The sequence below is a fragment of the Ixodes scapularis genome, unplaced genomic scaffold, assembly GCF_016920785.2.
Source record: "Ixodes scapularis isolate PalLabHiFi unplaced genomic scaffold, ASM1692078v2 PGA_scaffold3__209_contigs__length_174095766, whole genome shotgun sequence".
Classification (NCBI taxonomy): domain Eukaryota; kingdom Metazoa; phylum Arthropoda; class Arachnida; order Ixodida; family Ixodidae; genus Ixodes; species Ixodes scapularis.
Window position 1 is genome coordinate 158,174,652 of NW_024609868.1, and position 288,358 is coordinate 158,463,009.

General features: G+C 44.2%; 2 protein-coding genes and 2 pseudogenes across 2 annotated transcripts; 2 read left to right on the plus strand and 2 right to left on the minus strand.

The window, feature by feature from the left end:
• LOC8035503 overlaps positions 1-6,750 on the minus strand; it is a 10,085-nt pseudogene extending 3,335 nt beyond the window's left edge.
• A 24,114-nt stretch (positions 6,751-30,864) lies between these two features.
• LOC8028829 (nose resistant to fluoxetine protein 6) lies at positions 30,865-169,389 on the plus strand. Its single transcript, XM_040211128.3, has 15 exons — positions 30,865-31,390; positions 58,990-59,201; positions 74,576-74,687; positions 80,465-80,549; positions 130,988-131,079; positions 134,428-134,610; positions 136,488-136,581; positions 139,229-139,315; positions 146,295-146,460; positions 147,402-147,484; positions 150,948-151,070; positions 160,299-160,419; positions 165,233-165,419; positions 166,100-166,242; positions 169,120-169,389. Exons 1-15 carry the CDS (start codon positions 30,865-30,867, stop codon positions 169,387-169,389), a joined length of 2,484 nt encoding a protein of 827 aa, XP_040067062.2.
• A 2,955-nt stretch (positions 169,390-172,344) lies between these two features.
• LOC115324000 lies at positions 172,345-179,306 on the plus strand (annotated as a pseudogene).
• A 13,079-nt stretch (positions 179,307-192,385) lies between these two features.
• On the minus strand, positions 192,386-197,931 carry LOC120840269 (evasin P1074-like). The gene is made up of 3 exons (XM_040210691.2): positions 197,867-197,931; positions 194,194-194,281; positions 192,386-192,520 (listed from the first exon to the last, which is right to left on the minus strand). Exons 1-3 carry the CDS (start codon positions 197,929-197,931, stop codon positions 192,386-192,388), a joined length of 288 nt encoding a protein of 95 aa, XP_040066625.2.
• Positions 197,932-288,358: the final 90,427 nt, after the last annotated feature.

Sequence of the window (288,358 nt, forward strand, 5' to 3'; positions counted from 1 at the left end):
GATATTCAATCTGTTAACAGCCTCGCTTCATGGTGTGCGTGTTGATAAACGTCCTCTAACCCCCGCCCTGCCCTGCGTGTCCCGCATTTCGCTAGCAGGAAGGTGGTCACCCTAATTATACCACATACTTCCTTTTTTTTTCATTTACTATGCAAGACAAATATCATATGGGGATCAAATGCTACTAATAAGTGCATGCTTGCCCTATGTGGCCCTCATACTGTTTTGTTTTGTCTACACAATGCTTGAGAGTAAAACACCAACCATTGCACACGATCCAACGTACTAACTTATTATTGAATCGTGTATTGCCTATTTAATGGTCTTGCCAAGTTCCAATTACGCCTTGGGGCCATATAAGCATGTCCCTGGCTCACCTGCATGACTGTTCAACCCGCCGCCGCCTCCTAAAAAAAAAAGTAAAAATCCATAAACAAAAATTAACCTATGTCTTTGTACAGATGATACTTTGAAGCCATTCGAGTAGAATTCTCATAAGCAAAGTTGAATTACATTTCTCCAACAAAATGCTCCCATGTCTCGAGAAAGAATTTAATGAGCCGAGAGATCTCTGGGCTGGTTGTGTGTCAAAGGCTTTTTGAAAGGATAGGCGGCCAACATACAGCCAAAGCAGACAGCTGTGCACCGACTAATAAAATAAACATTCGATGTGGCTGCAGTCACTAGTTATAATTCCAATCATTGTTGTCCCATTATCCTAATCTTTATTGGTGGCATAGTGCCACAAATAAAGATTAGGACTAATGGGACGACACCACGGCGATGAAAAACTGATTGTGCGGTGCCACTGACACCGCACAATCAGTGTTGCCCCATTTCTTTTGATTAAATTGCTTATTAGGCTTTTGTTATGTCGGAACAGCCATAGTTGGCTTACTGATGTTTAATATATACAAGAAAAAGGAGCAAGACCGGCCCTATGGCCGTTACAGTTGGGAGCCAGGGATCGAATGCCTCAGTCCGGGGGGCCACACTCGGAAAGCGCGCGCCCTTCTTCGTCCTGCTGCTGATGATAGCTGTTTGCAGAAGAACTGCGAACATATTAATTCTTCCCCCCTACGTTGAAGTCCTTAAAACGGTCTGGAAGACGTCTGGCCTGTGGAGACCGCAGTTGACTTCCGGACACTTGGGATGTTTTGGTTGCTGGCAGTTGTTGGGGAGCATTTGGCTCACCCAGGTCATCTGTCACACTCCACTCTGCCGGTTGCGTCGAGGTCTCTTCTGCTTGTGTCGTTTTCCGAATATGGTCCAAGTGGCGACGTACCTTGCCACCGGCGCATTCAATGAGCCAAGAACGTGGACCTGCCCATCGCAAGATCTTGCCTCGAACCCAGTCTGGCTTAGTTGGGAACCGGCGAACCAGTACTCTCTCCCCTCTGGCGAAGCGGCGAGCTGGACCCAGTGGATCTTGACTTTCCTTGGCCTCCGCTGCTGTCTTCGGCTGAAGTAGGTCAAGGGGGCAGGGTGCTCTCTGCCAAACATCACTTTCGCCGGTGTCACTCCTGAAGCACTGTAGGCCGTGGAGTGCTGTCGAAAGAGGACGCGAGCAAGTATGCTTCCGCTTGTATCTTTTAGAAGTGCCCTCTTGAGTTCAGCGACATATCGTTCTGCCTGTCCATTAGTTGCAGGGTGATATGCTGCAGCAGTTACGGCTTGCACACCATTTGAAGCGTAGAACTTCTTAATCTTGTTGGAGACGAATGCGCTTCCATTGTCGGAGACAACTTTCCGCGGAATACCAAACCTACCAAAAAGGTTCCGTAGCGCATTAATAACAGCAACCGATGTTGCTCGAGACATGTGACGTACCTCCACTCACTTTGTGCTCGCGTCAACTACAACAAGGTAGGACTGTCCGTGCACTGGCCCTGCGAAATCTAGATGAAGCGTGTGCTAGGGTGTCTCTGAACGTTCATAGACAGGCATCGGAGCCTTTGGTGGGTTCTTCTGTGTCGTTTGGCATACACGGCAGTTCTGTACCGTCCCCTCAATCTCGCTGTCAAGCCCCGGCCACCAGACGTAGCTCCGTGCACACTTCTTCATTGCCACCATGCCCCTGTGGCCTGCGTGCTTAAGCGCTAGGACATGAGGACGTGCTGTCGTGGGGATGATGATCCGAGAGCCCCAGGTAAGGCACTCTTGGAGAAGTGCCAGTGCTGCAGCTCTCTGCTTGTATGGCGTGAACCTGTCACCTTTGAGTTTGTCCACTGTGCCGTTCTGTATGGCAGTGTACAGTTCACACAAAGTGCTGTCGTGCTGCATCAGACAAGCTATCTCCGTGGCTGTGAATGGTGGTGTTTATAAGGCTTCAAACATTAGTATGTCACCAGGTGGCTATGGCTCATCCTCACCGTCTGGTAGTGGCAGACGGCTCAATGCATCAGTGTTTTGGTGGTTCTTGCCCTGCCGGTAGACAATGTCATAGTCATATGAAGACAGTTTCATGCACCATCTGGCCATCCGTGGAGACAGGACTTGAGCCGTCGGTTTCTTTGGGCCAAGAATGCCCAGCAAAGGTTGATGGTCAGTGATGAATGTCACTTTCCTTCCCACAATATACTTGTGGAATTTGTGGGCTCCAAACACCACTGTGAGGCCCTCTCTGTCCAGTTGGGCGTAGTTCCGTTCTGCTGGTCCAAGGGTACGTGGAGCGAAAGCGATCAATGCCTCTTGCCCCTGGTCGTCACGTTGAGAAAGGATTGCTCCGACGCCGTAAGGCGAAGCGTCGCAGGACACAAAAAGTTCTTTCCTTTCGTCGTAGTGCGCCAGTACTGTCTGCTTGATGAGCAAGCTCTTCAGTTGTTCAAATGCTTCCTGGTGCCTGTCTTCCCATCTCCACACAGTGTTCTTCTGAAGGAGTTCATAAAGACAGCTGGCGATAGCTGCCCTGTCTTTCAGGAATCTGTCGTAGAATGCAAGCATTTTGAGAAATGTCTGTAAGGCCTGTTTACAAGTCGGCGCTGGAGCATCCACAATGGCTCGAACCTTCTCCTCTGTAGTGTGGACGCCCGATTCGTCAATTCGGTGTCCCAGAAAGAAGACCTCCCGAACCTTGAAGCAGCATTTGTCTTTTGCAAGGCGTAGATTGAACTTCTCCAGTTGTTTCAGAACAGCTTCCAGTCCCGTGGAATCCTATGTGGCATCCCTTCCACCGACGATCACATCATCCAGGTATGTGCATACACTTGGGAGACCAGTCAACATCGACTCCATGAAGCGCTGGGATATGGCTGGCGCCGCCGAAATCCCAAATGGAAGCCGTTTGACCTTGTAAAGTCCTTTCAGCGTGTTGAGGTTCAGGACCTCTGCTGTCTCAGGAGTTATGCAGAGCTGTTGATAAGCCTGGGTCAGATCGAGGGTGCTAAATACCTTGCTTCCTGTCAAGTTGCTGATGGCTTTGTTTGATGTCGGCAGTGGGTAAGCTGCCCTTTTAGCTGCTAAGTTCACTGTGCAGCTGTAATCGCCACAGATGCGTAGCGTGCGGTTCTTCTTACATACCAATACCAGGGGCGTTGCCCAGTTTGAGTGCAGAGTTGGCTCTATTATGCCCTGGTCTTGCAGTCGATCCAGTTCAGCTTCTACAGCTGATCGCAAAGCAAAGGGGACCGACCATGCTTTCAAGAACTTCGGTGCTGTGCCCTCGAGCTGATCAAGTTGTACTGCAGGACCGACATGTGCTGTGATGTCTTCGCCGAACACAGACTGGTACTTGTCTCGCAGCTTGGAGACAAACTTGCCGTCCGACACATCATTGATTCCAGCGATGTCTATCCCGAGGTGTGAAAACCAGTTCCACCCTAGAAGGTTACTCTCGGCTCCTCTGACAACCAAGAGCGGCAATTTGCAGGTCTTGCTTTTGCGTGTTACCTGCACGTCTGTGGTACCCAATTCTCGAAGCGACTGGCCGGACCACGTGCGCAGGAAGACTTTGCTGGTTTCCAGCCGTGGCGGGTCGTTAGTCCATGTGGAGCCGAATGTTGCTTCACTGACTTCGACTTCGAAGGTGAGGCGCTTGTTGTCAACCGACACTTTCAGTGTGAACTTCGGCGCGCTGTAGCAGTTGTCACCGAGTTGAGCTCGTACAGTGTCGACGTGTCCACTGAGCGTTGGTGACTGACGTCTGGTGCAGTTGTCTGCAGCAAGGTGTGTGATTGCTCTATGCTGTGGTTCTTGTGCGAGCTGTCTGTGTCTTTTCGTTTTTTGATGCACGCTTTTTCAATGTGCCCAATTTTCTTGCAGTAGTTGTAAATCTACAAGTGTCCGGGCTGTGCTGTGCGTCGCACCGCCAGCAGCGTTGAGCGTTCCGAGCTTTTAGACGGTTTCTGGGCCGATCTTCGTTCCGTGTCTGGCAGCTAGTTGCACTTGCCTTGTGCACGTCTTTGAATTCCGACTTCACCTTTTTCAGGGGCGAAGCTCCTTAGGGGCTAGCCATGTCCGTACGTCCGTCCGCTGTCTGGTGCACGTGCTCCTGCTGGTGAGCTCACGTGCTCACGAGCACGTGCTTGTGTAGGGAAAAAAAAGCCGCATCTCCACGTGGTGAATGATGTTGATTGGGGCGAAGCTCTGGTGGTCCTTGTCTGCGTAGACTGTGAGCCGCAGCATGCTGAGCCTTTCGTTCGTTTTCATCCATGTCAGAAAGAGAATGTGTGGTATGGAACGTGGTTACATACGCATTTGAGCATTTGACCGCAGCGTGACATGGATGAAAACGAACGAAAAGCTCGACATGCTGTGGCTCAGCGTCTACCCAGACAAGCACCAGCAGAGCTTTGCGCCAATCAACAGCAGTCGCCACGTGGAGGTGCGGTTTTTTTTATCCTCTACGGCATTCTCTGCTCTCAGGGCGAAGTCGAAGGCCTTCTGAAAGGGCAAGTCTTTTTCAGCAAAGAGGTGCTGCTGCACTTGCTCGCTCCGCAGGCCACACACGAAGCGATCCCGCAGCATCACTTCCAGGAGAAGGACAGTCGGGTTTGTCGCTTGATCTGCGCTGGTACCGAAGTTACAGTCCGCAGCGAGCTTCTTCAGGGCTGTCTTGTAAGCACTGACCGTCTCGCCGACCTCCTGGTCGCGACGTTATAAGCGTGCTCTGCTGAAGACTTCGGAAGGGGTCGGGTCAAAGTGAGCCCTCAGAAATTGGACGATCTCGTCGAAGGTCACCTGGCTTGGCTGCTTGGGTTGTACGAGCACGCAGACCACATCGTAGGTCTCCACCCCGCACAGTGTCAGCAGGTGTGCACATTTCTTCAAGCGTCCTTTACATCGTTAGCCTCGAGAAAAAAAACTGGAGCCGCCTGTACCAGGATTTCCATGAGCTGGAGCTGCCGTCGAACTCTGGAATGCGACCAAACTCAGGCATGTCCATGGCGTTGCGCTGGTGGGCATTCGTTGTCGAGGCAGGGTGTCTGGTGGGTCGTGAGTTTCCCTTGTCGGCAATTGTTATGTCGGAACAGCCATAGTTAATGGCTGTTCCGACACTGAGGAACAAGAATGACCCTATGGCCGTTACAGTCGGGAGCCAGTGGTCGAATGCCTCAGCCCGGGGGGCCACACTCAAAAAGCGCGCGCCCTCCTTCGTCCTGCTGCTGATGGTAGCTGTTCGCAGAACTGCAAACACATAAGTTTTTATACTGTGCCAGCCCTTTATTTCATGGAGTGATTGCATAAAAAAATTAAACTTTAAGTCTGCGAGAAGACAAAATTTATTATGAAAGCTGAACCAAAGACACTTCAGAAGAGCAGTTCGTAAATACCTGTGCTTGGAAAGTGCAGAATTGAAGCAAGCCCCCATCAGCTGCTTCAGGGTGTCTGCCTCCTCTTCAGGTGCAAGTTCCAGGGGAGCTGGCAGAGTCTTAACGTGGCAGAAGGCCTTCAGCTGTAAAGGCTCTCCATAAAGAGCTTGCCCAGGAGTTTTCTTCCACGTACACTCCTTATCTGTGGAGCTCAGCTCTTCCAGCCGGTGAATTCCCGTTCTGCAAGATGAAACCGAAACCAAAAGTTGTTACAGATGAAGCAACCTGCCTGTTCTCAATTTTGATGTATGTACTGTTGCGTATGTTGACTCTTAGTTCCATCGTGCCACAATTAAGTCTGCGGTTGATGAAACGGCGAAACCCGACCACGTTAACGCACGGTGCGGTTGACCACAGCAGAGAAACGTTCAGGGTACCGCCCATTTCCCGAAATCGCGGTAGTCCTGATCGCGCGCGCTTAAAGCCGAATCGACTACCGTGCTTTAATGAGAGACGTCAGCGTGCGAAAACACCTGTGCCCGCGAGCACGCCCGCGCCCATAAAAGTATCGGCGAGCAACGATCAGGGATGCCGTAAGGCCATCTCGTACTCGCGCCGCACAACGAGGCCCGTTTGTGGGTACATACCTGTTGCAATGTAGAAGAGCGGCCACTGTGTGCTTGCAGCATTCCGACGGGCCTGCCACGCACGAGCAGATTGCCCTCTCGACTCTGAACTTGCAGCTGTCACCTCCCGCAACAAGCTCCACGTTGATTTCATGGGGGTCTCCCCTCACGCTGCTCGTCGCGAGGCACAAGGCAAAAATACTTACCTTGTCCTCGGACGATGTCGTTTTTCCGCAGAGGAAAAGGTGACCTGCCTGAAGTAGACGGTCTGCCTCCTCATAGCAACGCGAATATTTCGTCGCATTCGCAAAATCCAGAATGCTAGTCAGCAGCAAGGCTCTGCCCGCATTTTCGACCCTCAATACTTCCGCCATTTTGAAACTGCAGCAGTGCCCCCTATAGTTAGTTGGAGTCGCGAATAGCCTACTGATACATACATCTGCCGATATTTATAAAATGCTCGTTCATTTGGTTTACCATTTCAACGCCCGTCACCTCATTCCCCTTGATTAGGACTTCTTTCACTGCGCTTTTCTGTTCTTTTAGGTTTGCTACAGTATTAAAAGCTTCCCATACTTTCCTTTGGTCATTGTGAACAGATATAAATTTATTGTGGTAATACTGGCGTTTAGCCGCCTTCAAATCCGAGTTTACTTTATTCCTCATTATTTTTTTATAGTCTCTTAGCACGTTCAGATCAGTCCCGGGCTTCCGCCAATGTAGAAGCCCAAGCAGGCTTGTCGACCTTGCGACTGTCACCCGTGTAAAAGCTTGACCACACTAGCGGGAACGGTGCCGCCGGTCGGCACCGCCGTCCGGAGTCCCAACGCGAGGAGGCCACATTGGCCTCCGTTTTGCGGGCGTCACTTGACGGCACTGGCTGTCGCGATCGCGCCTCCCGTCGAATTTCCTGCTATTTCGTCGTCTGCCCTTCGTTAGGTTCTTCGGTTTCAGCTCTCATCTTTCGCATATATCAGCATCGATGCCGCACTCGCTGCCTACTGATAGGTAGCGATGACGACCTGGAGATCATCGTGAATGTGAGTATCCTAGCCTGCTCGTTGATCTTGCGACGTCGCCGCGAAGAAGGCACAGGTTTTGGATCCGACCGATTTGGGTCGGCCAAAACACCGGAGGATAGGTCAGTTCTTTGCTGCCCTGCGCAGCTGTAGTGCTCGGAGCTCTCAATGTCGTTCGTGCTTGCGCCGAAGCCTTTGGGACCCCTTCGGACGCGCAAGTCGTACTTCGCAAGGCTTGGACGGGGGCTGCCCTCACCGAGCAGTTCCGCCCCAAGCAGCACATAAACGTGAAGAAAACGCCGAAAGAACGTCGAAGACGTCTCTAACGTGACGTCGTACAACGTCGAAGGTCTGGACGTTACTTTCCTTCGACGTCGATGAAATCTTTAAATCTCCGCGAGAAAAAGTGCACAGAAGGTTTAGAAAACGTTCCCAATGACGTTTGCCACACGTCACATGCACGTCTCGGTGGGCCGTTGCGTCCTCCCTCGACGTTTATGATACGTGTGTTTGCGACATCCGGACTACCAACGACGTTTATAGAACGTCGAGAAAGCAGTCCAAATTACGTTCCCCAGGCGTCGTGGGGAAGACGTTGTGTCCAGCCCCCCCCCCCCCCCACACACACACACACACTAAAAAAAAAGTACTTCTTGAGTATTCTTGCGAAGGCAAGTTGCTCTCATACAAGTACGAAGGAAGTAATTAAAACACAGGTTTAGTACGAACTGTTTATTTTAGCATTTTCAGACACGAGATGCACTATGGAGCGCCGCCAAAAGACGTCCCTGGATGTGGCAGCCAGAAGTATATAAAAATAACAAATGCAAATAAAGAAATGAACAAGGGACGGTGTCACGCTCCGAGGAATGTTGCACCGCTTACCTTGTTCTGCTTCTGATTAATCCGCTGACGCGCATGCTTTACCCACCCTATCGCACATAGCTGGTACTCTCGCTGCGTGCACGGGAATGGTTTCTGAAGTGGGATCCCGTCCGCTGGGCGTTCTTGACTGGGATCGTCGGAGGCGTCTGACGGGCCTTGATCGGAGACTGGATTTGGCGCGCCATTATCCGCACTGCCCCTTCTTTTTTGGGGGGCGTCATTCATATCCTCAGAGGCACCTTGATCCGAGCAGCAATCCCAGGTAGCACACTTGCTTGGTTTAGCTGGGGCCAGCATTGGCCCTTAATTGTGATAACTTGGCCACGACTGCCCAGCCATTTACGTGTGTATGCCAGCCTGGCGTTTCACAGTCTTTGCTTGCTCCAGAAAGCCACAGAACTGCCAGGGAACGTCTTCCCTGGTTGACCAATCAATTTCCTTGGTCATTGATGGCCAGTGTAAACAGGCCGCTGCCAGTATTTGATGTACCCTGGCTGTCTATTGAATTTCCTCGGTCAGAGATGGCCAGGGTAGCAATAACTCTGCCAAGCTTTGAGGTTCCATGGTGGTTCTCAGGAATTCCCTGGCCCGCTCAACACAAGCAGCAGCCAATATTGGGGCATGTTGCCAGATCGAAGATAGGGTGAGCCATGGAATGTCAGGGAATTGCCGCTATGCAATGCTCCGTGGCTCAAGCTCATATTTTATCAGACCCAGAATGCCCGCTGAGAGCCACTGTTACTCTATAGTTCGTTTAACTTTTTCATTTTTTTTTAAATTCGTATGAGCGTTTTCTTAACATAGTTAAGGTGCATTGTGACACGAGTCCTCGCACTAGAAAGCGACATTTGAGTGCAAGAAGTCTCTTTTAGCTAGAGATATAAAAAATAACACGTTTTCCCCATTGAAAAAGAAAAAAAAAACTACTTGAAAACAGTTTGGATATGATTAGGCCAAACCCGAAATGAACTGGTTGTAGTGGAATGGTACCGGACAAATTGGACATCAAACTGTCGAAATTGGTCGAACTCGAGCTTTATAACTATCCCGCTTTTTACCGCGGCCTTTATCTACCCTGGCTTCCACGAAGAAGCCGCTTCCAGCGCAAGTGTCCGAGGCGGGGAGCCTCCCATGTGATGTTGGAAAAGCGCGGGAAATATTCTGCACCTGGAATGCGCCTGGAATGTGCCAGTGCGCCGCGCCCCGAGATGATGCAGTGTCCCTGCGCGCAGCGCGGATGCCTTGAAAGAGGAGAGCTGCTCACGTGCAAGGACAGGGAGCGCGCGGGCCAATCAGCGCGGCCCTCGCGTCCGCTCGAAGCGCCTGTTTTGAGACGGCGGCGGCGCAGTTCCAAAAACCAAAAAAAAAACAACAAAAAAACAAAAAAACGAAAAACCGGATCTGGCGTTAGTGGCGCGAACTTGGGTCTTCGTCCACGCTGCCGCCTGCTTGGAGAGGTTACAAGTTGCTGTGTTTGAATAAGATAGTTTGCCGTTGCCTTGAGTGCTGCCTCTGCCGATGGTTCCTGTGGGTGATGACGTCCTCCGCCTGAGTTCCACTCGCTCGCGGGCGAAATGGCTGCATTCCAGAATAGCGTGTTCGGAATTCGCTCCGTTGTCATTGCAGCGGGGGCAATGGCTGTCTCTGTCTCGGCGCCAGCGAGCCAGGTAAGCAGGCTCGACCATTTGGATTCATTTTCATAATCAGGATCATGTGAAACTGAACCTTTTTGCAACCCAATTTGGAACAGCTATGCTAGTAATACAACCGCCAGTGTATACATTGAGCTTCAGAGATCCTCTACCGCAGCGGTTAACCACTGTGGTAGAGGATCCTGCTGTTGTTGCCCCTTTCCTGCCTTCCCAGTCTGTCGTCCGCTATGCAACGTAAAGGCTGAACCGCATGTAAGCGATTAAGCGAGCGAGGAGAGCCAGCGACGAGCGCCGGAGATTTCCCACGGGAAATCGTCGCTCATCGCCTTGGTTGCTTGCTCCCTGTCGGTTTCATCCGGTTTGCCGCGTCACGCTAGTGACCGAACGACAGTGAAGCGGATCGTCGTCGCTTGTCTCATGGCTCGTCAAATCGCTTACATCTGGTTTAAACTTAATTGTCGCGAGACTGGCACCACATGTACGATTGCCACAAGCTTCCATATTCCCTCTCATACTGTTTATGATAGAGCATATTTTTTATTCGTGGCATTAGTTACATACCGTTTTAGAACAGACGGGTGCACATAAATCTGCATGGCTCTAATTACTGATATTTATTCTTATTTCAGATGCCTTGGGGTGCTATGTTAACCACCACCGGAACCCCGACACTCCAGAAGATGTGGAGAATCTCGCCAACCGCCTGGGACACTTGAATAATATCATGCCAATTTTTTTGCATTGTACATGTGTTTTTATGCTTGTTTTTGCGGCCTGCAGTATGTATTTTTTGGGGGAAATAAATTGAATTTTATTAATTTACTATGACCAGTTTAACTGGTCAATATGACCAGTTAAACTAGTTTAACTGCATGGTGAATGTCTATTGTCTAGCCAAGCTTGGCTGACCACCCGGCCACTAACCTGGCCCATGCTGTATATGCAATAAAGAGCCAAGCTTGCGGTACCACTGAGCTTCCCGTCTGGCCCAGGCCATAATTCCAGCGGCGAGCCAGTCCATGGCTACACAGGGAGCTGCCGGTGGTCGCCAGACTGGCATACCAGGATGGGGCTGCCTAGCGCCATGGTGCAAAGCAATCTAGGCCCAGTGAAGCTACCCCGGCTACCCAGTCTGGCTCAAGCTTGAGCCGCTCGTAATGTGCTGCTTAGGATACAATTCAACGTGTGAAGCGTCATGGCCTTGAAAAAGGTCCGCGAGCCGTGACTGAACAAGACGGCGTTTTTGGCGATCACCGACTTCTTCATAGGGGCAACTTGAGTGACTCAGTCTCGACAGCATTATAGAGATATCGAATCGCAGCACTTCCACTGTATGCAGACTCCAAAAAAATCACGGCGACATAGCAGCCTGCCTAATAGACCCCATAGACGTGGCGGCCGGTGCTAGTGACTGACTTTAGGAAAAAGCTGCACCAACGTAGAATTCAGTGAAATATTTTGGGAACGACTGAGAAAATACGTGCACCCGGAACTAACGCTTGACGATTGTTCGTCGCCACTATCTTCCCCCACTTTCCTCTCTCGCCCTCTTCTTGCCGATTTTCCCGACGCATGGCATGGGGCTCTATGAAGATGCCACTGGCATGTTCTCTGCCTGCCTTTCCAACTCTCTCTCGCGCCGCGTTAACGCCGGCTCTGTTTTTTTTTTTTTACTGACACGTAGGTGCGGGCTAGACTTGAACACTTTTTGGACTGTCATCTGGGCCATTCAACGGTTGGCATCATAAGTGAAAATCTACACAAACTGTTGACAGTATCTTCCGGATTTCGTCATTGCCGGGCATTTTATTTTTTGGAGTAGTGTTCAAAAATGCGCGAGTGTGCAGTGAAATTTTGCTCTAACATAGTGTGTGCCGGCGTGCGATTTCTGTTGGGGTACGTTATCAGTGCCAAAGAAAGCAAGATCTGCTTTGACAGTCACGTAACAAGACTGCGCGCCGGTCTACCGAAAGCGCTTATGTGCTGATGTGCTGGAAGTTGGTGTTGGGGATGAACTGCGATGTTGATGCGAATTTAGTAATTGAGCGCAAGTGAGCATGGGTAACAAAACACGAAGAGAAATTGGCGAACCTTAAAACAAAGCCAGGTGGTCGCGGAGCAGCATGGATGCTCGTAGGAAATGATGCATGCCTGAAATCACCTCGAGAGGGGATAGTGTGGCGACGCGACTGTGGCGCGTCCCAGGACCCAAGCAAGACGACAACGCGAGTGCAAAAACCAAGAATGGCATAATAGACAGATCTGACTAAGCGTTCAGCGCATGCGTGACGCGGCCATAACTTTAGTTCACAGGAGGCAAACGGCAGTGCACGACAGGGATCGTGCTCTGCACGCGCAGAGCTCCAGCGGGGTTGTCACACGTGCAGAAAGACTAAAGTTCCCTCGATGCATTGCGGCAGCGGTGGCGGAGTGAAACTGGTTGGTGAGATTGGTCTATTCGATCCGTTCTAGACGCCATGGGCTTCACTTCTATGGGCTTAACTTCGGAAATCAAAACAGTAACAGTATTTTAAACAAACCAATAGTATAACAAGCACATGTAAAAGGAATGATAATCCCAACACGTCTTCATGTTATTTTTTTCCTTCAGTGCACGTTGAGTTTTGTATATGCCCTCGCTAGCGTAATCCCATGTGAAATTAACAGTATCTTGAAATAAATAAATTAATGTATAAATAAATAAATTCCTCAAGCTCTCAAAAATTAAGTTTTGCTTGCGGCTCTTGAGCAGTGTCACCTTGACCACAGCTGTAATTAAGCTGTCAACAGTCAACACGTATTATACGTGATTCTGCGGCTGGAGATGGAGCTGGAAAATCTAAGACGCAAAGCAAAGATTGTGGTATGACATCGCCAATGCGTCAATGACAGGACAAAAATGGAACGTAATTTAAATATGTCGTCAACGTTTCACAAAACATGAGTGGTCGACGTTGCCAGTACGTCCTGTATGACGTTTACGACAGTTAAATGTGAACGCGACGTCGCTGAAACGTCACTGACGGGACAATAATGTAACGTCACTATTTGGACTTAATTTTAACGTCTAAGAAACGTGAGTGTTCGACGTTGCTAAAACGTCTTGTATTGACGTCGTGGCGATGACGACGACGTAGAAGTTGAAACATGACGTCCCCAGCACGTCACGGACAGGACGATAATGGAACGTCATTTATGAACTTCACTTCAACGTCGAAGGAACGTGAGCCTTGGACGTTGCCTGAACGTCGTGCATCGACGTCGTGGGAACGCTGACGACGTTTGAGTTGAAATACAACGTCGTCACAACGTCATTGATTGGACTCTAATGGAACGTTATATAAGGACGTCACCTCAACATCGAAAAAAACGTGATCAAAGTCACGCGGGACGCCACGGGCGTCAGGGACGTTTTCTCGACGTTTCCACGACGTTTTGTGCTGCCTGTGGCTATATTCCGCTTACTTATGATCGCAATAAAAGCTCGCGTTTGTTCTCGGGAAAACAATTGCGGGACCGCTCTCCCCGCCGCCGACGAGGTTGGCCGCCGCCATGGTCTCAGCTGTTCACTCGCTCCCGCAGCGAGCGCGTTCCCATAATCCTCCCCGTTCCAAAATGCGATGCGACCTCCGTTTACATGGGATGAATGAATGCGCACTCGCCATCTCGATCCACCTCGGTCTAGCGACTTGAATGCGACGCGCTTTCTTTGCGCATTATGCCGTTTACATGACCGCATTGAATGCGACAACTAAATTCGATGCAACTTAGTCGCATTCATCTAAACGCGACCGTTTTGACATGTATGGTATGTGTAACGATACCGGTGGTAAACGATGGACGTTTAGTTGGAAGATGTCGGTCGTATTTCTGCATGTATGATTTAGTTATACGGTGGTCCTGTGGTATAAACGTTTTTGGTGGAAAGATGGCGGTCCCCTACGTCATCGGACGCAAAATCATACCAGCCACACCGAATCATATCGGCAAGCAAACTGGCTGCCGGAATAGACAGACGCGGAGCCATAGCGGTGCCGGTATCTCCAGTTATGCAGAACGCCAAACCAAGCTAGCTGCATCCATAATAACAAGAAATTCAGTTGGTGCATACCAGAACTGTACAAGCAGCAGGTATGTCTCTTGTACCTTTTTACAATACGGTCTAACCTGTATTAGATCAATTTTAGAGTACGCCTGTGTCTCCTGGAACCTCCACCAGGCCTACCTTCAACCAGCTAGAGGCAGTTCAAAATAGAGCAGCTCGTTTTATATCGGGTAATTATAACTTTGGATCAAGTGTGACTCAACTAAATATAGAACTTGATTTAATTCCATTATTCCAGAGAAGGCGGTCTATGCGGCTAAACTTTTACTATAACATTTTTCATAGTTATCTCGGCATTGACAAATCTAAATACATGCTGCCTGCCCATTACTCGTCAGGAAGGCGTGATCACTCCAAAAAAGTTCGACAATATAAATGTAGAACGGATGTGTTTAAATACTCCTTCTTTCCATGCACAACGAGCACCTGGAATTCGCACCCAGAGGAAATAATTTCTACAACTTCTGCCACTTCTTTCTTCAACCATATGTTAAGTGATGCTTCATAAACCTAAAAAGAATTGATATTATTATCTCATGTTCGGCCTCGCGCTTTTTGTAATTTTTTGTACTTTTGTACTTTTTCTCAAATGTATCTGAACCCCTCCCTCGCAATAATGCCTTTGTAAGGCGATGCGAGGTATTCTGTATAAATAAATAAACTGCATGGCACAGTGGTCGGAGACAGAATTAGTACATAAAGAGCTCAATGATGTCAAAACAATTGTAAGAAAAAAATATAATTAGGTCAGCAGGCAACTGTACGAACCAGTCATTCCTGAACCTTTCTGACCGTACAAAGGCGTTCCTAGGTTTATTATTTTTGGGGTTCTTGCCTTGTGTCTGTGTGTGTGCGTGTTTTTTGAATGTAGCAGTACAGGTATTTTGTAGAAAGTTAGGCTTCAGTGTGAGCGTGTCAAATAGCATGGAGCGTACGGTGTATTTTGTTCTCTTTGAGGTTTACTTATCAGTTCGGAGGGCTTGACCAGGCAAGGCCTTCCAGGCTTGTTGGAGGTTCCCAGAAGTCAGAGCGACCGCGCAAGATAACGGCGTTGTCATAAGTGTGTACTATGTGGCTGCAAAAATTGTAAACAAAAATTAAGTTTTTTTTTTTTGTTTGTGTGTGCTGGTTGCTGAGGAAGTTAGTTTAAATGTGTATTTAAGCGTGTTACTGAATAAACATATTAGCTCAGTTTGAGACGTCGTCTAACTGCAATTTTCTCTGTCTATTCCACTTTTGGTTGTTTTAAGTTTTTCCACACCCAGTCTCAGGTTTTTCAACAAAATGGTAAACTCGCCCTTTCTTTTTAGCATTTTCATATAGTATGGGTAAAGTGGTTTTAAGAAAATCTTTATTCACGCGTTCACTCAGGCTTTTGAACTAGGCTTAGGTTTGCATTGTCCTGTATTTTTGGTTCCGTGTAATTCCAGTGTGTCCGCATTGCAGCCCGCTCACGGGAAGGGTTAAGTACATGAATCAAAAGGCTGGTTTCTAAAAGATTTCCGAGCTGATGAGTTGCTTGCATTTGGTTTTGATCGCATTACTATATTATTTTAATTAAAATTTCGTTTGTGTTGACCAACCTGTGTTGAATCCCCATGAAGGGCAAGACATCACCAGGGCGTGGATCGATTGCCCAGTCAGCAGTCTATCTGTTTAACAACAAAAAAAAAATACGAGTCCCAAATCTGTGACACTAGTTTATTACGCGCATTAGAATAGTTGGCTAGAGGGCGCCCTCGCGGAAAATCCATGTTTCCAGAAACTAATAGAAGGAAAAAAAAGAATCTTACTAGTCTGCAGAATCTCGCGCCTAAAACGCCAAATTCGAGCAGATCTTCTGCATGTGAATATGAACGAGGGGGTGCCGGAGTGCATTCGTTAAAGTATTGATACATGACGCGCATATAAAAGCAAGGTCGGAGCTTTTTTTGGCGAAATGCTTGCTTTACAGCATAGACAAATAGGATTGTACTGCGAGCTAAGCTTTTTTCCCGTTCATTGAATATCTATATTACTAATTGAAGCTCGCCGGGCTTTTTTTTTCCTTTTGAAGATACAATAGCTCACTCTACGCTTTCCTGAATTCTCATGCAAGAAGTCAAAAGCGGAAACCACACACTAAATATGGTGTAGCCCTTACGCCCCTTGTCGCATGTGCGACACGCTTGAACTTCAGTGAGACGTACAACGCGCTGACGTGCAACCGACGTTAGGAACTTTCTTTAGCGGCATCATATACGAGTTGTACAACCAAACAAAAAAGCTTAAGTAAGTGTAACTGACTGTCGAAAAAGTAATAGGGGTTTTCTTGGCCCTACTGCTAAACCTTAGTGTGTGTTTTTTCTGCGCTCCTTGATGCGTACGTTAGCTATTTATTATATTCTATCGCACCGTCACCAAGCGTCTCGTAAAAGTTAGGGCCGTCAGTTTGACGTCAGAGGGCTGTACGACGACCTGAAGTTTTGGGGTGTTGTATATATGACAAGGCGTGTAAGAGCTACACCCCTATCCTTCAGAGCGCATGTAGCAGCATACACGACGAATCTTTCAACTAATGTCACGTAAAATAAACTTAGCCGATATCACACCTTTCCCAATGTTTCTTTTGCAAGGAAAGGATTTGCATAATTACATTTATTTGAATCGAGCAAACTGTTTCATTGGCTACTTCATAGTCTATAAAACACGACCTGACAAGAGCAGCGGTAAAACGAATTTTCTCCCAAAGAACAGAGCACGCTCGAAGGAAGAGGATAGAACGCACAATAGAAAGAACCATGCCCTTACAAAAGCCATGCCCTTGAGAGAGAAAGGTGCGCATATCTCGCTCTTTGTACACTCTTTTTGTTGCGCGTGCATACTGCGTCCGTTTATTTTTTATAAGAAAGAGTGCCTCCCTTCGCAGTCATATCAGAATGTGGATGATGCGCTTCCTCTTATTCTGTGCTGCCACCTTCCCCCAGAAGAACAAAAGAGAATACAGGGGAATGCCTCGCTGACAGCGCGCAAAACAAGCGGGCGATTAAGGGAGCGAGCCGAAGCGCGACGCCGTGCGCCTCATACCCCGCCCAATGAATAATGGAGCGACAGTCGTTGAGGTGCCACACAAAACGGAGAAAAAAAAAATAGCTGCCAGAACGTGCGCTACTTGAAGAAATGAAAGCGCGGTCAAGATTGTTCGACCAAGACGTGCGCTCGGTCCCGATACTGACCAAGCGCTGACCTCCCGAAGGCTCTTGTGCAACGGCGTAACCTCGTAATAAATTCCGGCCGAGGCTGAGCTGGATCAGACACTTGCATTTGAGACGGACCCTCTTGCCCAAAGAAATATTTGAGTACAATTAGCAAGGTAACACCCCTGCTAGGGTTTCGGCTCTTTTATGACTAATCGAAATGATTCCAAATATATTGTTGTTGTTTTACTTACTATTGAAATCCGCGCGAAATGTGATGCATGTGAAGAAAAGATTTGTTTGTTATGCACACCTCTCTGGAACATTCCGTGCAATAAAACGTTTTCTAGGAAATATCAATAATCTACTATATTTGCGTTGTTTAATTCCCAGGCGATTACAGATCTGAGGAACGTTACGATCTTTCCCCAAGAAAAGCAGAGCTTGATAGATTTTGTGAATGTGGAACATAGAAATTCATGAAAAAAAAGATATAGGGCCATAAATAAAAACAATGCGCGTCCATACGTTTAATTACTGCTTATTAGTATTCTATGAGTTGCCTATGAAATATTCCGGTGGAACATTGCCATGCTCATTGTTGTACAGTTCAAATTATCATTCCAGGCATGCTCCGAGTAGTTGAAGTCGAAGGAAGTAGGGGATGGTAAGAGTCTTTAGCAAGAGTATGAGTCCAGCTTCTATCTCCGCTCAATATAGATGTAGGTAAGAGAAAACCGCGGAGGTAGCAGTATTTGGTAGGACAAAGTCCAACTGCAGCCTTGAATATGTAGGGATGCTTTGCTGAGATAGTCAGCAATGTGAGAGCCATGAAGAAGTATCTTTCAGACGAATCTTGAAAGTTATTTCGGAGTGTCCCGGGAAGGTTTTTATAATTTTCTCAAGAATAACGTGGCGACGGCTAAATGCATCTTCAAATAACAGTATATATATATATATATATATATATATATATATATATATATATATATTATTTAAGACCTGAGGACATAAAGACCGCTCTAATTTCCTTGCCCCATTAATGTCGTTTTTAACAGTAACTATATGATAAATATGGGGTTTTACATGTTCCATCGCAGATTCTTTGAATATAGACATATTTGTATATGGGATCTTCAAAAAAGCGAACTAGAAATTGGTTTAGTTCCCATTCCCCAGCTCTGGTGATAGCTTCGTGAATCCTGCTTTTGGAGTTGCCCATACAAAGGTCATGAAGTGTGCATAAGCATGCAGGAGTGCACGCTGGCGTTGGCGCATAAGCAACTGGAAAAGACAGAAGCGCGTAATGTTGCGAAATATTCAGACCGAAAAAAACATTCAGTCATGACAGTGGAAACATGAACTATCGGAGGTGAGCAAGCGAAGCCTGTCACGTTCAGGTACACGTCACGGCAAGTGCGCGGCGAAGGCTGCAAACGAGAGTCAAAAAGCGTTTGTACGGCCCGAGCGCTGTTACGACTGAGGGCCCTTAAATCAGCTGCACACTTAACATTTTACACCCTTTAAGGGTGCTACAGCACCCTTTAGGGGTGCTGCAGGGGGTTAGCACCCTTCACTTAGCCGTCCAGCACCCTTTTTTTTGCAGGGTTAGCACCCCTCACGACGAGCGCGAGGGTGCATGGGCGCGAGCACCCTTCCGATTCGTTGTGAAGGGTGCTGAGTGCTGGAAGGGTGCTGGAAGGGCGCTCAGTTGTTCGGACAAGGGTGTTCTTTATTTTTAACAGCATAATTTAGAAAAAAAAGAAAGCAATAGATATATGTATGTCGTCTTCAGTGTATATTTGTGGGCACAGCGTACATTAGATGAATTGATAAACGCCACAGTATATTTTTATTTACTTTATTTTTGTTCTTATTTTTATTTGTGACTAATTAACCAAAACCTGTTTTTTTATTAGTTTATTGGCCGATATTGCAATTGCGGCTTCAAATGGCGCTATTTTAAAGTCTAACTCATTTGAAACAATGCGTGAAAATGCAACAAGTTTTGAGATAGCCATCGGCCTTTCCATCACAATTCAAAAACTGGAGCGTCTGATGTTGTGCTGATATCTGCGACGTAGTCGTTTCCGTCTCACCGTCATTCCCTTAGTGAAAAAGAACGGAATAAAAGTATACTCGACATGCATGTAGTGTACTGTATGGCAGGGAGTGTAATAGAATATTACAAAAAGTAGAGTAGTAGTAAATGGCATGCGGGAGCCGTTCTATGATCCAAGTATACTTGCCAAGTATGTTTAGATCATATAACTACTAGCCTACTCCAAGTATACTCTAAGCAACCGTAGACACTTCAAGTATAATTTAGGCGGGGCGTTAGTACTGTTTAGGATTATAGAAGTGGCGCACTTCCGGTAAACACGGAAGCGTCTTCAACACACCTTCAAAGCATGAGGCATCAATACATTTTTACTCTTGCTCCACTTAGGTTCTAGTTAAATTTTGCATAAGGCTGGCGTTGCACTAATTTTGACTAAGTCCTGGCAAATCTGCAGCGGATCAAACTGTTTTCAGTGGAACGCTTGTTTTTTTTTTTCTTTTTATAATTTTTTTACATGGAACACGTGCATTTGGAGCAGGCTGATCACCTGTTCCGCCTAAATTTGTTCCAGTTAGTAAAAGCTTGTTCCAATTAAACTTTTCGCAGTCTTTTTTTTTTAACTGATATGCGACTTTGTTTTACCTATGTGCTGAGTTGCGGAGGAACACGCCAGAAAAGAAGGAAGCGTTCGTCTTTCAAAATTTATCCCTTTGATAAAGACTTGGACTCATGTACGAGTCCTTCCTATGTCTAAAACAGTACTTCAACTTTCCACTGTAAGTGCAACATATTTTATTGAAAATCGCATAAGTTGTATGTCGCCTGCTACACGGGCGCAAATCGTCGTCATACCATATTTAAAAAAAAAAAATTCTGGTTGTAGCACAATTTGAACAGTAGAAACTGTAAGTGAACTGATCATATTGGTAATCACACTGCTGAAATGGCGACAATCAAGGCGTCGGACGTTTTGAGGTACGTTTGAAGCGCGATATTCAGAAGGGCCACGGATGTTCGCCCTATTCGCGGAAGTGCCGATTGACATCTGTTTCAAATTACGACCAGCAAAAACAAAGCTCAATCAATCAATCAATCAATCAACTAGTATTTACTGCAGAGTTGATGGAAACGACTGGACTTAGCGCTCGCATATCTCAATAATAACAATAATAATAAAATCATTTAGTGTTTTTTGCAGTGTCCAGGGACTTCCAATTGGTCTTATTGCTGCCGTCGTTCAATAGAACGCATAAACAGATATGCTTGCGCGCGCGCAGACACACGCATACACGCGCGCACGCGCGTGCGCAAGCGTGCACACGCGCAAACTCAGCCAGACGCAGACAGACGCACAAACAAGTACGCGGACGTATCCACACGCGCACACGAACACGGGCGCATGCACGCACACAGGCACGGAAACGAATACGATGAACGAAACGTGCTTGAGCTATAGTTTCGGTTTTGTATTGAAAAAGAAAACCTACATTTTAGATAAAACATAACATAGACTAAATATTTGTTAACTTTCGACTACATTATAGTGACACTATTAGTAGTAATATAATGCTTATTTACTTAGTTTCGTTTTCAAAAACAAAAAGAAGAGCCTTCTGAAGACTGCGCAAGGACCATCGCTGTTGCAATCAGCTGCCGTTGGCACCGACCGTTGGGGTTGCGCAGGCTTCGAGAATCGCTTCCTTCGTTCAGATATTTTAGATATCTTCCTTACAAATATCGTGTTCAAGAATAGCAAGCGATGACTGAGGGCTGGGAGACGCTGCGTCTTACCAACGCAAGTTGCGGACAGTCGACCAACACTGATGCAAGCGCCGGTGAGCTATAAGCCTCGCAAGTGGGCTCATTTTCGTCTTCTGCGCATGAGAAAGGAAGTAGCGGTGACGTCAAAACGCCGAGCCCTGATTGGCTGATCGCGACCCCCTATCTCAGCGTCGTCTGCTCCTTTGCAACGTCGTCTGCTCGCAACGTCGTCTGCGTCTGTCTTACCTTTCCTGCAACTTTCGAAACTGCAGGTCTTTACGAGCGAGCTCGACTTCGCCTTTCAGAGAGGGCAGACGAAATAACTCGAGCGGCACGTTGTTTTTGCCTAACAACTAGCAGACGCGCATCAAGGAGGGAAATCAAAGGACTCACTGGCGAGGTGTCCCGAGGCACCGAGAGTGAGCGTGTTACAGCCGTGTTGTGTCCGCAAGTTTCCTTCCAAATACTTTTTCCCTCCTTTCGTGAGCGGCGAGACCCCTCATTCTTTAGCGGCGCCGGCGGGTCGGCTGCTTTACGTCTGTTAGTCAAAGCGATGGCTGCTTTACCTTTCCTGCGTCTGTCGGAGATTCACCGCTTTTTCACCGGCGAGAGTCACCGTTGCCTCGGGAAACAAGGAGATAACAAGCAGAAGAAATTGGCCTCTTAATCTAAAACTGAGGTCAGCGATCAAAGTATAACACGGGAAGGGTTCACAAGGGTCGCGCGGGCATATTCCATTCAGCACGCCAGCCGGTCGTAGGCAGACGGCCGCCGAGTCTCGGAGTGCCTGCTAGGCCTAACTGCAGTGCTCGCTTGGTCGCTTTCGGAGGAATCATGGACGTTGGAGCTTTTCCCGGGTGTTTGTGGATCCAGCGTTCTTGTTCGTCGTAGTCTGTTTCAAGTACTTTTTACTTTTTTTCTTGCTCCTTGAAGTCGGGACGCGTGAGAAGCGCACGTAGAAAAATAAACTTTCGTGGGTCGTCGCGACCGCGACGCTGTCGGCCATGCTGATTTGATCGTAAGAAGTGCGTCAGACAGCTTCTGCGCTGTCGTAGGATTTCGTCGTAACCTGCGCAAAACTTACAAAAATTTAGTTTCGTGAATACGAATTTGTTCTCACGTTTTGTCTTACGCACATTTTGGGCGTAAGGTCGTTTCGTGAATCTGGCCTCTGCACTTTCGAAAGTCGCAGGAAAGGTAAGACAGACGCAGGCGACGTTGCGAGCAGACGACGTTGCAAAGGAGCAGACGACGCTCAGATAGGGGGGTCGCGATCAGCCAATCAGGGCTCGGCGTTTTGACGTCACCGCTACCCCCTGCGCAAGAAGCAGACGAACTTGCCCTCCGCATTTGTTTCTGCGAAGTGCGTCGCTGTTCCGAAATTTGTCGTGTACCATGTGCTCGCTAAGCTATGCTTGATTCTAACAATTTTCTGGCCGGTGTTATTTCGTTATTTGAAAAGAGCGTACGTTCTTCAAAACCTATGGCTCGCTTCGCAGAGTGAGAAAGGTTCGTGTGCGGCGAAGCCGAGAGACTGTTCTGGGCGCCGTTCTACGACGTTCGTCCGACGATGCTTTTGCGGAGCGTTCAAGTGCAGTCTGACGGTAGTTCAAGCAATCAGAGATCATGCTAGTTCTGCCGTGTGGTCTCAACAGCCGCTCACCACCGATTCGTTTCGTAAAGCGGGAGCAAGAAAAAAACGTTACAAGAGCGAGCAGCATGATTTCTTGCCTAAGTTTAGGCCTGTGCCGCAGAGACGCGCGGTTTCTTCGCGCATGCCGAAGCGGCACGCTTTCGAAGTTAACGATTGTGTGATGTAAATAAAGTGAGTTTGGATGTCGCGTTTTTAAGGGGCAGCGGAAGCCGCTACAAAAAGCAGAGCAGCTAGAAAAAGCTAAAGTATGAAAAAAAATGCGAAAAAGACCCTGAATATTCGATGGTGTTGAAAGACTACCAACGTACCGACTCGCCCAGTTATTCTCTCTGTCAAAAAATACTAGCCAATAGTAATAAATGAAATAAATGCCACCTTTTAATTGATTACAAATTTGTAATTCATGCAGTACAGCCTTCCCTGCTCTGTTGCTTTCATGATATCGGTAATGTGTAAATGTATAGGATAGTTCACAGGAACAATTTGTTTGACCCATTACATTGTATGTTTTCTCTAAATTCTCAAAGTTGTATAAAAAATGCTCAATATAAATTAAGCCGCAGCACTGAATGTACAATAGCTTGTGACTTTTATGTATGTTCCCAGAAAAAGAAAAAGATGCATTAGAAAAGGGCCGATTATTGCGTTTCCTTTCTGATACAGCTTTTTTTTCAGGTACACGCAAAACGTGGGTGTCTACGACAAAAAGAGTGGAATTTACATTTCCCGCAGGGCTGGCAGGCCTGACTCAGTTCGGCTGGCAGCTTGCAACCTATGGGAACCTGGAGAACTGCACCACAAGAGTGAGAGTGACGCCCACCCTGCACTTCCTCAACGATGGCTCCATAAGGAAGGGGGAGCTGCCTCCCAAAGTGAATGCAATGGCAGGTGGGTCGTTACAGTGAAACCCCATACAGATGATACCAAACAAAAATCATTAAAAATGAATTATTATTAGAAACAAAAAAAGGGGAGTCGCACGGACAAGGAGGAGAAGATGAACACAGTGCTGTGTTGTGTCGTATGCTCTCTTCCCAAATTCTTCACAGTTTCTTTTTGATAAATGTTTACCAACTGGTCCAATCATCAGAACTAGTTAACAAGAGCATGCTGCTCTTTTTTTTTTACTCTGTATTAACACTGTGCTTACAGTTGAATCCTACAGTAATGAACAAACAAAAAATGGGTGCAAGCGAGGCACGTCGCGAAAAGTTTGATTGGGCGGCGCCCATGACAAAATGCTGTATGAGGGGGATGGGGGAGAGGAGGCCCCAGCAAAATGGAAGACTTTGGGGGGGCGGGGGGGGGGGGGGCGTAGAGGGGGATGGGCTTTCGTTATTTTTTTAGTAGGACAGGCTATGGCAATGCCTCTGTGCCACTGGGAAGGATGAGGTTCATATCCTTCAAATTAATTGGATCCAAAAAAAGCTATAATATGCATAAGTGGCCGAGAAACTGCCCTGGAGGAATGCAGGCGCTCTGGAGGAATGCAGGCAGAGGATAACAAAATTGAATGCACACACGACTGAACAATAATACAGAAAAACAAGACAGAAAGAATAATCCACTACCCATGTAGTTGCCACGCAGTTGCCTTCATTTTGTGCATTGTGACGTCGTTGAGCTCCCTGAAGCAATTAGCCATGTCAGTTTGTACTGGGCAAAAGACGATGAAGGAGCATTTTTTTTGTTGCATTTTATAACCTTCTACTTCAGCTTCTTCACATAAAAGAAATCCTTAGAATCCTTGTATCGGTGGTTTGGGCAACCTAGGCAATAAGGAGAGAATTATGTTACTAGTGCATTATGTTTTAATTGAACAAGGCAGAAATAGCTTGCGCTGCAGTGGCGCCACATGATGCCGAATGCACGTGACTTGCGCTGCATCGGCGATGCCTCATGAAGCAACTACGATGGGTCAGACCTGCGAAGTCGTTTTTAAAGCAAAATGAATATTATAATCGGGGAGCTGTACCAGTTATTTAATAAGGTAGTTTTTATTTAATATCGCAGATGAACAAGGAACACCTAAAGTTATAATTATAAAGTATGGAATCATTAAGCAACGAAAACATCACATCATCAACACAACCGCCATGAAGCGGTGGAACAGGGGGCGCACCAGTGCACGGGTGGTGGCAGTAGCTCTCAGCAGTAAGAGCACTCCTGAGCAGTTGTCACAGCTGTGCGGTGGCTGCAATTACACTTGTGTGATTGCAGGAAACATTGCTTAGAACCAAGCTCCTTAATTTTGTGCAACAGGTGGTTATGGGACTAACTGCAACAAATGCTCCCCAATCTGTGCCTTCGACTCGCCGGGCGCTGTAAGTAGGCGTGCTTGGAACATTAGCGTGGTCTTGGTCGTCTTCTGCTGCCCCTGACACCGGCTGAAGCCAAGAGTCTTCACCAGTGTGCTTTAGACGCTTACAAGAAGTATGCTTGTACAGCACTACATCCAGCTCCACACTCCTTTTAGTACCCGAAGCTCCAACTTCGATGGACCTTGCAAAATCATGTGGGCAAGTGCCGTGGAGGGCGAGCCCTCCACGGCGCAAAGGGCAGGAAAAGTGCAGAGAATTTCTACTTACCTTATACTGGAATGGTGCTACTATTTTTCAGACATCTTGGCAGTAGCGGCATCAATGATCGTGATTTACAATGTCAAGGAAACCATGGCACTGTCACATATGTTTGTTTGAGAGGAGGTAAGCACTCAACTATCTTTCCTAGCATAGGTTGCAAAATGTAACCTAGCACGTTTATGAATTCCCTTGCGCACAATCTTTCTAAGCAGATGTTTAGGCAACACTGGTGCACATTTGGAATTGTGAATGTATCCATCTTATTAAAGGTTTTCATTTTTTTTAATGGCAGCCAAGCATGCGGTACATTACAAACTAGCACCTTTCTTGCACAGGAGATAGAGCCATGTTTCATGCTTGTACCTAGTTTAGCCTTCATCTAGATCAGAGTTTAGCAAAATCATGCAGGTGGAGGTGATGTTTACGAGTCGCATGGTCTCAGGGGAGCCAGGGAGCCAATACGAAGCCGATGGCGCTGCTTCACATGTTTGACTACAACTTCAACAAGCAAGCTTTCTATTCACTGCACGGCACACTTTTCTAGAAAGGTACAAAAGATCCAGTGGCTGTCTTTCCTGACACACTGATGGTTGGGAATATCATGGCCAAAAGTAGTTTCCACAAGATTTCTACCCATCTAAAGCAAAATATTTTGGCCCAGATGTACATGGGAGGTGAAGTAATTCCAGATCAGATCACACAAGGAGAATGTGGGCTCCTGTTGACTGATTCTGGTTTTTTGCGATGAGCAAACCAAAGCAACGTTTATGTCTCTATGTGGAACCAGACTTCTGGCTAGCATTGACTAAATTTTACTAAGGGCAGAGATAATGCAGGTGTCCCTGTTGCACTGATGATCTTGCATATTTTTCAGTGCTGGGAAAGCATGCTTTACTGCCACTTGTCTATGTTGCATTCTGTACAAGTGTAACAGGCCTGCAGGGGGTGGGGGTATTACATATGTAACGTAGATCAAGTAAATATAGCAAATAACACTGGACCAGCTCGCTGGTAGATAGTGATATGTTAACTGATGATTTAGAGAAGACTATCACACATGGTTCCTGCATTACATTGCATTGCTTTTTGTTTGCTAACACAGGATCAAGACATCCAGGCGATGCCGTGCGTCGTGTACTCTGGTAATAACGCCGAGGGGGCTGACTTTTTGCCCTCGCTGTCAATACGCAGCGGTCTTTGTCCGTAAAAAATGCAGAGGACGGCATTGCTGCCATCATGGTGGCTTACTGGCTTTTTAATATAAAGTACTCGAAAAAGGCAGCAAACAGAGTTGCTGTACTAGAATGGTTGTTTGTCGGCCTCAGCGGCACTACTCCGAGGCCAGTTGTGACGAAATTCCTGAACAAGGTCGCAAGAGAGTAAAATCAATGAGGCTGACAAACAACCGTTCTATAGTCGGTTACAAGTCGAGAAGGTAGGAGAAGCTCCTCCCACAAGTGTGGTGCGCCCGTTTCAAATCTCTCCGCAGTCGAAAGAAGAGTTCACTGGAAACGCTCCTTGTTCCGCTTCAATGGATTCCCACTTGTCTCCGATCCCACTTTTTAAGAAAGCGACCTTTGTATTCATCGGAGAGGGAACCGAGCCCCTGAAAGCAGCCTTTGTATCCATCGGGGGGGAAGCTAATCCCCGAAAGTTGTATTTGTTTCCGTCGGTGGGGGAGAACTCTAATCTCCCTCTCGTGGCTTCCACAATGCTAAGTCAAAGTCGAACAATAAAGCAAATATGTACAGAAAGGCAAGACCCTCCTCGCGCGTTGGCCGCGACGTCAAGGAAACGGTGGGACGCTATTGGATGCGGAGGTGGCGGAGGGATATCTGATTCCCTTTGAGGGGCATTTGCCGCTACCTTCTTTACCTGTAACTGACTATAGTACCAAAGGGATGCTGAACCGAGATTTGGATGGCACGAAACCAGGCAGGAGCACTAGGTAGGATATTGCCTTAGAACAAACCTTAGAACCTAACTCATATGACGGTCTCTTGTACCGATGGCAGTACTTTTTCGAAAATATAAGCATGATTGAACAAAGCCTGCGAGATCTGTACTCTCCTCTTCCGTTCCTTTTTGAAAATGTGGCCATCCAGTTGAGACACTGCTGCATGAGTGATGTTTTGGGGTCTGTAGCATCCCATTGTGTGCTTCTGGTGCCTTGTTTTGTGAAGTCAAATTTCAGTACAGCACCCATTTAACTTTTAACTTTCTAACTCTGAACTAAAATAAATGTACCATACTTTTTAGACTATAGTGCACAAACTATACATGTCTAAAAGTTGATATTTTACACTCTACGGTCTATCTACAGGTGTGGACTCTACAATTTTTGTTTCAAGATTGTTCATTATTAAAAAAATGGTTAGGCCAGATTGCCGTGTTTTGGATATTTTACGCTGGGATAAAGTAATCAAGACAACCTCTTACCATCAGTCTGTTCCCCAGGCTTTCGATATTTCGCATCTGACATGTTGTTTGCTTGGGATCCAGCAAGCAACCAACTTGGGTCAAGCTTAATCTTGAGGAGCTCTGCGATTGGCTGACGAGCGGATCACAGAAAGCCCCCTGACATTCATCCGCAGATATCCCTTTTGTGGAGTTCTCTAGCCTGAAGTTTTCCCTGAGGACTATACACCGAGTGCGGATTATCTAAGAAAATACTTTTTCTTTTTATCCGAAATTTACCCTTGCGCATTATACACCGGACTGTAGACTATAGTCTGGAAAATATGGTAGCTTGTTTTAATGTTTTAAGTCCTAAACTAAAAAAAGTGTAGCTTGATTTTTATGCAACTTTAGGGTCCTAAATGAAAGTCGCATGTTCAATGGAACAAAAAGAATACACTCAAAAGGGAAGGCATCTAAATTGTTCTTTTGTTCTAGTCATTTTATCAAAAAACATTGTGATTTACTGAGGTATACATATATAATCTGTATTGATTTTGTTTTGTTTATTTTTTTCTAATTTTTGCTAGCATCTTAAGCGTATGCTGTGATATTTAATGAAAATATATTTGGTTATTTGTATCGAGGACATAGCTGGTTATTTTGTTGTGCTCACTTAATAGTTCAATAAATGATTATTCATTTAGTTTGGCTCTTATTTACTCAAACCCCCCAATTTTTTCTCGATTTTTACTAGCACCTAGGCCTATATATGCTGTGATGTTTGATAGAATGCCTCAAGTATTGTATTTTGATATGTGAGTGGAGGACATACCTCATTATTTTTTGTGGTCACATAATACCTCAATAAATAGTTATTAATTTAGTTTTCCTTCCAGTTTTTTTTCATTTTATAACAACTTTTGTTTACTTGCAGCTTAATCACATGCTGGTTGTATGCAGCTGGTGCCACTCGCCATGCCTTGCGCGAAAGTGTAAACGTACTACGGCATACCAAGTATGACAACTCGTAACCACCTCACACGCAAGGCGAATGACCGACGAGCCAGAGCAGGATGCAAGGACCAAGTATCGGGATTGAACAAGCTAAGCTCCTTGTTGTTTATGTTTGTACCATACACTTTCCCACATTGCATAGTTTGCATGGGCAAGTGCTGATTAGGCATGTGATGCATATCACACTTCAGTGTTGGCAGTTTGACAATTCGACACTTTTAAGGACATATTGAGATTGGTGGCAGACTCCTTTTTTAAAATGATGTTTGAGAATGTCTCCCACTGATCTATTCTAGTGTACGAGTATTAAGACCATCGAGCAATTATTCAATTCAGAAGCTTTAGGCATGGAACAAATTCTGTGATCTTTTTCGTTTATTTTCCTTTTGAATTTTGTGGGAAGTAAAACTTAAATCACGCAAGATTTTTCTGTAACTTCCGTTTGCACATAAGTTAAGCTTCACAGTAAAATAATACCTTTTCTGCCTTGCACATCTTACCTTCATTTTCGAACAGTGCATCTATGCACAGCTGCTTCAAGTAGCATGTGTGCCGATGCATTGCACACATATCAAATAATAAATCGAGTTTCTGTAACAAGGTCCTATGCTGGCATTGTACTTTTGCATCTCCTTATTTCATCACTTACCTGGTCTGCATACTTCGTGGTTTTCTGGTTGCCAGACCTGGCATAATGAACCCAGTTTGACAGGTGCTGAGATACAGGGTGATTCATTCTCATCGGAACAGATTCTTGTAAGATAAAACTTCTGTTTCATGCAAATTATCTCTTTTCCGTTGAGTTATAGTTGTCCTGGCAGACACTTTATACAGGCAAGATGACAGCTAAAAGTGGACTTATTGCATAAAATCCATGAATTAGCTTTTTAGTTACTGGTTTGATGGCACAAGCACATAATGTGAAGATGGAGGCAGTCACCTTCTTAGACCAGCTTATTTTTTGTGAAATGAGCACTAACCTAAGAAAAAACGATTGAGAAAGATTCTTGCACAAAAAACGGGTTGTGGGACACAATACCGCTGCCTTTTGTGAAATGAGATTTTCTCTTTTTCTTTTTTTTGGTCTGTGTGCTCATTACAGGATTTATACAAAATTGACTGGTTTAAGGAGGTGATTGTCTTCAATTTCACAACAGCTTTCGAACCAGTAATTGAAAAAGTTAATCAACTAATTTTAAATAATAGTCCACTTTTAGTGCCAGCCTGCCTGTGAAAAGTGTCGGCCATGCTAAGTGCTCATCTGTAACGAGACCCTGTGTGTAAATAAAATAAGTTTTGTTTTACAAAAGTTTATTTCGATTAGAATGAATCATCCTCGAGCACCTATTAAAATCAGCATCAGCACCCATGGATTGGGGTTCATTGCTCCGTGCACCCTACACTACTTCAAACCCCTATAGGGTGCTTTGGCACAGGGGTGCTCGTTTGCACCCTCAAAGGGTGCTCGTCCTTGGACAAGTGCTTTGCACTCTTAAGGAGTGTAAAAAAGTTTAGTGTGTGACCCACGTTTGTGGCATTGACCGAGTACTCACATTAAGGCAAAGCGGGCTTCTGACGAGCCAGCGACAATACACAAATTGACACATCCCGGGAACCAGCAGCGACGGCGGCAGGACCCCCGCAGCAGTGGCAACTTTCTCTTTACTTGCCACGGACATACTCAGTGAGAGGCGAACAAGAACGGAGGCAGCGGAGCTTGCGACGGCGTTTCCGCAACCCGTTTGTCTACCGCTCCGGTCGCCGGATGGGGCGGCCGCCAGAAGAAGCTCCTCCGCAGCAAACGGTGCCCGGACACGTGGATTCTGCTATCGAGACCTGGCTGCTCAAGATCGCTGTCGCTCAATGCCCTTCGTAGACCGCTACGATACCGGGAACTCTACGCTCAAGGCCATCGTCTCGGAGGCGCATTAGCGGCTTCTTCGTTGCGGAGGGCATAGCGGAAGGGGGAAACGCGGTCTACAAAAACTCCCTAATTACCAGCTCGCTCCAGGGAGAGGAGGTTTCTGGATCTCCCTCGGGCTGAACATTATTAGCTGGTCGCCGCAGTTCCCCTCGCGGAGCAAATGCCAAAGCACGAGAAAGCGCTCACAGGACAGCTGCCGGGCGTTGACGTAAAGCAACCTAGCTGCCCCCTTTCCCTTCTACACAGGGGTGAGGATGTTGGCGGCCACAAAGGGCCTCGCGATCAAGGTTGATTTCCGTATTCCGACCGGAGCTAAAGAGTTTGCCGGGAGCACTCTCTCGACGTGCACTGGGCAAAAGGGCTCGTCGGAATTTGCAGTTTTCTTCCTCCACGCTACTCGACAAAGGGACCGCGGCTCGTCGAGTCACTGCCTGGTGTCTCCGCGCTACGGCCGACAATTCACTATGAAATCGAACTGCGGGAGTTCTTTTTGGATACGGGGCATCGTTCTCTCCTTCATCCTGTGGTCCGGAGCAGTGGGCGATGGGACGGCCGCCGACGTGCCGGCGGGGGATGTGGGCTTCAACGAGACTTGGGCGACGGAGGTCCCCGAGCCAAACGCCCTGGCCATATTGCGGGAGATGCTCCAGACCCTGATTGATCAGGCCTACGATTCGTCAGCCGAGAGGTTCCTCGGTGCCAAGTTGTCGCCGCAGTGCAGTCTCAAGCTGCTCAAGTTTGTGCACGCGCTGCGGAACTTCGAGCCTTGGACAATAAGACGTGAGTTCACACCACACGCCCTGCCGCAGACACTTATGTGGCAAAAAATATAGGAAGTGAAAAAAAAAAAATCGATGCTCCTTTTTCGTTTAATTTTAATTTTCAGCGTAGAGAACGCAGAAGTTACTTTGAGGGCTTAATATGTAAACGTTTTTTGCCACAACCTTTCTGAACCGCACTTATTTCAACGAAACGACACATTTTTCTCAAGAAATATCTAATGTTGCAAGGGTTAGTCCTGGGTTCGGTCACGATGACTGAATGATAACATTTAAAATAAAGAGCGTTTTACACTTGATTAAACATATGTTTTTAAAGCAGCAGGTAATAAAGCCCTGTGTTTACTCACGAAGATTCAAGGTGCATTAACGTCTGCATGGAATTTGGCAACTATTACGTCAGAGGTGTAAAACGCATCCACCGCACTATAATTTTATATGACAGCATATTCTTGTTGGGTTTTAGAATTCCGAAAGTGTTAATGACAGGGAACTCCTGGATTCCGTCGCGCATACCTTTACGAAAATAAGATTTATTGTGCTGGACCCACTGGGCACGAGGTTGTGCACATAAGATGCTATCGCACCACACTAGCAACTCTATAAATGACTGTACAGATAATACATAGGAAGAGTGCATGCAGTAGATGAGCAACTGTTTATTATTATGGACGATAGTGAAAAATAGTTTGCTTTAGTTCCTGAAATTTCTTTGCGATTGCTTAATTAAGAATAATTATAATTGTATGCTCATTAAAATAAACACATTGGCCTCTGTCATTTAGGTATCGTTAATATTACAATGGTTGGTTCTATGGACGTCTTCTGGTAGTAATGAATAAAACAATGCTGAACCAAAATAGTTCGCTAAATCTTTTTTTTTTCAGAAATTTGGGTGTATGCAGAGCAGTGACACTTGTTTGAATATTCATACACAAAAATAAAAAAAGAAACATAACTCAGGAACAATGATAGTATGCGACTCACACGGGTAGTTTGCGCAGCTTATTAAATAGTCGATATTTTATGAGCATGGAGGAAGGTAAATATAAGTTTTAAGATGAAATGAACCGTATTATTCGAGAAATCCTCATATAGTTGAGAGTAGACGAGAATAAGCACTGAATATTTATTATGAATAAACATGATAAAACTACGTATGCTGATAACATCTGCTCATATACACTATAAATAAAACTGTTGACATGGTGAAGTAACTCAATGCGCACGTTTACCCCACATGACACTATGACTCCATGATTTTCCACATTTAAGGATCGAACTTCTGTGAAACTTATATTTACGGGTGCTTTTTTTAGGTGACTGAAAATGTGCCCTGACGAAGGTAATTGGTTCACCAGTAACATGAACTCAAACGCCCGCACACCTACTTATACGAATTTTGCCCTTCAACGGTGATGCCGGCATGCCTATAAAAAAACTGCCCTCAGTATTAAAACACTTCCACGAACATGAGCTTCATTGTGGATGACTCTGCTGAGTGGTATAAATGATTTTTATGCATTCTTGTTTGTTTTTCAATTGATGCGGATTGGCGCCACAAAGGTATGATTGCCTTAATAGGTTACTAGGGCGATACTTCTTTTACAAAATGCAAAATATTCTGCGTACACAACACAAACTATAAAGTTAATTTGCCTAAAGTGGTTTACCCAGAGTGAATGCTAAAGCAAAATGGTGAATTCACCCAAGAATAAATGTTGCTGCTCTATCCGAGTACGGATACAGGCTGATTTTTGTCATAAATGTCTAGCTACCCCACGCGCCGATTTCGGTCCCTCATCTTTAGGGCGGCAAAGTACTCGTCACGTTCGTCTTTTACAAAGTGACCGGTGATTGTGACCGTAATCCTGCTTAGTAGGAAACCATGGGCATCTGCGTTACCTGCACTTGCTCTTTCGACGGCCGACATAGTCATGACTGCGCCATTGTAAAGTGCAGTTCGAAATTGCCAAACGAAAAGTGTCGGAGTTTCCAACAGCAATCTCGGAAGACTATCGCAGCGGAAAAAAATGTGACTTCTTTGTTACAAAAATGGAATACGCATGTGGTATTCTTAAAGCCAAAACAGTGCCAATAGTTTAACGAAACGTAACGCAACATCCTATCTACAACTTGCCGTGTTTTATTTGTGTTGGATGAACTGACTCATGAATAATTGTGTCCTCAGTGCGACTTGGCTGGAAGATATGTAATAAGAATGCTTCAGTTTGTCGGAGTTTTCCAACTGCCAATAAGAAATAATTGACAATGGAAACTTATTGCGTGTGGCGAACACCCGGGAATACCCAATTGATCAAATCAAGTTTTACCCACGGTTTCATGCAGTGGCGGACTTAAGGAGCGGAGGGGGGGGGAGGGGGCGATCGCTTCCCGACTTTTAGGTGTCAAGGTCAAAGTTTTTGTTCTTTGATAAAACGGCATATACTAGTGCTTTTTTAGTAAAATATGCCTCGTTGTTAGTGAAATGGCAATGACCTCTGCCATTGATATCCCATTCCCCAGTGACTATAAATTTACTTTGTGGTGTAACACGCCGTTGCGAATTCCCCCCCCCCCCCCCCCCGCAAAGCCTCACCCTAAATCCGCCTATGGCTTGAGGCGACAGAAACACTGAAGGAAGAAAATAGCTACTGACACAATAAAATTTTTAGTATAGAAAAGGGATGAAAACGCGACGAAATAAGCTCGCCTGAAACATTGAGAGAAAAAGTGTTTAGCGCGGTCGTATATCTTCTTGCGTTAATTGGCATTGTTTCCGCGTGGTACGACGAAGACCTACAGTTTATTTTTTTCTTCCCTCTTTGCACAATGCGCAGATGTATTATCTGTTTACGTTGCGCAAAAATATGTCGCGGTAATAACAAAAAAGTAAAGAATTTTTTTTTTGCCTCAGAAAAAAACGTTCACGGATCACAGGGATCGTCTTTCTCCAAAGTTATCTGCAAGAAAAAAAAAAGTTGTAACAGGCGTTACTTATGCCATTATGTCACTTCAATAAATGATGTCACTATACCTACAAGTATACGCGTTCGATTTGTTTGCTTCTATCTATATTACGCGGATGCTACTTTTAGTTTTCCCATGGATCATTTGTAGCTCGATTGGAAGTCGTAAAGAAATAGGCATCCCATGATTCTATGATTTATATTTATAAGGGCTTTTCGGTAGAGAACGAATGCACCTGCAGAGCCATATATTCTCTCAGTGACCGTTACAAAAATAATTTTTATTAAAATCGAAATATTTATGCATAGCGATTGACACTGAAACTTCGACGTCTAGAGTTTTTGTTTTCTTTTAAGAAAATTTGAACTAATTACGCGCCCATAAGCATCCCACATGACTGGCTAATATCTCGGTACTTGCAGATACTTAACTATTTGGTTCCATTTTTCTGCAATTCTTTAATACTAAACATTCGTGGAAATATTCAAATTTATTCAATTTCAGTTATGAAGAGCAGCAACAGTAGAGCCTGCGGTGATTATGTCAACAATAATTCCCTTTGTTTCTAATAATTTTGTAACACTTAGATTCAGATATGATGATCGTCACATTTCTATGTTGTACATATGCTAATCATCATTATTTTAAAGTGATATATTGTTCTCGTGTTTCGCCTTCTTCCAAAGCACACGAAGCAAAGAAGAAATGGTAAATATATGAAACACAAAGAGGAAATAAGACAAAACAGCTTGATGTTACTGAATGTGTGCTTCTGCGACACGTATAACTCTGCATTTAGCACATCTATAAGCACATTCATTAAAAAAAAGATAGCTTGGAATATAGTATTGATGCACATATTTTGTTTCCTCTGAAGGAGTAGAATATCTAACCAGGGTGCATGAAAGCTTATAATGTAGTTAAACTACATCAAACAGGATAAAGGTGACAATAAATTAATAAAAAAAAACTTTTAGGGTATATGTTTGTTTCACTATACTACAGTTTCCGACTGGGCTTCACATTCCACCTGCATTGTCTCTGTTTTGTGTCTGTTCTCGATACTTTTGTTTTTTTAAACGTCGAGCTACACGGACGCCTTGCATTCATGTAGCCGCATCAGTCTTGCGCGTAACAAATACGGGTTTTACGCGAGCTACTCGTGTATGTTCGGATCTGCAGCCTGACCGATCTAGGAGCGAAAGTGTTGCAACCTATGTCGTAACGAATCAACAGCACTATTTATGGGGCCCGATTTACATAGACGCCGCGTCATTCTCAGGACGACAGCGCATGCGTGCGCGATGGAGCCCGTCGATCAAGTCGCCTTCGGCGTGCCTTTGTTGACGCCAGGCCCGCGCCTCCATTGCCGGCGGTGGCCATGACCGAACGCAGAAGACGCAGAAATCCCTCGTAGTGAGGCGGGAAGAAGCGCTGCTGCCATCTGAAAACAATGCGGAGACAAAGACGAGGCAAGGAACGTTCTCACGTGACGTGTCGGACAATGAGCACGCGTACGTTTTAAAAAGGCGCTACTTCCGCGTTGTAGGGGTGGGCTACGCGGAGAAGGACATCTTGATTCGGTACCTCAAAACCTGCCGTTCTCCTTTGTTTACTCTTCTATTCGTCGATCAAAACTCTCCAGCGTCGCTATGCATTATCGCGTAGGACAAAAATATTTTTCCGGATTTGCGGCGCCGTAGGTTTCAGCTGTAATATTTTCCTACCATTTACTATTTTTTGAGTTATTTCTAGCACCATTATGCATAGTTACAAGATATATACATTTCTGGTACCCGTAATAATTTAAAAGCGCATATTTAAAACTAAAATATCTGCCTATTCACTATAAGCTTCTTGCACCTAACGTCAATTTCGGTTAGCCTTGAAATCGAAATCACCATTGTCGTCCGCATTCATTGCCTTGGCGACATATTGCAGGCATTGACGGTGATAGTACTATCGACGGGGAGAAGTAGAGCTAGTTGGTGATTCATAATTTGGGTGATACCAGCTGAACATACAATTGCAACCATTCATACAGATGATAATAAAAACAATGCTTATTCAACCGCTGGACTACCAACTGTTCATTGAGTCTTCTTCCTCCTCGACAAGTTTGGTTTGTTATATTATTCTTCATCATTTATTTCAGCGTTGTGCATTCAATGAGTTTTCTCCATCGAATAGCTTATTTCTTCTCCTCGATTTTCTACTCGTTAGAAGAGTCGTTGATTCGCAGGAACCTTTCCTTTTTATTTTTGGACAGGGAGGCTGATGCTGAACTAACGCACTCATCTCCTTTCGCTTCTATGGCCAAAGCCTCCAGCACCTGGGGGGCAAACTGGTTTCTGTGACACCGTAAGATGGTGGCATGATCATTACCATCCTGAGGAGTTTCCAACGATGTTGCATGGGGTTCAACTTCAGGCATGAGCTTCCCATCAGGAGAACAATTTAATATTTTGATTTGGCATTTGAATTCAAAGAAAGATGTGTATGCTGGAGCTACCAAGCCCGATAGGGTAAAGGGTTCCCCCCCGTTAAACTCAAAGCATTTCAAAAAGGTTAAGCAGACAGCGCACCACTAAAGCCTTGTCTTCGAGCCTAAAAAAATGTCATGTGACCATCAAATCAAACGAAGCTTCGATAAACAAATATCTAGACTTGAGGATGCTGGCTACCCCGAACAAATATTGGCCTTCTTATGCGAAAGAATATGCCAAAACATCAAGGAGACTAACGACAATATTGACTCAACAACACAACAAAAAAACACGTAAACCTTTTGCTGTGGTCCCGTATTTCCATAGGATTATACATAGATTAGAAAATATTGAAGCCGACAAGAAGTACCAGTGGTGTGCTCGGCGCCGAATAAAGCCTATTCGATGGGCCGGAAAGTGAACCTGGCACAAGTCAACAGAACAACTGTATGCGCCACCAATCACAAGACTAACTACACCCCGGGTGAAAAGGAAGTCGTTTAAAACATTCCCTTGTCATGCGGGTGCTGCTACATCGGACAAACGGGGCGCTGCATTAACGACATAACACGGAAACATGCGAATAATCTAAAAAAAAACTTGATGACAGCAGGAAACCTTGCCGCACATTCTCGTGCATGCTCGTGAAGGGCCAACCTCTAGAATGTCACGATCTTGGGGCGCCACAAAAACCAGTTTGCCCGCGAGGCGCTGGAGGCTTTGGGCATAGAAGCGAAAGAAGATGAGTGCGTTAGTTCACCATCAGTCTCCTTATTCAAAAAAAGAGAAATTGTTCCTGCGAGGCCACAGCACTTTTAACCAGTAGAAAATCGAGGAGAAGAAATAAGATAGTCGATGAAGAAGACTCTCATAAAATGCAGAACGCAGAAATAAATGAAACAGAAAAATAGAACAGACCAAGCTTGTCGAAGAGGAAGAAAACTCAATGAACAGTTGGTAGTTCAGCGGTTGAATGCACATTGATTTCTCTTATCATATGCATGAATGGTTCTAATAGTATGTTCAGCTGATATCGTCCAAATTGCGGTAGTACTATCTGTAGCTACGTGAAAACTAAGTAAAAAAAACATCGCTCCCCTCCCGTTCGCCTCGCTCGCGTTTGATGGTAAAACAAATTGGTGGCGAGCAGCCGACGGAACACCGGTCAGAATAAGCTTGCCTTGTGTTCAATATCCTCGGACGTCAATGAACGCCTAGCAAGGCTACCGTCGGACGGCAAAAATAGCTTTGCCTGCTCATCATTTGCGGTGACTGACCAGAAAATCACCGCATCTACCTGTACATCAAATCATTGACTGAATAGACAGGTGAAGAGGAACTGCCGCACAAGTAATTTCTTATGTTTTACTTGCCTCAGTCAACCGCAAAGAGGCTCATAACCTGACGCGATGGTTAGTTCATATATCCTTAGTGGGTACGAAGTCATTAACGATGTCGACAAATCGATTGCTCGAGCATCAGAATGTCGTGGTTCCGAAAAAATGAGTGGGCTCTAATAAAAGAGAAAAAAATACTGCTGGCCGTATATTCATTTTAGTGCAACGTCTACTTCTGGAAGAATTCATTACGGCGCCACTAACCATTTTAAACCTCGTGTAAATGGAGAAAATATAAGGCGAACATGGCCTCAAAACGCGCAAAACATAGCATAACAGAGAAGAATGCCTCCAACATGGATTCCGCCAGACTCTGCCAAAATTTCCGAACCAGAAGTATCGCTGAATCATGGTCTCGTGCAAGTACCCTATACCGTAGTACTCATAATGCGCAAACGCTAATAAACCCTTCACGCATTGCCTGATTGTTCAGGCAATAGATGGATGATAAATAACGCCGCACCAACCTGGAGGCAGCGGTTTGACTGGATATAAAAAAAAAAAATTACGAATTTTTAAAACATTTTGAGTGTAAGTATCCAATATAGGGCAGCACGTCGATTAAACGTTAAGTCCGATTGATCTCCACCATTTAATCGATTAATTAGGCGATTAATCGGTCCGTTTACTTCTATGCATTATGTAACATAAGTAAAAATATAATTTTTTTTCTTTGCCTTTGCTGAATACGTGAAAATGGTACAACATAAATTATGGATTATGAATCAATTTCTATGTGTAGTTAAGAATAGTTCAATGAAGCTCACAGCCAGAAATTTTTACTTCAGCTGTATGACTGATAGAGGTTCGTTGATATTGTCCGACAAGACCGACCTCCTTTGATTGTTCCCAATAGCCTCTGCTGCACTGAACGGACACTCGAACGGCCTTGAAGTGGCCGAGACACGTGTAGCCTTTTGCACTTGCCTAAAGTTGTTACAAATCTCGCCCCTACAGTTCACTTTAGTCTAAAATTTGACCTAAAATTTGCCCTTCATACTCTTGTACTCGTCAATGGTCTGAGTGATAAAAGCGTTCAATCTTTACTTTCTTTTGGTCCGTCAAAATGTTACCGATTAACCGATTATGACATTTTATTCGCGTTCACAACATTAATCGATTCATCGGTAGGTTAATCGATCAATTGCCCAGCCCTAATACAATATCGGCGACACATGTTGAGAATCGCGATTGCGAAAGTAAAATCGATTTCACTCTGCGTACCAAACAATTCCCCTTCAATACCCTAACACGTCAGCCTCTTCCCTGTTCAACTCAGCAATCGCGTTCGCTATTCGGTGGATTATTGGAGTTACGCATCACTTCTGTGGAAATGTGTGTATGGTATAACGTTACGTTTGGGTATACGCTACACTCACCACAAATAACATTTTTGTTATACAACTTGATGGGAACCACTGTCCTGTCTTTCCTTTTCTCTGATTTGTCGCCGAGAAGAGGAAGAAATAATCAAACGCCACCGAGCTACATTGCACAGGTACCGTAACTAAATGAGCTAATTAAAAAGACACGCATTTTTTTTTCTCATTAGATTCTCAAATGAAAGATGACGCGTAATGATTGTTTTACGCAAAAAGTTTCTTCCTTTTTTTTTAAAAATAGACGCTCGTCTGTTCAGAAAACTGTCAAGACCGTACCGACCACAGGCAGTTTATTTTTTCACTTTAGTTAACTGGACATTGCTTTAGAATTAAAAGATATACTTAACTAAATAAAAAGTAATTTGAAATCTTTTTTTCTGCGCCTTACTAGCTTTATTTAATTACCCGGTACATATTCTATACTCATTGGCCGTATTCCTCGCCAGCATACTTAAGCTAACGTAATTGTGAAACCGGACCTGCTGTCTATAAATAAAGTGATAACCGCGTTTACAACGAGAAAACAATCTTTTTGTGTAACTGCATATTATTCTACGTAATCCTAGGCTACTCTTTAGCAACCCGGATTACTCTTCGGAGCGATCTTGATATCTGATCCGGCGACAGCATTTTTGTTCTGATCCGGCGACAGCATTTTTGTGCTGCATCCCTGCGAGAAATAATGATAATGTCCTAGAGACTCGATATTTCATCGAGCGTTGTCATCATGTACGACCTGCCGCGAAAACAAAAACCACTATACGTATTCTGCCGCTCGAAGGACTGTACACATATGGCATATATAAGGCTTACGCATACCCGCCTATCTCGCTGTACTAAACTCTCAAGGCCATCATCGGAAATCACGCATGAGGGACTCTAGCGTCCGTAGAGAGCAAAATTGACGGGAGGCTGCCAAACTACATGCCGTAAAAGCGACTGCCCTAAGTCAATCTTGTTTTTGGACTTGTCCCAGGAAAAACGCAATTAAAGCTACCGTTGCTGTGCGTCTTCGCTAAATAAGGCTTAGTTGATCACTTGGCAATGAGCCGTTGAATCTTGATCGTAGTGTCTGACGCTTGAAGGAGTTCACGAGAACGATTCGATATCGACAAAGGGTCGTTTACTTTTGACGTTTGCTAAACTACGCACACGTTGAATCGCATATCACTCGAAATGTTCCCCAGCTCGCCTTTTACGTCAATGCCACTTCCTCAGCACTGAGAACCGAATTCAAACTGTATTTGTCTATGCACCATTTTTTTTCTACTTTTCGAAGCACGTTTTACGAAGCTTTAACGGAAATGAATACAGATACCTGGTTTCCCAAATAGGGGCCAGGATTTAAATCGACCGCACAATTCGGTTCCTTAACCAATCGCGCTACGATTTAGTGGAGCCTTATTGTTTGAAGACCGGTGGCTTCGCGGCATTTTCATAGGAGTTAAGCCTTTTTTTTTCCTACTTTTTTCTTAGGTTAATTTGCACTTTGAAAATTTTACAAAAGACAGCTGCACCATCTGTGGGCAACGCTGCACCAAATCGTAGCGCGATAGTTTAAGAAATCGATTTTTGCGGTAGATTTGAAAAGCCTGGACGTCATTTTGGACACCCGGTATATCAAACCAGGTTGGCACACAGATGACTAGACACATCTAGTTGGCTTTCAATGTACGCGTTTGTTCCGTTCTACCAGACTCTAGTTTTTTTCTTTTTTTCTAAACTGGAGTTGCGACTGCAATGTGTATAGTTCCCCCTTGCTTCGACGTTAATCGGGATGGCGGGTGCTCTGCATCGATCATCCCGTTTATTAACTGATTCATATTTTAAACGCCGAAGACATTCCCGCGCGCCGACCTTTTATTCTGTCGCATGGCGTTTTGCTAGTGTTTGTTACAGAGCAGATATCTGCATTGGAGCAGTCGATGCAGCTCTTGCTTGCCAGTTCTGCGTCGTGTGTCGGCCTTGCCCTGTTATTTGTTTCTGGGTCTCACAGTATGCAACTCGTCCATAAACTAGATTAATGCGAAGCCTCGCTTATATCGATTCCGCCCTCAGTATTTTGTCCATCTGGATCTCACTAGTTCGCTGGAGACAAATCTTGATTAACGAACTGCTGCGAAGTGACCGCCATTTGTGTTATACGTTGGTGCGTGGCAGGCTTTAGTATTTGCGGACGGTACGTTTCAGGTTTTTAATGAATACTAATAACTTTTCTGACAAAAAATTAGATGAGTACTCTTGACTTGGCGGGCCAATTATCGTAACCCATTATCACATCAGTTCATTGCGTCAGATCGTACGTATGACATTTTAATAAATATCGATGGTTCATCTTGTGGTGCAAAGGAAAGTACCGTTGACAAAACACAGCACATTTTCGCTTATTAAATTTAAACCTAATATTTTATGGAATAAATTGTCACTTCGTGAAATCTGTGCCCCCTTCGTAACCTTGTACTCAGCGCATACACGGGGTGTTTCATTGCCATGCACCACGCTTTAAGAGGAATAGGAAGTGTCCTACGCTGTATTTTAAAAGCAAATTAGCTACATATATTCAAATAGGTCTCAAAAAGTCCAAGTGTTTTTGTTTTATGAAGTTTAATTGATTTTTTATAATATTTACTTGACGTTCTAAATATTGATTTTAAGAGCGAGATATCAATTGAAATTCCGGAGAACATCTCAAAAAAAGCCGGATTGAGTTTTTTGCTGCACAGTAAATTCTGAATACATACCCCAAGTAGAACTCTGAAGGATTAAACCGATTGATTGTTTACCTTTACCCTAATATTTCTTGTAAAGGGGGAGCAAGGTTTAAACTAGTTTCTAATTTATGTACTGTAGTTCAATTACTCCCAGCCAAGCTGCTTCTTTATAGAAGATAAGTCGGAAGAATATGTGCGGTATGCATTTCAAATTCAGAGGAAAAAAAAAAGGACAAGGAAGTTTCGTGTGGGACGTGCTCATAAAATGTGCGAGCATAGTTAATCACCAGCTTTACTTCCTTCTGTTGGCACAGATGGACTTACAGTCATCATTATTTTTCTTTTACAAACAAGGTAAAAGATCGCCTTTTGATCACTTGTTCTAAACGATATATGAATGAAAGGAAATGCCTTCTAAAGGCATTACTACAATAATGACGCAAGCGTCGCTTATATTAAGACATTGTGAGAACGCGGAAAAACATATAGTTGTTGACTGGCGGAAACTTTGTCTTAAATTATGTAAAGACAGTAATAAAAAAATTTGGTATACAAGAGCCGTCAATGCTTTTGTTGCTGAGCATGGTGCTTTCTTGCCCCGTTTTATTTTTATTCCTGTAACTGCTCGACAAAAAGCGGACAACAGAATGGAAATGTGTGTTGCGTAATATCAAACGTGTCCTTATAAAAATCAGTCAACGCCTGTCTCTTAGACGCGCTATTTATTTATCAGTGGGCGTTTTTCGTGCTTATTATATACAGCACCGACAAAGAGCAACTGAGGTCCTTAAACAATAAGCGTTTGTACAACCCACTCACGCATCCGGCTTAACACAAGAGTTATATACACACACTGCCATAATAACGAGCAGTGCTTTTCAAATGGGAGTCCGCGAAAGCAATCTGGGTGTTCCCGAAGCCCTGTCTCATCAGTAAAGCCCGGAAATAAAAGTTGTATTCTTTCAGATTGAGAAGAAATGTTTTAAATTTCGGACGAGTTTTCTCGTACAAAATCTGAAATAAGAGAAGCCTACTTCACAATAGCCATTAGTGATATCCATTTATTAAATCATTATCATAATTAACCTTTTCTTGTTCCCTCCCTTCACGACGAACATGGTCCCCCATCGTCTCCGAGAATACACAAGGGGCCCGCGAAACATCGATGGTTGAGAACCACTGATATAGAGAATAGTTTTATTTTATTTCTATTTCATACAATAAAAAATGTTGGTTTAGATGGTTAGAAAATAAAAAAAAATCACCAATGGCATTTATCTTGCAATTCCCAAAATGCTCGGTAAATAGTACTCAAGGAGGGATCGGTTAAATTTACGTTCATTCGAAGGTCGTTTTCTGGAGTGAAGAAAAACATCTTCATGTCATGTGACATACCTTGATGTCACCTGACATCTTGACGCCTTGATGTCACGTGATATCAACGTGCCACGTCGTACCAGAACTTTACACCTTGACGTCAAGGTGTCGCGTGACCTTACGTCACATGACCTCATTGTATCACGTGCCCGTATTTATTCAAATTATTTTTACACTCTAAGGTCATGGCGTTAGCATTATGATGAAGGTTGGGTGGCGTTGGGCTGGGTTGGGTTCAGTGAAACACTACTAAAGGAAAAACAACGGAAAATCGACGTATCATTTATGCGCCATTTTGTGCGTTTCCGCGTTTATTCTTTCACACAAGGGGAATCTACATCATTCGCTAAGAATCATGTAAGAAAACTCGCAAGATACTAATTTACTCAAAGCTTATTGGTACTGATATTCTCCATACGTTTTTACACTACACCATCATATATAATAAATTGTTACGTTTCAACGGAAAACTACGCCCTTGGACAGGTAACAAAGATTTCACCCGGACGTCCTGCAGAATCATCCTGCCTTACGTTATAGAGCATACAACTGAGTCCCGGCACTCAACTTAATCTACTCAAGTACGAGTTGTTCAAGGTTGGAATGAAATCAAGAAGAAAAAAAAGCAACGCTTGGAAGAGAGATTAACGTGAAAGTGGATATCAACAAACTACTGCCACCCAGGGTGCCGTGGGTACCCATACTTTGTCATAATCGATGTTGCGCAACGTCCAGTTATTGGGACGAGGTTCTGTCCAGCGTCGCTGTGTGGAGTACGCAGCTTGTAGTATATACAACTTTGCGCTTCTCAGAATGAACAAAAAGCCTCCAGGCGTGTCTCTAGAAGTAAATGACTGAGTCCATGATTACTATGTCCTGATTTCAACCCATCAAAGGGGATTGAAAAGACGTACATTCAGGAACCCTTGTTTCAAGTGAAGCAGCTTCAACGTAACACTTCAAAAATGCGTCTGCTTTCGGAGAATGCACTTGAAGGGCCAATAAACGGTCATTTCTTTACAAATGTAAACAAATGACTGTTACTGCCCATTCAAGCAAGTAATCAAGCCAATAGGGTGATTTCAGATAAGATCGACCAAAGGGTGGCTGGTCGACATTTTTAAATCAACTGATGTTTTTATATGACATTGTCTAGTGTCTGGTATAAACGAATCCACACTTAGTTTTGACCAGAAAAAAAAAATTAGAGACAAGAAAAATCGTAAGGCAGGGAGAGGTGGACAGTTGCAATAACGCGCACTGATGGAGGGGGCAAGTTTGAAAGTGAATAATTAAAACAATAAAATTAGGAGAATTTTAAAATTTTTTTACAAACAAACTATGGGTACAACTTGCTTGAAATATAAAGTAATAATATTTATTAAAAATGTATTTAGTTTTCTAAAAATTGCCAAACATGCCTGCTCGAACGACAAATGGCAAACTTTGGAAATCTGTATCTCATGGAATAATTTAATCATTATTACATAACTTGCAGACATTATTTTACTAATATATGGCAATTATTGAAAAAATAAATAAGGTATCTGAGTGACACAATAGTTACAATATATTTAGGCAAACATGGGGAAAAAATCAAACGAAGAAAAATTCCAATGCGAATAAAAAAAAAACACCACCCTCGATTTTCTTTAAATTTAGGTAACCTGTTATACTCTATTTCGGCATTCATTTCCATTAAAAACATGTTGCATCATTTTATTGAGAAAGAAGATACAACACCCCAAAGTGGGGTCCTTTTTCAAAGCCTACACTTAGCAGTGTCCTATACAAGAAGTGACTCTGAGTTCCAGTTTCATGAAACTTGCACAAATCTTTTATATACATTTATTCAGATGAGGTCATTGATAAAAAGAGCGATCGGTCACACAGTAAAAGGGAGGAGAAACTATATACAGCATTTTACATAAGCGTACAAAGTGGTATCATATTAGAGACTAATGATTTGAGAAAAGATGATGCAGTGTGAAGTTGTACCTTCCGGTATATTTTACATCTAGAGTAAAATAAATAACTTTACTTCCACACACAAAAACAAAGATATAATAGTAAGATATTAAGGTTGGATGTATATTTACGATTACAAACAATTTCAGGTGACGGATGCCATAGTGCCTAACTGGAGCAGCTTCGATGCTCTCGGTGTATGAATGAATCGTGGCAAGCCGATATATTTTATCCTGCTCGAGGACAACATTTTGGGATTTTTTTTATAGTGATCAGATAAAAATTATTAGTAACCACCAACAAAAACAGTACGTTAAATACCCCGTGAAGAAAAATGTGATAAATAAGATGTCCCTGCATTCAAAATGAGCAGTCCTTGGGAAATCAAATTCGGCACTTTACGCTAAGGTTTTCCTCGCTGTACCCATTTAATAAAGTTGCTTCCAAGCAGATCTGACTGTCCGTGCTACATATACGTCACAGGTCCCTTCTGTTGATGACTTGCTGAGCCGCCACGCGTGCCAAGACTGAATGCCAGGGAAGGCGCGCACCGTCAGCCACTCTTCTTTTTTTTGTTCACGATACCGAACAACCTCATTTTCGTCCAGATATACAAGATGCACGCCTTTCCGTTTCTTTGATAGAACGCTCACCATTGTCCTGGCCGTCTGAATTGCGCTTACTGAACGTTCTCTCAGGTTGTTCAGGGTGGCCTGGTGCTTCACGAGTCCGCCAACTCCGTCACATGCATTTTTCCCATGTCCAGATGCAGAAAATAACCACTGGGCTTGTGGGCAATCGTCCTTTGCAAATTGGTGAAGCTGGTAGCGATTCTTGAAATGACTGGCGGCGCCGTCACTTACGTACGTCACGTACGAGTATACCGCAACGTTGTCTTCAACCCACTCCTTCACTTTTTCTAGAGCCAAGCAAGCGGGAGCGGCGTCGTGACACAGGTCCTCACTGATGATGGCAAAGCTGTTTGTAGATTTTCTTGTCGTCACTACACATGTAAATATCGAAACTTGTTTTTTTTCCAGTGATATGCTTGCACTTCGTCAGGAAGCACGATGGTCCAGTTTTCAGCAAAGTCAAAATGAAAGACAATGCTCCCGCGTTGCATGCACTGTTTTTCATCGTAGATCGCTTTACCTTGCGTTTGCCGGATATGGTTGTGAAGTACCCAACTTCCAACCGTCACTTGGATGACTTTTAGGAAAGTCTCAGGTTCCAAAGTTTTTTTCACAAGGTCGCCGGACTCCCATGTTGCAAGCACAATCTCTTCATCCTCCGGGATATCAAGTCCCTGGAGTGTAAGAAACTGGCCTTTTGGGCAGTGATCACAGTCTCCTTGAAGGCACAGTTCTGTTGCTGGGTCGCACAGAAATGCCGAGTTCATTTCACCAGTGTTGAATGTTGAGCCTGTAACGTTCTCTAGAGCGGAAATACAAAGATAATAATTGGCGCAGCGCACACAAACGCACACTTCCTGGTGTGGAATACATTGGGCCCATCTAGGGCGCAACGAATAAAATTTCGTTAGCCCAACGCCGGAATCGGGATGCTTGTCTTTGTATATACGGAAGGCCTCTCGTATTGAGCGTGTCATGAAGCGCTTTGGCACGAACGTTTTCTCTCCGTTGAGCATGACAGAGATGACGTCCTTCTGGTTGGGACTTTGGCGCGAACATTGTAGCTCGTCTTTCGTGAAGTACTCTAGGGCAGCAGACAGGTTCTCAGGGCTCACCTTGCACCTCGTGTAAGGATCCGGCTCATACCACACGCCATGCTTTTCCTTGAGTTTTCGGGATTTACTGATGATGTACATTGAGGCCTGTGGAATCATCTTTTGAACCTCATTCTTCGTCAGTGTTGACGGCAGGAGTGTAAGCAGTTGACAACGTTCCCGGAGAGAGGTGGCGGTTTCAAAGGCCTGCCGAAAGTTGTCCACCCACTCAGTGCATGTGGAGCATGTTGGTTCGGACGACCCCGATGGTGCGTCCCTGTCGTACGCAACACGTAGCCTTGAGCGTATATTCTTGACAGCAACCTGCTCCAGTTCTGTCTGCTTTCTCTTGACATAGGCAGGCCTGTCCCGACTTCTTACGACGCTTGGTTGTCTCAGCGGCGACACATCTGTAGGTAGTATGCTGCGATTTAGATCTTCAATTGCTTCTTCAGCTGGCACAAATATGTCAGGGCACTGCTCTGAGCTTCGCATCGAGATCTCCTTAGTGATGTGCATGAAGCAATGGTAGCACAGGTAGTCCGTCGCACTCACTTTGGTGGAACAGTCAGGCGGAAGAATTTGCTTCAACGAGTTTAGGTCCAACTCACCAACACTTCGAAAATTCCGCTGCTTTGGTATAGTCTTTGTGTTTGCAAAAGTAATCTGCACAAAACACTCGTTCGGAGCTCCAGGACGTCTTCATAATGTATACATAAATAATAGAAATTAAACCCCAACTGATGGCGTATAATTGCCAAGTGAAAGAACTACTCGGTGCACAAGTGACAAGTCCGAGGCTGAGGAGCTCACTCACTGCAAACGTACATTTGAAAAGAGAGGTCACAACTGAGGCTGTCGGCAAAGCTTGATCCACGTCAAAGGAAGAAAGAGGGAAAGTCTCCAGACAAAAAATTGTGGTCAGCGGCCTTCGAAAAAGACTTTCCGGAATCGCACTGTCGTCCCTCCACGCGCTGATATGAAAGCACCCGAGCTTCTACCACGTGGTTCATGACACAGCCTGAGCCATGTCGGCGACCGGTTCGCGAGGGGTTGGCGGTGGGGTTACGTTGATGGTCACTCGGATTAGCCCTTGCTGTACTGAGCTACCGCCTGCAGTGCCTTATCGCCGGCTGGTGTCAACAACGAGAACACACACACCCTGTCTACACCAAAACTACAAGCGTTCACCGCACACGCGTCGCCGCCGCTTTTAAACTTTTGTGAAATTGCTTTCTTTTGCCGCGGAGAACCGCCTTATCTTAACCTCGCGCCTGAAATCCTTCCAGGCGGGCGTACACAATATCAAGCGTTTCGAGAAATTCCCGTGGAGTAGAACTATGGGAAAATTCGGAGCCCGCGATGTCGATATCGTCGCCGTTGTGTTAGTACGCCGTCGCGTACTGCAGTCCCCCGTTGGGGGAAGGGGGGGCGGTCTTACTACGATAACATGGCGACAGCGTTTACACTCTATGTATTTACGCGAGGCTCGAGTATTTGGGGATAATGCTGCCGGTTGGTGTGCCCCTTTGTGCCTGATATTATCGCCCGTGACGCCAGCGAGTGAGATGGCGACAGGCATGACTGCTCAGTAAACAGGCGTCGGCGGCCATGTTTTGCTGGTTGAAGCGATCCCCCTTGTCCTTGACAGCGAGCGGGGAAATGCGAAAAGAAGATTGTATCGGCCGTTTTGCCAGAACTAGCGACGAGTGTCGTCTGCGGTTTCCGGCAACTATTTTGCCATAATCGTGAGCTTAGCGAGGAAATGATTTTTGCTAGCCACAGAACACTACCACGCAGAAAGGGAATGCTTGAACATGTTTTTGTTCTGGATATATATCAGCGATATATATGAGAGAGAGAGAGAGATGAAGGTAGAGCGGAAGTGGGAATAGCATATAGTGTCGCAGGAGAATAAAGCAAACAAAGTTCCTAGTGGCCGATGGCTGCATGATCTTTTCTCGGATCACTAGTCCGTAATATGATACCTCTTTGTACACAGTAGTTTCTCCTTAATTTAAGTGTGTGAACGATTTTTTTAGTTATCATTGGCCTCATCTGAATAAAAATATATAAAAGATGTGTGTTGGTTTCATGAAACTGGAACTCAGAGTCAGTTCTTGTATAAAACACTGCTAAGTGTAGGCTTTGAAAAAGGACCCTACTTTGGGGAGTTGTATCTTCTTTCTCAATAAAATGATGCAACATGTTTTTAATGGAAATGAATGCCGAAATAGAGTATAACAGGTTACCTAAATTTTAAAAAAATCGAGGGTGGTGTTATTTTTTATTCGCATCGGAATTTTTCTTTGTTTGATTTTTTTTCCATGTTTGACTAAATATATCCTAACTATTGTATCACACAGATACCTTAGTTATTTTTTAAATATTAGCTATATATTAGTAGAATAATATCTGCAAATTATATCATAATGATTAAATTGTTTCATGAGATACAGACCTCCAAAGTTTGCCATTTGTCGTTCGAGCAGGCATGTTTGTCAATTTTTAGAAAAATAAATAACTTTTAAATAAATATGATTACTTTATATTACAAGCAAGCTATACCCATAGTTTGCGCCTAAAACGTATAAGAGTTCTCCTAATGTTATCGCTTTAGTTATTCACTCTCAAACGGGCCCCCTCCATCAGTGCGCGTTAATGCAACTGTCCACCACCTCATGCCTTACGATTTTTCCTGTCCCCAAGTATTTTTTCTAGTCAAAACTAAGTTTGGATTCGTTCATACCAGACACTAGACAATAACATATAAAAACATCAGTTGATCTGAAAATGTCGACTAGCCATCCTTTGGTCGATCTTATCTGAAATCACCCAATATACATACCTATGCAGCAACTTGAATGTGTTTCACTATACAAAAACTTAGGAGGAAACATCTATGAAACTTTCTCATGAAACAACATATCGACAGCTTAGTCACCAACTCATTTAAATCTCTGGGTCTCTAGAGACTACAAAAAAACTGCTAGCATATAAAACAATTATTCTTCCAAAACTAGAATATGCACGTATTATATGGCATCCAAATCAAAATGATCTTAACTCTGAATTAGAATCTGTCCAGAATAAAGCGGCCGGGTTAATATAAAATGACTTTTCACTTTAAACTAGTGTCTCTGCTTGAAAGACAAATTTGGGTCTCACTTCCTTGTCGACCCGGAGCAAAATTAACCACATATGTTTCTTTCATGACTTTTACTACAGTAACTCGTGCTTTAAAAACACCTATTGTCATTCCGCACGTTATATTTCTCCTCAAACCAATAATTCCTGTAAGATATAGCAATACCAGTCGCACACTAATTCCATTCTGCTTTCACCCTTAATAATATCGATTACAGAATGGAATAACTTGCCAGACTACACAGATGGTTAGTAACACAAATCCAGTTCAATTTCAAGCAATGTGCGCGCGCCTATCGTATGAATATTACATGTACTTGCTATTTGTTATTTTCTTTGTTGCTTTCTATTTCCTCATATTGAAAAAAATGTTTTATACATAATTACGTCCAGTTAAAAAATGCATTTATGTACGTACGATGTCAGTCCATTTTTGTAAACAGTGTTGGGCTGATAGCGAATATTTTGTTATATCATTGGCTGTGTTTGGAAAATTGTGTTATTATGTTGTTACAAATGCAAGCAGCGCCAACCCCCTCATGTAATGCGTCCTCAAAGACGCCCTTAAGGTAAATAAATGAAATGAAATGAAAAATGTTCGCGCGTAGCTTGTAAAATTCTGAAAACGGAAACAGTTTCTCATCATATATTCATGCCCGCTACGCAAGCCATGCGGGGTATGGCGAGAGCTTTTTCTGAAAATAACAGTGATTTTGCTTTCGAGATGATTCGTATGAAAGACATCACACGGTTATTTTTCCACGCGTAGAGAAAAAAGTACCCGGTGATTTACGACGCTACGGTGTGGACCATTGCAACAGCGTTCATCGTTCGGTCAGTTCCTTCCTCGTCGTGCTGTTTTGATTGTTGCAGCTTCAGCTACCATTATCAGATAGGCTCTCTTGTGATGGTAGCAAAAGAAATAGCTAGAGTATTTCAGAATTTAGCTGTTCGTGAAGATGTTTTCTTACTGACTCACAGCAACATTTGATATCACAAACCCGTGGAAAATTGTTTAACTATTTTTTTTTTATTTCGCGAAAGACTCTGGAGGTTTTGTCATATTTAATGCGAGTCTGAACCGTGAGTGTCTGTGAGGTTACTCTCCAAGCGGAAGTTAAAAAATGGCTACGACGAGATAAAATAAAGACATTCAGAATTACTATCATTCGAACTGCTACTTTTGCACGTGCCGTTTGTAAGAAATTGCGAGTCAATATAAAAAGCTGACAATCTATGTCTGTGCATGTCCGTCTTGTAGCTTTGCATCTACAAGGCGGAAGGTCTGACACGTTGATGTAATTTTTTGGCGTTTCATTCTTTTGAAGTTTTACGTGGCTCGGTTGTGAGTTGGTGTGTTTTTCATGACTATTGATGCAGGACATGATAATTCCGGGTAAAGTAAAGGTGCCTTCATGTCGCGTTTGTAAAAGCTAAGAACCCTCACATAAAAACGACGTAACTTATTCAAAAATTTTATTTCATATATCTTCAATTTTTTTAAACGTTTCGCCACCACAATTATTGCGATTATCAAAGTTATCAAAAGGATAAAAATAACAGAAGGTTGTAATGAAACATTCCAGAAAACTTATTTGGTTCACATATGAGTTGCGCACCTGTCCACTTCTAGGTGTGGTATTAAAACTAAAAAAAACGCGTAGTAACATTGAAGTAAATAGTCAAAATGACGGAATTGCGTGCACTCATATTTGTTTCTATTTGAAATGGGGTAAAAGGGGCTGTATGCCAATTCTTAGTAGGATAAACATGATACTCCTAAAAAAAAAAAAAGCACCTGAAGCGCTCTCAGAATTTCCATAACTGTAATTTAGATGAAGTTGAAAGTATTACAATATGCGCGTCGAAACTAGCTGCAACGAATGGCGTGATAATTTTGTTACAGAAATTGAGGAATACGGAGGGCTTCCTAAAGACTTGTACGGTTTCAGTCTAGATAAAGTTTGCTCTTCTTTTGTCGTGCTTACTAACACTTAACACACCACTACACTTCAGATTTACCAGAATGGGCCCTGGTACTTTTGGAAGCGCATTTTTCGCAGGTACCTTACACTGACATAAGAAAAAGAACGCGACAGCATTCAATTTGTGAACGGAAACCAATGTTTTCTATTACATATTCTGGAGTTTGTATACTATGACACGTGCAATGAGTTCTATAGGTGCATACGCAATATGCCAGTTTCACTACAATAACTTTCTCACCGCACATATTTGTTTGAAAAAAATACCAAATTGTATCATTCACGTTGTGATTTGTTTGGTGAAATTATCGCAGCATCCTATATACCTTTCTTAAAACACAGTCAATGAAAATACTGAAACGAAAATTACGAAATTTATTTATCGTGTCTTCCATGAAAGGCCCAATACACATAAACCTAGTTTTGTTCTGCATGAAAGTAAACATAATGTACTTTTTTGGCGAAACAACCGCCATTATTGCCTATAATTACCTATAGATAGGCAATACCTTACCTAATTTATACCTGATACCTTTATACATGTATATTATGTTGTTATCTATAGCAAATAGCAATCCAGTTGTAGGCGGTGCAAAAGGCAGTAATCTAGTAACCTAGCCTACAAAACACTTTTTTTTTGTTTATGGTGCGTTGGCATTATATATATATATTTTTTTTAAAAGTCCGTGCCTACGCCAGTCCGCCATTGCTTTAGCCCCGAGAGCGAACACAAGCGTCGCTGCGGTCGCCGCGCCCTGATAGAGTGAGGTGTACCGTGACGTCAGGGGGAGGACTCCGCTCCGCGATCTCGCATCGGCTCGCTTCCCAGCACCGTTTTTTTTTGGATTGGTGTTGTGTGCCGCAATATCTTCAAGGAGCTGGACTTCGTTTACCCGGTGCACAAGACGTTGAGTTAGGCCGATATTGACGTGCTTCCGTACATTTCATAAGCCTGCTTGTCCCTTTTACCTTTAAAATTGGGTTACAAATCCCGAAAGCTATCAGCGGAGGCAATTCCACCGATGAACCTCCCCGTCCGTCCACACGACACAAGGCAATTTTGCGAGGGATCGGTGAAGCGGTGGCGCAAGTGTTTCAGACGCTGAAATTCTGTTCCTTGCATGTTCATGATTTAGGACGATATTACATCCCGCTTTCAAGGCATTGGAAGTGGCATTTATATCATGGGCCTTTGGGTGGTAGGCAAATTTTCTCGCGACCCCGACTTTGCGCTGCCACTCTGCATGCGCTGGTTCGCATATGTTTTAAAGGCCCCTTGTCTGATTAACTTTGAAGTGTTCGTAGAACAGGTTCGTTTTGCATAAATGTAGATTCTTCGTGAATTAATTATATAGTTTATACACGTATGCAGGCATATTTCTTAGAAGATGCACAGTTACTGGAAATTAGTTTGTATGGTGGCAGCAAAAATGGTTGAATTGTCCCCAGTTGCCTTAATGATAAGTATTGAACTGCCAAAAATAGGCACAGCAATAGTGCCGTAATTTGGAATGTTTATACTTTTTGCTGACATTTTTATTCCAGGCTTGGGTATTCGGAAAATACACCGGTTAGTCTGTATTGTCATTTCCAATTAAAAGAGTCACTGCTGCAGGTCTCGAAAAGCTTCCTTAGCCTCCAAACTCCCTACAGCTGGACTCCCTGACAACGGAGGAAAACAGGAGTAAAAGCAAGCATTCGAACGTCTGTCCAGTGGTAGCTGCAGCACTAGTAGCGAAAAATGTGGAACCTGTGAAGGGCGACAGTCGGCGTGAGAAAAGCTTCTGGTATTTTAGCTTCAGGACAATTCGATTAAAGTAAAATCTCAATTTTCGGACTTAAGGGACTAACAACGAGCTAGACACCTTCGTTTACGCTTGTTATGCATTACTCGAGGGTTGATATAAGCAGGTGCACAGATACCACCCGTGTAGTCCATTGAAATACTATCCGAATCCAGCAAAGGTCAAATGCGATCAGTATATGTAATAAATGTTCCTTGTTTTTTTACTTTGCCCCTGCACTTGGGCTGTCTTACTTGTGAATTTCTCCCCATAGCCCAGACTATATTTACCATGTTGCTCGAGCAGCATGCACCTTTTCTCCTGCAGGGTCTTGTTTAAAAAGAGATACAAAAAAAAATTGCATGCATAACCTGCCAATTCATTCAGACCATCAGCAGTATTTATTGTGCGAGATGTACATCTATAGGGATGCTCCTGCAATTGTGGCCATATTTCTTTATTTTCATATACCAGCTGCGATTCATGCGTTGCCTGCCCTGTCGACCATGCTTAAGATGTTGGTTGAAGTTTCGCGTATAGCTACAGGCCATACCTCAATAAAGGCACACATAAAAATTTACACTTCCCACAAAAAGACGCAAAAAAAAATTAAATAGAAACGAGCGCGCCGACAGCTAGCGTCGTCACACCCTCCATAGGGCGAGCGGGGCGAGACGGGGAAAAATTCTCTCCTCGCCGTGACGTCACCCCGTTTCGCCGGAAGGGGGCGCCTCGCGAACTTTTCGGGGCTAATTGTTTGCTCACATTCCCTGAGGATATATTGAAAACTTCGATTGGATACGAGTCTTCGACGAACGATGACGCAGCGCTCGTCGCAGACTCGTATCCAATCACACGCTTCAAGAGAAAGAAATGGAGACCCCCAATGTTGCTTGATGGACTTTTGAAAAGACAATATGCGCTTCTCGACGCAGCCCTCCAATACATCGATTGTTTAATTTTTGTTTATAACGCACGTGGTCATTTTTATTATGAAATTCACTAATCAATATCAATATTTTGCAATTACTGACGTTCCCACCTTCCGAAATAGTTATCACCACTAAGAGTATTGTAGACATCTTTATTCCGAGATAAATTAGGTAGTGAAACGATCATTTTTGATTTGTTTCTGAGCCACGGAGTTTTGCGAGATGCTTCTAGCATTTATTCGAAGCTATCGCTGGCGTAATAAAACAGAGTGTGGAGGCCAATGAGGAATCCATTCTAAACAGGGGAAATAAAAATGAGCCCTGGTGACGACTGTAAAATACCGCACGTGTAAAAATCTGCACTATTCAAAGACGACTAGAAAAATTAAACGCGAGGATTGAGCTGAAAACCTCTTCACCCGGGTCGGTTGTCGCGGTAGCGATGGTCGAACAACCAAGATTTTAGTTTGAATGCAGTCCAACACTCGACAGTACTTAAGCTGCACCCAAAATATGTTGTCTTTAGTATACGTGGTTTCTTTTGAAACGAAAAGAAACAAGACATGTCGGAGTGGCCACTTCATCAAAAGTAATTTTCGCACCTGTCACGAGGCTCACGCTAGAAGTGAACGAGTCGACTATGTTGACGTCGGGATAAAAAAACAAACAAAAAAAACTTCAATTGTCAGCACTGTGCGATGGAATGACTTACCCTGAACTTAGAAAATATGGTACTCTAAACACGCAAGTTCGCGTACAGAGTTCAGCGAATCATTGACTCATTTTGATAGTACGTGTAATTGCGTCCAAAAAAGGAAACACGAGGAAATAACCCAAATCAGAGATGGTAATTTGTTTTCTCTTTGTAAAGTGAAAAACACTGAATGTGACAGTATATGTGCAAAAAATAAGTGAAATATAAACATATATAAACATGTGTTCCTGAGAAAAGAGCACTTAATTATGAGGAAATATACTTTAAAAGAGATTTTTCACGAATGAGGCTCAAGTGTGAACGAAAGCGTTGCATTAGGAACAACTCAAATGCTATGGAAACAAAATAAACATATAATAGACTTAACTGGAGAGGGCGATTCCATGCCTAGGGTTGTCAAGAACCCCGGATGTTGTGCGTGAGGTCCTTCAAACATTTGTTAAAAAAAGTCTGAAAAGGCGGTGTTTGGTTAAAAGGAACGACTGGAAGAAGAATATTGCCAAGTTTAGGTAAATTCACTCAGAAAAGACGGAAATAGTTTATTATAGGTGGGGCGAGGCCACATTCTTTTAAAACAGTATGATTGAGAAGAGTTGGAATCAAAACTCCAGCATTCATACCAGTCAAAATTGAAGAGAATATCAGCCTCTCTTGAGTTATATTAAGATAAACAAAATATTGAAACTGTGCCTCTCATATTACATCCGCCTAACAGCAATTCAGATGCCTATGACAAGTTTCTCTGCAATATCTCTCGGCTATCACATCTGCTGTAAAACGCATTCACATTTCAAATAAAGTTTAAGCTGAGCTTCGTTCTTTAAACAGGACTTCCATTTGAGGTGCGTATATTAAAGCGAACATTCAATTATGTTTTTTAAGTTTTTCATTTTTTAAAGCATTTATACATTTTTAAAAAAGACATCATCATAGTACTGGGTCAAGTTTGGAAAACGTTTGCCTAATAAAGCTGATTCACCTATAATGTAGAGGCACAAAAACGATGCAGTAACATAGCGGTTTTTTGTCATCAACTTTTGTATCTTCATCCCGATCATTATAGAAACCTCTTTTTTCAAACGGCCATTTTTGGTTTACAGGTTACCGAAGACAATGAAAAAATCATGACAAAAATATATTTAAAAAAGTCTATACAGAAGCTATGCTAAAATTAGTATACAACATTTCGTTTTCGAAAAATAAATAAACTAGTATATCTATTTGTGGCTTTCTGTTCTGTTTGCACAAGCTATGATAAAACTTACTTTCGATATCCACCCATATATTGCTCGGGAAAAAAATAGCCCCTAAAACATTTCGTTCTAATCAAACACTTCGTTTTGCGGGAGACTCAGTCAGGTAAAAAATGGCAGAATATACTTCTTAGATGACTTCTTTTCACTTCAGAAGCTGCATATAAATCCTCCAAATTCGCGGTATCTTAGTAAGTTTATTTTTGTGGTAGATGATAGTGAAAGAAAGCAGTAAACGTGCCTATTGTCTGAATGGCTGTTGAGAGACCTACCAGACAAATGTAGAGGGACATACATAAGAATTATGCAGTTACGTCCAGCCACGAGTGCTCAAACATTTGAAGGGTGATACAAAAGTGTCACGTAAGTTTCACATCGTCAGAAACTGTAAAAATATTTTCTAAATATTAAATATTTAATAAAGTCCGGTCACTGGCCAAGTAACAAATATCACATGACTTGCTCAACTAGCCTGAATTGTAACTGTGAACTGTGAACAGTAAAATTCCCCATACTTTTGTGCAAAATTACCCAATAACTGCACGGAACTTATTCTCATCATTGGCAATTATTTGAAAGCAAAGCATAGAGTTGTGAGTTATATGACAATGCCCCAAAGAGGACGTGGTTTCGATGTCACGTGCTCTTTAGGCTTGCGACTCGCTATAAATTTCCGAGTTCTCTAGACAGCGCGAAAACAAGATATTTCTGTTCGTTTTTGAGTTTTTTACAGCTGCTGGTTCTTTTTTATTATCTGTCCAGGAACAAGTTACAGCTTTCCCGTCAAACTCATCCGGCCATACCCTCTTTTTCTTGTTACTCCTAAAACAATGACACTACAACCACGCCTACCTCTTTGTAGACAATCTTTTGCGCACTAACGACTGACTTGGGCGCAGCTTTTCCGTGGATTCATTTCAGAACTCGGGGGTAAAACCGGTAGTAGAGGCATATTGTATACGATGTATTTACCATGGAGCGGAAGGTATGGTGTATGAATGTTTGTATCGTCGATACGCTCAATGTACAAGATGTCCTCCAAAAAAGGTTTAGAAGGTTTTTTCAACTCAAAAATAAACCATGCATTGCCGAACGCTCGTTCTCTACCAAAGCGTACTGCAAGAGATGCGAACCAGACGCCAGTTTTAGCAGTAACTGTTATCTTATTCAACAGTTACGTGATTTTCTGACGCTTTCATTGGAAAAAGTAGGCACATTTTCGTCCGTTTTTGGTAACTGGGGCCATGGAGCTCCGTGTATTCGAGAACACGTCGGCCGCCATTTTACCACTGAACACTTGAGAACTTCAATCATACTTTGGAGGAGCTAACGGTTAGTGCTGAGACTTTGGGATCTAGTTCGAACCTCCAGCGCTGCATTTATGTGGAGAATTATCATTTGGCGATGCATAGTGTATTGTTCCGATAAAAAAAAAACACCTCGTAATTTTTTTTCGGCGGACACCCTGTATCTACTAAATTATGAAGTTGGAATGTCATAAGATGTATTTGATGGTATTTAAACGAGGATAAAATGTGTTCCAACTTCCACCACTCCGTGAAAGAGAGTCAACTGAGCAAACACTCAACTTGTACGAAGGCGAATCAAAATATTTTTGTAGCTTAAGAAAATTGGTTGACATTAATGAGGTTCTGGTTTGTTGACGTATTAAGTTGAGTTTTGATAGTGAAATCACTCTGGGCTTCTAGCAAACCAAACTATAATTAATTTCTGCATGCCTGACCACGTAACCCCTTTCTCATCCAGTGATCGACGCAACGGGCAAGTACCCCACGGGGCTGTTCCAAGGAACGCTGTCGGACATCGGGGCCTTCGATCAGTGCATCGAGACCGTGATATACGACGACTATGGCAACGAGAAAGTCAGGGCGCAGTACTGCACTCTGTACATAAAGTTCGGCAAAGATCTCTCCATCTTAGAACATGTGGACGACATGCTTCGCTTGTCTCACAGAAGGGTGAGTTCACCTTCGGTTGTTTCGCTAGAAAGACAGTCAGGTAATAGTCTTCAAATCTCTCAGCATTCGGGACATGACATTGGACGGAAACTAGGCGCTTTCGTTTTTCCGATTCTGTTAAATAGTATGAAATATTATGTGTAGAATAAATATACTAACTGTGCGGTTTTTCTGTTCGCTCACCTATTACTTGACTTACTTGTTTTATAATAATAATAGTGTTTATTTCCACCATATGATGGGAGCGATCAGGAAACAAAAGCTGTGAGGTACAGCTTGACGGGTTCCTGACCGCCTACAGCAGCAGCGACAGAGTGGGGAAATAATACAGCAATCAAAAGAGAAACACAAATGTACAGAAAATGATCGCCATCACAACATGTTAAGCACAATACCTTAGATTATCACAATGTTGACATAGAGGGCATGACGGGCAAACAAAAACAAAAACAAGCTCATAGTATTAAGAACAAAACACGGAGTAAAGAGAGCAACTACATCAGTGAAAAAAGGGTGACCTCACTTCACTCAACGATAATTTGTCCGAATCAATACCTTTAGCTAAAAACAGATTAAATAATTTGGGAACAGCATATTTTAGCGTTTGCGTGCCATAGTTTGTTCTCAGTGTGACCACCCCCCAACATTCAGCTCCGCAGGTAGAGTAACTATGAATGGTGTTTCGAGATTTGTGCAAGATTTATAAAAAAATTCGTATTTCTAATTTGCTCCACTTTTAGGCTAGTGGCAAGCCTGTAATCATATAATATGTGAACATTTATGACTTGAAATTTTTTGAATAAGCTAGCTGTATGAAAATCAAACGGGACATCTCCTATAGCTCTCAGTGCTACTTTTGCAACACATGCAGCTTTTCTAGATTAGTAGAAGTCGTTGTACCCAAAACTAAATGGCAGTAATTTAAGTGGGAGTGGAATAGAGAATTATACAATAATAATTTTACTTTTTTTGGCAAAATATAACGATGACCATTTAACATGCCCACAGCCCGGGATAGCTTTGAAATAAGGTTGTTTATATGATTTTCCCACGACATATTCTCAGAGAAAGTAACACCTAAGAGCTTAAAGGAGTTTACCATTTCAATGTTGCTAGATTTTAAATTTAGGTCTTTTGTAATGTTTACAAGTTTATTTTTCAGGCGAAAAAGCACGGCTTTTGTTTTCTTCACATTTATTTGCAACGCGTTGTTCTCACTCCATATTTCTAACCTAGACAGAGTCAGGTCTGCCGTATCAATTAAGGTATCAGCATTTTTTGAATTAAAAAGTATACTTGTGTCGTCAGCGTAGTTGACAAATTTTGCATTTGTTCTAAAATTGGTAATATCATTAACATATATATTAAAAAGGAAAGGACCCAAAATACTGCCCTGTGGTACGCCAGAAAGAATAGGTTTTATCGTAGAGGCGTTTTCATTAATACTAACATATTGCATCCGATGCCCCAGATACGACCGTATTAACTCTAAAGCGTGCCCTCGAATTCCATAATTACCTAATTTAGAAAGTAGAATTTGATGATTGAGACAGTCGAAAGCTTTAGTAAAATCTATGAATATTCCAAGGGCCATTATTTTGTTTTCAAAGCTTTGCAAAATGAATTCTTTTTGAACAAGTAGAGCGGATTCCGTAGATTTGTGCTTTCTAAAACCGTACTGCGACGCTATTATCAAGTCGTACTTATTAGAAAAGTTAGTTAATCGGGTATAAATGACTTTTTCGAGTGCCTTGGAAAACACTGGCAATATTGAGATGGGTCTGTAATTGCCCAGTTCATTTACGCTTCCTTTTTTATGCAATACTGAAACCTTAGCAATCTGCTTTCGCTTGGGAAATACTCCTGTGGCTAAAGAAATATTAAATATGCGAGTTATTACAGGTGCTAGCAAATGAATCACGTGCTTTACAGGCCTTATTTGAATACCATCTACATCACAGCTTCCACTGTTTTTAAGCTGCAAAAATACACTCAACACTTCGGGTTCTACCACAGGGTCTAAAAATATCGTGTCACTGTTTCTTTTATCGCTAAACATAGCAGCATTATTTATTGCAGACGTACTCGCAACATTTACATAATGTTCGTTGAAAGCACTTGCCAATGAGCAACCAGTAAGTTCAGTGCCGTTATGCATACTTGTTTTCAATAGAACTGGATGGGTGATCACGATGACGTCTGCACGACCCTGTGCGGCCATAAACATGTTGAAATGATAACACTCTCTCGCACGCCGTAGTTCTTTCGTTAAGTTGTTGCGATAGTTTTTGAATATTGATAGATCATTCTTGTCTCTTGATTTTGCGAATTTGCCATACAAGACGTTTTTTGTGTTATTTTTACAAAATAACTCTGGAGTTATCCAACGTGTTCTTATGCGTTTATTTGTTTTTATAGGTGTGAAGGGAAAGTATGTCTCATACAAACTTAGAAATAATTCAATAAAAGTGTTGTAAGCACCATTGGCACTAATTTTGCAAAGTAAACTATTCCAATTTGCCTTCGAGACAGCGATTTCGAAGGCGTCTAGTCGATCTAAAGTTATTTTTTGAATCAGTGTCCGCTTCATTTTGCAGACCTTTTTCGGTACGTTTTTAAAAGAAATGAACATAGGTGGTCACTCAGATCACAACCAATGACACCGGCCTTTAGATATCCAACAGGGCTATTAGAAATGAACAAATCTATTAGCGTTTCAGATAAAAGAGTAACACGTGTAGGTCTATTGATAAGATTTGCACAGCCATTTGCATTGATTAGCGATTCTAAAGTCCTTTTAACAGCGGTATCAGCACACATATCAATGTTTAAATCCCCACCACATATTACAATGCACTTTTCTTTGGTAACAAAAACCAAGAAAGATTCAAAAAATTCAAAAAAATGACTCAACATTACCGTTTGGTGGTCTGTAAACCGCTGCAAACATATGCTTATTAACGCTAATTTTGTTAGATTTATTTGTTTCGAAATTATTAACACCGTGACTTTATTTGTGTCTCTATCGCAAGTTTCTTCCAAATTACACACTCAGTAATTACATGACCATATTATTTAAAAATAAATCTAAACAGTGTTGATATTGACAAACTAATTGTTTTTTTTATATCCGTGGCTAACGAATCTTGCATAACGCGAATAACAGGCCTGAACTCATTAGCTTGGCCCGGTGGAAATGGTTTGCAAGGTTTGCTTATACCTAACGTCCTTTTAGGCCTCGTGCTAGATTTAATGCCCTAAGAAGTCCATAAACTCCCTCCCTTTAAATCACGACATACCAGCATATTATGCTCCTCATTGTATCTAGGCTTTTCCGCAAAATGTTCGGATTGTTTCGTTCGGGCACTCCTAAATCTCATTCCATGAGCTGAACATTCCGGAATAATATTATGCAATACGTCTTGAACGCACGTGATGCCCTCTGCGTGGTGATGATCTACATTGGTAAAGCGTCCTTGTCTTCAATACTAAGCGCGCAAATTGCATCAAAGCATGTTCGATGTTTTTTTTTTTTGTTCTTTTTTTTGTTTGAATTTCGATAGCGATAAAACATCACCGTATCCGATCATCAAGAAAATATGTCTCGAGGTGCATAAAAAATATCATATCACGGAATTTTGTTTGCGGGGATTAGTTATCTCCGATTAAGTCTCCATGGAGCCAACCTTGATCCATTGAGTACCAACGATCACTGCTCTAATCCTGACATACAAAACGCAGGTCGCCAATGTTGGGCGTCGGAAATAGCTTGTCGATCAGACTGGATGTTAGAATTTAGGTTTTCAATTAATTCATCTATATTAAATTTTCGCCTCGGGGTTCGTTGATGTTTGTTTGTTGCGAGCTCTGGTGTGTGTTACATAGTTTGGCTTTCTAAACTAAGTATGCACACATGCCGTTTTTTAATGTTAGAAATGAGGAGTATAGAAATCAAATTAATTGCGCCAATTTTCTAGCCATCTCTACAAAATGGCTCAAATTGATATGTAGTATAAAACTGTTATGGAGCAGTAAAATTGCACTTCACTTTAAAAATAAAATGGCACGCAACGTTTTGATATAGAGCATAAACGTCAGGAGTGTTCCAAAAATATTCACATCCAATAGGGCGGTGTCATCCTTAGATTGGCTACTGCATAGGCAGCAGGTGAGACGCAGCACTAACTTACACTTCAACCACTATGAATGATATTTCAACTAATTCAAACTTTCCACTGTTCAGACAAAGTTAATGAGCATATTTCAACGTATTATTACACAGATTCAATATATACCATCAGCAGAAGTAGAAGAGTTCATATGATCAGCCCAGTTCGACGTACTAAGACCTTTTCTGCAGAATAAACAACCCTAACAAAAACATTGCGTCTATATTCGCACAGACCACTTCAAAAGCCATTCTCTGCTATCGAGCGACATAAATGGCTGAATGATTAGGTCAAACTTATGTCTGGACATAAGAGCGAAGTTTGTAAAGTGATAGCCTCACTAACGTTAGCATGTCAGGCGTGATGTTGAGAGTCGCTTCGCAGATGTCATATCAAGGCCGAATCGAAACTGCGCGGCGTTATCCTGAGCTTCTATAATGAAAAACAATATCCGCATTTCGCCGGTTTTTCTAGCACACGTATTTCTAGTGGTTATGACACGGCGCTATATGATTCTAACTACTATTGGTACACAACTAGTGCAAACATATTTCATAATGCGTCATTCGCCGAGGTTCATTAGATCCCAGTTATTTCGTCTCTAACTACTTCGAAAACAAGAAAAAATTATTACAAGAAATTTTAGTTATCGATGAGTAATTATAAATACTATTCCTAAATTTAGGCAGATGCGTTTAAGGCTAGAATTGCCGCGCCATAGAAAACTTCCCACAGCCCCCTTCGAGGAACTAGAATCAATACACTCTGCACCACACATCTAACGACAGCAAAATAGCCGCTCAACTGTACTAGAAAAACGATTTTCGTAAAATCGGGACAAAATCACGTGGTGTACGTAAGCCTCGACAGATTTCAATTTTATTCGCTCATTCTTTTGTTTTGTTTAGTTTTATATCTAATTTATATATGTCATAACCTTTTTGGCTTCGCCGCAGATTGGGACCTACACTGCCCCCAAGGTTGTTATTTTTTTTCTTAAAAGTCATAGTTGGAATTTTAAAAAAAAGCCTGCCACGTCACACGCAAAAAGAACAACAAAACTGTGTTACATATTGTGCAAGAGATAAAGCTATTGAATGGACGATGCTAAGAGGAATGACGTCAATTTATTGATTTAGATATATGCATTTGATAACACTCGGTCGGTTTTGTTGAAGAGCTGTTTAGGATAATGCGTACGCTCGACCACTCTTACCAGAAAAATCACCGGTTTGCTATGATGTAAGCCTTTTGGTTTAATAGGGGTTTGAACGAATCTTAATAGGGGTTTGACCGAATCTGAAAGCTGTAAATGACGCACAGCTGTTCAATTTAATCCCAATTCGCAAACATCTAAGAGTGAATTTACCGAAAAATGATTTGCGTCCTACCATTAAGGCCTGCGATCTGAAACGGCGCATGGCATGAGCAACCTAAACACCATGTTTGGTCACGTTCTTTATACTTAAGTGAAAGCTTTTACCAGCCTTTTTATAACCTAGCTCCCTAAAAATGTCTCACTGATATTGTATTTTGGAGTTATCAGTATAAAACATAGCGCACGGACGTTTTTGGGGTGGATGTTTTCGATACTATTAGAACTAAGGACAGAATCTCTGGATGGTTAGATATCGTTCTTCTGTTTCCCGGTGGCGGTTTATTTGACACATTCTCCAAAACAAAACGTATGGGTTGAATCAGGCTCCTACTTATTCCGCTATACCCCAAAGAATTGATTTTAATAATTACGAAATACATATGATATAACAGACGCTGCACTGTTGTAGACGATATGTATCCAGCGAGTTTCTTAATGTATTGCGTTATTTCAGCATAATGCCTGCGTCAAGCCTAATCTCTTCTCAATCATGCCTTGCAACTTTATCATGCACAAGTATTTTTTAGTTCAACAAAACCTAGAATAGAGATAATAAAAGTGGACGGTATAATGACGTTACACGTAAGATCAGCATTTACTCAAACATTCAAATCTAAGTATTTTCGCGGCATTATAATTTAGGTCATCAAATTTTACTTCAATAGGAACCTCATATTAGGAATGTGTAATAAAATACAGAAATTTGCGGAACATGAAATGATCGAACATTTAAGACATAGCCTGAAACTTTCATTAAGAAGAAAAAACAAAAAAACACAAAAAAACATAACCTCACACGAGACTTAACGCGTTGGTTTCAAGCTGTATAAATATTCACATTTTAGATGCACAAATTAACCGCAACCATAATTTGTTTTGTAGTGCCTAGTGAATTCTAGTGATGCGCTTTTTTGCTCCCAGTTTTTCACTAGCTTTAGCTTAAACATATAGTGTTTCCTGACAATAGCATTACTATTGAAGGGTTCGAGGAGGGAAAAAGTGAGAAAGAAATAGCGATGGGAGTCGCCTTCCTTGTCTGTTGCGAGTAACGGCGAGCTTGCGGCAATTGGAACCCTTGGCTGTAGCTCTTAGGCGGTGTTTTTCCCAGTTGCGAGCTCTTTTAAAACAGGATAGGTGGTCGAATACGAGCCGTCAAGTAAAAATATGTTCGCGGCGCATCCCAGGTGAGACGTATTGTGCTACTGCCACACATAGACGCGTTTGTGCAAAGATTGTCGATGTTAACAAGGTCATTTATGGCCTCTCAATAATACTTCAGGTCGCCAGATGACTCGCGTATCAAGTATAATACAAGGACTTTGTTTTTCCTTCATCCTTTCTTTATCGCAAACGGTGGGTTTGGGTCTTGATAAGAGCTAAATCCGGTGAGAAAAAAAAAAAAAACACAAAAAACAAAAAAACAAGATGTTAGAGACTAAACCGTATTTTTTGCACAGTATATGCTCGCTTAATGGGCTACTCTTCGTGAGTGTTATATTTCTCTTAGAATCAAAATATTACAACTTGAAAAATTTATTTTCGGTAAAAGAAGGAGCAGAAATTCAAAATGCATTACTTTAGCGAACATCAGTTTAGAGGGGTACTATTCTACTAAACAGATGGTGGACCTAAGGTAAAACTTCGCTTTACCTTAGGTCCAGGCACAGCCAACGCGACAAGATGATGGGACCAATCAGGAACCGTCAGAAGCGCACCATCATGTTGTTTGTCATATTTCTCTGCGAGTTCCATCATGGCTGAATCAATCATAAACAAAAAAGGCTTAGTGACTTACCCCTTTGATGATGCTTGATTAGCCCGTTACATGGTAAGGTCGGCCGCGTCTGGATATTACCTGAAACCTAGTTTCACACTGCTTAGGAATGAGGGCCAATAATTTTTTTCAAGACCCCAATCAATCCTTAACTGTAGCGCGTTGTTGACAAACCTGTTACTTTGGGATCGGTAACGCTCATTTTTGTGAATATTGACTGAGATTCTATATTAGCAGCTGAAACTTAGTTGTTAGACATCTGTTGAGACAAGTTAATGGAGTCCTTAACTAAAATACACAGTTATGCAATAGGCCAGAACAGCTTCCCCTTGAAACATCACAAATGACAGCCTCACTCAACTGCTCTCATTTAGTACATCAGTTGAGATTTGCTCTCTTGCTTTCACGAAAACATATGGACGACGGGCTTGGTTCTGAGGAGGGCAACCACCAGCTGCCAATTTTTCCGTGCAAGTCGAAATGACGTCAATAGCGCTTTTAACTTCCGCGAAATTTGAAAAGAAAGGAGAAATAGAAACACGCCCCCCCCCCCCCCAGCCCTTTCCCCGGTATATGCGCTCCACTTTAGAAATGCCGAGTACCTTTCAAGGAGACCCGGGTTCCAAAGAGTGGCTTCGCATAAATTATCTTTACGGGAGAGGTTGTTAAACCAAAGTAGTTACGTTACCTATTACCTTTTGACAGCAAGTACAACTGAGCGATGTACTTATAGGTACTAATTTATAATAATTTCAGAATTGATCGGTGAGAAACCTGGCACTCAGATGGCGGAAAAGGAATATGTGTATTTTAGGGCAAAATCTGTTAACGGTGACAAAACCTTTGACAATTGGCAAAAAAACCACGACTCTGGTTGAACGCAAGTACGACATTACATAGTTACGAACTAAATTAGACAAATTTACGCTTCTAAAATGGTCATAGTTACTTAGGTTCGATTGCTCGTGAGCAGAGAACGCAACTTCAGCGACATTATTGACAACTGATTTCTGGGGAGTATAGTTATTACATACCTGAATAATAGTGTTTTTTTATATTACTGGGCTCAAATTAAAGTTAATTAAAAGCCACTGTTTTTTTTTCATTGAAATCACTTCCGACCAAACGTTCAGTAAAATAGAAACTTCGCCTGGGACTAGTCAATATGATTTTTAAAAGCTTCTTTTATCATTGTCTAGACTAGCAATGTGGGAAAATAAATTATATCGTTCTCATCTTTATGAAGGCTAATATAATTGCTGTGTGTCTAAGCAAGCAAGCGTGTAGGCGTTACAGATTGTATTAAAGCAAGAGTTACAATAATTAATTAAATAACACTATAAGTAACATAAATTAATCGTTTCGTATATTCCTATCGATGGCGTGGGCATCAGGACATGAGTGGGAAATGATAATTGTCGAAATACAGTTATTGAACTTTTAAAATTTGATGTTGTAATATTTATTATATGTCAAATGTAATATTTATTGTGCAGTGATTAGCATCACTTCCCAATACCGCTGTGATGTCCATTGCCTTATCTTTGAATTCTGAGATCTAATCTGCCTCTACAAGTTGAATATGTGAGAAGCAAAATTTTCAGTGAAAACAACAAAGTGCAATATTTACGTGGTGATAGTTTTGTAAAGTTAAACAAATTCTAAAACACAATTTAATTTGTAGGTCGAAGGGATACTGAAGCGAACTTTCGAGCTAATAAAACAAGGCAGGTATCCCAGTTCATCTGGGATCCGAAACAGGGAGTCATCACCACGAACAAACGTCTTAACCGTCTGATCCCACATCTTCAACTGTATGTAGTTGACGAATATCTGTTTGATGATGGAGTGAATGAGTTTGGTGAAGTAGCTGCCGGAAGGCACACCCAATCTCTTAAGTCACATCCGGCCATCGGGCATGACGACTGGTGTGTTGATGAAGAACTTGTCGAGTACTACATAGCGCTCCCTTCCTAGGCAGTAACCTGACTTCCAGACAAAGGTAGAAGAAGAGGAAGATCGCTTAAAGAAGACAAAAGAGAAATAATGAGAATATTCCGACAGCAGGAAGGTCAATGCGTTGAAAGGAAGAAAATCCCGAATTAAGTGTAAAAAAAAACGAAAACCTAAATAAAGTGTAAAGATGTTAAAAATATCATTTAATGTAAAAAAAAGAGTAAACCGGAATCAAGAATTAGCAGGAAAGGAAAAGAAAAGGGGCATTATTAAACGTTGCTAGTCCAGCGGACCCATTCACAAGCTGATGGGCTGGACGGTAAAAAACCCATAAATATCACTCATACAGCGATATCTCTAACGGATCGCCGCATTTTTGGACTAGAAGTGCACTATTGAACACGGCCGACGAGGCCGACGAGACAATCCACGACACCATTCTCATTCCCTCTGCGCCTCGCTACCGCCCTTCGAGCTTGTGAACTGAAGCGAGGAAGAGAAAAGCGAGGACTGCTCCGTATTTTCAAACTTTCCAGGGTGACAATGACGCCATAGTCCTCATTTGAACGCGCCCTTCTTCTCCAAAAGTACGGCCATCCGTTTAAGATATCGATGTATGAGGGAGGTTTTGGAGTTCGTAGGGTCCCGTTCAATGCGCTTGCAGCCTTAGTTGCAGAAATCCAAATTTCGCTTCTGTATTCCTTTAACGTCTCCCAATAGAAGCAAGTCTTAGACTACGACAATAAATTGAAATAAAGAAAGAAATGAAGGCGACGGAGAATACAGTACACTGAGATCTGCTTGGAATGATCAGTGGATACTCAGTGTCTCTACTCACTCTTCGAGGGCGTTCGGACGCGAACACCGAACATCACACGTCGGCATTCGGTGTTCGATCCGGTTCAAGAAGTGAAAGAGACAAAGGCAGTTACCATTTGCGTCTATGCACTAATTAGTGTAACAATATCTCGGTCTTCCGACGTATCCGCGCGTTTTCGTCATGTCCTCTCCCTCCATTTCTCGCCGTATGTCTACAGAATAACAACAGAAGTACCTTGCGACGCAAAACCTACTCTAAAATAAAAATATGGCTTAAAGAAAATTATATACGTGTGGTACGAAAGAAAAGCTGAAGCGGTTTTGTATTTGAGGAAACATCCTTAAATTTCCTGCATTCGACCTCCAAAATATCAAATATCGAGTTTTTTAGTTTTTTTTTTCTTTTTTTAGTGTAGTGCATGGAGGTACAGAAAATTATTTTCAAAGTAGCGCTCAAGACCCTCCTTTCCGGAGCGTGACTTCACAAAAAGAGTTTTCGGATTTCGCAATCTCGCGCATCTTCAGCGCCTATTCAAGCTATTCACAAGCACTCTTGCTATTTTTAAAAATGGCAGAAAAGAGCGTCACGACTCGTTCCGGAGCGGGGGAATACACCTGGCAAGCTTGCGATTGCTCGAGCGGCCCTCGAGCGACACTCGCTTGGCGGCCGGAAGGTCCTCTTAATACGTAATGACTGGTCGGAGGGTTTTCGTGTTATCATGCGTTTATTAAGATCCTCGGGGAAAGCGAACATGATATCCAGATTCACGGGCTAAAACTACGCTAGAAGCAACCTCTATCTTACTTTCTTTTTTTAAATACGTCGGTCAGCTTCACTTTAAGGAGCATAAAATACTTATTCAAAAGTTCAGTGTTCATGAAAACGCGATTACAGTTCCCTGTTATTGTAAGGAGCACATCTTGTGTAGATAAAACGTTGCCGTAGAATTCAGGATTTTTTTCCCTTAAAGTTATTATCACATCAAGTAACTCAGTAGTAAATCATCATTTTTAGTAATATATATCTCAAAAGGAAAAAGGTATTGAAAATATATCAATGCAGGTTCCTCTCTAAGGTGTTATTCTGCATGCACGCCGAACCTTCAACATGTTGTTGCCTGTCCTTGTATATTTTAGGATCTGCTCAGGCAGGTTGTGTAAACCTCCGGATTTCGATATGCATTAGATACCCCCCTTTGGAATCAAATACATGTTGCTGCCCTACTGTAAAACAATATACTAATCGCCAATTGCTGTTTCCGCCAAAATTTGGCACGAACGGTCCAAATTTAGATAGCAACATTTACGAACTTGTGATTCGATTGACACTTTGAATATGGCTTATTTTCAACACGAGCGATGCGGGGCACGCAAAGAGAATGCTGATTTTATGCAGCTGCAGCAGATCTCGGTAGCCCTAATTTCAATCAAGACAAGGCAATATAAAACGAAAATCGATAGTAAAAGCAAATCAATTATAGAGCTCATGTACGCTCTTTCTTTATGATCAGTATACCACTTTTATTTATGGACGAGACACCAATATGTAGGGATGCGGTATGATCCAGTAGTTCAGGACGTGTATATTTAGCCATGAATAATAATGTCATACGCGAGTTTTTAATGTAAAATGGTGGCTGACAAAACAAACGAATACACAGAGATTAATTGCGTCCTCTACTGGGAATGGGTTTGATTTAACCATAAAAATGTTCTAAAGTCACAGTGTATTTCAGATCAGATAACGATAAGGATTGCAACATTGGCAGCTGGCCTAGATAACCAGGGCTAATTTTGGGTAGAGACTAAGTGTTCGGTCATGTATGCTTTAGTTTTGGTGATGCAAATAACTTTGCAAACATTCCATGCGGGCGCGCTGTTCGACTTTCCTGTGCATTCATTGAACTTTCATAATACAAAACATTCATGGAAGGCTTTTTGTTTGTTACGGCTTTAGCTGTCATGCAATGCAGTGAATACTTTGAAACCGTGCGAGTCTTCCTGTTGTCGTTCAGCTCTATGGGTGCTCTAAAGTGTTCAAAGTTAACCAGGTTTGAAGGTAAACATGTTCGGCAGATATCTGCCTGGTTGGGTGAATTTAAATGTAAAGAATAAAGAAATACGCCAACCAAAAAGTCGAAAAATTGTCCCAACGTTTCGAAACAGTTCGTTTCTTCATCAGGGGCGACTAAACGGGATAATAGCTTCTTTGTCTTTCTTTGAACTGGCTATCTCTTCTTCTTCATTGTCGATTGCTGGTTGTCTTCGTTTCGCCTGCGCCGTCTTGATTGTATCTCGTAACCCATGAACATATAAACTGGGTAAGGTGCCTAGAGACCTATTGATGTTATTTGCGGTGTTTTGAATATGCCAGGATTCTATCAGCTGTCTTCTGCGTAGGTTCGTCTCAGTACCCAGAATGCTTGCATCTTCAAATCCGATACGGTGGTCATTAACTTCACAGTGCTCCGCCAGAGCACTGCGTTCGCGGTCGAAGTTGCGTACGTCATTTTTGTGTTGACGGAGCCGTTCTTGGAAGTTTTTAGTTTCTCCAATGTAGGAGGCGGGGCACTGGGTGCAGGGTATTTGGTAAATTACACCCTGGGCCCTTTCCTTGGGTGGACGACTTTTTGGCCGAGGTAGAAAACGCCCGAGTGTGGTCACAGGTTTATGGGCCACGGTGACGTGTTCTTTTGCAAAAATCCTGGCTAGTGTTTCACTTATCCCTTTTGTGTAGGGTATGCTGATGCGTGCAATCGGTTTAGGACGTGCAGTCCCAGTAGGTTGCCCGTCTCGGCGACTGCGGTTTAGACGGTGAGTGATCTGGCGAATGAAGTTACCTGTGTATCCATTATTTTTTAGATCACGGGTGATCGCTTGCTCCTCTTTCCTTTTGTCTGTTGCAGGTGAACATATATTCTTTGCCCTCATCAGAAGTGTCGAAACTACTGACGCTTTGTGACTTAGCGGGTGGTTTGAATCAAATTGGAGGTATCGTCCCGTGTGCGTAGGCTTCCTATACACTGTAAAATTCAGTGCCTCACCCTGTCTTTTGATTAGCACGTCAAGGAAAGGTAAACAGCCGTGCATTTCGTGCTCCACCGTGAATTGGATGGCTGGTTCAATGGAGTTCAAGTGAGCCAGGAAGTTGTCCACTTCTGGCGCTTGCATGATACAGAAGCAGTCGTCGACGTACCGCAGGAATATTTGGGGCTTGGGGTTGAATGATTGTAGCGCCTTGTGCTCAATCGCTTCCATTGCCAGGTTGGCCATTGTGACTGAGATGGAAGCGCCTTCCAAGAACGGCTCCGTCAACACAAAAATGACGTACGCAACTTCGACCGCGAACGCAGTGCTCTGGCGGAGCACTGTGAAGTTAATGACCACCGTATCGGATTTCAAGATGCAAGCATTCTGGGTACTGAGACGAACCTACGCAGAAGACAGCTGATAGAATCCTGGCATATTCAAAACACCGCAAATAACATCAATAGGTCTCTAGGCACCTTACCCAGTTTATATGTTCATGGGTTACGAGATACAATCAAGACGGCGCAGGCGAAGCGAAGACAACCAGCAATCGACAATGAAGAAGAAGAGATAGCCAGTTCAAAGAAAGACAAAGAAGCTATTATCCCGTTTAGTCGCCCCTGAGGAAGAAACGAACTGTTTCGAAACGTTGGGACAATTTTTCGACTTTTTGGTTGGCGTATTTCTTTATTCTTTACATTTAAAGTTAACCAGGTGTGTTGAAAGGCAAAGCAAGGCGCGTATCAAGAATCAAAGTCATAAGTTAAGAATTTACTCTTGCGTAAATATACTCCACATCAAGACTCCCGTTAAACTGTCAACACATGACCATTGAAAGTCATAACCACCCTTGTGGTGTGTACGATCAAGACTAATGGTAACTGCTAGCATCCTTTTGCTTAACTGGTGGCTAGTTCCCAGTTATCTCAGTCTATAGAGCGCACTGCTATTCGTGCAGAGGTCATGGGGTCAAGGGTGGGAAAAGGCGGATCTTTCCAGCGACACGCCGTTCATCTAGTGAGCGTTTGGTGGCGCTGCATCTCTGGTGGAAGTTGTATTCTTCCAAAATTCAGCGTCACATTCAGCCGTGGTCAAAATAAATGCTAACAGAGCGACGACCGAGCGATGCGTAGGATGCCTCACAGCGGCAGATCGGGAGTGTTTCAACCACGGGTCCGAATTTTTTGTATTATTTATCGCGACACTTCTCATTTTTGTTATTCACCGGCAACGGCACTGCCTCTGCGCTGCGCACTTGAGTGGCAGGGTACGAGGGATGCTTGTCTTTCATAGTAGCGGCTGGCTTTCCGGTGACTGATCGTGCACCCTCACGACCTGAGTATTTTGCTCACGAATTCTTCTTAGTCATTTCATTGAATCCATTTTAATTTAGTTTGGAAGGGGCGTGGATTTTGTACTATCAACGCTGTCATTGGGTTGCAATAAAAGTCAGCCTTCGTTGATTGAAACCCTAATTCAGGCTGTGAAATCACTCTGCACTGGAGATGATAACGTTCAATTTTGCGTGCTTTTGTTTCCGGGCGTAGTTGACAACCTTTAAATAATAAAGCGCTACAACAGCAAAAGTGCGCCTACAGATAAACCGGAAAGTGTCGCGTTGCAAGTAGTGAATGAAGAGTGAACGTAATTTCATGGCGAAAAACCGGAGATGTAAATCAAGTTCTACTGAACTGCTCCGCAGGCTCGAAATGGCGCAGGCACCGGTGTTTTTATTGCTTTTTACCATGATTGAGCGTGAAAAAGTTGTAGAGATCTATATACTTTAAAATAATGGCAGATCTTAAAATAAGACAGTTAGCATTGTTATCTGATGATGTTGAACAAGCCATCTATATCAATGATGGTCTAGAAATAGATATAAATGCGAATCATAACAACCTCTTACCTAATAAACTTTATTACATTATCAGGACACCGCGAAGCAAAAAACAAAAACCAAATAGATACACCAAAATTCAATGGCAAGAGTTAATAAACTTAATTTGAGAAGCTTGAACAAAATAAAACAAAAACAGATACCTGTGCGCAGAAATGTACGACCTACCACAAAGTATATTTTTTCTTGTAAATCTTAAAAAAAAGTAGAGCTAAGATGCTAGCCAAAGTGGTGATCGTTTTTTCAGTGTAAGTCCTTTCTCTTAAAATATTATTGTTTCACTGCCCAAAGCGTCGGGTCTGTGTTGGAAGGAACATTTACACTTTGCGGTTTTATTATATCTTTTTTCAGACACCGGTTTTTGCAAGGTATCAACAAGACAAGAGAGTCCACGGTGTCAGAATTGGTCTCTGCGTTGAGCACGAGTGTAACGAGCAGGACCTGGAAAACCTTTTCAAACTCAGTAAGTCCTCCCGCTTTCTTTCCCTTCCTTGCGCGAAGAATCCCAACTAAATACAGCTGCGAGAGATTACAGCAACACGTTGACGGGAGAGGTTAAAAAAAAACATAAAAGAGATGGATGCTGGTAGTGCGGAATTAAAAGATGCTGGTCTTCTTGTGTTCTTTTGTTATGCGTATAATGTTATAGGTAAGGCACCGAATACCTGTTTTGGGTTTACAAAAACAAATAATTGTTGATTATGACGCTTTTCTTGTAACCGGCACAGTCAAATAGTAAATACTCGCTGGGTTTTTTCTTGCAATTTTACGTGATTTTTTTAGGTTAATGACCTGCTTTCATGACAGATTCTCGGCAGTGCAGAGAGCCCAGCACGTCTTAGGTCTGCAAGAAGGAAATGCCTCGAGAAGAAGGAGGCTGTTCAAAAATCTGACCGTACCTTGACACTACTAACTAGGCTGTGGTCGGGTCGGCGAAATTCTTACTTCCGGAAAGCGTCCAACAGAAAAAGAAGACGAAAATAAGAGGCGCTTTGAAGCCTAAGGAAGTTCACTGCTAACTTTTCTCGAACGCAGGGGGTTCAGTCGCCTCGAGTGTAGGGCACATATTTTGTGATCTCTCTCCTCGTCCCCCGTTGCTTCCCGCAGTCCGAGGGGTTCTGCTTACAATGTCTAAGTGCAAACAAAGGGAAATCCTTTCTAGAGAGTGTGGTAAGGTAATATTAAAACTATTTTTTTCTAAATTTATGTTATCTCTTTCGCCATTACCATAAGTGTTGTAATTCAATAGCATTCCTAAACCTTTTCTTGCTGAGTTATTTATTATTTTTATCAAGAACATCTGCTGAGGCTCCACCCTCGCGACATGGTGTGAGACAAGACATGATACGAATTGCGACAATTATGCACCGATTCTAGTACTCTCAATAAATTTGGCGGAGAGACGTTTTCCACCAAATTTAGTGGGAACCGTTTTCCACTGTATTCTGGGTTTTCCCGAAAGCGTCTTTGTGACACCCGAAGGGTGAAGTCTCGGTATTGATTCAATAGTGTCTGAACACTGAATTAAATTACTGTGAGTGAACGATGCTATTGAGGTCAAGACCAAGCCACTCTGCATGGTTGGAAAATATTATGGCTCTAATTCACCGACAAAGTATAACATTCAACCGTTACCTTTTTTTGCAAGCTTATTTTAACAGCATTGGTCGTCAATGTTAAAATTGCATAATAATATTACACTGATATCAACATACCAATAAAACTCAGAAATTGGAAACTTTTGTTTACGTATACCTGACGATTAACCGCAGTTTTTTGCGCTAATAATATTCTAGGAACAACTTAGTAAACCAAGTGGGAGTTTTTTTTTTCTTTAGAAGTACAATTTGTTTTTTAGTCGCCACGTGTAAGTTACTGTTTCAATCCTGCTTTTGAAGAACATTTTATCTTATGGCTCCATCTGTGTCCAATTTTTGGCTCAAACGTTAAATATATTTTCATACACGTAATACACAAAAAAAAACAGCCATGCAAATTTGCGAAAAAAGAGTTTGCAAATATTCGATTCCCGTCACTGCAAAACCGGTACCAAGAAGTTAATATTGGTTACTTATTCAAAAGGTTACGCCTTGTTATCTTATCAAGATTCATCTCAGTAAAACATTGCAGCGTCAAAATAAAGTCATATGTTGGAAATCTAGCATTGGAAACTTTTGCGAAGTGCGCTTCAGGTCTAAAGTTTACGTTTGAGCAACCCAAGGACGGGAACCTGCATTTTTAAGATTTATCGTTGTCGGCACAAGTCAATCGCCTATGCTGGTATTTTCTCCTCTGTAAAAGAAAGACATTTCACCTTACACTTTCTCTCATTCTAAGATTGTAAAGCGGCATAGCCATCTACATTCTAGGCTCGACCCAGGCAAAGTCACGTATCCACGCCGTTGAGGACAGTTGTAGATCTCAGCTTGAACGCCTTAAGGAATTTGGTTTTCCTCTGGCAGTCCTAACAGAGGTAATGGAACCCTTGTTGAAGGATGTTAAAGAGATTAGCAGCAGCAGGAAAAATATTTTAAGAAAGCGCCCAGTAGTAGGCTCGTGCCTGCACACAGTGTCCCGCAATTGTAAACGAATAGCCAACAGGTAAGATGACCCAGTGGTGTTTTCTACACCCCAAACTTTATTTAAGACCTGCGCAAAGATGAGCTTTGTCATGTGAAATCGTTTACAAACCGCTTGCCACTAAGAATGCAATAGCAAGTTTGTTTCCTGCACGCAAGCTGCAGTTTACAAGATTCCCCTTAGGTGTAGTGGTTGCTCCATTGTACAGACTGAAAGATACCTCAAAGAACGGCTTTGAGATAATTTTTATTCCCTTCACGCCTGCCTAAACCCTGCCTAAACAATCTCTCACCTTCCAGTGCACACCGACCTTCACTGACACAACTACACTCAGGGAATTTGAAGATCGGACTACCCGAGAGGTATTTGAGGCGTATAAAATTCGAAAAATAGGACAGCAATGCGTTAGCCATCCTTTTCTTTTGTTACGTGCAAAGGAGGTGACATTCTTAGCCAACGCCTAAGGCAAGTTAATTTTGCCAGCCTGGACTAAAAAAGTGCCGTATTTTATCTTTCCTGTTCTTGAAATTTGATATTTATTTTATTTTCTCTATTTTGTTTCATGGCGTGCTTAGCGATTTCCTCTTCCTTATTCTTTTCCCGCTGAAATCAACCATGTTTGCCGATATATTGTCTTGTTTTTTTTATTTGTGCTCTCCTTATTAACTATCATGTGGGGTTCATTTCTGTGGCTTCTTTTTCTCCTCTTTCAAAAGAAATTAGTTGGGGGTCAGCTTTCTTTTGTTCTGCCTGTCCTTTTCTCTTCCTCCGTGTTCTTTGCGCTGTTTTAGCATGTGGAATGGATATGGCCAACAACCGCGATTCTCCCTAAAGCACACGTGACATAAAGTGCCCCCCTATATTGTTAGCGCGGAAGGAAAACTTAGTTTTACGACTTCTTTCCATTGACAACGGGAAGCAAACCTCACATTGGAAAGTTTCCTATGAGAAAAATATTTAAAAAAAAGTATTAGTACAGTTTAGGTAAATAGTTTCTACATACTGCTCATCAGTCATACCTTGACGTGTGCCGAGTTTAAAAACTTCATTTCGAGTTAATCGTTTATTTTTTTTTAATTCTCGTTTTTAACAAATATTAATAACATTCACAAAGGCTGGTGAAACACCATTGTTATAAAATGTGACTTTTATTCTCTAAAACTTTATTATTTTGGAACGAGCTGATTCGAAAACAGAATTTTAAACTCGAAGGAGGATATAAAAAAGTTTTTTTGGGTGACTCTGAGAAATTTAAATGTTGGAATTTGTTAAATTTGTGATGCAACACGAAAGTTCTGAAACGCAATCCAGTATGCAATGAAACTGCGAATGAGTAGTGCGACTACTTAGTGTCATTCGAAAGCGTGGTGAATCCAATATGAGCGCACTCTTAAGAAGTTCATATTCCGGTATGTTGCAACCTCAATGATTCGAGATTAACGTAGCGCTTCGAAGAGGGTCGAACAGCCTCCATGATATCCCTGTAGTGAATAACAAGTAAAACAGAAACCATATTTTTTTTAACGTCTTGCAATTTCTTTTATGTTCTTATGCCATCGCTAGAGCGCGTGGTAGGCACACGACTGAGAAAGGAAAATACGATAAAATAACTTTGAATACTGAAGTGTAGAGTCCCGCTTTAAATGTAGTCTCTCATTGGCTTTGATTATACGGTTCTTAATGGTTTGAGATTCAGGAAGGCGTACACTTATCCGACAGCGTTAATAATTACTACAAAAAAGACGGCATGAATAGCATTTATACTTAGATAGGTTCTCTCCATCTCAGATACATTTCACCTGAAAAATCGAACACCTTTAGGCACCCAAAAAAAATTGATTGGAAATTTAATTAGTAAGGCCAAAGATAACTAAACATTTTTTTTTTGAATCCAGGAATATTTTACTGTTTTGTTTTGATGCCCACCGTAATGGCGTTGATTACGATTTTCGGCTTTTTGTTTGTTCTAAAAATACAAACTAAAATAGTTTATTTTGGGCGACTTCACTTTTGGTATGAAATGAATTACGCCAATTCTACGTTTTGTAAATGTAACTAAAGAGAAAAAAAATGTCTATATCTTGATTAAAATCGTGTCCTACGTTGTTCTAAAAGACCGTTAGGAGGTTTGTTAACATCAACGAGATTGCGCTCTATGCCCGCTACTTGAAGAGGAGTGATGGTGGCACATGTTTTTCCCTTCTGAAGTTTGCGTTGGCGTTGTGATATATTTTCTCCAGTAAGCCAGCTAGTCTCGTATTTCTGTGTTTGCGTGCATATTGACAAAACGTCATTATACGTTAAACCGCTCGTCCAGGCAAATCAATTTGCTCAGGTTTTTTAGAACAAAATATATTTACAGCGGGCGCCACCTCTTCTATAAGGGTAAATTATTTCGCATAAATATTTGTTCGCTTTGTGGTTGCCACAATTTAAACCTCGAGTAAAGTGCGTTCACTTAGGACATTTGTGTATAGTGCTGAATTTTTTTTTAACCTTGTTGTCGAGTTCTCCCCACTCAATGCATCGAGTGCTTTAAATATTGCGGTACTATATCTACATCAACTCGGGTTACGTCGGGTGTGCCACAAGAGGGCGTCTTAGGGCCTTTACTTTTTTTCAAAACATAAATGACATCACCGAAAATATGAAGCCTCATATTAAAATGTTCGCCGATTACTGCGTATTATACAGGGAAATAAAGAATTCAGTCGACCCTGTCATCTTACAAGCCGACATAAACATTTTATCTTCTTGGTGCAAGCAATAGTAAATGAGCCTAAATTTAAGTAAGTGCAAACATATTCCTTTCATAAGAAGTAAGTTGCGCGATTCTCAAAGCTTCCTAATTGATGGGACCATTTTATGTACTCTTCTCGAGTATGTTTACCTTGGAGTGCTATTTGCGGATTCCCTATAAAGAGAACAGCCATATAGAACGTACAATCAGAAAGGCTAGTAAAATTGTTTATTTTATCCGCCGAAATTTTAGATCCGCGTCACGAAACGTTAAAGAAACACTTTATGTTACTTTGATACGAACGATCCTTGATTACGAGTGCGTTGTGTAGGACTCTGATTCCGACTTCCTTATCAATAAACTAGAAAAAAATCTAAATCAAGCCGTGCGTTTTGTACTGAACAATAATGACCCTTTTGCTAGTGTTACAGATATGAAAGCTAGGCTGGGATGGGAAACACTTGAATCTGGAAGTAAAATACTAAGACTAAAATTCTTCAACCCTGTCTTTCACAACAAAGCAGGAGTGAATAAAGCCACCTATCTTATGGAGCCATCCTAGGTCTCTTTGCGTTGTGATCATTCTAGAAAGGTTCCTGTTTCTACACAACTCGCATACTTGCGAGTCCTGTAGAAACAGGAACCGCTCATACTTGGACATTTGCCTGCGACCCAGCAGGGTTTACTTATGGCTTGCATTACACAGGTCGTGGCCTCTCTAGGTTCGTCTGTGACTCTCTGTTTTACCTGCTCGTAATCCTCCTATATTCTTCATTTCAAGTGCCCCTAGCGTATATAATAATCTTTAAGAATGGTCAGAAGTAAAAAGAAACATACTGAGATTGTAAAACACGAAAGCAAAAAAACTTCGATCTTGTAATTTTTGTCTTCTAACCTTATGCTTCGCACTTGTCTTCCAGTCCTGATCAGTGACATGGAGGTAAAGGTACAAGACTGCGTGACAAACCAGGTTCCGCCTATTGACGACACGCAAGCCGGAATTATGTAAGTACTATGTGTTTACACCCGCCCCAGTTTGATGTTGTTTCGGTAGAACAGAAAACATAGAACATAGCTTTCTTTTCATGAGTAACGATGCCCAAAATTCAACTAGCGAGCCGGCATAAACCTCAGGGGCATATGTACCTAGCTCGGCAGGTGCAGAAGTAATGGTATAATTGGAAGGTGAGTATATCTATTTAGCCTCGAAAACATGCTTCAAACTAAACTGTTTTGACAAGAGCAAAATACAACAACAACAACATTGCATTATATACATCTTACCACGATGTAACAGAAAATGCCATCTCACCGTTCTAAGTTTCGCAGTCCTTTTTGTGAGTTTCTATTCATATGTTTAGAGAGCAATAACACTGGTAGGTGGTTGAAAACACGTTGTACATAATACATTCGCGTACTCTCAGCATACCTTCTTCTGATGCGCAGTATATCGAAACAAAGTGATGGTCTCAATGGTCGCTGTTGTAGATATGGCGTTTAAAACACAGAATACCAGAAGTGCTGTGGGACGACTGCTTTTTTCTAAGCGTCCCTCGAAAGGCTCCCTATTGAAAAAGGCCAATATGAACTCGGCTTATTGGAAATATTGTATTCCAATGAAGATGATGGAAACCAATAAAAACTTATTGTTATCCGATTAACCCAATACGCAGGATGGGAATTCATATCGGAGCACAATATCCCGATATAGTATGCGGTTATTGGTATACAACAGGATATTGGAGCACAATATCCCGATATAACTTGCGGTTATTGGTATACAACACGATATCGGAGCACAATACCCCTATATACTACACGGTTATTGGAATAGAATACGACATCGCGTGCATATTGGTGACCGACATGGACATACTGTACGGCCACACGATATACAAATATTGGTCGTCGATCATGGGACCAAAGGAGAATACAATATGATATCGCGTGCATATATCTCAGAACGCGGGTACCAAGTTACCAACATGCATTATATTGGCATATCCACACGGCAATACGCGAAAAATATATTGGGTGTGGATACACACATAACATAAACGTTCTGCGTTGCGAACACATTAACATTGATCGACAGTGCAAGTATGTACAGTACGGCACACAGTACACACAGCCTCGCGCGCTTGAAACTAGACAACCACCAAACCATTCAGAATAACTAGCCGGAACACCCGCCGCGACCTACCTTTTAATGAGAAAACCCAATAACGACGTGCTCATTGGAGTGATCGTTTTCCAACAAATGTTTATTGCAGTTGTAATGCAACAAAAGTTGATCGCCAAACGATAAACCCAACGTACCGGGATACAATTCGATGTTGCAACACACCATCGCAATACAACAAGAAACTATCGGTGTTGGGACACGACCACCACATCGAATACGATATCAATACGAAGTTACCGACGGTGAGAAATACATCATGACACGATATACTAGTTACCAGTGTTGGGACCGAAATCGAACGCGATACGTGACAATGTCGGTTCGCACGATAAAATAATGAGGGTGAATAGATTTGACAGGTCACGTGCATGTAGTTGCTTCTTACGCGCACATTTATCGATATTGACCCACCTTTCTGGGTAATCCTACGTGGTACACAAAATCCACGACGACATGCGAGCACATTTCACCCACCACTTTTCGTCGCCTGTTTCGCGAGATTCACACACTGTCCAAAAAACGACGTGAAAAATACGTGCACTTGCGCCATCAAACGATACGTTACAGCCTCGTTTCTCGAGAAGACAATTTCCATCGCCAACACGTGCGCGCGCGCGCGCGCAAGCAATTTGGACCACAGTTTGGACTTCGAACTGTCCGAACTTCGAAGGGAGCGAGCCCGGCTGGCCCGGCGCGATGCCGGCGTCGCCGGCGTGCTGGCGAGCCGCCAAGACGAGCATGCGCAGTGCGCAGCGCGCAGCGGGCGGGCGTCGGTTGCGCCGCTGTCACCACTGTGTCTGTGTCAACGACTGTGTGTTGCGCGACCCGGCCAGCTTGGCCAGCCGGCGTGATTGGCGTTCGTCGCACTCTGTACTCGTGGGCATCGAGCGAAACCTACACACTTTCAATTGCTTCGAAAGGTACGTATACACGACTCTATTACTTGCAGCATTGAGTGCTTTGGCGTACGCGGATCAAAGTAAACACCGAAGGACAGAAAGGAGACGTGAAGTTTTTAAATCGAGGCCTTTTTGAACGCCTGTGTCCCCTGTTGAAAGCACCCAGCTGTGCTCTGTTGCAGGCGTCATTTCGACTGCGTGTGCTCCAATGTAACGTCAGTCACTGTTCACACTCGGCTAGCTTTGACAGTTTGTTATCTCATGTGCGAAATAGACATAGAAACCAGCGCCGCGTCTCTTTCGGATGCTCAGCCTCCAGCCCCCTTCCTTCCGGCGTGCTTTCTGCCGCGCCCGTTCGGCGCATTGGATTCGCGGGCGCGTCAGGCTCGTTCGAAGAGGCGTCTGAAGCTGACGAGTCGCCGAAGTGTACCGGAGCTTCTCTTTAGGAAAGTCGCAATCGACGCTCGGCGGCTCGGCTCTGAGCTCGTACTTTTCTCCTCCCGGGTAGACCATGAGTGCCGATGAACGAATTTGAAAAAGCGCTAGTGAGTGACTTTGTGACGCCGCCCAACTGTCCTTCTATCAACGGCGCAGAGCAAATGATGTACAGAAAAAAAAAAACGCGTTTTTTATATTTTGTTGGCCATCTTTCACCTCAACACAAAGTGAATCGCGGCTGTACGTCGGTTGACTCATTATTGTGCCTAGATTGTAACGGAACCTTTTTGGTGTGATCTTATTCTGATATCGTTATATCTCGCCTTTTCATCTTGGCTGCACACCTCTAGACGACATTCTACACATTGCACTCCTTGTCGACATGTCGCTGGTGCTTGAGACTAATTGGAAGTCACTGTTTGCTCACTCCTTGGTGCACACATTTTATATTCAACATCAGTTATCTGAAGGAGGCTCCATGAAACCCTGGAATTTGTTTAGAGGTACCTCTACATACTGTGTTAGAGTGCTGTTTTGTGCGTTGTAGGTTCGCACAAAACCAAATTGCACCTTGTAATATACCCTTTGACTGTTTACTACAATTAAAGTTGCAATGAAACATTGGCCACGAGAGGTGACTCGGCCAAAGTGGCCAACAAATTCCTCACATAGTTTTCTCCATGGGTCATTTTGGATGTTGACAAATTTTCTTGTGAATAATGAGTGTTATGCACATATGTTTCTTCTACTTTTCAGACAGGTACTTCAGTTAGATAAACCCCAGCAAAAGCAGCAAGAGAGTCTCGTAGGGTCACACCAAGGATAATGGCATTCCTGCTCGAGTCCCGGGTCTTCTCACCGAACTTCACTGAGCATAATGGTACATTCCCTTTCCTTAACTTTGTGGGAGCCGAGATTGAAGGACGAGGCAGAGGTCACGTGACAGGCGGTCGGCGGAGAAAGAAGTCACGAGCTGGCGCGAGACAGTGCGTGCTGAGCGAGGCTGGAGCTGGGCAGGAACATCGGAGCCGGGCTGCCTGGCCACTCCCTGGGTGACGGGCGGAGCGCATACCGATTGGGCGGTGATTATTAGTAGCTAAGCGAACTCGATAAAGAAACCAGTATTAAAATGGCACATCCAACGTGAGGCTCATTCGGTATGCCTCTGCTTCTAGTTTTCCCCAGGGAGTCATACGGATTCGTTGAGCGGGTTGTTCACTAACGCTAACAATGCCCGTTGAGACAAATATGTTGGAATTTTGGCGACTTGTCTCACGGCAGACCTCAGCAGGTGTCTCCTCGAATCAAGTACCTAAAGGGCTCGAAGAACGAGGTTGAATACACGCTTTCTCGGGTACCCTAGAATAGTGGTTGGCAGGAGACGGGGAGCGCGGTTAAGATGTAAGAAAGTCGTCTCGAGAGGCAGAGGAGAGTCACGGCATGTTCGCTGGAAGGCAGGATAACGGGTGGTAGGAGGGGAAACAGCCAGGACTCATTGCAGATTTAGGATTTAGGCTTGGGGTGATGCGGTAGGCAAGTAAGCGCTTGTCGAGGCCTGGAGTGCAGATGGGTCTTTGACAGTGGGTGTTGGAAAGATTGCGCAAATGGCAGTTGACACCGGGAACACTGGCAGACGAGATTGTCAGCGGGTGTCGGGTAAACTGGGGGAAATTGCGGTTGGCACCTGGAACGCTGGCAGGCGAGTTAATGAGCACTATGATTTGTAACTGCTGGGCCAAGACGGCTAGTTTCTTCGCGTCAGTCCAACAGTCGACAAAAGGCGGAGGGACGACTCTCCCTTGAGGGGGGTCGTTCCAAGAAAGCTATGAATTGATTTAGATGATTCTTTCTCGACTTCACTCTGGCCGGTCGTGGCACTGACAGCAAGACTTTTAATAAGTTTTGTCGCATCACGGCCTGGCCGGGGATACGGCGGTAGACCTTTAGGTGGCTTGTAGCTGTCCAGCTTGCCTTGAGGTGTGAACAGTTGAAGCGGGCTTGCTCGCTGAGCGTGAACGGTGGAAGCAAGCCTAAGGCCCACTTCAGACGGGGCAATTTCCCCCAGCAACTTAACGTCGCAACACCAGCAACACAGGCCGCCTGCGTTCAGACGCTGCAACCATATTGCTACGACTTGCCATCATCATCATGAAATTCGATTTTTCTTGCACTATATAGACGCACAACTACGTGCTAAAAACATGTTTTTATATCTTTGACTGGCATTAATACTCACTCATGTTTCTGAAAAAGTTTATTTCCAAAAACGATCCATTTGAAACCAGGACCAAGTCTTCAGCTGTCATCCTCACCACCACAGGGGTGTCACGTGAAAATATTGCGTCCCTGATTGGCTGCTGCCGCTTCAAACTTTTCCAGTTTGTTCGAGTTGCGTGTCTGTTTTAAGCCGAACCTGATCTCAGAAATTCGTGCTGATCTGGGAAAACCTAGGGAATTACCCGCCAGCAACCTCAAAATTGCTAGAAAAGTTGCCCCATCTGAAGCGGGTTTTAGGGAACTGAAATCAAGGGCAGTGGAGCTCTGGGTTCAAACCCACCTGGAGACGTTTCTTTTCTTTTTGCCTTTTTTTTAGTATACAGTATATATATATTTATATTTATAAATAATACTTTTTTTTAAGTTTTAACGTATAGACGCATAATTTACACACTAATTCACATTCAGAAGTGCTTTTCTTCACACACTGTGGCTCCCTAGTGCTTGCAATAGCTTCTTGCTAAGCTATTGCAAGCTCTGCAAAGGGAGGGGCATCTTCCCACCCTTTGCAGGCTGTAAAGCTGTGGCTTGCACAGCTCTAGCAGGTCGCACCTCGCACACTGGCTCCATCATCAAGCATAGGGGCTGCATGAGTCGCGCCACACCGTAAGGCTATATATGGTCGGGTCACAGCATCTGGGACCATTCGTCGCTGCATTCAGCTGTGGTATGGTGGCATGGCCAGGCCATGAAGTAGGGGTACAACTTGGAAATGCTCATCTTCATCACATTTGAAGCACATTTTTTTATTACTTTTGTGTCGAGTTGTCAGCATTTTAAGGGTGAGGAAGCAAGCAGCAGCGAGAGCAAGAAAAAAAAAAATTGAAAGCCGCTCTTATTGAGAATCTATTACAAGCACTAGGAAGCCGTGGAGTATTCTTAAAACGCTTCTAAAGCTGAATTAGCGTATAAATTATGTGCGAGTGCCTCAAAAATAAAAAAACAAACAATTTAAGTATAATTAATATGGATAAACATATACACCAGGAGGACTTCAACAAGAACAACACAGTCTGTAAATTTGAAATTTAACACCATAAACCGCTTGGCCACCACCCAATGTTATTTTTAGGTCGTTTATCGAGGTATATGAATTTCGTTTGCAGCTGTGGGCTGCAAGAGAGATAGCCTTATTTTCATTTACTTTACTATTCCCACCAAATATGGCAAGTGACCAAGAATAGAACGTCATTTGTCGGCAGAGGCACTGTGCTTGCATCAAGGCAAACTAGCCTGGCTTGGTAGGCTTATATTTTGTTTCATCACCCGTTTAGGATTCTGTTGTCGCTCATCAAAAGAAAAAAAAAACTAAGTCTGACTTATTCTGGTGTGCAGGTACCCTTGGCAGTAAACTCTGCTAAATGGGGCAAAATATATATTATACATTTTTTAGCAAAATGAGCTACACTATTTGACTAAGGTGAAACAGAACGAGCCTTTCCACCTGGGTCTGTTTCCATCTTTCGCAGACACTATTTCCTGTTTTTTGTGGTTTGTATCAGACTTTTGTGTTTCTGACCGGCCAAAGCATCTGTGTTAGACTCAGACTGGTTTCTTTAGGATATGTGCAGGTATTCTTCGCAGCAAATGGCTGCCAATCATGAACACGAGTTTGTTCTCGGCCACCAAGAGCAAGTATTTTCAAGGTGAGCTATTGGCTACCTATATTTTATTTATTTATTTATTTGGTGATACTGCCAGCATTCTGTGGAACGCCCAGGCAGGAGGTGTACAAAAACAATATTCAAAGACAAGCGGAAGTAGTACAAACAAGCAGACAGCGCCACTACTCAACAAAGTGCGAGAGTAGTGCTTCAATAAAAGCATCTAATGATCTCAAATCAAAACACTTTCAAGAAGCTTATTCCACTCACACGTGGTTCTAGGAAAAAAGGATGCTTTGAACAAAGTGGTTACAAACAATGGTTCGACAAGTGTTAATTGGTGTTTGCCTCTCATGGGCCTTGGTTCGTTAAATGAAGTGTAATCACAGAGACGCAGTCGCAAATTACCCTGTATCATATTATAAAGAAACTTCAGCCGTCCTGTTTTTCTCTGGGTTGCCAAATCACTCAATCCCGATCTTGGGTACAAATCTGAAACTGATGACATAAAACCATAATGGTTGTACACAAACTGCAATGTTTTTTTTTTTGCACAGTCTGTAACATATCGATTGACAGCTTTGTATGAGGGTCCCATACAATACATGCATATTCTACCATTGGTCTTATTATGGTTTTATAAGCAGTCAGTTTAGTTTCAGGTGAACACAGGTTAATATTTCGTCTTAAAAACCAGAGCTTCCGCATTGCTTTACGAGCTATAAACTCAATGTGTGCACTCCATGACAAATCAGAGGTAATTAAAGCTCCGAGGTATTGATATTGGTTAACAGTATCGAGTGGTACTCATTTGATAGAATATGTAAAAAAACAAAGGGTTGTTGTTCCGCGTCAAGGCCATTTGAACACACTTTTTACAGTTTAGAACCATATTCCATTTTATGCACAACGCATGAACCAAAGATAGACATTAATTTAATTCTTCTTGATCAGACGGGTTGTTTACCTTAGCAAATAAAACACAATCGTCAGCAAAAAATCGGCTTTGTACATTGGGGTGGTGTATCTTTAAATCGTTAATAAAAATTAAAAACAAAAGTGGCCCAAGGACCGAGCCCAGGGGCTCGCCCGAGAAAACGGGTGACTCGGGGGGGAAAAAACAGTCAACACTAACACACTGCGTTTAGTGTTTCATTCCCCTTGGATGCCATTTCCTATGTGTAGTGGTCTTGCATTAGTATTTTTGTCTCCCTTCTGCAAAAACACCCAAGTTTAATTAAGACCGGGTTCTTTCTTATACATGCAGGTCTTGGTGGCAAGCACCAGCCAATCAAGGCCAGAAGTTTGCTCTTTGCCGCTCATCGCAAGTGTTTTCAAGGTGAGTGATTGATGCCTATCTGAGTTGTGTGTTTTATTCCTCACAGACACTCTATTTCCGGTCTTTATAGTGGTCTTGTGTCAGGCTTTTGTGTCTCTGTCTGGCCAAAGCATCTGTATTAGACTAAGACTGGGTTCTTTAGGATATGTGCAGGTATCCTTCGCAGCAAATGGCTGCCAATCAGAAACACGAGTTTGTTCTCGGCCACCAAGAGCAAGTATTTTAAAGGCGAGCTATTGCCCGCCTATATCAGTGATGTGATGGCTGCGCCAATTGCGCCAAACTGCACCAAGGGGCTAACCCTGCTACATTTTGTCAAAATATGGGTAATCTGCGCCAAGCCTGCGCCAAAGGGCCAATTTTGGTCGCCTTTCAAAACCGAAACTAAACTAAGTACCGTAACTGAGCATGCATGAGCTAGGCGGCACAAACGGCCGCCCGACACAAAATATCCTGCATCAATCGTCCATGGTTTTTTTTAATGGTCTTTTCCCGCCATGCCGTCTCTTTCACGCTCTCGTCGTCTCGTAAGCAATAATCTCGTCTCGCGATTTTTTTTTTAAACGATAGATGTTGGCGTGTGTGTGTGCTGCAACGCTAGTGTGCTGGGTACCAGCCATGACGTGGCGCTGTGAAACGAAACTATGTTTTGGCGCGGCGGGAGTTGCTTCTTGAGCTGAAGCTCTCGCTCCTGAAATCAACGGCCACATGACATTGCAGATATGAAGCTGCCTAAACTGAAACATAAGGACCGCCGCATGTTCATCAACATTCATGTTCTTGTTTAAAACATACGCTGCTACAAAAATCCCTCTCTAACTCAAAGACTGCTGTGTCGAAGTATTGATTACCTCGGTTTCTCTTGGTGGGCTTTCTTTCGAGAGGGACCCCGGTACGTGCAAAATGTGTTCTGAAGAAAAGTTGAAGTGAGCTAAAGCAAAGAAGGGAATGTCCGCACGCTGAACCCGCAGAGAACGCTTGTTTGTCTCGAGTTCAGTCGTTGCACAAAGCGACCCTGGCTCGCGATGTCTTGCATCAATGCGCTCAGGTTCTTTTTTTCTGTGTTTAGCTCGTACCTCGCCTGCCGGCCTTGCAAGCACGCGGCGCTGGACTCTTTTTTGTCGCATGCTGGGCAGTTACATTTCGCATAGATTTTTGGCAACCAGTTGGGACGGAGCGGAGAGGCATGCTTTCGGTTTCGATTAAACAGCCGTTTCGCTAGCGCGACAAAGCACATGCACCTGCAAGCCTGCCGGAGCTGCCCTCACGTGCATGCGAACCAACGATGCGAACATAATTGCACGACAGAGGCACCAGTCGGGACGCTTGCAATTTAGTGTTTTACATTTAATTACTTTTGACGAAAATCTGGCACGTCGGCAATCAGTAAAACGGTGGCAAGCGGTTTTTCGGAATTGCTTGGCAATGCCTACAGCACTGTACACTTGTGGGATGTCGCAATGTCTCTTTGGAGACATTAAAATTGGACAATCAATACTACCCTAAGCTAAAGCAAAGCTTGCTTCAGCTTTGCAGAATGTTTCGAAAACCAAAAAGAAATGTGTCATGTCATTGGCATTTCAGTTACATCTTGAAAGACTCCCAGGTGGCCAAACTTGACCATAATTGGTTTATTTCGGCGAGCATGATTCCCTTCGCGTGTCCAGCATTTAAAACAAATATTTTTATTTTTATTAGAATATCTGCTTTAAAAGCTACTTTTGCTGCTCCAAAACACTGTTTTGGCTGCTCCGAAAGGTGCTCCAAAACGGCTTAGGCCAATCACAGCACTGCTATATGAGTTTCAGCATTTGTCAAGGAGCGCAAAAATCAAAGCCCGGGGGTTGGCCATTGCAAAAATGTTGACTCGGAAGCGCATAGGGAGGAAGCTTTACAAAAGTATCCACCTGCCTCTACAAGTGAAACCGAAACTAAGAATGTGGGTTCCATTTGAAAAAAAAATTGTCAGCCCGAATTAACTCAAGGCGGCACGGAGCAAACAAGCCACGGTACGAGTAGGCTTGGTTCAGGCTTTTGTAGGGGTGGTCGATGACTCGGTGTTTTCTAAAAAGTTATCTTTTTCTAAAAGTGTGGTGGTCAAATATTCGGGGATGGGCATTGAGTCAGGATCTTCAGGTAAAAATTTCATCCACATGCCGGGATTCATGTGCCTTGTCCCCCTAGCGAGGGGGACAAGGCCTTCAAAATTTTAGGTTCGCAAAATTGGTGCGTCAGTATTGACGTCTCATTTTACATCAGGCCTCTCATTTTAAAACTCACTATAAATGACATGTCTAAAATTCGTTTGGGTGTACTTCCTTCCAGCAAGTATATGGTTCTGTCTCAAAAGGTCTAATCTGATGTTGACTGCACCTCAGGTCTCCACCGACAATTCATCAGGACGAGACCCAACCGGGACATTAGGGATGAGTGGCTTAAGCAAGGAAGGCTACATATACGACAGCTTCTTGCGGACAAGAACCGAAAATAGATAGACGGTGGATGTTTCATTTGCTATGCCTTTTGGCATGCACATTCTGTTTGTTATGATTGAAAATTCCTGCAGAGTTCAATTTCAACTATTGTAAAAAACCGAGCATGCGCTCAGATCGCAGAAGCGCCTACCCTCTGATTCGAAACGATCCGCAAATAAGCAAAGGGCATACCAGACACCCATACACCTGTTTTGAGCCATGCTCAAAATATTAAAAGAGCACATAAGCGTCAGGTGCTTTGGCGTCTTTGCCACAATGGCGCCGGTTGCAGAGCTGACAGACCTGTGACTGGCACAAGCCATGTCATGGCCTTTGGGAACCAGGGAATCGAGATTTAAAAAGTAGCACAGAAATTGGAGGCGGGTGGTGAAGGTGGGCAGAGTTAACAGAAAACAAGGATGAAGGAAGTTCGTCGCATGAGGCATCTATGTCCCGTGCATATAATTTTGAGTGTGCTGTAGTTGGCTACTCAAAAAAATTGTTACTTAAACGTAACTAATCGCAAATCTCTTGCAGTTTCCACGGCCCACAAGCCAGCAGGCGCCAGTTCATTCTTGTTCAAAGGTGAGGATTCTAGATTTTCTAGATTGCTCTGAAGCAGCAATACTGAAGCCAGACAAGCGGTACGGCATATTTAATTGACGGAGCCCAGAACGACTGGGGACGCTTTCACTGAAGCTTGTTTTGCTGCAATACACGCTTGTATTGCAGCAAAACAAGCTTCAGTGAAAGCGTCCCCAGTCGTTCTGAGCTCCGTCAATTAAATATGCCGTATCGCTTGTCTGTCTGGCTTCAGTGTTGCTGTAGGCGACAAAACATGTGCCAAGTTTTGTCACAAGAGGCATATTATGTCACGCACATGTAATTTTGATTTTATCCGGCTTAGTGTGCTGTAGGTGGCTGGTCAAAGAAATTGGTACTTGGACGCAACTAATCGCGAATCTTTCTGGCAGTTTCCAAGGCCTAAGAGCCAGCAGTTCCCAGTTTGCTTTTCCTCAGAGGTGAGAATCCCAGATTCCCGAAGCAGGAATACTGAAGCCAGACGACCGGTACAGCATTTTTAATTGACGAAGCAAAGAACGACTGGGGGCTCCTTCATTGAAGCTTATTTTTCTGTAATACACGCGAGCGCAATTGACGTATGCCTAGTTACGTCGCAAGAGGTTATCTATGTCCCGCGCATGTAATTTTTTTAATCTTTCCGACTTAGTGTACTTGAAGGTGACAGCGCAGGAAAAATCGAACTCACACCAGACACTCAGGAAGACAAGCACACGCGCTGAACTTACAACTCTTGTGTATTCGACTGCTTCATTTTTCTCTTCAGCGTCTGGGTTGACTTTTCAGAACGTGATAAGTAGAAGAAGTAGCACGAAATACAAAGGAAAATTCTAAAGAGAAGGCAAAAGAACAGTAAAAGAGAAGACAAATAAAGAAACGGAAAAAATATCTATACGAAACACACTTACAAATTGTCCCTCTCCCTCATCGCTATCATTTAGATAGAAATTGCAGCTCTTTGGTCGACAGCGCTATAGAAGGACTACTTACACACTTGTCCTTCAGCTGTGCTATCCTTTCCGCTTCCATTATTTCTCTAGTCAATGCGTCTCTACTCCTACCTATTACAGAACAATTTTCAAAATGTGCTATACAGCCACAATCGCGACAATGGATTCCCAAGTGTCCAGCTACGACTCGGTGGGTGTTATAAAAATGCTCTCTTAAACGATCAGTCAAACACGTTCCAGTCTGGCCTACATACTCTCTAACACATGAGAGTGGGACAAAATATACAACTCCTTCAGTACAATTTACAAAGCTCTTTTGGTGCTTTTTCGAACTACCAACTTCCCGGTGTGCCGATCCGTTTACCTTCCGGCACAGGCTTAGAAGCTTATTTGGTGCTGAAAAAGCAACATTAATGTTAATGCAGTTACCTATCTTTTTGGACCGTGCGAAACTTTATGTATATATAGAACAACGGCCGTCCTTTTCTTTTCTGTATTGCGTTTAGGTCGTTCACCCCATCTTATTCTCTTTAATAAATCCTCTGCCACGGCTGTAAGTAATGCACTAGGATATCCTGTTGACTTTAACCTGGCGATTTGAGCATCAAAGCTAACCTTAATTGAATGAATACATGACTTATTGCTTTTCAGACCGCGTCAGGATTTTTGCAAGGTGGTTTCCTTGAACTGCTCACCGTATATTTTAAATCTATGTTTGCATGTTGGGAGGGTAACACCTTTCTCCATAAAGCAGGGGTATGCATTGGTTCATGCATAGTACCAGTTTTGAGTAACCTTTACCTCGCGCATCGGGGCCGGATCCTTTCACGTAGCTTAGATGCTTCTTCTGTTGTGAAGGTGTTTCGCTTTGTAGATGATTTTTTGATTGTGCTAGATTGTGCAGCTAAGGACTTTCAAATATTAGTCTCTAATGTTCTTTCCTGTTGTAAATCCTGTATAGATCCATCATAAATCACTCATGAGCTCTCCACAGAAGGTTCCTTATGGTTCTTGGACCTCAGATTAATTTTTTCGGAGCATCATGTATGTTGGTCATACAAACCGAGAGGGAAGAAACCTCTTAATTTTCAGTCAGCACACTCCAAGCTTGTTAAGCGAGGCATTGTTAAATTATGTCTCACCAGTGTGCTTAATAAGTCTTGTATTCATTCACTTAAGGTTAGCTTTGATGCTCAAATCGCCAGGTTAAAGTCAACAGGATATCCTAGTGCATTACTTACAGCCGTTGCAGAGGATTTATTAAAGAGAATAAGATGGGGTGAACGACCTAAGCGCAATACAGAAAAGAAAAGGATGGCCATTGTTCCATATATACATAAAGTTTCGCACGGTCTAAAAAAGATAGGTAACTGCATTAACATTAATGTTGCTTTTTCAGCACCAAATAAGCTTCTAAGCCTGTGCAGGAAGGTAAATGACGGCACACCGGGAAGTTGGTTGTTTGAAAAAGCACCAAAAGAGCTTTGTAAATTGTACTGAAGGAGTCGTATATTCTGTCCCACTCTCATGTGGTAGAGAGTATGTACGCTAGACTGGAAGGTGTTTGAATGATCGTTTAAGAGAGCATTTTTATAACACCCACCGAGTCGTAGCTGGACACTTGGGAATCCATTGTCGCGATTGTGGCTGTATAGCACATTTTGAAAATTGTTCTGTAATAGGTAGGAGTAGAGACGCATTGGCTAGAGAAATAATGGAAGCGGAAAGGATAGCACAGCTGAAGGACAAGTCTGTAAGTAGTCCTTCTATAGCGCTGTCGACCAAAGAGCTCCAATTTCTATCTAAATGATAGCGATGAGGGAGAGGGACAATTTGGAAAAGTGTTTCGTTTAGATATTTTTTCAGTTTCTTCATTTGTCTTCTCTTTTACTGTTCTTTTGCCTTCTCTTTAGAATTTTCCTTTGTATTTCGTGCTACTTCTTCTACTTATCACGTTCTGAAAAGTCAACCCAGACGTTGAAGAGAAAAATGAAGCAGTCGAATACACAAGAGTTGTAAGTTCAGCGCGTGTGCTTGTCTTCCTGAGTGTCTGGTGTGAGATTAATTTTGCTGCGCTGTCACCGCCAAGTATGGTTCACCAACTCGCCCAAGCTTCCATCCTATCGACTTAGTGTACTTTACGGGGCCACTCAATGTAATTGCTACTTGAACGCAACTAATCGCAAATCTCTCTCCCAGTTTGTCCCAGTTTCCACGGCCTACAAGCAAGCAAGCACCAGTTCGTTTTTCCTCAAAGGTGAGCATTCCAGATACTTTAATTAGGTGCACGGTGTAAGATAATACTCTTTAGGTGAGGACAGCGCGCTCTTGGCCACAACCCGATGAAGTTCGCTCTTCACACTCTCTCACTTTGGTTTCAAGCAACGCCAGCAGGTGACTCGTCGACCCGTGGGCACGTTCAAGACGGCTTGTGCCGCCTAATGTACCACACGCGCAGAGCTCCAGCGGGGTTCTCACACAAGCAGAAAGACCATGGTGTACCCGGGTGTCATGACAACGAGATAATGTTTTTTTGCTGTCACAGTTCCGCCGTTTGGCCGCCGGTGACACTGTCAGTCGCGGGCACGGTGGCAGCCGAATGATGCAGTCTTTCGGATGCCCGTCGAACGAACACTATTTGATTCCTCGCGCCGCGCGTTCAGCCCCGGCGTGTCCTCACCTAAAGAGTGTATCTTTCACCGTGGTTAGGTGCAAAGCAGGAACTGTAAAGCCAGACGAGCCGATAGGTTTATTTAATTGACGGAGCTCAGAATGATCCGTGGCAGTGGAATGGAAGCTTATTTTTCCACAATCAAACGCAGACATAATTTTGAATCTATCCGGCTTAGTGAAGGATTGCTACTTGTTGCGAACTAATCACAAATTTTTATTTTGCAGTTTCTACATGGCTACAGCTAGCAGGTGCTGCTTTCATTAAAAGGTGAGGATTTCACATTCTGTTTCCAAACAGCAAGTTTTTGAATGAGGGTCCTAAACAATTAACTTTCTTTTGCAGTAAATGCCAGATCCTCCAGTTCAGGAATATGTTAAATATATTTGGTATGGATAAGCCCAGTGTTTTGCTTCTTTATTCATAATTTGACAACAACAACACTTTTTATTTTATCACTCAGAAATACACACAAGAAGAGACTGCGTTGCAAAGAAATGTCGTGCTGAACGTGATATTCCAACTCGCATATAGTTTTATCGGTAGCCGATATAATATATTGGATTCCAATATCCATAATACGCTGAGTATATTGGAATCGTAAACCCTTATTGGATCCCCATACGACACATGGGGATCCAATAAGGGTTTACAGTGTAATCCACTTATAACGATACCAGATATAACGATATATCGCTTATAGCGATCAAATTTTTTAGATTTGATCGCTATTTTTTTAGATTTGATTTCATCCAGATATAACGATAATCGGCTATAACGATTGGATTTTGCGGTTTTCTCAATATCGTTATAAGTGGACTGCACTGTATACGGTATTGAATTCCAATATTTTCAGCGTATTATGGATATTGGAATCCCATAACAAATCCTTATTGTAATACAATACAATAAATGTAATGTTTTCCAATACACTGTCTATATTGTATTGCAATACAATAAGAAGATATTGTTTACCAATATCCATAATACGCTGTTTATATTGGGGTTTTCCAATAGGGCTTCCCTACTGAAAAAAAAAACATTTGAAATTGAAACGGCTGGCAAACTGGTAAATCAAACGGGTGCAAACTTGTCGACCCGTTTGGATCAAACGTGATTATGGGATACGGGTAGCCGTTTGAAACGGTACCCGCTCGAAACGGTACCCATTTGATACAGGTGCCCGTTTGATACAGGTGCCCGTTCGACCTTGCACGTGACCACACGTTTGAACGTGCCATTCGAATCGGGAAATTATGCGCTAGCCCTAAACGGGGATCGTCTGGTAGGTTGGTTATCTTAAACTTGTTTAAGACGTTCCGAAACTCATGAAACTATTTATAACATAGAGGAAACACGTAGAACAAATGTACTCACGTAGGTGCTTGCAAATGGACAGGAAAACAGACACAAAATATTGTTTTCAATTTTCCTCAAAGTTTATTACGTCTCCTGTAGAAAAGTACAAACGTGCAAGCGATCTGTGAAATGTGAGAGGCACTCTAAGCTTTTATACAACTGAGAAGATAGCAAACCAAACAAGAACCGACGTAATTCTAGACTATGAAGGTAGACTTTCGGGAAATTATTCGCCCGGCTGCCGCGAGAATAGTGGCTGCATAATTATATAGATAATCTGGAAGAGTACAAGTAGAAGAACGGTCAATCGTTGCCAAGAAGTAGGTTGCAGTGCACTTACCATAAAAATAGCGGACTTGAAAGATGTAATCCGTGATATTTGTGGACACGGTCAAAGCAGGATAACCACACAAACACAAATGAGAGGGAACGGCTTCTTGGAAGTTTCAACACGATGTAGCGCACAAGCTGTCAGTTGCCGAACCCAACCAAACCGCAAGAATTCCTGACTTCTTTGAAGAATCGCTTGTTGCCGATATAGACGTAGGACTTTCGAACACTGATAGGTTTGGTGCACATCCAATACGTTGTCGAGAGACATCCTTATAAGACCGCACGGTTAGGCGACAGATCGAAGCAGGTGGACGCGCAAAGTTCGAGCTGGAACTGACAACAAGCAGACAAAGAAAAAAGCGGCTGCTAGGAGCACCCTTCCGGATCTCGATGCTTATCAGCGTGTAGCTTGCGCGTGGCTGCGAGTCACGTGATGGGTGACCAGAGAGGAGGGAGGGGGCGAGGACCACAGGGACAGTCGCTCTCCCTCTCCCCCGGCATTCTAGTGAGATGTGTTTTTGTAACCTCGAAAAAAAAAAAAAACACGCGCGCGCGCATTTTAGCACGCTCGAACCTTGGAAATGGCGGCGGGGCGGCCAGAAGCTCGGCTTGCGCCCGAGCGAAAAAAGTACTCAGCGCGAGGTCGTAGTTTGACTGCTGCAACGGCGGGCGTGCTCTCGCAATGCTCGATGTTCTTGCAGCTGCGTGTACGCGTGCTACCTTCGCGGCGTCTTGAATTAAAGTGAAAAGGAGTCTAGACGTACATTCTTTCACCCGGTCGCGTCTTCTGCGAGAGAGATTCGAGCTGAATAAGTAAATTGAGGCAACAAAGGTGAACAAAGTTTTAAAGTTCTGTCAAAAATATCGGCTCGCCAACGTCGCGCGTTTACGTAAAACAACAACAACAACAAAAAAGGTGTTAGTTTTAGTTGCAGTATAAGCGAATATCAGCGCAATTGAAATATAAATATAATTACTTGCATTACGCGGACGATCTGAAATCGATGAACCGGCGCTCCCAGCCTTCCGGAAACATTGGCTGCCACGGCTGAAACGCTAGGTGTGCCCACGCCGCCGATCTGTACGTTCAGTATCAAACGGGCTCCGGAGAGCCGTTTGATTAAACCGGTACAGTTTGCAACATGGTCACCGGTTTGAGCAAACGTGCGACAACTTTGCCCAAACGAGTCGCCCATTTGCCAAGACGAGGGACCCATTTGCCCAGACGAGCGACCCGTTTGACAAAGGAGTGACCTGTTTGTCCAAATAGGTGACCGTTATGGCTCAAACGGGGGACCCCTTTGAGCCATACGGGCGACCCCTTTGACAAACTGGTGATCGGTATGGTTAAACTGTTACCGGTATGGACCCGTTTATTTTCATATAGGCGCCAAATGGTTTTTTTCAGTAGGGTTGAGTTGAGGTTTGCGAAATATACATAAATATTCTTTTCAAAATACATTTCAATAAAAAATTTGGTCTGTCACGCTAAAGAACGGAACAGGCTGAAAAAATGGTTATACCGTACCATAGGTAGCTATATGCCAAGGCTTCTGTTATCGCTTTTCTCAGAGAAGGGCAGGGGTAGTTTGACATTGTAATGACGACACGCTACGCTTCTTAAAGGGGCACTGACACATCAAAATCATATTTTTTTTTATTATCCGAAACGATTGAAAACGATGCCGGGACATTACCCTCAAAATTTGAGATTTGGGAATTCAGTATTCGTGAAGTAAAAAAACAATTTCCAAATGCCGAATTCGAAGTTCCCGCGCGATCGGCGCCGGTGCCTTGACGTCAAAAATTGAGGAGACCTGAAAGTCCACTTTCCAGTCACCACTCCCTGCTGTTGCCATGGCGACCCAAAGCGAGGAGGATAGGAGCGAGCGCCGGCTAGCGCCGGCGTTGCGGCGGACCGGTTTTGAGCGGTGTCGCCTGTTTTCCGTTGGAGGATACAAATCCAGGAGACGGCACCACAACGAACTCCCGATTTTTGGTATTTCAAAAAGAAGGGCCGTAGTGCGTTCGCAATTGCGTTAAAAAACATGTTTTAAGATTGCCGTAATTAAATGTTATAGAGATGTCGCCGACAAAGCTTCTAAATTTCCTGATTTTTGACATCACCGATCAAAAGAAGCGAGGAGGCGAGAGGCGGGAAAATCAAACGCCAAAAATAAAAAGGCGCGCGCGCGCGCGGGAAAATTTTTTTTCGCGATGCGGTTTTTTTTGCGTGTCTATGACTACAACTTGCATCGTTTTAGACAATAAAAATAAATACGACCTTTGGGGTGTCAGTGCCCCTTTAATTGTTTACATAAATACGTCATATGAGTGCACCATGACAAGTCACTGTCGAAGTAAATACCCAGGTATTTTATTGATTTCACATACTGAAGAGGTTCACAACCACAAGAACTACAGATGGAAGTAGACAGCGCTACAATACTTATAGATCCACCTGCTTCAGCGGGTGCCCAAAGAAAACAAGTTTCGTCGTTGAAGGATTAACTTAAATTAAGTTAGCATAGAACCAGTCCATTGTGTAAATAACGATATTTTTGAAGTTATTGAACGCGGGCCATGACATCAAAACCGTGTTTTCTGCGTATTGTTATATTTTATATTCTGAGATAGAATTAGGAAGATCATTTAAAAAAGGCTAAACAGCAAGGGAGACAGAACTGACCCTTGCGGCACCCCTGCAGCCAGAGAAGATCTAAGGCTTTTCCTATTTTAAAAGACACGGCTTGGGATAGTCCTGAGAGGTGCCGTTTTAAAAGCAAAAAGGATGGACCCCTAAAGTGAAGTTTGTTTATTTTGAACACAGTATTTCGTGATTTATGCTATTGAAAGCTTCTGACGCATCCAGGAACACTGCACAGGCGTAGAAAAATATTATCAAAAGTGGCGCCGGCAAACTTTTCTAATAAAGCTTGAGGATAAGTCGAACCGAAACAGTACTGGTGATCGGATAATAGGTCAAAGCGATCTGAAAACTGCTCATTAACTTTAACAAGTGTTTTTTCTAGTAAGTTTGCAGTGCACGACCGTATAAATATTAGGCGATAATTTTTTTTCATAATCTCTCGGTGAACCTCCTTTATACAGCGGTTGTGAAACCGCTGTATAAAGACAGTTTCCCGTCTCAATGACATTATTCAGCACGTCTAGAAGTACGTTTCTATAATAGTTTCTTCGCATCTTACGTAGGCGTATTTTCTCGAGGCCCAGTGATTTTCTTTCTTTTAATGAACATAGATAAACACGTACTTACCTTCAGATATCAAGGGAATAACTAAATGCTGAAGCCTCATTAAGCCCACTCAGTGTAACATTAGTTCCGTCGTGACTATTCTGGTTTGTCCCGGAGATACGAGCAAAAAAGTGTTGAAGTCATGAATATTTTTTTTTGCGAAAAAGGGGGAAATGACATATATATCATGTCATTAGTCGAAGGACGTTTCGTGCCCGCTCGAACCCGATTGGCTAACTTCCAAGTTTCCGCGTTATCAAACCAATTGTTTTCAAATTAATTTTTTGAAATATCTACACTTAGAAAAACGTATTTAGGAACGTGATTGCTTTCTTGCTATTTTGAACTCGCTTTTCGGTGATACCCTATTGGAAAACCCCAATATGAACAGCGTATTATGGATATTGGTAAACAATATCTTTTTATTGTATTACAATACAATATAGGCAGTGTATTGGCAAACATTACATTTATTGTATTGTATTACAATACGGGTTTGTTATGGGATTCCAATATCCATAATACCCTGAAAATATTGGAATCCAATACCGTATAAACCCTTATTGGATCCCCCTGTGTCGTATGGGGATCCAATAAGGGTTTACGATTCCAATATACTCAGCGTATTATGGATATTGGAATCCAATATATTATATCGGCTACCAATAAAACTATATACGAGTTGGAGTATCACGTTCAGTGCAACATTTCTCTGCAACGCTGTCTCTTCTTGTGTGTATTTTTGAGTGATAAAATAAAAAAAAATGTTGCTGTTGTCAAATTGTGAATAAAGAAGCAAAACACTCGACTTATCCATACCAAACATATTCCTGAACTGGAGGATCTGGCATTTACTGCAAAAGAAAGTTAATTGTTTAGGACTCTTCATTCAAAAACTTGATGCTTGAAAACAGAATGTGAAATCCTCACCTTAATGAAAACAGCACCTGGTAGCTGTAGCCATATTGAAGCTGCAAAATAAAAATTTGTGATTAGTCTGCGACAAGTAGCAATCCTTCACCAAGCCGGATAGATTCAAAATTATGTCTGCGTTTGATTGTGGAAAAATAAGCATCAATGCCACTGCCACAGGTCATTCTGAGCTCGGTCAATTAAATATATGTACCCGCTCGTCTGGCTTCACTATTCCTGCTTCGCACCAAACTAGAGTATCTGGAATGCTCACCTTTGAGGAAAAACGAACTGGTGCTTGCTTGCTTGTAGGCCGTGGAAACTGGAAGAGAGATTTGCGTTTAGTTGCGTCCAAATAGCAGTTACTTTGAGTAGCCACGTAAAGTACACCAAGTCTGAAAGATTCAAAATTACATGCGCGGGACATGGATATCCTCTTGCGACGTAACTGGGCACGTGTCAATGTCGCCCGCTTGTATTACAGAAAAATAAGCTTCAATGCAGGAGCTCCCAATCGTTCTGAGCTCCGTCAATTAAAATGCTGTACCAGTTGTATGGCTTCAGTATTCCTGCTTCGGGAATCTGGAATTCTCACCTTTGAAGAAAAGCAAACTGGAACTTGCTGGCTCTTAGGCCGTCGAAACTGCCAGAAAGATTTGCGATTAGCTGCGTCCAATTATCGATTTCTTTGACCAGCCACCTACAGCACACTAAGCCGGATAAATTCAAAATTACATGTGCGTGACATAATATGCCTCTTGTGACAAAACTGCCCTAGTGAAAAATACACCAGCTCGAGGGCTGGTGTTACTTGATGTTACACCAGACTTTTTCACAGATGTGATTTGGGACGTTTTTTGGTGTGACACCAGAAACCTGGTGTTCTGTTGTGACACCAGAAATCTGATGTGTGGATATGACACCAGATATCTGATGTTCTGATGTTACACCAGAAATCTGGTGTTCTGGCGGGACATCTGGTTTTGTTGTAATATGATACCAGACAACCTGTTGACTGGGTGTTGCTTTACTCACAAAAAAGCGCACAATGATAAGTTTGACAACAACGCTGCTGCCATAATTACTTTATTCAAAAAAGCAAAAAAGCACTACAGAAAAGCTTCTGAAGTTTTACTGTTGTAGGGAGTTGGCCGTGATCGACTGGAGTTTGTCCGGAGCCACTGCCCTGCGTCAAAGAACCGGACGCCTTGTCGTTCCGAAATTCTTGGCCTTTCAGCTTGCGGTTGACTCGTGTCTTAGTTACGCTGATCCGTTCCGCGTACCCCTCCGCACCAGAAATTTCCTCTTCTAAGGCATCATATTCGACAGATAGCTCGATTTCCTTGTCCAGCTCTTTCAGGGAAGCCTCCTTAAGTAGAAGAATAACAAATGTTTCTTCGAGCTCACCGATGTCGGTTGGATCCGTGGCCAGTCTCGTTGATGATCTTTGTTGTGGCGGCTCGCAGGGTAATCCTCTTTCGCTTCAGGCGGTCGACGCCCTCCTTGCTCGTAGTAGGCATTTCGTCCCCAAAAACTGCAATAATTACTAGCTTCCTTTGTTGCTTTGCTACAAAACCAAGCTCGTCGGAAGTAAGGAAAGCGCACCAACATATCTTTTCGGCTTCGACTCACAAAGAAGACTTCTTTACTTTCTCAAACTTAAACAAGAATACCGGCGGAAAGGGAAAGAGAAACCCTCGAAGAGGCGAGCCGGCGAGCGCCCCGAGCTGCTCAAGGCCGCCCGGGAAAGTGCTCGGGACGAGGGGGACACTTCTTGGGCACAAAGGAGCCCGCCGCGGGGTCTCCGGCGACCACCAAGACGGGAGGAAACAAGGCGCCCCGTCGGGGGACGGAGCGGCACACAAACTAATAGAAAACACGCGCGCGGACCGGGGGGAGAAGTCAACAAAAACACAACTCTGGTGTCACATCAAACTGCGTGGTGTGCACACCAGGCTGCCTGGTCGGCGCATGAGTCCTTGTGGTGTGACACCAGACTCCCTTGGTGTACCCATCAGGCTGACGTGCGGGTACACCAGCATTTCTGGTGGGCACGCCAGGCTGGTGTGCTCGATACATCAGCATCGCTGGTGGGCACACCAGATATTCTGTTGTCACATCAGCATTCTTTGATGTCACACCAGGATTGCCTGGTATATTTTTCATTAGGGCATGGGCACACGTTTTGTCGCCTACAGCAACACTGAAGCCAGACAGACAAGCGGTACGGCACATTTAATTGACAGAGCTCAGAACGAGTAGGGACGCTTTCACTGAAGCTTGTTTTGCTGCAATACACACGTGTATTGCAGCAAAACAAGCTTCAATGAAAGCGTCCCCAGTCGTTCTGTCAATTAAATATGCCGTACCGCTTGTCTGGCTTCAGTATTGCTGCGTCAGAGCAATCTAGAAAATCTAGAATCCTCACCTTTGAACGAGAACGAACTGGCGCCGGCTGGCTTGTGGACCGTGGAAACTGCAAGAGAGATTTGCGATTAGTTACGTCCAAGTAACAATTGTTTTGGGTAGCCACCTACAGCACACTCAAAATTACATGCACGGGACACAGATGCCTCATGCGACGGAACCCCCTTCGTCCTTGTTTTCTGTTAACTCTGCTCACCTTCACCACTCGCCTCCAATTTCTGCGCTACTTCTTTAATCTCGATTCCCTGGTTCCCAAAGGCCAAGCCATGGCTTGCGCCAGTCACGGATCTCTCAGCACTGCGACTGGCGTTATTGTGGCAAAGACGCCACAGCACCTGGCGCTTGATGTGCTCTTTCAATATTTTGAGCATGGCTCAAAACAGGTGGATGGGTGTCTGGTATGCCCTTTGCTTACTTGCGGATCGTTCCGAATCAGAGGGTAGGCGCGCTTCTGCGACCTGGGCGCATGCTCGGTATTTTACAATAGTTGAAACCGAACTCTGCAGGAATCTTGAAACATAACAAACATAATGTGCACGCCAAAAGGCATAGCAAATGAAACACCCACCATCTATCTATTTTCGTTTCTTGTCCGCAAGAAGCTGTCGTATATGTAGCCTCCCTTGCTTAAGCCGTTCCTCCCTAGTGTCCCGGTTGGGTCTCGTCCTGATGAATGGTCGGTGGAGACCTGAGGAGTGGTCAACATCAGATTAGACTTTTTTGAGGCAGAACCATATACTTGCTGAGAGGAAGTAGACCCAAACGAATCTCAGGCATGTCATTTATAGTGCGTTTTAAATTGAGACGCATGATGTAAAATGAAACGTCGATACTGACGCACCCCTTTTGCGAACCCAAATTTTGAAGGCCTTGTCCCCCTCGCTAGGGGGACAAGGCACATGAATCCCGGCATGTGGATGAAATTTTTACCTTAACATCCCGACTCAATGCCCATCCCTGAATATTCGACCACCACACTTTTAGAAAAAAAAACATTTTTTTAGAAAACACCGAATCATCTACCACCCCTACAAACGCCTGAACCAAGCATACTCGTACCGTGGCTTATTTGCTTCGTGCCGCCCCTGAGTTAATTCGGGCCGACAATGTTTTTTTTTTTTTTCTTATGGAACCCACATTCTTAGTTTTGGTTTGACTTGTAGAAGTAGGTGGATACTTTTATAAAGCTTCCTCCCTATCCGCTTCCGAGTCAACATTTTTGGAATGGCCGACCCCCGGGCTTTGATTTTGCGCTCCTTGATGAATGCTGAAACTCATATAGGCGGGCAACAGCTCGCTTTGAAAATACTTGCTTTTGGTGGCCGAGAACAAACTCGTGTTCCTGATTGGCAGCCACTTGCTGCCAAGAATTGCTGCACATATCCTAAAGATTAGTCTAACACAGATGCTTTGGCCGGACAGAGACACAAAAGCCAGAAACAAGACCACTATAAAGACAGGACATAGAGTGTCTGTGAGGAATGAAACGCACAACTCAGATAGGCGTCAATCACTCACCTTGAAAACACTTGCCGTGCGCGGCAAAGAGCAAACTTGTGGCCTTGATTGGCTGGCGCTTGCCACCAAGACCTGCATATATAAGAAAGAACCCGGTCTTAGTCAAACGGGTGTTTTTGCAGAAGAGAGACAACAAAGTACAAATGCAAGACCACTACACATAGGTTATGGCATTCAAGAGGAATGAAACACAAAACTCATATAGGCGGGCAATAGCTCACCTTGAAAATAATTGCTCTCGGTGGCCGAGAACAAACACGGGTTCCTGATTGGCAGCCATTTGCTGCAAAGAATACCTGCAGATATCGTAAAGAACCGAGTCTTAGTCTAACACAGATGCTTTGACCGGACAGAGACACAAACGCCTGACACAAGACCACTATAAGGACAGGACATAGAGTGTCTGTGAGGAATGAAGCACACAACTCAGATAGGCGTCAATCACTCACCTTGAAAACACTTGCCATGCGCGGCAAAAGAGCAAACTTCTGGCCTTGATTGGCTGGCGCTTGCCACCAAGACCTGCATGTATAAGAAAGAACCCGGTCTTAGTCAAACTTGGGTGTTTTTGCAGAAGAGAGACAACAAAGTTCTAATGCAAGAAAACTACACATAGGTTATGGCATTTAAGAGGAATGAAACACAAAACTCATATAGGCGGGCAATAGCTCACCTTGAAAACGCTTGCTCTCGGTGGCCGAGAACAAACTCGTGTTCCTGATTGGAAGCCATTTGCTGCGAAGAATACCTGTAGATATCCTAAAGAACCCAGTCTTAGTGTAACACAGATGCTTTGGCCAGACAGAATACAAAAGTCTGATACAAACCACAAAAAGCAGGAAATAGTGTCTGCGAGAGATGAAAAAAGACCCAAGTGGAGAGGCTCGTTCTGTTTCACGTTAGTCAAATAGTGTAGCTCAATTTGCTAAAACGATGCATATTTGCTCAAAAAAGTATCTATATTTTGCCCCATTTAGCAGAGTTTACTGCCAAGGGTACCTGCACACCAGAATAAGTCAGAATTAGTCAGTTTTTTTTCTTCTTCTTCTGATGAGCGACAACAGAATCCTAAACAGGTGATGAAACAAAATATGAACCCAGCAAGACAGGCTAGTTTGCCTTGATGCAAGCACAGTGCCTCGGCCAACCAAATGAGGTTCTATTCATTTATCACTTGTCATATTTGGTGGGAATAGTAAAGTAAATGAAAATAAGGCAATCTCCCTTGCAGCCGACAGCTGCAAACAAAATTCATATACCTCGATGAACGACCTGGAAATAAAATTGGGTGGTGGCCAAGTGGTTTAAGGTGTCGAATTTCAAACTTACAGACTGTAGTTTTGGTTTAAGTCCTCCTGGTGTATATTTTTATCCTTATAACTTTATTTACATTGTTTTTTTGTATTTTTGAGGCACAAGTACTTAATTCATACGCTAATTCACCTTTAGAAGCGTTTTAATTACACTCCATGCCTTTCTAGTGCTCGTAATTGATTCTTGGTGAAGGCGGTCTTAAATTTCTCTTTTCTTGCTGTCGATGCTGCTTGCTTTCTCACCTTTAGAATGCTGACAACTCGACACAAAAGTAATGAAAAATGTGTTTAAAATGTCATGAAGATCAGCATTTCCAAGCTGTACCCCAGCTTCATTCCCCGATCATGCCACCATACCATAGCTGAGTGCAGTGACATATGGTCCCAGGTTTGTCACCCGACCGTATATGGACTTACAATGTGGCGCGACTCATGCAGCACCTATGCTTCGCGATGGAGCCAGTGAGCGAGGTTTGACACACTAGAGCTGTGCAAGCCACAGCTTTACAGCCTGCAAAGCGTGGGAAGATCCCTCTCCCTTTGCAGAGCTGGCATTAGCTCATTGAGAAGCTATTGCAAGCACTAGAAAGCCACAGAGTGTGAATAAAAGCGCTTCTGAAAATGAATTGGTGTGTAAATTATGCATCTATATGTTAAAACTTAAAAGAAGTATATATGTATATATATAAATATATTTATTTAAATACTGGGGGAGGAAGTGGCCGACTGGGCTAACGCTTCTCAGCTCGGAGCGTGGAGCGAAAGCTTGTGCTGGGAACCTCCTGGGTTCGATCCCCGCCGCCCCCGCCCATTTCGATCTGGATGAGTTTTGTACCGGCACGCGTTCGTGTGATCACTACTGCGTGATGCACGTTAAAAATCCCAGGTTAGCGGTTGTACCGCACTGGCTAAATTTCACATCTACAGCTAAGAGACCGATTACCCGTTGAGACGCATCTCCATCATGGCTGTATAAACATAAAGAGCAAACCAATTTTTTTATTTAAATACTAAAAAAGGCAAAAAAGAAAAAAAAAATTTCCAGGTGGGCTTGCACCCAGAGCTCCACGACCCTTGAATTCAGTTCCCTAAAGCCCGCTTCAGACGGAACAATTTCGCCCAGCAACTTCATGTCGCAACACCAGCAACACGGGCCGCCCGCGTTCACATGCAGCAACCGAATTGCTACGACTGGCCATCATCATCATGAAATTTTATTTTTCTTACAGTATTTAGACGCACAGTCATATCCTAAAAACATGTTTTTATATCTTTAAATTGCGCTGAGAATACTAACTCATCTTTTTGAAACCGTTTATTTTCAAAAATGATTCATTTCAATCCAGAACTAAGTCCTCAGTTCTCATCATCACGACCACAGGGGTGTCACGTGAAAATATTGCATTCCTGATTGGCTGCTGCCGCTTCAAACATCTCCGAGTAGTCAGAGTTTCTCGTCCGCTTCGAGCCGGACCCGATCTCAGCAATTCGGGTCGACCCTATTGAAAATTCTCATTTGTATGAGAAATTTCTGTGTCCAATAAACACATATGAATCATACAAGATATATAAGAACCGTATAAGAACCATATAAGAACTATATAAGAACTATACAAGATATATGAGAACATACAAGCACCATATAAGAAACTAGGGGGAAGTTTCTTATAAGTTTCTTATGGGTTTCTTATATATCATATAATTCTTACATAGTGCTCAAATAATTCTTATACGGTTCTTGTATGTTTTTATATGTTCTTATATATCTTGTATGATTCATATGTGTTTATTGGACACAAGAAATTTCTCATACAAATGATTTTTTTTACTAGGGGATTTAGGGAAAGCTAGGGAACAACCCGCCAGCAGCCCCAAAATTGCTAGAAAGGTTGCCCCGTCTGAAGCGATCCTATACTCTGTTTCATACATAGAGTGCAACGCAGTCAAAGCTGGCGCACCGGTTTGCATTGCTGACCGTGCCTACGTTCGCCCCATAAGATAGTGCATCCCCTGCAAAAAAATTTTAAAAAGTCGGAAAATGTGCTTTCTCGGGGCTAGTAACTGATAGTGGCGTTATGATTTCGACGGAGCACAAATGTTTTTCAAGAAAAAGGAAAAGATAATGTAAACCACCTTAAATTGTTTTCGTGTTCGTTCGTGTGGCAGCCGCTGTGGGTTTTCGGGTTGTGTGGCACTGGCTGGTTTTGAGAAGATGGCGTCTTACGCAGCAAGCTCAAGTACCTCTCCTGCTCGGATGTTTTCGAAGATTCGTTGTGCGAAAATCGTGAAAGAGTGCAAGCAGATGATCGCCAATGTGTACGGGAGTATAAGAACACATTCCCCGTAGAATTCGGTCGTGAAGTCCTGGAGACGGCCAGTAACGACACTGGAGTGTGCCCTATACTGTCGCGAAGTTGAAGGCGCAGTGCCTATCTGGCAAGGTGGCGTCCCCGAAGCAAAGACCTCGCAACGTGAAAGTTTCGAGCACGGGGACCGTCAAGCATGACGAGTTCACACAGAACGCCATTCGCCTGAAGGTGCATCGCAAGTGCTCCAAGAGGGAGATTCCTACCCTTGACAACTATTTCAAAATAAACTGTACAGGCCACAACTATTGTCGATTAACGTCTCATTATAAATTTTGGGACAAGGCCGCTATCAGGGCGATTCCTCATTCCACGCTGCACGAAAGAAAAATATAACTCGGTACTGGAGGCAAATAACACTTGCAAAGCGGCAGACCAGATGGTAGAAATCTGGCCTCTCGACGACTTATAAATAAAAATCAAGAAGGAGGAACTGAAATATGCACTTCGTCAATGCGAACAATCTTGCATGAAAAGTATGTCTAAAAAACAAAAAAAAAAAACCCAAAAAACCTTGCGCGTCAAATGGGTTCGAACCACGGCCACCGAGATGTCAGTATCGCCAGAGCAGCGCCTCCTACCACTCGTCCACGAAACGCGCGAAGTAACACTTTTTCTATTTTTTCATGCGCACCACTTTAGTACCTTTGACAGCGTTGCACGCTAAGTATGAAACAGAGTATAAGACACCCTATTGTCTGGTACAGAGAACATTTATGAACACTTGGGTGTTTAAACGATGTACTACACATTTTACAAAAAGAAAAAAAAAAGACATTGGGTGTTTGAACGTTGTACTACCCTTTTTTCAAAAAAAAACAACAACAACAACAACAATAAAAAAACACATTTCAGAAGAAAAAGGTAAGGAAACGGAATGTACCATTATGTTCACTGAAGTTTGGTGACAAGACCCGGGACTCGAGCAGGAATGCAGTTATCTTTGGTGTGACCCCATGAGACTGTCTTGCTGCCTTTGCTGGGGTTTATCTAACTGAAGTACCTGTATGAAAAGTAGAACATATGTGCATAACACTCATTATTCGCGAGAAAATTTGTCAATGTCCAAAATGACCCATGAAGAAAACTATGCGAGGAATTTTCAGGCTGCGTTGGCCGAGTCACCTCTCGTGGCCAATGTTTCATAGCAACTTTAATTGTAGTGAACAGTTATAAGCTATATTACGAACAAAGTGCAATTTCGTGTTGTAGGAAACTGTACCACACAAAACGACACTTGAATACAGTATGTTGAGGTACCTCTAAACAAACTCCAGGGTTTCATGGCGCCTCCTTCAGATACCTGATGTTGAACATGAAATATGTGCACCAAGGAGTGAGCAAACAGCGACTTCAGATTTGTCTCTAACACCAGCGACATGTCGACAAGGAGTGCAACGTGTAGAAGGTCGTCTAGAAGTGTACCAAGATGAAAAAGCAAGATGTGACGATATGAGAATAAGATCACACCAAAGAGGCACCACTGTGGTGAGACAATCTACGATGTAGAGACAGTAATCGGGAGTCAACCGACGTACGGCCGCGATTTACTTTGCGTAGACTAAAATGAAACATGGCAAAAAAAAATTTAAAAATTAGAAAACGCTTTTTTTTTCTTACATTATTCGTTGAGCGCAGCCGGTAGCAGAGCAGTTGGGCGGCGTCACAAAAATCTGACGGACTCGCTAGCTTTTCTCAACTTCGTACGGCGCCAGTCGGCGCTACAGATGAATGGTCGGCACTCTTAGTCTACCAGGGAAGAAAAAAGTACGAGCTCAGAGCCCAGCGTCGATCGCGACTTTCGTAAAGAGAAGCTCCGGTAACACTTCGGCGACTCGTTTGCGTTAAACAACGCCTCTCGAACGAGCCCGCAAATCCAACACGTCGAACGGTTTGCGCGGGTAAGCATTCTGGGAGCCCGGGGGCTGGAGGTTGAATATCCCAAAGAGACGAGGCGCTGGTTTCTACGTCTATTTCGCACATGAGATAACAAGATAGCGAAGCTAGCCGAGTGTAAACACTGACTGACGTTACATCAGAGTACGCGCAGTCGAAATGACGTCTGCAACAGAGCACAGTTAGACGCTTTCAGCAGGGGACGCATGCGTTCAAATAAGCTGCGATTTCCAAACATCTGTCTCCCTTCTGTCCTTCAGTGTTCACTTTGATCTGTGTATACCAAAGCACTCAATGCTGCAAGTAATAAAGTCGTCTATACCTACCTTTCGAAGCGATTGAAAGTGCGTTGGTTTCACTTGGAGCCCACAAGCAAAGTGCGCGACGAACTTGACGAGCTGTCATCCGTTGGTCTCGCCGTCGCCGCCGTCTCGCCGGGTTGGCGCGGTCGCGGTCGCTGCGCAATGGCGCAATCGCGCAATCTCGGCGGCTCGGCTAGGCTTGGCTGGGCCGGCGGGCTCGGCCACTCGGCGGCTCGCTCAGCCGCTCGTCTGGCTCGATGGGCTACCTGCAGGCAGCGCATGCGCGCAGGCGCGCCGGGCTCGCGGCTCGCTCGGCTCGCCTCCCTTCGGAGCTCGAACTGCCTCCGGAGCTCGAGCGCTCGAGCTTTCGCGCGCGAGGGTTGACGATGGAAACTTTTCTCATAAAACGAGTCTGTAACGTATCGTTTGATGGCGTAAATGCACGCATTTTTCCCGTCGTTTTTTACAGTGTGTGAATCTTGCGAAACAGGCGACGAAGAGGGGTGGGTGAAATGTGCTCGTGTGTGGTTGTGGATTTTGTGTACGACGTAGGATTACCCGGAAAGGTGGGTCAATATCGATAAATGTGCAAATAAGAAGCACGTGACCTGTCAAGCACATTAACCCTCATGATTTTATCGTGCGAACTGACATTGTCACGTATCGCGTTCGATTTGGGTTCCAACATCGGTCACCTAACTTTTGATTCATTAAAACTGCAATAAACATCTGTTTGAAAACGATCACTCCAATGAGCACGTCGTTATTGGGCTTTCTCATTGAAAGGTAGGTCTCGGGTGTCCCAGCTAGTTATTCTGAATGGTTTGGTGGTTGTCTAGCATTTCAAGCGCTCGAGGCTGTGTGTACTGTGTGTCGTACGTACACTTGCGCTTTTGATCAATGTGAATGTGTTTGCAACGCGGAACGTTTGTGTTCTGTGTGTATCCACCTCCAATATCGTTCTCTCTCGTATTGCCGTATGCTGTTCTACAATATCATTCACGCGATGTCGTATATGGGGGCGTACCGATATCCACATGTTGCTTCACGGGCGATCAATATTGTGTTACGTATCCTCTTAGTCCGCGGTATATGCCGACGTAATTCATGTTGGTAACTTGGAATTCGTTCTGAGATTTATCCACGCGATATTGTATTCTCCTTTGGGCCCGTGATCGACAACCGATATTTATATATCGTGTGGCCGTACAGTATGTCCATGTCGGTCACCAATATGCACGCGGTGTAGTATTCTATTCCAATAACCGTGTATTATATCGGGGTATTGTGCTCCGATATCGTGTTGTATACCAATAACCGCAAGTTATATCGGGATATTGTGCTCCAATATCCTGTTGTATACCAATAACCGCATACTATATCGGGATATTGTGCTCCGATTTGAATTCCCATCGTGCGTATGGGGTTAATCGAATAACAATAAGTTTTTATTGGTTTCCATCAACTTCATTGGAATACAATATTTCCAATAAGCCGAGTTCATATTGGCCTTTTTCAATAGGGTATATTGGCGAATGTTTGCAACGTTTCCAAAGAAAGTTGCTATAATTTATTGTAGATAAAACTTCTGGCGTCAGCCATTGTTGGTCAGGTTGATGATATTTTTGTTTTCACCTTTTTTACACAGGGATCAAAATTGAGATGTTTGGTCAACTAACGTATCCTACAAATTTAATGCTGCTACCCAATTTAAACAAAAAAAAAAAAACTTTCCAGTTGTGGCTATCTAATATTTTTTTTTAACTGCACTTGAACAGTTTTTATGTTTTCATCGATTTATTTGAATAGTTCATTTTTTTCAGCTCATCTGGAAAGCAAGAATGTGATAAAAACGCTATTTATTTTATTCTCATTGCGGCTTTCGTGGTTTTGTTAAATATACTAATATAAATAAGACCGATACATGACGAAACTAATTTGTCCCCCAAAAATTCTTTCTGTGTGGGTGCATGTTTTGCATATTTCATACCGTAGGTTGAATTAAATTAAAATAGTCGTATACAATATGGCGTAAGGAATTCATGTTACTTTTATTAAAGTCCTCTGCCAAACATAACTGACTTATCGCGCTAAGCTCGGATAGCGCTTTATCAACTTCTTCAATAAATAAATTCGCGTTTCTTGACCCCGAACGATACACTGAAATGAGGAAGACAAAAAACCCTTGGAAGCTATCTGGCGATCTATGCACTCAGCATGTGTCATTGTTATGGCAATCTGAGCTGCGTACCAAATGTTTACATAAACGGATATACCTCCCACGTTCGACCAGACGGTCTTGTAAATGCAAAACCAGCATAACCAGGAATAGAAAAAAGATTTGTGATTTCCTCATTATTATTAATCTCAGTTAGAAGAAAAACATCCATGATTGTACCTAAGTCGCGAACTACTGCCCTAAACTGATTCCAACATATTATAATACTTCGTTAATTGACATGGAACATACTAAACGAGACAATCGAAGGTCGTTCGAACTATTTTAAAGTAAAGAACAGTTTAAGAACTGAAAACTTTCCATAGAAACACCACGATTGTGTCCAAATCTACAACTTAGTTAATCCGCCACAGCGATGATCCCATGCTTTGCCTAGCGAAGGTCTTTCCGTTCTTCATCGAGGTGAATTTGCATTGTGTTTCCTTTGCCCTGTCCGTCACCAACCAGAACAATCGACGGTTTTGCCTTGTAATGTTGTGGATAAAAACCAAACAAAAAAGCGTTTTGGGAGAGTAGCAGCCTGAGAAACCGCATGCAGGTTCCACGCGCTTCTAACCAGCAACCGGTATGTGAACATGCAAAGCGTTTTTACTATACCGCGTGATCACTTTCTTGTTCGGGCAGTTCGGGCAGGATAACCTTATCTACCGCGGCTGACTTCAAAAAGAAAGTGTTCGTGTGATAAGCGGGGAAAGCAGTGCATGAAATACGCCACTTGACATTAGAAATATTAACTTGAATGATGAATTCTCAATGAGAGATGCGTTACCCGGCGTCAGAATATGCCAGAGCTGTTGCCGAAATTCAGAAAACAAAAAGTGTGCTCTGCGCTATTCTTTCGGGCATTTAAAGGGACACTGACAGGGTATTTATTGCTCGCCAAGCTTTTTAGTTGTTCATGACATATGAGAGCCCAACTACCCATAACACAATTAACGACTCGAAATTCGATTTCTTTCCGCCCGAACACCGCCGATCAAGAACTGGCTGTTTCGAGTCTCGCTCACTCTCTTTTCCGTGGTCACGGGCGGTTTTCTAAGGTTACGACGCGACCACCAAATTTAATCGAAGTCGTTGGTCACTGAAGGCACACACTCACTATTTAAAATATAAAAAAAAGAAACCCATTTTTTTCGTGGCTTTTAAAAAGCTGCAAATACGTTGATTGAAAAGAAAAGTTTCACAGAGAACCGGAAGCTGGCAGCTAGCGGACGACGGGCGTGGGACCTCTACTGCAGAACTGTCGCTCGCGGTACCGGCGAATACTGCCTGCCTTTAAAAGAAGAATTGGGGACTGATCAAAATAATTGGTATTCATTCCGTACGACACGCCCGACCACCAAGCCGATTTGCACGAAGACGTCGGCGAGCCGTCGCTCCTTTCTCGTGGCTGAAGACATCGCTCGCGCAAGCGTCAAGCACAACGTGTCTACTTCGAGTTGAATATGCACGCCTGTGATCTCTTTATTAGGTGCGAATGTCGGCCATTCGTGGTGCTTCTCGACTTCGGCCCGGGAGTGCTTTTGCTGGAGGAAAATCGGCAGCAAACTTTCAAACTAAGAGTTTACCGGCTGCATTATTACTGAAGAAAGAGTTGCCAGTAGATCAGTGGAAAGACGTCCGCTTCACACGCGGCAGGACCGGGTTCGATCCCCAATGATGGCATACCTTTTTATTTATTTTTCCAAACATTTTGCGTTGTTTACTTTTTTATTTTTTCACATTTATCACTAAAGCAACAAACAAAAAATAGCAAACAAATGTTGTGGACGAAACGTCGCTGAACTAAATGGTATGGGATTTCCTTTTTGACCCCTGCGAACTCAATGTAATCACTTTCCACAAAATACAAGGAGCATATAAATCAGGTAGCGTCCACTTTCCGAGGTGTTACCCTAAATGTTCCACAGGAATTGCAGCCAGCCATTGGTGCCGACCCCGTTGATCTTTCGGAAAATCTGTCGTACAATGCCAATTTTTTTCGGACGCAATGTATGTGAGCCAGCTCTTAACGCAACATCTTCACCCAACGCAAAAAATCGCGTGGCAAACAGTTCCCGCTACGCCGCCACGCATGTCGTCTGCTAAGCAGAGGGAAAAAAAAAGAAGAGCACGGTACGAGTGTAGCCACGCGACTTCCGCCACTCGCTCTCCCCTCTCCACTTCTCCGCCCTCCGAGGGCGGGTTTCGATTTCGGTTTCGAGCAGTCGCGTCTTTTGGCTTTATTAAAAATATACGCTACTCTGTTGCAAAATAATAATTGGGTAGTCCTCCGACACCATAATAAAGCGCCTGGCAAAAATGAAAAAAAAAAAACATTTTGAGGGGTGTCTGTGTCCCTTTAAATTGTAGGAAGACGTGGTACCGAAGCACAAAGCAGAAATTACGTGAAGATGCATTGGTGGATTCTTAGGGAACACGATACATCCTCCTCCCACTAGAGCGACGAACACGACTTTTTGCCCGGCGGCACCACACAAAGTTTTCTGTCTCTGATGCTGCCTACTGTAATGACCAACACCCGAAACAAACGCTGACAAGCGCCGAAAAACGATCGACGACGGACAAGGTCTTGTTTTTCATTGGATTTGAAGGGCTGAGAGCAGTCCCACCAAGGAACATCGCTCGGAGACGAACTTATCGTCCTCGCCCGCTCGCGCCCTCTGTTGCGTCTCTTCCCTCCCTTCTACCCTTCCTCCCGTTCCTCCTGTGGCCCGCTTGGCTCGCCCAGCCGCTCGACCTTTAGAGAAGGCCTTGGCGGCCACTGATCGTTCTCGCACTTCCCGCCCCTCGATGGCCCGTTAGCACTCGTGGCTTGCTCTCTGGCGGTCGTGTTGCGTAAGGAAATTTGCTGTGGCTAGTTTTTCTCACGAAAGCCTAGTGCACGAGGTGGTGCTTCAAGACGCCGAGGTCTACGCCCCAACGTCTAGACGTATACGCCGGCGTTCGAGGACTGACCAAAGTAAGACCGCTCATCACAAGTAGGCACGACGTTCCGGTAAGGCGCCCCGGCGCGGCAAGAGACTTCTCATTACGTTTTGTGATAGTTTGGATGCCGTATGTCCCCCGGAAAACCCCTGCTCTCGATGACTTGAATATAATTATACTCGAAGTGGGCGTGAAATTCCGTGGCGCTCACTTCTAATGCCTCGAACAACTCAAACAAACAACAATCGAAAAATTTATATCGGAAAAAGTTTAATATCGACTGTCACGACGGTTTGCGAAAAAGCTATAGTATAGTTGTAAACAGTTTAAATGAATTACAAAGGGATAGCCCCTTCAATCGGTGACCCGGACGTGATCGAATCTTGAGAGTTGTGACGTGATGTTCTTGCGGAACGAAGTGTCTATCGTAAATCACCATATTTCCGCGTCCGATGCCCAGGACTCTGGTAGCTTGAACGTCAAAGATAGAGCAACGTATGCAAATTGGGGGGAAGCGCCGATGGAGGCCCGAACATTATTGATGGAATGTTTCATGCTCTGAATGGTTGGTCAAAGTTAAAGTCGAGGGATGGCAAAACGTCCATTGCGGAATGTCCGGCAGAATGCCCCTTCACACTCTTTGAGTACGACCGAGTTGTTCTTCTCTTACATTTTGAGAGGTTTTCGGATGCAGACGGTAACGTCAAAAAGTAATTGTGCTGAAGCTTTCTTTTTTTAGATAAACTTTTATCTGTATCCAAATACACGTAACAATTGAATTGAACGAACTTGCATGTTTTTCGCTATCGAGTTCATGGCGTCCGTCGAGTCGAAATGTACAATTTTAGATATTCTTTTCAAGTTGTACATTTTGTTTTGTTTGACACTTTGACCCAAAGTTTAAGAGAGTGACGTACTTGTTTCGGAGTGGTCCGTCATTATCTGGGCAGCGCGACGTCGGCACATCCACCAAGGACTCGTGGCCGAAATAATGGCGAGCCGCGCAGGTGGACTACGGCTTAGCTCTCATCTTTACTCCGGGCGTATGTTTCGACGCTCTTTGTTTGTTTGACCAAGTTTTCAAGCGCCGAGAACGCAAAAACAGATCAATGAATATCTGCAAACGTGTTGGAATTACACATTGTTGTATCAGTTTACCTTCATATAATGACTCTCTTGAAAATTAAAGTGATCAAGAAAAACAATATTAAAAAGGTTATTAGTTTAGTGTGCTAGCCAAATAACTGTGGTGATTGTTTCCTCAACTAATGTATTGCGAACCTCAAAATTGTACGTTGCTGACCTCGTAATCCTATTCTTTTGTTTAAACATCACTTCCTCAGTGACAACCCGTGTTCAGAAAATAGAAATACATTTTATGTTACTATATTTCGTTGCTATCTTTTTTTCAAATATTTTTTTTAATTATTGTCGTGTTTTCCAAATTATATACATTTGAAATACTTGACTAGTAGTCGCAGCTGAGAGTTTTACATTAGTAAACATGTTTAGATATTTTCTCCCCTCCTTCACTGCTGATGCCCTAAGACCTTTAATATTGATTGTCATACAAACGCTCTTATTAATAAAACGAAAAGGCTTCATTAAAAAATAATCGTCCTGCATCGCTATGGTACACCAATTCCAGTATTTCAGTTCTCACAATATGCAGCGATATATCCTTGATTTCGCTTTCTTTTAGCCTTATAGTAAGTATTCAATGCTAAGTCGCCATTTGTGCAGGGTAAGAATTACAGCCCTATTTGCCACAGATTGTGATCAGCGTAATTCTTCGTAAGAAGAACAACACCAAACAAGTATATTTCTTGCACAGATTGTATACCCTATTGAAAATTCCATCAAGGTACGTAATTTGGGACACTGACAGCCAGTCAGGAGCCTTGGTGGAACGTGATAGACCATCAGATCAGATGACGTCGAACTGTCAATTCCAAGGGAATTTCATCAACAAGGGCAGCATTTATATAAGAGTAAAGCTATACGCACTCATAAACATCGCCAAATGCCTCAATAAAACAAAATGTTCGAGAAAAAAAAAAGCAGGACCACCGCGGATCGAACCCGCGACCACTTGCGCACAAATCGGCCACCGTAACCGCTATGCTACGCCGTTTTTTTTTTTTTTTTTTTTTTTTTTTGATTGCGCACAAGTCGCACATCACACATTAAAAACCCATGTACTCCGACTTGGAGCCGTCCGTAGGATTAAAATTCCTTCATTCCTGTTAGTTCTTCTAACAGGTTGAACCACTCTGGCGGGGTTTCAAAACGTTCAACAACGCTCTTCACTTGGACAACAAGTTCGACAAAAAACAGGCGGGCCGACTTAGGGTGCTGCTCTGCGTGGCGCACCGCCATGCGAGACTTCCAAAGGCTATGCAATCCTAATACCATAAACATATCATAGGGTACGCTTTGATGCTTTTCCACCGGGAGGAAGCGAATTGAAAAAGGATTGACCTGCAAATCCTTTTTCAAAGTCCGCTGCAAAACGTCCCAGAAGAACACTGCATCCCAGCAGTACAAGAATGCATGTTCAATCGTCTCCGGTTGTTTGCAAAGTAGACAATTTACACTCCATGGGACGTAAATGCCTCGTCTATCGAGCCATACCTTCACTGGCAACGTTTCACTATGGAGGCGGAAGAAAAAGGTTTTGACACTAGGCGGGACGCACATTTTCTTTACCCGGGCAAGAACATCTTGTCCCGGACACGAAACATAAGGAAGTCTATACAACGGAGCAGGGAATAACAACTCGAGGAGGTCGCGCGTCAACTTTTTGCGCGATACTGTTGATAAATATTCCCGTGAAAATCTTACGTCCAAAAAATGAAAGGCTTCTATAACTTCCTTTATAAACCCAACTGGTTTGGCTGGGGGCCCCGAGTCTGACGCGACAAAAAAGGACGGTAGGGCGTCCCTGAGCCTTGTCTGAAACATCGTTCGTAAAAGGGGGTGTCGCTGATCACGCAGAAAAAGAAACCGCGACACAGTTTGACGAATAAAAAGATGCGACAGTCCAACCCCTCCCTTGGACACACGACGAAACAGATTGTCCCGACACATCGGCTCGCTTGATGACAACCAGATAAATAGTGCGAACACGCGGTGCATCTTCTGGATATAGATTCTGGGGCAGCATAGCACCTGTAGGACATACCAAATCTTCGCGGTCAGGAAGATGTTGCACACGGTTGCTCGCGTAAAAATAGACAGGTCACGATTACGCCATGAGGCGGTGCGTTTCTTTATGTCCTCAACGGCATTTTCCCAGTAAGGCTTTGTTTTCCTCAGGTGCTGTAGTGGGACTCCCAGATACTTGCACGGGGTGCACTGCCATCGAATACCTTCGTACAAAGCTGGTGTTGTAGCCCAAGTACCGTGCCAAACGCCGGAGCACTTATCGAGGTTCACTACGGCACCCGTGGAGGCGCAAAATGACTGTGTGAGTTTTAAAACTTCCTCTACACTTCTTTTGTCACTACAAAATACAGCAATATCATCTGCGTAAGACAACACTTTTGTCTCAACTGAGTCCATTCTAAAACCATGCACTTTTTCACTTTGAATAACACTCAGACAAAAGGGCTCCAAGTACAACGCAAACAACAACGGTGACATGGGACACCCCTGTCTCACGGAGGAAGATACAGGTATTTTAGGGGTCAGAGAATTATTGATAACTAATTGTGTAACACACCCAGCGTACGACATGCGTGCTCCCTCCAAAAGAACTGCCCCTACATTACCGCGTTCTAGCACTTTCCAGAGCACCTCGTGTCGGACACGATCAAAGGCCTTCTGTAAGTCTATCTGCAGCATCGCCACTTGGCCTCCTTCGTTGCTAACAGTGTCTAAAATTGTTCGCGCGACATGTACGTTTGTTTGGATACACCTTCCCCGTATGCCACATGTTTGGTGTTCACCTACTAAATTACATATGACTTGCTGGAGTCTCTTAGTTAAAACCCGTGCAAAAATTTTATAATCGACGTTGCATAAAGTGATCGGTCGGTACTCACTTACGCGCCTTGCCGCATTCGCATCAGTGCCTTTCGGTATAAGCACAGTATACGTTTTCAGAAAGGAAGGTGGTAATGCTTTGAATTCATATGCCTCGCGAAAGACTTCCAGAAAAAAAGGGGCTACTAAATCTTTGAACTTTTGATAAAATTCGGCACTTATGCCGTCAGGTCCGGGCGTTTTATGCGCCGGCAAACCATCTATTGCGCGTTCTATTTCTCCGAGCGTGATTGGTTCCTCCAACCACTCTTTTTCATCATCTGTAAGCTGTGGTGTTCCTTGGAGTAAGCTGTCAATCTCATCCGTGTTAATCTGCTGCTGGCAGCCTCCAAATAGCTGTTTATAATATTCAAGAAAGGCATTCTCTATAAACGTTTTGTCACCACTTATAGTACCATTGTGACTAATCATCGTGATTTCCTTATCTTGCGCGTACTTTCTTTCTTCGGCCAGGGCACGTCGAGTGGGCTGCTCGCCCAACAAAAACTTATCTGCTCTAGCTCGCACGATCGCACCGCGATAACGCTCTTGGTGTAAGTTATCTAACTGGCTTCTCACTTTTTTTATTTCTGCCACGTTCGTGCACGGGTTTTTGTCTTCTTTTTCAAAAAGTTCATGCCAATACTTCTGCAATTCTTTCTCCTTCTTTTTTGACACGTACTTTAAGTAGGAAGACCTTTCAATTGCCGTTTGTTTGACCTCTTCTTTAAAATATTCCCATTTTTCAAGGAAGGATGTTTCTTTTCCGGAGGCAATTTTCTTTAGCGTCTCTATTGCGCTCTCAACAAAAACAGCGTCGTCTAGCAACCGGTTGTTCATTTTCCACAAGTCCCAACTAAATTTGTTCTTAGGCTGCTTGTTGTTTCCCAGAGTCACAGTGACTAAGCAATGATCTGTGAAAAAAAGGGGCTTCACGACGTAGCCTGATACATTGGTGATTACTTCGGCCGACATGTAGATTCGATCTAGACGCGCGTTAGATGACCTTTGAAAATGAGTAAAACGGAGAGTGTCGCGATTGGCCCTCGAGCGCGCTACGTCTTCCAGATCGTGCTCTTGCAACATTTCGGTTAGTAATTCTACGCTGCTATCTCGGTACGACACGCCTGAACTTCGATCAGCCTGGCTGCATACGCAATTGAAGTCTCCCAAAAGAACCACTATTCTGTCGCACTGCATGTACGAGCTTAGAAACTGAAAGAACAATACTCTCTCGTTCGCTCTGTTGGGTGCATAGATGCACATGACTCGCCAGTCACGGTTAAATAAAGTGAAGTCGCACAAAACAAAGCGCCCCAGCTCATCAACGACGACATTCAAGTCTCGCAGTGGCACTGACTTTGCCAAAAACAAAAAACAGCCTGCCGACATCCCATTCGAGTGACTGACGCACACCTCGTAACGGCTCAAGAAAGGCCGCAGCGCTTGTTCTATTTCGTCGTCGGAGGCCATTTTTGTCTCCTGGAGCGCTAGAAAATCAATTTTCTCTTCAGCCAGTAGTCGCTGCAGCTGGTATTGTTTCTTCCGTGCGTTTATGCCACGTACGTTTAAAGTCGCGAATCGTACGGACTCGTTAAATAAAAAACTGCTCGAGTCGTTGAGCATTGAAATTAAATCGAATAGAAAGGAACGCTACCCAACTGAGCCTCATCCTGTATCCGGAGACTTAAAACACCGGGGTGATTGTGGAAACTCACAGCGAGTCTTCTTTGCGACGGTCTTCCGTCGAAAAACGCGGTTTCACTGCACGACTCTTTTTGGGTGCAGTCCCATGAGTAGCAGTCCCGCCGGCTGGTTCTGGTGCAACAGCCGGTCGCTTCCCGGTCAGACTTGAGTCCATGTCGACGTCTTTGCTGTCGTCCGCTCCTCCGTTGCTGTCGTCGTGTTCAGGATGGCCTACCGTCGTTGCCGCACGTTCACGATACGCTTTCTGACCGTCGAGCTGCTCCTTCGTTCCCTCACCGGTCAAGACTTGCACCTGCACCGTCGCCTCAGGATCCTGTGATGGAGTCGCTGCGTCAGGGTCCCCGTCGTCGTTGGGTTTCGACGCTCCGCTTGGTTCCGTCCGTGTCAGGGCGGCGGGCGGTGACCCTCCTACGGCTTCCTCGGCTTCAGCGTCGTCCATGACGTAGTCGGAATTGTCCTCCGACTTGCGGTCTCGGGCGATAGAAGCGTACGTCTTAACACAGTCGTCCGTCTCGTGGCCGTACCGGTGACAGTCTGTACAGCGCGGGACGCGGCAGTCTCGTCGGATGTGCCCCTTCCGCCTGCATCTAAGACACAGCGGGGCCCGTCCTGGTACGACAACAAGGACCTTGCATCCTTCCAGACGGATTTCATGGGGGAGGCTGTCGGTGGTGTAGCCTTCCTTGAGGGTCAGGCGTACAGACCGGGTGTTCGACTCGACAGCCTCAAAACCCTTCTCCCGGAAGAAGTCTCTGGTTATGTCAGACACCTTGCCATACCGCTCCATCTCTTTCTTTACTTGGCAGTTCGGTACGTCGTAAGGCACCCAATGCAGCTTGAGTTTGACCGCCGCGTTGGCGGGGTCCAGCACGAGGCAACGCCCCCCTTTCACGGTCAACTCTTTTGCATCCACTAACCTTTGCTTCGCTTGGAGCGTGTGCAGTCGGAGCATCCACACGTGATTCATTTGGTGCGGCCCCGCCGACGCCAGGTCTTTCAGCACCTCCAGCCGCCGCAGTTCGTCGCGAAAGTCTTGGATCCGGTATGGCCGGCCTTCCACATCGCAGTGAAGAATAACAGAGTTGGTGGCAACGTATCCAGTAGGCAGAGTGGGCAGGATGATCTTGTATTCCTCCGGGTTTCCAGAAACAGATGTACCACGGCCTGACACGGCCGTTTTTGCCGCTCCGACGGAGCACATGATAACACGTCCGTCGCGCTCGGCAGCCGGAAGTGGAATCCTCGCTATGCTACGCCGTTTCTTAGAGAACTCGAGTTCACCATCCGTTTTATACGAGATGCTTCGGTTGCAAATGCAGTTAAGACTTCAGCATTTTATGCAAAGCACTCGTACATCACTCGCCGTACTTCAGTTCTACTCACCTGCCATGTAGAGTACTTTCGCGCGGTAGAACGATCCTTTTGTTCGCGCGTCTCCGGCCCAGTAGACCTGGGGACCTATGTTGGACTTTCGAGAAACTAGAAACAGAAGTGACGTAGCGGCGGGAGACGCGTAACCAAGCAACGGCGCACACCGCGAAACCGCCCTCTTTGACGCCGTGACGACATGGCAAGATTGGCGTCTGTCACTCACTTGACAGGCGTCAAGAGCCAACCACCGAAGAGCGGAAGTAGCTACGCTGTCCCCCTGCCGTACCTACGCTTTCCTGGCGGTACCTATCTGGAACCTAGTCCCTACGCAAGCGTCCGTTTCTCCGGCAACCGGAAAGGCATTTTCTGCTTTTAGTCAAGCGATGGCAGCCAATCCCTTGCGACGGCGACCTTCACATCGGCTCTTTTTTAAAGAAACTTGTCAAAGTAAAAAAATACACGTGTTCTATTGAAATGAACGGCTGATTTTGTAGCGGTTCCAGAAAATATTAGATGGAGTAAACTCGCATAAAAGGTTAGAACAACATGCGGGACGCGGATGAGCGCCTAGTTCAAATTACTGGCGCTCATGACTGCTCAAGAAACGGGAGGATGTGGCCTCTCTGGTACGCGGCGCAACTGAGCTGAGCCCGGCGCTGTCCAGAGACGACAAAGTTCGTCTCTGGAACGAGCTAACCTCCCGGCTCAACTTCCTCGGGCCTCCAAGGAAGGAGCCGGAAGGTTGGAAACGCTACTGGGCCATGCGGGTGTCGAAGGCGCGGGCGCAGGCTACGGAGGTGGCGAAACAGGCGAGGTAATTTGCGTGGTCTACTCATAGTGTGGACCAAGCTTTTGATTTACTTCCTTTAGCCGCAGGCAAACAAGGGGCGGAGGCGCCCGGGTGCGCTCACTGGCGTCATCATACTCACGTATTTTGACGCTGGTGGGCGAGGACTCGGCCCTGGGCGCTCCCGGGTTTTCTTTATTTGAAACCAAGAGGCCTGCACTCTCGCCACAACTTGCCACCCGCCTGAAACTAGCCTCCAGGTTTGCCATTTTTCTTATATCGTAATAAAGTGGAGATTTGGGCCAGTTCGTTCATTGCAAACAGAAAAGCGACGAAAAAAAAAAAAACACAGGGACGCGGCCGAAGGGAAACAGCACAAGGTGCACTCTCAACTGAAGTTGAATTTCCAATAAACTTCAGTTGAGAGTGTGTCTTGTCCTGTTTCCTTCGTCTGTGTCACTGTGTTTTTTGTTTGTTTTCTTATATCATTGTTGATCTCAATATTCCTCTACTATGGAATCTGCCATGCTTCCACGTGTGACAAAACACAAACGAAATGGCAGTGTGCTGATTTAAGTGAAGTGTGAAATAATGTCTGTGATATAGCCTGGATAATGACAAAGAATTTATATGGTGTTTACTAGTCCATGCTCAATTTCACTTTAAAGAAAGTATTGCAACCTTTGTTTTCAAACATGTTTATTTTCACGTTACGGCATTGTTATAAAAAAAAGAAAGCACTTTCAAGGACAAACTGCTTGTTGTCTTCTTTATACATTCAAACAGACACAAATCCAATATGCGATTATCGAGTAATACACTTGGCTCTGTGGTAGCCATAATAGATTGTAAAATGGAGCAGGGCAATGGAAGTGTAGAGAAAATGAATCAATGTCCAAACCCGATACAAACAATATATTGCAGTAAAAGAAGCAAAACAGGTCTCACCAGTAGCCTCATTGAGTTCTCTGTTTCCTACAAGGGCGAGCCAGATGCCCCGTTGGCTAGCTAAATAACCCTACAAAACCTTCTGTTATTGTCCCACGCATCTTATGCACCCTGCTTGCAAATTAAAAAAAGGCTCTATCAACATCACCGTGATGCACCGAATAGCTTTTCGGAGGCAGTTCTACATGTCCGTAAAGATAACACGGTGGTTGTGCGATGAACTGCGCAAAGCGTTGGAGTTGACACTGTGGAGCTTATGGACGGCCATGACTGTGGAGCAACAACTGAAGCACATGCTGCCATGGGGGGGGGGGGGGGGGGGGGCTTCTTTGGTGGCGAGGGCGTCAGTCGAGGTGAGGACGACGAGGGGTTCGCTGTCGTCGGTGGCGTCCCTGATGGGCGGGACCTCCGTTGTGGCGACGGACTCCTTAACGCTGGTGGTGTCCCTGGTGGGCGCAACTGCCATCATGGCTTCCGTGGGGCTCCAGGGAGGCACGGCCGTGGCGGGTTCCGAACTGGGCAACAAGGCGCTGCCTCGGAGCCCTGCCCCTGTCCGAGAGGCTGACCCGAGGGTGGGCAGGAGCCAGCCTCTCGTTATCCGCCACTGACCCCTCCGAGCTTGGCCCAGACTCCAACCTTGGCTTGTCGGGGTCACAGTCTGGCTCCGATTCTGGCTCCCTCGATGAAAGGCAGATATTGTGGAGCACTGCACACGCCGATATAATGACGGTGGCTGTTGTTGGATGATAATACAGAGTCCGATGCCTTTGCAGACACTGGAATCTGCTTTTCAACAGCCCAATGCAGCGCTCCACAACGGACCTTATCGAAGAATGTGCCTTATTAAACCGGCCGCAAGCGGTGGAGGTCGCGTGGAATCCAGGGACAGGGGTGATGAGCCAAGGCTCCAAGGCATAGCCGCTGTCACCTGCAGAGTCAGAGAAGGAAATGTAAGATATTAACGCTGTTCTCTTTAAAAGAATACTAGAACGACAGTTGAAATATACCCGTCGTGTTCAGAAATAGGCTGAATATGATCCACAATACCCGTAAATGACAATTGCACATTTATATTTTGAGCCTGATGGCTGTATTTTTCATTATAAACAGCCCACACTGGCAAGCGCTCGGAGAGCAGCCAGCTGAGAGCACGTCAAATCCGGTGCAATTGTGATGTAGTTTATCTCGGGATGAGCAAAGCTGCGGTGAGGCAGACGTCGTCAGGATGCCCTAGCTGTTCCAGCAACCAAAGCGGTCGAAGCACGCCAGCGATCGGGCCACCGCAACTAACCCCAAAGCTGCTTTGTGTGAATTTTTAGCGACGGGTTAATCTTCTATCATCTTGGGACACACAAAAGAGAGTCCCGTTGAGTGTGGAGTTCCTCCCTCCACTTTTGTGCTCGCCGTACAGCTGTCCGTATGACGTCAGGTTCAAAGCATGTATAGTTCTAGGTAAGACAGTTATCATCACCACCTGTCAAGGTTCCTAGACGGGCATTACAAACGGCTTTAGCGACATCTAGAAATTGCTCTTTGCTAATCGCCTAATTTTTTTTAAATGCCTTTTTGTGCCTTTTTTAACAAGATATGGATGTGTCCGATGTGATACTGCTCTTTTGAACACGTATAGACCAAAAAATAAGCACCGAAATTTCGTTGTACTATTCCTTTAAAATTGTTGACAACTAAGCAGGTAAAACTGCTGTTTGCAACCTAACCTCTCCCCCCCCGTAGTTGACAGCTGCGTCAGAGTGTTTCCAAGGAGACGTGTCACAGGTATGGCCAGAGCGCATGCCAGTTATTCATGTTTGGAACAGTATATGTGATATTGTAGCTTATAAGTGGTGCAGAGCCATCATGTACAGAACCAACAAATAAAGTATGCTTACCGAGCAGGAGCCTGCCATCGTCTATCAGCCGGCCTTGCTCGAAGTTGCTCCGGAGCCACGAGTAGCGCCACGCAAAGGAGTCGTGCAACGACCCAGGATATCGTGGGTCGATCGATGCTCATCACCCGGCAGTCGGCGTCACACCTGCAATAGTGAGACATATGTCGACATTAATTCAAGTGAATCCAAAAACAATTGATTGCACTCATTGTCATGGGGCCCTGTCAAACACTATTTACATGCTGACCAACACAACACCATAAATTATGTAATTTACAAATTTAAAGTATTAAAACAGCGCAAAAAAAAAACAAAAAAAAAACGACGAAGTGAATGAAGGAGGACACAGACAGAGCGCTGTCCGTTACAAAGATTAAAATTATATGATAAATAGCCACTACCTTTGATCCACGTAATAGTTTAGGCAAATTTTTTTTTCTTCAAAGGAGAGTTTACACTTTATCATGCAGGATAGGGACTAATGCTTAAAAGCTTAACACGACATGAAAACAAACAGAGATCGAAAGCTTTTCAGCTAACAAACCCTCCCTTCCTTCGTCGAACAAACGCTTGTGCGTAGGATGAACGAGTACTAACCATTCACAACTCTCATTTATAAAATGGCATATCCACACCGCATTAGCGTTACGCTCTTTTTCAAACCCATTCAGAACGGTCATTGATCTATAGCTAAAAGCGCGAGCTAGCTGCTTTGGATAAAGCCCCGACGGCTGCACGAGCGCTCGTGCAGCGAGTGCTCCAGTCAAGCCGTTCGCGCTTGCACTCATGCTAAGGTGAGACGTAGTATATATGTGATCGTACATACCCCTATCACGTTCAGAGCGTAGAATTGTTTGCGGCACCAATACGCCGCCTTCGTGACGGTGGGGTCGTTCTCCGATGGCGATCATCGTCCCGTCGACGCAACCGATGACGCCGGGTATCCTGCCGAGCCGTTGGAAGCCCCTCTCGACGTCGTCCCTCTTGCCGGTTGTCTGGGGAAAGTCGATCTAGCCGCGCCGGATCCCCAGACGCTGCACAATAGCGAGGGACACAGCCCGCACAACGATGCCGACTGTAGCCTGATTCCTCGCTATGTGCTCTTCGCTCGCCACCATGCCCTGAAAGCTCCCCGCACAGTTTGCTCACCGTGGCGTAAAAGCGAAGTGCGCACAATACTTGCTGTTCCACAGACATCACCGTCCACGAACCTCGCAGCCTCAACTCTGGCTCCTCGCGCAGTTCGTCGCACAATCAACGGACCACATTCTTGGTGAGACGGTACTACCTCCGAAAAGCTTCCTCCGGTAGTTCAAAGGCATCGCGGTGTCGCGGTGCAGCCGGTGGAGCCTTTCCGGACGAAAAAAAAAAGTTGAACAATAGAAAGACTGTCGCTCTGCCTCCGAGACGCCGTGTTTCCAATTTCGCTACCGCGAAGAGACCATCGACAGACTTGTTCCCTTTTCAGACGAAACACCGAGGAAACGATACGTCAAAGTGATGTCACTTCCGGTGGGGGCAATTCGCCGTCTCCGCCCACATTTTCGTAGGGAACTTTCGTCATTCGAGCCTCAACCAATCAGACGCGATGTCGTCACTTCCGTTTCTTTTAGGAGAAACGAAACATTTGTCCAACATAGATCCCCTGGTACACCTTGTCGTCTTCAACTACACCGCTAAAGTCCCTTACATCGTCGGAACTCACAACAGGCTGGGTCTTGTCGAGTAGAAATTCTACTAAAACATAAAACACTGCAGAGCCCGGGCAGGATCGACAGGTTGGAGCAAGCGGGCAAACAAAACGAGTCGAGAGCGACCGTTCATGAAAGCTCGGCGAAGCCTCTATGGTCAAACCCAACGTTGTCGAACCGAAGTGAGCGAAGTGGCGTTTTCGGCGTTTCGGCGGGCTTCTGATCAAGGTTGTCGGTCGGCTGCGTGTCATATCTCTAACATCAGCTGTTTTATGGGCTCACGTCCCGAAATCGTTTTCTTGTGCATAGACTATTTTTCGTATTCATAGATTTGACGAAATAGTGGTATCCGAACGAACTTTACGTCCTTTGACCGCATGTCTGTCTGCACGTCAAAGCTTTTTGACGTACAGTCAGAGCCAATCGATGTACAATCAGAATCGCCACCAAGACATCTTGATGGCATTTCGCGGCGGCCGACTGCCACCAGGAAACCATCAGAAAGCCGACAAGTGGAGTCTGACTGGAGTTTGACTGTTGGTCAGAGTAACTTGTTGGCCAATCAGACATGTTTGACGTACAGTTAGGCACAGTCAGCGGTCCACTAGAAAACATTGACTGCCAAGCAGGGTTACATTGATAGATTTTTCCTTCGGGTAAGGTGAAATATTGCTAATATTATAATATACACCATCTAATTCCAGCAGATGTTGTGCCTATATGGTCAATTCAAGAATGCCTGCCAGAACCCAAGTTTGGGATGCTCCTTTTCTTCATGTTAAGCATTTGTTAGTTGAGACGCATTACACATTACGTTTCAAGACAACCGCAATCTTGAATATAGCTAATGATGGCAGAAAACAAAGTGCGTTCAACGCTTACCTTTAGAGCCCTTTTCTATTTGCCTGGTTTGGTTGTGAATATTCCAAAGTGAAGACCAGATTGCTTGCAGGCAATGGACCATAGGACACTATGTGCGTTCAAAGAAGTACTTGACACTAGAAGCAATTATATGCCATTCATATGACCGTTTGTTCCTTTTTCTTAAATAAACTCAATTATTGGTTGGATAGCTATCGAAGTATATATAATGGGCGTGCTGATACCCACTTCATTCAGTCCTGGATTGCTGAAGTTTCGATGTTTCCAGATCGCGAATCTACGATGGCTGGCCTTACTCAGTAATGGTATGGGGAATGACTGTACTTGTGACCAGGATACCGAACTTTACCGCCGGGTAAAAATTATGAGTTTACACCAGCTACCCTTCCGTTGAGGTTGACCGTCCTCTCGTCACGGTGTGAAATTTCGAAGGCCACGCGCCCTTTGTGTAAAGCCATGATAAAAAAAGAAGTTTACTTATGTGAGAAAGCACGCCATGGCCTTTTTCTTTTTAACCGTATTTCACCTTTTGGCTGTCGTTTCTGAAGGGCACGGTCTGCGAACCTGGGCTCTAAACGTTTACGCGAACATCCTTGTTTCTGAGATATATCTTTGAAAAGAGGTTATCGCCATGTCTTGGCCGCGTTTCAAAGAGTGGTAAATGCCACGCATATTTTAAAGTTAAGGTTTTTCAGGTTTGCTTACTGCGTTATGACCCCGAAACGAGACTTTCTTACGATCTAAAACATTTGAGTGGTGTTTTTATGTGTGGTGATAGGCAATTAGACAACTTGCCATTGTTATTGTACTTATTTCTTTCTAATAATATCTAATCAACTGATCATTTGTCCATATTTGTTTCCGGGAAGATAATTTCTTTTTGTGTGTAATATGAATAGAATCCAATGCTTAGGCGTTCACCAATTTTCGCAGTATGTAAAAAACAGGGTCTAGGAAGATTATTGCCTCGGAACTTCTATGAAAGACAGATTTAAAACTGACAATAAAAAGTGTTGGGGTCTCACTGAATGCTTTTGTTATAACCGTACTCTTTGATATGCTTCTTTCACATTGCGTTATTAGGTTATGCATTTGAGATATGTTCAATTTCGATGTCGGCTGCTGTCGTCTCGTCAACTATGACTTCTCATTTTAGTTAACAAAGTTTAGCCTGTACTCTTGGTAAAAAGTTTCATAATGCGCTCGCAAAAAAATAGACAATAAATTTTCTTCGCTGAACATGTAAGTCAATCTTTGTGCAAGCGTTACTTTTTCTATTTTTAAAAATGTATGATTTTTATGCGCCCAATTTTTCCTCCCTAGCTCCAAACTAAAAAGTAAAAAAAAAAATCAAGTTCCACAATCTTTTTCCGCTTTCGTAATATTCGATTGCTTCCCTAATTAAAGTAGCATTACACACTATAGGCAAGTTACTAAAAATATCAGAACAACAAGAGGTATTGGAGTTAAAAGATAGATATAGTAGTTGTGCTTGCTGAATATTTGCCCTCAACTTCGTAAAGTGTGATTTTCGCCTATTCACCATTGTTCCAACCAAAAAATTCTAGCTATTTTTTTTTATGAATCCTAAGCTACGGGTAGTTGTTGATGCGTTCTTTCTGCATATTAAATTTGTTCTATAAAAAAACACTCTGCTCCTGGTGAACCAGAACGTTGCAGTGACTACGATCTCACGCGGTCCCCTCAATGTCTTGTATTTGCTGAGAATTCTTTCCGAATCAAAACTTTGACCCATACCGACACCGATAGGTGCGTTGTTGTATGATGTGTTCTTATGAATGTTTAGCATCCCAAAGTGATGTGTAATGTATGAGTAAACGTCAAAATATGATAATCGAAATGTTATTTTTCAGTACCTTCCTCTGCGTGCTGGCTTTTGTCCTGGTTTTAAGCACAGCGATTGATCTCATCCACAAACATCGCTATGGGAAAGATGCGTTTCGAGGTAGGTAACTGGAGATATGATTGCTTTTTTATGTTCGAATATATGCCAGGAACTTTTTTCTAACTGTAAACTAGATTGTGCATGCTGTATTTTGCGTCAGATTTATATTATAAATATTGCAGCGGTATCTAAGAGAACAGTTATGTCCCCTTTGTCTAATGGAAGTATATTATTATGCCTTCTAATAAAGAGACGGCACATTTTAAACTAATAAAAGAACTCCCCAGACCACACTATAGTTAGCGATATTCTTACACCTGGGTTAGTGTACACGCTGTGTTTGTGTCCCTTTCTTGTCTTCGTCTTTTGGGCTCAATTAGTTTTCATGAAAAATCTCTCTAAACTGTCGAAAAAAAAATTGAAAGCAGCAATTATTGTTTACGCTATAAATCCCAACGCTGCTCGAGGAATGATCGACTCCTTGTCCAGAAGTAGACACCCTTTGAAAATACAATCATTCACTTATAAAATCATAAAAAAGTCTATAGTTTCTTAAGAAATGATAATGCTTTGAGGGCCCCTTGCGTATATTGTGCTATTGTTTATAAGGTAACAAAATAGAAAACATGTCAGTGATCGATATAAGAGACCTGGCACTAAAGTGAATCTGACTTTAAACGTGCACGTTGGAACACAAGAACATGCACTCCACATACGATACATTACACGTCTTTCTACCTTTCCACGCTTAAATACCCGCATTTTATACATCATAATGCACTCCATATTGATCTCCCGCACTTCACGTATACACTAAGGCAATTAAAAATATTTCCCAAGGTTGCAAAAGGTGTCGTGATGTGGCTTTAGCATGCGTGAGGAATCGTGCTGTCTGTTTTTTGACCAGTAAAGTGCTTAATAAAATGAGCCTTAGTAACGCATTTACTTATTGCTCATGGGCCTGTATTTGGCACAGCGACATTAGCACGCTAATGTTGTGTGTTCATTGTCTCTGAATATATTTTTGGATACTCTCTTTTTCGAAAAGTCGTCAATCGCTAGGCGCACCTTTAGAAATTAGTAATTGGTTACCCGCGTGCTCTTCAGAAATTAGAGAGAAAGCCTGTGTCATCATGAAATTCGAAGACTGCAACAAGTAATAATTTTAAATTAATCTTAAGTCTAAATCCTCAATAAAAAAAGTTCCAATTAAAGAGTAGTTTATTTTCAGCGGAAATATCATATCCAACACCGTAAAACTGAAAAGGCAAGCTAATATGCCTAACTGTGTTATTGACTTTTAGGGGGACATATAAGCCTGGATACTTATAACCTTGTGTTTAATGAAAAAAAAAACACACTTGCATGCTTACTTTGTTTGTTGTGTGGTTTCTTTAGTTTAATTTTATAATGTAAATATTTTGCCTGCCTCACTGTAAACTTTTTTTTTATTAGACCCCAAGCTAGCCCCCGGCAACAGGTGTAGATTGATATAAATTATATTAAAACTTTAATATTTAAAGGGATCAGTAGAACATAAAACCAGGTTCACAGTCAACAATTAAAAATCAATGAATATTGAGATCTGATTGTGTGAAATATTCGGAAGGAGTCGTGCGATCAAAGCAAAACTCCACACAGATGCCTCAAAATTACGAAGCGAAAGACGCCGTTCAAATTAGCTGCTCTCTGCGTTACCGAGTTTTGGACGTTAGAAATGTTCACAATGCTTTGGAGCGTAAAGTTTTCTAGTCGTATGACCTGCCAAAGAAACGTTTTAAACTGTGAGGTGGCATTCAGAAAGTTTTTGTAATCGCACATATAGATTTTTTTAAACAAGCGCTTTGTGAATTTATGTTTCGTGATATCCTTTATTGGCAGTTTAATAAGAAATATATAGGAGCCTCGTTTGTTTTTAGAAGTGGACAGGAAAGCATTTTTTCACAAAATCTGGGGGTTAGTATTAGAATGAAATGTTTGCACACACCCTACTGAAGAATAATTATATGAATCCATATAAGAACTGATATAAATATCCAAAAACTGATATGAGACATATAAGAACTGATAGGAAACATATGCCAACTGATATGAATGTGTCCAATCAACATATCATAAATAAATTCATATAATTTTTTTTCAGTATACGACGTGCCGCGCGGGAAAGCAAACACGTGGCTTGGAACCGCAGTGGAGCGGCTTGATTTACTGGCTTTCAAATAATTACGGCATGAGCATTTACTTTTTATTAAGAGGTGCATCCCCTGAGCCGTTCAAAAACCTCTCAGAGGTATGACATTACTGAAAAAAATCCACAGCGGTAAAAATATTTTTCATTGCTTAGGTGGTCACCGAAAAACTCCGTACTTACAAAACAGCCTGTATAAAAGCCGGAAACGCAGAGCTCCGAAGTAGTTATTGGGTGCGGTGTTGTATTCATGTTTGTTGTGCCGTGTGTCTGTATGCACCAACGTTACTAAAACACTCAGTTGGGAAACTCCCACAGAGACAGCGTTGAAAAAGTGGCCCCAATCTGTCTCCGAGCACCGAGCTAATGACGAACACCACGCCACCATTTCTCCCGCAGCGGCCACTCGAGGAACTGCACGTGACTTCTATTCTGGCTTTAAGAACAGATACAGCAGTAGAGGTTACAGGGGTGCCACCCCCGTGTCCCCGGCGGACGCGCCGCGTTCAACTGCCGAAGTTAAAATGCACCTAGGGCGGGACGCGCTACCTGAAAGGCCCGCTGAGGCATGGTTGTATAAAAACAATATTAGTTGTGCCGCAAAACCCTGCAAACTAAAGATTTTAAAAACATAACGCGCCCCTCTTTTTGTACTAAACTGTAATAAATATTATACAAAAAGAGTCTTTTTCGTTTGTTTTTACGCAAAAACAGGCTTTCAAAAAGCTCAAGGTGACCACAGTACACACAAATGATAAAGAGTGGCGCTGTTGTCGCACTTAGCTTGGTCTCGGTGGACGCCAGCGGCCCAGGTTTCGACAGCGAGTTTCCCAACTGAGTGTTTTAGTAACGTTGGTATGCACTCAATGTATATGTTCAACAGATGCTAGGTGTATGCGCAATGCATCTACATGGTGGCGTGAGTAAATAAAAATATTTTTGTAGCACATGAATTGGGCGGTACCTAGCGCCACCTAGCCTAGTGTAACTGATATGCGGCATATGAAACTGATATGAAATAATAAGTTCTGATATGAAAAAGGTGTCCAATAAACATATCAGATAAAAATTCGTATAATGTTTTTCAGTAGGCAAGGTTTTTTTGTTTTTTCCTAGTTTTTGACACAATTTCAGTCTTTCTCTCCTAATGAAATTTTTTCTTCTGGAAATAAACCCCAGTTTAAAGTGCTCACAACACGTGACAATTTTTCTTACCGCAGGAAAACTAATGAAGTACTTAACGGCCTTCTCCATTCCTGCGAGCACAAAAACTATGCTGGCTGTAAACAGGGACAAGCAGTCGGACGCTTACAAGCTTCGCTTCCTCCATGGAATCCGGTTCTTCAGCCTCGTCTGGATCGTCCTGGGCCACTCGTATAGCACCTCCAACTTTTCAAACGTCTGTGAGCGGTTGTCAATTCCTTAAATTGATAAATTCCCCAAGATGTATTCCAGTTTAAATCTCACATGTATTAGGTTGCAAGGCATACAGTTGGTTAGTGTGTGCATGGTTCAGGTAAAGACATTAAAAAATATATATATATATAAATAAAAATAAAAACGCTGGACTAAAATAATTAGCATGATTCAACGATATTGGAGACCCATTCGAAAAGGCAATTTCAGACGCCTGAAGATCGGTTCGCTTTGTCCAGGCACATTTTACTTGGGTCATGAAAGTGGGTGAGTCTTTGCTCTATATCCTCCCTAAAAATAAAGTTCCTCCGGCTAAGCGTTCCTTAGTACCGCCAAATAAACAGCGACAGCATATGGGGCTCTCATATCGGTGGAGACTACCTACAAACACAGCGCTGGATATGTGCTTACTTCCCGTCTTGTCCTGCAATGCTTTTTCCGCTTTTACACCGCACCCATTAAAGAATAATGAAAAATAATTACTGGGTGGTCACAAATAAAATGTAAACAAAGCGGGCCCATCGCTGATGGCTATTAGCAAGAGCATCATGTCGTCCTCGAAAAGCTCTAAATATCACAATTTGTTTCCTGTTTCATGTTTGTAATAAGTTACTACATATAATGAATACTGTGCAACATGTGGACATGCATTTGTCAGTTAACTGCTCGTGTATTGCTTTATTTGACAAGACACCTGTCTCATCATATTTCCGTATTCGTTGATTAGAAAACAAATACAATAATTAACATTTGGTAGACCAAAGTCTGAATGCAATTGTAAAAAAAAAAAAAAGTTGTTTTATGTACCTACTTAGAGGGGAAATTTAGCCTGCAAATCGCAATGCGCGTGAAGAACATTCCTAATCTGCACCATTGCTCGGTGTTTTGTAGTGCATGGTCACCCGGAGCTTTCTTTTTTTCACTCGGCAAACATTGTTTCTCGGATTACAGGAAGACCTAAACGAGGCGCATATTTCGTTCCTAAAAAGGCATGTAGTCCGCGCGAACATTGGCCGTTACTCCTGTTGGGCCTACACCGCATTAATGATGGTCTACAATGTATTAAAAAATCCACTTCTTATATTTATTTTTTTTAGCCGCTGAGCTACTCCAGTAATTTAGTTCAATTTTGCTGAAAATGCAGAGCGTGAATTCGGTGCTCTGTGAATGAAAGAAGATTATACCTTTCTCTGGTTGGTCGGTTAAGTTGGTTGGTCGGTTAAGAATACCTGTCCACGCGGCGCGTGTATTGTTTAATCGCGCAGTATTCTTCACGCATCATCGTTTAGATGTTTTTGTGATCAAGCGTTCAATTACAAAAGCTTTAAAACGTGTTTAGAGATATCCACTTGTTTCGTTCACATGAAAGTAGCCTTCCTGTGTCCATATTTTAAGGCCTTAAAGAAAGCGCGGGAGTTTTTTTGTTTTGTTTTAAACGGAACTTGAAATAATTAGATTCAGAAAAACTACTTTAATGAATACGATACGATTGGATGTACCTCAACACGGACTACGACTATTTGATAGTAAGGTCTGCGCACTAGTTATTGTTTAAAAATATAGCTAATTACTGTGTGTCAATGAGCCAGTTTGAACCATCGCAAAAATAATATTATCTTGCTCTGTTGGTCTGTCGACAATACTATATCCCCGTTTCCCTCTTATAACATGCGCCAAAGGTTTTATTTTTTTGAGTCTTAAAACAAGTTTACTTTAGCAACCTGTATTGACTATCAAAGGAGAGAAGTATCGACAAAATAGCTGGGAAGCCTGCACACGGGCATTTCGGAAAGCGTTGGTGTAGCACTTCATTATTTGTCAAAGCATCTAAGTCAATGTACCTCTCTGTCTTTCTTCTCCTCAGCCCGTCTGGTCAATGCACTTCACTATGGCGACGACATCGCAGGCTGCTTTATAACGGCTGGCTACCTGAGTGTGGACACTTTCCTCTTTCTGGCGTGAGTATTCTCATAACATTATATTGTCGGGGGTTTTATTTCAAGGTTTTCACTTAGCACCAAACAATTCGAACTATAAAATAAATGTTAAAATGTACTTAACCCGTAAAGCATAGTACAAAAAATCACCTATTTTTGTATGTGTGTAATTTTTGATACAATGAATTTTATCACAGCTAGACAATGAGCGTGAAAAGTTTATTGGCTAGGAGTTCGGCATTTTGTGAAGGCCAAAACTGAAGCCGGGATAAAACTGTGGCCTCGGGGCTCGACACTGATTGGTTGACGAGTGGGAGAGCAGGAGTCACGTGCTTGACGCTGAATGGTTATCGGGGAGGTCATGTGACCGGGGAGGGAGCCAGGAGGAGAGGTATGCGAGGAGGCAGGGTGGCAGAGAAGGAGTGGGTTGAAAAATTCTCAAAGATCCCCAGGCTTATCTTTTCAAGTGTACATATGCCATGTGTTAAATGCTGTCGCGAAGTGCGCCGTGAACGTAGGCGTCTGTCGAAACGGGCTAGATGTACTTCTAAACAAACTTTTTAGATTGAAGACAAGCTACTCACAATTACATACATGAAACGCAGAATTCCGCTAAAGGATTTTGATGCTTGAACTTTTTATGTGTGCAACGCAGTTACCTAGTAATTTGTCATACATATTTTAGTAGAAAAAAAAACTTGAAGTTCTTTACTTCTTCACATCAAGGAGTTCTCGCCATGAGAAAACAGTTAGTTAAGGCAAAATCTATTTGTTTTCAAATTGATTACAGTGAACTTGGAAAATCACTCTACTGAAGCATTAATGTTGCACCCCATTTTTTAGAATAAAACAATACCTAATACTCAATATTACCAATATTATATTCACAATAGCGGCATGCAACGTAATTATTAAGTTATTGTATAAGCCCTAATGAGCTTTATTGATTAGGTATAGCTTAATGGTTTGGTGCATTTCGCAACTAGCGAGCAATCACGCTGCTAAAGAGGTGAATCATTATTCGCGCTGGCACGCGCACCGATATATAAACACACATTGTCGCAAATCTTGAACAAAATCAATAATCGAGAACGTTTTCAAGTACCCCGCGGCGTCGAAAACCAAATGTTTTGTCGACATTTTTTGCTCGTTGTATTTCGTCGCTGGGTATAGAATTTTTGTGACACGTAGGACATGAGGTTTATTATTTCCTGCATGCATAAGAGGACACATTCAAATGGATGACTTGTAAGCCATTGGAAAACACAATGTGATAGCTTATTGAATTTCCAGTTCAGCAGCTGTGGATTCTCCACGAAAGTGAATGTAAAAAAGGCAAGCATCAAAGAAAGTCAGTGTCCAGGTTTTCTTTTTTTAAATGCGTAAAAACATTAAACTGCTTACTGATATTGTAAAATATGGAAGGTCATTTTATTTTGGGCTTATCACCAGGTTATATTATTTAGACACCCAAGTCGATTGAGCGACGTGGACTAAAAAAAGAAAACGAGGACCATCAGGATAAATTGAAGCATGTGCTAGGCGATTTTTGAATGGGGTATTTCAACTAGAAACATACGGTATTGGACCAAAAGAGATGAGTTCTGAAAAGTGGAACGAATGGAGGTTGGTGGTACTTGAATCAAAATAGGCAGCCACCCAGATAAGTGATTATTTGCGCAGATTGGCGAGATATTAACAAGACCGCGATTGAGTGCACTAACAAATCCAGTGCAAAGAACCTCTTCACAGGTGATTGACGCTTGCTTTCAAGCAGCTCCAGGTGATGAATTATGTGCTTAAAATAACTACGGTGCAACACCCTTTATCCTAAGTCGTTATAAGGATCCCATGATGATTAATCGAAATACACTCTTGAAAAGTCTATGTACATGGTCAATTTCTGCTTTATAAACAACTCATCTGTAGTTACTGCAAGTTTACTGATACATAAGTAATGCTTTGTAGGACAGCACGCTATTATCTAGCTTAAAAAAAGAAAATGTCCGTTTCTTTCTGTTTTTTTAGGCGTAGCTTTTATTTGGTCGCACCAATTTTTTAGTTAAGCATGAGAGATGAGTTAACTATAATGCCATGGGCAAATACTCAAATCGAGTTTTCTCATAAAACATAATTATTTGCAAGAAAGGAATACCTCGTTCCTTCGAGAGACAAAGCACTTCACAACATCGTTAACTACTTTGCGCACGGCATATGTTGTGATTTGAGATTCGCACCACGACGCACCTCACCTGTGTGTTTTTGCGATGTCCTAATTAAAGCAACATCTCAATGTGTTATTTTTTTAAACTTTATATAAACCTCATTCACAACCTAGTGGACGATCTAAGATAATGTTGATCTTCATACTGTTTTTCCAAGTACCCCACAGTGTTCAAGGCCTTCATCTTACATCAGGTAGCGTCATCCCTCGCTTGTCACCCTAACCTAAGGCTAAGAGTAAATAAATTTGTGTTTATATGGTTGTCATTCCAGGTGTGTGGAACGATTAATTGTTTTAACAAACCAGAATTGTTTATGTGTAAAATATTTCAGGACGACACGATACTTTAAAAGAGGAAATAAGCTTATCGATATTATTTGCATTGGAATACGGTGCTTTGCAATTTGACATTGTGAGTCACGAGTATCTATTACGCCTTTTCAGCGGCTTTCTTCTGACGTATAACTTGATGAGAGAACGCGTCAACGGATTTGTTGGAGGATGCATTGTCGTTGTCCGGCGGTGGATTAGGTAAGAGCTGCAAAAATGCTTAAGGTATAGGGGCCACGGTGTCCATGGTGTAAACGTTTTTTACTGTAATATATACTGTGTGAGACTGAGATATCCAAATTACTTATATATGCAAATTTTTATAAATTGTAGAATTACGCCGCTTAAAATTGGCTCCGAGGGCAGAGACAACAATGAGTATAAATAGTTGCTCGTGCGTGAGACACACTACGCATCAAAGGGATCCTTAGGGTAGTCGCTATTCTGTTTTGCTCTTCTATCCCCTATAGTGGTTACTGAAAATACCATTGCAGAGCATTTTTTTTATTGATGAAAGAAGTAGATCGCGACAATATAATTAGGTGGTATGAGGAGAGCAATTCGTCTGCTTTTTGCGCAAGGGTCGCGACTGTGTCAGAACGGTAAGCTCTTATTGGCTGATTGAAAACAATAGTCGATAGGCGTTTAGGCATCTAGCATTGAGGTCTACCCACTATTTGTTTCAAATAGCTGTTAAGAGCTCGGCGTTGTTATGAGGTTAACACAACTCCTTTGCAAGAAGCAGACGACTTGCCCTCCGCATTGTTCGAAACAAGTTTTGTATTAAGTTAATTTTTTTATTAAGTTTCGTAAATATGTCTGATATCCCTTCTAGTCCTTTCATTGATGGCCCTGAATACTTAATTAGCGTTTCGTAGCTACCATTATTATCGTTACTACAGTGGCTTCTTGTTGTAATATCTAAAAGAAGGAAAGAGCGCTTTCTAAAAAAAAAACTGGAACGGCCATTTAAAAACAGTCAAAATAATAATTATTCGCTCAACATTGAAGGTTATCTGTTCTATAACCAAGAAACCATTTCGGTGCATCTTCCTTGTTTTGAATGTGTTCGTTTATTGTGACGAACCTGCTTAATTCTATTACGTTTAAAGAATATTTAGTAGATAATGTTAAAAACATAAATTTAGATAACGGTGCCATGAGAATGGATAAATCTCAGAATAAGTTTCAAACTTCCTACGCAACATATTGCCACGCGCGTCGGCGAGCGACCCACCGCGCTTGACTCTCGTTCGGAAAGTCTAGGTTCGATTCCAGTCAGAGGAATGTTCTTTTATTTATTCTTTCAACTTCGCGCTCTCGTGAATTCGAGAACATTCTCGTCTGATCGAGTTCCCAATGTTGTAGTCGCCGATCGTTCAAGGCGGATTGTGGCGATCTGCGGTCAGTCTCGCCCCAGCGTTCGATCCTGCTGTTACGCCGACTTCGACGCCCGCGACGCTCTGTTGTAATGTTCTGTTACCTTTTGGTTTGGGCACAAGTTCGCCTCAATAAACGTTTCAGTTTCCTCAGTTTTTCCTCGTTTGTCACCTCGTCATTCGGGACACTTTGGTGGAGTTGCGTGGTGACGGATGTCCGTGCAGAGTACCCCTACGAGGGCCCGCAGCGCAAGTCCCATTCCAAGCCCGTCGAGAAGACCGCACTACGAGGAACGTGAAATTCGGGTAGCTTCCGCATCGAGGGACAGGCTCCTGAATTGGGTTTGCTGCCGGACAAGCCCAAACCGAAGAAAACGGCAATGGCCAAACACCCGCAGACCCTGGCAGCTTCTAGCGTCGTTTACCTGCCCGTCGCGCCGCGGACGGCTGCTCCGTTCTACGGCGAGCGATGCGAAGACGTCAAAGACTGGATTGACCAGTATGAACGCGTTGCCCACCCCAAAGGCTGGACCAACAATCAGCGCCTCCGCAACGTCTATTTTTCGCTGGAGGGGGCCGCCAAGCACTGGTGGGAAGATCATGATTTCTCTTCGACGTCGTGGGACATTTTCAGGACCGATCTGATTAATCAACCACCATCGCAGAGGAGAGCCGAAGACCTACTGCGAACTAGAACCCAGGGCCCCAACGAGAGCATCACCGGCTTCGTGGAGGGCGTTCTGCGCCTGAGCGCCCGCGTCAACCCTCGGGCTACAGAAGAGAAGAAGCTACGAATCCTCATGCGGGGTGTGAGAGACATCTTCGGTGGCCTAGCCCGGAGCCCTCCGACAACTGTCGAAGATTTTGTCGCCGAGGCAACGAAAATCGAGCGTGCCCCGCAAGCCAGAACCATCCACTACCAGCGACTACCCCGACTCGCTGTCCTTGGGGCGTCTAGCGGTGACCTTTGCTCCAGTATCCCAAGCATTCGCAAGATTATTCGCGACATCACCCGGGAAGAGCTCCGAAAGCTGCTACCCGCCGCTGACCGACCAGTTTCGTTTTCAAACACAGAGGCCGTGCGGGATGAAGTTCAAAGAGCCATTCAACCAGAGGCTCCCGACGTCGCGGCAGCTTCCGAGGAACACACGTTGACTTACGCCACAGTGGCCCGACAGCGACCGCCTCCTCCTCGCACCTATGTCGCGCCGCCCCGATGGCAGTCTCCTGCGCCGCACCACGACCGACGCCACGACGACCAGGCTCAGTAGGCCTGCCAGGAGCCCCGCGCACCCCAGAAGACCGAAGTATGGCGGACGCCCGACCGACGCCCTTTGTGCTTCCACCGCAGGGAAGCCGACCACAGCTACCGCCGATGCCCATACCGACGACTCGGGCTGTGCAGGTTCTACCCGAACGACCCGCACCCCCGTTATGGTAAACGCTGTCGGGAGATCGACAAGTATCTGCGACGACCTCAGTCCCCCGAGCCTGTGTCCCGCCATTAGTTCCGGTCGCTGTCGCCGCGACGTCCATCTTCGCCGATGCACCCTCCCCGACGGCAAAGCCTGTCGCCCCTCGGTCCTCGCCGGGGAAACTAACTGCGGCGACGCCGGGAGGTGGCGTTGCCGAAGACGACTTAAATAAAGAGGCTCCAAGAATGACCGGAGCGGTCCCACCCTCCCGACGCTACACATCACAATGACGCTCCTGCATCGGTGTCCAACAACCTTAACGTTGTTATCGACGGCTACGACGCACTGGCACTCGTGGACACCGGAGCAGACTATTCACTCTTTAGTGAGAGGCTCTCTCGCAAACTACAAAAAGTGACGACGCCGTGGGATGGACCTCAAATACAAACCGCCGGAGGGCACCTTATCACACCAGTCGGAAGATGCACAGCTCGCGTCGATATCCACTGTGAGACGTGTCCTGTGAAGTTCGTCGTCCTGCAAGACTGTGCGAGGGACGTTATCCTCGGAATAGATTTTCTCTGCGAGCATGGCGCCGTCTTCAACCTCAAGGCAAACCAGTTGACGCTGCGAAAGCCTGTTCCGACTTCCTTGCAGAACAACAACACGTCAACCGCGATCCGAGTTATCGCTGACCATGTAAACCTGCCACCGCGGTCGAGTGTTTTCGTCACGGCCATAACCGACGCAGCCATGCGCGGAAAAACCCTTCTAGAAAGCAGAGTCCAACTGCTCATTCAAAACGAAATTGGCGTCGCACGAGGCGTGAGGGATCTCCACAAAGGACGTAACACTGTTTTTGTCACAAACTTGCGACAGGAGCCGGAGCACCTAACAAAGGGCACCACCGTGGACCACGTCGAGAGTTTCAGACGCCGCCCGTGCTCACCGAAATATCCGAGGAAACCTCATCGTCACAGCAGAAGAGCACGTCACCGGTGCAGTTCGACTTCAACTCCGGCCTCCCAGCTCCCAAGCGCAGGCAACTAGTTGACCTTCTCGCCGAATCCAGTAACTGCATTGCCACGTCGTCGAAAGTTCGTCAAACACCAATGGCGAAACATTGCATTATTATCGACGACCACGCGCTCCCTGACCACCGGTCGCCGTATCAAGTCGCCTTAAAGGAAAGGAAGGTGATTTAGGATCAAGTTCAGGTAATGCTCAACGACGGCATCATTCAACCCTCAAGACGTCCGTGAGTGTCCCCAGTTGTCCTTGTAAAAAAGAAGGAAGGGACGCTGAGGTTCTGCGTGGACTGTCATCCACTCAACGCGCTGGCTAAGAGGAATGTCTATTCGCTCCCCCGCGTCACCGATCCGTTAGACCGTCTTCGCCACTCCCGATATTTTTCCGTCGGTGGGCGTGTAGAGGGGTTACTGGCAGATTGAAGTCGACGAACGGCGACCGCGAGAAAAATGCCTTCTTCACCCCCAACGGACTGTACGAATTCAAAGTGATGCCGTTCGGAATTTGTACAGCACCAGCCATCGTCCGGCGTGTCATCGGCATCGTGCTGGACGGCCTGAAATGGCAGAGCTGCCGCGTCTACCTGGACGATGTCGTGCTATTTTCACGCGATTTCGACGTACACCTTAGACAACTTCGAGTCGTGCTTCATGCCATCAAGACCGCCGGCCTGTCACCCAAGCCAACAAAGTATCGGTTCAGCTATGGTGAACTAAAGTTCCTTTGCAACGTTGTAAAGAACAAAGGTGTTCTCTTTGACCCCGGGAAGACTCGTGCCGTAGATTTGTTTAAGCCGACCTCTGACAAGAAGAGCGTGACAATTCTCGGACTCTGTGCGTACTACAGACGGTTTATTCGGGACCTCGCCAAGCTGTCCGCACCGCTGACGCACCTCACGAAGGACGCCGTAATGTTTCAATGGACAGAACAACACAAGCGGTCATTCGATGAGCTCGAACGAAGACACCAGACGCCCCCGATTCTTGTCCATTGCGACCAGTTTGCTAAAACAGAGATCCACGCGGACGCCAGTAACACCGGACTTGGCGCGGTACTAGTCCAAATGCAAGACGGGGCAGAACGAGTCATCGCATACGTGAGTCTGATGCTGTCTAGGGCAGAGAGGAACTCCTCAACGACTCAAAAGGAGTGTCTTGCTGTCGTCTGGGCAATAACAAAGTTCCGCCCATGTTAGTATGGAAGTCCGTTTCGCGCGGTCACGGATCACCACGCTTTTTTCTGGCTCGCGAATCTGAAGGAACCCCCAAACGCCTCACCCGCTGGAGCCTACGACTGCGGGAGTTCGACATGACCGTGGTGTACAAGTCCGGTCGGAAGCACAATGACGCCGACTGCCTGTCAAGAGCCCCAGTCGAGGCCGCTCCTGCCTGCATCAAAGACGACGACGATGAGAGTTACCTCGGCGCTCTGGATGTCAGTGACATGGCAGCACTCCAACGTGACAACCCTGAACTGCGAGCGCTCATTGAGCACCTAGAGGGACGAGCGAGTGCGGTTCCCCGTGCTTTCTTGCGAATCCCGCCTACTTTTTTCATACGGCAAGGGTTGCTGTACAAAGAGAACTTCGTGCATAATCACACGTCATGGCTGTTGGGTATTCCTTCCAGTCTCAAGAAGAAATCCTCGAAGGATGCCATGACGACCTAACGGCCGGACAGCTTAGGTACAGCAGGAGGCTCGCCAGGATTCGTGAAAAGTACTACTGGCCAAAGCTACCGAAGACCGTTCAAATCTAAATTCGATTATGCCACGAGTGTTAGCGAAGCAAGAAACTGCCGACAAAGCCGTCAGGACTTCTGCATCCGATCTCTCCCCAATCCACGCCGTTCCAGCAGGTCGGAATGGATTTACTTGACCAATTCCCGCCGTCAAAGTCAGGAAACCGCTGGACAATCGTCGCCACAGATTATCTCACACGGTACACCGAGACGAAAGCCATTCGATCAGGTACGGCTGTTGAAGTCGCCAAGTTTTTCATCGAGTCCATTGTTCTCCGGCACGGCGCCTCCGAAGTCCTCATTTCAGACTGTGGATCATCGTTCATGACCCAGTAGACGCAAGAGATCCTTCGTCTCAGTGGCACCGGTCATCGTCGAACCACTGCGCACCATCCGCAGACAAATAAACTAACAGGGCGGGTGAACAAAACTGTCGCCGACGTCATCGCCATGTATGTCGACGTAGAGCAAAAGATATGGGACGAGGTGGTTAGCCTACGTCACGTTTGCTTACAACACGGCGGTGCAAGAGACCACAAGACTAACCCCTTTTCAGCCGGTGCATGACACAAAAGTAACGACAATGCTCGACTCAATGCTACCCCACGACCTAGGTGACGATAGGATCCCCGACGCCCAGGTGGTTGCTCAACGAGCCGAGGAAGTTCCCCAGTTCGCCCGACTTCGAATTCAAGATCAACAACGTGTCGATGCAGCCCGGTACAACCTTCACCGGATCGACGTTCGCTTCAAGCCTGGAGACCGTGTGTGGGTTTGCAAACCGACACGACGACTCGATCTAACCGAGAAACTCCTGAAGCGCTACTTCGGACCCTACAAAGTGCTTCGTCGACTCGGCGATTTGAACTACGAGGTGATGCCGGACGGAATACGGACTTCACCACGCCGCCCTTCACGAGCGGAAGTCGCCCACATCGTGCGCCTCAAGCCGTACTACGCGCGATATGACTGTGAACTGTGATCTTGTGCAACTTTTGATGGTATTGTGTTTTGCCAGCTTCCGTATTTTCCTATTCATTTATTTTTGTTGCTTTTTTTTTTGTTGCCTTCCACGTGGCATCAAGGCGACGCCTTTTTAAATTGGGGAGAATGCCAAACGCGTCGGCGAGCGACCGCGTGCGTGACCGAGTGGTTACCGTGCTTGACTCTCGCGCGGAATGTCTAGGTTCGAGTTCAGTCAGTGGAATGTTCTTTTATTTATTCCTTCAACTTGGCGTTCTCGTGAGTTTGACAATATTCTCTTCTGATCGAGTTCCGAATGTTCTAATCGCCGAACGTTCTGTGCCGATTGTTCCAGAAGCCAATGCGCGTACATAAATGCCCCCGGGTGGCAATCTCCGGTCAGTTTCGGCCCGGCGTTTGATCCTGCAGTTACGCCGGCTTCGACGCCGGCGACGCTCTGTTGTAATCTTCTGTTTCCTTGTGGTTTTGGGCACAAGTTCACCCCCATTAAACGTTTCAGTTTCTTCAGTTATTTCTTGTTTGTCACCTTGTCATTCGTGACAATATATACTCTCGATCAATATGCAACGGAAGTCTGCTTTATCTAATCCAGAAGGAGCTCCATGCTAGAGTCGCTGTATTCTTCTTTCCGCAGGAGCACAGTGCCAATCTTCTTCGTTATTATGTGCACGTTCCTGTTGCCCCTCTTCATCAATGGACCCAGCGCAAAAGAGATTTTTGGCAATTTTTATACGGAGTTTAGAAACCAGTACTGGGCGCTTCTGCTTCAGATTCGGAACTTCACGAAGGACCTCCACATCGTAAGTGATATCCTGGAATACATAATAAAAGAGTAGATTGTCTAGGGGCATACACAGACCTAAAACATATATTAGGAATACAATTTTATTATTAAAAGTAAGGCACGCTGATCTATGAACATTTGATGAACATCAACACAAACTTAAATTTTTTTTAAATATAAAGTAGGTTTACTATGCGTGTGGCATCCTCCCGCGTACACATAATCACGCCGCTTTAAACCAACATCTAGTGTTCACGTTCTTCCTTAATGAAACTAACTTCGCACCAAAAGATAATGGGAAAGCAAATCATCGGACCCCAATTACGAAATCAGTGCATAAAGACATAGTAAAACTCTGCTGGAGACGATTAAATTTACAAAATCCAAGTGGTCAGCAGCCTGCAAGATTCAGCTTTGCTGGGAAGCTGAAAAGAACAAAACAATGCTCTAATTTCGAGTTATTTCTGTTTGACATCGCGAGGACTGAGACACTACACTTGTTAGTGGGATAAAAGCCGAAGCTATGAGCACGATCATGTCGCCCTGAACGACGCTTGTACAGCACGAGCGTGTGTGCTCAACAGCCATGCTGAAAGCCCGGAGTAGTGAATTGAAGCTTCTGTTACACAAGCACTAAAAGTGAAACGCCGTATATGAGGCGAAGGAGGGGGTGGAGGGGACGAAAAAACACCCCAGATGCACATAACCAACTTTGATGAGGATCGGCGGATCATAATTGTTTGAAAAGGAAAGGGACACAGAAAGTTTGACTTGAATGCAATCATATTTAACCGAAATATATGATGCTGACCGTGCTAAAATACTTTAATTGTGCATTGAAATAAGACACGTGACATGCGTGGTTTTCAATGCGTAAGACACATGAGCACCATATACTGGGATGTATGCATTCACACTTAATGCAGTTCTTGTGTACTTATTGTGTTTTTATTACAGGGGATGTACGGCCACCTTTGGTACATGTCCACCGATTTTCAGCTCTTCGTGGTGACGGTGTTCATCATTCAGCTTCTCAAGAAGTAAGTAGATACTACAATGGCTATTCATGTGCCCTACGCTGTTTCCCCACACTGTATATACAGGTGTTTTTCAGTGATTGAGGATATTAGTGTGTTAAGAGATAGTTTCGATGACCCCGATAATGTCACTGGATATGCCACCAAAGCCTTTGCACAGGCATTGCATTTTAATTGATCATCTTTATCGAAAATATCAGAACAGCACTTTAATACTCTATATATAAAAATGTGAGCATATCAAAATAATCCTTTGTGAATTTATTGATCGTGGAGGCCCCATATAAAAAGCTAGGACTTTGGTTTGGGCTAGTTCGTTGTACATAGATAAATGTGCTGTTTGTCTGGGTCCATTCATGTACATTATGGCTGCACTTGAAAGATAGTTGAAATATAATGGATATGCACATTATTTTGTATTTGTTCTGTATTATTTGTGCACATTTGAAATACGCGCGTAAGGTGTTCAACATATATTATAAACGTTAATCAAAAGAGATTTTAGATATACCAAAAATCTAATTCCTTCCACCTCAAGATGCCATTTGTGTGTTAAAATCCGGCTACACAATTTTTTTTTATTTTGTTAGTAAATGGTGTTCTTGTGGTATTTGAGGGTACTACCACATACATTTCACAATTCCACATTAGAAACAAACACAAACACAAACACCATGACGCAATGAACACCTGAATCACAGTCCCATTGTCTGCTCGAGAGCCTTATATAGCCTGCATATTCAAGGTAATCATTTGGCCGGTGACCACCTCTGCACTTATTGAGGTTTTAAGTATTGGATCTTCTCCTCGGGAGTCTGTCAAAAAGGAAACAGTCTTTTCAAGTTCGTGGACGAGATCTCTTACTAAAAGCATTGGTGCAACTAATAATAATTCGGCGCAGTGGCTAAAACAATACCCACAGAAACGGCTAGTAGGAGAAATGTTATTGCTTCTCTGCATAGCACAACTCAGGACGAAGCGAGTCAAGGCAGTTTCTTCACTTTAAAATAGTTATTTTGCTCTTCTTTACTAGTTGACTATTAATATGGCCATTAACGTCACTATATTAAAGTTACTCAGATCACGTACAGTGGTGAGTATATACATTCAGTGAACTAACAATACGCAAACACAACCACGCCAAACATATCTGCTCATAGCACTGCTGAAGCTTTCCAGCATCAGCAAGTGTTGTGATTGTAGTCTCCGAGCCCTGTTTGTGATTGGTGTGCAAGAAACTCATCAGGTGTGTTCTTGATATAAAAAGGAAACAATAACATATACTGGGATAATTTATCAGTGCGATGCTGCACAGCTCAATTGACAAACTAATCAAATGTTGTATTTAGGCACTTCAGTGTACTCCACATCTGCTTGAAGTGAACTTCGGATAGGCGAGCTTTTCAATACTTCGGTAGTTTAAGTCAAACTACCAAAGTATTGTAGTCAAAGCATACTTGGGTAACACAACAGCATTTACGATTTCCAGGACTTTTAAGAGCATTCTGCACGTATTTTGATAGCTGCATTTTTATTAGGGTTGGAGTATATTTTGCATAAAATAAAAAAAAATATTTTAAGTAATCTATGTGAAAGGTTTTTGGTGTCTACTAATTTCGAATTTACATATTTCAAAACGCATGAAAGGAACTTCAAATGTAGTTTGAGTAAAGGTATTTTAAAAAGATTTTCAGAAGTGTATTTTAGTACTAAGTAAAAAAAAAGGAAGTGTACATTTTCGGTCTAGTTTTTGTGTACTTATATTTATCAACTGTACTTCAAATACACTCAAATTCTAATCTGGTATATTTTAAACGTTTTAGTTTTCGCTAAGTGAAACCTCGCCACCCCGAACCTTAGCATGCTGGCTCTACCTTTCGGTCAGAATGGCCTTCTCCAAAGAGGGACCATTTGTGCCGACCAGGTAGCGCGACCAGCGCTGCCAGCTTGGGCGCCGAAGTGCTCGAGGGACAGCGCGTGCTGAGGCGGGATTGTGCGCGTTTCAGAATATATTCATTCTTGGCTGGGCAAACCGTCGTCTCCGTCTGATTATTCTTTGTCCCCAAAACACTCTCACAATATATTTTTGTCGCGTTATGAAGGACGGGTTGTTGCTGCTCCGTGTCGTTTCGGGAATGCGCATGTCTTAGCTCTTTATGGTGCGATGATTTTGTTAACCAGTAGATCTTGGCAATGATGATTGTTAATGATGGTTCATATTTTGGTATTAAAGTAAGTAGCTTCTTGTTTCGGTAAGCCACATTCGCTAATTGTAACCTTTTTATTTGTACGAATCTCTTGTTAATATACTAATGTTATATGTAATTTTAATACTTGTTTTTTCGTGTTTTCTGCACTGACACATATTGTATTAGGATCGTCAGATTACATTCGGAGGACAGAATTATAGTATTTTTAAATATGCAAACAAAATAAATGGGCACAGAAGGGTAGGGACAGGTAGGCAATCTTTCATGGAAGACAGAAATGATATTGCGTAATGCTTAGACACACCCCCATTTTTCCCCTCAGTTTCGGTATGGGAAATACTGGACAATATAACGTCATTATTCACTATCGCAAGAAAACATTACATTCTGAAAAGTGCTAGAGCCTATTGTATACCACCGGTAGCAAATATTTTTAAAAAAATGTGCCAAATAAGATTGATTCAAAGAAAAATAATAAGGAGTAGATTTCAGGTAAACACTATTCAAATGATAACTTTGTATTCATACACTGAAGTCCATCACGGTCGGCGGCGTCATCTCGAAGGAACAATAATTGCATTTCAAATTGCAATTTTAATCCATTCTTAACCTTTGGCGAATTGACGCGTTTAGTAATTCAACCATTTTGTGCTTCCAAGGGCGATGTAGTGCTAGATATTTAATTATAACGTTTTAGACGGAGCCCAGTGTGCTTCCTATGCACTTCAATATTTTAGTTATTGCACAGAATTAGTCAATCAAATAGTTTCAAAAGGGTTTTGCATGATGTCTGTGACCTACCTTTCCGCTGTGCACATTTATGAACGGATATAAGGGAGCTACACTGAACAACGAGACAAGTAATCAATCAATATAAAATACCATAGAGCTCAAATAAAACTGTTTAATGTGTGACCAAATAACAAAAACTGCGTTTTATAAATTAATACTTTATCGACTTTGTCATTTTACATAATTATTTGCCACACTATTTTTGGTTAAAGACACTCACTGGAAGGCGCTTGATGAGTGGATCTTGCTCGAAACCAGTTCGAGACAAAATGTATCACTTAGGTATTTTATATCCACGAGAGAATATTAATAGGTACTACATTTAAACTTTTTCTTCATTACAAGGTAGCTAGTATGGCTCAAGTCCCGTTATCAAGGCTTGAATTACTATGGTCTTTAGTTGTGTGTAGTCTTAGAAACGTAAGCGTTTTATATATGTTATTAAACAAACTTTACCTTTCTAGGAGACTGTGGAGTGCCGTCACCACGTTCAGTGTGCTGTCATTGATCGCCTGCACCATATCCATGTGGGAGGTACATAACACAGTGTACACCCCATTCCCCCTTCCTATGGCAGATAATTTCACGTAAGCATTATATTTCTTCGTAGATATAAGTATTGTTCTAACAAAAGGATTATTCCCTATAGTGGCTTGAGGATGCCAAGGCGCACAGTTGGCAAGCAGTAAGGAGGCCTACACGAATTCTCTAACCAAAGTAACGCGGAAGAATGTGCCTCAACATAGGCGGCAGATCCGTTCCGGTGTGAGGCTGCCGTGCTTTACGCCGTTCCGGGCAATAGCGTTAAGCTCTTTTGGACTACAGTTATGTGATTAACAAATATTATGCTTCCGCTTTCACATAAGCCAAAGCGCAGCCGACGCCTTAAGATAATAGAGGCCTGTAAAGTTTATATTCGTCTTATCTCGTCTCGTGACGTGAAGTCTCTCGTTGTCTTCGGGTCTGTGCTGACGTCGTTGTCGCCGATTGCCAGTCAATGGTATCTTCTCTTGGGTTTGAGTGATGTCGGGAAAGTAGGCTTTTAGGGTTGAATAACTTGGTTTATTATGCAGGTATTATACACAAAAATTACAACATAGTTAAAGTTCGGTAGTTCTCAAAACTCGATGGCCTCTGCCTTTTAACTGTCTAAGTGACACCTCTGCACTTTACTCGATTTTTCCGCATCGCTCTCGATGGGGCTTTCATCTCAACTCCTCCTGCATCGCTCTCGATGCGTCTCCTCTGAAATCTCTTAGTTGACTCTTCCTTCTCAACTCTCCTGCTCCCAACATAGCTACACTCATCTCTCTCTCTCTTTCACTCTCTCCCTCTGACACACATTCTCGTCTCCGTGGTACGGCTACACAAATCCCGACAAGCAAAATAATAAATGAGTTCAGTTGGCGCTATCCAAAACAAAACGGCCCTCCGCCACCGACTCTGTAAACATTCCAATCATTGACCCCTACAAAAGCACGCACAAGTCCTTAATATACCTTTCGTGTCCACAATAGCCGATTCCCTGTAAAACCACGAAAGGTCGGCAACACGGGATTGGACGTGCCATCAACGGCATAAAGCACGTACAAAAATCAGTACACATTCCGAACGAAGCTGTCAAGAGCAGCTAAAATAATAAAAAACACCTCCGTACATGGAGAAGATATGCGGAGCTCTATATAAACGGGTGTAAGGTTACAACGTTCACGTTCGCGCCTCCACTTTGGGCCCATCGACCCCGGGAAAGGGCACACGCCGTGCCGTAAGCATGCTCGAACTCCCGGACGAAGGTAAAAACATACAAAATAACACAACACGCCCCCTCTAACCAGAATTAAAACTTATAAAAACAAGATTTGCGAGCCACTGCTCACAAAACGCCCATTGTTTTCATTACACAGTGCAGCTTCTCCTGTAATACAGCTCTATAAAACTAAGTATCAAAAACAGACACGCACAAATAAAATACTCCGAATACAATAAACACATTTTTTTTTCACATCCTCAACCGTTCAGCTTCATAAAAATAAAAATAAAAAAAACTCTGCGACTGCATGTTCAGTGGGGAAGCAGATAGCAAGCCTTGGCGGAGCACTACATTCTGATCCTAGTGCCCTTCAATACATGACAAGGCGTCCTCATTCGAATGCAAGCGACCCTGTTTGTAGTCTATCTTAATCTGGTAGGCCTGCAACAACAGGCTCCACATTTGTAGACGGTCATTGTTCTGCCTGCTATTGTTTAGCCATCGGACGCGTTGTGGTCCGACTGGATTGTGACATTTTGTTCATAAACATACACATGGAAATGTTTCATGGCCTACACAATTTCCAGACAGTCCTTCTCAATTGTTGCGTACTTCGTCTCACGAAGAAGTAGCTTACGGCTGGCGTACGCAACGGGGTGCTCGACGCCCTCGATAGTTTGAGCTAGGATGGCCCCGATCGCCCTGTTGCTAGCGTCTACTAGGAGTATATAGGGTCGACTCGGGTCTGGGCTCCGCAGCACTGGACTGCTGCATATTTTCTGCTTCAGTGCGCGGAATACGCTCTCGCATGACGGCGTCCACACTACATGCTTAGGTTCAGCCTTGCGTGTGAGGTCTGTAAGCGGCGCTGCCAGCTCCGCGAAGTTTTCAATGAAATTCTGGTAGAAGTTAACTAGTCCCAAGAAGGAACGGACCTCCGTCTTTGTGGAGGGCCTCTCGATCGCCTGGTTGGTCTCGATCTTTTCAGGGTCAGGTTGTGCTTGCCCGTTCCCAATCATGTGCCCCAGGTAGTGCACTTCGCGCTTCCCAAACTGGTACGTGTTTATTTTTAGAGTTAGGCCTTCTTGACGCAACTTCTCCAGGGTGGTGCGCAAATGAAGCAGGTGCTCCTCCCACGTGTTGCTGAACACTGCTATGTCATCTAAGTAGGCCCGAGGGAAGTCGCGGTGCTCTCTTCAGGAGGTCATCCACCAGCCTTTGGAATGTCGCCGGTGCTCCCTTCAGTCCGAACGGCATGACCGTAAATTCGTACAAGTCGGTGTCCGTTCGGAAGGCTGTCTTGGGAATCGCCTCCTCTGATAGACCGATTTGCCAGTAACCTTGGGACATGTCCAGGGTGCTGATTACCCTGGCTCTGCCCACAGTCTCAATCATCTCAGGGAGTGAAGGCATGGGGTAGGCATCACCCGGTGTTGTCGCGTTCAGCTTCCTGAAGTCGACACAGAACCTCAGGCTGCGGTATTTCTTCTTCATGGACACCAAAGGGATGCACATGGACTTGTCGATGTCCGTATAATCCCCATTTCCAGCATTTCCTTCAGATGTTCCTGTAGCACCGCCTTGATACTGTCCGGAACTCTGTAAGCTTTCGACGCAATCGGGTTGGCGCTCGTTGGGATCTCGTGCAGTATTCTCGTGGTTCTACCTGTCCTATCGTCGAAGACATCACCGTAGGAGCGGATCAACTCGTCCAGTTCTTGAACCTCGTGAGCCTGAAGTTCCGCGTCCACGCTCAGCCCTCCGCTTGACCCGCTCTTTAGGGTCCGTACATCGAAACACGCCATTTCGTCACCGATTTCGTCGGGTACTTCCATTACAAAGGACATATCTCGGGTAACGTTATCGGTACGTTCAACATACTTCTTTAGCACATTCACGTGGTACCTCTTTTCCTTCTTGCGCTTGCCTCCGACATCGATTAAGTGATCCAATGGGGACAGCTTCCCGAGAACTACAAACGGCCCCCTCCATTCCGCGTAGAGCTTCTTCTCTGACGAAAGAAGTAGGACCAGCACCTTGTCCCCGCGTTGAAACTCTCAGTTTCTTGACTTCTCGTCATACCACTTCTTCGGCTTCTGCTGGACCTTTGATGAGGTTGCTTTCACCAGCGCGAAAGCGTCGTCCATTCTTTGACGGAACTTCGTCAGGTACTCTACGATCGATGTCGACTGCGCCCCGTCACTTCTGCTCCCTCTTAGCTTTCTCTCAGTACGTCTAGCGGTCCCCTTAGATGCCGTCCGTACAATAACTCATATGGACTGAAGCCAGTGGTCTCATTGGGCGTCTCCCGCTACGCAAATATTAAAAACGGAAGAAGATCATCCCAGCCAGTGGGTTGCTTCTGGATGTACTTCGCCAGGATGCCCTTTATGGTCCCGTTAAATCTTTCCACTTGTCCATTTCCTTGCGGGTGGTAGACGCTTCTAAACTGAGTTTTTACCCGCAACCTTTCTCACAGTTCACGGAGCAATGCTGACATGAAGTTGGTGCCTTGGTCGCTCCGTACGATTTTCGGGATGCCAACCCGAGTGAAGAACTCGAAAAGCGCTCGTGCAACGATGGCCGCATCTGCGTTTTTCAAAGGGATAGCCTCTGGGAATCTTGTCGCATTGCCCATTAAAACAAGGACAACCTTATTGCCTTTGTTCGATTTTGGTTCGATGGGGCCTATAAGGTCCATCGAGATTTTTTCGAAAGGTACGCCCAGAACGGGCACGGAGTGAAGTTCGGCTCGATCAGATGTCAGAACATTCGCGTGGCGCTGACAAACATCGCATGACCGCACGTATTCACGCTCGTCACGCGCCGAATTTGGCCACGCGAAACGCTCCTCCAGCCTCGCCATTGTTTTCTTCACTCCAAGGTGTCCCGCTGTCGTCGCATCGAGGGCAAGTTTCGAGGCGATTGGCCGGCCGGCTCCCAGAAGTGCCAGCATCTCAACCTCTCGTTCAACTTTGGTGTCTTGGTTTTTCACAAACCGCTTGTAGAGGAGCCCATGCGATACAAAGAATCCGCCACTCGCCTTCTTTGCTCGCTCCCACCACTCTCTCAGTTCAGCGTCATTGACTTGCTCTGTCCAAAACGATTTGCTCAACTCCAGAATAGTGATCAAATCGTTCTGACCGCCGTCCCGAACCTGACCACCTCCGTTTCCTTCAATCACGTCGTCGCTGTCGCTGACGCATTCCTCCAGCGCGGTAAGCGTTCCTCCTGTCTCTCGTTCTTCATTTTTCGACACGCGCTGCTTGTTCTTGCTTCCTTTCTTGCACGGGGGTTGTCACCAATGTTTTCTCCGGCTTTCCGTTTTCAATACATTTAAGCACTGAGTGCTCTGACGTTGAGGTGCCATGGTCGTTTGCCACCGCTTGACCGTGATCTGATGTGCTCTTCTGCTTCGATCCGCTGGCAGTCATGATTGGGTCGATAAAACCCCTTCCCTTTGTGAAGAGGTCGTTTCCCATCAAAACGCATGCTCCGTTGGGCAATCCACCCTTGCACAGTGCCACTACACACTCTTCGGGCGCCTTGTCGGGTCCCCTTCCCAAGGCTTGGCCAGACATATGCACCTTTGCAAGTGGACACTCCGCCGTACCCTCGAGCTGTGGATGCTCGTTCGCGACTCCAGCCTCTGCCCGGCGCCTACGAGGTGCTCATCAACGAGTGTAATCGTGCTCCCCGTGTCGCGAAAGCCCATCACTACCGTTTTTTTCACCACAACTGGCCAACAAAACTGCGTGAACGTATCTGTTCCGACGGTGCCATTGCCGGTCAGATGCTTTGCATCGTCCGAGACGGCAGGTTTGCCTTGTTTGGGTGATTCCCTCCCGACGGTCGTGCGTTGCCCGTCGCATCTCTAGGCAATGGAGCAGCCTTACAGTCTTTTTCACGTGTCCCTGTCGTTCACAGTTGAAACACGTCGCTGCGGATCTACAATCCGTCGTCAAGTGGCCGACTTTGCCGCAATTGAAACAGCTGACAGCTGACGACCGCGAGGTAGTCTCGGCCCGCTTGTCCGAAGAGGTCCGACTCGTTCTAGGCAAAACATTCGGATTGCCCCCCGACTTCCGGTTCTCCTCTTAGCGGTCGACGAGCTTCGCAAACTCCTCGTGAGTTTCAGGTCGCCGGTCTCGGACCCAGGTCACCACCTCCCGCGGCAGAGCTCGCTCCATTTGCTCCATGACGAGCAAGCTCTTCATTCTAGTCATGTTATCAACGTGTTCCACCTTCATCCAACGATCGAAGAATCGACAGATCTTCGCTGTCCACTCCGTGCATAGGTCTGTGCCTGTTCGCTTGGTGTTTCTGAACTTGTCTCGGTAGGTGTCGGCGTTTAGGTGGTAGCGGGAGAAAAGCGCGGTTTTCACGGACGCGTAGTTTTCCGCCTCTACCACGGACAACTCGGAGTATGCCTCGAGAGCGATCCCCGTCAAAACAGACGCCAAGAGGCTAGCTTGCAGCTCGGTGGGCACCTTGTGGACACGGCAGAGTTTCTCGAAGGCTGTGAGGTACGTCTCTATGTCGGCGTCGTCTCGGAACGGAGGTAGTAGTTTGACATAGTGACGCACATCACCGCGCCCGCTTTGTCTTCCGCCAAGCCCCAGGTGCCCCTCGGCTCCGCTCTCGTAATGTCTCTGGTCCGACCTCATCTTAAGGATCTCCAGCTCTAGTTCATGGCATCGGATCCTTAGCTGGAGATCACCATCGTTGGAGCGCCCCTCACTACTGTCAACTCCCGCATGCACGTCAATAGCCTCCCGCGACACATCTCGCACATCATCTCTCGCGACGTTTGAATCTTGACTCATCTGACTCTCCAAAATGCGCTGAATAAGTTTATCTTTTCGAAGCAATGCTACATGAACAATATTGTGCTCGGCACACTTTTCTCTCAGCTGCGCTTTGCTGGGAGCGGACAACGCGGCATGCGAAATTTCGTCCATGGTTGTCGCTCACCCAAAATGCCTTGCGTTGATGAGGTCCACCGGTGTAGTTCGTTCACACCTTTTGGACTTTTGTTTGTTCACGAAGGCTCTCACTCGTCTGGCCGGACTTCGATGCTCAGGTCCCGCGTTGTCAGTTGGTCACGCCGCACTGTTCCGAAGCCGCTCTCCTCGTGCAGGAACTTCACGTATCCCACCGCTGCCACCATGTAAAGTTTATATTCGTCTCGTCTCGTCTCGTGACGTGAAGTCTCTCGTTGTCTTCGGGTCTGTGCTGACGTCGTTGTCGCCGATTGCCAGTCAAGCGTCTCTTCTCTTGGGTTTGAGTGATGTCGGGAACGTAGGCTTTTAGGGTTGAATAACTTGGTTTAAAATGCAGGTATTATACACAAAAATTACAACGTAGTTAAAGTTCGGTAGTTCTCAAAACTCGATGGCCTCTGCCGTTTAACTCTCTAAGTGACACCTCTGCACTTTATCTACTCAATTTTTCCGCATCGCTCTCGATGGGACTTTTATCTAAACTCCTCCTGCATCGCTCTCGATGCGTCTCCTCTGAAATCTCTTAGTTGACTCTTCCTTCTCAACTCTCCTGCTCCCAGCATAGCTACCCTCGTCTCTCTCTCTCTCTTTCACTCTCTCCCTCCGACACACATTCTCATCTCCGTGATACGGCTACACAAATCCCGACAAGCAAAATAATAAATGAGTTCAGTTGGCGCTATCCAAAACAAAACGGCCCTCCGCCACCGACTCTGTAAACATTCCAGTCATCGACCCCTACAAAAGCACGTGCAAGTCCTTAATATACCTCTCGTGTTCACAATAGCCGATTCCCGGTACAACCCCGAAAAGTCGGCAACACGGGATGGGATGTGCCATCAACGGCATAAAGCGCGTACATAAGTCAGTACACATTCCGAACGAAGCTGTCAAGAGCAGCTAAAATAATAAAAAGCACCTCCGTACACGGAGAAGATATGCGGAGCTCTATATAAAGGGGTGTAAGGTTACAACGTTCACGTTCGCGCCTCCACTTGGGGCCCATCGACCCCGAGAAACGGCACGCGCCGTGCCGTAAGCATGCTCGAACCCCCGGACGAAGGTAAAAACATAAAAAAATAACGCAACAGGGCCATTAGGGAGCACCAGAAGTGCAATGTCACGGCACTTGTTGTTTTTCTCTGCGTGTTCCTGAAGCAAACAAGCCCAGTGCGTGAGCCGTGTTGGATAACTGTGAGTGCATCCCAAAAATTGGTAACCTAACCAAGTCTGACGCTGCACCTCAGCCGCAAAGCAGGTGTAACTTCTATTTTTCGTCTTGCGCTCAGTGGACTTTATGATGAATATTGCCACGCGCGTTGCCGATCGAGCGCGTGCGTGGCCCAATAAAGAAAAAAAAAAGAAAAGCGCGTGCGTGTCCGAGTGGTGAGCGTGTTTTAATGTCGCGCGAAGGATCCAGGTTCGATTCCAGGAATACGGACCTCATCACGCCGCACTCCACAACCGGAAGTCGTTCACGTCGTGCGCCTCAAGCCATACTACGATCGATAGGAATGTGAATCGTGTTTTGCACTACGGTCGATAGGACTCTATTTCACAAGTTTACGTAGTTTGCCATTATTTTTGTCTGTTTTTGTGTTTTGTTTCTCGGCATGTCGCATCAACGCGATACGCTTTTATAACGGGGGAGTAATGCCAAGCGCGTTGCCGAGCGAGCGCGTGTGTGGCCGAGTGGTCAGCGTGCTTGACTTTCGCGCGAAGGATCCGGGTTCGATTGCAGGGAGCGGTATGTTCTTTCATTTATTCTTTCTGCATGGCGTTGTCGTAAGTTCGAGAACCTTCTCGTCCGATCCAGTTACGAATGTTCTACGAGCCGCACGTTCTAGGCCGAATGTTCCAGAAGCCCACGCGTGTGCAAAAGGGGCTCGGCGTGGCATGCCGGAGCCAGTCAAGCCCAGCGCTCGATCCTGCGGTTTCGCCGACATCGACGCCCACGACGCTCTGCTGTTTCCTTATTTTCCCTTTTTATTTTTGGGCACAAGTTCGCCCCATTAAGCGTTTAGTTTTTTCAGTTACTGTAGCCTCATCACTTGTCATTCGTGACAATATGTCTCGATAATTAGTGCTTATCAAACGCCTTAAGGCACTCGAACTCGCTGTGGCTTTCTTATGACAGCCAACGGGGCGCCAGTCGAGCGCCAAAACGCAAAATGCGAAGTGGTTACCCAGGAGAGGGGATAAACGGGACGGAGAACACAAAGCCAATTGGAGCTTTGCATTGTCTGTTCTGGTTTCTCCCGCTCGGGTGTTACCATGTCAGTATTTAACCAGCTCCCCTGCACGCTCGTTTAAGTAGCAAAATGAAAAGTTGCGCGCAGGTACTAGGTTTTAAATGGCAAGACAAATGACTGCTTTCTGATCGTGGAAAACGACTATTGCTAGAAGAATTTATCGATATTCACTTCAATTCAAAATTAGTAGTAAGATATTTAAAATATAAAACAAAATTCCAAATACCATACTTTGTAAGGTCATGACATGAGAAGGTCATGACACATAAGCTTGCAACAAACATACATATGATAGGAGGAAGGTAGATCATGTACGTGTGACATAGTAGACACCGTATTAGTGGGAAGCATTTGCGGATTGTATCATAAGCAACTTGAATTTACAACCTATGGAAACTAAACTTCTTACCAAAATGGCGCAGTTTATGCGAACTACACGCTTATGTTTATCCTCATTCTCGTACAACAATAGTCATTTTATTTTCGTTACTTTTCGCTTAAAACGTCGTACTTGATTTAGCTCCTATTTTAGTGGCTCCCGCGTAAAGTGTTGGGCAATGAATTCATCGGTGTTTAATTTCTGTATTTGTCGAATTCGTCTCCATCTGAGAGAAGCTCATTGCTGTGAAAGTTCAGTGTAACTGAACTCTAGCGTAAACCTTGAAGTTACACTCTTTTTTTTTAAAGTAGTCCTTTGTGATCTTTCGGAGCGTGAGATAAAAATTTGCTTTTTAAGATAAAAACGCAATTTCGTTTAACGTTTTATTGAAAAGGGTCGTCGCTCCTAATACATTATATCGCATTTTTTAGGCTCGCCGTCGGCACCTTGAATGAGGTGTACCCTCACCCGTCCTACCACGGAGCCGCATTCTTCCTTGGCGCCATTACACAACTGCTGCTTATCAAGTACAGCTCTGTAAAAATCAGCAAGGTAGGTGCGTCTGGAGGGTGCCTTGTTTCTCATTGAACTAGCAGATCCTACCAATCGTTGACTTTGAAGACGTTTTTCCATTGAGTGTATAACACGTTCGGTAGGCTCTGGTGAACACCGATCTCAGCGGCTCACTCAGATGCCTCTCTACATTCAAGAGCACTTACCAGAGGTGCGCAGAGAAATTGAGCTGTGATTCTAGGAAGCCTTACCCTTCAGAGAAGTTAAATGTTAGACATTGATGAGAGTGAAATATGATTAGCGCAACGAACGTAGACACGGCAAGTAAACAGTTCTTTGTGATTTCACTACCCATCATTCTGCTAACAAGCGGCGATAAAACCACATAAATCTTACGGCCACTGGGACTGTTTCCTACTTCTATCCCATCGATTGTCTCTAAGGCCCATAACTTCGACGGGTGTTTATTATCAGGAGAAATATACCACAGTCAAAAAGCAGCACGTTTTTTTAGAGATTTATTAATAACATTTTAGCCAATTTCTGTTAAATGTTGGACATAAACCCTTTTTAACGTTTTGCTTCTTGTTATACTACACCAATATAATGTATTTTAATCGCATCAAAGTTTTTGGTAACGGTAATTTTTATATTTGGTTCTCCCGTCATACCCCATACAAAGTAAGCCAGGTAATATCATGGAGGCCTTTGGAGCAGCACCTAATGATGGTGTGATGAGATAATGTACAGATGCCAGAGAGGTGCTAACGATGTTAAAATGAAGCGCAGTGGAGAGTGTAAAGGGATGACACGTAGCTTTCGATTCTTGTGGTTCAACCTAATGTAACCGAGACGCCATCACTCGGCTCATTCTCTCTTAGTTGAAACAAAAACTAAACCATATTTTATGACGCGTGATACATCTAAATGTAGAAGTGTGCCAATTTGATTGAATTTACTTCTAATATAACCCTTTAATTACCAGCCGACATTATTGAGAGCGCAGAAACATATTATCACAACGATTGAGATAAATACTAGAAAGAGCCGCTTTGTTATCGACATAATCAGTGACAACGCTAGTGGAGCGGGTCTTCCAGCCCATCACGTGATATGCTGATATAGTTTTAGTTTAACCTGCCACCGTAAACCTTTTGCAAAAATTGCCATCTCCGCGCTGCCATCATTGTCTGCTGGGCTGTGGAACGCCTTCTGACCATGCGCTGTAGCTCTGGTGCGCTGTATATTGGACAATGCGCATGCATCCACAGCTGAGTGAGTTATCATTTTTAAGCCGGGTGATAAACGATGGAAGCTCTATAATTTGCTTCAACTTATGTCCAGAGGCAGCCGACACTAATCGGCTAATGATACCTATCTATCAGCTTTAAACCGCAAATCACAAGGCCTTATCATTATGGGATTGGTTCAGCGTGATAGAGGACGTACATAAACATGCCTAAAACCATGGTGATGTACTTTTAACGCCGTCTGATTGGTCACATCACCTTGTAGCGTCGCCTGCATCTGAACTGAAGGTGAAATGAAATATAGGATTTCGATTTTCGGATATTTTAACAAACTTTGAAGCGTGTTTTTTAGGAGTTTGTTGTTGATACATTTTGAATTTTCAAAAACATTCGAAATCTAATTTTACAGTGCAGCTATTTTTATTAAATTAAAAAAAGAAAATTCCGTAACAAACGTACCCTGAATAGAACAAAAATCGCTTGTATAGAATTATATTTCCGCTGCTTCATTTTTCATTGTTTCTTTTGCCATTCGTAATAATAACTGTCACGTGACAAATAGAGAAAATAGCGTTGCATCAATAACTGTTGATCTTTTAAAATAATAAAAAAGAAACCTGGACGTAGTCGCCCGGGAGCATGAAAATTTCAGATAACCTCTACCTCTAATAAAATATAAGGTATCATAGATTTCACTATTATAAAAACACTACCCCTTCTTTATTTAAGTACAATTTGTACGCTCCAATCTGAAGACAAACAATGAATATTGTGGAGACCCAGATTTACCATGACCCGATGCTCTGAGCATACCTTGGCGAACCTTTTGTTTCTAGTACGAAATTTCAAAGGAAGCTGAAATGGCCTCTCCTGGGGACCACTGAAGTTGTGACCTCGGAATCGGAACTTCATGGACGAGACCTGAATCAACAAACATTCTACTGGCGAAAGCTTTTCGTATTTTATCGGATTTCTTTAAAAAATCTGAACACATAAATTTTTCCCTTCCGAAAATATTTTTCATTACAATAGTTCCATTTTGATACTGCAAGGCTCGAGTCACATTCACCAAGCAAAACTTCAGCTAGCTAACGTTAAAAATCTAAATGGCTCGATATAGTCCGACGACACGCGGGCGCGCGCATGGATGGGCAATGTTTACGTGACGTTGTCGAAGAGCCGTCAAACTACATTTCGGCGGTTCGGTGTAGCCACCGCAACAGGCGGTGGCGGCCGCCGCACTTCGTCGGTGACGTCGCAGAATAGGGCTTCCTCTGTTTCGCGCCAGGCTAGCCAGACCAGAATGCTCCGCGTGCGCTCCCCTGGATTGACGCACTTGCACACTAGCAGCCCGAGTCCCGGAGCCTGGGAGCGATAGAGGCGGGTTCTACAGAGGCCCATATCTGGGGCGCCGTGTCTGGTCTAGCTAGGCCGACCTTCGCTAGCGGCAGTGCCGAAGACATGGGACTTCAGTGAGCCCTTAACTGCAACTCTGTGCTATGTTTAAGTACGGAACTCCTGGGAAACTGCTATGAATCTTGTAAAATGCTGTTCAGAATAGATCCTATACATATATCTATATTGAAAAATATTTTTTACTGGAATTTAGTTTTCAGAAAAAATCATTTTACTGTATCATGGGACTCTTTTTACTTCCAGTAAAACCGGAATTCACCGGAAATCATTGCATTTGCCGCAGTTTGCCGGAGCTTACTTTGTTTTTTTTTTCGGACGTCTACGGAAGGCATTTAGAGAGAAGCCAGTGAACTGTGGGCGGTGTATGTTTACCAACCGCTGGACGATTCGGTAATAAATAAAACGCAGTCAGTTCATATAGGCCTGAAAGTTCTATTTCTTTATTTCACAGGGTTGATACCAATGAAACAATTTGCAGAGCTGTAGACAAAAGCAATCATACCAAATAGGAACAACCGAGTTCTTCGTCGCAAAACATATCTTTCAAGGTACTCACAATGCCGCTGGGTAAATTTCTAGTTGTACGGTAGTTCAACTAATAAAACCAAGCAGGTGCACCACTTGGACACAAACACACACTGTCAGTAGCACGTTTAGTGAGAACCCCGAACGTGCACCAGCATCCGCAGCCGTTGAGAATATATCATTGGCACAGTCATAGTGTCCTCACAGATGCCGTCGCCGCGGGTGCACCACGCGCACACATAAACACTGTCAGTAGCACGCGTAGCGAAAGCCATGAACGCGCAGAACGAACATCCGCCGCCGTTGAGAAATCACGGGCACAGTCACGGCGTCTCCGACGTCTTTTTCGCTCATTGGATGATTGTGAAGCCGGACGGACGTAAGGCGCAAGAAACAGGTCACTGCAAGATATTTTCTTTTTATCCGCGCACCCACCTGCTCTGGAAGATACAGGCCGCACACATGGCCTACACTGAGCATCCATTCGGGGCCGCTGCTCGTTTACGGAGAAAGAAACTGGTTTTCTTCAAGAGAGCAAAAAGTCCTCCTCACATTTCCCAACGAACCCAATGCGAGGGAGAGAGGGCGCGTGGGGACTTGTCCTTGGTGCGTTATAGGCGCCTGACTTACAGACCCAGTCCCCGGCTCGTCTCGGCTTCCCCCTCCTTTCGCGTCGGCTTACAGTGCATTTCGGTAAACAAGTGAAACAAGTCACTCGTTTCCGGTAACAGTTCCAGCAAAACCGGGGAGGGAGTCTGGTAAACAAAAATAGCTGCCGGTGACATTCCAGCGAAATTTGAAAACCCGGTTACGGTGAAAAGTTCAAGCAAAATCTGTTTGCCGGCAAATATTCCAGCAAGCACTGGTAAACTACGCTGGTTTTGGATGAAAATGGGTGAACCTTGGCTAGGTTTCACGGAATGTCTTTCGTAATTCACCGGATATTACTAGAAGTTCACCGGATGCCACTGGAGGTTCACCGGATGTCACTGGAAGCTTTTGCCGGATTTTTCAATAATGTAAGCACATAGAATTTGGAAGAAAGAAAATTTTGAACGCGCCCTGACGTGAACAGAGCCCACGTCCCCATGATTAGAAGCCCAGAACTCCATTACTACGCCAAGGGGGCAATGGTAGTATGTCGGCGCCAGCCAAAGAGGCAGTGACAAAAGCGAGCGCCGAAGAGCAGACGACGGCGTTCTGCCTTCGAGCTTGAACGAGCAGTGAGTAGAGACCGATGCCACAAGCTTTGCATCTTCACCCTGATCATTCGAACGGAAGCTCGAGGATATCACGCGACCCGGCGCGCACTCATTTCTTCCTGTTCATGGGCTTCTATTTATATAACAAACAAACAAAAGTGCAATGTTGGCCACAAGCTCCGAAGGATGCCACGGAAACATTGTGATTAACAACTTGATTCGCAGGGTACAATCATTATGCACATGGACATAAACTTCTTGCTGGCAAAAACATAAACAAAACAGGAGGGTTGGCACTTAAATATGAAAAGTACGCCTATTGCTCTCCCAAGATTGCAATTGAATTTCAATCGGCGTAAACTAAAGTTAACTTTGGTACTATACGTGAAGCGAAAGTTCGACTGCTAATCAAGTGCACAGCGCTGCAATAAAAAAGGCATCTTTCCGGTTTTGTTTCAGCTGTTCCAAACAGGCATGTGGCTCATCACTGCGATATGCGGACTGACAGCTATCCTGAGCATGTACGAGTGGAACAGGGGTGCGCATCCACCGGAATGGGCCAAGCTGTCGTTCGCCTTCTCCGAACGCCTTCTTTGGGCTATCTGGCTCTCGTGGCTCACCTTCGCATGCGCCACCGGAAGGGCAAGTGAGCATGCCATCATCGTCTTAAGGCTACTACTGCTATAAACCATGTCTTGCCCTTCCTATTTTTTACCATCATTTTATTGGCAAGTTTGGGAATGTGGTGACCTCGCAAACAATTTGAACATTCCTTTAAAAAAATAGCAGTTCATGGCTTTCTTGTTACTGCAAAAGCCACTACCAATTTTAGATATTTACTAGTCAGCCTAATTTCTCCCAACCCACTGCTCTGTTCTACGGTTATCATGTCAGACGGAAGTTTGGACGCCCACTTCAATCTTTTTACTTTCAATAAATATGAACAAAATAATGGCGCGTTTAAAATATGTAAAAGAAACGGAGGATTTCAGTCAAGCAAAACGTAAAATATAAGCCACGCCAGCAATTCACAAAAATAAAAAAAATCTTTTGAACGCAAAAAAGGCTGTAGAGGCAAAAGTATATAAATATTACTGTTTCATATGTCCGTACGTATTTCCGTAACTTAACATTCATAGAGTTTCATCCTGGTATTGGCAAGATTTCTAATACGAAATATATTAAAATAAAATAAGTGTTGCATCTTTCACTTGTTTCGGCGGTGAAAAGTAAATATCGGTCATGAAGGTAATATTTTATTTACCGTGATAACTTGAGTACTTATTTTCTCCACGCAGTGGTTATGTTCGTGATGTTCTTTCACAGGCTTCATCTCGCACTTCCTTTCTTGGGGAGCATTCGCTCCACTCAGCCGGCTCTCTTTCGGCGTTTATTTACTCCATGTCCCATACTACATTATTCGCCTCTGCACAGCGAGAGAAAGGCTCTTTTTCTCACATGTCACTATGGTAAGTGATGAACAACTGAGACCGCCATGGGGCTTAAGCTTTTCGTGGTCGTTACTTGTTTCTACTCAGGACTGAATATGCACACAAAAAGACAGACTGAGAAGCGAAACACGCCGACAACAAACAAGCGCACCTGTCTGTTGTCTGCGTGGTTCTTTTCTTAGTCCTTGTCTTTTTGTGCGCATCTTAAACCATGGTTAATCAGACACCAACTCGCCCAACTGACCACCCTAACAAAGTTCGCTTTTACACGCATATTCTGATTTTTGTAACCAAAATGGTGTACACAATGTTTGTTGATATGCTTGTAGAATCCAAAGTTTTGCATAGTCATCAGGCTTGAAGCTTATAAAAGCTAACTCTTTCAGTGAGCCATAGAAAACTGTCGCATAACACTGATCATAACGTTTATCAGAAGACCTTACCTTGAAATAAAGCCTGTTTCTCACAAATATTTAAAACCCTTGAAAGTAATTTTAATAAAAAAGATAAAGATACCTTAGGAAACTGTCTGATCTCGTAATCAAAAAATACATGTTCGCATTTTCCTTATAAACATAGTTAAACGTTTAACGTAGTAAAGCTCCGCAGAGGCAGAAATGAAAACAAGAGAGCGTGTATATTAACTACCTCAAATCCCCACAATAGTATAGTTAATCTTTTACTTTCTCTATACCTTATTAGAAAAAGTACATGGTTTGTCAGCGAGTTTATGATAAAACTAACTTTAACCGAATTAATGCAACTACAAGCTTTTCTGTGCTTTAGTTTTCCGCAGTTATGTTGCCTCTTTTTATGTTTTTATTTGTGTAGTATGTATCTACGTGCTATTGGAGCACACCATACATGTTAACAGAGCCGTAAGATTACATTAAAGGGTTTTAGAGCAGATGGCCCCACACGTTTAGGTGTCCCTAAAATCGGGGGACACAAACGCAACAAGATTGTCGCTGCCGGCTTATAGAGTAGGGTTTTCTCAACGCAGAGCGGAGTGCTTGCGTTTCCAGCTTGCAAAGCCGTCGACGCTGTCAAGCGTAATATTCAAAAGAAGGAAACATATATAAAAAAAAAACGTAAACGCATGCTTTTAACAATAACTTCATGTTTGGAAATCATAGTTAACGTAAAACCTAATTAACCCGGCTACAAAAGACGAACTAAAAGCAGTACAACGTTAGACAATTTTAGTCAAAACAATTCAATATGTAGCGCGTTAATTAGTTGCACGTTCTCAGATTCTTTGTCACGCTCGTGTGCCGCGTTGAACTTCTTTCACTGACCTTCAACAATGCCGAAACCGGAACGAAGGCGGTCCAGCATACTCTGCAAGCATTTGCTTTATATATGTCTGAGCTGGAGCGACTTGAAAACCCTTGTAAGACTTGTTTTTAAGCTACAGCTAAAGTGTGACGAACGCTCGGCTGATCGAGCTAAGAGAATCCGCTCATGGTCTCGAAGTAGCTTGAGTCACTGAATGTTTCCGGAGTACCGAGCCTCCCAACCTTCGCTTGAGAGTCGAGTCGCAGCACAGCAGTCACGACCCCAACATGGCGCTGCACTGCACGGTCGAAGCGAAGCGCGTACAGTACAGCGTTTGTTGTCGTGTAAGCTCTTCAATCCACGTTCATGACTTGAGATGTCACTGGTTTGTTTTTATTTTTTTTTCTTTCGTTTCGAGCGGTACGTGACATCCTTCTCGCTGTTACGTCTCTCTCTGTCGCCTCAAAACACAATGAAGTCGAGTGTTAGGCTTAGCGTCTCAGGCTTAGAGTTTCAGACGCAGCACCAGCGCCACCGGAGCGAGCATACGAGCCGGTAGCCTTGTTTTGCAAACCAGATTAGCAACTACTTGATATAAAAAAAAAAAGAAAAAAAACAATCTACAGAAAACCAACGCACGTTTCGTACAGTCCTAACACATCGATTCCCAGAGCTCCCATCATTGGGCACCCGCTGTTGCCGTGGTAACGAGCAAATGATTTAGATACTTATTTTGTTTTTTTCGGCCTACCTCCGAAATGGCAGACTAATAACTTCCACCAAGGGTAAACCAGCCAATCAAAGCTCGATTCTGACGGAATTCACATCCGGTAAGCGAACTAAATGGATTTCGCTACTCTGGGAACATTCAATGACTATATGACTAGCGTGACGTTGCCATGCCAACGGTTAATGCGTTTCTTTAGGCTTAGGAAGGGCCAGAATCAGATGGTGATCTTTAAAATGAGGCGAGCTACACGCGCAGGATTTGTCTTTTGAGCGAGATAAGCCGAAGCGAAAGCCGGCGGCATCATTCACTGGCAACAAACGTGGCTAATACTGCAGCGACAATAACGAATTCGCTCCGAAACGAGCGGAAAGGGATCGGCATGTCTGCCGACGTAACCAGACCCCACGCGAATGGAGGCCCCATGCTACTTTTTAAATTTTCATTAAGAACGAGCGCTGACCCAAATCCCAAAACGCAGTCTGGGTTCGTCCCATGCGCAGTGGTAAGCCTAAGAGGCTCCCAAGCTTTGGGTCCCCCTATTCTGAAACGGTCTTATATATACGGAAATTCAGATCCACCATCGGTGTCAAATCTACACATATTTTCTACAACCAAAGAGACTACAAAAAGAACAAAAAACAATTTAAGCGCCTTTATGCCAAAAGAAGACCATAAACATTACGCCGGTGAAATTAATAAATGCAATTATAAGATGCGTTCCTGAGTATGAAAACTAATCACCTCTTTGCTGCTCAACTCAACGCGTTACCGTGTATGTCGCGTCCCTTTCTCAGACACTACGTTTTAATCGGTGCTCAACTTTCTAAGGCACTTGTGAGATGAACTGCTCAATTAAGAGACAGTCTTTCCTGCACCTTTCTTTCCAGGTGACGCAGTGCTTCGGGGCTCTTGTTACCAGCTACCTCCTGAGCTTCGTGCTGTTCGTCGTCTGCGAGGCACCAACGGGGCGCCTCGAAAAACTAGTCCTGATGCCTAGCAGGCGGCCCGAGAAGCCGAGTGGGACCAACGGCGACAAACCTCTCGTGGAAGACGCATTTAAGAACTTCAGTGCGCCGGACGTGCTCGTTAAGGAAAAAGGAATGCAGGACGGGAACAGGAGCGGTGCTATCACTGCTGGACAGTCAAGCCACCTTTGAGTGCCACACCGATGTCTATAACTCGTCTTCTCATTGTAATTACCACACGCATGTTCCGCTGTTGTATGCTTTGAAGGGACCGATGTGTTTGTTGCGCGCCTGGCTTTCACAGTTTTGAATTGCTTCTTAAAGAAGCAATTACATGATATGATCAGCTGTGACTGATAAGAAAGTAAGGAGGTATGTTTGCCATGAAGCGATATGCTACCTTATATCATTTGTGTTCCTTCGATGGAACGTGCCTGCACTATTCTATAAAAACCTCAATACGGGTATGTAAAGAAGAATGTCGTAAGCTTGTTTCTGAAAAGGCTTCTGCGCCCCATTTTATATTCGGACATATTAAACAAAATATATCGCGTCCTGTAGGGAATATTAACATGGAACGTGCGAAATTTTAATATTCGAAAATCTCTAGCGGTCCTAACATTTCACGCTTCGCCAGTCGCGAGGTAATACTCGCATTTCTAAAAAAAGTCTTACCGGTGAAACCACAACATGAAATCTTTCAAAATATTGTTATTCTAACCTCAGCAAGCACCATTGTTTAACTAATCGTTCTCAGCTGACATTTCCCAAGATATGTATTTCCTTTTTCTCTTTGATAGGACAATAAACCTTTATTGGGTGTTTACTAGGCTCGGAATATTCATATTTACATGCGCATTTGATCTGATGGTGACAATTGTTTGCATTCTTGATCATAAACATGTTTCTTGTTTTGTAAACAGCGCACTTTTTGATGATGCAGCATGCGCCAACAGATACACAGTATTTCACACGAACTACAACATTTTTTACGAAGAATGTTAGGGATTTACCCACTCCTCAAGACGCGCAATTCTCTAAATGTAATATCACCAACTGCCTTCCAGCATTTTGAATCAGCCTCAACGATTTTGAGAAAACAAATATCATATTCGCATTCTGCATATCTTACATGATTAGACTAAAAAAAAGAAACAGCAGAACTTGGCACAAAATGTTATTTCATGGTGAGGTTTGCTTCGTTGAAGATCACCGCGGAATGCCTGCTTTTTAGGCAACTTGCACGAAAGATAAATCAAATACCTTGGCGACTGATACAGGAAACTCGGAGGTAAATTCGCTGACGGAAAAAGACAGCAATACTGGTGTCAGGGATTGGACAGTAAGCTTTTTAACCGGAAATGCAGCAAATGGGTCTGACTCAGCAGAGAAATTGATAATCTATAATATATATATATATATATATATATATATATATATATATATATATATATATATATATATATATATATATATATCATAGGAAGAAAAGGAAGAGAAGAAGAAGAGGTCGGGTTCGCGCGCTTTAAACCCACGCGCTTTAAACACTTATCAAAATGACTTTACGGGGCTCGTCTCACTCGTATATCAGAGCAGGCTGGACCTGGCTTGAATGATGTTCGAAAAAAAATGCTCTCGCAGGCTTCCTCTTGCCGTTAACAACTAATCCGCCGTGCCAAGACACTGCCCAACATTCTCTCGGCGATACGAGAAGGAAGTAAGGAAATAACTTGCAAACGAAGACTACTTGAGCACCTTCACTCGCCGGCGATATGAAGGTGAACGCCGGACCGTCGACCGGTCCGTGCTATCAGCGCCAAGACGCGGCTGCCATGGTGGCTCGCTTTCTAAATGCGCGCTTCGCCGAGATTAAGCATCGAGAGCTGTTCTAAGCTCTGCTGCTACTTCCTGCTGGAACCGTGGAAGTGGGTTTCAATTTCGGCATCACTTTTTGTGGGCGCCGTGCCCACGTCATTGCCTGAAAATGATTTGCACATTGCACGTGAACTGGAGCGGACGTTGTTCGGCATGGTTTATCAGTGACTCAACCGCTTTCTTTATTCATAAGCGAACGCTAATAACTGTTCGTTTTAAGAAGCTTAAAGTGTAAGTTGCTTTTTGGTTTGTTCCGCCGCCTTCCGGTTCAAGACATATCACAACAAAAACTAATAAATCACATTGTCTATCGAGAGTGTATGAAAGGCTCTTTCCCCAATATTCGCGCTTTCAGCGGGGAGTAGCAGCAGGGTTGAGGACAGCGCTCGATCCAAGCGCTTTATGTCGGCGAAGCGCACTTCAAGAAAGCGAGCTGCCACGGTAGCCGCGTCACATCGCCGGCGGGTGTACCGCTCGCGCCGATTTTATTCAACACATCGTTTTTGTGAGCACTGTCTTCGTTGCTCAGATGTCTCTTGTCGAAAACGGTTGAATAATTTTGTTTCGATTGGCATTTTTGTTAGCACAACGATACCGGTGAGGCAGCGCTTTTTGCACAACTTGGGAATTCAGACAACTCCCGCGGGAACCCCAACGACATGTGCGACTAGGCCATGATGTGGCGCCCGAAAACGCCATTTCCTCCCTGCGTTCCAATGGGATACGGGGCGTGGAAACTTTTTTTTTTGCGAGGGAAAGTTCGTCTTAGACCGATTTCTAACGGGGTCGAATATTTGCTCGCCGGCGAGGAGATTCGCTCTGCCAGCGCCCATTTTCCCGCGGATTCGCCTGCAAATCTACAAGTGTGAACGCGACATTAGTGGGGTTCGTTCAGACGAAGCAAGTTGCTACTTAAAACCTTGAGTATGATAAAAAAGACATATTATCACATTTGTTTTGGTTAGATGCACGACCTAATGTTACGATTTGTCTGTTATATTTGGTCCACCTGGGCCTATAGCCCACATGAAGGTATTGGTGCAGCTCTAACTTTTATAAGCCGAGTCGCAAAGCCTACAAAACGAACACATCTGCTTGTACTTAACAGTGTTCCATTCTTTAAACGAAGCATTATTATACCTTGCCATGACATATATTCTTGTTATTTTGAAGTTTCAAAGGGGGTACACTTTTGCAAACCCTTTCATATTACTTTTACTAAAGCTCCTGGACTAAGAACATTCTATGGATTAAAAAGTATGACATCTTTCCCTTCACCACTCGGTTTCTGCTGGATAGAAACAACCAAGTGACCCTCACAGTTCTGTGAATTCCATTGAGGCCGTATTTCGCGATATCAACATCAGATCACTTTAAGAGCGCTGTAAATAAATATTTTCCTTCGTGGAGTTGTTTGGAGACAGCTTTAAGACTTATGCAGTAAAGTTTATAAATATATGATAAAATCAAACAGTCCCAATTTGTTTTCACTTTTTCTAGAAAAACATTTTATAGCAATCCCATATGTCATTTAGATTGCTTCAGATAAACGGCACACTTTTTGGTACGTTTAGGTTATAAGCTTTTAGCAAGGTGTTGCATATGTTGATGGGAATACTTGAAGCGCAGGTTGAGGAAAGGTTCCTTTTAATTTACAACATTGTAAGCACGTTCGTAGCCCCTGACCGAACCACCGCAACGTTCAAGGGTATGATAGAAAAAAATCTTTTCAAAGATTACATATTATAAAAATACTTTTGCTAATGCATTAACACTTTTATTTGTTAGCATTAAAGTAATATTATCGAAACTAAAAAATTACACCATCTTCCCGAGGGGAACCATAGGGTGATGCGGAGCATTTCGGATCGTTATTAACGGTGTTATTAACGGTGTTAGTAACGTTGTTGAACTTCACGGTCCCGAACCTCAGGTTCTGCTGCTCGACGTTCACGAACCAATGCGGCTTCCCGTTCTCGAAGGTCGGGTTCCGCCGCTTGCTTCGTACGTTTACGTTGAACTTCACGGTCCCGAACCTCAGGTTCTGCTGCTCGACGTTCTCAAACCACCGCTGCATCACGTTGTCGTAGTTCAGCATCCGCCGCGCGACGTTGACGAATGGACGCCGCTTCTCGTTGCCGTAGTTCAGGGTCTGCCGCTCGCTTCAAGCGTTTGCGCTCAGCGTTGCGTGCCCTTCGCTGCGCAGCTTTGTCTTCAGTGGACGTAGCGTTGCTGTTAGTTTGTGGGGTGGTGCCAGTCTTGTACACGTTACTAAAAAAAAGTTATCGATTACAATTACTATTACTCTTGGCTAAAAAGTATTCGATTAGATTACTTGATTACTCGACGGCAAAAGTAATTGGACATTACTTAAAGAAGTAATCGTTACTTTTCCGATTACTTTATTGTGTGAAGACACATCTCTAGCGCTCATAACAATGAACTACTTCCAACCTATATTTCACATTTGCACAAGTATTGAAGAAGAAAAACTGGTTCCCTCTTCGTGATCGTTGCACCTTCACAATGCGGACAAAAGCATAAAATATGTTTGAAGACGTTTAATGATTTGGGCGTTCGCAGTGTGTGTGCGTGGAGGGGGGGGGGGGGCGGAGGGGGTTCTAGATCTTGTAAAGGCCCATACGCACATTCGCGTTTGAGAGCGGTGCGTTCCGTAGCGGCAGGCGGTCGCGTTGCGTTGCGAAGACCGCTTGCGCCAAACTTGTACGCACAGTTCTGTTGACACGCAGTCAACCACAGTCAAGAACCAATAAGAACGCGCTATCGTCGCTAGTGGCTCACCAATAGTAAGCGAAATCCAAGGCAACATGGCGGCGCACAGCGACAGCGTCGAAGTGTTCGATCTTGGGACAATCTCGCCGGCTTCCCCGACGTTTTGTCAAGCTTGAAGCATCGCAGCCTTAGAAAATATAGTCCCCACCGCTCCCCAAAACGAAAAAGCAAGTACTGCGACCGGCGAACCGGATACGTCTCGCCGAGTCGGCCGGGTGGGGCGAGCGAACACGTCACCCCTTCTCCTCTTTCGGCTTCTGATTGGTTGAACGCACCGTAGCGCTTCGGAAAGATGAGCGAGTCTCTACTCGCTTGCGTCGCCCTACCGAGCGTTGCGGGAATGCGCGCGTCGCTCCGCAAGCGACCGCGCCTGGCCGCAAGGACTCCGCAACGCACTCAAACGCGTTCAAACGCGAATGTGCGTATGGACCTTTAGGCTTAAGCAAGGGTTGTCGCTCAAAGTTTGCGTCGCTCATTTTATTATTCACATGTGGATGAGCTCGCATGTTATACAAAAGAGCAGCAGCTCCAGGATTTGAAACGGATCATGTGTAGTATCCATTAGCGGAAGAGATCGCCCCGACCCCCTTTCAACTCAAAACATTGCTTGTCACAAAGTCCGGGATACGGTCCATTCGTCACATGCACACTCGTCACAGGACGATTGGTCACAGGACGATTCGTCACGCAGGAACATTCGTCATAGTATGAATCGTCACGCGACCAACCGGTCCCGCAATGGTTCGTCCCCCCAGAAATGTATTGCTCAAGTTGATTCGGGCGGACAAAGTGGCTCACCTCATATCTTAGTATGTGTTTGGCTTCTGAAAGGCGAAGAATTTGTAACAAACGTTTCAGCTTCTGGTTCGGTCCCGAACATTGAATGTTGGTTCGGCCTCACAAAGTTGGTCACCTCTTATCTTAGCATGTCTTTCGCTTCTCAAGGTCAAAGAATTTGTAACAGATGTTTTAGCTTCTGGGTCTGCCCCGAACAGTAAATGCGGAGGCCATATAAGAGCGACTATTTTTGAACTCTGACTACATTCCAAAGGATAGAGGTGATCGCAACAGAGAGAGGTAGAGCCATGATGCTGCACGAGGGGTACTCGTACACATTCAGCAGAAAGAATTCCGATACTTATTGGTTTTCTCGAAGAGGGGTATGTAAGGCGAAAGTAAAAAGTGATTTGGCTGCCAGTGGGATTATTGCTCGTTCAAACCAGCAACTGAGATCAACCTGCTGAAGACTCGTAATATAATGAAAGTAAAAGCGGAGGAGTATTGTAAGATTAGTTTTTCTAACCATTGGTTTATGTGACAGTGGGAAGTCGTGAAACTCCTCATCAGTGAATGTGGGCAGTTGTTGAAATTTACAATTTACTATCGTCCCCTGCCCGATCGATGTGACCAGTTGCCCGCATGACGAGTCATCCTGTGACGAATGTTCTTATGTGACGAATCGTCCTGTGACGAGTGCGCATGTGACGAATCGTCCTCATCGCCCTCGTAGCAGGGCAATTCGTCGCTTAGGGCAGTTCGTCATTGGGCTATTCGTCGCTAGGGCAACTTGTCGAAAACCGGCGTGTGTGTGTGTGCGTGTGTGGGAAAGGGGGGGGGGGTCGAGTCATAGAAGAAGATTGTGTAGAAGATAAGGCTTCGATGTTTCTTTTTTTCTCCCTTTTTTTTGCTTTGCTTCTCTCGGTGCTCTGTTGTATTCTGTTTAGAGGGTTCACTATCCCTTGTCCGGTTTCTAGGTCCCACAAGCAGACGTTTGGAGACTTCTTCGATGCCTATTATCTATACCACCTTTCTTCCTTATCGTTCGCTCCCTGTCATCTTTACCGCTTAAGTTCAGAACAAACTTTTCAAGGCTTACCGCTTACCGGGGGTTTGGGGACATGGAACATGTATCTATAAATGGTAAAGTTCAGAAGCATTCCAAAAAAAGTTCAACCTCCACTTTGTTGTCCGCGTCCTTTAGGGGTTTCAGAAAAGCCGGGGGCTTTCCTTCTCTGGTCGTATCCTGTTTGGAGAGTTCGCAATCCTTTGCCCGGTTTCTAGGACCTACAAGCAGAAGTTTGGAGACTTCTTTTGGCGCCTATTATCTTTACCACCTTCCTTCCTTCTCTTTGGTCCCTTTCATCTTTACCGCTTTTCCCTGGCGTTTCGTTCTGGTGATGATGCGACTGCCTAGACCCACTGCTGACTTAAAGGCCGACGTACACTTCGCGCTTTCCACTTTTACCCACCACCTCCTTTCCTATATCCTCTCCACGTTTTGCCTTGCCCCAACCTGGCAGCCCCCGCGCAGCTTAGGAGAGGGGAGCGCTAAGAGGATTATCTTCCCTGCAGAAAGCCGAGGTTGTACGTCGGCCTTTAAGTGCCTCTGTTATTTCAATTTCGCTTATCTTTTTTTTTTTTCGGAAAGTTCGGGACTAACTTTTCAAGGCTTACAAGATAAAGTTTTGAGGACCTCTTTGTTAGCCACGTCCTTTTAAGTCCGAGGGCATGTTCGTATATCTGCAAAATGCTATAAAATATTTGGTCTAAGCGTGTATCTTCGCAGTCACTATGGAAGTCATCGGGGCTGCAAGAGGCAGAGAGATGCTGGTTTACGAAGGATTTCTATATACTACTAACCGAAGGACTGCGCAAACCATTCAAAGGGAAGTACCAAACAAGCGAGGAGCTCCGTTCGTGAATATTCATTTCGAAGCACTATACTTGATAAACTGGGAAAATTGAACACATAAGAAGCTTTTCAATAGGGTGACGAATTATTATCATGACGAGTTGCCCTATGACGAAGTGCCCTATGACGAATTGCCCTATGCGACGAATTGCCCTGCTACGAGTTGCCCCGCTACAAGTTGCCCTGCTACGAATTGTCTTTCGACGAACGGTCCTACAGCCGAAAAAAAAAAGCAAATTTTATTTTTGTCATTTTATAAAAAAAAGGCGTGTGCCGGGGGGGGGGGGGGAGCCGTGGACAAATTGTAACGGTTACAAGTTATTTTATTACTTCAAAAAGTAATCAGATTACTCTTGTGATCACTGCCTAATGAAAGTAATCAACTGATTACAAAATTCCTCCAAAAAGTAATCGATTACAAGTAATTTGATTACTTGTAATGCGTACGGTACAAGTCTGGGTGGTGCTGACGCTTGTTTGCGCCAACCCACTAACTGACGGGACTGTTGCTTCCATCACGCTCCATCGGAAGAACGGAGTGAAGTGGATTCAACAGCGGTGAACTGAACGCTCGCAGCGCGCTACCGCTGCTTATATTCACACTTGAAGGAGAGGAGACTAGAAGAGGAGAGTTGCGCATGCGCGCGCGGTGTGATAGAAGCGAACGCACGCGAAGTGCACGCAGCTGGTAGAGAAAGAGAGCGGAGAGAGCAAAGCGCAGCTGTTGGAAAGAGGGAAGGAGGAGAGTTGCGCATGCGTAGTGTGAGTGCGGACTACGACGCCGACGCCGCGGGAAATAGACCCGAGCAAGAGATGCTCCGCATCTAAAACTAATCTACTATTTCACCTCTTAAAAACACATCGACTACTGACAGAGAGCGGTTCCGAATTAAATGGACCATCAGATAGTAATTTGAATGTTATTAAACTTGTTACCGGCAAACATTTTCAGGAGCATCCTTTACGTAAGAACACTCTTTTTTATTAATACAGTAAGCCAGCGTAAGAAAACAAAATGCAAGGTGGAATTCTCTATGACTGCTGTGTTCCTTTTATTAAACCATCGACATTGTACGGAATGCTTGGTGCAGTCTGGAAGGGAAGATTTAATGATCGTAATATTATGAAGAAGGTTTCATTGAATTGTCCAGAAGCTGCTTTAATTCCTCCGAATTACAAATGTAAACATTGGAAACGTTGTTTTGCATTAGGTTTAGCTTTTTAAAGATACGATAATATAAAGACTGCATGCAATTGGTTAGTAAGAGCCTGAACAAATTTCCTCTGAGTCGTAAATAAAAAAATAATGCTTCATTATTTTTTTATTTCATATTGATAATGTCGGTTATAGCAGTTGAAGAAACATTTTCCTTTGTAAACGTTGCTGAACTCTTAACTTAGAGTGGTTCAAGCAAATGTGTTGATTTTATTTTTGCACAAAATTTACGTATTTTACATGTGATATTTCTATGCAGTTGACACAGCACGTCGTCTATTTTCGACAAGTGGTATAAGTAATTTAGCAACTGAGCAATTATAGAGTTGTTAATAAATTTTGCATGTGTGGAGTGTAATGTAATTCATACTTATATATTTCCATCCTATAAACGGTGCTTAAATCACAGTTTAAACAGATGGATACTAAATGAGTCTTGCACTGTTCAAATAAACACAACCTAATATTTTAAAGGACAATTGTTTAACAGTATAAATATTGTTCTTCAGTTGCCTGTAATGAATATTTTTGATTCTATATATCCAAACATTCCAAGCTACTTCAATGAAAACTTTATTTTAATGGATACTTCAATGAATTTTGAAATATACTCGTCGTTTTGAAAAATACGTTGACTGTGATCTATAATATCTGTAGATGACAATCGTACGTTTGTATTTTGAGCCTGGTGGATGTTATTTTCGTTAAAAACGTCCCACTCTGGGAAGCGCACAGAGAACAGCCAGCATAGAGTACGTGAAATCGACGCAATCGTGGCGTAGTTCGTCTCGGGACGAGCAAAGCTGCGGCGAGGCTGACGTCGAGAGGATGGCCTAGTCGTTCCAGGCACCGAAGCGGCTGCTTTTGTACGATTTTTGAGTGACGGGGTAATCTTCTATATTCTTGTAGAGGAACTACAGCGACTTTTGGGACACACAAAAGAGATTCTCGGGGAGAGGGAGTTCCTCCTTCAGCTCTTCTCTCGTCGTGGCCGGAGGCGAGACAGTTACCGTCACTATCTGTCAAGGTTTTTAGACGGGCATTACAAACGAGGCGTTACCGATATCCACCAGGTGCTCCTTGATAATCGTTTAATTCGTTTTAAAACTTCTTTTCGTGTCTTTTTAACAAGATATTGGCGTGTCCGATGTCATACTGCTCCTCTGAATATATATATATATATATATATATATATATATATATATATATAACAAAGTAAGGGCGGCAATTTTGTTATAGTCTCCCTTTAAAATATGTATTTTTGTTGGCACAATAAAATATTTCCGGGTATGTTTTTTTTTCTGTAATGGACTTAAACATAAAACACAAATATTTAAGCATTTTAATGCCAAATTGAAATGCTTAAATATGTATGGCCAGAATTTAGGACTTCAGATAACAATTTAAACATAACTGAAAAACCAAAATTCAGACTTTCCGCACCTCTGATTTAACTTTATACTTTAGTGAAAAGAGGGGACAGATGGAGCGTTGAGCGGTTGCAGTGACGATTGCATATGTGTACTTTTCTAAAACACAACAAAAAGTCGCTGCATGAGGTTGAATGGTGAATATGACTACCTTATACAAGAAGCAAAAAACTAAACTTGAACACCTTCGCCGCTGACAGAAATGGCACCGTGATCCCCAAAAGAACGACAGCGGAACCTTCAAACTGCAGCCGTTGAACTATTGTGCTGTGATGTACCTATAATGAAATTTTAAGAAATAAAGCTAAAAAATGCATAATGCACCTACAAATATTGGCCTATTGTAGAAATATTATAACGCATCCTTTCGTTTTGCATTAGACAGCAAACGTTTTACACAATCAACTATTATTTCAATCCCAACCAAATTTGTCTAATTAGATGGAAATATTGATATGGGAATCAATTGAGAATAATTTTATTTCTATTTCCCTATTGGGTGGGAACTATCTGATGTTTGAAGTTTTGCACAATAAATGAAAGCCACACGAAATGTCTAGATTTTTGCGTTCTTAAAGCTTTTCCTACGCTGTTTTAACGGTGCACTGTTAAAAAATGAGCGTTTAATTCCGGGACACATCTCCTGCTAACCTTGTTGCCACAACATGTCCAGATCATATGTGCTACACATGTACTGTCATTCTTTAGGAAGGGACATTTTTTGGCAACAAAGTTAGCAGTCTTTTGTCCCGCTCCAGCTCGAAACATCAGCCTAGCATTAGCATTCTCAACAGAATCGTGGGCAAATTAAGCGTGTTGTTGTCTCAGAAGATATTCCGGAAGGATTCGCTACCCTAACGGACGGCAGTTTTGCGGTGTTCGACGTTTCTCCGAAGTTGTTCGGTTTCGTAGCGGATGACTCTTGGCAAGCAGGTCACAGCCGGTTCAGCCAGCCGGGCCTTGCATTTGGCGCAGTGACAGGAACGCTCCCGGGACGTGCTGCCACGTGCCTCGCTCCGACGTTCTTACTTTGTCGCGGGAGCCGTAGCCTCCAGTGTTCGCCAAGTTATCGTGAAACGGAATATACACTTAGTTGTCTGCTAATGCAAGTAGCTTTGCAGCATCTTATGTTATGTATAAAACAGAGTGTACTTGGAGAAAACAAATAAAGCCACTCAACCTTTCTACTGAATGTGTTTGTTTATTAGCAAAATCTGGTTCAGTAGACTTATTACATATCAGCATTAGCATTAATATGGCAGACTAAGGAAGGTAAGGGCAATTTCTAATGCTTCAGAGCAGTCCAAACAGTTTTCAATTTTCTAATACAAAGCAGTCGACATGCTACTAGCAAAAGGAAAGAGATGAGACATCCTTGACTAATGTACTGTAGCCGCCAAGCACACCAAAATAATTATTGTTGTTTCTAGAAAATTGTACCTGACAAAATAATTCATAGGGAAGGCACACCACAAACAGCTTTGGTGTGAGCGTGAGCCCTATCTACAGCGACAACACTGAAACCCTGCGTTCCACGGTCGCTAACAGATGCGATTAGTCACTAAGTTTCTGGCATACTTAGGCATTGATGAAGCAAGGAAGAATTGTGAATGAGTGGACCAGAAATGTGGATCAAAATGGGACTATGGTGACATTCCTCACGATAGCTGAATGACCACAATATGCTAAAGTGTGTTTCTGGATATCAAAAGCCAAGTCTCTTAGAAATGACGAATGCTGTTAGAACGTTCGTCACTTGCACAATGGCTTTTGTTTGACCTAGTCTCCCGAGGGAACAAAACAAAAATACATACATGTTAGTCATTGTTAACTCCCGTGACAATTCCCTGGGGCGCTCATTAGCTAGGTTTGAACAGCGCGCCATCAGCCAATTTTTAGTTCGGTATGTTTGGTTCGAAGATACACTGCGCGACACATTTTGCAGACTTATTTGACAATTCACTTGAGCTGGTTAATGTGACACAACAAATTTGTACTGTCCGAGTCTTTTCCCTGTATTAAACGTAGCAAATATTAAAATTTCCTTTAAAACAAACGATTACTTTTTGGTGGTAAGATTTGAGCTATATGCCTTTCTAATGCCATGATCAAAACCGTAGACTGCAACTACTATACAAAATACAATATATGACTATACTGCGCCTCACCTAAGTGCTAACGAAGCGGAAATTACAAACGCGGGGATGTGACCGGCGCTTTCACTTCATGAACGCAGATGCATGGCTGTTATGATGAAATCTGGGGACTCGCCAATGTAGACTTTACTTTGCTCGCAATTAAAAGGAAACGGGCATAGTTTATACAGCCTCCGTGTAGTTTCGAGTTGAAAGGCGGACTTTACATAAAAATATCATTATTATTATTATAATATTATTAATAATATCGTTATTATCATTTTAATATAATTATAATTATATATTCTTAAATATCAGCTGCGAAGATGGGGTTCCGAGAATCGCGAAAATGCTACCTTTTCAGCTGTTTTTCAAGTAATAGCTTATCGAATTCACGACAAAAGATATATAAAGGCCACCCAGACGACAAAATCTGCTGTGTTCGCAAACGAACCACAAGGTAACAAGCAACTCGCCACCACGATCGCATGGCGGTCTTGTAGTGATCGGCGGAACCGCCGTTTCAATCGCGAGGCTAGGCAAGCGCCTTCTTTTTGATTCTCGTCTTTGTCTTATTTTTGGAATTTTCAAAATGTCTCGAGCAGACGACGTAGGAATCCTAAGGGGCGCGAAAGTGCTCGATATTGTGAAGTCGGCAAATTCTAACAGGGCTACAACGAACAAAGGACACACGCTCGCCGGTATGGCATGGAAGCTAGGCGCCGAAGTTTGTTTACCCCAAGCCTCACTCCCGACATGTGCGAAGGCGGAGCTTAGTCGGAATCGTTTTCAACCTCCTCTCCCGCTTTCGCGCCTCAACTCCCGCGCGCAGAACACAAAAGAATTCCTACTTTCGAGCCCTATACAGATTTCTGTCTTTAGTTATAAAGGTCGATGGACTTAGACGATTCAATAACCTTCATGGTAAGTTGGTTCATCAACTGGATTCAGGAAATAACATTTTGGTTTTAGGGGTCATGCAGTCATTGCAGTACTGGCTGCACTTACAATAAGAAGTTTAATAAATTTATACTATTTTTTGAGTAATTCATCAGTCTGTTTTCGTGTTTTCGTGAAGCAAATTCAAAATCTGGACTTGGGACAATTACCGCAGATCCACTCTGGACACTTGCCGCAAAAGTCGGCGAGGAATTCGACCACCGTGATTGGACGGAGCCAAGGTCAAGCGCAGGCACCGACCTATCACGGCCGCCGGATTCCTTGCCGACATTTTCGCCAAGTGTCCAGACTAGGGCCCACGGACTCTTATCTAAAATCACTCGTGCCAGGGGACGTACACATTTCAGCAGCTTCCTCGTTATCTCAGTCGCGCGATGTGGATTTGAGTTTTCACTAAGAGACGCGTCCATGTTAATGGCGAATGACGGCGTCCGCAAGACGTGTACGTCACATTTTTATGCACCGTAGAGAACGCAATTTTTCCGGCACCTTTATGCGTGCTCATTCGGAATTAGGCATTAATACAAGAAACGGAATCGATGAATACATCGAGTTAATTGGCGAATGAAAATTTTAAAGTTTTTTTAATATCAAATAGAAACACACTGTAGTAAACAATATTTACAAGTTATTTTGATTGTTCTATTGATTTTATCGTGACGTCACTCCATCACCTAAAGTATGCCGAGTCTAATGTTTACGGGGTGCACAAGTCGCTCGTGCCACTTAAACCACATTTTTATTCGTTTATAAATATACTAAAACATCCATTATACATGTTGTATCTTTATTATCGCTCTTATGAACATGATAATTGATTTCAACGAGAGATATACATAAGATACAGCCTTTCTATATATCTCAACGCTGGAATGCAAAGCATGGCTGAATTTAACTTTAAAAAAAATGAAGTACATAGGTTTTTTTACCATTTAAACTCGGTTTAATCAAGAGAAGTGGACACTTGCTGAATATTCCAGATTAATTTTATATGTTCAATGCATGCCGTAACTATATAAACATTTAAAAATAAATGAAAGCAACTAAGCCTCTTTTATTGTTCTAAAAGTATCATCTGCCACTCTGGGTTACATATCTTAATGTTGAGGCATCCAAATCACAGCTTCAAGTGCTTTTTAAACCAAGCATAAGGTACTGTAAAAATAATAATCGTGTATTTTTTCCAGATAAACGTATTTCAGCCTTATATTTTTATCTCGATTGCTTTTTATATATTTATTTTACTTAATTTACGAAGACAACTTGACTCATTGGGTACCACGTGAAATCTGTTTCATTAGATATCTTATTAAGCAGGCTGACGACATGTAGGTAGTCTTGTATCACTGGAAAAATCTCTGAATAGAGTAATTCAGGATATGCTTCGGTTAAGCCCCGAGGTTTTACAAAAATAAACCTTGATTATTTTATCAGTTATACCCGTTAATTATGTGAAAATATTTGTGGACGTCAAATTCACTGCAGTGCTGTTTAACCACAATTTCGTTGTGCAAATTATGTTCAAAAATATAGTTCCAAAAGTCTGTAAAAGTTATCTGTGGTATGTTATCGTGCCTCCGGTTATAGAAACAACACAAGCGGAGCATGTTGCTCAAACCCGAGAAATTACAAATAGAAATAAACCCACAGGTCAATCTGATAGCTTGTAGACTTAAAAAAGTGTATTAATCCGTTTATCTATTTATTAACCCCACCACTCCTAGTACCCGGAGCATAAAATAACTGTAAAAGCCGACAATATGCAATGCATATTACACCTTAATCAAAATCCCAAATACAAAGACTTTAAAAATGCTAGTGCTTTGTATTTTACAATAGCTACGCAAAGGGCCCTGTTTTGTGCAACAAGGGGTGTGAAGGGGTTAAGCTTTGACGCTAGCAACTGGTACGATTTCGCCGTTACTGGAAACATTTATCGAAAAACAAAGATCAGAACTGATATAAAGGGACTCTCTTGATATTAAATACAATGGCAACAAAGACCGCAAATCGCAAAAAAAGTTATCACGTTAAACGCCATAGTAGTGCCTTCGAGAGGAATTTGTACGAATATACAACGATGAGGGCTCATTTTTTATCTGCCGGAGAGAAAAGGCGGATGTATGATCATTCCATAAAAGAGCTCAGTTTTACGTCGGAATTTCATTATAAACTATAATAGACAGTAACTCCCACATGGTTTGGGTGCACCTTTGGTGTGAACGTGGAAATGAGAAGTACTTTTTTTCTTTATTCCCGGTAGTTAATTTGCAGCATGAAAGTTGGTGGAATAGTGTCGGACAAAATAGGCGTAAAATAAAGTACCCGACATAAAAAACACATTTGAAAAAAATCTGAATGGCAAGGTTAGATATATAAAAAGAAACTCATATATTTATCTGTCGCTACACTTAAAGCATTATAAAAAAGCTGGCTGCAGCAACCTATGCAAACTTTTAACATAAGAGGTAAAAATATTAATAGGCAAAATGGCATGTAAATAACAAAATCAGTGACCTTACACATAGTGAATAGAGGGCGTTTTTAGGGCTTATAATTCAGTTCATTATTGAGCGCTTGTTACACGTGGTTTTATCCTTGGTACTATTCAATCAAGTGCATCAACCGGGATCGGCTTCCTTAAAACCTTTGTCGGCTCTAGAAAAAAAAAAGCCTCAAATATCTAAAGATTATTAGCACCGTTCACTTGCCTGAGCAAGCATGAGCCCACATCGAATAGTTTAGTTGTGAGTCGAGTGATGATTTAAACAAATATTATTACTTGCATTTGTTTTTAATGGCAAACAGTGGTGATTAACAAAATTGTTTAGGTCTAGCCCATGCTACCATGTGCGTACAATATCTAAAAATGGGCTTACGAATAATTATTTAAGATTTTTGAGGTGTAGGCACCAGGCAATGCTCTTTCTAGAAAGCGTAGAACAACTTCTTCTGGAAATGTCATCAATGCACTAGGAATATTTTTGACCTCTACATATTTTCTGCGACGTGAAGTCACTACTGCAATATAGCGCTGTCACTTTGAATTTTTGTTGTACCACTAATTATATACCAAATAAAAATTCAGTTTGTCGGCATTGTAGTCACCATTACCGTTTAAAACGGTAATGGTGACTGGATATACCTAAAAGATTACTCAGTGTCCTTTTGACAAAGCGTCAACTGAATTAGATATTTAACGTCATAAAGGAAGAATCTCACACATGTAAACACTTTGAGTTGTCACTGTATTTCTTCAAGAAAAAAACGGAATTTAAATAGTGTTCACGGCGTCGGCGCCTAATATTTCACTGAGTGAATAAAGTTGCCAAAGATTCTTCATTAAACATTTTTGACAACAATAGTATGCTTTTTACACTTTTCATTTTGCTTAGTATTCATTCATACCAACTTGAAAAAACACAACTTTGATCTAGCTATAAAATTAAACTAGTAGTGATGGAAAGTTAATAATGTGTGCTCTGAACATAAATATTCAGCCGCGCGCTGAGATGGATATAAAGCGGAAGTGGCTAGAAATCTACTTATATCTTAATTGTCCGCAAACCCATAAATTTGACAGGTAGGTTTTTTTAGATACAAAATACGGTACAATAAGTGACTTTAGTATCGCAAGGACAAATTTTTACGAATTTCTAAACTTTAAACATATCGCCAAAATTTTAATTTCACTCGAAATCGCGAAATGTTGTACCACTCGAAAATTCCGAAACCGCACACTCACAAAAATATCAGAAATATAGAGCGCGCTATACTGAAGATCTTTAAAGGATAAAAAAAAAATATATATATATATATAAAATCTGCTATAAAATATTCGTCCGACTTTAGGAGAGATTTTTAATATACGTTTTGGTGCGAGCTTCATAAATGACAATGCCTGAAGAAAAGGTTTACGCAATTAAGTTCACATCTCCTTCTACTGATTGGACGGCTTGCTCGGCGTCGCATGAAAAACATTTATTTTTTAATCAAGCGTAAATATTTTTTTATAATTCCTCCTGTTCTTCAGTTGATTTCAGATGTTCTCCGCTATAACAACGTGTGGTGCCGAACGGAAAAACAAATAAAAATACTGTTGCCTCAAAGTGCATCAAAGTGATTATATAAAGACAAAAGGCTGGCAAACTAATTTTGTACATAGAGGCACATGGTACCTGAATTCGTGCATCTCTTCTGCCTGAAAGGACGACAGGTTAAAGAAGAAGCACAATATTTTACGCTACCTCCGCATCACCGTTCTGTGGTTTTTGCCAAACTCGTTCGAATTGAAATTAAAGATTTTTTTAATTACCTCTACTTATTCATTGTCACGTAAGTTGGTCAGCGAGGATTAACGCTATTGATTCCAGAAAGCATCAACACATCATTTCAGTTTTAGAAGAAAAAGAGAGAAAACTGAAAATTGGTTTTTCGTTCTTACTGTGTATGACTGTTTAAATTGGTGTGTCATTTAGTCGTTCTTGCATTGACAGGCGTTGTGTTTAACATTCAATTATGTTTGCCAATGCAACGTGACATTCGAAAGTCTTAGAGTCACTCGTCCGCCCAGCAACTGTCACTGCGCGCCTCAGACTGCGCAGCTCTCCCTTCCAAGCACACACAACTTATAAAAAAAAAAAAACAGGTTTAGGAATACGTTGGCATCAAACGGCAGCCAATCTTCCCCAAAGAAGACCCGCCGTGCCCAACGTACATTGCTGCTTCTTGACGCCAACAATGACTGGGCCTGGCTTCAGAGCCCGTGAGTAACACTACTAGCTATGTATCTAGAATATTGGCAGGCGTACCGTCCTACTCTAACTCAGAGTCCGCGACTGCTTAGGGTCAAAGAGAACGCTTGAATTTGCAGTTACAGACTTCATTGCTGACCCTTCGCTACACTACAATCCCATAAACGAAATGAAATAAAGACTCGACCACGCCCGGTTAAAAAAAATAGAAAAAAGATTAAACATTATTTAAATTTGTGTATACAATTTTCCCTTCAGGAGGAGTTGTTGATGAAACGCAGGGAACCAAATACACATCACCGAGGTGAAGGGTTCGCCTCAAGCATGAATAACAAAGAGGTTCCCCAAGATCAAATATTTCTGGGTACGCATTCAAAAATAGTAATGCGGCTATACATTTACGTCGCTCGTTCGCTCAAATGATAATCATTAATCGTCCTCATCTTGTGATGCGTTGCTGAGTCATACATGGCGATATCAGAAAAGTCCTTATACGGGGCAATAAAAAAAAATAAAAAACAGGATCCACCACAGCAAGAGTATTCATGACTCCACGTTGGGCGCCAAATTATGAGGGATTACCACTACTATCAGAGCTACCAATGGAGTAACAAACACGTTATCTCAACAGCGGCGGATATCTAAAGGGTTGCGTCAATCCTAATAGCGCAGGCCCACTTATTTCATATTATGTAGACGTTTAGGTCTACATTAGCGCCGGAAGGTTGGATAAAATCCTTTTGTCGGCGCCTAAGATCGCTACATTTTCTTACTTTCTCAAATATAGCAGGGAAAGAGATATGTACCAGAGCAAGGACGGAATACAAGAGCATTCATTAAAACACTCGTTTAAAAGATCGACTATGTCCCCAACTAAAATGCCCCCACTCCGGCAATGCAAGAAGCTCTTACGTGCTAGGCACGGGCACTGGAGAGCGAAACGGCGGAGAGGCGCGGTCGAGTCGGCGACAAACATAAGCGGGAATATAGACGAAAGTTTCTCGCCTCTCGGTCGTGAGCCAGATCCTAGTAGGGGAAAGGAGGACATTCCCCTGGGGAGAGAGCGGCCTCCATGTGGTGCCACCCTCCACCCGCACAGACTCACACACCTCGCGAAGAAGATGGAGCTCGAAATGATTGCGACCGAGTCTTCCGACCTGCGGCATCTCCCCTGCCGTCGAGGGAGCGAGATCAGAGGAATCCACCGTGGAGTCCACCGTGAAGTGAAAAAGAGGACGCTGTCCTGTGTTCTCTGCATAGGAGCAAGGCAAGGAAGGCCTATCCGTGAGTCCGCAGAGTAAAGGGCCGTCCTCAGAGGTACCTATATTAACGTTCATAGGCCCACAGACAGGTCGCGACCTCGCTTTCTCCAGCAGAGTACTTCCCCTAGCCTGCGTGAGCGTCCGCGATGCGAACACGGTTGTCCGACTGTGTGAACGATCAAGCTGCTGATGCGGGCCATCCAGACCATAGGCATAGGCGTCGGTGTAACGACGACGTAAAGTTCAGGTTCGAGAATGCGCAGTAATTGGTGGATGGCGATAAGTCGCTTCACTGTGGAAAAACTTGCTTCTGCGGTGGAGTCCCAGCTTGATCGGACATATTTCAGAAGAAGTCAACGCATGGGCTCCACTTCCTCAACCAGGTGTTGGACTAACCTGTCGTGATACTCGGCAGTGCCTAGGAAGGAGCGCGTAATGGCGGCATGGGAACGGACAGCCGCATGGACAACTGCTTCGACCTCGACTTGGTGTGATGCGATGTCATGACCACAACCATGCCCTAGTAACGATAGTTCCGATGAGTCCAAGACGCTCTTCTTGTTGAGCTTGCGTACGGCATCGGAGATCCGGCGCAGGACCCCCCTCAGGTTTTTCGTGGGCTTATGCGGCGTATTCCCGAATATCCTCACGCCACCTGTGTAGCAGAAGACAGACCTGCAGCCGCGAAGGAGCCTCTTCATCATGTCTGCCAGGCACCGAGTTCTAGCAACATGACATGAAGCTTGTTATTTTCGGCCTACTTTCATTTAAACTGCCGTTGTTCTAAGAAAGCTAGCTTTATGGGCATTAAAGGGCTTGGTACGGTATGCTGGCGTTTGCTGATAGAAGCTTATGCGAGGAGGCGGCCAGTCTATCTGCAGTGTCGTTGCCTGCAATGCCCATATGACTCAATATCCCCCCCCCCAAAAAAAAAACACACAAAAAAAACTAATGCCGTTTACACCCAAAAACCTTTGTTCAAATTTGGTCTTTACAAGTTGGGTGAGCTTATTCTTGGTTAGTATAACTTAACATGCTGCAGAAATAACACTCTGCGAATCTACAGAAATAATAGCTTTCATCGCTTTGCTCTCATTATACGGGTGTTTTTTTTTTTCCTCTAGACGCACCAATGTTTTTTTTTAATAAAAGGGAAAGTTATATGAATGCGGTTTTTACTGCGTATTTATATGACACGGAGGACAGTAGACGGGACTATAACCATCACTATTTTCCGACTCTTTAAGTAAAAATCGTTAAATTAATTTCATTTACTGTAATATGAATATATGTTTATATTACAAATTTGAGGCGGTCGTATGCTATGATTGTTTCATTTCGAAAAATTCGCGTAACCAGCCAGTGTTCCGAGATCTCTGCTGCCGCATTTTCTACTTAATCTGACTTTTTTTTTTTGTTTCCGCCCACACCGGCAAACCCGCGAAGAAGGGCACTATAGACATACTGTGCTCCATTAACCATTTTGGGAAGAAATATGTTGGAAATCGGGCTGGTTCGTTAATTCCACAAAATGGAGCGATCTTGGCATATGACCGCTTGAACGTTTAGGATACAAACATAAGAACGTACAGTAATTAAAAAGTTCATTAACGAATTTCAGCTATTTAGTACGATAATGGTGATGACTACATTCGCATCTTATGTCCGCCGAGTCATATAATCGCTGAGCAAGAGCCGCATTCCTATAATGTTTCCCCCTTTATTTAGAAATATGGTGCAGCTAAAAAAAGAACACCATGCATATACAAGTGCTGACAGTACGCCGTATAGCTCGGAAGTAAAAATGCTGCCGACACTATTTGGGTAAGTCACATGGGTGAAAACTAGTGATGGGCCGAGCTTTTAAGGATTGAAAAGTTCGTCACCGAACCTTGTGATCCGGCAAAACGGAACTTTTGCCGAACTTTTCTAAAGATTCGGCAAAAATACATTGTTACCAGACTTAACGTTGAGGGTTAGTTTTTTCTGGCTAAAAGAGTTTTTTTTTTCTTAACTTAAATGCAACATGTAGTGAATATTGACGCAGTTATTACTTAATAAGGTGTTAATCTATAAGATAATTTATCGGTGTCGTTTTTGTGTGTTTACTGGCAATTTTAGTGACTCCTTGCACACGTGGCGTGACAACGAGGTTGGGTAGAAGCGAGCGTGGCGCAGTCACGAATCACGCTGCGAGAGTTTCGGTTTTGAGACATTATCAGCGCAAGCCTGCATGTGTGTGTACATGGTGAAAATGAAGGTAAATAACGCTGCGTTCTTGCTTTCTCTGGGAGTCACCGTTTTCTGCGCGAAAACGAATGCAACGGTTGCTGAGCCTTCACCAGAAGAAGTAGTAATATTATTGTAAATATGCATGTTTTTTTTCGATTTGAGTCACTTAACGTAATCTTTGCATGAAAGTGTTCGTTCCATATTCACAGCGTCTCGTTTTTAACGTTTGAAATGACAGTCTCTGGTATAGGGACACACACGGACGTTTAGGAAGATAGGGAGAGTAAGGAATGTCGGATGTGCAACATCGAGCATTATAGTTCTGTGTTTAGTTCTATGCAGATACATGAAAATCGCGAAATAACATTAATTGAAAAGATCAATATTATTTTGTTTTGAAACATTACTTCTGAGCCAAAAAACAAAATTGTTACAATTGCGAACAGTGCTTTAATGTAACTGTCGGCCAATGTTTCAACTACCTCGTTGCATCACAGGAATGCTGAAATAAAAATCACTTCATCCAAAACGCACCGCATTATTTGTCACTTGCGCAGTGCATCGCGTAAATTACTGGACGATCTTCTTTTCTTGAGACAGAAAATAATGAAGAGAACCACACTGGGCTCAAAAACGCAATGTTTCCCTGTTGCCTACTCTACACCTCGCCGTAACCGCTGGCTGTACTACACTGGACGATGGTAACCGCACGACTGCCTGGCGTCCATTTGCAATCCATGGCCCCGTCGCGTTTTCGTGCGTGCGCCAACATTTGCCGAACTTTTGACGAATCTTTGCCGAACATTCATTCAAAAGTTCAGCATTTAAGGTATATAAAAATATTTAAATCAATCAATATTCCCTCCCTGAGTGTATTTTTTATTAATGCCAAATCATTAGCTGTCCCATCGACCGAACCGGCGTTATCTGAGTGAAGCCGGCGTTATCGTTGTGTATACCAGCGGTAAACAGAACCCATATTACATATGCAGCAGCTTAAAACGGCACCTAAATTCAACTGAGCGAAACGGGCCGTAAATTCCCATTGGCTGCGATGCGTCATGTGGCTCTGTAGCAATGTCCTCATCGTTGCTAAGGAGCCAGTCGAACTGTTTGCGGCGCGGCGTGAAGGGGGGACGCGGGTATTCGCTGGTCTGACGTTAGGCCTAACTTAAAACTTATCGTAAAACTTTCAGGTCTGATGTCGTCAACCGGTACACGCAGCTAGGGCGATGATGATGATGAAAGGGCACGCTATTCGAGCACGTGCCACGCCACGCTTCGCTCTCCCGCCGCTGCCTCACCCAGCGGAGCAGCAGTCACCAGCGAGCCAGGGAAGCTTTCGCATTCACAACTCGGATAAAGTGCTAGTCTCATGGATTTTTTTTAGGATGCTTAGAGCTCGTACATTGAGTTACAGCCATGAATATACGGTAACAGAATCTATTTAGTGCGGGTTTGAGTTTGCAGCGTGGATAACATATTTGCGGGAATATATAGTTTACATAGGGTACCCTATTTTACATTTCCCGTCTCAAGGAAAATCAGCCTGTATAGAATCCCACAACTCATATGCCTCTTGGGTATGACTGGGTTAATAGCACAATACATGGCAAAGCGCTAAAAACAAAAAAAAAAGTCATAAAAATAAAAAAGTTAAGAAAATAAAAATGGAAAATATTTACACGTGCAGTATCTCTTTTGTAGCTTTATTTTATTTTTCATTCGTAATTACAGGTATACCAGATCATATTAGTATAACGTATATAATGCAAGGTTCCTTTGTTTTTCTCTTGGGGAGCACGGTGCCATTTCGGTCAGCGGTGAAAGCGTTCAGGTTCAGACTTCTGCTTCCGGTGACGGGAAGTCAAAGTCACCAATATTTACGCATAGGCCTTCTGTGCTGTTGCCAAGAGGTGCACATTTGCAGCCGCCATTGCACTTGCTCCACACTCCATCTGCACCCTTTGTACACTGAAAAATGAAGTAGAATCAGAGGCGCGATAGCTGTGAATATTCTTTTTTAAATTATGTTTAAATTGCTATCTAAAGTAATAAATTATATCAAAACATTTCTATACATTTGCCTTTGGCATTGAAACAGGGAACATTTGTGTTATATGTCCAAGTCTAGTACAGTTCTAAAAAACACAAACGAGAATGATTTTATTATGGTCCCTAGAAATAAATATTGGAAAGTAGTGTTCTCTAAGAAGTGGCTTGGAATGTTTGGTTTCAGTAGAATTACGAATATTTATTGCATATGACTGAAAAAAACGACTTAAATTTTTTTTAATATAGTATTTTTAAATCGTAGATTCTGTATATTTGAACACTGAAAAACCGTTTAAATATATAACTGTTCAAATTGTGAATTACGCACATTATTAGAGTACACAACTATAATTATAAATTTCATTACACTCCACAAATTCAAATTGTAATTACCACTCTATCTTTGCTGAATTACTTATACCTCACGCAAAATATAGACGGTGTGCGTGTCGGCTATGTAGAAATAACGAATGTGAGGAACAACCTAAATTTAGTACATATATCAAATAAACAACAGATTTGATTAAACCAGAGTAAGTTAAGATTTCAGTAGCGCCCATATAAATAAAATATTTATCAAAGTGCCAAATGATGCACTTTCATAATAGTGCTCATGCAGATGACAAAAAAACTGCATGAATCATTATTGTTTTCATGTACACCTTAGAGGGTTTTTTGTTTCAAGCTCTAGATAACCAATAAAAGGTAATTTTAATATTATAATATGTAAACATTTAGACCTAATGCAGAACAAAATTTTAAAGATTAATATATTTACCTCGAAAAGAATAAAGCAAGTTCTGAACATCTCAATGAGCACGTCTTCATTATATGACAATGATTAAACCTCCCTTTGTTGTCTTTATCCCAAGCAACCCATGCAGTGCCTATGGTTTTATTAAAAGGAACACAACAGTCATAGGCAACTCCAACTTGCATTTTTGTTTCTTGCGCTGGCTTGGTTTACCATAAAACAGACAGTACTTTGATCTAAGGAATGATTCCTAAAATAGTTGCCGATAACAATTTTAATAACATGACACTTACTATCCGGTTGTTCATTTAATATGGAACCTTTAGATTTACAAGTCGATGTATTTTCCAAGAGTGAAATAATAGTGTAGGTTTTAGTTTCGATAATAATACTTCAATACTAACTCATTAAAGTCGTATTCCTTCAGCAAAAATATTTGGGTAATGTTACGTCATTTAAAAATTTCTGCCACGATGTTCCAGAAAGTTTTGGTAGTCCGTAGCAGGGACACAAAGGTGTTCGCAATGTTGTAAATTAAAAGGTGCCCTCAACCAGCTTTTCAAGTATTTCCATCTTAAATATGCAACACCTTGTTCCAAGCTTATAACCTAAATATAAAAACGATAGTGCCGGTGATGTAAAGTAATCGGAATGTCGTATATTGCTGCCATAAAAACTATACTAAAAAGTATAAAATTTAGAAAATGTTGATTTTAGCTGAAATTTATGTATTCTAAGAGCACAATGTTCAGTTACGTATTTCATCAGTTCTAAAGCTATCTTCAAACAACTCCACGAAGAAAAGCATTTGTTTACAATTATCTAAAAGTGATCTTACGTTTGTATCGCAAACTTCGACCTCAATGGAATTCAAAAAACTATAAGGGTCACTTGATTCTTCCGATCCAGCAGACGTTGAATGGAGACTGGAAAGATATAACACTTTTTAATCGTACAATAATCTGAGTCGAGATTCTTTAGTAAACTAAAAAAGGTGAGGTGTTTCGAAAACCACAGGGAGTAATAATCAGGTCTCTTGGAACGTGAAAAACACTAGAACATTTATCATTGCATGAGATAATAATACTTCGTTTAAGCAATTCAAGGTTTTTAAGTACTGGTACTCGTATTTTGTTTTTGGCTTGGTGATTTGTTTTATAGCAGATAGAGCAGCGCTAATGCCGTCAGGTGGGTAATACGGCTAGGGGCACCTAATATAAGAGATTAATCGTCAGGATAAGTCGCACATTTGCTAAAAAACACTACTAAATTAATCATTTAAAAATAAACTTATGTTTTATGTGGGACTTTTACTCTTCTTTTTCATTAAACTAAAGCTTTTAAGTAGCAAGGAATTCGTTAACGTCATCGAACCCCACTAATCGTTCGTTCACACTCGCGGAATCGCAGGTGAATCCAGGAGGAAATTAATGTCAAGAAAGTGACTCGCCTCGCCGGCGACGGACTATTCGACCACGGTAGCAATCGGTCGGTGTCCGATTTTCCCCCCGCAGATAACATTCCACGTCACCGCAGTCAATCGGAAAGCACGGAGGAAATGGCGTTTGCAGGCGTCACATGCTGGCAGAGTCGCCTAAGTCGTTGGGGTTGCCGCCGGAGTTGTCGGAGTTCCCAAGTTGTACAAAAGTCGCCGTCTCGCTGGTATCGTCGTGTCGGCAGAAAAGCTAGTCGAGACTAAATTATTCATCCCTCTTCGACATGAGTCACCTGAGCAACGATGTCACTGCCCAGACGGATCTAAGAACAAAGAGCGGGTTGGTGAAAATACAAGAAGTAAAGAAAGAATAAAAGCACTTAGGGACAAGGAAAGACTGCACAGTTCTTTCATTTGAAAGAACCGTACCGTCTGTCCTTTTCCCTAAGTTTTTTTATTTTTTCTTTGATTCTTGCAGAAATATTTGTTCAATAAAATGAGCAATTGTATGGTACGAACGCAAGTTGTCTTAGCTCGCTCATTTCTTTTGTATTTCATTCTCGTGTCGCCCGGAGGATGTTGGGCAGCATCTTGGCACTGCGGGCTAGCGTTAAATTCAAGAGGAAGTTAGCACCACTCAAGCCAAGGGCAGTCTTCCCTAATATCCACGAAAAGCCGCAGCCACGCGAACGCGACGGGTCAAATAAATGTGAACGGCGCCTTGTTTTTCCGCCCATTAAATTCGGTCGGCGGTAACAGTATTTTCCGTGTGTATGAACGCGGCCTAATTCAGTAAGTTTGATAAAGATCTGAAGCACGTACGAGGTGCGATGGCATGTTAAAGTTACCAAACGAGTTGCAGGCTCAAGGCTGGAGGAGCAAAAAAAGGGATTATAGGCGCCCGGTAGTCTAATTATATAAAACTACAAGTTTATATTCACTAATCTGGAAAGTATTACCAAATTCCTAGTTCTTTCAACGACTGATCGTGACAATTGTTTTACTTTTTTTTTTTCCTTTAGCAAAGAACGCACCTGCAGGAGCCGCGTTAGTGCATCTCTCACTAGTAATATTAAACAAATACAAAATCCAAAAAAAACAGCTTGTGTAGTGTATGCACTGTTTGATGTGACTTTGAACTTTATTTCTAAAAAAACGAGTTTTACTGATACATACTTACCTCTGCAGTTGTAAAGGTCGACGGAGTTACACGATTGAATAACTTTCATGGTAAGTTGGGGAATTAACTGTATTCACAAATTAACCTTTTGGTTTTAGTGGTTATGCTATCATTTCTTTATGGGATGCATTTAGAAGTGGAGGTTAAATCAAGCTATACTACTGTGAAAATACCGACTGTCTTTGAGTAATTCATTGGTCTATTTTTACAATTTGGTCTCGCAAATGCAAAATATGTATCTCGAAAAAGAACCGAACTCCCATCTAAAATCACCCGTGCAAGAAGGACGTACGATTTTCAGCGGCTTTCTGATTATATCGGTCGAACGTTGTTGATTCGAGCCTTCACTTAGGGATGTATCCAAGGTACTGAGGAATAACGACGACTCCAACAAGTCTACGTCACATTTTTATGCATTGTTAAGAACGGAATTTTCCGCCCCCTTTATACGTAAACGTTCAGAATTAGGCATGAAAGCGCGAAAGGTAACCGATGAACACCTTAGGCCAGTTGAAAGAAGAATTATTAAAGATATTCATTTTTTAGTGACAGCTAAATTATCATGATATTGCTTCACCCGAGTCCGATATATGCGTGGCGCGTATGGCGCCCGTGTGACTTACGACGCATTTGTATTCTTTCTTTTTCAATTATACTGAAACACATTATTATATACGTTCTATCATAATTGTTTTCAGAATCTATTCTTTTAAAAAAATGAATTAGATACGATTTCTTACTATACACTCTCGATTACATTAAGAGCTACGAACACCTTGCTGACTATTTCTCATTTTATATGTTGTATACTACGCCATTTTTAATGTTCTAAAAGAATCAATCGCAACACTGGGTTAAATATCTTCATCTTGAAGTATTCAACGTCATATTTTTTATTATATTTTAAAGTAACCATAAGCTATTGTTAAACAGGCTATTTATGTATTATTCCAGATAAAACTGTACTATTCGTATATTTCACTTCTATTAATATTTATGTGTTTATTTTGCTGACTTCACCAATGTAACGAGACTGATTCAATACCATGGGATATGTGTTTATAAAAAAAATCTGATGAAGCAGACTGTGATATGTTGGTAGTTTCATATCACTAGGAAAATCTATAAATATAGTTATTCACGATAAACATGTGTTGATCCCCGAGGGTTTAAGAAATAAACAATGATCATTTTATTATTAATGCCCGTACATTGTCTGACAATATTTGTGGACGGCAAATTCACTGCAGTGCTCTTTAAACCTTTAAACACAGTTTTGTAGTATTCAATATTTTTTCATCAATAAAATTTCGCAAAGGTTGAAAATCAAAATTGTCTGCTGTATGTAATTTGCAGGAAAACTGCCAGTGCCCCAAAATATAGAAAACTTACATCCTACAAAAAGCTTCGAAACGCTTCACAGAATGAGGATAATTGCTCTATCGCAACTTTGCTTAGGAAAAGTTATTAGCGGAGCATGCTGCGACCAAACCCGAGGAAGCGCAAATAGAAATGTACCCTTGAGGAATATTTGACACCTCGTTGACTTAAAAAAAAAAGGTATTAATTCATCATTTTTATTTATCGCGCTCTACTTTATTGCGGAGGTAACAAAAATTAACAAATAAACCCCACCTATAACAGAACCCAGAGCCAATATTAACTCGAAAATAAACAGTGTAACATTCATATAAAATTCAATCAGACTATTAAATACAACAAACTTTAAAAATGCCAGTGCATTGTATTTTCCGACAACTACGCATAGCGCATTATCATTTGTCCAACAAGGTGTATGAAGGGACTAAGCTTTAACGTTGGCAACTGGTATGATATCGCCGTTATTGTAATATTTGAGCGAGAAGCGAAGGTCAAATTGGATAAAAAGGGACTCACTTTATACTAAATAAAATGACAACAAAGACGGTCATTTGAAGAAAGGTAATAACGTTAAACGCCATCGTATTACCTTTGACAGGAATTGGAATGAATATACGACGATGTGTGCTCCTTTTATACCTGCAGGAAAGAGAGGCCGGATGCAGGGGGGCTTCAAGACCGCCTCAGTATTGCGTCAGAATTGCATTGTACACGGTAAGCAAAAACATCTGCGGGGTTTGGGTGCACTTTTGGCGTGAACCTCCACGTGCAAAGTGCATTCACCTTCTTTAGCTTTGTAGGATGAAGGTATTTTTGAGCATGGAAGTTGGGGCAATACAATGTTAGACAAAATATGCGACGAATAAAATATCCAAAAGTGAAAAAAGCCTCCTTTATAAAAATATTAATGACCACGTTGGGAATAAAAAAACAAAACATGATGTATTTTTTCTGCTGCTACACTTGCGCTATTATAGAGAAGTTGGCGGTAACGGCCTTCGGAACTTTTCAAATTAATTCAAAAGAATAATATTAGGGAAAAGATTTGTGAATAAAAAAATTAAATTCACTTAACCTATACTGAATTGGCTGTGTTCTAGGGGATATAATTCAGTGTATTATTGAGCGTATGTAACACTTGGTGTTATCTTTCGTCTTATTCAATCAAGTGTATCAACCGGAGTCGGCTACATTAAAGTCTTTGTCGGCTCCGGCAAAATAAACCGGAAATATATAGAGGTAATGAGCTCCGATAACTTGCTTAACGAAACCTGAACACACTTTTTTTCGTTTTTATGTCAACCATCACTGACTAACCAAAACGTTTGCGGCTAGTCAATGCGACCAAATATGTTTAAGACCTAAAATTGGGCCTAACAAGAGTTATCTCGGGTGTCTCAATGTGTGAGGATAGGACAGTCACTCTCCAAAAAGCGTAGAAAATCTTACGGAAATTGTATCAATGCAGTAGGAATAAATTCGACTTCGTTACCTATATTCTGTGAGGTGAGTTCACTGCTGCAATAGAGCTATGTGAATGCGAGTTTATCAAATATTTGCCCTGAATCGAATTATGTCTTAAGTAAATTTACTTAACCGAAATTGTAGTAATCATCTTTGTATTGCGCTCGCTTATGTGAATCAAGCAATAATAGTGAGAGGATATACGGAATATATTACCGTATTTTCCGAGTTATGGTCCGCGGACTATACATGTTTAAAAGTTGAAATTTTAGGCTGTGCGGACTATCTACGCGTGCGGACTATACAGGAATTATGTTTTTCAAGATCGTTTATTATGACGAGGCGTGACGAATTTTGCGCATGCAAGTGTATGTTAATGATGATTTATGCACATTATAGGCTTTATTGTGACCTAAAAAGCAGACATTTGTAAACGTGTGCCGTCTATGAGAAGATTTTCGTGTCGACTAAGCACCAGGTGCGGACTATGCACCGGGTGCGGCCTATGCACCGGGTGCGGGCTATCTAAGCAAAATCTTTTATTTTTGACCCCAAATTTCCCCCTGCGGACTATACACCGCGGGCGGACTATAGTCCGGAAAATACGGTACTCGGCGGCATTTTGACGGACCGCCTACTGAATTGGACATTGATCGTTATAAATGAAGAATTTCACACATCTAAAGAATCACAGTTGTCACCAAATTTCTTCAAGAAAAAAAAGGAATGTATGTAATGTTTACGGCGTGTGCGCCTAATATTCCACTAAGAAATGAAAGCTGCGTGAGCTTCTCCATTCACTATTTTTCTGAAGAATAGTTGACTTTATACCTTTGTTTTGCTTAGTATCCATTCATACAAACTTGCAAAACCGGCCTTAACATAGCGATAGAACCCAGCCGTAACGAGGGAAAATGAATATTGTGCGTTCTGAACTTAAATGCCACGATGCCACCGTGATGGACGTAAAGCGAAATAAACTAGAATTCTCCTTATATTTCTCTTCTTTAAACCCATAAGTTTAGTAGGTTATCTTACTAAAAAAGTATAAGAATCTATAGTTCTCCTTATATTTTCGTTTTTTTTTGCTAACCCATTAATTCATCAGATTGTTTTATTAAAAAAATTTAAAAAATGCGGTACTGTAAGGGACTTTATTTTAGCGAGCACCATTTTATTAGAAATTGCAAGACTTTAAAAATATCACCAATACGTTTGACGTCTCTCCCAATCTAGAAATGTTGGGCCCCTGAAAGATTGGGGAACCCCACACTCAGCAACATTCTACAAATATAGAGCCTTTAAAAATTAAGTTGTTAAACGTATTAAAATATAATATATTGTCCCGAAAGACAAGTGATGAGGCGATAATAACTGAAGAAACTAAACGTTTAATGGGGCGAACTTGTGCCCAAAAATAAAAGGAGAAAGAAAGATAACAACAGAGCGTCGTTGGCGTCGAAGGCGGCGAAGCAGGAGGATCGAACGCTGAGGCGAAACTGACCTTGGCTCACCACGCGAAACCCCTTATGTACACGCGTGGGCTTCTGGAATAATCGGCGTAGAAAGTTCGACGCGTAGAACATTCGGACCTCGAACAAGCAACAGGATTCGCGAATTTTCCCGGACACTAAATTGCAGGAATAAACAAAATACACGTTGCTCCCAGGAATCAAACCCTGGCTACTTGGCCAGCTGCGCACGCGTCAATATTACCGCGCGCGCAGCTGGCCAATTAGGCATCGCGCGCGTGGCCTAACGGTTATCGTGCCTGCCTTCCACGCGAAAAGCCACGGTTCGATTCCTGGGAGTGACGTGTATTTTGTTTATTCCTGCAATTTAGTGTCCGGGAAAATTCACCAATACTGTTGCTTGTTCGAGGTCCTAATGTTCTACGCGGGAACTTTCTACGCCGATTATTCCAGAAGCCCACGCATGTACATAAGGGGTTCCGCGTGGCCAGCCGCAGTCAGTCTCGCTCCAGCGCCCGATCCTGCAGTTTCCCCGACATCGACGCCTGTGACGCTCTCCTGCTTTCTTCTGTTTCCTTTTTTTATTAATTTGGGCACAAGTTCGCCCCATTAAAAGTTTAGTTTACTTCAGTTTTCGTCGCCTCATCACTTGTCATTCGTGACATTTTGGTGGAGGTGCTGGGTACCATCCTATGCCCGTAAAGCGTACTCCTACGAAGACACCCCGCCCGAGTGAGGTGCTCAGCCCCGGAAGGCTACCCTTCGCCAAAGACGCCGAAGCCCAAAGAAGCCGTCGGACCAGAGGTCAGTCCCCGAATCAGGTCTCTTGCCTGAGAACCGGAGCAAGAAAATACCGACCATGACCACCGCACCCGTCATCATCCTGCCCTTCACTCCCCGCACTCCGACGCCCTTTCACGGCGAAGCCTACGAGGATGTCAAAGACTGGCTGCAGCGTTACGAACGTGTAGCTCGCCACAACGGATGGACGGATGAGCAGCGCCTCCAGAACCTGTAATTTTCGCTGGAGGGTACTGCGAGTCATTGGTTCGAGAATCACGAGGCTTCGCTTACGTCGTGGGACATCTGTGTGGCCGAGTTGCAGCGGACGTTCGCCACCCTACACCGGCGGGAGAGGGCAGGAGGTGTCCTCCAGAATCGAACGCAGGGCCCCAACGAAAGCGTCACAAGCTTCGTAGAAGATGTCCTCCGCCTTAGCGCCCGTGCCGACCCACGAGCCACAGACGAAAAGAAGCTGTGGGTCCTCATCCGCGGGGTGAGAGACGACATTTTTTGAGGCCTCGTGCGCAACGCGCCGGGCACCGTCGAGGCCTTCGTCACCGAGGCGACTAACATCGAGCGCGCCCTCCAAGCGCGCGCTTCCCCTACCAGCGACATCCAAGTGTCGCTGCAACCGCGCTGCTTAGCGGCAAAAACGCTCCAGGTACAGACATCTGCGAAATTATCCGGGAGGTCGTCCGGGAGGAACTCCGCCAGTTGCTGCCAGCTGCAAGTCATCCAGCTACACTCTCCATCCCCGAGGCTGCGCGCGAGGAAGTACAACGGGCGGTCCACCCAGAAGTTCCGATCAACATGACGACGTCAGAGGAGCCAACTTTGAGCTACGCCGCTATGGCCCGACGACCGCCGCAAGCTAACCACCAGGCCACGGCGCCCCCCCCCCCCCCCCCCCCCCCCACGACGAGACCCTCCAATGCTACAGTATCCTCGACACCAGGAAGGACAAGTCCAGGACGTCCGCCTGGATCAACCCTCGCCGAGGAAGACCGACGTGTGGCGAACGGCCGGCCGACGCCCGCTCTGATACCACTGCGGGGAAGCCGACCATGTGCACCGCCGATGCCCATAGCGACGACTCGGGCTGCGCGGATTCCACCCAAGCGACCCGCCCCCCCGGTATGGTGAACGCCCTCGGGAGATCGACGAGTACCTGCGACGGCCCCAGCCCCCGAGCTTGCGTCCCGCCGAGAGTTCCGGTCGCCGTCGCCGCGACGTTCAGCTTCGCCGATGCACCTACCCCGACGTGAAAGCCTGTCGCCCCTCGCTCCTCGCCGGGGAAACTAGGCGCGGCAACCACTGGAGGTGAAGTTGCCGAAGACGACTGACGTAAAGGGCCTCCAAGAACGACCGGAGCGCTCCTACTCTCCCGACGCTACGCATCACAACGACGCTCCTGCATCTGTGTCCAACAACCTAATCGTTGTTATCCACGGCCTCGACGGGTCGGCACTCGTGGACACCGGAGCAGACTACTCAGTGTTGAGTGGGAGGCTCTCACGCCGCCTTCGAAAAGTCATGACGCCACGGTATGGACCACAAATAAGAACCGCCGGAGGACACCTCATTACACCAGTCGGGAGATGCACTGCTCGCGTCGAGATCCGTGGTGAGACGTGCCCTGTGAAGTTCGTCGATCTGCAAGACTCTTCGAGGGACGTTATTCTCGGAATGGACTTCCTCTGCGAGTATGGCGCCGTCATAGACCTCGGAGCAAACCGGCTAACTCTACGAAAGCCTGTTTCCCCACCGGAGGAACCCAAAGCGACGTCATCCGCGGTCCGAGTCCTGGCAAGTCACGTGAACTTACCGTCGGGGTCGAGTCTTTTCGTGCCTGTCCGGATCACCGAAGCTTTCTACGGCGAAGTTCTGCTAGAGGGGATCCTCCAGTTGCTTCTAGGAAGAGGAATAGGCGTCGCAAGAGGCGTAGCTGAACTTCAGGATGGCCGCACTGTGGTCCTCATGACGAACTTCCGAAACGAAGCGCAACACCTCACGAAAGGGGCAGCCGTTGGCCACGTCGAGGAACTCCGAAACTCTGCCAAACTCGCCGCCATTACTGATGAATCCTCACCACCTCAGCAAGACAGTACGTCGCCAGCGCAGCTCGACATCAACCCTAAGCTTCCGGGCCCGAAACGATGTCAGCTGATTAACCTCCTCGTCGAATACCGCGACTGCTTTGCGACGTCGTGGAAGGTGCGCCAAACCGCCGTTGCGAAGCGCCGCATCGGTACTGAGGACGACGTGCGCCCTGCGCATCGATCTCCATACAGAGTCTCCGTTAAAGAAAGGCAGGTGATCCAGGAGCAAGTTCAAGAGATGCTGAACGACGACATAATTCAACCTTCCAGTTGTCCTCGGGCCTCTCCAGTCGTACTGGTTAAGAAGAAAGACGGGACGCTTAGGTTCTTCCTGGACTACCGGCAGCTGAACGCAGTGACGAAGAAAGACGTCTATCCACTCCCACGCATCGACGACATGTTAGACCGGCTGCGCCATTCTCGATACTTTTCATCGATGGACCTGAAGAGCGGCTTCTGGCAGATCGAAGTCGACGAACGGGACGGAGAGATTGGAGTGTCATGGTAAGTCTTGTGTAAATCTAGCGGGAAAACTGGATTGTTGTATCATTGCACGTTACGTCACTATATCCTACTAAATTTACCTTGAAAACTGGATTGGTCATTCTATCATGTGCCGTTAGTTTTCACACTATATGTAGCGGAGAAATTAAATTGGTATATAATTATGTAAAGTCAGTTTCTACACTTATTGTATAGGTAACATGACATTGAGTTTCGTCAAGTCAAATTCCCACTAAAAATACAAGCACGAACGAACGGCCAGGTACAATTTTGAGATTATCCTCTACGGAAAAAAAAAAAAACCAGAAATGTTTCAAATACAATCAGGTATATATCGGTGCCTGTTTAATCATACCAGAAACAAATTTTGAACCACGTTTTGCAGTATAACCAAACTGCCCATCGCTTCTATCAGACTTATCGTCGCCTAGTGTCAAAATGCTTACAGGTATCAGCACGGCGGTATGCGGACCAGCTTATTCCGCATAGTGGCGTTGTGGACCGGCTTGAACCTGCTCAGAGGTTTGGTCAAACTGCTCGCCAGCTCAGTTAATTTGTTTACACGTTTGATTATGGCGGTATGCAGACTTGTTCACACTGTGTAGCTTCGAGGCAGATTGGAATGAAGGGGCAAGAAAGACAGAGAAAGTGCGCCTGTCCTGGTCTTCCAGATGCTCAATGTTGGCTGGGCTTGGGAGCGCCGACAAGTTTTCGGGAAGGGAAATGAAAGGCAGTTGCTGGATAGAATTACCAAATAGATGATGTACGTGGTTGACGGTGAGCGAGCAGTGGCCGAATGACGAGCACCCGGGCGCCAAAGGGAAGATAAAGCAACGTGGACGCACCGCTAGCTACGAAACAGCAGCGGCACCCTGAGCCTTCCTCGGCCGCGTCGTAGAGGCAGACATGTACAATTCAGAAAAAAGAAAATAATTAAGTTTAGTTCTGAGCATTGGCCTCAAAAATGATCTGAGTAGAATTGACAATACTCCAATGGAAAATATTTGAACAAATTTTAACTATCGCAAAATGTACCACATTACATTCGAAGTTGTTTTTTTAATTATTTTTATGGTAACAACGAAGTAAATAATTCTCATCTGCTAGCAAACTTCTGCTAGCCAAATATAAAGCGACATCTGTTTTTACTAAGATTATTTAATAGATCCCTCAAGTGTTGCGTGCCTAATTGTACTTGCACTTTTTTTTTCTGGTCGATGATGTACTGCGGATGTATCATTTTTGCTTTGAGGTTTAGAACTGCATGAGCTTCGTTTGGTAGAGAGTGTTTGCTTCTTTACAATGTTCCCTAAAGCACACCTAAAAGTACTTGAAGGAAAGTGAAAAGTAAATGAAAGGACATGTAATTTAGATAAAATAGTCAGTAGACCGGGTGCAAGGTACTTGAAAGAGTAATGTGATATAAATATAATGCAAATTCAAATAAAATACAAACACTTTCTAACACAATATTTTATGATGCCCTTTCATTCACGAGACAGCTTTTTTTAACCGATTTGCTGTGCTCTAGACTTCATAGAAGGTGCATCACTTTATTTTTTTGTGAATTGGCGGTAAATATTTAACCCAATAAACCTATAACACTTATTTGTATTGGTGTTATAGTCGCCATTACTTTACTCAGAGGAAAAAACCAGACGACGTTTCTCAGACGATAGCGAGTTTTCACATGACAATATGCCTTCCTTTCTTTTCTCTTTTTGCTTTAAAAGTCGGAGAACGTGTTTTTAAGGCGGGAGTTGTACATTTCTCCGAAAGTACAAGAAAAAATGCTTTAGTAAGGTACACTTACATGCTCAGGGAATGTGCTTCAAGTAAAGTAGTTTTCTATAAGTGCTCGAAGTAGTACCAAGTACCATGTCATTAAAGTACTTCCCAAAACTGATAGTATTTTTATGTTTACGTAAAAGCGTTGGGAAAATTACTCAGGGTTCTCGAAATACTTCTCCTACACTATGAATATCTAACTCTCCAAGCATCGATTCTATGAAGTTGAAGACCTGCATATTTTGAGTTTTGAGAAGAAATGCAACGCAAAGGGGTCAGCTTTGCAATGCTCATTATTACGGAATTCTTCCGGTATAGCTCTAACTACGGGAGCACCACATGAACTCCAGAGCGGGTGCTGCAGTTTGTAGCGTTTTTGGAATGAGGATTCACAGTGTGCACCACCTGCACTGGGCGAGTTGCCATACGTTGGGAAGAAGCAGGGACAATCCCTTTCTTCAGATGCGTCAAGTCTGCTGGATCTTCGAGACGCAAAGAACCGTGAGTCTTCGGCGCTCATCCCGCAGTTATTGGTCCTTCCTTGTGACGTGTCTTACCGCTCACGACGCCTCGTAGCAGGCTTGTCGCAGAGAAGGGCTTGTGAAAATTTTAAAAGATTTCGGATTCTCCAGATTACTTCCTCCCCCCCCCCCCCCCCCCCGTTGCCTGTCTATGCATCATGATTCTTGTAACTGCGATTGAAATGTAGTTCGAAGTGACTAAACTACTTAAAAAAGAAGTTAAACTACGTACAAAGTTTCCAAGATGTCGCCAAGTTTGGCGTAGAGCAACCTACGAAAAATCAGAAAGACTGTTAGTGTTGTAGACCGCATCTTGGAATCCTAATCTGGAACTGCTCGCCTCAAGCCTACGCTAAATACTATTTTGCAACCTGGTCTTGAAATTACTACTCGCGTTGCTTTTGTTAATTGCATTGTTTATTTGAGCGGGTATCAGCGTGTACCGTTGGTGCTTGTGCTCTATTAAATATTTTAGCGTGAGTGTATGTGTACAGAGAGTCAGTCGTTTACCCCAGTGACTTTCTCGAGGACTTCACCCCAATTTCGGGCCCTGTTTCGGACTTCTACGCCCCAACACACCGGACGCCGAGCTAAGCGTAACCGGAGGGGCCCTGTGCAGAGGGTAACCAGAAATTCTTACCAGGGGTCGTAGACGTAAGGGTATATTAAAGGATGGTCTCTTTCAGTAAGTTGGCTCGAGCGCGTCCTCTAGACGCGACCATATAACAGTGATGGTAGCGTCCGAGAGACGGGATTATAAAGGCGGCGCGGTAGGAATGGACGTGGCAGATTTGAATGCAGCCGACTGTCAGCGTCTGCATATGCGCGCTAACAAAGTGCCAGAAAAAAAAAAAAAAAACAGTTACTACACAAACTTTTACAAATGGTGGCCTCAGCGATCTTGAGAGACGCTGAAGTTCGGGTCGCACCCCGCGTACATCATTCGGGGGACAGTCTTTCTTCATATTCGAACGCGAGTCACCGCGAGATCCCTGCATCAAATACCGCATGACAATGAATTCAACGAAAAACTTGGCACGCGGTGTTTGAAACGCGGACGTTGCGGCGACTCGTGTTTCTACTGTGTGTTGTACGATGCATGAGCAGTGTGACCCCGGCTTAAGAGTGATCGAGGTCCCTTCAGAAGCCCTGCCTAAATGCGCCTTCATGAGCAAAAGTAGCGCAAGGGGCGTCGATGCACGAGGCGCGTGCAACGTGCAGCCCTTGAGAAGATCATGGAGGCACAGCGCAGCACGAAGCTATATTACAGTGTATCTAGTACAGTGTAGCTATATTTCAGGCACATGTTCTTCCCAGAAGTGGCGCGCGGCACGTGTCTCGAGGATTTCCACAGCAATGAAGGGTGCCCCTTTTCCCAGGATAGAGGTGCTTTAGCCCTTCCAGGTCGCTAAACTCGTGGAACAATAGATTCTTTGCTTTCTGACTTTAGCGGGGGGAGTGACCGAAAGAACGCCGCAAAGTTTCCTACTCCCTCATATTCGAAGGCGCGCTATAACTTCGCAACTTCTGACCTTGGAGGGACGAAGAGCAATAAACTTTCAGTTGTAAGTCAGCGCCCTGTCTGTGTGTTTCTTCGACCCCGTCCTATGTCTTTTTTTCTGCTGCTGGGTGAAGTGCTAAGATTTTCATTGCTAAGTTTCGGTACTTGTGAACCCCATTATATTATTTCTGTTTCTATTTAAATCGTCATTTTACTTTAAACTTCCGTTGTTTCAAAACTTTTGTTGCGTCCTCTTTATTGACAAGACCTCACCGCGGTGTCGGCGGGTCGTCTGGTCAGCAGTTCTTTCTTTCTTTTATGTTGATATTTAGTGACCCACAAACCTGTGGGCGTATGACGGCTTACGACATTCGGTGCCGCCGCTGACTGATTCACACCACGGAGAGTTCTAATCAAAAATAAGCATCTGCAGGTTTTTGCCCTTTATGACCCTCTGGGAATTTCCTAAAGCTATTTCCATATATCGATAACTCTCTTGCCCCCCCCCCCCCCCCCCCCCCTCTGACCCAGTCACAGATCATGACTTTTCTGATCGCGGATGAGGCGTCGCAAGAGATCCTGTTGGAGCGACTTGAGTTGCGCCCGAGTGCACACTTGGCTATTGTCTTAGGTAGAGTAAGCTGAACCGCTAACGCTACCTAAATCCCCTCTAACTCAAACCTGATATCCACTCATTCGCCATTGTTTTTTGAGATATAATCGGTTATCGTTCCGCCTTAGACACGCCCGCCATTGAACGGGGCAGAAGATTCCGCAATGTTGCTGGTTCTAAGCTATGCCTAGGAAAATGAATCAAACTATTTTATCAGCAAGCTTTCGAGTGGTGCCCAGAAATACAAATCAAATTATTTTGCCAGCCAGGTACTAATATTAAAGTGCTAACTTGAAATGGTAGCACACTGAACATCTAAATAGCCAATTATACTACCTTAATATAGATCGGACGCGCCGCAACGTTCACATTTCATTGGCAATATTGTCACGAATGACGAGTGATGAGGCAATAAAACCTGGAGAAACTAAACGTTTAATGGGGAGAACTTGTGCCCAAAAATAAGAAGGAAACAGAATAAAGCAGATCGTTGCGGGCGTCGGAGTAACTGACTCCGGCTCGCCACGTGGATTCCCTTATGTATGTACGTGCGTAAGCTTCTGGAATAATCGGCGTAGAATGTTCGACGCGTAGAACATTCAGACCTCGAACACGCCAACAGGATTCTCGAATTTATCAGAAAACAAAATTGCAGAAATAACAAAAGATACGTCCCACCCAGGAATCGAACCCTGGTTTTTCGCGTGGGACACATGCACGATAACCGTTAGGCCACGCGCGCGCTCAGCTACATTAGCGATGAAATCAAGTTCACCTACTATTGATAGAGTGCTTCTGGGCGCCTGAGCATTAATCTGACTAAGTGCGGTTATTGTGGCATGCGTCGCTAGTATACCACTAGTCGTTGAGACAGAAACGCCCCAGCGGTAATCGATGCGAGCACGTCCTAGTTACACATTTTTGATTATTTTTAAAACAAAATAGTAAAACATGCATTTGCATATATTTCATTACCGGTCATCAAGGGACCATCGGGTAAAATTTAAAGGGAATCTAGGATGACTTTTTTTTATTGCCGCCCGAAATTCCCAAAATTTTGACTTTTTCGATTTTAACACAATTTCCGTGCTCAATGAAGAAAACACTTTAAACAGTAGAATGCTAATTAAGTTGTTACGGTTCACAAAGCATGAAACACTTGACAGAAAAAGTTACAAGTTTGGAATATAAATTTAAATGACTTCAAAATTCACTGAAAAATATGTTTCGGTGAATTTCGAAGCCTCATTATTAAGATTTGCTGAAGAAGATAAGTGGCACTTTATTTTGCTTGAAATAAATGTTCACATAAGTTTACTTTAACTAATTCTAACAGTAAAATATTCGTGCATTAAACGTAAAAAAATTGACAGTGAACGAAGCTGCATTATTTAATTCCCTAGCCTTCAAAATTGCTCCATGGTACAGTTGGGAAAATCATTGTTTCAACCAGGGATGGGCAGTATTTCAAATACAAGTATTTAAAATACGTATTTCAAATAATTTGTGTATTTTGCATATGTATTTAATTACAAATTGGGCAATGTATTTGGTGTGTGTATTTAAATACTGAAACGTGGGTATTTCAAATACAATTGTAATTAAATACAATTTTGTGGGCGAAAATACATCCCTCAGATTCATTGTCACTGTCCAAAGCAGGAAGAAAACTACGTTCTGCACCGAATGCAGTGTCTCTCAATCAAGCACAAGCGTTTAGTGACTTTGTGATTACGGTGCTCAGGGCAAGAATAGTGACGAAATCGACGGTCACAGGCAGACTGACTAAATAAGTGACTGTGACAACTTGTGATGCTTTGCAGCCTGATTTCCATCCATATTTTTGCCTGGAACATTCTAAATGCGCGGGTCGTCCAGATTTTTGTAACTGGTGCGAGTTGCAACAATAAAATTCTCTACCTAGTGCTGCCCGTCTCGGACGTCTCGGTTCTTTGTTGGTTTATACCAAATTGTAATCGACAAAAAAAAAAAAAAAGCTGCTTGAAGCTTTGTATTTCTTTCACCTATTACGTCCAAGCTGATTACATTTTTTTGTGATTGTATTTCTATTACGTTAATAGAGCCTCGCACACTAACTCCCGAGTGTGCAATGCAAAATTAAAAGGAGATACCCAGAAACCCGTTGCAGGTGCCCTGAAGTCGCTGACGCAAATTTTGAGGAATGTATTTGGAAAAGTATTTGGAGGAGACCAAATACATTTGGTTCTATTTGTATCTTGTACTTAAATGCTTTCTTGGAAATGTAATTAGATTTGTAATTAAATACATTTTTGACGAAGTATTTTGTATTTGTATTTCGATACATATTTGCATGTATTTTGCCCATCCCTGGTTTCAACCTTCTCTCGAATCCGATTTTTTCTCACGAATACAAGGAAGTATCTTGTAGAAGTAGGGTCGGTCGTGTTGTGTGGACAAATTTCGCTACCTCATATAAACGTTTAATTTAAACAAAAAATAGGTATGAGACCACCATGACCGTCCTTATGTGAACACACCCTTCTGTATGTTTTCAATTTACGAGGCATCGGTTGCTGTGAGATAATTACGATCAAAAAGTGATGGTACGTGGCTATCATGTCCCAATTTTAAACTCTCGTCCGATATGACTTCTACAAACCCGCCGGTCCCATCTACCGATAAGCGTCTCGTAGATGTGGACGAATACACGTTTCCACAACGGAAGAACGGGAATTGTTGTAGACGTTACCGAACAAAGTAACGAAACACGATACTCATTCCATGGAAATAAAATGAGAGCGTTATCGACTTACGTTGCTTCAAAATAAAACGAAATAAAACTGCCACAAAAATAAAACAAAAAAATGAACAATACAAAAGCATACCTAGTTACAGTTAGTTTATTTAATTATACGGACTTATAATTAAGCATAATTACCTTAACAGGAAATGCTATACAGTACCGCAGCTCAAATAGGACGCGGACGATTCCCATCCAGCCGACGGCTCTGCTCGTCGCCACGAGCTGCTCACGAAGGTTTATTCCCAGCAATCTTAGATTTTTCTTTTATTGTAGGAGAGTTCGCATACGAGTTTTTTCAGTTTAATTCGCACTGCATAAAACGGATACGGGGGTGAATTTTAGGGATATACCGGTAGTTACCAAAAACACGGAACAAATTATAACTCACGACACTTACTTGAAAAAAAAATGAAAAAAAAAGTAAGGGGTACTGCAGCGCTTGTGGCGGTAAGTGCCATGTACACCAGCGTACGGAGTGCCACCCGACACCGCAGTTGTGCGTGCGTGGCCGAGCGGAACGTTATCCCCTGCATTCCCATAAACATCCCTAGACTCTCGATCGGGCCTACCGCCAAAAACAGCGGAAGACACTTTGTGCTGGTCTCGACCTGACTCTTTCCTTTCTTTCTAATAAACTGAGTTTAACACAAAATTGACTGCCGCCTGTTTCTGTAAAATCATATATGACAGATTACCCATAATATGGGAGCTTAGAAAATCTGACGATGGAAGTGAGTCCACGGGGCTATATTACAGATTGCAACTACAGCCCGTGTCCTCTACGAAAGTCGGTTTAGCGTCCCATTTTGACTTTTCTCTCAACAGATGTAGGAGACCCAAGACAGCCATGTGTACAGAGAACGAGTTCGACCTGCGTTCTGCTTTGACCTACATGGCCAGACCAGAGGACGTCTTCGTGGTGGGTTCTTGATGTGGCACCTTTGGTCTTGAATTTCTAATCAAGTGCCTGAATTAGTCTTTCCGGCTGGTTGTTTTGGTTCCTACTGGGATTTTCGGTCTGTCACTTTGGAAATTATATATGGTGAGCCAGATAAAGGTCATAGAGACACCGAAGAAAAATACTCTGGGACTGACTAACTCCTGGAGAAAAACCGAATCAGGCCTAAATTAGGCCCTAGGGTTGCCAAGCTTCTGCAGAGTTAGGCGTTTTTCAAGGGTGCAACCTGAGGCTATTTAAGGCTGTCAAATATTTTTCGACTTCTTAATTTATACGATTTTTGTTTGTGCAGATGTACTTGTTTAGAAAGATCGAGCACAGAGCGTCCGCGCGATTCGGAGCGAAAGCAGACGCTTCTTGCAGCAAGGACGCCGTTCCATATTAAAACGTGTTAAACGCAAAAATGTGTATATGCAACTTCAGGCGAGTAGACAGCGTTTAAGAAACTACATCGATTAATTAGTTTTGTGCAAGCAAACTTTTTTTTATTGTTGCATAGGTTTATGATTAGAAGCTTGCGCTTAAACTAAAATTAATAAATCAGCAATATTTCCAGAAAAAAGCTAGGTGCACGCTGGAGGCATCGTAGTGCGCAAAGCTGTGCGCGAGGCTGGCATAGCAGAAACGCAGATTATAAGACACGCAAAATAGGCGCGCGTACAGTGAACTGTGCACGATTTTTTTTGAAGCACAGGAAGAAAATCACTGGCTAAAACCAGTTCTATACCGTCCGATTTAGTGGCCTTCAATGGTGTCTATTCAGTGTATAATTTTAACTATATTCTAATTTTTACTATATATGTTTGCTTTTGCTTATTAAAAGTTATATATAGGAAACAAATTAAAACTTAATACACATAAACGTTACGTATACTTCGATAAATATGCTCCATAACAATGACTAAACAATTTTCATGTAATTGCTCTTTGATGTCTGGTTTTTACTCAAGAGTATTAGATCGCGTTTTGCGAAACCCCCTTTGCAGAAAGACTTGCAATAAACATGACGTTATCTCACATTTATATAAAAAAATAACACATTACATTCTTGCCACCACCTGGCAGCTTCAGCTTCGCTAAGCGCCAAGGGGCTTTGACCAGTCCTCGACTTTCTACCGAAGAAAACCCCAAAACATTAGGCTTTTTTTTTTTATTCCCCAAGAGCGTTAGAGGCTGCCTTCTCCTCGCCACAGGAGAAAGCTGTCATTCGGGTTTCTTCTGGCAAGGCGTGGCCACGCTCCGCGCAACGGTCCTCTCGATTAGGGATTGCCAGTGTTTTTTTGGATGGGCGCAAACTATATACGTTGCGGGATGGAGATAACTTCAGAGCTATTTTCCTCTGAGAAAGCGAACGTTTTCTTATCGAAATATCACGTGCACTTTTTTGTCTACTCGTCATAATGGCTGGTGAGTTTCGCATAGTTTTCAACGTAATTTCGTTGTATATCCGTCTGTCCATGTTTGCTTTTCAATTTGTGGATGCTTGATTCAAGCGTGGTTGATTATTGTACAGGGGCGATACTGTTAGTGCGATCAGAATATTCATCGTTTTTTCTTTTACTTTGACAGGTATAGGCAGGCATCATATTTTACAGCTTAAATTACTGTCCCAAATGACTACTTTATAACACACCAGCACCTGTGATGACGACTTTGTTTAATCTAAGAAGAATAAATCGGTGATTGCTTCTTTGTGTTAAATTTTTCGCGCAGTGTACTATTTGCAGCCTACACAGTATGTTTAGTTTCTAATGTTCCGAATGTCCGCACCACAGATCATTCTAGTACACGTTATAAATGACAAGTATGAAGTTCTGTCACAAAATTCAAGCTGGAATATAAAATATATATGATAATAATTATAATCTTATAATTACTCTAAATAAAAGCCACGGCTCAGAAATGATAGGAAATAAATATAGATAACTATTGGAAAATAATGGCACTTGACAGTGCAAGACTACTCAGAGGTTTCATTGCTCTCATATAAAATATGCATTGTTGTAATCAAAGTCCTCTCGAAGCAGCTATTAAAACACCAAATCCGAAAATTTCTATTGTGAGAGCATTTTATTTCGTTTCAACGTTTTTATTATTCTAAATGTTATCAAACTTATCAAAATGGCGTTTATGTTAAGTTTGTAAAATGTTCAGTTTTTAAGTTAGGGACCATGTGAACGTCATAGCTGGAAACTGAATTTTTTTTTTTTTTTTTGTCTGATACACATTGTATATTTCTTTCATCTGCTTACTAAGATTAGAGCTCTATAACTTTTTGAGACAATGTCGGAAAAGAGAGTTTTCTGATCGATGAATGAAAATGGTATAGACTATTTCAGAATATTAGAATATTTTAAGTTATTATCAAAATAAATCCCTTTGACTATGTTTGTCAAAAATTGGAAAACTTTTTTGTCTGGCTTATTTAATACTTTTGAAGCGTATAGATATCGCCAAAAATCTTAAAATCGTTTTGTTTGGCTGATTACTGATGCACTATTGTGCGAAGTAGGACGCCAGAGAAGCAGCTAAATTTGCATAAGCTTAGCTTGGCATTGCTCTGCGGAGCGGATGTTCGTCTGCTTCTTTTGCAGGGGTTGTGGTGACGTCGAAACACCGAATTCTGATTGCTTCTGAATGAAGAATAGTGCATAGACCTCAAGGCAGCTTGCTTTAAGGTATACTCATTATCTTTCATGCAGGGCCAATCAGAGCTCGGCCTCTTTCTGACGTCACCAAAACTCCTTTGCAAGAAGCAGACGACTTGCTTTCCCCTTAGGGGCCTGACTAGGGCCTACTTTTTTTCAGGAAGTTAGTGAGTGCCAGGTTATATTTTTGGCTTTTATGTAGCTTTTTTTGGCTCGCCACATCATTTCCAAAGTGCCAGACGTAAGACAAAGGTATGAACCCATGGCAGTAGGAAGCCTCTGGAGGCGGCTTGACTTCACCAGAGGTGAAGCCAGAAGTGGAAAGGCGTGTTCTTCCACACTTTTGGGCTCACCTGTAGTGGCGTCATGTCGCCTCCAGAACCTTTCCACCTCCATGTATGAACCGAAAAACCAGCAGTGAAACCTGAATTGGGCACTTCGGTTATTTAATCCCAAAGACGTCCGATGACAGTCATACTATAGGGAGTAAAGTCTAGCTTTGGCACTTGTTTGGTGAATTAGGGCCAAGATAAGGAAAAAAGCAAGTTGTGCTCTACTTCAATTTTTTCCGGGATTTTCAAGACCCTAAACTTTCACACACACAAAAAAAAAACAAGTTTTGGCCAATGTGGTGTAGTATCTGCGAATATAAAAGGGAGAAATTGAGCTTGTTATGTCCGTCTGTATAAACGGCTTTCTCTAAAGTGCTGATTTTAGATTTTTAGATCAAATCATCCAATTGTATCTTCTTGGCTTCTTTATTCATAACCTGCAAACTCGTCGGTTATCAAAATACAGTACCAAAAAGTATATTTATTTTTTGTACGGACCCCACTAATTCTGCGAAGTACTAGCCCGGCATCTGGGTTACTATGGACCTTGCGAACTCACACCTGAGGAGAATCAGGCTATGATAGAGGTGACGAGGAGAATTTAGATTTCATATTAATAATATTTAATAGCCCATATTCTGTTTAATCGAATATGAAATTAAAGATTAATAGGTTAAAGATTAAACATTTCCGTAAATCAACGATTAAGCTGCGCCTATTGCAGTATTCATTCTATTTCAGATACAGAATATTGGTAGAATTACATAAAGTTTAATTTGTGTCTATCCCAAATGCTCGTAAATTTTAACAAGATCCCTCAACATTCAATGTGAGAGTTAAAAAGAACATGAAAATCTTCATTAATTCACTATATTTTTATTTCCATATTCGACTAGATATTTAGCGCCGTACTGTAAATTTATACAGTACGCCGCTCCTCAGGGATGACTTCTTAAGGGCATCATGAATTTATAAATTGGTTACATACTAAAATATAAGGTCATAATATTAGTGCTCATGTGCTTTTGCGAATAAATGTAATATTGAAACTAAAAGCTAGCGTATGACAGTGATAAAACCGTACATAAATATATCGTTCGTTTATCTTTATTTTTCTCTGAAAATGCACTAGAATCCCGTGAATTAAATATTAGGTTCAAATAAAAAATTACGGTTCTTTCAAAAATCGACTTCAAACTTCCAATATATTCAAAAGAGTCCTCCATTAAAATAAAGGTAGCATTATTCCTGTCAAGCAAAATATTAATTTTATAATGAAATATCGTGTTTGACACTAACAGAACCATGGATAAAATCTCGTTCGTTTATTTTTATTGTTCTCTGAGAATGCACTAGAATACCTTGAATTAAATATTAAGTGGAAAACAAAAGTTAGGGTTTCCCTAAAAATCGATTTTAAACTTCCAAAATATAAATTTGCTCTATCATCGAACGGTAAGTGTATCGTTAATGAAGGCTAACTTTTCACTTCCACATCTCTCAGCACGCAAAAAATCGTACTGTTAAGCCTGTTTCAAAAAATTTATTAGAATAACGGTACACAGCGTGCATGGCCTTTTGAAATTCCTTTCTATGTTCCATCACGAGTCTATCATGGACAGAAAGTTGGCATCCCTCATTCAAATCGCAATGCTTTCTTCCATTCCTTTATACCATGCATATCCCATGAATGGAACCGCCTTCCGGCCCCCATTGTTTCAATTGTGGATAGTGCTCTTTTCAAAAAAGAATTGAGTACTGTCTTCACCATTTTTTTAATCAAGATTTTTATCGTTTTTTACACGTGAAGTTTCACTAGAGCCATATTGTTCCAGACACTCCCTCTGTAGTGCTTTATGCTCTGATGGTAAATATATGAAATGAAATGAAAAATCTATAATTGGAGATTTTCGAGGATATCTATATTATAGAAAGGTTTGAATAGGGCACATGCAAGTGCTTGCCGAAATTAGGTAACGATTCGCAAATGAATTGTTCTATCCTTCTAAAAAATATATTTTCAAATTGAATAATTGATTACGAATAGTAAGTGCACATTCGTGGGTTCGTCAATATTTCTTAGCTCAGAAAATTACTTTAGATAGTGAGGAAAAGTAAAACATGACCTCCCTGAGAAGCACGAAGTAAGTTTGTTTCTTCGTAAAAGGATATAACGCAAAAAAAAAGCAAGACCCACTGAAGTTGCAGTTTTTTATTTTTTTTTACTTCAGAAAAAAATACTCAAATTTGAAATGGACTTTTATACACTGAAAGAATGTGATATATAATCACTCATGTAATAAGTTTACTCAGACAATAAGCATTGCTGGCGTGCTCTTAAAGAGAAGAACCGGTTTATGTTGCAAGTTATGTAGAATTTGTTTCGATGTACTTTAAAATGGAGCGTGTACATAGCTTTCGTTTTGTTCTTTTTAGTTGCCCCAAATGTAACAGCTGACTCTGTACGTACAACTGATATACATTCTTCTTCTCATCACACAGATAGAATTGATCTAAGCGGTCTTTAATAAAATACACCAAAATGCAGTACCTATTCCCACCTCGCAACATTTAGAGCTGCGAATATGTAAACAATTTTCAGGATTACTGAGTCGTAAATCTAACCATTTAGTGCAATTTTACGTTTTGGACTTTTATTTAGTTAATTTTTTTCAAAAGATATTAAAACGTACGAACCCTTCATTATTATAGTCGATACTGACAATTCGACAAGAGCGTTCAAATCTACAAGCCAAAGAACATCTTTGATTGCAGAAGTATATATGTCAAGAAAGAGGGTGTTGGTGTGACTGGGGAATGCGCGTGGGAGTCACTGAATTGGCGAGAGGGCGGTGAGTGGGTGGATTACTGTAAGGGAACTTTAGAAGTGCACGTCGGATTTGAGGGACCTGGAATAAGATTGTGACTTTCATTTATAACTCTTTTGTGCCTCTGACCAAGAACAAATTAGTTTTTCTGAATGCTGGTATTCAAACATTAGCTGCTAGTTTGAAACTTATAGGAGGTTCAATTACAGGAACTTCGATGTAGTGTCTACTACATTTGCTAACTGTGTGGAAGAAGTAATTAACAATACTGAAATAAATAGATGCAGTTTAGTTCCACTTTTATATTGCCGCGCGCCAAGTAGGCAGCGCGGCCGTAGCCTAGCGGTTATCGCGCTTGTCTCCCACGCGAAGGGCCAGGGTTCGATTCCTGGCCGCGACTATGCATTTTTGTTAACACTGTATTGTGATGTTCTGGTGAAATCGAGAACCGTCTAGCTGATTCGAGGTCAGAATGTTCTACGCGTCGAACCTTCTACGTCGAATGCTCCAGGCCAACGTGTGTACAAAAGCGGCTCCGCGGGCAAGCCGGAGCCAGTCTCGCCCCAGCGTTCGACTCTGCTGCCACGCCGACTTCGACGCCCGCGACGCTCCATTATTATCTTTTCTACTCTTTTATTTTTGGCACAAGTTCGCCACATTAAACGTTTATTTCTTCCTGTTTATTTATTGTTTTTTAGTCACCACCCGTGACATTTTGGTGGAGGTGCGGGGTACCGCATGTCCGTGCAGCGCAGCCCTCCGAGTTCCCGCAGTACAAGTCCAAACCCAAGCTCCCGAGGACCCAACAAGGACCAGATCGAGACTCGATCAAGTCGCCGCACCCAAGGGATACACCCGGAATACGGACTTTTACCACCCAGGACCAGGCAGCCGAAGATGGCCAACCAGTCGCAGACCCCCGCCGCTCCTACCGTCGTCTACCTACCCGTCGCTCCTCGGACACCGGCTCCATTCCACGGCGAGCAGCACGAAGACGTCGAGGACTGGCTTCAACAGTACGAGCGGGTGGCCCAGCACGACCGATGGACGGACGACCAGCGCCGGCAGAACCTTTACTTCGCGCTCGAAGGAACGGCCAGGCACTGGTTCGAGAATCGGGAGACTTCGTTGATCTCGTGGACCGCCTGCAAGAATGAGTTGAGGCGAACTTTCACTAACCAGTATCGACGGGAGAGTGCCGAGGACCTTCTTCGAACGAGAACCCAGGGCGCAAACGAGACCATCACCAGTTTCGTCGAGGAAGTCCTGCGCCTGGTCACTCGCGCCGACCCTCAAGTCACCGACGAAAAGAAGTTGCGGATCCTGATGCGAGGCGTACGAGATGACATATTCGGAGGCCTCGTCCGCAACCCGCTGACCACCGTCGAACGTTTGTAACAGAGGCGACCAACATTGAACGGGCCCTGCAAGCACGAGCCGCTCACTTCCATCGAGCTCCTGCCGTCGCTGCACCCACGCCGTCAAGCTGCACCCTCTGCCCCAATATTCCGGGGATCCGAGAAATAGTCCGGGACATCGTCCGTGAAGAACTGAAGAAGCTGATACCTGCCGCCGAACGTCCAGCTTCACTCTCGATCGCCGGGATTGTTTGAGAAGAGGTCCAGCAAGCGCTCCAGCCAGACGTTCTCGCCGACGCCGCACCGGAACCACCAGCTGTGACCTATGCCGCCATTGTTCGTCGTCCGCAGCCTCCTATTGCTCGGCAGTGCCCATCTGCACCCCAACGAGAAGTCTCTTCGCCGCAGTACGCGCCGCGCCAAGAGCAGCGTGGACTTCGAAAGACCGACGTGTGGCGCACGGATGACGGACGCCCGGTGTGCTTGCACTGCGGGGAGGCTGACCAGGTTTACCGGAGGTGCCCCTACCGCCAGCTCGGCCTGCGAGGATTCACTCCAAACGACCGTCGACCTCGTTGTGGAGAACGACCAAGGGACATCGAGGAATACCTCCGTCGCCCTCCGTCACCAGCGCCCACCGCACCACGAGGTTCCCGTTCTCCATCCCCCCGACGTTCCGCGTCGCCTTTCCGTCGGTCGCGCCGTGACAGCCTATCCCCCTATCTCGTCGGGAAAACTAAGTGCGGCAACGCCTGGAGGTGCCGTTGCCGAAGACGACCCGAGTAAAAAGCCTCCACGAACGCCGGAGCGCTCCCACTCTCCCGACGCCACGCATCGCTACGACGCCCCTGCAACGGTGTCCAACAACCTAAACGTCGTCATCGACGGCCACGACGCATCGGCACTCGTGGACACCGGAGCAGACTACTCAGTCTTGAGTGGGAGGCTCCCCCGCCGCCTTCGAAAAGTCATGACGCCGTGGGAAGGACCCCAAATACGAACCGCCGGAGGATATCTCATCACACCAGTCGGGAGATGCACTGCTCGCGTCGAGATCCATGGTGAAACGTGCCCTGTCAAGTTCGTCGTTCTGCAAGACTGTTCGAGGGACGTTATCCTCGGAATGGACTTTCTCTGCGAGTATGGCGCCGTCATCGACCTCGGAACAAACCGGCTGACGCTACGAAAACCTGCTCCACCAGCGGAGGAACCCCAAGCGACGTCACCCACGGTCCGAGTCCTCGCAAACCACGTAAACCTACCACCGCGGTCCAGTGTTTTCGTACTTGTCGGGATCGATGAAGCTTCCTGTGGCGAAGTTCTTCTCGAGGGAAGCCTCCAAATGCTCCTGAGAAGAGGCATAGGCGTCGCAAGGGAGTAGCTGAACGTCAGGATGGGCGGACTGTGGCCCTCGTGACGAACTTCCGAAACGAAACGCAACACCTCACGAAAGGTGCAGCCGTGGGCCACGTCGAGAAACTCCGAAACCCCGCCGAAATCACGGCGATTACTGACGAATCCTCGCCGCCCCAGCAAGACAGTACGTAGCCAGCGTAGCTCGACATTGACCCTAAGCTTCCGGACCCTAAACGGCGTCAGCTGGTTAACCTCCTCGCCGAATACCGCGACTGCTTTGCGACGTCGTCGAAGGTGCACCAGACCGCGGTTTCCAAGCACCGCATCGTTACCGAGGACGACGCGCGCCCTGTGCATCGATCGCCGTACAGAGTCTCTGCTAAGGAAAGGGAGGTGATCCATCAGCAAGTTCAAGAGATGCTGAATGACGACATAATTCAACCTTCAAGCAGTCCATGGGCCTCTCCAGTCGTGCTGGTTAAGAAAAAGGACGGAACTCTTCGGTTCTGCGTGGACTACCGGCAGCTCAACACGGTTACGAAGAAAGACGTCTACCCACTCCCCCGCATCGACGACACTCTAGACCAGCTGCGCCACTCTCGATACTTTTCATCGATGGACCTGAAGAGCGGCTACTGGCAAATCGAGGTCGACGAACGGGGCCAAGAGAAGACAGCCTTCGTCACGCCGGATGGATTGTACGAGTTCAAGGTGATGCCCTTCGGACTATGCACGGCGCCAGCAACTTTCCAGCGTGTCATGGGCACCGTACTGGCAGGCTGAAGTAGCAGAGTTGTCTCGTCTACCTTGACGACGTCGTAGTATTTTCAGCTGACTTCGACGAGCACTTGAGACGACTCCGAGCTGTTCTTCACGCCATTCAGACCGCCGGACTCACACTCAAGCCGTCAAAGTGCCGGTTCGCCTATGACGAACTTAAGTTCCTTGGCCACGTGGTTAGTAACGAAGGCGTCCGCCCAGACCCCGAGAAGACTCGCGCCGTCGCGGCATTTCCAGCGCCGACAGATAAGAAGGCCGTGCGAAGATTCCTTGGACTTTGTGCCTATTATCGACGCTTCGTTCGGGATTTCGCAAGGATTTCCGCACCACTTACGAATCTCACGAAAGACGCCAAGAAGTTCGAATGGGCCGAGGAGCAACAGCAGGCATTCGACGAACTGAAACGACGACTCCAGACTCCTCCTGTTCTTGGACATTTCGACCAGGATGCGGAAACAGAAATTCACACGGACGCAAGTAACGTGGGACTCGGCGCAGTACTAGTCCAAGTGCAAGAAGGCATCGAGCGAGTCATCGCCTACGCAAGTCGGACATTGTCCAAGGCGGAGAAAAATTACTCCACGACTGAGAAAGAATGCCTTGCGGTCGTCTGGGCAATAACGAAGTTTCGTCCGTACTTGTACGGGAGCCCGTTCCGTGTAGTCACGGAGCACCACTCGCTCTGCTGGCTTGCGAACCTGAAGGACCCGTCAGGACGTCTCGCTCGATGGAGTCTTCGACTGCAAGAGTTCAACATGACAGTGGTCTATAAGTCAGGCCGCAAGCACAGCGACGCCGACTGCCTGTCCAGAGCCCCCGTCGAAACTCCTTCCGGCTGCAGCGACGACAATGACGACGAGTGCTTCCAAAGAGCAGTGAACACCGACGATATGGCACGACGTCAACGAAACGATCCTGAGCTGCGCGCATTAATCGAGCACCTGGAAGGAGGCAGGAGTACCGTGCCACGTGTCTTCTCACGAGTACTGCCGACGTTCGTCATCCGACAAGGTGTACTCTACAAACAGAACTTCGGCGACAACAACACACCGTGGTTGCTGGTAATCCCGAGTGACCTTCGAGAGGAGATCTTCCAAGCCTGCCACGACGACCCGACATCCGGACACCTTGGTTACAGCCGGACACTGGCCCGTATTCGTGAAAAGTATTACTGGCCGAAGCTCCCCAAGACCGTCCACCTATACACACGATCATGCCACGAGTGCCAGCGACGCAAGAAACCGCCCACGAGGCCGGCCGGACTTCTGCAGCCCATTTCTCCTCCAACTACACCCTTCCAACAGATCGGAATGGATCTACTTGGTCCTTTTCCGCCTTCGATGTCGGGGAACCGCTGGATCATCGTCGCCACAGATTATCTCACGCGGTACGCCGAAACGAAAGCTCTTCCTTCAGGGACTGCTGTGGAAGTCGCCAAGTTTTTCATCGAGTCCATCGTCCTCCGGCACGGCGCTCCCGAAGTTCTGATTACAGATCGCGGATCTTCGTTCGTGGCCCAGCTGACGCAAGAGATCCTTCGTCTCAGTGGCACCGGCCATCGTCGAACCCCTGCATACCACCCGCAGACCAACGGGCTGACCGAGCGACTCAACAATACAATCGCCGATATGATCTCTATGTACGTCGACGTAGAGCACAAGACGTGGGACGAGGTGTTGCCCTACTTCACGTTTGCCTACAATACGGCGGTTCAGGGGACCACTGGATTCACCCCTTTCCAGCTGGTACATGGTCGGAAGGTAACGACCATGCCGGACGCAATGCTGCCCCATGAGCCATCTGACAATGAGAGCGACGACGCCCAGGCGGTTGCTCAACGCGTCGAAGAAGTCCGCCAGCTCGCCCGACTCATGATTCAAGACCAGCAACGCGTCGACGCGGGCCGCTACAACCTTCGTCGCAGGGACGTTCACTTCCAGCCCGGAGACAGGGTGTGGGTGTGGACGCCCATCCGTCGCCGCGGCCTCAGTGAGAAACTGCTGAAACGGTACTTTGGACCATACAAGGCACTTCGTCGCCCCGGCGAGCTGAACTACGAGGTGATGCCCGACGGAACAAGAACATCATCACGCCGCCCACCACGACCTGAAGTCGTCCACGTCGTGCGCCTGAAGCCGTACTACGCTCGATAGGACTGTGGATCTTATGTGTTTCAAGTTTCTTTTTATGCGCTTTGTTTTGTTTTGGGATGCATCGGGGCGATGCACGTTTTAAGGGGGGAGTAATGCCGCGCGCCAAGTAGGCAGCGCGGCCGTAGCCTAACGGTTATCGCGCTTGCCTCCCACGCGAAGGGCCAGGGTTCGATTCCTGGCCGCGACTATGCATTTTTGTTAACACTGTAATGTGATGTTCTGGTGAAATCGAGAACCGTCTTGCTGATTCGAGGTCAGAATGATCTACGCGTCGAACCTTCTACGTCGAATGCTCCAGAAGCCAACGTGTGTACAAAAGCGGCTCCGCGGGCAAGCCGGAGTCAGTCTCGCCCCAGCGTTCGACTCTGCTGCCACGCCGACTTCGACGCCCGCGACGCTCCATTATTATCTTTTGTACTCTTTTATTTTTGGCACAAGTTCGCCACATTAAACGTTTATTTCTTCCTGTTTATTTATTGTTTTTTAGTCACCACCCGTGACAATATGAAGGCATAGCCAACAACCCGCACGTGTAAACCAGCTCAAAATAAACTATATTATACTCATACGTGTTAGTAGATAACTAATTTAATTGCCAAACTCGAATAATCATACTTATGTTTTTTTTTCTTCACAAATTCACGCCATTCCAGTGAAATATTCAAGAAGTCAGACGCACGGGTAAGTTAAGTATATACAATTTCGTTAACTGGGTCGTCGTTGTGAACATTTAGCTGCCCTTTTTAGGTTCTTGCCATTTCTGTACATAAAAGGTAGAGTCCCAATCGTGCCTCATAGCCGCTAGCTGACCGGATAACGAGTTATTTTAACCTTTCATATGCTTATCTTGGTGCTGATAACCACCCTAATTTTTGTTTATAAGACTCGTTAATTACAAGAGAACTTCTATTATTACCAAAAATAATGCATTTAATTTCTACCTTCTGAGTGCCATAATATATTAGCAATTGAATACCGTGCACAACTCTGAGCTTCGCTTTAGAATACTTGCACTGCAGCTTTCCCGAAGAGCGTGTAATAAGTAAAGCTTTTTGACCAAAATGTGGCGTCTACAGGACGTCAGTGCCTAAACGGCTCGTTAACTCAAACATGCAGTCTTCGTAGACACAATGAATGGCTATTCGATTGCTCTATTTTCTGTGTATAACGTGTTTGTTTTGCTTCATTTTACCATAAGATCGCAGCCAAAAACTACAGTGAAGGACAGCCTAAACAAAACGCAGGGCGCGGTCAATCCGGAGCATCTTATCATTGTTCTTCAGCCGATGAGATTTCGACATCAAACAATAACAAAATCGAGCAAAGACTCCCAAACAGGGAAGCGTGATTTTAATAGACCGTGTTCTGTGTTTCTTATGTTTTCTGTGACTAGAGAAGGCATACCACCACAAACACCCTCACTTAAGGTGGAAGGTCATGGCGTATCTAATATACTTGGTGTGTTTAGTCGTTTATAACGCACTCATAGAAAGACTACCAAAGTGATAATGTGTCCTCTTGGCGCCAGCTGATCGGTGGAGCTCACAGCGTCGGTTGAGCTCTGACCTTAAATGAAACAAACTATACTGAAAAGGTTAAATCAGAGCAAAAAAACAACGGACAGGTTCCGTCGTCTTTGCGCTGTTTAACCTTTTAAGTATGTCTTACCAACTCGCCCAGGCTTCAACTTTAGAAACTATACTTACATAGTTTCTACCGTCTCTTCATTCACCGGACAAGCACAATACAGATTGCAGTGATTTGTTGACCCTATCGGCCTGCGAGAAATTTGAAGTGCAGTACTTTGAGATTGTTGTGCCTAAGGTGTCAACAGCCTGGACGTTGCCAGTAAAATATAAACATAACAACTCTTCTTAAGCAACGATTCTATTGAATGACGCGTTGATTTGATGTGCTAGTATAGTTGATGTGAACTTTAAGGGCTTACTTCTTAGTTGTTGTCGACGAAATAGCTACGTTGTTTATTGGCTCGACTAGCTTCGGCCTAACAGGATACAGTTCGAAAATTGAACCTGAGGTATCTGTGTCCGCTAGTTTTTTCTTTTTTATTTTTTTTAATAAATAATTTTTTTATTAGTCTCGGCACAACCACTACAGCCGACTGGTGGGCGTATGCGCAAAAGCAAACAGTAGTACGGGTTAACAAAATAAAAGGTAATATTTGAAGAGGTACACAAGGACTTGAAGTATACGCTCCGTTTCATATATAGTCCGTCCGGAGTAAAAAGCCAATTGCTGCTAAAACATGAACCCACAGACAAAACGTTTTGCCAAGACACGTTCTTCACACCAATTAGATAAGTTGGCTTTAGCACATGCGTAGAAACAGTAAAAATGCTGTGATCTTGTGGTTTCTGAAAAGCTAGACTGGCCTCAATGTCTCGTATCGCGAAAAGTGCTTGAACTTTATGTGACACAGACTATAGCGATGTAAAATCTATGTCTATACCCTGTTGCAGGTTAAAGGGCAAGTCCGGCCAAAACTCAAAATGAAATAACTTGCTGGTATCAATGTAGTGGCACAAAATACGAGGCCAGCCAAAAGATTACGTCCGGGCGACGCCGCATTCTCAACTAACGCCGATAATAAAAATCCGACCCGCCGCGAGCCACTGCTTCTTAGCGGGTGGCCAGCGGGTTGCCTATGGCTAAAGCAACATTGGGCCGTGATGTCAGTATCATTCTCTTTTTTTCCTCGGGTCCGGGCGTTGCGCGGAGTGGGCTTCTTTTAGCCGCTACCACCGCTACTTCGGCTTGTGATTGACGTGTTTACCCGTTGCTTTTATCTGTAGCCCGTGTAGCTTCAGTATAGTTTTTTGTTTATTTGTTTGTGAGGACTCCAAGACTCGTTATAGCGAGCAACTCGGTGCGCCCAAGACTGCACAGTTGTTCCTCGAAAGATGCGAGTACAACTTGTAGCGCTGTGGGCTACTCAAACAACCCGCTGCGCATCCCGGAGGTGCTTTTTCACAAGTTTCTAACGGACCGGTTATTGGAGAAGGTGTGGGTGAACGCTGTTCGACGTGTGGACTTTGGACTTCGGCTTTTACTCGCCCGAGAAAGAAATCACAAAAAAAACAGACGTGTACATCCCAGCACACGTGTGTTCGGGCGCCGTGGCCCACGCCATAGAGCCTCAAAGCTTCGTGTCTGGGACTGACCCGCAGCGCGAAAGCGAGAGGGCCCTCAGTACTGTAAGTCACTGGCAGCGCAGCGTAGAGCAACGCTGCTCCATCCACGGAACCCCGATGGGAATTTAGGCCTAGCGAGGAGTACGGAAGACAGCATGCACGGCGACAGCCGCCGAGTATAGCACCGAAGAAGTTCACTTGTTTTCCAGTCGCTAGCTTTTGGGTATACACGCGACGAGTACGGCATAGCGCACGCACGGCGGCGGCCACCGAGTACGTCACCGAACGAGTTCATGGGTTTTCGAGTCGCTAGCTTTTGGCTATACGCACTGGCTCTTGCTACATATGCTGGATAACTACTACGTATACAGAATTAAAACAAAATCAGCTTACCTCCTATCTTTAGACGGCTAGTGCAACAGAGGTAGGTGCCGCTCGGCCTTCGTACTCGTTGAACGCGAACGATCCTGACGTCACGTTCACATAGCGCCTGATTTACAGTGTTGCCGGGGCCTCGAGCGGCTAGTTTCAGTTTTGCTGGCCGCGCCCCAAACAAAACTTTCGAGGCGTCGATATCTTTCAAACTACGCACAATAACCAGAATAAAAATTGCACCTTGTAATTCAGGGACGCTGACTGCGCTAAAAACTGTCATAATCCCGAAATCGAATGTATGGACTGGAGTTGCCCTTTAAGAAAAGTAGGGCAAGCCCTTCCGTCGAAGCCCTTTTCTTATTCCATTTGAGCAGATAAAACGCTGGAGAGGAGGCACTGAGAAAGGGTGAGGAGGCACTTACCTTCTCTTCAGCGTTCTTGCTGCTAAAGTGGAAAGAGTGAAGGGCAATGCGAGAGGAGTTTGTCCTGGTTTTCTTAACCAGCAGCAGAATATAAAAGAATAATCAAAAAACGGTGAACTGAGGTATAAAACTGCGAGATATCATAAAAATACGGTAGAAAAAAATAATTTTAACCTAGTAGAAAAAACCGGTTATTTGCATAGTTCCCTTAGTTACCTCAATACACCAGAACCTAACCTCAGGCTGATGCTCATTTTTCAGCGTCGGATAGAACTTTTTTGGATCTGGAACTGGAAACCGTCGCAACTTCAACGGCAAGATCGGCGGCCGAGCCGAGGTTGATTTGCATTGCTTCAGGAAGGGGGGCAGGATCACCGGTTACGGCGAAGGATCGCAGCGTTTCGGTCGCACAAACGGACGTTTGTTCCGGGAAAGGCCGCAGGGAGAAGTCGGTATTCGCATGGCCATACCCCTGAATAAGTAATATGCCAAGTAATTTGAACACGTAACCTGCGATCATCAAATTGCGGACAGACTCTAACTGTGATCACAAAAATCTCTTGTATGTATCAAGCCCGTGAATAAAACTACGCCAAAGTATTACCCCAGATGTTTTGTATTTTTATTTTTATTTATATAGAAAGAGTGTTTTCTTTCTATATTTGTCTTTTAAACTTCTGCTTAACGAGAAGCGATGTTTTATGAACCCTTCTACTGGTACCCCTATTGAAAAAACCTGTACAAATGTATACCGGCCTATACCGGTTCACACCGGAGTCCTGTATTCTCATATCGGTAACCGGTAGCTCTGTACCGGCGACCTGTAACCACGTGCTGGCGAAGCCGATACGCCGTACCGGCTGCCCATACCATGTACAAACGGCCGGTAAACACCTACCGGCACAGCCGGTGGGCCACACCGGTAACCGGTAACCACGTACCGGCGAAGCCGATACACCGTACCGGTTGCCTATATCATGTACAGGCAGCGAGTGAACACGTACAGGCGAAGCCGGTACGCCACACTGGTGGGCCGTAATAACGTACCGGTGGCCAGTAATCGATGCGCGACTAACAGCAACCACGTATCGGAGCGACCGGTAACGCCTTACCGGCGCCAGCACTTAAACCGGCGGTCGGTAACCTTGTACAGGCTCTACCGGTATACACAATAGACCGATCTCACTAAGCGTTTGGCGCATGCGTAAAACCGCCATAACTTTAGTTCACAGGAGGCAGACGGCCGTGCACGCGAGGGCTCGTGCCTTCTCGTGCTCTGCACGCGAAGAGCTCCAGCGAGGTTGTCGCACGTGCCCAAAGACTAAAGTTCCCTCGCTGCATTGCGGCAGCGGTGGCGTAGTCAAACTGGCCGGTGAGATCGGTCTATTTAACGCGACCAGAAATTACCAGACCTCGACGGGAACGCGCTCACCGCGAAACTAAACTGTGATATTTTTTTCTTCAGTAAAAAATTTTAATCAGAAAATCACATATTGGGTCATTTCAATTTAACAGTTTCAGCTATCAAACTCAACCATTTTATAACATGCATATTTAAAGTCATAAAATGAGAAAACCAAATCCATGGGAAGCGAGGCCGAGATAAACGAGAATTTGCTTCATAGCTTTGAGTCCTGTACCGCGGTAGTTTCGGTTTCGGTTTATTGACGTCGGATTGGATTGGATTTCGTAGCTGCAAGCCAGAGGGCAGAAAAACAACCAATGACGGACAAACAATGTTTTTCTTCACAATAAATAAACTTAACATGGTAAGTTTCTATGCTTTCAAAGGTTCTAAAACTATTTTGGGTAATAATAGTACTGATATAAACTAAGGCAGATTATTTCTTCAATCCAATCCAATCCTTACTTACCAGCGCCGCTGGCCAGCCTGCCTGTGCCAGCCAGTGCTCTGAACCAAAGCCGTATTGAGGTTAGGGCTATCTCGATCGGTGTATATCTGTGTCGATATGTACTAAGCGTACGTGATTTATATTGATGGCGCGAAGGCAATAGTCAGCGTGAACCGTATCAAGAAGTTCAAACCGGCCAGCGTTGGCGACTTCGACCCCGACGTGCCGAAAAGCGTCTACTGGGAGGCTGTTGGAGCGTGCGCCGGGGAATGGTAAGTTGTTTTCTACGCATCAGGGGCTCGAAGCACAACGTATACTGCAAACCGTTAATAAGGAGTTTTCGTAGATCGTTTTCGCTGTCCCGCAACGCCCTCCGCAACTCGCTATATACCCGGAACTCTACAGTCAAGGCTATCGGCGGGCAACGCATCTTCGTTGCGGAGGGGGAAACGCTGTCTACGAACACTTCCTAATGTTCGCCAGCCCCCGATTTTTTGCAAATTCCACGCATCCAAAAATTAGCGAAATTTAAGGACACGTGGAAAGCGGAAATTTCGTGGGCCCCCGTTCCGGCGTCCCCCGTTCCGGCGTCTAAAATTCGCGAAATGTTGTGCGCACGAATATGTCCTTTCGACCGATTCGGTCCTTGCGCCCGATTTGTGAAGAACTGGGCGGCAAGAGCAAAGGCTTTTTACGTTGTTTAACTACAGGGCGCTCCAGATGGTAGCCACGACACTCAAAATAAATCGCAACAAATCGGCTCTGTAAGCTCGACAAATTTACCACATAAGTTCGACGAGGTGGTGCATTTAATGTGTAAAATATCGAAAAAAATATTTTTTGAAACAAGGGTTATAGCGCAGGCTAGCTGGTGAACGGTCATATTTATAAACGAACACGACGACTTCGAGATGTAATTCGGTGTCCATGTTTTGTTTTACAGAGACACGAGCTGAGCTGGTTGCTGCTTTGAAAAAGAAGCACGTGGCCATCCCTATGGTATTGAACTCAAGGTTCGAGGTTTATGTGTGCCTTTAGGCTGTTTTTCTTACCTCATCTTCGACTCTGTTCAGAAAGAGGGGGTTCGTCTTTTGTTTCCCTTTTTCAAATCAGCAGCATACTTCACTTCCGCTACCAGTGGGCAGTAATTGTGGGTAAAATTGAACGGTTAGGCTAAAGAATATCTTGCATTTTGTTCGCTTCATGAGTAATTGTGTCCATTCATTATGGCTGGTCAGGACTATTTGTACAGACACTTTTTAAATTGCTTGCCATTCTGGTACACAGATCCGGTGGGTAGATACGCTCTATGAAAGTGGACCACAAGCCGTAATTTAACACACAAAGTGCCGCAGCTTGGCCACTCCTGGTCTCAACTGTGCTGTAGCCGCAGTTGTCCCTCTTCAATTTCAAGAGACACTCTCCTGCTTGTTTCTCGACCGCATTAAATCTGAATTCGACACTCTTCAGTCTTACGAGATGTGCTCACCTGCTCTAAGTCACAATCTCCCTGTACACGAAGTTACATCTCTTCTCCACTATCGCAAGACGTCCTCATTTTTTTGGCGTCCTGCTTGCGTTGCAGCCGAAGTTTCCTCTCTTTAATCTTTTAATCCGCTTCAATGGTCCTCTTGTTGCTACTTGCCTCTCCAGCTTTCAACAAACATGTTTTATGTTGTTCCGAAGTACCCTAGGCTCTTTGCTTTCACTGTGCCTCAGCACGCTTGCGTAATGTTCCTCTGGTGAGACCTGCTTTCGCATACCGACAACGAAAGATGATGCTCAAGTCTGGTTCACAGAGCTCTCCTCAGATGTGGCTATGTGCGACTGCGACCAGATGCGGCACACATTGCTGTGGCAACAACGGCGTTGAGTCACTGGCACGTGCATCAACGGAGCTCTTGCCTGCAACCAGTAGCTCTTTCGCAAATGCTTATCCATGTATGCTCGTAGTGAAGCGGATACGATGCCCGGCTTAGACTCCAACAGTTGTGGGTTTGAGGCGCAGTGCCGGCGGCATGTTTTTCTTTTCTGAATTATAATGTGCCGGCACATGCTGTTTTCAAAAGCAGTTACAAATCCTCGGACCAACAGACGCCTAAAGTGCATATGCTTTGCTTATAGATGCTATCGTATTTAAAAGCACTGAATTGCAAGTACAAAGCAACTGAGAGTTTACGTTCCTCATAGAAAGTACACTGGGTGGAAAGTAGTATAATCATATTTTACTTTCTAACTTAGAAGTACCTTTTAACACAATATTTTATCATACTATTTCGTTTACCTACACAAAGTTTTCTGCCATCAGGTATCGTCCTTTACACTAGAGTATATAAAGGACGATATACCAATTATATCCTGTACTGACAGTGAATACCGGATATCTTGTCAGGGGCGTCTGAAAGCATTTCTTCAGGGAGGGGGCAATCACAGGTATAGGGCTGAAACCTACACCCAAAAAATAAACGGGGGGGGGGCAATTTAATGTGAACAATGTGTGTCCCAATTATGTGTGGGAGTTTATATTAAATGAATATTAAAACACCTGGACCTTTTTCTTTTCCTGATTGAGATGTCGCCATCCCCTGCAGTGGGTGGCAAGTACAAGAAAAAAAAAGACAGAGGACAGGACGTCCACTGTGTCGCTTGGGGAGCATGGCCGACTGGTTGAAAAGCTGAGGTCGGCAAAGCAGAGGGTGCTGAAGCTGGAGCAGGAGCCCCAGATAGAGAGGACGCTATCAAGAAGCAGCTGCTGGCACTACTAGGTAAGCGTGGAGGCACTTTCAGTTGCTTACCTCACACACTACACATTATGTGCTCACACTTTATCTGAGGGATCAAAAGTAATTTTAATTTTTTTTTGGTCGCAAACAGAAGTAAGCATATACTACAGGGGTGCTTCAATTTATCAATGAGTTTAAGAGGTGTCTATAATTCTCTTTTCTTCTCTTAGGGTGCAAATGGAGCTTTGAGAGTTTGTTTCTTGTTGCTGATGGCGATGAGCCCGTTTTGCTCGGCAGCACATTTGCTTTGATTGAAGAAATATTTTTCTGCAGTTTGTCAAACAATCATGTCCATACCAAGACACCGTGGTCTGTGCGCATAGATGAGGCTTGAAGTGAAAGTTTGTTCTGTCAGTCAGAACATTTTAAATGTGCACTTTCCGATGAGCCCGGCCAGCACACATCCTTTCGTCGTTGGGGAAAAATTAGTTCTTTTTGTTGAGGAGGAGAGAGTGAGGAAGCTGGTCGTAGGCATGACCAAAGCACCAACAAGGCTGAACTTTAGTCGGGCGGCAGATTGTGCCTAGCGACGCAACTGGTTAAAAGGTGAGCAGACGATCTGCTACAGCATTGGATTTCGTCAGAAAGATTGAGCTTATATCTCGCAAACCGTTGGAAATGCTTGGCATGAATATTCATTAGCTATTCACCGGTATTTTTTTGTAAACTAAACAACCTCTCTGCCGCCCACTGCCGGCAAACTTGAGCGCATTTCTTTTCTTCCTCTTTTTCTTCTTTGGTTTTGTTTCTCATCCTTTTGTTTTGTGTCCTGTTCGCGCTACTTTTCCAGTCCCGGTGTGTTACGGAAAAACAAATAACCACACTGCCGGTAGTCTTCTGTGGCTTGAAGTACTATGAAGCCCTCATGCCATCAACGAACGAGGAAAGTGCTGAAGTGCGAATAATCAAGCTTGTCTGAATTTTTGGCGTCCGAAAAATCGGTTGACTCCTGTACCGTGTCTTGTTTCTAAAGAATGTTTTATTATGTTGCAGTGGACAATGTCCCGTCTGGCGGTGTTGGGTCAGCTCCTCTAGCTTGCCCAGCAGTGGTTCCTGCAGCTGGCGCTCCTGCTTCAGTTCCCGTAGTGCGAGCTGGTGTGGATCACGCTCGGCCTGTACCGGCCGCTGATGCTGCTGTTTCAGCAGCGGATCTTGTAGCAGGCCCTCCGGAGGCATTTCCCGAGTGTGTGCCAGTGCTTGCAGAGGTTGATGACGAGGTAAGTTCAGAATTTCATAGAATATTCATTCCAGATATTGGGCAAGTGACTAAATTTTATTGTTTCCACAGCTCCTTGAATGAGGTTATTTGTATGCTTCCTTAAATTGAACCATCGGGCTACTTTAAAATGCTGATGAATGTAGAGAGTAGGGCCGGGCATTGATAAGATATTTCTTCCCAATTAATTAGCACTTTTCTGAAACGTTTCCTATCTAGTGTCCTTGTCTTATTTCAAGCTTTTCCATAAATCATGTACCAAGTAGCCCAATTAAAATTGTGTTATAATTGGTACCCTTCTTTTGCTTTCTCTCTTTACTCTGAACTCACTTAAATGGACACTTACACCCCCCAATAAAAGTTTTCATTTTTTGCCAGCCGATTTATTATGGCGTCGAAAGACTACCAAATTAATATTTTGCAACAGTCACATATATTTTTATTAAAGCCAAAAAACGCAACTGCTCAGAACCGAAACTGAAACCCGCGCACGGAGGTCGGAGAAGTGGAGAGGAGAGAGTGAGTGGGCGGAAGTCACGTGGCTACTTTCGACCGTGAGCTTTTTTGTTTTCCCCTCCGTGTTTTTTTTTTTTTTTTTTGTGCATAGCAGACGACATGCGTGGCTGGAACTGTTTGCTATGCGATTCCTTTGCAGTTATGTTTGTTCCACTCTCTGTTCTGCACTTCAAGATGAGTTGTTCTTTACATTGAGAAGTTGGAGACGACTAGTGAGCGCCCGTGGTGAATTTCTGTGATTGGCTCCGAAAAGAATACCCCCAGATGTTGCGTGAAGAGCTGCCTCGCATGTCCTGCGTCCGAAAAAAGTGGCATTGTGCGGCAGACGTCTGCACAAGTTTCCGAAAGATCAATGAGATCGGGACGAATGGCTGGCTGCATTTCCTGTAGAGCATTTCTATCTATTTCTAGGTTCACCTTTGCCATGGTGTCTTGGTGGAAAAGGACAAACTGTTCTACGTGAGGGGAGCCCGGGGAGACTCCATGTTCGTTAAAGAGGCCACGAAGTTGATCTTCGGCAGGGAGAACCTGCATGGGCGGAGTGTGACTGGGGTGCCATGCCGGCGCTTCAAGGGCGCCGTCGCCAAGAGGGCCCTGACTCCAGTCAAGTTGGCAGCAGTAAGTGCCCACTTCTCACAGATGTCTCATACTTGGTGAGTCACTCAAACCTTATGGCTTCTGAAGTTGCAACCTGCTACGACAAAATTAATGTGATAAAATATTCCAAGGCTTTCAGAACTTTCAGTTTTATAGGCTGTTGAAGGGTCACAGTTCGACTAGTTCGAGCTTTAGGAACGTGAAGCTCCGAGCGCAAAACCGAAATGAAGAAGCCCTATCTCCCTCTTTGTTTTTAATATATGAAGAAAAGTAAAGTGATCTTGTCACGGTCATCTAGGTCCCTTGGTGCTTTCTGATTTATTCACACTGAGAAGGTTTTACAGTAACATGCTCCGCATTGCAAATATCTGCTAATCCCTGCAAGTTTTGGGGGAGGTCCATGATATCAGTGGCCTGCTCGCAGGACCTTCTGCTGAGGCACTTATTTTTTCTTTTGAACTAAAAGCTGGCACTAGCAAAGTTGTGAAAGTGAGTCTGTTTGTTCACTAGAACTGCTACAACCGAACTATGTTTGGCTCTGTCCTTTGAGTACTGCCCATTTTTTCTGAACCGCCTTCTCATCGTGGGTGTTCCTCCTCTCTAGTGCTCAGTTTTCTTACCAGGGAACTATCTCGTATGAATAGACCATTGAAAGGTCGTAACACGGATATTAAATTAGTTAAATGGTTCTTGATAGCAAATATCTGTTCTCAATTTATATACATGCCCAGAACAACAATTGCAGGTCAAAATCTTGCTTTTGCACTAAAACTGCCGGTCGAGAATTGTGTGTTCAGTGTTCCTTTCACTTGTTCCCATGGTGACATTGTTGGGCATGAAATAAGTTAGAGGTTGTAGGCAATCAGAGGCCCATGTTCATAATTGAAAATACATATTGAGATTTGTAGAACATACTTTTATTTTAGTTAACAGGCAGGCGAGGTGGTTAAGGATAGACGTGGTAACCCGGGAACGTGGGGAAAAAAAGGGACAGACAGACACGAAGCTCCGGAGCTTCGTGTCTTTCCGTTCCTTTTTGTCCCCTGCGCCAAGGTCTATAATTTTCATAAACACTGAAATTCTAGGAACACACTGTTGCAAGCAAACTTTAAGTGCATAGTTGTGGAAAGTCACACTAGGTCTTTCCGATTTGCTTGAACTGGCCGATCTAGTTCAAATAGTGTAAGAACTGACTCATTAGATTCAACAGGAAGTTGCATGGACGCTGAACTGGCCTGTTCGATTTATTCCAGTGCTGCACGAGCTCAGCCTCAGTTCCACAGAATCTTGCGCTGGCCGAAGTCAGTTCAGCGTTCATGCAGTAACAGATGGCAACTCTTCGGTCTTTCGGAAACCAATTACAGGGTCGTTTGTAACGCTGCAGCTTAAGTTCATGCAGCCGCAGCCCGACTTGCGCACTGCTTCTGCACTCCTCTGAACTCGGTCTGAACTGGTTCAAAACTTTCGGGCCGAATCATGCATGCCTGCAGTTCTAAGCAGACTGCGTAATCGTAAGAAGTGCTTTTGGGGTCTACATGGTATCACAAGATATTAACAAAGCATAAATTGTAGTGGAAATTGCTTGCTTATAATTGCAGGAAGTAAAATATTCAATTTTTCAGGAAACTGTAGATATACATGACTTATTGTTGTATTCTTTTCCCATGCAGATGGCTTCAACGAGTACATGGAGGCATCCTCGAGAGGCCTCTCTATGGAAGAGTACAGCTCGGGTGAATCAAATGCAGTATGCAAATTTGTTAATATCCTACTGCAGGATATTAACTAGAAGTTTGACTTCTAAGCTTGCTTAGAGGTTAAGCTTCTTGTTGGTGTTCTGCAGATGCCAATTTGCGTTCACTAAATACACCTATAACCTGAAATGACCTGGCTCATGCTCATTCTTTGCATGACAAATGCATGCGAATTGTTAACCCTGCAAAGATCCATCCATCCGATTGCAAACGTTGGACACCATGTTGTTTGCTAGTACTGGGTCAGAACGGAAAAACCTTTAAAGATATAGGTTTCTCTATCTGAACAGATGAACATGCATAAATATTGGTTCCTATACCTGAATAGGTCAACCTGTAAGGTACGGGTTCCTGTATCTAAACGGGTCAACCCGTACAGGCACGGTTTCCCTTACCTAAGCGGGTCAACCCGTACAGGTACGGCCCCGTATCTGAACGGGTTCCTGTATCTGAATGGGTCAACCTGTGTAGGTACGGGTTCCCAGTAGCATACGGGAGACCCGTATCCCATAACACCGTATGAGATATACGGGTCAACCACCATGAATTTTATACGGGTTTTTTTCAGTAGGGACCTTAGTTTATAAAATTCCCTAGTATTTTCTTTTTCTAAAAGTGGAAATCTATAAATGAATGAATAAAAATATGCGTGGCTGGAGCATTTCACGAATAATTACTGTATGTCTTATTAAAGTTCGTGCGACTTTGTCAAAGGTCTCTCATAATGCGATTCTCGCGCGTATGCAACTTATATAATCATAAACTTTTTTTTAGGCAAATATACACTCCCAATCCTTGAACACTGCTTAGTAGAGTTGTGCATATAGGGTCATTCCATATGAAACGTCCCAGACGTTGAGCTCGACCACCTCCGATTTCTAAAAAAGAAACAAATCATGGGCTTCGGCCACAACGTCCGTAGCCATACCCTAAAATAGTTTTGACGAAAGAAAATTTGTGATGACTTGAGCGCGATTTTAATTTTTGAAAACAGCGTGAAAATAGGCATTACTCAATAATTTGCGAAAAATCAGTTTTTTTATGAAACACTCAACAATATTTTTTTCCTTAAATTTGCACGGTTGTTGACTTACAATGTGGTTGAGTTTGTGCAGTTTTGTTCAATTTAAATATTTTTTACAAATACATAATTTATTCAAAAATGAACATATTTGTCATTTTATTAAAAAAATATATAATTGCTGCCGGGACGCAATATAATTTTCACTGGCTGCCCCTCTTGGTATATAACCTATAAAAATATTTAAAACTGCGCAATTAAACATCTTGCAGTAAAAAAAAATCCTGAAGTTGCCAAAAAGTGCATTTTGACGCATAAACAGCTGTTTATTCCACCCTGAGGTGGTCCAAGTAACTATGGTGGGTTTCGAAGAACAATTGATCGTCTTTTGATTCGGAAAGTTTAATCAGAGTAATTTTTGTTTAAAGGGAGAAAACAATTTTTGAAGTTGAACCCTCGCACCACTACCCGGCGTCGCTTCTTAACGCCACTTTGCCGCACAGCACGCCACCTGCGACGATAGCCGAAGCGATTAGGTCCAAAGAAACAACGGAGTTTGCTGCCCGCTTCCCCTCGTGCCTTTTTTCTGGCTGTAAGGAAAGAAACGGCGGGTATCGTGTACTAATCGGAAAAGCCGCCAGTGCGTCGCCATAGAAGGCCCGTTGTGCCCTTTGCACCCGACGGCGGCTCCTCACACTCCGAAAGGCGATGTCTAATCGACAGGCGGCAATAGCTGACTTGGACGTCTGAAACACGATAATATCGCCGCGAAATCTAGCCGTCACGCATGCTGCGGTGAAAAGCGGAACTATGATTCGGTTCGCGCTTAGTTGGAGCTCAGTGAAGGCTACAGGCGCGTGATTAAAGCTCTGAAACGCGCTGATTCAGTATGTTAACTCGGACGCTTGAAGCATCGTCACAAGCTAAGATTGCGCTTCTCGCATTGTTTTCGGTCCATATTGTCAGTGCGGGAATCTTTACATGACTCATTGGAAATAATGAATAAACAAAGGCACGTGTCCGCACTAATGACACTGGGTATCGAGACTCATTCCTTGCCTTTTGAGGAACCCACATCTGCTCTAGTATGCTAAGAAAGGACTGACAAGCGAGAAGTTGGCTTTTGAACGACCATTTGAGATCGGAAATCTGTCGAAGAAAGAAATTCATTTTTTCGTCAAGTACGTTGTACGGTGGTGTAACGATGGATGAAGCTGGTCTCTCTGGAGAAAGAATTCAATCTACGGTTCCTGTGGATGCTGATCATGGTACGTAGGAAAGCCGGCTTTATTTTGTACAATGCAATGATAGTTGCGTCGTGTTTACTCGTGCCTACCCTGTCACAGTATCTGTATAGTTGCGGCCGCTCAATTCATGACTTTTTCAAACCAAATACACTAGCTATTTTTTTTAAAACTGGCCGTTCGTCGTACATATACTATGTGTTACGTTAGACATGTATAAGGCCAAGCTTTAGGGAAGGATGCGTTGGTTTCTATTAAATACACATGGTTCGCCTTATACTTTTCACAAACCAATTAACGTTATAAAAGTTTAAAGCCGAATGGCGTTTTGCGTACAAGGCTAGCTTCTGCACGTAAGGTGCATATGTGCCCAACATGTCATTTACGCGCAGCACGCAGATATGGCTCACATGAATGAAGGAGCAGTCACCTTCCATTTAAATTTCTTTTTCATTGCAGAAGCCGAGCTTCCTCCGTGCTCCCTTGGTGCAAGGGGTTGCCATGTGACCACACAGACTAAGACGCGGTCCCTCATCAACGCTCAAGACCTGACGCACACGGATCGGCGGCTCCTTTCGCTCGGTTCCGGGCGCCCACAAGGTTACATCCGTACAGTGTGTTCACATCATTATCAAGTATACCTTAAAAAGTACACATCACTGATTGCATCCAAGTGGTGTTCTAACCCTTTCTATGAACACGTCAAAAACCGCCGTGGATCAGCTGTAATTACAATAGCCTTGGCAGATGCGCACCCCAATTTAAACCTTATTCCTGGAAACCGACTTTGTCAAGCAGGCAGGCAAAATTGTTTCGAATCGAAGAAGAGGCCTACTTTTCAAGCACCAGCACCACCTCTGGCTGGTGATGCCCCTTCTGAGCATGATGACCCCGAGGTAGCACTTGAGAGCGTCAACGAGGCCCTCGCAGCCGTTGGAGAGAGCCCTCTCCAACGAAAACGAGGGCGAACAAGCCGCGAGACATACGCCCAAAAGAAGGTTAGGCAACTTAAAATCTCTGACAAAAGAAGAATTTATACATCTCTGGATGTGCAGCAGAAACGAACTTCTCTGCCGAACCAGGACGAAGATTTTGTTTTGAGTGACTACGTGTCACTCATGCAAGATGTAAAAAACAAGTTTGACCTGGAGAAAAAATTAGAGAAAAAATTACAACTTCTAACATTGGCCCCACCCTCTTGGTCTCGCGAAAAGATTATGAACTTCTTTGGAGCCTCGCAACGACAAGCGCGTCTAGCCGTAAAGGTCAGGTCAGAATCAGGAATACTGGGCACAGTGCCAAAAAGAAGAGGCCGCCCGGTCAGCAAAGAAGTTAAGGCCTCCATCATGAAGCTCTATCAGGACGACGCTGTCTCGTACTGCCTACCGTGAAAGAAGGACGTGCTACGTGGTCGCCAGAAGCGTCTGTTGTTGTTCATCTTGAAAGAAATGCACGAGGAATGGAAAAAAGCTGCAATTTCAGGTGCGGCTTTTCAACATTCGCAAGTCTGCGGCCTTCACATTGTGTCCTAAAAGGGGGGAGCGGCACTCACACAGTTTGTCTGTGCATGCAACACTAAATTTTTAAGCTCATGCGTCATGCTACAGGATTAGACGAAAGCACCGAAGAACTTCTATCCACTACGGTATGGGATCTATACAATAAAGAGCGCATGCTTGACAGGTGTGCCAAATGCCCAAGTACCGATTTTGCTGATACTTTGCTCCGCAGCACTCCACTTCTTGACCCGGAAGAAAAGGATTACGTCCATGTGCAACAGTGGGTAAGCGGGTTGCGTTGCCAACTGGAAACTATTGTTCTGACACCAGACGAGCTTCGCGAAAAATGCTTATTTATGCTCAAGGCACTGAAGGCTCACCACTTTGTGAGCAAACAACAGGCACGACACTTGCGGGAGCGCGAAGCAAACATAGGCAAACACGAGGCAATAGTACTCATGGACTTCGCTGAAAATTATAGTTTTATCGTGCAGGACGCCCCGCAATCCTGATGATGATGATTTTGGGGGTTTAATGGCGCAAGAGCTACGAGGCCATCTGCGCCAAACGATGGTAACAATCAGCATGCTTTGGTGAGGGTTTTACCAACGTGCAACCTAAGATTTGGTAAAGCTATATTTGGTATAAAATGCCAATGCTTGTAAGAAAGTCTATTACCCTGCTAAAAGGGACTATGGGATTCTCCCCCAGTAGGAGGGCCGGATGAAACGGGATCTGTTGTCGAAACAACTCGGGAAAATAAATACGATGCTTGGGCTCCAGAGCGGGACAGGACCACAAGATATGTAAGATTGTACGAGTTTCACCACACTAATCACAAATAGGAGGATCTTCCGCCAAAAGTAGGTATTTATGAGTGATAAAAGAATGCCCAATTCTCAGACGGCACAGCAAGTTTTCATAAAGACGACTCTTGCATGAAGAGCTTTCCCAGGCTCCAAGAACAGGCTTTACAACGTGGAGCTTGTTTTCGCACTCCCTGTCCGATTCCAACTGCCAACAACAAAAAAGTTATAACTTTACTAAAGGCTTCATATCCTGATATGGTAAACAGAAAGACGATTGGACAAGGTTTCCCACAGACCCTGCAAGCCTGTTGGCCTTCTCGTTGCCCTCTATGCAAACGTGACTAGGTACCGAACAAAATATTATGCTTTGACCGCCATGTAGAGCAGCGTTGAGTTTACTCTGAATTTGTTGTACAAGCATGTTTTTAGTCTCTTTAACAGAGCCGACTGCAACAATCACACTCTGAGAATCAACAAACAGAACAGCCCTAGTTATTTTCTCATGTAGAATGTAGTCTGTTGCATTGATACTGCATAGAGTTCTGCAGTAAAAATGCTGGCAAACGAATTAAGTCGCTTAACTTTAGAGAAGTGTTCTGAATACAAAGCGAAGCCAACAAAAGAAGAAGTCTTGGCGCCCTCTGTGTAAACATGAGGAAAACCATCATACTTGATTTGTAGTTCACAAAACTCTTGCAGTATTACAGCATGGGAAATGCCATGCTTGTTAAATTTTGTGAGCGACCAGTCACAGGCAACTGGCAGTGTCTTCCAGGGTCGAATACGGTCGTCGACATTTCGAATGAGGCCGACCTGGTCCAATGAAAGACGCAGTGAAGTGCAAAGGTCTTCAATGCGGGAGTTTAATGGTGCCACAATGCTTGGCTTGTTGTTAAAGAGACGGGAAAACCTCGACTTTGTAAGGGAAGAATAAGTGGGGTGTTGTGGGTCAGCCAGAATCTTAAAAGCAAACGTTAGGCTAAGATAGGTACGTCGTTTGTTCAGTGATAGCTCATTAGCTTCTGCATATAAACTGAAAACAGGGGATGTTCGGAAAGCACCAGTTGCTAGTCTCAACCCCAGGTGGTGAACTGAGTCCAATATCCTGAGGGCAGATGGCGGGCCGATCCATGCACTACCGCACCATAGTCAAGAGGGGTTCTTACAAGGGCATTGTACAATCGTAGAATACATTTTCTGTCAGAACCCCATGACTTGTGAGATAGAACTTTCAAAAGATTCATAGACTGAAGACATTTAGTTTTTAAAGCTTTCAGGTGTGATATAAAATTAAGCATTTTTATCAAATATCACACCAAGAAAGCTGTGCTCTTTCCTGACAGGTACAGGGTTTCCATTTAGTTCCAGTAATGGGTCCAATGACAGCCCACGACGCAAAGAAAAGGGCACACAGACTGTTTTTGATGCAGAGAACCGAAACCCGTTCTCGTCAGGCCACTTGGAAAGTTTGTTTATGACTATCTGCTATTGGCGCTCACACCTGGAAAGGTTACAAGAGGAAGACGAGATCTGTATATCATCAGCGTAAAGAGAATATGAAACAGAAGAAGGTAGCAGTCGTGGAATTGAATTTATTTTTAGCACAAATAAAGTCACACTCAAGACTCTTCACTGAGGGACTCCATTTTCTTGAACGTAGGAATCGGATAGGTTGGAGTTAAGACGAACTTGAAAAGTCCTGTTTGTTAGATAATCCCTTGTGCATTGCAGTATAGGGCCACGGATATTACATGCATACAGATTTTGAAGAATCCCATGTCTCCACGCTGCATCATATGCCTTCTCCAAATGGAAAAAAACTGCGACACAGTGCTGCCGGTTGACAAATGCCTCACGTATCACAGTGTCCAAGCGTACCTATGATCGAGAGTAGAACGACCCCGGCGTAATCCACACTGGTTGTTATCAAAGGCCCTCTGTTGTTCCAATACATAAACCAGTCTCCTGTTTATCAGCCTTTCAGACGTTTTTCCGAGTCAGCTCGTCAGTGCGATTGGGCGGTAACTTGATGGCTGTGAAGGATCTTTATTAGGTTTTAGAAGGGAAATAATATGTGCATGCCTCCAAGTTTGAGGAAAACAAGCCTTTTCCCACAAGGAATTAAAAAAAAAGAAGGATTTCAAGGGATTCCGTGGACAGGTTACAAAACATCTCATAGTGAAGCCCATCGGGCCCAGGAGCAGATAGCTTTTTTACGTTAAGAGCCATCTCAAGTTCATATCGCGTAAATGGCCGATTATAAGAGGCTGCCTCTCCTACAGTTACGACTAGCTTTTGTAGCTCCGCACGGGCTTTAAACTGTGCGAAGTTAGCACTGTAGTTGGTTGAGCTGGATGAATTATAAAATTGTTCTCCGAGGATGTTAGCTATGTCTTTTAATGACGAACAAGGAGCATTAAACGTTGAGATGGCAAAGCACCTATAATCCCCGTTTACTTTCCTATATCTGCCCCAGGCCTCTTTGGCAGGGACAAAGCTAGTTAGAGAAGACAGATACTTCATCCAAGACTTCCGTTTTGCCCGCTTCCTAGTCCAACGAGCCTTGGCTTTTCGGCGCTTGAACTCCACAAGGTTGTGCGAAGTGGGATATCTACGAAACCTTTCCCAGGCCCTGTTTTGATCTGCCAGGGTTGTGGCACACTCCTTGTTCCACCAAGGTTTACATTTTTTTGGCACATTACCAGAAGTTCGTGGAATAGAGCGCTGAGCAGCCCTTAGTATCTGCTCAATAACATGAAGTGTAACGTTCTCGGGTGACATGGAAGAAAGAATCGGAGGATCTAAAGTAGAGTGAAGATTAAAAAGTGGCCAGTCAGCCTTGTCTGATTTCCACCTAGGGGGACGCTTTAAAAGATTAGGCAATGGAACAGTACTTTCTAAAACAATAGAATAATGATCAGTTCCAAAAGGGTTACGGAGAACCTTCCACGAAAAGCAAGGAAGTAATGAAGGTGAAGCGATAGAAAGATCAATAGATGTGAATTAGTTGTGTGCCGCACTAAAAAAAGTTCGTCCTTTCCCGTTAAGAAGACACAGCCCAGAAGACAATAAAAGACGTTCAATCACACCACCCCGGGAGTCTTGATGGGTACTACCCCACATGGGATGATGAGCGTTAAAATCACCCAAAATTAAAAACGGGTGAGGAAGCTGTCCTAGAAGTCCCTGCAGCTCTTGAAGATTCAAAGAAACATTTGGTGGTAATTATAAAGAAACAAGCGTTACAAGGCGCTCCACGAGGAGACGCACTGCAACAGCCTCCAGAGGTGTGCGGAGTGGAACTTGAGAGCAAGCGACTCCACTCTGCACAACTACTGCAACGCCACCAGAAGGAGTGGAAGGGGGACGGTCTTTCCTGAAAACCTGATGACGTCTTAAAATGTTAAAAGAATTAGGGTGAAGATGGGTTTCTTGCAAGGCGAGAGCGATGGGTCGAAGCTCATCTATGAAATGATTGACATCATCAATATTTCTTAAAATACCGCGACAGTTCCATTGCATAAAATGTAACTTTTTCATCTATTAAAAAAGTGTGTAAATATGTAAATATAAGGAGATAAAACCGAGCAAAATAAATAAAACTATGCAGAGCCCACTCGAGCCAAGTGGAAGCTGTGATCATAATAGAACAGCTATCGGGGCTATCACTTGGGCGCTACTACAGGTTGCTTCTTTTTAAATTTACAAGAAGCTGTCTCATTCCACACCATCCTGGTCGGACCCAGGAGTAGACTGACTGTCAGCATCAGTTGGTATCTCCATGTCCTGGGAAGTGTCCGATGGATGGAGCATGACAGCGCTGGTCCGTCCTGGCACGCGCGGGGGAAAACCCCGGCCACGACCGGATGGAGGAGTGGCGGACGAACTGGGCGAGGGGTCACCCAAGCTTGTCTTGACACCTCCTTTCACAGGAGCTGCATGGGTACCGCGCTGCTCCTCCGGTAGGGGGACCCTCTCCAGCGAGCAGGAGCGAGAAGCTCGCTCCTCCCTAGGAGGAGACCTAGGAGAGGGGGCAGGCGCGGCGGCTGCTGCCGGCCTGTCCTTGGATGGAGGGGCAGCCTGCGTGCTACCACCAGGGGCTGGAGGAAGCTGCTGCTGTCCCGGTCGGGGAGCCAGGGCCCTAAGGTCGGCCGCCAACATCTCGGAGACTTGTGTGGCCCTGGACTCCGAGCGCGGTGCAGGGCCCCTGCGCACCGCCTCAGCATAACTACCTTTTGACAAAAAGGAAAAACGCTTTTTAGCTTCCACCTAAGTAATATTTTCTTTGACTTTCAAAGCAAGAAATCTCTTTCTTGCTGAAAGAAAGGAAAGCTGCGGTAGTAAGCGGAGTGTGGTCCACCGCAGTTAGCGCATGGGCCACAGCCTCGCACATGTCAGAGACGTGGCCTTGACTTCCACACTTTGTACATGTCTCCCTTCCGCGACAGCTGCGTGACCCGCGGCCAAAACGCTGACAACGGAAGCACTGCTGTGGGTTGGGGACATAAGGGCGGATGCGGCAATTAAGGTACCCTGCTTTAATTGTCTCTGGTAGAGTGTGTCTCTCGAAAGTCAAAATAACATGCTTTGAGAGAATTTCTTCACCATTCTTTTAAACATTATTCGTTTGACGGCGACGACACCAGAGCCTTCGAGGCCCTCAAGAAGTTCATCCTCACTAGTATGAAGGAAGTCGTCCTCAGAGAGGACACCACGAATGGTGTTAAGTGTACGGTGAGGGCTCACCGACACTTTCAAGTCAACAGTGTGGGTCATCTTAGAGAGTGTTTCACTTTGTTTTTGTTTTCTTTCTACCTCCACAAGTAGGTCTCCACATTGGAGCTTCTTAGCCTTATAGGAGAACCCTACAAGGTGCTCGAGAATTTTTGCTACAACAAAGGGTGAGAGCTTTGCAACTGGTTTCTGTGCATCCAGCGAATGAATGACAAAAAGCTTTGTAAAGGATTCTTCTTTAGATTTTTTTCAATGGTTTTGTGTTCAAGGCAGCGCCTTTTAAATGCGTGCCCTGAACGGGGTTTGGAGAGGTGGGTCGCCATAGGAGGGCTAAGAGTGTTCAGAATCCGCGGTGCACCGCCCACCACCGAGCCCAACAAGGGGTTAGGTAACGCACCATAACCGGAAGGGCTTGGCTGAGGACGTTACGCTAACAGTGCTGCCGGGAAACTATACCCAAGTTTGGGTCAAGACAGAGGTCCATTGCCATCCAAGGTTAGCCCTTGCCGCCAAAGAGGGGTGAAAAAGGAGTAAGATAAGTGAGAGAGAAAAGTAAAGGAAACAGGAAAGGTAAAAGTGAAAGATCGGAGGGGATAGTAGAAGAAATGGCGACTAGCCTGAATCATCCTGGCCGGGCCTTACCAGGACTCCCGTCTATGAGAAGCGGGGGCCGAAGTGGTGTATTGCCTCACCCGGGGGGCCTCGAAGAGTCCAAACCTACCCCGGGCTCGGCTCAACCACCAGGATGCCCTTTTCCCCAGACACGGGAAAGCCACGCACAGCCAGACGTGGGCGGGCAAACCCGCATGGCTCGGGGCCCGTGGAGACACCACTCTGCAAACACCTGCTCTCACAGGTACCCCCTGCTGGGGCCCCGCGATCCTATCACTGCGTGAATACTCAGGCATAAGTACACCCCGTTGTTATTTACTTTCGCAAACGAGAAGCCACCACCCAAGAGATTTCTATAAAATCATTCAGTTTTATTTCTGACTGCCTATAACACGACACGGTGGCAGTTTCTGTATTTCAGAGTGAAGTAATTAATATATTGAAGCAAGACCTTCCGCAAATTAGAAAAATTCACTACTTTTCAGATGGTGCGTCCTCTCAGCACAAGAGTAAAAAAAAAAACCTTTGCAAACCTCTGTCAACACGAAAATGATTTCGGCATTTCCGCTGAATGCAATTTTTTTGCAACGTCCCACGGGAAGACTGCTTGTGACGGAGTCGGGGGTACTGTGAAGCGTCTGCAAGCAAGGGCCAGTCTTCGAAGTCCCTTCGAGAACCAAATAATGACCCCCCGCAGCTGTTTACCTGGGCCAAAAATAACATCGGGGGCATAACAATACTTTGGGTGCCGAAAGAAATGATTGAAGAAAAACCAGCTCGACTCACTCCAAGATTTAGCTCAGCGGTCCCCGTCAAAGGGACAAGAAGTTACCATCACTGTAAGCCTGCGTCACCATCTACGCTACGTGCTGGACCTACGTCCTATTCAGCAACGCAAGAATTTGTCATTTCAAAGCCAGTTTGAACACAAACGACGCGTGAGCCTTCAACGGCGCGCATTCGTCAACACCACATCACCTCGTCGTTCGAGATTGCCCGTTCACGGGTCTTTCGTGCAGCTGTTTACATCTGTCCTGACGTTAACAAGAGAGAGTGATCGCGTTGTGTATGTAGGAAACAGGTAGCTTACTAATGGATGCTTTGAACCGGCAGCGCTAAGCATCTCCCGACATCAAGACACTGAAAGATCATAGGAGGACATCGCCGCGTAAAACAGTTGAAATGGAAAAAGCGATAAAGCAACAAGGGTGAAAAACAGCCCCTTTTCGCCAAGTTGTACCCGACAACTCAAGGTGCTGCTCCCTACCTGCGTGGGCACACCGTTACAACGTCGCGCGCTTCGCCGGGCTCGACGGTGCCGTGCTGTGCAGAGAAGAGGCACAAAAAACGACGCCAGGTTGCGACGTAAAAGCTGAACTTCAAGAATTTCTTTTTCGTATTTAGAACAAAATTATTTTAATTAAACTTTCAAGAACAAAAAGTCACCATGTTTCGCATTTTTCTTTCGACCACCTCAAGGCAGAATCGACGGCTCTTTAAACGGCAGAACGAAATTTTTCACAAATTAAGTTGTTTTTTCTGCAAGATATTTAGTTGTACGGCCCGAAACTTTTTTGTGCAGTATATTCACAGGGCTGCCAATAGGAATTTTTAATCACCTGCAGCAACGCGATAGTTTGTAGCCAAACTATCAAAAAGGCGAAAATTCTCATATATTACTTTTTTCTTTAAATTGCTTCAAGCGAATATCCATATCCTTATTACACAACAATCAAAATACCATGTGGTTTTTAGGAAAAAATACTCCACTGTTTTATAAAAATATCTTAATTTTCATCAATTAATAATTGACTCCTAGTTTTAGTCCTTTTTTACGAGTTCAAACCGCCATCACCCCATGAAATTAGTTTCTCGTCAAAAATATTTTAGAGAAGCCCCACAAACATTATGGTGAAGAACCATTAATTTTATTTTAGAAATCGGAGGTCGCCGTGGGACCTTTGGCATGGCATGAAGAAGTCAACGTCAGCTGATGCCGCCCGTCGCTTAGGCATCGCGTTTCGGAGTGTAAGGAGCCGCCGTCGGGTGCAAAGGGCACAACGGGCCTGCTATGGCGACGCATGGCGGCCCCTCCGATTAGTACACGATACCCGCCGTTTCTTCCCTTACAGCCAGAAAAGAGGGACGAGGGGAAGCGGGCAGCAAACTACTTTGTTTCTTGGGACCTAATCGCTTCGGCTATCGTCGCAGGTGGCGTGCTGTGCGGCGAAGAGGCGTTAAGAAGCGACGCCAGGTAGTGGTGGGAGAGTTCAGCTTCGAAAATTGTTTTCTCCCTTTAAGCAAAAAATACTCTGATTAAAATTTCAGAATCAAAAGGCGATCAATTGTTCTTCCAAACCCACCATATTTTGTATTTTTACTTGGACCCCCTCAGGCTGGAATAAACGGCAGTTTATGCGTCAAAACGCACTTCTTGGAAACCTCAGGATTTTTTTTACTGCAAGATGTTTAATTGAGCGGTTTAAATTTTTTTATAGGTTATATACCTAGAGGGAAACCAGTAAAAGGTTATATTAGGTCCCGGGAGCAATTATATATTTTTTGATAAAATGACAAAAATTTTTATTTTTGAATAAAATTATGTATTTTTTTAAATGTTTATAATATACAAAACTGCAGAAATTCAACCACATTATAAGCCGACAACCGTGTAAATTTAAGAAAAAAATATTGTTGGGTATTTCATAAAAAAGCTGATCTTTTGTAAATTATTGAGTGATGCCTAGTTTCGCGCTGTTTTCAAAAATTTAAATCGCGCTCACGTCATCACACATTTTTTTTTTCGTCAGAACTATTTTGGGGTATGGCTACAGACATTGTGGCCGAAGCCCATGAATTTTTTTTTAGAAATCGGAGGTGGTCGAGCGCAACGTCTGGGACGTTTCACGTGGAATGACCCTATACTGTTGTTCAAATCAAATAGCGTTGCAGATATTTTAACTATTACGATACAAGAAAAAGGCACAAGCCGCAGGCTTTCTTTACAGTGTTGGAGCTATGTATGGCACAGTCCTGGCAGATTCGAAGTAATATTTGCACTCCCCTAGTGTTTTGTATTCGTGTAACGGTGCCGAAAAGAAAAGCCACGTGATCTCTACTGAGCCGAATAGCCCAACAACGCGAGGAGTCCAATGAAAACGCAGGACGTTCAAAGTTACACTTTGCATATTTAAATCAATGAAAAGCTGTGTGAGTAACGAGAAATTTGTTCTTATACCTAGGATATGCTTCCAAGTGTACACAAATTGCAAGAATAATCGTAGCTGCCGATTTCAAAAATAACAAAATGTACTACTAAAATCTTAACTACCGTAACAAGGTACGTGTCTATAATAGAAATTTAAAGTACGGCAGTATCCCAAAACTGTTCGATATTTTAAACATATTGTAACCACCAGACCCTGTGTTTAAAAATATGCACCTTTAAATTTGTAACTCAATATGGCTAATGACTCATTGGAAAAATTCGAGAAACATTCCTGTGAGAGCGTAACGTATGTCAGAGCGACAGCAGCTTGGCGCTCTCGTAATATTTGCTGTAATTGTGGCGCCGTTGTGGTTTCTGCGCCTTCTCCTGAACACGATTTTGAGGATCTTCGCGCGATTCTCGAATACACCCCCGATTCTGCCCTTGTGCCCCGTCTACGACGAGCCTCCTCATCGAGCCCTAGCTGAAATTCGTCTTCATCGCACCTGCTACGGACTGTACGAGGCCTAGCTATACGGCGTGCGCGGCTGTCTGGTCAGATGGTCGTGGGTAGACGCTCCGACAAAACGGCGTCGAGTACGGCCACGGTGTAAAATATATACAGGTGTGAACATCGTGTGCATATCAGCTGCCAGATGAAGTCCTCTCATCACCTTGGTTGGAAGCGGCATCTCTGTATGCGGCTAAAGGCAGCCTCTCATGGGCGCGGTTTTTCATGCTTTTCTATGGTATACGTGCTTGGTTTTAAAGTCGTTTTATGGGTGCGCATGGTCATGTAGAACTTGGCAGGTGCGCTACGCATGTTGCTTAGACACTGCTTCGTCATTGACGCTACTTTCGTGCCTAAATTACGGCAGTAACACTTTAATAATGGCTTTGAAGCGGACCTCTGGCGCAATGTTGAAACTAGAGTGCCTCAATGTCCTTCTGTTTAGGGTGATGCCGTCGTTTGTAGCATCCGATGCCGACAGCACGCGCTCACAGGGAAAATACAAAGAAATCGCAGGAAACAAAATGTCGCCGTAGCACAGTCAGCGCCACGACCGCGTGCAGGGAAACGCTCTTTCACGCGCTGAAGAACAAAAAATTAAAACAAGCGTTCAGAACAGAATTCCAGATGTCATCACCCCAATCAAAGCGCGCACATGAAGGTACCCTAGTTGAAACCGGCGTCCGTCAATGTCAGGGCAGATGCCCGGAGCAGAAATTTCGCTCGCGCGGGTGTCACGAGCATGATACACCTTTTTTTTTGCGTGTTTAGTTTGTTTATTTTTCTCTCACTTGCGTCGTCCGAACTGCGAAAACGCTGTCGGCTTAGTTTAATAAGGGGCGCACCAATAGGACTATTTAATCGATCGTGTCACAGCGTTCGCCGTGATGAGTGTCCTTACATGTATATATCTTAGATCGTGACTGCAGCCGGCTTCCTTGAAGCAAGAAGAAACCTTTAATGGGCAGGAGCTGGTATCCACATTTTACATATATAAAGCAAAGTGTAGAGGAGGTAGGCGTGGTCACAAAGTGTAGCCTCTGTTTCTCGGAGTCTGCCTACTGCAGTCTTTTCCTTTAACTAGAACTTTCTTAATTTTTCAGCACCTCAATACCAGGTGTTACATTATGATTATCACCAGCTCGTCTGCGCACTCGCTGTTATTCAGAAAACTCATTAATGTGCACCAGCATATAAATATGGAGAAAAAAAAACATGTTACCACCGCCATGCCACGGGAACGCGGTTGTTTGCTCCATATTTACATGGTGGCGCCCATTAACCGATTTACCTAAATAACATGTGGAAGCGGGATTTGAATAATTATTCATAATTTAACGCATGAGACTATGGTGCGGAAACATAAAAAAATTTGGAGTGAAAGAAAAAAACAGCCGTGTTGCCACGGCAATGCCATGGCAACGCAACTGACTGTCCCATATTTAGATTGCGACGTTCACCGAATTGGCGTCGAATCGATGTGATTCGGAGTCAAACTCTTGCCTGACCAGTACGAAGTCGACGTGTGGCGGACGCTCTAGACACCGCGCCCGGAACATCGTCTAGAGCGAGTCGTCATAGCGAGACTTTTGAAAACGATCGTTTCAGGCGTCGTCCGCAGGAGCGTTGAAAATATCACCGGGTTGAGAAAGCCGTAAAAGCCCTGCTTTCAGCACGCGTTTGTTGCCTTCCATCGTGATGAGAATGCGCCTGCGCATGTAAACGTTTTTCGGTGCGCAATTCATTTTAAAAACCAGCCATGACAGCGGGTAGACAAAGCAGACCACAAGCACGAAACAGACGTAGCCAAAGCCTAACGTATTCGACCAAGATGTGAGAGAATGATAAGAACAGCGTGGCATTGTACGTCAGGCTAGTCACTGAGTCCAACTAAATTTAAGTCGGTGCATGAAACACAAAGTATTACCGAAGAGAGCATCAAATAATGGCGACCCGACGCCGACGTTATGGAGCAAGGACGTTGTAATGGGCAGGAGGCGGTGTCCCTATTCTACATTTATGGAGCGAAGTGTAGCGGAAGTAGGAGTGGCCAGAAAGTCTCCCCTCAGTCTCTTGGTGTTCTTTTACTGTTGTCTAGTTCTCCGACTTGACCCCGCAGGGGGCACCTGTGAAAGCAGGTGTTTGAAGAGTGGCGTCTCCACGGACCCCGAGCCCCGCAGGGGGCGCCTGCACCTTAGGTGCTAGGTGCTTGGTGAGTTGGGTCACCACGGACCCCAGCTACGTGGGCCACCATACCCGCACGCAGGGGGCACCTACTTTGGTAGGTGCTTGGTGAGTGGCGTCACTACGAACCCCGACCCATGTGGGTTCGCCCACCCACGTCTGGCTGTGCGTGGCGTACCCGTGTCCGGGGAAAAGGGGACCCTGGTGGTTGAGCTGAGCCCGGGGTATGTTTGGACCCTTCGGGGCCCCCCGGGCGAGGCAATACACCGCTTCGACCCCTGCTTCTCGTAGACGGGTGTCCTGGCTTGTCCCGACCAGGATGATTCAGTCAGTCGCCTCTTCTACCCTCTTCTTCCGTCTTTCACTTTTCCTTCCACCTCTTTCTCTTTTCTTCTACACTCTCTTCCTTCCTTTTTCACCTTCTTAGGCGGCAAGGGCTAACCTTGAGTGGAAACAGGTCCTGTCCCTGCATCCACACTCGGTTATAGTGCCCGGGCAGCACTGGTAGAGTAATTGTGTCAGCCAAGCCTTTCTTGCTATGGCACATTACCTACCCCCTTGTTGGGCTCCGTGGTGGGCGGTGCACCCGGGCACTGAATCTCCTCCCATCTCTCATGGGTTCCAAAGCTAAACCTCCCTCTGATCGGGCCCTGAAAAGGGTCCGCACCGAAGTCCCTCTGAAAGACACGACCTCATCTCCCCCTACATTTCCCAAATTTTTGGTTATTCACTCTGAAGACGATACACCACTCTCCAAGATGTCCCCCTTTCTTGTTGCGAAAGTGCTAGAAAGTGTGGTCGGAAAGAACTTCAAAGCCAAAAAGATGCCCTCAGGTGACCTTCTCGTAGAAATTGAATCCAGACAGCAGAGTACAGCACTCCTTGCTTTGGATTCTGTGTCTGATCATAAAGTGACTGTTTCACCCCATCGTACACTTAATACTATTCAGGGCGTTATCTCCGAAGATGACCTGATTGAGGCCTCTGACACTGAGATACTTGAAGGGCTCTCTGAACAAGGAGTTGTAGCTGCGAGGCGCATCTCCATGCGTCGGGACGGTCAAGAGCGAAAAACTAAACGCATAGTGTTAACCTTTGAATCTACCACACTTCCCGAGGCTGTTAGGGCTGGCTACCTCCACTGCAGGGTTAGGCCCTATGTGCCTAATCCTCGAAGATGTTTTAAATGCCAGAGGTTTGGCCACGGCTCTCAGAGCTGCCGTGGTAAGGCCACTTGTGCCAAGTGTGGGAAAAATGACCATTCTGCTGACTCCTGCTCCAACTAAGCCCATTGTGTCAACTGTAGTGATCCCCACCCAGCGTATTCTCGCTCATGCAAGACATGGAAAGAAGAGAAAGAAGTGCTTAACTTGAAGGTCAAAGAAAACCTCTCTTACCCGGAAGCGCGCCGTCGCTTTGCGTTCTTGCGCAAAGGTGGCTATGCGCAGGTGGTGCAGCGGGGACCTGCACCACTGAAGGTTGCAGTGGCAACCCAGACGTCCTTTCTGGACTATGGGAAGCCACGGCAGTCCCCCACGCCCCAGCTGAAGATTCAGCTTCCGGGGCATGCAATCTCGGCTGGACGGTCTTCGGACCCTCCCAGCCAGAGTGCGAACCCTCGCACTCCAACAGGGCAACAGCCTGTATCTTCTCGGGCTGTTTCCCAAACCCAGGATGGGTCGGTGGCTGCCGCAACCGTCCCTCCTCTGCGGTCTCCTTCCAGGGAGAAGGGTCGACACTCTCGCCCACACTCCCTGGAGAGAGCATCATCGAGGGAGCGGCATGGCTCTCGTGCCGCACCTACAGCGCCTAAGGGACAGGAACGGGTGGACTTAGGCGACGCTTCGCCCAGCACCTCCTCTGCCCCTTTGGCTGGGTCTGGTCGCGGGCGGCGCATGGCGCCCCGTTCCCCGAACCCGAAGAAACCTGCAGAAAAAGGTTTGCCTCAGGAAACTGAGGCCATGGATGAGTGTGAAGTCTCCACTCCTGCGTCTGACCAAGACGACATGGAGTGGCAGACTACTAAGAGTAAGCACAAGAGCAAAAAACCGGTGATCCCACCAACGTGATGTACATTCTTTATTGCCCTGCGCGGCAGAGTTGACATTTTTACTTTTACTTGTACCTTACTACTTTTACTGATTTACTAATTTTTAACTTAGTTTTAGAATAATGGCTAAATTTACTTTTATGCAGTGGAATTGCCGCGGCCTTTTAAGGAATATTGACGATGTTAACTTTTTTTATGGACAACCTCCGTCCTATAGCTCTCTCTTTACAAGAGACGCACCTTAATGATCATCATGTGTCTATTTTACGTCGTCACCAAGTTTTTAGAAAAGATCGTTCCACATCAAACTCATCTGGTGGAGTAGCAGTAATCGTCCAAAGTGGAGTTGCTTGTTCTCAGATTCCTCTTTCTACACCTTTAGAGGCTGTAGCTGTGCGTCTCCTCTTGGACCGCTTCATCACCATTGTTTCCATCTATATTCCACCAAATGTTCCACTGCATATTCATGATCTTCATGATTTAATTACTCAGCTCCCTCACCCCTTTTTACTTTTAGGAGATTTTAATGCCCACCATCCCTTGTGGGGTGGCACACGCCAGGACTCGCGTGGTGGGGTCATTGAACGGTTTTTACTGTCATCTAGTCTCTGTCTTTTGAACAGCAAAGAGCCTACCTTTTTTAGCGCAGCTCACAACTCATTTACATCCATTGATCTTTCCATTTCATCTCCATCCTTGGTGTCTTGTTTCACATGGAGCGTTTTAAATAATCCTTTTGGAAGCGACTACTTTCCGGTTGCTCTGGAAAGCGTGAAATCGATTCCCAGTCTTATGAAACGGACTCCACGTTGGAAGCTAGAAAAAGCAGACTGGGCTCTTTTTAGCCAAATATCCAAACTCGTTCCCTCAATGTTCTCTTCATTAACTCATGACGATGCCACAGCCTACATCACAGAGCATATAATTGGTGCTGCTCTTTGCTCCATCCCTCAAACTTCTTCGAACATCCCCAAGAAATGTAAGCCATGGTGGAATGAGGAATGTTCCACCACAAAGAATAACCAAGATAAGGCTTGGGGTGTCTTTCGTAGATACCCGACATCTGTGAACTGAATGGAATTCAAGAGACGCAGAGCTTGTGCCCGCTGGACTCGGAAGCAGGCTAAAGGAAAATCTTGGCGAGGTTACTTGTCCTCCATCAGCAGCTATGTTCCAGCAAAGGAAGTGTGGGACCGACTTCACAAGGTCGAGGGGAAATACCGCTGTTTTACAATCCCCCTTTTTCCGTCTTCTGGAGCCTCATTGCTAGACCAGGCTAACGTGTTGGGCACTCACTTCGCTGCTGTTTCAAGCTCCGCACATTACTCCCCAGCATTCCTGAAGCGTAAGGCAAACATGGAAAAGACGAGGCTCTGCTTCACAGGGGGAGCGTCTGCACCTTACAATCAGCCATTTACAATGGTTGAGCTCGAAGTGGCTCTCAACTCCCGCAAGAATTCTGCCACCGGTCCCGATAGAATTCACTATGACATGATCCGGCACTTATCTAGAGAGTCGCTTAGTGCCCTTCTCACATACTTCAATGGCCTGTGGTGTGATGCCTACTTTCCTGTTGAATGGAAGCGGGCTGAAGTTATACCGTTGTTGAAACCTGGCAAGGACCCCTCCCTCCCTGCAAGTTACAGACCAATAGCATTGTCAAGTTGTCTGGGGAAAACCTTTGAAAGATTAATTAACAGACGTCTTATTTATTTTCTTGAGCAACATAAAATCTTGGATATTAATCAGTGTGGCTGTCGTCCTGAGCGCTCTACAACAGACCACTTGGTGCGGCTGGAGACCTTTGTGCGCGAGGCATTTGTCAACAGGCAGCATTGTGTATCTGTTTTCTTTGATTTAGACAAGGCCTATGACACCACTTGGAAGTATGGCATCTTGCACGACCTTTTTATGTACGGAATACGCGGTAGAATGCTTCAGTGTATAAAGAGCTTTTTGTGTAAACGCACTTTTCGAGTTCGGTTGGGAACAACTTTATCAGACTGGTTTGTTCAAGAGAATGGTGTTCCTCAGGGTGGAGTCCTTAGTGCCACACTCTTTCCAATAAAAATTAACTCTCCTCCTTCAGTATCTTACTCGCTATATGTCGATGACATTCAGATATCTGTAGCGTCATGTAAAATGTCTAGCTGTGAGCGGCAGCTACAACTGGCCATAAATAAAATGACTACATGGGCTGATGAGAATGGTTTTAGGTTCTCTCCGGATAAAACTGTTTGTGTTCCTTTTTCTTTAAGGCGTGGCATCTGTTTAGATCCTACACTTCTGTTAACTAGAAACAACATTGCTGTCAAAACGGAGCACAAGTTTCTAGGAGTTACTTTCGACCGTAAACTTACCTTTGTTTCGCACCTCAAACAACTCAAGCAAAAAACTCTGCAGGCATCGAACATACTCAAAGTTCTTTCGCACAAGTCGTGGGGCTCGGATAGGAAATGTCTCCTTCGTCTATATTCCTCGATCATTCGATCCCGCCTTGACTATGGCTCAATTGTCTATGCCTCTGCGAGACCGTCTGCTTTAAAAATGCTCGATCCAGTACATCACCTTGGGCTGCGTTTGGCATCTGGTGCTTTTCGCACCTCCCCTGTGCTTAGCTTGTATGTTGACTGTCATGAAATGTCACTTGAAAAAAGGCGACAGCTACTTAGCCTCAACTATGTTTACAAAATTTTGTCGGACCCCAGCTCCCCCACTTATAGTTGTATTCAAAACTCTAGGTTTTCTCGCCTCTTTAACCATAAGCCAACTGTTGTGCGGCCCTTGAGCTTTCGTGTCGAGAGTCTTCGCTCCTCCCTCAATCTGACTCTTGATTTTAACCTCTTGAATAGTTCATACCATACTGCCCCATGGAATGTCAAACCCATTTTTTGTGACTGGTGCTTCACAAAATTCAGAAAGCAAAGAGTCTCACCTTTAATTTTACAACAGGAATTCTTTGCATTGGAGGAAAAATACAAAGATTATAATGATTATTACACTGATGGTGCAAAGTCGACAATGTATGTTTGTGCGGCTGTATACTCTTCTCGTTTTTCCAAAGTCGCTCGTCTAAATACTCTTGCCAGTATTTTTACTGCCGAGCTGTATGGGGTCATGATGGCGCTTGACCATATAGTTCAGAGTAAAATAAAGAAAGCCATCATCTTTGTAGATTCTCAGAGTGTTGTTCGGGCTGTATGCTCTGTTTTATTAACAAAGAATCGGCTGACCCGGACTGTGCGTGTTAAGGTACAGCAGGGCCTACAGGATGGTCACGCCATTAGGTTTTGCTGGATTCCTAGCCATGTGGGCATTGCAGGCAACGAGGCTGCAGATAAACTGGCCGTCTCTTCGCAAAATCTTCCCGTGTCACATGTCCGCATCCCCCACCAAGACTTAAAAATGCCTATAAGACTTGCAGTCTTGCAATCGTGGCAGTCTGAGTGGGATATAGAGGTTAACAATAAGCTTCACACCATCAAGCCAGACCTTGGTACCTGGGAAACATCTTACAATAAAAATAGATTCCACGAGGTCCTCATATGCCGCCTGAGAATCGGCCACACCTACCTCACCCATAGCTACCTGCTTACTAGTGAAGAACCTCCAGCCTGTGAGCGGTGCGGTGAACCTCTGACTGTTCTTCATATTTTATTTCTTTGTCCTGGTCTTCGGCAGCAGCATAAATTCTTTTTTCCTGATTTTTTCAAGTATCACATTCCATTCCACCCTGCCTTGCTGCTTGGTGAGCGGCCACTAATCTCATTCAAACGTCTTTTCGATTTCCTTGAAAATACCGGATTTTTAAACAAACTTTAGAACTATCCTGCTCCCCATAGTTTAATTCTACTCACCCTTTTTTACTGACTCACCTTGTTTGGCGCAGTATGGCCATTGATGCTCTTGCGCCATTAAAACCGCAAACAACAACAATTCTCCGACTTGAAAGTTTATTATTTTTCCGGCACCAGTTTCAGGTGTTACATTATGAGTAATTTTTACCAGCTCGCCTGCGCACTTACTGCTATTTAGTTAACTCAGTTAGTGGGCGCCGCTATGTAAATATGGGCAAAGAACCGCACTGCCATGGCATTGCCCTGGCACCACGGTTGTTTGTTCCATACTTTGCGCATGTAGTCGGAGCTGCCGCACTTCGAGAATGCAAAATTCAGGTCCCTTGAAGCAAGTCCCGTTGTCTGACTCCACAACTCGTGGTATACCGTGGATGAGTTGCAGACCAGCGCTTCAGTGCATGAATTACTTATGCTGGAGTGCTGTTTCCAAGTTCTGCAAAGTCCATGTGCCCAGAGCAGCTATTCCCAATCACGACGTACGGTTTTCCTTTGCAATGGAATAAGTCCACGGCTATTCGTTCCAAAGGCAAGTTCGAGACTTCTTTCGATAGACGTTCCTGCGGTGGTCGCTTGTGTGAGGATTCACAGATACTGCATGTCTTAACATGACGGCGGATGTCGTGTGACATTCCTGGCCAGTACACTGTTTGTCGTGCACGTTTGAGGGTCTGGTGAATCGCTAGGTATTCGGAGCGGGCTGCTTTCAGAACTCTGGATTTCCAAGTCTTTAAAATTATTATGCGATCACCACGGAACGGTAGACCTTCGTCACGCACAGGTGAGAATCGTTTTTTGAGCAGCCTAATTGGGACAAGCATGTTCCAAAACACATGTTCCGCGAAAACAATATTTTTTATCAATACTTACGACACAGGACATTGTTTAGCCGGAGTCACAACCTCTCCACATTTGAAACTCCCGCTCTTTCAACCCCCGCGGAGAAGTACGCCCCTGGCCACGAGGTAGAGAGGTTTCGAGCGATAAACCGGGGTTCCGGTCTGCACTCGAAAGTGACTCCCAATGGCCACTGCCATTGTACGCAAATTTGATCGCTCGTCACGTGACCAAACCAATTACGTGACGTCACAGGAAAGATGGCAGCGCCCAGCGGCTGGCCCCAGCTGGGCCGGAGCTTGTCGGATGCTTTGTTCGTTGTCGTTCGTCTGGCGAGTTGATTTCAGACGCGGAAGCCGTCATATCAGGCCGGTCGAAAGCAACTTCAGAGTTCAGCGTGGTGTCTGACCTAGGTATAACGTGAACATAAGCAGGTAGGGTGTGCATTTCGCTGGTGACCGACTGGGATATTGCCGCGAATGAGACAATGGGCCTACGTTGCTCGAACCTCGGATTGATTCAAATACCGCTACGCTCTAAAAACTGTCATGCTGAACGTCACGCTAACCGAGAGTTTCAAGCGTGAAACCGACGTCAATACCGCGGAATGACGTTTCAAGCACCACGTGATCGAGAATAAGCGTTTGTTTTCTGTGTCCAAGCGTTAGAGCAGTCCAAAAAATCCCGCTCGGCATTTTTTTTTTTTTTGGACGTGATCAACAGCGTTAGCGTGACGACCGCAAAACACACGCCTGGATTTTCGGAGAAACGCGCGCGCCTCCATTCATCGTCACGCTAATATATATTCGAATTGGGTGACCCTCCTGAAGATGTACCTGCGCGTGCTTTTTTGTTGATTATTTGTTTATGTCATTTTTTTTTTCTGGAAGCACGGAGCGTTATGCATCCTCTTTTTTGGCAGGAAAATCGAGAAAGCCGTTGCGCTGTTCCCGTTGCTCCCTGGCTCGCTCAGTGAGTTCCCGACACGCCTTGTTTGTGGCTGGGGCTGGTGGCTGGACCAGCTTGACTGACTGCGACATGCGAGATTTAGTGGGAGACGGCGCGTGAGTTAGGGCACAGTGTGCCATGTTTACTGCACTTAACGTGCGTGGAGTGCCGCGGAGTCGCTGCAAACATAGCGAGTGCGAGTGCCCCGAATTCATGCGGGAGACAGGTCTGAATGCCAGCCAGGGAAAGGGCTTCCCATTTGGCTGGTGCCTTTACTGCGGCCATTACCCAGCTATTCATGGAAGACTGAAATATTTGGGTGAGAACCCTGTTTTAGTTTGTCCCCCATTACTGTCTTAATCCGCTGTTTTTTTTTTCTTTTGTTGTGAAAGCGCAAGTATCAAGCAGCAGAATCTCCACCGTGTTGCTTTTCTCGAAGCGGTGTGCTTTTCAGCATAACTGCCACATCTACGAAGCAGTTTTTGCTGCTTGTGATTGAGCGCGGAATTGAAACAAATGTTGTTTACTCCTAAAGGTGAAGGAATGAACCGTGCATGTTGAGGCGTAGTTGAGGTAGTCGGGTGAGTTTGTTCTTGGCTGTAGGGACTGCAGTGCATAGATGCGCTTGTTATTCCAAGTGTTGTATTGCTATCGCAAAAGCTTCAAAAGCATATTTTGCCTAAAGTCGCGCCTCTGCGTCGGTCTCCCGTTTTGAAAGTTTACGCTTCGGAATCGACCAACTCCCAGAATATGGGTGAAGGAAAGAATGGGTACGTGGCAATGTGGCAAGGGAAAAGGGGCGGCAGCAGGAAAGAAGGGAAAGGGTACACAACGTTGCATTGCAGGAGGAAAAGGGTGGCAGCGGTGAAGGAGACGCAAAGAATCACAATAACATCAGAGGCAGCCGAGTGAATCTTTGCATGTTCCGGTGCTTGCAGGCAAATTTCATTCTGCTTTTCATAGGCCTCAACTCAGTCATTTCTTTGAGATAAAGCTTTGCAGAAATATCGAGTTAGCTTGAGCGGCGTCGCTGTCGGCGTAACGTTTTTTCGTGACGCTCGCAAAAAAACGCACTGATTTCAGCGGCGAGTAGAGCACTTCCGCAATAAAGAGAATACTTCAAGCACGTTCAAAGCTCACATAATGTTACACAGCTTTACGAACTAAGAACAGCCTGTTATGAGCGCTTCAGTTAGTGCAACATGGACAATGTTAACGTTCAATTATTTATGCTCATTTTTGTAATACTAAGTTTTTTTAGGCCATCATATCTTAATTTTATTGTTAACAGGATGCACCGACGGATATTCTGGGAGCCTGCATTGTGTGGGGCGAAACGAGACGGCTAATTTGCGGCAACGAACCACGAAATGAAATCGACCAGCAACCAAACACGTCTCTCGAGAAAGCGCTGGTGCTATGCCTTTGTGTTCAGTACTTAAATAACGTAACATATCCAGCAGCATTTGGCCGGCTGCTTGGTCTTGTACAGAGACTAGTGAAACCAGCAAGCAGGTCTGAGTTTGCGTGGGCCCAGAAATAATTCCGTGGGCCCAGATAAAGATTGCGTGATCTTCTCTTGTGGGAGGAAAGTTGCACTTTCTCGTACAAGTTTTTTCATTTTTTTTCATTTTTGTTTTTGAGGGGTTGGAGGGGAGTTATGTACATCAAAATATCAATAGCTCTAGTCAATTGAACAAAAGAGCCCTTAATAATGAAAAAATCTAAAATATGTAGAAAAAAATGGCAAGTCCCACGTGGTTGAATGCTCCAAAACAAAATCTAGTCATTAAGCCAGTTCATTTTTTGTTAGCAAATGTTGACCTTCCTAACGAAGTCAACCCTTTGCTCATTTGAACTCATTTAATATTTATGTCAGTTTGGACTTTGTTAGCCAAGCGTTGAAGTTGTTTAAACTGGTTGCGTTTCGTTACAAACCGTTTCTAGAAGGAAAGACCTCCTTCTTTTTTTGTGGTTAATTTCTTTTACAAAATCACAGACTTGCCCCCAAGGACAATTTTTCTAATATACCAATTGCTGCATGTTGTAGAAAATCAACCGCAAAAAAGTATGACACGACACAATTATCAATGCGTAGCTGCAAAACATATGGTAACGAATTATATAATAATATTTTTACTAACATTTACTGAAAAATATATCCTGATTCAAACCCGCTAAAAAATTCAAAATTTTGATATTCGTTCATAGTTGTTTCATGATACTCATAGTTGTTGCAGTTTTTAGCAGTTAGTGGGCTTCATACTTTTGAACGGTGTATTTGTACAAAAAAAAAATTCTAATAAAGAGTCTAGCCCGAAGCTGAAATGTGTTTGCCTTTTCCTATTTAGTTTCTTTTGGACTGTTCCTTCATGTAACTGGAGCCTAACAAGTTCTTTCTTTCTCACTTTCTTTGGGTTTTTATACGCTAAAGATAAATTTCCTAAAATCTTTATGCAAGTTGCACAGCTCTGAACAGCTTGCAGCTACTTATCGCAATGTACCAGGCACACTTGTACGTAATCCGTTACAAGTAACGAATTAACTTGTAATCCCTTACATTTATCAGTAATTTAGTAACGGAATAATTGCACATTTTCTCGAGTAATTTTCAAGTAATTACTTTACATTTTTCACGTAACGAATTCCCCTCAATCCGTTACATTTTTTTTCAGGACCACCCCCTCCCTCCTTTCTAAAGAAAGGTTTGTTTTTATTTCGGTAAAGTCGAGCGCAGTGACACTGTCACGCGAATTGACCAGCGCAAAGGGAGGCAGTTCCGCAAAGCCATTTTTCTTCAACACCAAGCCCCCGAATCGTTTTTTTAGACCCTACAACAATGTCAAAAAATCAAACTAAACATTCCTTCAAAAAAATAAAAAATAAGGGGGGGGGGGCAAGTTATATCTGCTTTTTTAAGTCCCTTTCTTCCTTCTTTGCGATCGAAGACGGGGAGAGGAGGACACCAAGTGATTGTGTGCCTCTTCGAGAAGCTCGAGGCGTTAAGTGCACAGACAAGAATTAACAATGTCCTTCTGAGTTACAGTGACTACGACCATGTTCATAATGTCACACTATCAGACAACGCTCCGTCTACCCTAAAATCCGCTAAAAGAGATGTGATACTGTGTGAAGGTGTTATTGCCACAAGCATCCTTGTTCGTTGTTGCACATTTATCATCTTTTCTTAGAAAGCAGGATGTGTTTTTTCTTCTGTTTCTTTCACCTTATTTAACCCTGTTTTTTATTTAACCCTGTTTTAAAAGCTGCTTACTTCTTTGTAGCCCGACTTCTAGGGTTGGCCCACTTTATTTATTATTTCCAGCCCGGTTATCTGCATCTCAGTCACCTTTTTTGTGAGTCAGCTTTTTCCAAGAACTTCGAAAATGGTAATAGCTAGTGTTCCTTTCTTGTTGTTCCTGTTTTTACCCCAGCAGGACGCTCTCAAGCAGATAGTTTTAAAATAAAACATTATGGTGGCTGACGTAGGTTTGATATTCTGGGCTTGAGGAGAGAGAAAAACTCACTAGTTTCATGGTGCGGCTTAGCTTTCTGCCGTTCGCTGCCCGTGGCATCAGCGGACTTCAATCTGGAGAGCACTGGAGTAAACTGCAGTCGGTTCGTGCTCCGTGCGTTTTTGAACGGCACCAAGAAAGGTACACACGGTAAACGTGTGTTTAAATTTGCTTGTTTTAACCGATGTTCTAATTAATTTTTGCTTTTCGTGTCCTATTTTTTTTATTACTTCTATTTATAAAATCTGGAAACTTCTTTTTATTTACCAACGTCTCACCCGAGGCTCAACCTGTTCAGAACTAAAGGAAGAAGGATATCGAGCCAAACCTTATTTCTTATTTAATTATCACCTTACTGTTACAACCGTTCTGCTATTGTCTAGCAATATATGCCGGTATAGTAAGATGGACATAAATAAATTATTATTGTAGTTTTGGCTAGATGGATGATGACTTCTACAGCTTCGCTATTTCGACACTGAAGAATTTTAGTAGATCGTTTCGATAACTCCGATAACGATATCCGGTACTCCGCCGCCGCCTTTGCGCATGCATCGTATTGTTATTGGGGGTATCGGAGGTATCGAAACGATCTACTAAAACTCTCGAATATCACGCAACGGCTGCAACAAACAAGCTTTGCTCTATCTTCGAGCTAAATAGTACTTTCATTGTTTCGCTGAAGAAGCTCAAAGCAGAGTATAAAACGCTCGTGAGGAACAATAAAGCACTCCCATCCAGCGCCTCAGTTCCAAACGCGCTCAGCGTAGCAGTCGACATCTTCAATAAAAAATAACGCCAACTGTCTGACAAGACTTTCGAGAGTAAGCTGTTGCTTAAAATACTCAAGGTCATTAAATGGAACAGGTTGCAACAATAAGAACTTGAAGAACTCTCTTCCCTTTGTTTCTTAATTGAAGACAATATTGTTGAAAGTAAGGCCACGTAAGTAAAGGATTATTTTTCGGGGTAATGGACACTTACTTTGATGGGAGGGTAATTGTAATTGTAATGAATTACAATTTAGCCTTGAGTAATTTTAAATGTAATTCCTTATTATTTTTCAGTAACGTGTACAAGTCTGGTACCAGGCATAACATGATTCACAACTGCCATTCGTACGTGTGCGTAATTATACATGAAGCAGCACGTTGATCTTTATTGCACTACTCAATTCATCTACAGGAGTACTTAGAGAGATTTAGTAGATCATTTTCGAGATCCTATAACGATATCCGATACCAATATGATGCATGGGGGCCCATGCGTTCCTACGCTTATTACGGCGTGCGTTTCCTGAACTCTCAAATAATGACCCCTTCTAAGCGCGTGAAATGCGCGTCGTGCTTGAAACCTCTGGCCGCTGACATTGGGCTTCCTCGCATTTAGTATATCGTCCCAATAATCCTAGTTATTGGGACGATATACTAAATGCGAGAAAGCCCAATGCCCTCGGCCGGAGGTCTCCACCGCGTCGCGCATTTCACACGCCTAGGAGGCGCCATTCCCTAAGCGTGGAGAAAAGGCACGGCGTAATAAGCGTGTAAGCACAAGGGCCCCCTCACGCCTGCCAAGCGTTAAACCATAGCACAGTTTACGCTTAGAGAGCGTGAATTCTGAGCGATGAAAAACACCACGCTTAAAACAGGCATGCAAAAAAAACGCTTTGCCTCACTCTTGCTCTGCGTGACCATTTTTAGAGTGTAGGATGACTTTTAAGGCGACTTTTTTGTGCTCTCGTTGACCGACGGAATCTTCGAGGTCTGCAATGAAGCGTGTGCAAGATATTTGGATTCAGTAAACAAATATCGGCCTCGGTAATGGCAGCCGTGCAGTAGCGGTGCCTGTGAGTCTTTTGTTTAATGTAGCCCTGTTAAAATATACCAAGCACGCAAGATCCAGCAGGTTTGTGCCCCTTAAGAGTCATCCGTCGTCTGTTTGAGGAATTTTGAAGACTGCAATATAAAGACGAAGACGACCATGAAAAAAAAAGCGCTTTGTCCAGCCTCGCGATTGAAACACCGGTTGCGGCGGTCGCTACGAAACCGCGGTGCGATTGTGCCGGTTGCTGTTTTTTATCTTGTGCTTCCGTTTAAAACAACGCATTTTGCATTCTGGCAGGTCCTTGTAAATCTTGCGTTGCAGAATCGATAGGCTTTCAATTGGAACACAAATTTGAAGGTAGCGTCAGAGCCTTTTATACTGGGAGAGTTCGGCGGTTCTTGGATCCAGCCGCCAGTCTGGCAGCACTGATCAAACGGTCTGGCAACTGTGCGCATCCGCCATGACGTGCCTTGCCGTCTAGCTTGATTGCACCTTTGCATTTAATTGCATTATAATTATAACCTTAAATTGCAAGCTTCACCCTTGTTTGGTGTAAGGCTGGTGGCGGCTGATAAAACCCGTTTGCCCTACTGACTCGAGCCGGCAGTCGGCTCGCTATAGAGTCCATGGAGCGAGAGACGACGATGAAAATGATCTTTCTGCGCTGCGCTCTGCCAGACGTTGGATGAAAAAGAAATGGGGGGCTGCAGTGCCGTTGGGTGCTCGAACAACGCGAAAAAGGGGTTCAGGATGTACACATCGCGACACTGTTAGCGCGAACACGACATCGGCACATTTTCGCATTTTACTTCTAAATAGTATTAGCGAGCGCGAAATTTTATCGCTTACTTTATAAAACTAAATTACCTCTTTCTGTAGCAATAATAACTTGGATGAAATCCCTTGGTTTCAAAGAGAAAAACTGGAAAAACCGGCGACCGCTTGTTCGCGCTAACAGTGTCGCGCTCTGTACCGGTTCCCGCAAGGAAAAGAAAATCGCGCGAGGGACAAGATCTGGGAAACCAAGAAGGGCTGACTGGAAGCCGAGTTCTCGATTGTGCGAGGTAAGTTTATGATTAACGTATGATTAACAAAATGCTTGATTTTTCGACTTTCTCCTTACGCCAACAAAAGCGCAAACGGCAAAACCTACACGCGTATACATCGCATGTCAATGGGGACCCACTCGCCGGGAGGCACATCATGGCGGAAGCGGCGCCCGCTGAGTCCGCTAGACCTAGCGGGCCGTAAGCCCCTCCCACCCGCCGAACTCTCCCAGTATAAAAGGCTCTGGGTAGCGTGTTCGCTGTCCTCTGAACCCAGTCATCGCAGATGATGTTTAAGAATATATAGTTAAATTTTCGACTCGAGACTGCACTGCGGCTGCATGAATTATGCCTCGTTTTAGTAGAAATGCGATGAAAGAGAAATCTACATGGGTGAGTCCCGAGAGCTTCGATCATAGCTGCCATGCTTGTGCGTTCATGCAGTACAAACACTGTCTACATCTTCGCGTTTATAATTTTCTCTTCGCTCGCACTTAGGTGAGACGCAGTATTTCGTTAAAAAGCGTATTTGGTATTGACGCTGCAGATCAGGGTTGTAATCATGGCACAAAAAGGCAGCGATCTCAAAACTTGCCACAAAACGCGAAGGTTTATTTTTAAGAACGAAATTTGAATGTTAGGTAAAATTGTAGTACACTAAACTAACCTGACAGTACTAATTTGGCGTTTCGCGTTAACCAAAATGTCAATTGCTAAAGAAGCACCGACGCCGTCTCACTGCAAAATGTGTCGCGCAGGGTATCTTCAAATCGAGCTAAACATATCGAGCTAAAATTTGGAGACTGACGACTATCTAAGCTTAGTTAATGAGCGGCCTATGAAATTGACGCGGGAGTAAACAATGACTAATATCTAGGTATTTCTTTTGTTCGTTCAGCAGACTAGGTCACACAAAAGCCAGTGTGCAAGTGACAAACGTTTTAAGTTTCCAACATAATTCGTCACTTCCAGTTTCAAGATGGGCTGTTGACATCCAGAAACCCACTCCGGCATATGGTGGCCTTTCAACAATCGTGAAGAATGTTAAGACTCAGTCCCATTTTAGTCTAGATTTCTAGCCCACTCATTGACGGTCCTTCCTTGATTCATCACTGCCCAAGTATGTCAGCCACTGAGCGTCGATTCACATGTGTTAGTGACGGTGGCATAAGAGGCTTCAGTATTGTCGCTGCAGGTTGGGCTTACCCTCACACCAAAACTATTCGAGGTGTGGCTTTCCATGGAAATTTTCGGTTGAGTCCAATTTCCTAGAAACGACAATATTTATTTTGGTGTGCTCTGCGGCTCAAGTAGCTCGTCAAGGTCGTCTCGTATGTCCTCGGGGCTGGTACCATATCGGCTGTTCTGCACAAACACTTTGTAAGCTGCTTGAACTGCTAAGCTAATTGAACTTACCTTCCTTAGTGTATCATATCCCTGCTAATACTGAAATGCAATCATTACATTGAACTAAGTTTTACTAATGAACAAACATATATACTAGAAAAGTTTAATGGCTTAATTTGTTTTCTCAAAGTACGCGTTGTTTCATGCATAGTATATAAAGGTGGCAAATCTACTTACATCAGCACACACAATTGTCTAGCATCTTACTTGTGCCAGCTGTAAAACAAATCAGATGCCGGGTGTTGCGATTCTCGAAGCAGTAGTCTTTGGATTACTGCTCGCTGTGCTTTGTATGGAAGAGTATGACAGTGGCACATATTTTGACTACATGAGTACATTTTACTAGACCCTAATCTAATTTTTCGCATTCTTGCACTATATGTAATTAAAACTCTCATGCCTTAACGCCAGCATTTCCTGTATTATTCCCCGCTGAAAAGACAGATTACTGTACAGTGAACATGAACCACTACACCCGTACGAAAATGGCAGATCTGGACTTATATAAAAAAAATGGTTATATAACAATTTGGGCATATCTGGCCATATCAAGCACATCAGTTTATATAAGCCTTATCTAGCCAAACCTGCCCGATTTTGTATATTTCCATATCCTGCCTCCCATATCAGGGCAGATATGCCCCAATCAAATAAGGCAACCTTTATAGAAAGGGTGTTTTTTATTCTTGCAGATTTGTTCGAAAAAAAAAAAGCCATGAAAGCTACACTTATGCGGTTTGCGCGAGTGAGTTATACGCCCAGGGGGACATTATGTGAGTAGCTAATCTTCGCGATAAGTCAGTCAATTATTTTATTTCACTACTTAACTTTTCAACTTCTGAAAATAGACCTATGGCTCCGATAAGAAACATGCTGGGCGTCGTCCAAATCCCAAAATCAGTAATTTTCAGAAAGACTTTCAGCGCGTGAGAAGCGTAGAAGTGCACTAAAGTTACCACTCCTAGAGCAGCTACAAGGCTAGCGGTTTCGGTAAGGCGCCCGCGCAATTTTTCCGTTTTTATCTAGCCCCAGCCTTGTACCTGGTCATCGAGTGGTAACTCCAGCGCACTACTGCGCTTCACACGTGCTCAAAGTATTTTTAAAAGTTACTGATTTAGGGGATTTGGACGATGCTCAGCAAGTTCCTAATTGAAACCTAGTGTCTATTTTCACTAATTAAAAGTTAATAGTGAATTTTAATTAATTAGCCAACTCATCGCAAAGATTAGCAAACTACATAATTTCCCCCTGGGCGTATGACTCACTCGTACAAACCGCATGAGTGTAGCTTTCACGTCTTCTTTTAAAACACATCTGCAAGAATAAAAAACAAAAACACCTGGTATTCATGCCTTGCAGGTACGTCCCATCATGACTCCGAACACCGGTATCTACGATGCTGGTGGTTGACTCTTCGACCCTTCACAGCGAGAGCAATGGTAAACTGTGCCGCGCTCGGCTGTAGCAATTACCCGGTATCCCGACGATCGTTTTGTCCCATGAACCGCGAGACAGAGTGTCCGTCAAGTTAGAGAAAGTACGAGCGGCAGGAGGGAGATATGTCCGCGGATTACCGAGTTTGCGGCGCCCATCTCATAGCGGCGAGTAGCTGCACTTTTCTACTGTTGTTTACGTTCGCGCAGGCCTTTGTATCGGCGTTTCTCCATTCGTGGTGTAGATGCCCTTTGTTTTTTGTTACATAACGCCGTTTCCCCGCTTCGAGCGCACCTTCGGGACTTTCGGCTGAGTACGGGCGATTGTCGCGCCGCAAGCCCGGCCAGACGGCCGATCGGTCGGCGGCGGCCCCCGTGTGCAAGCTCGCCGAGACTCCGGCATCAGGGGATCGGTTTGTGCCGTCCGCGAGACGGTAACCCTTGCAAGAAGCAAAAGTATGTGGGCAAGCCGGTTAGGAAACATCGTAATATAAACCATGAAACAATGAGAGTTGTCCGCTATTTGATTTATCCTTATCTCAGGGTTTAGATTATAAAGATAACCTAGCGTTGTTTATCAGTATTTCGCAAAATTGTAACAATCTTTCTACAAGTGACTCGTAAAGCCGCTCGTCAAATTTTAGAACGCATAATTAAGTCTTTCTTTTTCTTGTTTTTTGGCGACACGTCAGAACTTTGTCGGCGGCATATCTAAATTTGCCGCTTGTAGCACAATCGCACCAATGCCGAAACATTCTGCACAATTATTCTCCCGGATGCCAGGAGATAGACACGGCCTCATTCTAGAGGTAATCTGAATAGTACCTTTAGGAAAACAATCAACTGTCTCGAAGTAGGTTCCAGCGCGCTTACGTTGACGAGGCGGGACTTGAAAGGTGCAATCCGAGATTTATGTCGACAAGGCCACGGCAGAAGCACCACTTGAACACAAAAACGAGAAGGAAGGTGTTCGTGAAGATTGAACACAATTTTAGCACAAGCTGTCATTTGTAGAACCGAACACTAAACGCATCATAAAAAATTGTTGGGCTTTGAAGAAATAGCTTGCAGAAGCAGAAATCCGCAGCAGCCACGCAGGGCGCCACACCAAACCAGATCCGGCCAAACGCATGATATTGCCAACGTCATCCGTCAATCCACGTGACCACGCTTTCAGCTTAGGGAGAGAGAGAAAAAGAGAGAAGGCCAAAACGGGAGTGCACGAACAAAAGGCTTATCTTATGGGGCATCAATGACCACAACGAGAGGATTTGTCACTTGTACCCAAGGTTGACAGTGCAGTGAATGCTGTGTGTGGCCTTGAGCTTTAGGCAGGTGCCATGTCCTGCTTTATCGCCAGCTTCTAGACTGTAGTCATGTGACCCTAACTGGAGACACGATTGACCTAAAACATGCATGGCATCTACCCTGCTTTCAATACCGAGTGACCATACAGCTCTATGAGAGCTCTATGAAGCCCGGCTTTTGAACTTCCAAAGAAGCTGTCCAGCTCAAAAGTGACCCAAAACAATGCGAGTTTGAAGATACTATGTTTTACGCTGTATATCGTAGATTATAATATTAAATAAAAAATAAACGCCACTATTTTTCGTGCGCGAAGTCCACAACTAAATAGATAAATATATATGTATAGATATTTTAGCAATAAATTAAAAATTATATGGAGACTTTTGCGTTTGCGTTTTTGAATTTCAAACATTTTTACGAAAGAGTTACACATAAAATACACCACGGACATAACATCTTCCGTCTTTCAACACACGGTCAATCGTTGACGCCAGCAAACGAACGAATGCAATGCTGCGCGAACGGTTTTTGAAAGATGCTGCGTATTGTACTCCGGGCGCAACGGCTTCGCAGCCGTTCGAAGGGAAAAGGATTCGGGACGACGAAGTAGCGTCTTGCATCTTCAGTAAGCTAACGGTTCGTGTTTCCCCGCTCAATTTAGCAGGGAAACATGAACAAAATTAGTTTCACTGCTAAATTTAACGGGAAAATTGATGTCACGTGACATACGTACCAATTGAATTTCTCGCTAAATTTAGCGGGGCAGTTACACTGACGGCGACGCCGACACCGCTTGACTCGTAAACGGGTGCCTAAGAGCTGCGATCTAAACTTCATTATTTGATTAACTCGCTTTCCGATCGCACTTCGTCATATTGTCACACGTCAAACATACAACCAAATTTCATCTGTCTTTCAATCTTCAAAATGCGCAATTGATTAATTGGTTCAAATACCTGGAATAACTTCACTCTAAGGATGTTAACAATAGTTAACCAATTACATGAGACTCATGTAATATAGATCAATCAACTAGTGTCTTAGCAAGTACATCCAGTCCATCGAAGTTTCGGCTCCCAGGAGCTGCGACGCAGTGATGTCAATGTCATTATCGTTTGTTTTAGCTTTTTGTTTGTAAGTTGTACATCCAACCACCAGGATCATGAAAGCATGATGCTCCAGTTCTTCTGACGTTGTCCGCCAGTTGGGGACAATTTTCTGTGCATGGGTGCAATCAAACATTAAACAAATCTGTCGAAGGCTCGTTCCAGGAACGATATTCGCAATGCATGTATTGAAAGTATTGCAATGCTCGCTAATAAATGAGTGTGCTGCAAATACGCTCGCCTTTCGACTTTCCCCTGTTCAAAACTATTCTCGACAGCTAATGACTTTGCCGATTGCACGGCAGTTCAAGCATTGGTCAGGCAACACGCTCGTGCTTATAGTTGACACCGCAGGGGGCACCTGTGAAAGCAGGTGTTTGGAGAGTGGCGTCTCATCGGACCCCGAGGACAGCAGGGGACGCCTGCACCTTAGGCGCTAGGCGCTAGGTGAGTAGCGTCACCACGGTCCCCAGCCACGTGGGCCACCATACCCGCACGCAGGGGGCACCTACTTTAGTAGGTGCTTGGCGGGTGGTGTCACTGCGAAGCCCGAGCCATGTGGGTTCGCCCACCCAAGTCTGGATGTGCGTGGCTTAACCTGTCCCTGTTGGAAAATTTCGAAGATGGAAAGAAGATGGAAAAGGCTCATACAAGCATAACCGTAATATGGGACATCCTATACAAGCGAAAAGGCAGCTCCAGTATAGTGGATTAAGGCGAAACGATACAGGTATGCGCAACCATACAAGCGTGTCGTATTATGGGACATCCTATACCGGCGTAGTGTATTAAGGCGGAACCATGTACGCGGACAGAACCATACATCCATAACGTAATATGGGACATCCTATACCAGCGAAAAGGCGATACCGACATGGTGGAGCCATATGGCTCCAACGTGGTGGTTTCCCCTTTTCACTGTTGTACAGGGCGATTTAGTTTTAAGCTTTACATATATGTTTAGAAAGGTCGTGAAAGCTAAATTAAAGCGATTTGTGCAGGCGAGTTATACGGCCAGGCGTACACAGTATAGGGACCTAGTCGTAACGATCAGTCAAATAATTAAATACGATTTGTTAATTAACTTTTTAATTAGTGAAAATGAAAATATGGTTTCTATTAGAAACTGGCTGAGTCACTGAAAACCACAAAATCAACTCTTTTTAGAAAGATATCATGCAGGGGTAGCATTTAACGCGTTCTGTAAAAATGCTTTATTTGGACGAGTTTCTAGGTTTCAGTTTCTTATCAGAGCTCATCTTTGCGCCCACGGTCCTGTTCCCCAGGGGCTTAGACGCGCAACACACGTGCGCCTTGCTTCCCTCCATCCTACGAGGGAGGCGAGGGGGCGGCTTCGCGCTGGGGCCACCGGGCAGCAGGACCGCAGGTGCAAAGATGCGCTCTGGTAAGAAACCGAAGTCTGGAAACGCGTCCAAATTGACCATTTTTTTAGAACACCATAAAAGGCTGCTCTTGTCTTATATCTTCACAAAGAAAATTGATTTAGTGTGTTTTGATGATGCTTAGCAAGTTTCTAATTGGAACCATGGGTCTATTTTCACTGACTAAAAATTTCAGGAACATACTATACTTAGAGAGAGGCTGAAGCGGTTTCGTATTTGAGAAAACACTTTTAAATCTTCTTCATTTGACCTCCAGAATCTCAAATATCAAAATTATTTGCTAATTTAATTAATCGAGGCTGCATAGAGTCATTTTTAAAGCGCCGTGAAAGCACTTCCCTAGAGAGCGACGTCAGAAGAGTAGCTTTCAAAATCTTTGTTCACGCATCTTCAGCGCCTATCAAAGCTATGCACGCACATGCTATTTTTTAGGAGGGTAGAAAAATGTGTCACGACTGGTGCCAATGCGGGAGAATATACCTAGAAAACTTGCGATTGGACGCGCGGCCCTTAAGCGACACACGCTTGGCGGCCGAAGGGTCTTCTTACGATGTCTCTATTGGTAGGATGTTTTTTTGTGTTTTCTCACGTTTAGTTAAATCTTTGTAGAAAACGAACGGGATATTCAGATTCGCGGGATAAAACTACGCTAGAAAGAATTTCCATCTAGTTTTCTGAAAGAAGTCTGGCACATCTCTGTAATAAGCCAACTGATCATTACAAATTAGCCTTTTATACTATGCCGCCCTGGCCATATAACTCACGTGCACAGACTGCGTAAATGTAGCTTTTACGGCTTTTTTTTCTTAATCTGTAAAATATACAAAAAAAAACACTCTGTAGAATGTCCGCCAATACGATACGATACGATTGTATGGTTCCTTTTCCGCTTGCATTGTTCAAGTAAGACATGTGGATATCCAGCGTTTCATTGGAATGCTGGATGTCTGCGAGTCTCTACATGAGTGAGTGGTTTCATACAAGCATGATGTTTGCACACCAGTAAGCTCTTATCCGAGGCTCACCAGGAGCACTAAGAGCAGAGGCAAAATGTCGTGACCTTGTAAATTTGGTTGCTGGTATTTATTTTTAGAAGAAGTGCATGCAGCAAAGCTTAACTTTGCTCAAAAGAAGATAATTAAAAATTCAATACTGAACAATGGTGTCCCTTGAGCTGTCAGACCAAGCTCCCACTCTTGCCACTCAGGAGTTCCTAACTTGTGCGTAGAGGATCAGCACAACCCAGATTTGTGCAGCAAGCGCACCTGCAATATAAAAGTTGAAAAAAGATGAGATGAAATATGAGACGTTTACAATTCTCTGTAATGTGAAAATACAGTACAGATCTTGAAGAGGAAGATGGGAGGGTGTGCCCCTCCTTCCCCTCCCCTCCTCCTCTTCTGCTCCCTCCCATTTCGAGGGAAATTTCCGTGAATTTAGCGGGAAAATTTCCCTACTAAATTTAGCGGGTTAAGTTTCCCACTAAATTTAGCGCGGAAATTGATGTCACATGACCTCAACACAAAAGCAGTTTTTACGCTAAAAGTAGCGGGGAAAATGACGTCGCATGACCGTGTCATCCATCCACTAAATTTAGCGCGGAAATTGATGTCACATGACCTCAACACAAAAGCAGTTTTTCCGCTAAAAGTAGCGGGGAAAATGACGTCGCATGACCGTGTCATCCATAAAAAAATTCAGTTTCTCAGCTAGACTTAGCGAAAATATTAACGTCACATGACCACAACATTAATTCAATTTCCTGCCAAGTTTAGTTCGGCGGTTACGCCGACAGCGACGCCGCGAAACGCGGAAACGGGTGCTAAGAGCTGCGCTAAAAACTAAATGCATCAGGCGAAATAAAGTGAACATGAGAGATACTGTAAAAAAAAGAAGAGAATCCAGGATACCGTTCTCAGATCCTTCCTTTTGTCCGTTCTCAAATGTTTTGATTTCAAGAAACGTCTATCTCTTTATTCATACCCAGAGAACCCCTCCCAGTTTCAGCATGAATGCAATAAATCAATGCAGACTAGACCTTGTAAACTATAATGCACATGAAAATTAATGTTTGCCACATAGTCATGTATGAGTCAGTGGCTCAGATCTCCAAATACATTTGTATTGAGGAACATTCTTGAATAAAACTTCTGGGCTTCAAATTCAACAGTTTGTACTTCCATAAGGAACACTGTATGGCACTGATTTTTTTTGTGACACATCAGAAACAGCACAGCACTGTCATCCTTGCATACCTAACAAGAATTTGTATTTTTTTTAGCATGGCATGTGCTATTCTAATGCCCATACAGCCTCCTTTAACAAAATGTCCTTGTTAGAGCTTTTTATTGGTTCTTATTTAGCTCGCACGACAGATTCGGTACCTTGAATTCTCACTCGGCATCAACAGTTTTATATATTAATGCAATAGCGAAAGACAAGATGTATGGACTTGAGTATGGCTCAACAAGCACAGATGTTGAGAAAGGTACTGAAGAAAACTCAAATGTAAAAATAAAAATAAGCTGGAATGTGGATACAATTATGGACATGGTCATGAATACAGTTAGCAGATTCAATATGAAGAATATGTGTTAGACGCACGCTCAAAGAAACCTGTTGCATCTATATTCATTCAAATAACTTTGCAGAACCCAGCGCTGCAGTCTCAGGTGGGAGTTCACTTGACGAGTCTACTGAAAATGAGAGTAGACGGAAAAAGCAGTTTGATCTGCGATAATGAGCATTACATAAGTGACATGTCAGTATTACTGTTACAGTGCCGAATGTTCCAAACTGTCAGTCGCATCATTCTGTGAGTTCCCTCCGTACATTACAGGGTTTGGCTCTCTCGAATGCTTTGCGAGAAAAATGATGAACTGGAAATATCTAGAGTAGTTCTAGAAAAACTATTTCCAGAATCTTATCTCAGCATCGCAAAGAATATAAAAAGTTTCTAAAGACAAGGCTAGTGCAGGAGTTGAATAAACTAAATACTTTGTTTTTCGAAACCATCTTGCCGCAGTAAACGTATGAAGTTCCCCTAGGTAGAGCTAGTCATTACGGATGATTGTGCCCATTGCGTACCATAAAAATTTAATTTGCGACCTACAATATTTACAAACTCAATTAACTCTGAATAAGTGGACCACTTGGCATTAAAGATTGGCCTCACCATGACTGTCTGCCAACCTCTACATAATAATTTCCATGAACCTATGTATTTCACGAAAATATTTGGTGCGAGCTGCTTAAATTACAATAGCACTTTTTAAAAAAATTGCTGATTGTTGGGCAAGTTGGTACGGTACGTTTGAAAACATGATTGCGCTTTGAAGACGGGGACATAGGAAGGACAGACACCACAGAGTGCTAACTTTCAACTGATTTAATTCAAGAACCTCAGCGTAGAAACACACTGCGTCACCGCACCACATCTCAACCAATCCGTGGCAGGGCCACGGATTGGTTAAGATGTGGTGCGGTGACACCGTCCGTTTCTACGCTGAGGTTCTTGAATTAAATCAGTTGAAAGTTAGCGCTCTGTTGTGTCTGTCCTTCCTATGTCCCCGTCTTCCAAGCGCAATCATGTTTTCTACCGCACTTTTTAACACTAATAGAAAGCCTGTAGTGGGCCACAACTTAAGCAGATTTCACTTCATTAGGAAGAGCAATTACACATATGTGAACCATGAATATTGGCCTGCACTGATTTGTTTCTTAAGCTGAACGTGCTATGCTCTGTTTACTATATAAATCTTTGCAGAGCTGACAATGTGCAAGTTCCTGTTTTTTTATATTTCACATGTCCCGACTGCTGGGTGTGGCAGAGACATAAGATTGATGACACCAACGAAACACAATGTTTATTTTAAGAATTTGTTTGGATATAGCACGAGCAAGGCGATCTGCGGGAAGTTATTTCTGTGACACCGTCGAACCTACATCCGCGGGATTTAGGTTCACATGTTAATCATGTCTGCAGACTCCTTTTTGTAATTGGAATTTCATCCAACCAAAGATTTGAATATGTCTTTTTGCATTTTAGGCTTAGTAGTGCTTTTGCTGTTCTATTAATAGGTAAGAAAAATGCTTATTTCAAGTGGCATACCTAACACCTGGTGGCACGAGGACTCGCCTGTCGTGACGCTGATCGAAAGTCACAGGCAGGGAGATAGACTGCGATGCTCTTGTTGCTGGGATTACCTCCCCCATGGTCCTGGCCAGTCCACAGAAAAAGATTGAGTCCAAGCTTGTGGCCACTAGGATCTCCAGATCTTGTGGCACCCAAGTAGCTGAAAATAAAAACAAATCACAATCAAGTACTTGGCAGAGCTACATTAGAATGGCTAGCATATTCTTCGTGATCAGCACATAGATCCTCTTATTTTAGTCATAGTCACCCCCCAGGACAAGGCCACGTAGGCGTTAAAATGATGGTTACCGAATTAAGGCGAATGATCAAATGCATTCATTTAACCCTCTTTCGCCCCAACCCGAGAGACTTCTGTCAAATATTCACATTCAACTGTAAAGACTACAAATAAAACTACTTCTGCACTGCAGAGCCGTATAGTGGGAGAGTTTAGCCAGCAGGTGTGGCAACGAAGGCGCCGGAGAGGAGGAAAGGGAGTAGAACGCAGAAGGAGGGATAGAGAAGGCAGCAAAGAGGCAAAGAGGAGATGACCGCCATTTTGACGCAAAGCTGTCGGCACGGAGCACTGTTGAGGCTATGCGTCGTCTGCTACGGGCTTATTTATTTTTTTTTTGCCTGAATAAAAGTGCGTTCAAACATGGAGGAACTTCTTTCTTTAGGTTTTTAAGCCACCGAGGAATAACACTATATCATATTATTGCCAGAGCCTGCCAAATAAAAGGAAAGAACCGAAATTTGAATATCGATCCCATGCCGGGTGAATGAATGAAAATGGCGGCCCTCCCCGCTCAGCTGGGAGAAGCCTAGAGTTCACGCGCATGCGCTCACGCCTCTTGCTCTGTGCCGTGGGTTGATCAGCTCACTGATCAGACGTTACGGCAGCGAAATCGTAGACTGCCAGACTCTCCCCATATATGGCTCTGCTGCAATGGAAAGATTTTCCTACCTTCGTGCTCAGCCAGTGTCGACTGGGGATACAACTCCAGTTCATACACTCGCTGAACATGAGGGTAGAGTGTACGAGCAGAGGGCAGGTGTCTGGATACAAAGAGTTTAGTTGGCACACCAAGAGGCTAACGAATAAGAATGGGTACTACTCTGAGCAGAATGCCAAAAAAGCGTGGATCTCGGCTTGGCACTAACAGCGGCACACAGTATCTATTTTACTGACAAAGGGGTACTAAATCATTATTTTCAGCTACCTAACTAAACGAAATATTCTTTCCGGCTTGCTTTTTAGGAAAATCTCTAAATTTACAACAACTACTAAGACAACGGCTAAAAAAAAAGCAATGGCAAAACCAGCAATCGAATTCGCCTGCTCTCCAGTAGCACGACATCTATGGCAGGCAGACCTGCAGAATGAGCAAGCAGTTTAAAAAACAGAGTATGTCTTATGTATAATTTTTCTTTATGCTGCAAAGCAAGCACTGGAAGGAGGTTTCACGACATTAACGAAATTTCTTGCAATCAGTTGAGAACAAGTTACAGCAGTGAACTTGCCCTTGCTTCTGGCATAACGTTTTAGTGTTGCCCATGGAAACTCACATGAATTGGAAAATAAAAACAAAAAAGACTAACCTTCATAAAAAAATCTGTAACTTTGGCAAAGAAAAGTTACCTTGAACAAAATATGTACAATACAGTTGTACAGCGTCCATTTGTGTGCTTAACCAATTTTGAGGCAAATCGGCGACAATGAAAAGAAGACGTTTGAGTACAATTAAGGGAAAGACAGAAAGGATGCATACCTACAACAAAAAAAAATTTAGAACGACCACGGGCAGGAAACTCTGGTGAGGCTCTCGGAGCGACTCCCTGCAATGGGCCTGCGCCGATCACAGAACAAGATCGGTCAGAGCTTGCAGCCATAAGGTGCTTCATACCACGAAGTTACAGAAGCGGGTGCAATTGGAAGCAAAGTGCATTTCATTTCTCTGAAAAACGAAGAGTTTAATAGCTAGTATGCATTCATAAGGTGATACAGTCATGAATGCAGACTTTTCAATGCAGCGCTATATCACCAACTTGTTAACCATGCCGGACAACACTGAAAACTGAGAGCACTATTTTAAACTATCTCAGCTTAACATTAACCACGGCAGAAGCTTCAAGCCATCCTTGCAAATTCAGTGCACAAAGCAAGCCATGTGACCTTCTAGTTGGACGCCATGGTACGTCCAGCTTATAATCATGTGTTATGCTGTTTTAGCTGCAATGGCTTGTAGTGTCAAAAGTGGTCCAGCTTAAAGAGACTAAAAGTATAGACGTTTATGAGTGGGGCCCTCACCTAGTCTGCAGCTACATTGCGAAATAGGACGTTCCAACCGGGATGTTTGCTGCCTGTAACCACACGACCAGCTTGTGCCCAGCGATTGTTCGAGCTGAATACATTTCCTCGACAGTGCCATTATTTGACAAGCATTTCTATGAATGTTAAACATGACTGACTTACAGAGAGACTCCACCTCAACCAATTTATGACTTGGGATACCTAAATGAATACTGATATATCAACTAAATGCAAAACAATTACCAGGCAAGCATTACATTTTTCAAGAGGCTGGGTCGACTCCGCATTAAGTTGAAGGAGTCGATGCGTGATAGGACAATACAAACAAAATTATGCCTTAGAATTCCTTTTGCACCCCCAAAATGATATGTTTTTGAAGGTAAGGTACACAATGTTCTTGATTTAGAAAGTGCCTCAGCTGTACAAATGCATATGCAATAAGGGCACTTGCCAAGCCTATTCTACTCAGCTCTGTGCAGGTTAAGCTAAGTTAGAGTATAGAAGTACACGCTCACTGACACCATCAGAAAGGCAGGGAGAAGTCTCTGCTGTTCCACCTCCAGCCCGTCTGCTACCTTCGATGACGTTTCAGCGCCTCATGAGCCTGGAGCGAGCACATCTGTCCAAAGCGGGGTGAAAAGCACAAGCACGTGCTGGAGGACGCCCAGCCATTCTCTTTTTGTCATCGGCTATTCTAGATATTTTAAGTATGACATATTTTTAAGTGAGAAAAAGTATTGCAAATATGCAGTTCAACTTTGACCATAATACAGAATTCTGATAAAGATAAAAGTTGCCATCCACCATTTTCCAAATAAGTGCTCCCACCTATTGGAACATCTACACATGTGGTGTGTGAGTAGGTTCAGGACTGAGAGGCTAGAAAACGAAGCACTCGCAAGGCTTGTCTGTCCCTTCTAACCATGCGGGTACATTCGTTGCAAGTTCCCGATTTGTAGACAAAATGATTTAGAATGAGCAAGTCTTGTCTACGCCCGAGGTAGAACATTGAATTGCGATTCCCCCATATTGTGCGAACAATCCTTCAAACTGCGGTACCACCTGCAAATGAACTATGTTGTGTTGCGGCACGCGTCCATGCTGCCTGCTTCAGAGGAAAACCACTGCTCGTGTTGAAGACGACATCCGACAGTGTACAGGCAACAATGTTTAACGAACTAAAACAAAATTGATATCATTCAATAGACACAGATAGGCTCACAAAGTGTCGACACCATGATTGTTGTTGTTGGTTTTACTCTTGCATACAAACAAAAGTGACTTCCTCTTTCCTCCGATGTACAGTAAAACACCTTTTTCTTCATGGCCCCTATTTCTTCTCGAATCGGTCACAGAGGACATAATCGCCGCCACTGAATTCCGCAAAATTAAAGGTTCGCCAACATTAAGGGGTTTACTGTTCTTCTGAGTGTCACATGATGTTAACATTTCAAGGAGGCTGAAGGTATTGGTTTAAGAAAAAATTGACCTATGAAAAAAATGCCCTTCTCCAGGTTAGGCACGGGAGGTTCTTTTGCACTACCTATAAGGTGGCAAGTTTATTTCGGCAGAGCTTTTGGTAAAACGGAGTCACAAAAGTAGCTATACTTGGCGTCAACTATTTTGTGCTGCATTGCAAAGCCAGAGTAGATTCCACAGTGCTTCAGCAGAGCACTGTTTGTTGCAAGAGCATGTGTGGTTTAGCGTTGCATCCCATTTGCATGATCTAGAGAAACTCGCGCTGACAGAGTTGGAGCACTCCAAATATTAACAGCCGACAGTAGAAGCATTGAGAGATTCACACATGCAAACTGTGCGTTTCTTAAAGGTGGATTCGAGCAAAGGTAAAAACAATATCTATGCTTACGGCGGCCATACTTGCCTTTCCCAAGCACGACCACTTTTCCCTCGGTTGCACCACCCAGTAAGAAGCACCAGCAACACGCCCATGAGACGCCGCCGACTCCTGGATTGAATGACGACCCGCCTGAGGTCTTGGAAGGAGATCCGGAACACTGCTTTAGGTCAGATGTTGTATATGGTGGGGCAGGGACTAAAAGTAAAAATTAACAAATTTATCTGAAGCGCTACATTCCTATAGGATGGCAGTATTTTTTTTAGGCCAGAGATGTGCCTTAATTAAACACAAATGGTTGGTTTATATGATGAACCAGCAGCCCCTATTTTCCTTAAGTGTAACGCAACGTCTAATGTTACGTCCGACGGAACCCGAAATAAAAATTAAAGTTACGCCCAACGTAACTGTCAAGCATTCGAGTTGCGTCCGACGTAACCCAAAATAAAAATTAAAGTTACCGTATTTACTCGAAAATAGGTCGAACCCCATTTATTGGATCCACCGAGAATAAATAAAAAATAATTCAAATATAGGTCAACCTTTTTTTTTATTTTTAGGAACAGGGGAAATTTTGGGCAAAAGAAAGAAACAAGCCTTTATCTACATCACTCTCAGCTAAATCACGGGGCGATGCCAAAAACTTCATCACCGTCAGAACTTCTGGACATGTCATCGTCGTCCGAAGCTTCCCCAGCTGGGTAGACATCCTCGCAAATTCGCAGCAATACTTCACTGACACCTTTGTAAAATGACGACAAGAAACGAAAGAAGGTGCGAAGTGACGGAAGACAAACTACAAAGACGCAAGCAAAGCCGCCGTGTCGCCGCCATGAGCAACACGCGAGCCGAGCCGCCTCAAGCAACTAACAAAAGCAACTTTTTTTTTTTTTGTGCGCGTTTGCAAGGATGGAGGGTAAAGTGCATGGCGCATCGCGTTGCTCTCCTTCCCCGTGGCCCAGCAAGGAGAACGCTAGAGGCGCGATGTCGAAATCCGACGCCCGAGGAGCGGCACCTTCCACCGCGGGCGGCGAGCCATTTCGGTTACCAAAAGCTTTTTGAAACAAGAAGCGGCGCGGCTCTACGGCAACGCCGGCTCGGTGACTCGATAGCTTCATGCCTCCGGTAGGGTCGCAAAATTTGGTCGCGAATGTAGGTGTCAAAATTCTTTGGTCACAATTTCTGAAAAAAAAAGAAAAAAAAAAGGTCGACTTATATTCGAATAAACACGGTAGTCAGCCGCGCGACGATACACACATTATGAAAGCGATTGGTGCGAGCAACCAAGGCGATGAGCGACGTTTTCTAGAAGCCCAAGAACCGAGCGGCGCAAGCAGCGAGAGTGAGAAATCTTCGTCGCTCGGCGCCGGCACTCATAGCTTCTCGCTGTCGCTCGTCTCGTTGATCGCTATATTGCTTACCTGCGGTTCAGAAAGGCGCTCTAAGTGCTTACCATTGCATTGGGGCCAGCCTCGCATCCAACCGTAACCAGTCTTGACTTTCTTTAAAGCCGCACAGGTAGAAGTTAACATCGTACATACATCGTTTTCAAGCATGGCTCCTTGTTCATTGCTCGATTTACATTTTCGGTAAATGACAAACCGCAATGAAGCACAATTATTCTAGTTCAAAATTGTCACGAAAACTTGGCACGCATGCTTACACTGTAGCGCACCAAACGTAATTTAAAAGTAGAACGAAAACGGGACGATATTCGCTTACCGTTTCACGGAGACAGACGCCTTCGGATCCTAGGCCTAAAGAACTCGGAAGTCGCCGGCGGTCCGGAGATCGGACGAGGCAAGCCGACCGCGCTGACCCAGGCCGACCACACCTGGTTGAATATACTATGAGAGGCGCCGTCGAGTTTAGAACCAGAGACGCAGTAGAAACGGACCGCAAAACATCTGTCCCGTAACCGTAAACGAGCCAACGAACCACACCGCCCTATCTTCGCCATTGTTCGCCATCTCCGTGACGACCGGAAGTGGAAGCCGCGAAGTTAGAAAAGCCGCGGCAGCGGAAGCACCGAAGCCGCTGGGCGGAAGCCCTACGTTTCGGTTTCGGTTTTCTCCAACGCCGGCTACGGTCGCTACGGTTGCGGGCTGGTGAGTTTGTGGCTGGTTGCGAGGACGCGAGGGGCCACGAAAAGACGCCGAGTTTGCCGAGTACGAGCAACGGGCCGTTTACCGCTGTCGACCGGCGATGCGGTATCCGCGGCTTGGTGTTACGATCGGTTTGTTGCCGTGCACGTTAACTCAAAGCTCGAAGTTACGCAGTTCCGTTCCGGCACCAGCCGCACCACGTTTTCCGGTGCATCGCACGTGGAGGCCTTTCGACGCATTCAGTGAAAGTAAAGATCGTGTCCGCTGTCTTCGGTGCTGTGGAAGAAGTTGCGAGACGGAAGAAGCATCAAAACCAAGGCGTTTAGGACTCCAGGGAGGGCCGCCGGTTCACTCTGAACGAGAGGCGACGTGTGTGCGCACGCTTTGAGGAAGCCTCCGCGTTTCGCCGCGCCAGACCTCGCCGATCGCGACCGGACCAACGGGACCCCGAGTCCGAGAGGCTCTTGCGCAGCCAGGAACGGCACCGAAGTAGGAGCTGCTCGTTCTGTGCTACCATGCAGTGCTCTACAGTGCTCGGAGCTCTCGGTGTCATTCGTGCTTGCACTGAAGCCATTGTGACCCCTTCGGACGCGCAAGTCCTACTTCGCAAAGGTTTGGACGGAGCCGCCCTCACCGAGCAGCTCCGCTATATTCCGCTTACTTATGATCGCAACAAAAGCTTGCGTTTGTTTTCGGGAAAAGAAATTGCGGCACCGCTCTCCGCGCCGCCGACGAGGTTGGCCGCCGCCATGTTCTCAGCTGTTCGCTCGCTCCCGCAGCGAGCGCCTTGCGATTATCCTCCCCGTTCCAAAATGCGACGCGCTTTGCGCATTATGCCGTTTACATGACCGTATATTGAATGCGGAAACTGGATTCAATGCGACTAAGTCGCATTCATGTAAACGCGGCTTATGTTCTTTTTTGACATACATGGCAGATGTACGATACCGGTGGTGAACGATGGACGTTTTTGTTGGAAGATGGCGGTCGTCTTTCTGCATGTATGATTTAGTTATAACGGTGGTCCTGAGGTATAAGCGTTTTTTTTGGAAAGATGGCGGTCGCCTACGTCATCGGACGGAAAATCATACCAGCCACACGGAATCATATCGGCAAGCAAACTGGCTGCCAGTATAGACAGACCCAAAGCCATAGCGGTGCCGGTATCTCCAGCTATGCAGAACGCCAAACCAAACTAGCTGCATACATAATACCAAGAAATTATGTTGGTGTCATACCAGAACTGTACAAGCGGCAGGTTTGTTTCTTGTACGTTTTTCCAATAGGGTATGCAGCCTCAATGAACCAAATTGAGAAATTATTTTAATATTTGAAAACCTGGAGGTCAAAAGGAATATTTTAATGTGTTTCCTCAAATCAAAAACCGCTTCAGCCTCCCTTTAGGTGTAATATGTTTCTTAAAATTTTAGTTTGTGAAAATAGATCCATCGTTTCAATTAGAAACTTGCTAAGTATCATCAAAACACACAACATCAACTCTCTTTGTGAAGATATAAGACAAGAGCAGCATTTTACGGCGTTCTAAAAAAATAGTAAATTTGGACGCGTTTCCAGACTTCGGTTTCTTACCAGAGCGCATCTTTGCACCTGCGATCCTGCTGCCCGGTGGCCGCAGTGCAAAGCCACCCCCTCGCCTCCCTTGTAGGATGGAGGGAAGCAAGGCGCACGTGTGTTGCGCGTCTAAGCCCCTGGGGAACAGGACCATGGGCGCAGAGATGCGCTCCGATAAGAAACTGAAACCTTGATACTCGTCCAAATCACGCGTTTTCACAGAGCGCGTAAAATGCTACCCCTGGATTATATCCTTCTAAAAATAGTTGATTTTGTTGTTTTCAATGACTCAGCAAGTTGTCAATTTAAACCATATGTTTATTTTCACTAATTAAAAAGTTGATTAACAAATTATATTTCATTATCCGACTGACCATTACGATTAGGTCCCTATACTACGTACGCCTGACCGTACAACTCGCCTGCACAAACCGCATTAATTTAGCTTTCACGAACTTTCTAAGCATATATGTAAAGCTTAAAACTAAATCGCGCTGTACAACAGTGAAAAGGCGATACCAGCATGGTGGAGCCATATGGCTCCAACAGGCTGGTATCGCCTTTTCGCTGGTATAGGATGTCCCATATTACGTTATGCATGTATGGTTCCGTCCGTCTACATGGTTCCGCCATAATCCAGTACGCTGGTATAGGATGTCCCATAATACGACGCGCTTGTATGGTTCCGCCAACCTGTATCGTTCCGCCGTAACCCAGTATACTGGAGCCGCCTTTTCGCTTGTATAGGATGTCCCATATTACGGTTATGCTTGTATGAGCGTTTTCCATCATCTTTCCATCATCGAGATTTTCCAACAGGGTATACCGCTTCAGCCCCTGCTTCTCGTAGACGGGTGTCCTGGCTGGGCTCGACCAGGATGATTAAGTCAGTCGCCTCTTCTTCCCTCTTCTTCCTTCTTTCACTTTTCCTCCGACCTCATTTTCTTTTATTCTGCACTCTCTTCCTTCCTCTTTCACCTTCTTAGGCGGCAAGGGCCAATCTTGAATGGAAACAGGTCCTGCCTCCGCAACCACACTAGGGTAGAGTGACCTGGCAGCACTGGTAGAGTAATTGTGTCAGCCGAGACTTCCTTGCTATGGTACATTACCTACGCCCTTGTTGGGCTCCGTGGTGGGCGGTGCACGCGGGCACTGAATCTTTCTCCCAGCTTTATGGGTTCTAAAGCTTAACCTTCCTCTGATCGGGCCCTGAAAAGAGTCTGCACCGAAGCCATCACTGCCAAGACACCTGACCTTCCTCCAAGTTTCTCAAAATTTTAGTTATTCATTCTGAAGGCGTCAAAACAACTATCACAAATGTCCCCATTCTTAGTAGAAAAGGTACTTGAAGGTGCAATTGGGAAAAAAACTACAATGCGAAGAAAATACGCTCTGGCGATTTACTTGTTGAGGGGAAAACGTAACAGCAGAGTAGTGCGCTACTAGGTTTGACGTCTGTTTCTGGTTATGACGTCTCTGTCTCTTCCCACCGAATGTTAAACAGCATTCAAAGAGTTATCTCCGAGGATGACCTTCTTGACGGCTCTGAGAGGGAAATTGTTGAAGGCCTCTCTGACCAAGGTGTCACAGCTGCAAGGTGTATCATCATGCGTCGTGACGAGAACGAGCTGAAGACAAAACATGTTGTACACACCTTCCAATCGACCGTCCTTCCTGAAGATGTTAGGGCTGGGTACCTGCGCTCCAGGGTTCGGCCTTATGTGCCAAACCCCCGTAGATGGTTCAAGTGACAGAGATTTGGCCATTGCTCTCAAAGTTCCCGTGGAAAGGCCATATGTGCAAAGTGTAGCGAGAGCGACCACGAAGTTGATGTGTGTACCAACAACCCACACTGTGTAAACTGCTCAGAACCTCACGCAGCATATTACAGATCATACAAGACATGGAAAGACGAGAAATAGGTCCTAACCTTGAAAGTTAACGAAAACCTTTTTTGCCCTGAAGCCCGCCGTCGCTTTGCATTCGTGCGGAAAGGCGGCTACGCCCAAGTGGTGCAGCGGGGACCACTGAAGTTTGCAGTAGCAGCCCAGACGTCCTTTCTGAACTATGGGAAGCCACGACAGTCCCCCACGCCCCAGTTTAAGATTCAGCTTCCGGGGCGTGCAATCTCGACGGGGCGGTCTACCGATCCTCCCAACCAGAGTGCGAACCCTCGCGCTCCAACGGGCCAACAGCCTTTTTCCTCTCAGGTTGTTTCCCAGACCCAGGATGGGCCGGTGGCTACCGCAACCGTCCCTCCTTCGCAGTCTCCTTCCAGGGAGATAGGTAGACACTCTCGCCCACACTCCCTAAAGAGGGCATCATCGAAGGAGCGGCATGGCTCTCGTGCCGCTCCTGCAGCGCCAGAGGGACAGGAACGGGTGGACTTGGGCGACGTTTCGCCCAGCACCTCCGCTGCCCCTTTGGCTGGGTCTGGTCGCGGGCGGCGCAAGGCGCCCCGTTCCCCGAACCTGAAAAAACCTGCAGGGAAAGCCTCACCTCAGGAAACTGAGACCTTAGACGAGTGTGGAGAAGTCTCCACTCATGCGTCTGACCAAGACGACATGAAGTGGCAGACTATTAAGAGTAAGCACAAAGGCAAATACCGGTGATCCCAGCGACGTGACGTCGCGAATTATGTTTTGCCACATGTGGAAGCTTTACAACTTTTAATTATTCTTCCAGCGTTTCTTCTTTACTTAACATTGTAACTTGTTTTTAAAGCAATGACCAATTTCCATTTTATGCAGTGGAACTGCCGTGGCCTAATGAGAAATATTGATGATGTAAATTATTTTATGGACGAGGTGAGACCCATTGCACTCAGTCTGCAAGAAACACATTTAAATAACACTCATACACAAAGTTTACGTCGGCTCCATGTTTTTAGGAAAGATAGACTCTCCCCTAATATGTCGGAAGCAATGTTGCCAATTTAGCGGTTTTCCCGCTAAACTTAGCGATTTTCGGTTCTGTTTAGCGGGATAAATTATTGTTTTGCGAGCGGCGCAATTTTTAGCCGGTTTTATGAAACCTTGGCGGTTTTTTAGCGATATGCAAGTTATATCGATTTACTGTCAACTATGCACCTTTCATATCCATAAAGACAAGGATAATAAGCCACAGTCGCCTTCGCTTACTCTCAGTAATCTTCTGGTTTGTGAGAGTAACGCCTGTGACGTCATCAAAACATTAAGGCGTCGAATGTCGGAACATGCCTCCCTGTTTTGTGCGAGCACGTTTCAACAGCATGCATGTTCCAATTTTCCTTTGACGTTTTTCTCACTGTTTCGTGAAATGGGCATGGTGAAGTACGCTCAAAAGTTTAGAAAATACTGGCTATAACACCGTAAACTTAAAGACTGGCTACTGGAGGTTCCTGGTGTTAGCAGACGAGCCAGGTGCCGCTATTTCAAAACAAAACTTACTGCGAAGAATGTGGATTTGGTCGCGCACGCTGCAACGAAGAAGCATGTTTCGGCTGCTGCACCTTTCTCCTCTGGTAGCAGACGACTCTACGAGTCGAACGGGTCTGACTAGTCACGCACTGCTGAAGGATCCCTTGCCATGTTCGTATACGCTCACTCTGCAATTTCGACTTCGGATCACCCGGGTGAACTGTGGCGTGGCGTGACAGATTTCTAGTCAAAACAAAAGGAAAGTTTTCTTTCAGATGGCATTGATATGATCTATACTGTAATTATACCTTTGTCAAGAATTCAAGCAAAAAAAACGTGTCGTCGTTTTGCGCTCTGTTTTGGATTTAGCGGTTTTCTTTGCGGTTTTCGGGATTGCGACTCCAGGTTTTTAATTTTTGAGTTGGCAACACTGGTCGGGAGGAGTAGCACTAGTAATGCCGATGT

Bases quoted from the DNA above. Each gene is read 5' to 3' on its own strand.
- LOC8028829 (XM_040211128.3), top strand. From the start codon at position 30,865: ATGTTGGCGGCCACAAAGGGCCTCGCGATCAAGGTTGATTTCCGTATT. The intron at 31,391-58,989 runs GTGAGTTCACAC...TTTCTCATCCAG, and splicing joins CGAGCCTTGGACAATAAGAC to TGATCGACGCAACGGGCAAG. The intron at 136,582-139,228 runs GTGAGTATTCTC...ACGCCTTTTCAG, and splicing joins GACACTTTCCTCTTTCTGGC to CGGCTTTCTTCTGACGTATA.
- LOC120840269 (XM_040210691.2), bottom strand. From the start codon at position 197,931: ATGGCGTTTAACGTTATTACCTTTCTTCAAATGACCGTCTTTGTTGTC. The intron at 194,282-197,866 runs GTGAGTCCCTTT...ATATCTTTCCAG, and splicing joins GTCATTTTATTTAGTATAAA to TCTCCATTCAACGTCTGCTG. The intron at 192,521-194,193 runs GTAAGATCACTT...TTCATTTTTCAG, and splicing joins TCGAAGTTTGCGATACAAAC to TGTACAAAGGGTGCAGATGG.